Source organism: Erythrolamprus reginae, chromosome 3 (assembly GCF_031021105.1).
Source record: "Erythrolamprus reginae isolate rEryReg1 chromosome 3, rEryReg1.hap1, whole genome shotgun sequence".
NCBI classification, from domain to species: Eukaryota; Metazoa; Chordata; class Lepidosauria; order Squamata; family Dipsadidae; genus Erythrolamprus; species Erythrolamprus reginae.
In genome coordinates, this window is record NC_091952.1 from 36869362 (window position 1) to 37113154 (window position 243793).

At 40.3% G+C, this 243793-nt stretch overlaps 4 protein-coding genes and 1 long non-coding RNA gene across 17 annotated transcripts; 1 reads left to right on the forward strand and 4 right to left on the reverse strand.

Moving 5' to 3' along the window:
* Nucleotides 1-25453: 25453 nt before the first annotated feature.
* MYBL2 (MYB proto-oncogene like 2) lies at nucleotides 25454-54517 on the reverse strand. 2 transcript variants are annotated; one of them, XM_070744784.1, is made up of 14 exons: nucleotides 54269-54517; nucleotides 52348-52435; nucleotides 49417-49485; nucleotides 49137-49229; nucleotides 47814-48034; nucleotides 46688-46844; nucleotides 44502-44768; nucleotides 41942-42328; nucleotides 36324-36463; nucleotides 35208-35307; nucleotides 34012-34125; nucleotides 31312-31428; nucleotides 29509-29637; nucleotides 25454-28113 (listed from the first exon to the last, which is right to left on the reverse strand). In XM_070744784.1, exons 1-14 carry the CDS (start codon nucleotides 54286-54288, stop codon nucleotides 27985-27987), a joined length of 2031 nt encoding a protein of 676 aa, XP_070600885.1. In that variant the 5' UTR covers nucleotides 54289-54517; the 3' UTR covers nucleotides 25454-27984. The 2 variants fall into 2 exon arrangements, with proteins under 2 accessions (XP_070600885.1, XP_070600884.1); XM_070744783.1 differs by having other exon boundaries at nucleotides 44502-44771.
* Nucleotides 54518-59984: 5467 nt separating this feature from the next.
* On the forward strand, nucleotides 59985-66583 carry LOC139165614 (uncharacterized). The gene is made up of 2 exons (XR_011558779.1): nucleotides 59985-60391; nucleotides 64730-66583. It is a non-coding gene; the product is annotated as an uncharacterized lncRNA (long non-coding RNA).
* A 1800-nt stretch (nucleotides 66584-68383) lies between these two features.
* Nucleotides 68384-88363, reverse strand: IFT52 (intraflagellar transport 52). Of its 2 annotated transcripts, none has more exons than XM_070744785.1 (14): nucleotides 88102-88363; nucleotides 85304-85428; nucleotides 85047-85134; nucleotides 84366-84495; nucleotides 83402-83477; nucleotides 83246-83317; nucleotides 82964-83090; nucleotides 82112-82198; nucleotides 81481-81549; nucleotides 78022-78176; nucleotides 75411-75498; nucleotides 74390-74498; nucleotides 72463-72608; nucleotides 68384-68661 (listed from the first exon to the last, which is right to left on the reverse strand). In XM_070744785.1, exons 1-14 carry the CDS (start codon nucleotides 88117-88119, stop codon nucleotides 68614-68616), a joined length of 1338 nt encoding a protein of 445 aa, XP_070600886.1. In that variant the 5' UTR covers nucleotides 88120-88363; the 3' UTR covers nucleotides 68384-68613. The 2 variants fall into 2 exon arrangements, with proteins under 2 accessions (XP_070600886.1, XP_070600887.1); XM_070744786.1 differs by lacking the exon at nucleotides 88102-88363 and adding an exon at nucleotides 87529-88029.
* A 2544-nt stretch (nucleotides 88364-90907) lies between these two features.
* SGK2 (serum/glucocorticoid regulated kinase 2) lies at nucleotides 90908-156253 on the reverse strand. 11 transcript variants are annotated; one of them, XM_070744790.1, is made up of 16 exons: nucleotides 156123-156217; nucleotides 149949-149999; nucleotides 147362-147422; nucleotides 120565-120634; nucleotides 119514-119571; nucleotides 112276-112325; nucleotides 110353-110410; nucleotides 105153-105236; nucleotides 102256-102387; nucleotides 100441-100553; nucleotides 99464-99500; nucleotides 98940-99026; nucleotides 96850-96945; nucleotides 94960-95115; nucleotides 93156-93245; nucleotides 90908-92192 (listed from the first exon to the last, which is right to left on the reverse strand). In XM_070744790.1, exons 3-16 carry the CDS (start codon nucleotides 147411-147413, stop codon nucleotides 92040-92042), a joined length of 1236 nt encoding a protein of 411 aa, XP_070600891.1. In that variant the 5' UTR covers nucleotides 147414-147422; nucleotides 149949-149999; nucleotides 156123-156217; the 3' UTR covers nucleotides 90908-92039. The 11 variants fall into 11 exon arrangements, with proteins under 11 accessions (XP_070600891.1, XP_070600888.1, XP_070600890.1 ...); XM_070744787.1 differs by having other exon boundaries at nucleotides 147362-147857; XM_070744789.1 differs by lacking the exon at nucleotides 149949-149999 and having other exon boundaries at nucleotides 147362-147526; nucleotides 156123-156253.
* Nucleotides 156254-169294: 13041 nt separating this feature from the next.
* On the reverse strand, nucleotides 169295-227143 carry L3MBTL1 (L3MBTL histone methyl-lysine binding protein 1). Its single transcript, XM_070748821.1, has 22 exons — nucleotides 227075-227143; nucleotides 212042-212185; nucleotides 211240-211463; nucleotides 209299-209443; nucleotides 208356-208500; nucleotides 200385-200511; nucleotides 197215-197302; nucleotides 196770-196858; nucleotides 195595-195699; nucleotides 194374-194509; nucleotides 191174-191265; nucleotides 190068-190219; nucleotides 187999-188075; nucleotides 187170-187255; nucleotides 186052-186162; nucleotides 180042-180156; nucleotides 178950-179046; nucleotides 176864-177061; nucleotides 172226-172272; nucleotides 171235-171392; nucleotides 170434-170496; nucleotides 169295-169546 (listed from the first exon to the last, which is right to left on the reverse strand). Exons 2-22 carry the CDS (start codon nucleotides 212175-212177, stop codon nucleotides 169412-169414), a joined length of 2526 nt encoding a protein of 841 aa, XP_070604922.1. The 5' UTR covers nucleotides 212178-212185; nucleotides 227075-227143; the 3' UTR covers nucleotides 169295-169411.
* Nucleotides 227144-243793: the final 16650 nt, after the last annotated feature.

Sequence of the window (243793 nt, forward strand, 5' to 3'; positions counted from 1 at the left end):
ATCGAAAATTCCCTACTTCTACAGAACCGGTCCGAACCAGGAGGAACACACCTCCAATACTGAGGGTTGCTTTTAAGCTATGGTAAAGTGAAATGGATGTATATTAGATATGATCACATACATTCTTTTTCCTCTGTCATCTTAAAAATCATAATTTGCTATCAATTTTTGGAGGCATTCGGTTGCTGGCAGAATTGTTCAGGGCTGTGTGTGGTTCTGGGGTTTGGGATAGCGTAATTTGGGTTAGAGAAAAGTTGGAGTTATCACAAAGGTTGCAAGTGTAGAATGTTTTTCCATCTGTTTGTTTCCTTTCCATCTTTTGTCCCCCAGGTATTTCACTCAAGTCTTATTTATTATCATGTGATGAAAGGCTGATATTTGATATCTTGTTTGGCAAGGCAGAGGGTAAAGAGCCTTTCTTTCTTTCTTTTCCCTTTTGTTTTGGAGGAGTGTTTGTCTTATAATTTGTACTTCTGGAAATATTAGGTTACCCTTCCAAACATGATCATTTCTCTCTTGTATTTGTCATTAGTTTTACGTTTACTATAATCTTGTTGGCTCTGACTACTGAATGTATTATTGGAGAGAGTAAGAGCTATGGGGGCGGGGTGTTTCCTGGTAGAAAAGAGAAAAGAATATACTGCAGCATATATATATATTATAATATTTTGTGTCTATGTGTGTATGCACATGCTATAATTGTCACTTGGGAACGGCAGAAAGACAAGAAATTAGGAGAAGATGGGCAATGAATTTCAAACATATAGCAATAGCATCAGTGTTGAGCTGCCCCTGCTATGTCTGGGATTACCGATCCATTAGCAAAAAGGGCGATGTGTGTGCATCTGCACGCCCCCGCCACAGCCCCATGCACCCCTGTGCATCCCAGGAAAGAAATTGGCAACCATGGACAATTTTGGGGCTTTCTTCACTTCTGCACATGTACGGAAACAAAGAAATTGCCGAAATCTCATGAATCGCCGAAATCCTCACACAAGATTTCAGCATTTTTCACTGATTTCTTTGTTTCTGCGCATGCACAGAAGCAAATTCTCACACCAGAGTGCATGTGCCCGCCACCACTCGCCCGTTGTGCCGGCCTCCAGGACCAATCCAGGAGGGAAAGGTAAGTGCGACCCTTCACTGAATAGCACTTAGACTTATATACCGCTTTACACTGTTTTTTTAGCCCTCTCTAAGCCATTTACAGTCAGCATATTGCCCCTAACAATTTGGGTCCTCATTTTACCCACCCGGGAAGGATGAAAGGCTGAGTAAACCTTGAGCCTGGTAAGATTTTAATTGCCAAATTGAAGGCAGCAATTTGTAGCCTGCAGTACTGCACTTTAATGACTGTGCCACCGTGGCTCACTCATAAATATACAAATACAGTGATACCTTGTCTTACAAACTTAATTGGTTCCGGGATGAGGTTCTTAAGGTGAAAAGTTTGTAAGACAAAACAATGTTTCCTATAGGAATCAATGGAAAAGCGATTAATGCATGCAAGCCCAAAATTCACCCCTTTTGCCAGCCGAAGCGCCCGTTTTTGAACTGCTGGGATTCCCCTGAGGCTCCCCTCCATGGGAAACCCCACCTCCAGAGTTCTGTGTTTTTGCGATGCTGCAGGGCAATCCTAGCAGGAGAATCCCAGCATCGCAAAAATGAACGCTTTGCTGGCAATGGAAGTCAGGAGGTGGGGTTTCCCAGCGAAGGGAGCATCAGTAAAATTGCAGCATCGCAAAAACACCGAAGTCCTCAAAACCCCACCTCCAGACCTCTGTGTTTTTGCAATGCTGCGATTTCACTGAGGCTCCCCTCGCTTGGGAAACCCCACCTCTGGACTTCCGTTGCCAGCGAAGCATCCATTTTTATGCTGCTGGGATTCCCCTGCAGCATCACAAAAACACGGAAATCCGGAGGTGGGGTTTCCCATGGAGGGGAGCCTCAGGAAAATCCCAGCAGTGCAAAAATGGGTGCTTCGCTGGCAATGGAAGTCCGGAGGTGGGGCATCCCAGCGACGGCGGTGGGTTTGTAAGGTGAAAATAGTTTGTAAGAAGAGGCAAAAAAATCTTAAACCCCGGGTTTGTATCTCGAAAAGTTTGTATGATGAGGCGTTTGTAAGACGAGGTATCACTGTACATTGCACAAAGTCACTTCTATTTTAAATGTTATATCTTTTTTCTCAAATGCCTGTTCATAACCAGGATGTGACATCTATTACATAAACTCAGGATTATACATTTCCTATATACATTTAAGAGTTTTCTATTTGGCTTTCAGTAGCTTTCACTATTTTTGTATGCTAATCTACCAGTAAAGTTGAATAGTGAAAACTGAAATGTAAACAGATGATTGTTTATTAAGATCAGTTCATAGGTTCATTCCAAAATAAGTTACTTTTAAGTTTTGTTGCACATAGAGCTAATGTTTTATAGGACTGTAGTTTCTAGTCTGAGACAAGTTACTTAAAATATATATACAGGAAATGAACAGAGGAGAATAATTTGAAAACTATTCCGTTGCAATTGATGTTGCTTTTCTCTTTGATTTATCAAGAAAAGAAGAGCAGTGACTGATCAAAGTACCATTTATGAAGTCAACCTAGGGATTTCAATTAAATTTCATAAAAAGTAATGCTTCTAAGGAAAGTAATAACATTTAAGTTTGTTTATATGTTGGATATAAGTGCAATTAAATCTACACACAATTCCCAATGACAGCAGTATGATTTTGTGCAAGTAAGAACCTACATTAAAGGGCCCAAATTAACTTACTCCTAATAAGTGTTAAGATGTTAATTCATAGCAGTTTATCAGGACATTGATTCATTTCCATTTCTGATAGCAAGGGTTAATGTTAATTAATTTTGAAAGCTTAAAAACCTTTATCAGAACAACCTTTAAATATAATTCAAAAATCACTATTTTAATCCATGTAGACTGTCAAGGTATATGCGAAGCAGACATGATAATTACAACTTTCCCTGCTGCAACATTCTTCCATATTTTTTAAATATCAAATTTACTTTGCAGTCATTGCAACATGCAGTTGGGCCAGTTCTTTAATGACTCAAGTCATATCACTTCTGTAGGTCTATGGAAAGTGTTTCTGTAGTTTCTGTAGGGTTTGGGGCTGGAAGCTTTCTCAAGAGTCCTTTTGCTATCCATTATTGAAAAACAGGTGAGCGTATTATTCTCCTAGCCAGGGAGATAGGTGAAATCCTTTTTTTTTTACTATTGTTTCTGTGGGTGTGGCTTGGTGTGTGTGATTTGGCTTGGTGGGCAGGGCAGGGGAAGGATACTGCAAAATCTCCATTCCCACCCCACTCTAAGGCCAGCCAGAGGTGGTATTTGTCGGTTCTCTGAACTATTCAAAATTTCCACTACCGGTTCTCCAGAACCTGTTGGATTTCACCTCTGCTCTAAACCTCTTCAATTCAGTGATTATTTCTTCCTCCTCCACCTCCTACTCCAGCATACAAGACAAAAGGTGATGTAAATTTATTTATTTATTTATTTATTTATTTATTTTTTATTTATTTATTCATTCATTCATTCATTTTTATTTATTTATTTATTTATTTATTTATTTATTTATTTATTTATTTATTAGATTTGTATGCATCCCCTCTCCGTAGACTCGGGGCGGCTAACAACAATAATGAAATAACATTTAAAATAATTAAAACACCCTTATTTAAAAAACCGAACATACACACAAACATACCATGCATAAATTGTATAGGCCTAGGAGGAAGGGAATATCTCAATTCCCCCATGCCTGACGACAGAGGTGGGTTTTAAGAAGCTTACGAAAGGCGAGGAGGGTGAGGGCAATTCTGATGTCTGGGGGGAGTTGGTTCCAGAGGGTCGGGGCCGCCACAGAGAAGGCTCTTCCCCTGCCCCCTGAAATGGGCAGGATTGTGCATCATCTACCTTTTCCCTCTACCTGCTTGTTGTCTGCACATGTACTGCAAAACAATTAAAGCAATTCAGACAGATATAAGGTAAAGGATGTCAATCATCTATGTCATCTTGTCAGATTTTTAATTTCCTGGCATGATTTGGCCATTCAAGGCTTTCTCTAGTATATCAAGTGATGAGTTGCAAAGGATTCAAAGATAGACCAAGGTCATTGCAGGAGTGATAAAAAAAGGCAAAGCACTTTTTTTTTGCTTCTGCACATGCAGGTGAAAATTGCTGAAACCTCACCTGTCCGAGATTTCGCTTTGGGCGGATGCGCAGATGCGAAATCTCATGCAGGGGCGTGTGCAACATGTCGGAGGGGTGCGTGCCCACGCCGGCCACGTGATCTCGGTACCAGCAAGAAAAGGTAAGTGGAATCCTTCACTGCAAGGAAGTCCTTAAAAGTAATTGCTAAATATGCCAATGGACAAGGAGCAATATCAGGAACAATGCACCTGGTGCAACTCTGTAAATCCTAAATTTAATCTCACCAAGGGTTGGGTTCCTCCCAGTTTGGACCGGTTCACTCGTACTGGTAGTGACCCGTTGGTGACATCTCAATCTGTATAGTCTGCAAGACAGAAGGGAAAGGAGGGACACTTTTAAATGGTCAAAGCAAGGGAAACTGCAGTTTAATGTTTCCAAATTTAAAATAATGCACTTGGGGAAAAGGAATCCTCAATCTGAGTATTGTATTGGCAGTTCTGTGTTAGCAAATACTTCAAAAGAAAAGGATTTAGGGGTAGTGATTTCTGACAGTCTCAAAATTATTTATTATTATTATTTATTATTTATTAGATTTGTATGCCGCCCCTCTCTGTAGACTCGGGGTGAACAGTGCAGTCAGGCGGTAGGGAAAGCAAGTAGGATGCTTGGCTGCATAGCTAGAGGTATAACAAGCAGGAAGAGGGAGATTATGATCCCGCTATATAGAATGCTGGTGAGACCACATTTGGAATACTGTGTTCAGTTCTGGAGACCTCACCTACAAAAAGATATTGACAAAATTGAATGGGTCCAAAGACGGGCTACAAAAATGGTGGAAGGTCTTAAGCATAAAACGTATCAGGAAAGACTTAATGAACTCAATCTGTATAGTCTGGAGGACAGAAGGAAAAGGGGGGACATGATCGAAACATTTAAATATATTAAAGGGTTAAATAAGGTCCAGGAGGGAAGTGTTTTTAATAGGAAAGTGAACACAAGAACAAGGGGACACAAGCTGAAGTTAGTTGGGGGAAAGATCAAAAGCAACATGAGAAAATATTATTTTACTGAAAGAGTAGTAGATCCTTGGAACAAACTTCCAGCAGACGTGGTAGATAAATCCACAGTAACTGAATTTAAACATGCCTGGGATAAACATATATCCATCCTAAGATAAAATACAGAAAATAGTATAAGGGCAGACTAGATGGACCATGAGGTCTTTTTCTGCCCTCAGACTTCAATGTTTCTATGTTTCTATGACACGATCGAAACATTTAAATATATTAAAGGGTTAAATAAGGTTCAGGAGGGAAGTGTTTTTAATAGGAAAGTGAACACAAGAACAAGGGGGCACAATCTGAGGTTAGTTGGGGGAAAGATCAGAAGCAACCTGAGAAAATATTATTTTACTGAATGCTTGGAACAAACTTCCAGCAGACGTGGTTGGTAAATCCACAGTAACTGAATTTCAACATGCCTGGGATAAACATATATTCATCCTAAGATAAAATACAGGAAATAGTATCAGAGCACACTAGATGGACCATGAGGTCTTTTTCTGCCGTCAATCTTCTATGTTTTTATGTTTCTATCACGATGACATCACCAACCAAGTTTGGTCAGTGCCAGTCCTTTTTTATATATATATTTTTTTTAAATTTCTTCTGAGCATGCGCAGAAGCTGAGTTTTGGCACTGTGCAGGAAGTCACCATCTTGTTTTTGACTTTTTTCCCAGATTTTCCCAGATGTGCACATGGACAGCACATGCGCACCCACGAGATGCACCCACATGGCGTGGGAGGAAGCAAACCAGCAGCAAGGTAAGTAGGAACCCACTCCTGGTCGCACCCCTTTTCTATCCTCAATTGTATCAAATCCCCCATAGTTTAAAATAGACGCCAAGAAGATAGAAACAGATTTCAACAGTCCAGGTAGAAGTGCACCAGACAATGCAAAATGAATCTTAGGTGCCATTTAATGATAAATATATGAAACGCCTCATCTTTAGTTAATCATCAATGGATCTTATTGGAAGCAGTCAAATCCCTTGGCACTGCCGATAGCGGTTAAAAGGAAAATAATCAGAATAGGACTTTGAGACCCCAAAAATAGTTTAGCTATGGTTTATAAATTAACTTGCTCTTTTGGTCTAAGCTAATTTTGGTTCAATTAATAATTCAATTGTAGGTAATTGCCGCCTTCCACGTATATTGGACTACCACATCCATTAGTCCCAGTGAGATTTTCCCCTCAGAAAAGCAAATCAAAGAATTTTAATGAAAGAAAAGAAAAAAGGAATCAGCTCCCAGTTTACAGCTAAATGATTCACTACACCTCTTCAATAGTAATAATAATAATAATAATAATAATAATAATAATAATAATAATAATACTGGAGGCACAAGAACAGGCCATTAGAACAAATGCTGTCAAAGCCAGAATTCAAAAATCAACAGACGATTCAAAGTGCAGACTCTGTAAAGAAACAGATGAAACAATCGATCACATACTCAGCTGCTGCAAAAAGATCACACAGACTGACTACAAGCATAGACATGATGCTATGGCACAGATGATCCACTGGAACTTGTGCTGGAACTACCATTTACCAGTGGCAAAGAACTGGTGGGATCATAAGCCCGAAAAAGTGGTCAAAAATGAGCAAGCAAAACTACTGTGGGACTTCCGACTTCAGACTGACCAAATTCTGAAGCATAACACACCAGACATTGTGATCGTGGAGAAAAAGAAAGTATGGATCATCGACATCGCAATCCCAGGAGACAGCAGAATTGAGGAGAAGCAGCTAGAGAAATTAGTGAAATATGAAGATCTAAAAATCGAGCTGCAACAACTCTGGCATAAGCCACTGAAAGTGGTCCCAGTGGTACTTGGCACGCTGGGCACAGTACTAAAGGATCTCTGTGGACATTTGAAAACCATCGGAATTGATAAAACCTCCATCTGTCAATTGCAAAAGGCCACTTTACTGGGATCGGCAAACATAATTCGCCGCTACATCACGCAGTCCTAGGTGCTTGGGAAGCGCCCAACTGGTGATGAAATACGAAATCCAGCATAGTGATCTCATTTGCTGTGTTGTACAGACATAATAATAATAACAACAACAACAACAACAACAGAGTTGGAAGAGACCTTGGGGGTCTTCTAGTCCAACCCCCTGCTTAGTCAGGAAACCCTACACTACTTCAGACAGATGGTTATCCAACATCATCTTAAAAACGTCCAATGTTGGAGCATCTTAAAATTTTACTATTCTTCCAAATCATTGTTGGTTCCATTCCATTCATACACAAAACACTGATTCCTACATTGCATCAGTTTTACTTCATATATTTAATTTGCTTCTCCATTCTTAGTTTCTTTATATATTCAAACCATCGCAACATATTTTTGGTAGATGTAGTCCTCGACATACAACCAAAATTGAGCCCAAAATTTCTGCTGCTAAATGAGACAGTTAAGTGAGTTTTGACACATTTTATATTCTTCTTGCCACCGTTTTTAAATGAATCCCTCAGTTGTTAAATTAGTAACATGATTGCTGGGTAAATCTGGCTTCCCCATGGATTTTGCTTGTCAGAAGGATAAAAGATAATTACATTACCCTGGGATGGGGTAGGCAAAGTTGCTCTTCTATGACTTGTGGACTTCAACTCCCAGAATTCCTGACCCAATCATGCTAGCTCAGGAATTCTGGGAGTTGAAGTCCACATATCATAGAAGAGCCAACTTTGCCTCCCTTGCCCTGGGACAATGCAATTGTCATAAATATGAGTCAAACATCTGAATTTTGATCATATGATCATGGGTATGCTGCATTGGTCATGTGTGAAAAATGGTCATAAGTTATTTTTTCAGTGCTATTGTAACTTGAAATGGTCACTAAATGAACTGGTTAAGTAGAGGACTATCTGTATTTATATTTATTATTATATTCAATCTGTATTCATCCAGCACCCTTTAATTCTGGATCCTCTCACTTCTTGGTTTGACTGTACACACTTTAAGTATCTCATTCCTTTTCTTAATAACATTGTTAATTGAATTTTAAAATTACAGAGATTTTAAAAAATCTAATATAAACTAAAAAGAATATGAATGACAACAAAAGAAAAAAGGGGGAAAGGAAAAGGGTGCTTTCTAAATAATATAGACAGAAATAACTTCTCCTTTTGTCAAGACAAATACAAACATGTTCAATAACTTAACAGCTTTTCTAATATTTCAACCAAAACTCTCTTCATCCCATATCTCATTTTATCTATTGATAAATAATAAAACCTTATCTTTCAAACTTAATCAGAAACGTTCATTAAGAGCTACCAGAATTAACCATACAGACATTTTAACTTTTAACTTTCATTATTCTTTCCCATAGTTTATATAATACTTTGTTATTTTCTCTAAAACTCTTTTTCCCATGTCTCTCATATCTATAAACAAATGTTTAAAACATCATTCAAACTTATTAAAAAAAAATCCATTAAGAGCTACTGGAAATAGCACATTGAAAATATTAATCTTTAATCCCTTCAAATGATGCAACAATTTTTTCATCTTCTATTCATCTATTCTAATTGTAATATCATATCTTATAACTGTCTCTAAAAAGACAACAAAACTCTCTTCTTCCCATAAACAAATATTTAAAGTCTCATCATTCCATCAAGATAAACCCATAAATAGCTGTTAGAAATGAGAGGATTATAAACTATTTAACCAATGAAATACGCCCACTTTGTAAACTTAGTTTTAGTTTTAAGAGACTTAATTATTCTCTTTTACTCGGGTCCCCAAACTTGGCAATTTTAAGACTTGTGGACTTCAATTCCCAGAATTCTCTATTCTCTATGCTGGCTGGAGAATTCTGGGAGTTGAAGTCTATAAGTCTTAGAGTTGTCAAGTTTAAAGACTCTCTGCTTTAAGTAATGCCCCAAAAGCTGATCTTTTTTCTCTCATTTGTTTTACTCACAAATTTCTTCACAGGTATAGCACATCTCTTTTGTAATTCCGAAGAAAATAATTAGCTAACTCACTTTTCTGAATTAAGATCCACATATACTAATCTTTCTTCTGGTTTATGATCTGTGTGTGTCTTTTAACTGTTGAAGTTTAATTTTTGATGTTATATAAGCATAATGGCATTGACCCAGGGGAAGAGCCTTCTCTGTGGCGGCCCCGGCCCTCTGGAACCAACTCCCCCCAGAGATTAGAATTGCCTCCACCCTCCTTGCCTTCTGCCGCCAGGCATGGGGGAATTGAGATCCTCTTTCCCCCTAGGCCTTTACAATTTTATGCATGGTATGTCTGTATGTATGTTTGGTTTTTATATTAATGGGTTTTTAATCGTTTTTATTATTGGATTATTATTGTACGCTGTCTTATTATTGCTGTTAGCCGCCCCAAGTCTCCGGAGAGGGGCGGCATACAAATCAAATCAAATCAAATCAAATAAATAAATAAATAAATACAGAAAGAAAGAAGGAAGGAAGGAAGGAAGGAAGGAAGGAAGGAAAGAAAGAAAGAAAGAAAGAAAGAAAGAAAGAAAGAAAGAAAGAAAGAAAGAAAGAAAGAAAGAAAGAAAGAAAGAAAGAAAGAAAGAATGGCAAACCTCTGGCATGTGTGCCAGAGGTTGCATACAGAGCCCCTCTGTTGCCAGTTGCTCTTCCAGGCTCTCTTGTGCGCATGCGCGATAGATTGGCACGCATGTACATGACAGAACCTGAAAGAGCAGCTGGCTGCCACATGCATGCACACTGGCTACCTGCTCTCTTCTGGGTTTCGGCACTCTAGCATGAGCGCTGCGGTTTCAACACTCATTGCCAAAAAGGTTAACCATCACTATTGTATAACATCTTTATCAATATCATTCTTATATACTGTCAGTTTTAAATCCATATCCTCTTCTCTCTCTTTATTTAAGCCCATTTTTATTGTATGAGACAGTCTACAGCAGGGGTGTCACATCATCATTGTGTTATCATGTGACGTATCAGGATTTTTTCCACCTTCACTAAACCGGGCGTGGGCGTGGCCAGGGTGTCCCGCCATTGGACCAGGAGTTTGACATTGCTAAAGAGTAAGATCTGAGTATGTTGTTGCAAAATATCCTTAAATTCTTTCAGTTAAAATATTTTCTCTATTCTCTCCTAGTGAGAGTTCTGCTTTAATTATATTCTTTAGTTCTTTCTGAATGTAACTAGACTTCAAGGTCTTCTTTTATATGCCTTCCTTTGATCAGAACATTTCTTACACTTAAATTCAGTTCTTCATATATTTTAATAGATTTTTTAAAGTTTCAAAGTTATGTTTTCAATCAACCTAGTCCTCAAGTCCATAAAATGTTTCCAAAATCAACATACTAATTGTCCTTTTTTACATTAGATTATTAAAGTTAGAAGAAACCTTATAGATCATCTATTCCAATCCCCCGTTCTAGCAGGAGTACCTCTACCATTTCGGACAAATGGCAGTCCAATCTTCTTTTGAAAGTCTCAAGTGTTGGAGCTCTCACAACCTCTGCAGGCAAGCTGTTCCACTGGTTGATCGCTCTCACCATCAGAAAATTACTCCTTATTTCTTAAGGCCTCCGGGACCACCTTCTGCCGCATGAATCCCAGCAGCCAATCAGGTCCCAAAGAGTTGGCCTTTTCTGGGTCCCGTCGACTAAACAATGCCGTCTGGGGAAGGGAAAAGGCTTCTCTGTGGTGGCCCCACCCCTCTGGAACCAACTCCCCCAGGAGATTCGAATTGCCCCTACTCTTCCCGCCCTCTGCAAGATGTTGAAGACCTATCTATGTTGCCAGGCATGGGGGGAATAACTATCTCTTCCCCCTCTTACCACCTTTTTTCCTGACTGTAATACATGAGAATGGTGTGATTGTGCAGTAATGATTGTTTTTTATATCTATGGGTTTTAAATTTTGTTTTTAATTTTTATTGGATTTGTACTCTGTATATTGTATTGTTGTTGTTGTGAGCTGCCCCGAGTCTTCGGAGAGGGGCGGCATACAAATCTAATAAATAATAATAATAATAATCTCCCATACAAATCAAGTCTTCCTCAACACACATTTTCAATCAAGTACTATCAGTGTTTTTTTCTTGTATAATTGTAAACCAGTTGTGGTCCAGTGCTCTTCCGGTTGCCTTAAAATCCCAAGGGAGAAAAACAAAGAGGAGGAAGATCTCATACTGTCTACTATAAGATTTTCTTTAGAATAGAATAGAATAGAATTGATTGGACACACAAGGAATTTGTCTTGGTGCATATGCTCTCAGCGTACATAAAATAAAATATACATTTGTCAAGAATCATGTGGTACGACACTTAATGATTGTCATAGGGGTCAAATAAGCAATGGAGAAGCAATATTAATAAAAATCTTAGGATATAAGCAACAAGTTACAGTCATACAGTCAACATGGGAGGAAATGGGTGAAAGGAATGATGAGAAAAACTAGTAGAATAGAAGTGCAGATTTAGTAGAAAGTCTGACAGTGTTGAGGGAATTATTTGTTTAGTAGAGTGATGGCGTTCGGAAAAAAACTGTTCTTGTGTCTAGTTGTCTTGGTGTGCAGTGCTCTGTAGTGACGTTTTGAGGGTAAGAGTTGAAACAGTTTGTGTCCAGGATGTGAGGGGTCAGTAAATATTTTCACAGCCCTCTTTTTGACTCGTGCAGTATACAGGCCCTCAATGGAAGGCAGGTTGGCAGCAATTGTTTTTTCTGCAGTTCTGATTATCCTCTGAAGTCTGTGTCGGTCCTGTTGGGTTGCAGCACCAAACCAGACAGTTATAGAGGTGCAGATGACAGACTCAATGATTCCTCTGTAGAACTGTATCAGCAGCTTCTTGGGCAGTTTCTTTCCACCTGGATGGACTTTATTTCTTTCTAATGCCCTCTTCCTTTTTTTTGTTCTTCATTCAACGTCTAGCTAACTTCTGCTGCAGTTTTTCTTCTCCAAGGTCATCTCTGTAGTTTTCTACAGCAACCTAAGCCTTTCCTAGTTGCTCCGCTACCATCCCAAACTCTCTCTCTCTCTCTCCATGAGGGATCACAGCAAATGAACTGTTCTTTCTATTCTTTATTTGCCAGATGGTAAGAGCACTTCGCAATGAAATATTTCTTCCAGTGTGTTTAGCATCTTTTCTTCCCGAGAATGTCTCTGGGGAATAAAAATGACTTCAGGCTGAAGTGGGTACTGAAAAACAAATTAAAGTTTCTGGGTTTGAGTAGATCCTTGGCAGCAATAATGTATTTGCATATCCCTACATTGTTTAGCTTCAGGCAGGAGCTTACTGAAGACCCCTTGGCATAATGTGTCAGGGCCAAACATTTATCACCCCTCATCAATTAGCAATTATAATGTGTTAAAAAGCCAATGTGTTTGTTGAGATCTTCAAAGATTGCCTGAAACCTTTTGGTGCATATGAGTTAGGCAGTCTCTCCTTCTACAATGTTGGAGTAATTTCATTGTTCTAAAACTGTCACTATGAAATCAGTGATTAGACATCCTGGGAAATTAAAATGCTCTGGTGTTGTTTTGTCCTTGTTTTGAACACTAATGTTAAACTTAAGAGCATTAATATTTTTGCATGAACCTTGACCCATTTGTCCAGTGTAAAATCAAGAGGGACATTGCTGTTAGATATTGGTGCCTATTTTGGAGGGAGAATCAGTGAATTCATCTCTAATTTTGTGTGCGATGAGGATGTTATCCATTTGGTCGTGTCCAGCTCTTAGTGATTCTAGAGGCCAGGTGTTTCTACATGTTTCAGATCTTGCACTACTTCTCTGAGTTTTTGTGTGCTCTAGCTGGTGTCAGCTTCAATGGTGTTTGTGTGTAATAGTGCTTTTGAATGTGGAGAAAAGTAGACATCTTCAGTAGGCTGCTTACACAATCTAATTTCCATGTTAGTGTTTATTTGTTTATTTATTTATTTATTAGATTTGTATGCCGCCCCTCTCCGAAGACTCGGGGCAGCTAACAACAATAAAGAAAACAATGTAACAAATCTAATATTAAAAAATAACCTAAAAAGCCCCAATTTAAGAGACCAATCATACAAACAAGCATACCATATATAAATTCTATAAGCCTAGGGGGAAGGGAAAAAATTTCAATTCCCCCATGCCTGACAACAGAGGTGGGTTTTAAGGAGCCTGCAAAAAGCAAGGAGGGTGGGGGCAACTCTGATATCTGGGGGGAGCTGGTTCCAGAGGGTCGGGGCCGCCACAGAGAAGGCTCTTCTCCTGGGTCCCACCAAATGACATTGTTTAGTCGACGGGACCCGGAGAAGGCCAACTCTGTGGGACCTGACCGGTCGCTGGGATTCATGCGGCAGAAGGCGGTCCCGAAGATATTCTGGTCCGATGCCATGAAGGGCTTTATAGGTCATAACCAACACTTTGAATTGTGACCGGAAATTGATCGGCAACCAATGCAGACTGCGGAGTGTTGGAGTAACATGGGCATGCCTTGGGAAGCCCATGATTCTGCACGATCTGAAATTTCCGAACACTTTTCAAAGGTAGCCCCATGTAGAGAGCATTACAGTAGTCGAACCTCGAGGTGATGAGGGCATGAGTGACTGTGAGCAGTGAGTCCCGGTCCAGATAGGGCCGCAACTGGTGCACCAGGCGAACCTGGTGCAGTGTTCTTCCAGGCTTTCTGATAGGAACCTCCCGAAAATTCAAGGGTACAAACATACACATGTTTGAAAATTCAAAACAATGTTGTTTATCACAAAATTCAAAATAAACTAAGCACTCTTTTTGTATTGCAAAGAGCACTCTTCCCAAAACAACCGGGTAGTCTGTACAATTTCCCTTAAGCAGTCATTAAGTACTTAGCTGGCAGTTGTGAAGAAACTTCACATCCCTTCTTCTTCCAACGAAGTGAGACACACACACACACACACACACGTTGCTCTGCTTTATTTTCCAAGGCGTGAAAAAGTAACAAAGTCCAGAAAACACAGTATTCCTGACGAATTCCGATCAGATATTCTTCCACAACGGCCAAACCCACATGCTGCTATTTATAGCAGCAGCCCTAATTACTGGAGCCCCACCCAAACACAGGTGGCCTCCCTCATTTCCTGTAATATGTTTTTACTTGGTCTCTTCTACGCATAATTCTGCTCTTGCGTGGGTCCAAAATGTCATCATCTGAATCAAGGGAAGATAAGGGAGATTGACTGCCTGGGCTGTGTGCCAAGCCCTCCTCTGCCGAGTCACTCCCACCATAACACAGGCCTGTAACATGTTGAATTTTCCCCTGCATCCACCTCCCCATTCCTTGGGGCAGGAGCTGGGCCAGAGCCAACCACAACAGTTAGCGACGTTTATTCATTCATTCATTCATTCATTCATTCATTCATTCATTCAATCAATCAATTTTTATGCCGCCCTTCTCCTTAGACTCAGGGCGGCTTACAACATGTTAGCAATAGCACTTTTTAACAGAGCCAGCATATTGCCCCCACAATCCAGGTCCTTATTTTACCCACCTCGGAAGGATGGAAGGCTGAACATTGCTCTATTATGTCTGATTTCCTGTCAGAATCTGTCAGTTTCGGTATTGCTGAAGGTTGTTTTTTTTTAAAAAAAAATCAGCAGAAATACAGTTAAAAGCTTTGGATAACTCTATATAGTCAGTAGTCAGGCTTTCTGGCCTTCAGGAGACAAGCATCGAGTTATTGATCTGGCTTTTGCAGATGTCCCTACTCCAGTATCTCAGCAAATCTTTTTTCAGTACAACTGTTCCTTGCAATGTTTGTAGAAATGATAGTCTGTGGAGAATGATTGGCAGTTTCCTGGAACATGTCAAATAATTGGTTGCTAGGGGTTGTGGGTATTTTGGTTTGTCCGTCTTGTCTGTTTGCTTTGTGAATCTTGATCAGACATCTGAACTGGGTGGTAGATCGTATGCGGCTCTAGTGATTTGTTAATGAGCCCGAAATTGAAGTGCTAGGCTTCTAGCTGTTTGCAAACTCAATTATTCTAGTCCAATGTATGATTTGAATAAAGGGCATAGGTAGTTAAGAATTTGCAGCCCTAGTTCTTTATTGCAGAGATGAATTATTCAATTATATGAAGCAGTTGCATCCTATATGTTCTATGTAATGCAGGTTACAATCTTGATAAACTTCCTATAGAGTGTTGTTTTTCAATTTGCAGAGTCCTGTGTGGTGTTTTTGTAGGTTTCTAGTGTGGTGGGTAATGCATGGAGTAGGGCGCTAGTGTGTTCTGATTTGTGTGTGTGTGTGTGTGTGTGTGTGTGTGTCACATGTTTGTTTTTTTGCTGAATTTGAAAATTAAGGGAGACTAGGATAGATCTATTTCGGCCTTATTTTGGCCTCATCAGCTAGCCATACCCACTGGGACTTGAACCTGCAACCTTTGCCTTGTAAGGCAGAGAGTTATCCTCTAGGCCAGTGTTTCCCAACCTTTTTTGAGCCGCGGCACATTATTAATATTTTCAAAATTCTGGGGAACACTGAAGGGGGGGCGGGGGGCGGGGCTAAAGAAAAGTTTGGACAAAAAAAAATCTCTTCCTCCATTTCACTCTATTTCTCCCTCCCTCTTTCTCTCTCTTCCTTCCCTTCTTTCTCTCTCCATCCCTCTTTCTTTCTTCCTCTTTTTTGCTCTTTCTCTCTCCCTCCTTCTCTCCCTCCATGTCTTTCCCTCTCCCTCCTTCCCCCCTCTCTTTCTCTCTCTTGCTTTCTTTCCCTCTCTTTCTCTTGCTTTCTTTTTCTCTCATTCTCTCTCCCCTCCTTTTTCTCTCTCTCTCTTTCTCTCTCGTTCACCATGCCAGCAACAGAGAGAAAAAGAAAGAGAGAGAGAGAGCTGGAGAGAGAATGGAGGGCGCCGTTGTCTTCGCCTCCGCCCGCCGGCTCTGCAGCTAAGAGGCAACAGCAGCCATCAGCCTCCTCACCCTCCCAGATGTTCCCAGCGCCCGGCCACGCGCTGCCTCCCGTTAGCCCGGCTGACCTTTCCCTGCTGCCGTTTTCTCTTCATGGCGCAAAGCCACACAGTCCCGGACTCCCGGATCGCTCGCTTTTCCGGCCAGCAAGCGCGACGCGGCGCTTTCCTGGGCAGATGGCTTTGCTGACCGGAGAAGCGAGCGATCCGGGAGTCCGGGACTGTGTGGCTTTGCGCCATGAAGAGAAAACGGCAGCAGGGAAAGGTCGGCTGGGCTAACGGGAGGCGGCGCGTGGCCGGGCGCTGGGGACGTCTGGGAGGGCGAGGGGAGCCGGTGGGCGGAGGCGAAGACAACGGCGCCTTCCATTCTCTCTCCGGCAGCGAAGGAGAGGGGGCGGATCACGCCCCAAGACAGGAGGCGGCGGCGGAGGAGGAGGAGAGTAGGCGGATCAGGCGGGCAATGGGGCAGGGCAGAGAAGCCAGGGGCGCGTTTGGCCAGAGGCACCGTGGGGAGGCAGGGGCGGCCGCGGCTCCCTTTACTCCTACTGCCGGACCTCCCCGCCCCTGCCTTTTTCCCGCCTTCCTTCTTTGGGGCCCAGCCGGAAACAGCTGCATCGGGCTGCGAGTGGAAGCTCCAGGTCGGAGGCACTGGCGGTCCGACACTGGCAGTGCCCCGCCCACCTGGAGCTTCCTGCGGCACACCTGACCGTGTCTCACGGCACACTACTGTGCCGCGGCACACCGGTTGGGAAACGCTGCTCTAGGCTACAGTATCCAATCCCTTCAGCTCTGCACCAGGGAAGGGTTACATATTTTTGTGTCGAATCACCCTGGTGTATATATATAATGTTCTATATAATGTTATATATGTTATATTCAGAGCACCTTTAAATGAAACAGGTGTGGGTCAATAATTCTTTAATATATTTTGGTTAGGTTCTGCATTTCTGAGTGTTGGTGAACTCCAGTATATTTGGAAAGCAAATATTTAAATATTTAAACCTTTAATGGTAGTTTGACAGTGGCTTCAGCTATATTCATCTTCATTCTGGGAAATTAATACATCAGTGAAGCAGATTCTACTGGAGTGGGTGGCGATAACAATTTTAATGAAATAAATTTTGTTTTCCATTTTGCACATAGCTCACTCAGAAAGCCAATCTGCCATGTTTTTGTATTAATCTGATACTGCTTCAAATAAATCTTCATTAAAATCTTCATTTAGTATTTCTGAACACTCTCTCAGAATGTTCACTCTTAAAAATACATTCTGTAAGATGACATATTTCTAAATGCAAATTAATATTTTTTTTAGCCTAGAACTGCAGGTGGTTAATTATGTTCCAATTCATCCCCGAATCTGAAAGATTTTGATCCAGTCATCTCTTATCAAAATTTATAAGTACTCAACTGGGCGTACTCCCAAGGCATTTTCTGTAGTTTCAGAGAATAATTATCTCCTTCATCAGGATGTTTTCAAATAATTTCTGTTCAAACTCCTACTTTTTATCATTACATTTATACAAATCTCTAGCTATCAAGGACATCCACAAGCATTTCCTTGTTTTATTAGACTCAGAAAAGTCCCTAAATAACGGAAGCCCTGCAGGACTCTTTTGAGTTTCAATTTTTTATTTTATTTTAAAATAGACGAAAATGTTAGAATGGCAGTAATAAAGAACAACTCAAAGGCATCAACAGCTTTAAAAGGGTATTTGTGACTTTTTAAAGACTGCAAAGTGGCTCCAGCAAGTGTAATTGATGTGAATAGATGCCAACAATGGCCATACAATTACAATTATAGCTGCCACCATAGTAATGTGCACCAGTTAAGACAAGAATTATTTCTAGGTATATACTACACAGGGCTGGGAAAATATCATCTTGCAAAAGAAACACAGCTTGAATCTTAGGAATGAACCTAAGAGATATGTTTTTGGAACAGAGGGGAAAACAGTTGAAAGGCTTAATAATATTTCAGACCAAATGTTGCATCTGACTGCCCTTTTCAACATGCAGAGATTTCAGCAAACCAGGTGCCCAAAGCCCAAACCTCTGGAAGGATGCTTCCTGATGAAAGTGCTTTGTTTATGATAAAAGTATGGCCATATCGATGCAATTTTTTTTTTCAATTAAGACTCACAGTACTTATCTGTTTATAGACTTCCATGTCCCGCTCTAGTTTTGCAGGTCACTTGGGCCCCTGTAAATTGCATGACCTTTACAATTCAGATCTGTCTTCTTTTGTGCCTCACCAAGAAATAGGAATTACAGAACCACATATTTTGTCATTCTTTGCTGGTATACCTTGTAATATGTTTTATTGTCGTTGTGAGCCGCCCCGAGTCTACGGAGAGGGGCGGCATACAAATCTAATAAATAAATAAATAGCAATAGCTAATACATTTTATTATTATTATTATTATTATTATTATTATTATTATTATTATTATTAATTAGACTTGTATGCCGCCCTTCTCCGAGGACTCAGAGCGGCTCACAAAATACAATACAATAACATGTGTACAAATCTAACAGTTTAAAACTCTAAGCTAAAATCCCATTACATTTAAAAAATAGTCAATTAACTCAATCCCATCCACACATAACATTTAATGGTCAGAAAGAAGAGGGGGCATGATCTAACTGCCCCAGGTCTGGCAACATAGATGGGTCTTAAGGGGGCAGTGCGAATCTCTGGAGGGAGCTGATTCCAGAGGGCCGGGGCCGCCACAGAGAAGGCTTTTCCCCTAGGTCCCGCCAGACAACACTGTCTGGTCGATGGGGCCCGGAGAAGGCCAACTCTGTGGGACCTAATCGGCCGCTGGGATTTGTACAGATATCTGCTTCATAGTGCTTTACAGCTCTCAACTAAGCAGTTTACAGTCAGCGTATTGCCCCCAACAATCTGGGTCCTCATTTTACCCACCTCGGAAGATGGAAGGCTCAGTCAACTTTGAGTCGGTCAGAATTGAACTCCGGGCAGTGAGCACTGAGTAAGCCTGCAGTACTGCATTCTAACAACTGTGCTACTATGGCCCATAACTTTAAATAGGAAACCTTGTATATTTCTATCTAATAAAAGCATTGCATTGGTATGGATTTAGAAAGGTTTACTATAAACAAAAGGTACAATTTAATTCAAGATCAATACCACGTCTTTATCAAACAGCTTACGAGATACTAAAATAAACTAGATAGTTATGGAATCCCACATGCACATCCAGTTAGAAACAAAGTCATGGGCAGTTACGAAAAGGCCTTTTAACAATTGTCACCAATTCTAATTTTTAATCTGACAAAAGGAAGAGAAGTAATCATTCTCTGCATTTAATTTACAGATTAAATCAAGTGTAATTTTTGTTCTCATCCTTTTTTTCCCTCAAGACTGGCTCCAATATGCTAAACAGAATATTGTCTGATGCAACAAAACACATGTATCTTGGCTTAACCCATATATCCTTACTCCTAGTCGTGTTTCTCAATTATTTTGTTACACTCCCCCCCCCCAGGAAGAAGAAAACATTTCACGCCCCCCCCCCTCTCCCCCGGGACGATTGTTTGCAATATTCAGCACATTTTCATTGGGAAAACTCAACCGGCTTATCAGCATGATTTGGGTATGTGTTTAAGTGACACCTTAATTTATCTGTTTGCTGGCAACATTTTTAGGCACAGTAAACATACTGGTCTTTCCTTGTCTCCCACGGTAGTCACAGTGAAGCCAAGCGCTACATACGCTATCATATTTCCTCATCTTAACTTTCAGATTTACATTTGTCTCGTTATCTCCATCTCTCTCCTCCTTTCTTTTCATCCTTATTAAATATTTTTTCATGTTGTCTCTTAAGGGTTTGTGTTATGCACATCATATCTCATCAAATTTATGGTGAAAAGCGTTAGATGAGAAGCTCTGGATTCCGGTTCCGGGTTGAGCGGTGTGGAGATGGTGGGTCCGCCGCTCCCCTGAGACTACGGTAAAAATCGTCGGCAATGGACCATTCCAGCTTGGAAATGACCCGAGGTCGGTCTGCTGTCTTGTCCCCCGCTGAGGCAGCTAGAGACTAATGTCTTTGCTGCTGTTGGAGAGCGTCGGAGGCTGCAATGCCGAGAGAACTCTTCGGGGCGATCAGCTGAGACGCGGAAGATGGCGGCCGCGTCTGAGTGTAAAATGAAAAACGCCGAAGGAGAAGGAGAAGAAGGAAGCTGTGAGGGTGGCGAGCCGGACCGAGCCGAGCTTCCTGGCGCGGCACTGATGAGTGAGAGTGACCTGTGCCAGTGCCGAGGCGATGGAGGCGAGGGGTTGACGGAAAGGAAGGGAATGGAGGAGAATGGAGCGGAGCGGAGTGGAGCAGAGATCAGCGCTGGAATTGAGGCGACCCTGCCTGCTCGAGGGACCAAAACCGCTGACGACCCAGGCCGGTGGGAGCGACCTGCAGTCGGTGGTGGAGGACACCTGGATGGGCGAGGAATATCCAGGAACAACCCCCCCCCCGTATGGCACCAGTGGGTGAGAGCTGCTGGTGCCAAGGGGGGGATAAAGATGTAAAGTTGGAATGAGGGAGACAGACGCCCAGTATGAGTGCCCGCAGAGACTAATTGTGACCTGAAGAACTAGAGGGGGTGAGAATTGTGGAATTAACTGCCTAGAACCATCATGGCTAATTAGACTGGGGATATTGTTTATTGTTTAATTCCTATTTTGTTATTACTGTCATCTCCCCCCCCCTTCACCATTTTCACTTCCACCATTTTCCTATTTTCATCATCTTCTCATCCCCTCAACTATTATTAAGATCATGGAAGAACTGCGCCCCCTAGTGGCAAGACTATAGAAAAAACACAGCAGACTTTTTAAGACTCTGAGACTACATGGAAGATCTGTAGAGGATTTCGGACCTGGATTGGTTGATTGACCGAGGATTGATGTCAATTAAGATCTGATTTTATATTTTATATTTTATTTTTTATACTAATTTATTAACTTATTAACTTTTATCTTAACTTACTTAGATTTGTATTTATATCTTACATATTAGCAATATTTAATCTATTTTAATTAATTGGGGGGGTTTAACTGATGTATAATTGGAGTGGGTGTAATGATATGTATGGGAGGAATGATTGGTATGAATGCGATGGCTGGAGTGGGTGGGGTTATGTCAGGGGAGGGGTGAATGGGAATAGTATGAATAGTATGAATGAGATATTTGGGCCACCTGACGCCGGAGAGGCGGGAGGGGAGGGGGCACCGATCTCTGGGGTGGCGGAGGGTCGGAATATCCCTGTATTGCTGGGGAGAGGCAGATATGGCGGGGGCCACAGAGCTAGCCGTTCCAGGGGAACGAGAGACTGTTGCTTAATGACGGTCCCTTGTTCTGGCTCTGTGAGCCCAACCTTGGGTACTGGTGATGAGTGTAACTCTGGCCCTGGACTCAGGTTGCTGCTGCTCAACGCCAGGTCGGTGGTAAATAAAGCTCTCCTCATCCGGGATTTGATCCTGGATGAGGAGGCCGACCTGGCTTGTATTACTGAAACCTGGCTGGGCCTAGAGGGAGGTGTTCCTCTCTCTGAAATTTGCCCAGCCGGGTTTCAGATATGGCATCAACCTCGACCCCAGGGAAGGGGGGGAGGAGTGGCTATTGTAGCCAGGGAGAGCCTTTGCCTGCGTAGGCTCATTGCTCCGGAAATTGCGGGTTGCGAGTCTCTCTTGCTGAAGTTGGACTTAGGGGTTCAGGTGGGCTTATTTCTCACGTACCTGCCTCCCAGCTGCGTGTCAAAAGCCCTGCCTGTGCTACTCGAGGAGGTAGCCGGGTTGGCGGTGGAGTTCCCCGGACTTATTGTCCTGGGGGACTTCAATCTGCCGTCGCTCGGCGAAACCTCTGGGTTGGCACAGGAGTTCATGGCCACCATGACAGCCATGGACCTGACTCAAGTAGTACAGGGTCCGACTCACGAGGGAGGGCACGCACCTGACATGGTATTCCTTTCCGAGCAATTGAGTAATGGTCTGAGATTAAGGGGCTTAGAACCATTGCCTTTGTCTTGGTCAGACCATTTCCTACTACGGCTTGACTTCCTGGCTCCAATCCTTCCCCGCAGGGAGGCGGAACCAATGAAGATGTTCCGCCCCAGACGCCTGATGGACCCAGAGGGCTTTCAGATGGCGCTTGGGGTTATACCAGAGGCACTTGTCCACAGTTCGGCGGAGTCTCTTGCGGAGGCCTGGAATACGGCTGCTGCGGAGGCTCTTGACCGGATTGCGCCTTTGCGACCTCTCCGTGGCGCTAGACCCCGAAGAGCCCCATGGTTCAACGAGGAGCTCCGGGAGTTGAAACGCCAAAAGAGACGTCTAGAGAAGCGATGGAGGAAGAGTAGGTCTGAATCTGATCGAACACTTGTAAGAGCTTTTATTAAGACTTACAAAGTGGCGCTCAAGGCGGCAAGATGCGCGTACCATGCCGCCTTGATTGCATCAGCGGAATCCCGCCTGGCCGCTCTGTTTAGGGTGACCCGCTCCCTTCTTAACCAGGGGGGAGTTGGGGAGCCCTTGCAGAGTAGTGCCGAGGAGTTTAACACGTTTTTCGCTGATAAAGTCGCTCAGATCCGGGCCGACCTCGACTCCAATTGTAAAACAGTGTCGACTGACAACGAGTCAGTCGAGGTGACTGGGGCACGTACTTGTCCACCTGTCTGGGAAGAGTTTGATCTGGTGACACCTGATGAAGTGGACAAGGCCATTGGAGCTGTGAGTTCCGCCACCTGCTTACTGGATCCGTGTCCCTCCTGGTTGGTCTCGGCCAGCAGGGAGGTGACACGGAGCTGGGCCCAGGAGATTACCAACGCTTCCTTGGGGAGGGGAGTTTTTCCATCACTCTATAAAGAAGCGCTTGTGCGCCCCCTCCTCAAGAAGCCCTCCCTGGACCCAGCCGTACTTAACAACTATCGTCCAGTCTCCAACCTTCCCTTTATGGGGAAGGTTGTCGAGAAGGTGGTGGCACTCCAGCTCCAGCGGTCCTTGGAAGAAGCTGATTATCTAGGTCCCCAGCAGTCGGGTTTCAGGCCCGGTTACAGCACGGAAACCGCTTTGGTCGCGTTGATGGATGATCTCTGGCGGGCCCGGGACAGGGGTTTATCCTCTGTCCTGGTGCTCCTCGATCTCTCAGCGGCTTTCGATACCATCGACCATGGTATCCTTCTGCACCGGTTGGAGGGGCTGGGGGTGGGAGGCACTGTGCTCCAGTGGTTCTCCTCCTACCTCTCTGGCCGGTCGCAGTCGGTGTTAGTGGGGGGTCAGAGGTCGGCTCCGAGGTCTCTCCCTTGTGGGGTGCCTCAGGGGTCGGTCCTCTCCCCCTTGCTATTTAACATCTACATGAAACCGCTGGGTGAGATCATCCAAGGACATGGGGTGAGGTATCATCAATATGCCGATGATACCCAGCTTTACATCTCCACCCCATGCCCAGTCAACGAAGCGGTGGAAGTGATGTGCCGGTGCCTGGAGGCTGTTGGGGCCTGGATGGGTGTCAACAGACTCAAACTCAACCCGGATAAGACGGAGTGGCTGTGGGTTCTGCCTCCCAAGGACAATCCCATCTGTCCGTCCATCACCCTGGGCGGGGAATTATTGACCCCCTCAGAGAGGGTCCGCAACTTGGGCGTCCTCCTCGATCCACAGCTCACATTAGAAAACCATCTCTCAGCTGTGGCGAGGGGGGCGTTTGCCCAGGTTCGCCTGGTGCACCAGCTGCGGCCCTATCTGGACCGGGACTCATTGCTCACAGTCACTCATGCCCTCATCACCTCGAGGTTCGACTACTGTAATGCTCTCTACATGGGGCTACCTTTGAAAAGTGTTCGGAAACTTCAGATCGTGCAGAATGCAGCTGCGAGAGCAGTCATGGGCTTACCCAGGTATGCCCATGTTTCACCATCACTCCGCAGTCTGCATTGGCTGCCGATCAATTTCTGGTCACAATTCAAAGTGTTGGTTATGACCTTTAAAGCTCTTCATGGCACTGGACCAGAATATTTCCGAGACTGCCTACTGCCGCACGAATCCCAGCGACCAATTAGGTCCCATAGAGTTGGCCTTCTCCGGGTCCCGTCAACTAAACAATGTCGGTTGGCGGGCCCCAGGGGAAGAGCCTTCTCTGTGGCGGCACCGACTCTCTGGAACCAACTCCCCCCAGAGATTAGAACTGCCCCTACTCTCCCTGCCTTCCGTAAACTCCTTAAAACCCACCTCTGCCGTCAGGCATGGGGGAACTGAAACACCTCCCCCGGGCATGTTTAATTTATGCATGGTATGTTTGTGTGTGCGTCTGTTAGTTTATGGGGTTCTTTTAAAGCTTGTATAAATTTTAAAGTTTTCTGATTATTTATGATTTGTTCTATTCTGTTGTGAGCCGCCCCGAGTCTTCGGAGAGGGGCGGCATACAAATCTAAATAATAAATAAATAAATAAAATAAATCTCCTATTCTGTGCTGTGTGCTATTGTTCAGTGCGAAAAAACCCTACTCCCTGCACCAAAAAAAGCATGTTCCCTGGGGTCACACTCCCCCCTGGCATCACTCTGCGCCCCCCCGGGGGGCCTGCCCCACTATTTGATAAACACTGCTCCAGCCCAATAGTTTATCTGAAAACATAAAGTAGCTCATCCTCTTTTGCAGTGATCCCTGTTAATGCTTTCACATCCTTGTTTGCCTTTTCCTTAAAGTTCTCACTAGTAGTCCACCACATTTATGGCTTAAATTCCCCTAGCATACCCTCTCCTGCTCAACATTCACTAAAAGGTAACCTGTTCTACAGGTATAAGCTCAGGGAAAACAAAAGTTTGGCAGACTGCAGGAAGAAATATTCCCATTAAAAGTTAATTGTTTTTGTTATTAGCCAGGCTCTCTGCTCAATCCCCTTGAAATTTGCTCATCATCAAGTCTTCCTTTATAAGCAATAAGCTCATACAGCAGAATATGTTGGCGGAATCAGATTTGCAGAATTAGCAATAGCATTTAATGTTCCTCTTCTAATCTTTTAATTAGACAGCTCTGGTCCAAACGGCCCCCACCCCAATTCTGAAATATTGCAGTGAGGGCACCCAGCTTTCCAATATGCTGGACTTCAAATGCATTGTTGCCAATTAATGTATTTAATAATCAACTGGCTGGGGAGGGGGGAATGTGTTAATTGAAGCTCAGCATATTTGAAAGGCCATCTCATCATGGTAAGAAGTCTGCAGAAATGCTAATACTCAGCCCAAAAAAAAAAAAAACCTTTCCAGTTATCCACATCCTGTCATTTGCATCTTAAATAGACAGAAGTATTTCTAATTGTTGGTCTTGTTTTATTTGTATCTTTTCCATTCCTTCAGAGCTATACAGCTTGCCTCACAACAGCCCTGTGAGGTAGGTTATGTACAGAGATAAAGACTTGCTCAACAGTAATCATAGCAGTGTGGATTAAATGGTATAAATAATGAAAGAAATCAAGATAGATACTGCTGGTTCTGAGGGGAAACTAAAAGAAATAAAGTAATACTTTAACTAGGCCTCTTGAAGACGTAAAAACAGCTGCAAGGTTGAATTTTCAAGAACTTATCAGGCATGATTGATATAATTTCACCATTCAAGATGATCACCAGCTTTGCTACTCAGAAGAGAAGCCTTGTGGCACAGGTGTGAAACTTGCGACATTTTGTTGCCGTCACATGATGTTTTTACTATTTTTTTTTTCCATTCATGGCGCTGGGTTGGGTGTGGCCTGCACGTGACACATCCGGCTTGCAGGACACCAGTTTGACATCCTTGCCTTGTGGCTTTTCTTATTTCTATCTACTAAAGTTTCTGCATCTCACAGAAGCGAGAAAACGTTTTGATTTTAAACTAATGAAATTCCTATTTTCAAAAATGAAGTTAATTGACTTTCCTTCCCCGGAACATCTATTTTTCATACAATCAATATCAGTTTAGAGAATCTCCCATATTCTCAGTGGTTTAACCTCATGCTAATGTCGTTGACTTCTCTTTCCGTACTTTCTTTCCTGCCTTACAAAAAGTCTTGGCAATTCAGACTTTCAAGTAAGTTATTGATTTACAGATTTCAGAGATGTGTATAAGGCAGTGATGGCGAACCTATGGCATGGGTGCCACAGGTGGCATGCGGAGCCATATCTGCTGGCACGCGGGCCATTGCCCTAGCTCAGCTCCAATGTGCATGTGTGTGCCAGCCAGTTGGTTTTTGGCATGCAGAGGCTCTGGGAGGGCGTTTTTGGCTTCCAGAGCGCCTCCGTGGGGGATGGGGAAGGACGTTTTTATCACCTTTGTCTCCAGGGTATCCTTTAGAGCCAGGGAAGGATGAAACATGAGCCTACTGAACCCACCAGAAGTTGGAAACAGGCCATTCCCAGCCTCCAGCAGGCCTCCAGGGGACAGGTAAGCTGTTTTCGCTCTCCCTAAGCATTGAATTATGGGTGTGAGCACTTGCTCATGTGCGATAGTGCATATGCACGCTCTTTTGACACCCGAGGAAAAAAAGGTTCGCCATCACTGGTATAGGGTGACTGACATTTAAATGCAAATGCATATTTAATATATTCAAGTACTTCTGAGAAAGGCTTTCATACTGATTGAGGTTCATATTAAACATTTTGCAAAGGCAAGCCTACGCATCTGCTCCTGATAATAGAGATGTGGATATACAACAGTCTATTTATCTATCTATTGCACCATGGACATCAACCTATAGCACAGCAACATAACCCTTTGCCCTAATAACACAGGTTTACAATTAGGTTCAGGCACCCAGAAGCTGATGCAGTTAACAAATATGATTTGATTTGGCAGGATCTCTCAAATCACCATGATATATTTCAGATGAATATCACAAGCTCCAAACAAGGCACAACTTATCCCAACCACTGCTCTGCCTCTTTTACTGTTCACGTCAACAATAAGAGACCCTTTTCGTTTGCACGTTTACACCAATGTCTTCTTCTACAGCAAAATTATATATGTGGCTTTCAGACATTGTCAGAAACAAATTTACACCAACTGTAGCTTTTCTTGTGCAATATGTCCCATGCCTTTAGGTTTATATATAAGTGTTCCCAAAGTCTCCTAGAAGAATGTGCACCCAGTACATAGACTGTTTCTTTCAGATAGCTGGCTTGTTCTTTAGATGGATTTATATTAGGCTGAGCTAGAGCAATATGTTGACATCAGTGCCCTCTGCTGGACACTGGAGATATTACACAAACTAGGTTTGTAGTTATGGCTTGCTTTTTAAGTAATCCTGGATTTCCATCAGAAGCAAGATGTTGACAAAAGATAAAGGCAGTGATTGCATTAGTTTTGTAGTCAATAATGCTCCGAGGAAGTGGTTTCAATGTTTCATAGTATATCAGATCATCTTCTGGGTTCAGTCCGGTGTCCACAGATACTTCCACCTGATAATATGTAGTCTTCCTTTTTAGCCATTGTTCCGCAAAAAGCTGAACAGATTTGGTGGAAACTAACCTGATCCAGACATCCAGGTTTGTCTCATCAGTGCATAGAACCCTCTTGTAGATCAACTGAAATCAAGGACAAAACAATATCTTTTTCCACTTATGCAAATGGCCTGGGAGGTACAAAAAAGAACTGATATTTCTTTGCACTTAGAGCTGCCACTTTCTTGGCATCCTGCTAGGTTCAAATTTTCTACGTCCCACTTAGATTCAGAAGTTCAGCACAATACAAATCTCAGAGGTCAGAAAGAGAAGTTGTGCTGAAAAAAATCCATTATTTTCTCTTCTCCCACTTCCATATATTCAAAAAAAAAAGAAGCAGAACTACATATTATTATGTAGTGGGTTCTTCAAGACAGGATCAATGTCCGAGACGTGTGATTCTGTTTCAAAACACCCAGGACTTGACGAGCTTTATCTTGCATGATCAGCTGATCCTTGGAACCACCACAAGCCACCGTTTTCCAAGCACTGGACATCTACAAAATAAAGAATACAAAAGCATCCATTGTACATGCATCTAAATCATTGAGAAATATATATGAATACAGATTTTTTTTGGGGGGGGGGAGGACCTTAATTCAATGTGGTATGAGATTCCAACCAATTCCAGATTATCAAGTTGGCAATTAAGTGGACCAAAGTTACAAGAATTTATAAATTATTATTATTATTTATTGGATTTGTATGCCGCCCCTCTCCGTAGACTCGGGGTGGCTAATAACAGTAATACAAAACAGCATGTAAATCCAATACTAAAACAGCTAAAAAACCCTTATTTGTAAAACCAAACATACATACAAACAAACAAACAATGCATAAATTGTAAGGGCCTAGGGGGAAAGAATATCTCAGTTCCTCCATGTCTGACGGCAGAGGTGGGTTTTAAGGAGCTTACAAAATGTCCCAAAATGATGTTATTTCAACTTACAGGAAGTTCTTAACAACAGCACTGAAAAAGTGACTCATGACCATTTTTTACACTTAGGACCGTTGCAGCATCCCCATGGTCATATGATTTCTATTCAGATCTCGACCACTGATTCACATATATGACGGTTACAATCTCCCGGGGTCGTCCAATTACCTTTTGTGACCTCCTGACAAGCAAAGCCAATGGGGAAACCAGATTCACTTAACAACGGTGTTACTGATTTAACAACTGCAGTGATTCACTTAACAAATGTTTTACTTAGCAATCACAATTTTTGGGCTCAATTGGTGTTGTAACATGAAAACTACCCGTAGCCTTATTTCTAAAGCCAATAATAGCAAATAAAGGGAAGGTAAGTGCCTGTTTAAACAATAAAGTGGTTAGTTTTGCTACAGAAGCCACTTGTGGAATCTTTGGAATATTTCCATTTTTAATAGATTGTTATCATGCGATCAAATCAGAGCACACATCCAAATGGCAGGAGAATGAAGCTTGTGAAATGTGCAGTGGCGTAGAAAGAAAGAAACGAATAAAAACAAAGCAAATGCATTTGTAATTGACAGACTTGAAATCATTAAACAGGGAGGCAGAATTTTTGCCATGGACCTATTATATTGTCAAGGCAGTGTAACTGAATTACTTAAAAAATAATGGCTGACCAAACTTTATAATCAGTTTCAAAGTACAAAAGTAAGTTGAAACACATTGACAAACTGCTTTCACGTTGTGGTGCAGAAAACTTCAGGTATGTCTATGCAAGAACTCAGGAGATACGTTAAACTTTGACTGAAAGGTGACTTTTCACTCTTGATTCATAAATTTAGAGATGGATCTTGTAATCATGTACGTTGCTAGAAGGCCAGTAGAGATTTTAGCATCCCATTTTTCAAATCCCTAAGATTGTGGCATCTAGCAAATGTCCATAACCACCTACACTTACCAGAGCTGGCACCCTGAATTTACTTTGGCTTCTTTTGGAAGATGTCACCTTCTCAGTCTTTATGTGCACAAATCCTCTGTTGAGTAAACTGTTGTCATTCTTGCTGCTTGACAAGGAAGAGTTTAGGGACTGCAAAAGAAAATTCATGTATCAGTCAACCAGTGAGAAAAGCAACAGTTGCCATGAAACATACTTACTGATTTCTTTCCAAACCATTCCAATTTAGAACAGCACATCCAGTAGGTGAGTTCATGTTTTTATTTTATATGATTTGAAGAGAAACTGGCTAAGATTATAAAGCAAGCAAAACATGCATTTAATGTAATCAGGAAATGCTCTGATCTTTCAAGCATGGTATCGGGTTTCCAAACAGGAAAAAGGCTTTATTTGTAACACTTTGCTAAATTCAAAGTAATAATTAATCAGCAGATAGTCCTGGATATACAACCATTCATTTAGTGACCATTCAAAATTACAATGGTATTACAAAAAAAGGGGGGGTTTTGATCATTTTTCACACTTGGCAACTGTAAGGATTACCTTATCTCCAAGAATAAGAAATTTCATAACATAGCTGCTGGAGCTGAAACTTGGGAAAAGTCTCACATGCCCTCCCATATGGCTCTACATGCCACCCGTGGCACACATGCCATAGGTTCGCCATCACGGACCTAGACATTCTACTTCCCCCAGGGACTTCTATTACTGTCATATCACTTTCTCCACAACCTTCCCTCCAAAACGGAAATTCTAGAAAAATAACATCTACTAAGGAATCTACTGCCTTATTAAAAGTAATGAATTGAATTCTTGTGCTCCAAGGAAGTTTTTGATCAAAACTGGAGCATTTTGCTATTTTAATGAAGTTCTGCATACATTTTTCTTCAATACCATTAACATTTTCCTACTCTAACTTTTGAGTCTGCAATCCCCCACCTCATTTTTTTTCCCTACCCAGAATGTGTTTATTATATTTTTATCTGCAATAAAATTGAGCCAATTATCTGCAGGCTGAGACATGGTTGCTAAAAGTAGCGTGGACCCAATGCAGCTTCCCTGAAACTCAACGGAGGCCAACTATTTTGCAGGATGAATGATAAACTGCTGCCTTCTAATTTATAGCATTATATTAACAAGTCAAGTATCAATTATTACATCAGAATTAACAGTGCACAAATACACAGTAATTTTTTTAAAATCAAGTGGAAGTTTGTTGCATTTTACTTTTCTCAAAAAATACAATTTCAAGGTAATTCATTTGCATAGACAGACAATACCTAACAATTCTCACTAATATGCTTAAGTGCTTTTACGGAAATTGCTGTCAGAAGGAAATGTTTCATTACCTTGTCTGGTACTGAAAATTGCAGGGAAGTACAACATATTGGTAAAGTACCAGCAAATGCTACGAGAATGAAAAACTATCAATTCTCAAAATACCTAAAAGAAGGGCAACTTCTAAAAAAAAGAAACAGCTCTTCTTCATGAAATATTGCCAGGTTTTATGTAAAATAGAGGTCTTTTGCCAGTATTTGCAAAAACCCAGAACTGAAAATATTAAGAGTTCTTAAAGCTAAATTTGTCTTATGAAACAGGAAGCGTTTAAAATGTGTGCATATAATTATGCCTATACATGTACTGCATTGTGTAAGAACATATGAAATTGCCTTCTGGAAGGACAAAAACTGGGGAGATATCAACTTTCCCATAGCAACGAAAGAATATTGTAGCAAGGAGGTACACAGAGAAATATTTTAAATGGTTACCAGTTATCAACTTACTCTCCCCGGGATTATAGCTCACCTGAGTTCTTTTGAAGCAAATAGGGTTGGCCGCAGAGGAAACAGTCAACTTCAAGTCTTCATCAATAACGTCCAAAGCAAGGGATTTCCTGACCTTCTTAATTGGACTCCTGTGCAACTGAAAAAGCAATGGGATCAGAATATTAGGCTTTAACCAAGATTAAAAAAAAGTCTGGGTGCCAGGATTTGTCAGATTCTAAATCTGACTTGTAGTGAATTATTTCAGAAACCTAAACAACCTGGCCATGAATTAAGTTTTGGAGAATTAATTTCATTTGCACGTTCTTGTCACCAAGATCTTTTCAATGCCCAGGGGAGGTAAAGAAAACCCAATGCTAATAAGATTTTCTGAGAAATAACAGCACACCACAGCAGCACAATATTAAGTCAAGCAAACCACGAAGATTAATGCAAAGCCTGCCAGCTCCAGCATAAATTACAAATGGACAGACGTTAACAAGGCTTGTTCAGTTACTGCCCTAAGCTGAGGACTAATTGCTACAATTTAGAATTCTTGAACAGGGTGTCCAGGGGGAAAGCATTTTGAAATTCCCTGACATTTCCCTGTAACTTGTGATCTAGTTAAGGCGCGGTCGTAGATGATGTCATACCAAACGGCCAAGCCGTGAAGAAATATTGGTAGCTGTGGAAGCAAGTTGTTGCCACAGTTATGCTCATTTTTGCTTGACTCTGCCAGGCAGCGCGATCCCTTTTTAAAAAAAAAAAAAATAATTTTTCCCTGACTTTTAAACATTTTAATACAGTTTGGGGGTTTTTTCCCTGATTTATTCCGTTTTTTTTCACGAATTCCCTGATAATTCCATATTTCCCGAACCGCTGATTACCCTGATAATTCCCTGATTTCCCTGTTTTGCAGGTTTGCTGGACTCCCTGTTGAAATCTTAACTTTAAAATATCTAACCATAACACACACCTTTTGCCAATTCCAAACCAATAATCTCTTTTGTCCCCAAAAATTCAATGACCTCTCAAGAGCTACCAGATTTTCAAGTCACAGTCCTATACAAGAGATTAAAAAAAGATAGAACATAGTTCAAAAACACTTGGGGCATAACAGATTTATGTTTTATTATAACATAGTTTTATTTTCCCCTTTGGCTCATCTTCAGGTGACTAAGAATCCTATGATGCCTTAGAAGGAAAAGTAATTTGCCAAGTACAACTCACTTTGACGTGAAATGCAGCTAGGAGAGAACTAGCACAACCAGCTTACTCACAAAATATGCATTCTGGCACAGTTCTAGAAAGATAAATTTCAATTATTTAAAAGTTTAAATTTAAGAGTTTTATCTTAGAGTAGTAGATGCTTGGAACAAACTTCCCGCTGACATTGTTGGTAAATCCACAGTAACTGAATTTAAACATGCCTGGGATAAACATATATCCACCCTGAGATAAAATACAGGAAATAGTATAAGGGCAGACTAGATGGACCATGAGGTCTTTTTCTGCCGTCAGTCTTCTATGTTTCTATCTAAAAACTAAGATTGACTAACCCAAAGTCAAAGAGTCATGTAAGAGGCAATACAGATGCAAAAACAGAGGCTCAATAAGCAAAAACTATAAATCATAACACTAGAACCACACAATGGAACAAGGTAGGAATACATACACCATTCTATATCTAGTCTGCTACAGAATAGACTTTATAGTCTTTGAGGGGGTAAAAAGGAAGGTTTTTGCTATTTCACTGTACATTGTGCATAATGAATGATGCTCTAATCTGTCAGCAGAATTCAATTGCTTGAGCTATAATTGTTTCCCTTCTCAAACATGCATAGATAACCTGTTATCCTCAATTTCAAAAGCCCATTAGATGCAAAAGTCAAACTAAGTTAGTCCAGAACAGTTTGTATTTATTAGATTTGTATTTGTATTTATTAGATTTGTGTGCCGCCCCTCTCCGAAGACTCGGGGCGGGTAACAACAATATAAAAAGACAATGTAAACAAATCTAATATTAAAAAACAATCTAAAAAAACCCAATTTAAAGAACCACTCATAAGCCAAGCATACCATGTATAAATTCTATAAGCCTAGGGGGAAGGGAAATTTCAATTCCCCCATGCCTGACGACAGAGGTGGGTTTTAAGGAGCTTGCGAAAGGCAAGGAGGGTAGGGGCAACTCTGATATCTGGGGGGAGCTGGTTCCAGAGGGTCGGGGCCGTCACAGAGAAGGTTCTTCTCCTGGGTCCCGCCAAAGGACATTGCTTAGTCGACGGGGCCCGGAGAAGGCCAACTCTGTGGGACCTAACCGGTCGCTGGGATTCGTGCGGCAGAAGGCGGTCCCGTTTGTTCTTTCCTCCCTGGAAATTACTCTTCAAAAAATGTCTTCCCTGTCTCCACCCTCCTTCCTGTGGTCTTCCTAAAGACCGCAGACAGATGATCCATAAAGGGCATCAGCAGGAATAAAGATTCCATCAGCCTACTCTTCACCCTGGCTAGATTCTGCAACAAGAATTCCGACATGCAAAGGTAGAGAAATTGAAAATTAATGCTCTACCATGAAATGGTGTGGGGATTTACACTTGTATTTTTAAAATTTGCATTATCTGAGAAAGAAGTTCATTGTGGCATCCCAATCAGTATGGAGAAGATTTAGCTCTGTAAACTTCAAAAGTTACAAGGGCAAGGAAAAGGAAAGATAACTTTTAGCAGACATGCTTAATCAGATTCTTACACCCTGTTTTCTCTTCTGTTTCTCTGGCTTCCCGTCATCTTCTACGATCAGTCCCATTCCAGTCTCACTCCAGAGTACTTCTTTCAAATCCTCTTCAAGATTAGGTGTTTGGGGCTATGGTTTGGGAGACAAAAAGTGGGGTGGGGAGACAACAAGAAGTGATTAATAGCAGAGAGAGTTGGGTGGATGGAGGGAAAGTTGAAATAATTTATATAAAGATCTCCTATCTATGGTAATCACTATTACGTCTCAAAACCAAAGCAATCAAATTTTGATCTTCGGCCTAACTTCAAAATATCTGTGCAAATAATTAGTTCAAGCCAAATACCCTACTCTGGCAGCCCACCATGTGGGCAAAAATATGGAATTGTGGAAGTAACCACGAGGATCATTCATTCATTCATTCATTCATTCGATTTGTATGCCGCCCCTCTCCGTAGACTCGGGGCGGCTAACAACAATAGTGAAACAACATATAACAAATCTAATATTTAAAATAATTTTAAAAACCCTAATTTAAAAAAAACCCAAACATACACACAAACATACCATGCATAAATTGTATAGGCCTAGGGGGAAGGGCATATCTCAGTTCCCCCATGCCTGACGACAGAGGTGGGTTTTAAGGAGCTTGCAAAAGGCGAGGAGGGTGGGGGCAATTCTGATCTCTGGGGGGAGTTGGTTCCAGAGGATCGGGGCCGCCACAGAGAAGGCTCTTCCCCTGGGTCCCGCCAAATGACATTGTTTAGTCGACGGGACCCGGAGAAGGCCAACTCTGTGGGACCTAACTGGTCGCTGGGATTCGTGCAGAAGGCAGTCCCGGAGATATTCTGGTCCAATGCCATGATGGACTTTATAGGTCATAACCAACACTTTGAATTGTGACCGGAAACTGATCGGCAATCAATGCAGACTGCATTGGTTGCCGACATGTAGCCCAATTCTCTATAATGGGTGGGGAATTTATTTAAACCAACCTTGAGAACAAGGTTGGTTTAAATAATTAAATTATTTTAATTATAACTAAACGTGAATGGGAATCAAATTTAGTCCAGGAGCTGCAATCAGTTCCTTATTAGCCTTAGACAAGAGATGTTTTTTTACTCCATTTCCTGAGGCATATTAGGGCATTATTATTCCAGTGAGGGTATGAGATGCAAACATAGAAAGAATCCATGAATTGACTCAATACATACCAAAGGTCTTATTGGGCCATACTTCTCTAAAGCATTCTTAAAAGGAGTTGGTGTGTGAGGTGTATTGTCTGCCTTGTATTTCTGATCAGGAGTTACAAATCTGAAAACATAACATACAGAAGAGTAAAGCACTGTCATTTTAAATCCAAGACTCAATTCAGACAAAAGAAACAGTCCATGAAAGTACTATTAACTGTTTGGAACCTTGACCTGAGTTGATTTAAGCAGGACTGCAAATTCTAATGTAACATAACCTGCTAGCCCACGTCACCCAATGCATTTATATCCAAAGGATTTGTAAAGGAAACAAATGCTGTCAATTTATGTATTTACTAATTTACTGCCCATCTCACAGCAATTATCTTAAAAGCCGTGGTGGCACAGTGGTTTGTCTGAAGTATTGCAGGATATTTCTGCTGACTACAATTTGCCAGTTCAAATCTCACCAGGCTCAAGATTGACTCCGCATTCCATTCTTCTGAAGTGGGCAAAGTAGGGATGCAGATTGTTGGGGGCAATATGCTGACTCTGTAAAAGTGCTTAGAGAGGGCTGTAAAAGCGCTATGAAGTGGTATATAAGCCAAAGTGCTATTACTCTTTGTGGTAAGATACAGTGGTACCTCTACTTACGAACTTAATTTGTTCCGTGACCAGCTTCTCAAGTAGAAAAGTTTGTAACAAGAAGCAATTTTTCCAATAGGAATCAATGTAAAAGCAAACAATGTGTGCAATTGGGGAAGCCACAGGGAGGGTGGAGGCCCTGTTTCTTCCCAGGAGATTCCTAGATAGGCCCCACGGAGGCTTCTCCCCATCTTTTCTGGCCCTGTTTCCTCCCAGGAGATTCCTAGAGAGGTCCCACGGAGGCTGCTCCCTGCCTTTTACAGTTACAGATTTGGAGGTTTGTAAGTGGAAAATTGTTCTTGAGAAGAGGCAAAAAAATCTTGAACACCCGGTTCTTATCTAGAAAAGTTTGTAAGCAGAGGCGATTGTAGGTAGAGGTACCACTGTATTTCCAATGTGTATTATTTCACTTTAAAGCTCTTCTTTTTTCACTATTATCTCCTGAATTCTTGGGAAGATGCAGTTTGGGAAGAGAAAGAGAGAACGGAGACTTACGCAGAGGTCTTCTGCAGTAGTGGGGTCTTGTCCCTGTGTAGTGGGGTTGTCACAATCACCTTCTGGCTGCAAACGGGTGTGGACGTCAAGGAGGGGTTCTCCAAATCAAAAGTGTCTTGTTTGGTCCATAAATTCAGGAACTACAAGGTAAAAGAAATCAGTATTTTATTTTTCATAAAAGGTGGAAGGGATCTCTCAAAGTAATTTGATGAATGTTGCGTAGACGAGGTAAGAGGATCGAAGGAAAAGTGAAAACACCAACGTAATTCCTCATTTTACAAGAACTTCAGAGGACTGAGCAGCGTGTCTGCGCTGCAACCTCCTGCTCACTCTCATACCTGCAAGATATAAATTCTACCATACTTTCCCACAATGTATAATTTCAAACCTCAGCCTCTCACCCTAGCAACTCTTCTCTGAAACCATGGAGATAAGCACAAATGTATAGAGCAGTGATTTGACTCGCTATAAAGAAACATTTTCTGTTCCACATATGCAGCTTGTCACTTCTGAAATACTTTAAAATTCATCTCGTTTTCAATAAAAAGCATCCAAAAAGTAGAGGAAAGGAAAAAAAGGGGAAAAAAGCCCTTTATCTTCTTTTTTAGGTTCTATCATGTGCCGTAATTACGGATGCCTTTACACAGCAGGCTCAAAGAGACAGATGTGTTTTGTCTGTGTGCTAAAGTGATAAAGCCATCTGACTGTGAGTAGTCTATTCAAAGAAATATAATAAAAGCAGGAATACAGTGATCCCCCGAGTTTCGCGATCTCGATCATTGCGAAACGCTATATCGCGATTTTTCCACCCGATGACGTCACTCCCTTCCTTTCTCATCTTTCTTTCTCTCTCTCTTTCTCTCTGTTGCTTCTTCCTCTCTCACACTCTCTTCCTCCCTCTCTCATCTCTTTCTTTCCTTCTCTCTTTCTCTATCTCTCCCCCTCTTGCTCTTGAGCGGCAAGCAAGCAGCCGGGCGGGCGGGCGAACGGGCAAGCGGCAAGCGATCTTGGGGTTTCCCCTTTGCCTGGGCGGCGGGAAGACCCAGGGAAGGTTCCTTCGGCCGCCCAACAGCTGATCTGCTCCGCAGCGCGGCAGCAGCGAGGAGCCGAAGATGGGGTTTCCCCGTTGAAACGGGGAAACCCCATCTTCGGCTCCTCGCTGCTGCCGCGCTGCGGAGCAGATCAGCTGTTGGGCGGCCGAAGGAACCTTCCCTGGGTCTTCCCCGGGTCTTCCCCACCGCCCACACGCAAACTCCACCATCTGCGCATGTGCGGCCATGGAAAAAGGGGCGCGCATGCGCAGATGGTGTTTTTACTTCCGCACCACTACATCCCGAAAAATCGATTATCGCGAGGGGTCTTGGAACGGAACCCTCGCAATAATCGGGGGATCACTGTACTGGATCCTTATAATATTTTTTTTTTTTTAAATCCAGACAGAAACCTCTAGAGCTCACGAAAGGAAGTTAGATTTCTGGTCTGATTTATTTCCATGCATTGATATGTTTCTGAAAGAGTTGGTATAGAGGAGAACTGTTATTTAACCTTTACCCTGCCTCAGGGCAATTGCCTTGCTTCCCAGTTAGGCTCAAAAATTGCAAATAAGTCAAACTTTTTAAAATAGAGGGAGAATCCTCTAGGAAGGAATTGTCCCCTCCTCTTGGCTTTAGGCCAAGTAAAAAGCTATAATTCAATAGAAACATATTAAAAATTCCTGGAAATATTAGCTGAAATTCTGCCAGTCAATATTGGATTTAATAGAATGGGCTCAATAAAGTCAGCTTATGAATAAGAAAGAAAATACCTTTACAAATCATTTCTCTTACTATGAGACATGGGAACAGAGGTGAATGTATATGTGTAATCCAATCTTAAATTTAAATCCCTTCAGTTTTTAATACCAAATTCTATTTTTTTTAATTGATATCAGGTCTGCAAAGAGTGCATTTTCAAATCTTAATAGAAACTGATATACAGTAGCAGGAGGGCTCCCATACTGGCAGTAAACATGACATCGGATGTCAGTATGGAAGCACCTGGCAACAGTTTTAAAACAACAAACATCCAACAGCATTTGTCTATGTTCAGTCATCTGTAAGAAGCAAGATCCTAGGGTACTTTCTATCTTAAAAAAGGCCAGCGTTGCTAGTGTTAGACTCATAAATTGAAAACAAAACCCACAAAACAAGGTTGAAGATGAAGGACAAAATCCATCTCAAGGAAAGGCCTAACTCAGGAGTTTCAAACTGGCGGCCCGCGGGCCAGATGCGTCATGTACAGGCCACACCTACCCCAGCTCTGTGAATGGAGCAAATGTTGCTAAATGTCACATGATGGCAACATGACGCAGCGAGTTTGAGACCAGTGGCCTATACCAAAGGTAGGCAAAGTTGGCTCTTTAATGACATGTGGACCTCAACTCCCAGAATTCCTGAGCTAGCATGATTGATTCAGGAATTCTGGGAGTTGAGGTCCACAAGTCATAGAAGAGCCAACTTTGCCTAACCCTGGCCTAAACCATTGGAATGGTAATAATACATTCCATGAAGTCCATACAAATTTCACATACTGTATGGACAATATCTTTTGTCAACAAAAACTCAAGAGGAAGAACTTGAACAAATTAGGCCAAATGGTATTTTATGGTATTTTATCAACCCACAAGCGGTCTGTAGTAGTCCACATACCTTAAGTCATTGAAATTGAGGAATACTTAGGCATAAACAAAGCAAATATGATGCCGGACAAAACAGGATTGCCCAAAAGCAGAGCTTCTCAAATAGGGGTGTGTGGAGCAATGCCAGGGGGGAGCATGTGACCCCAAGGAACATGCATGCTCCCTCTCAATCGACTCCCCTGGACGGGAAGTGTTTTCCCAGTTGCACGCTGCTCCGAGGCCAGAAGAGATGATGGCCAGGCAGGGCGGCTGCGTGGGTTCTTATTGTTCTCAGCCATGAACGGCGTGGCAAACCTGCTGTTGGACAAGGAGCGTCTCTGCAGCTGGGCAAAAGCTTCGAATGGCACCCTAAAGCCTCCTTCCACAACATTCGCTGTGAATGCCCAGCAGAGGCAATGCTTATGGGTTAGGCTACAACCCGAAAACATAAGCTTGATTAAGCTGGGCTGGCCCTGTGTCAAGAGGCCCTAATGACGGTGGCCAATGTCTGCCTAACTGAAAACAGGCTCCACTGAGTTTGTAAGGTAAGTGGATAGAGCAGCCTTTCCCAGCCAATAGCTTGCTTGCAGCTTGTAAGTAGTAAAATAATAAATATTAACATTAAAATTCCACTGGGGCCCAGATCGGAGAATTGGGGGGGCACAAAATGTTTACTTCTTCCTGGGAGGGCTTAGCAAAGAAGCACTGCCCTAAAGCAAGGATCAGAAGGCTATGATTACTACAGGTAGTACTGGATTATGAGTTTACTACAGGTAGTTCTTGGCTTATGACTATTTAATGATTGTTCAAAGTTACAACATTTTTACTTGCAACTGGCCCTCACATTTAAGATTGTTAGTGTCCCCATATTCCTGTGATCAACATTTCTGATCTTCCCAACTTCCAACAGTCAAGGACTACCAACAGTATAGAAAAAATGCCTTAACTTGGAAGATCGCCATCCATTTCTGATTTTATCAGGATATTAGCAAGCCAACTTCTAACATTTAAAAGCACCCAGAATGGCTTTGTGTATCAGTTTCATCTCATGCCAAGCTGAATTTTCCCAGCTTGTAGCCCTGTGCTACAATTACAACATCCAAAATTCACAATCAGTTTGGCCAGTTTCTGTCAATTAGTCATTTCAGCCAGCAATTCTGCAGAATTCATCAAATTAAAAAACCAGATAGGACAAAATGACCTAATCTGTCTTGCAAACAGCCTAAGTCTGTATAAATTACTGTATTTTTTCGGAGTATAAATGCATCTTTTACCACCCTAAAAGAGGCTGAAAATTGGGTGCATCTTATCCTCAAAATGTAGCTTTTTTGAATTTTTTTCCAGCCCTAACGAGGTGCACACAATCTTCCTGGCTCTTCCTGGCTTGCAGGTTTTCCAGCCCTAACAAGGTGCACACAATCTTCCTGGCTCTTCCTGGCTTGCAGGTTTTCCAGCCCTAATAAGGTGCATACAATCTTCCTGGCTCTTCCTGGCTTGCAGGTTTCCCAGCCCTAACAAGGTGCACACAATCTTCCTGGCTCTTCCTGGCTTGCAGGTTTTTCAGCCCTAATAAGGTGCTAACCCAGCTAGCAGGTTTTTTTCATTCCTACTCGCTCCGATGTTTTTTCCAGCCCTAAGTCTGTGCAGGCTTGTTTCCATTGCTACTCCCCCTGAAAAAAGTTTTTTTCAGCCAGGAGATAATGTGCTGAATCTGAAAAGACTAAGGAGCCAGATGAATACCTGATAGGTGGATTTTTTTTTCTCCTATTTTCCTCCTCCAAAACTATGGCGCACCTTATACTTCGAAAAACACGGTATATATGGTATTTACTGATGATTTCTTTTAATTAGTCTGAATTCCCTCCTTCAAAGTAGATTTCGAATGAAGTCTGACCCCTTTCACTCCTATAAGTGCACAAGCACACATTCCACCAAAAACAGGATGATGTCAATTGTCAAAATTAACCATTATATCATTAAACATAAGAGGGCACCTTAGTTTTAGTTTATTAGTTTTATTGGATTTATATGCCGCCCCTCTCCGAAAACTCGGAGCGGCTAACAGGAATCATAAACAATATACAGTAATAATCCAATACTAAAAGCAAATTAAAAAAACCCTTAATATAAAAAACCAAACATACATACAAACAATTGTAAAGGCCTAGGGGGGAAAGGAATCTTAATTCCCCCATGCCTGGCGGCAGAGGTGGGTTTTAAGTAGCTTGCGAAAGGCAAGGAGAGTGCGGGCAATTCTAATCTCTGGGGGGAGCTGGTTCCAGAGGGCCGGGGCCGCCACAGAGAAGGCTCTTCCCCTGGGTCCCGCCAAGCGGCATTGTTTAGTTGACGGGACCCGGAGAATACCCACTCTGTGGGACCTAACTGATCGCTGGGATTCGTGCGGCAGAAGACGGCCCCCGAGATAATCTGGTCCGGCTTTATAGGTCATAACCAACACTTTGAATTGTGACCGGAAACTGATCGGCAACCAAAGCAGACTGCGGAGTGTTGGTGTAACATGGGCATATTTGGGAAAGCCCATGATTGCTCTCGCAGCTGCATTCTGCACGATCTGAAGTTTCCGAACACTTTTCAAAGGTAGCCCCATGTAGACAGCATTGCAGTAGTCGAGCCTCGAGGTAATGAGGGCATGAGTGACTGTGAGCAATGAGTCCCGGTCCAAATAGGGCCGCAACTGGTGCACCAGGCGACCCTGGGCAAACGCCCCCCTTGCCACAGCTGAAAGATGTTTCTCTAATGTGAGCTGTGGATCGAGGAGGACGCCCAAGTTGCGAACCCTCTCTGAGGGGGTCAATGATTCTCCCCCCAGGGTAATGGATGGACAGATGGAATTGTCCTTGGGAGGCAGGACCCACAGCCACTCCTCTTGTCTGGGTTGAGTTTGAGTTTGCAACAATTAGCCTTTTTTTGTCCACCTCATTGCCAGTTCATACCAACCTACCTGGGATGGGGAGAATGGCAAGGTTTTGACAGGGGTGCTTTTAACCGGAGTCCTCTTGGGTGTCATACAGGTATCAAGGAAGGAAAGGCTTGTATTGGTGCCACGCTCTAAAACTGGCGAGAGACTCAGTTTCCTCTTCTTTTGCCTCTTGAGCACAGCAGGTGGGGTGCCAAAGCTCATGTCTGTGCAAGGTGAAATGGGGATGAGTTCACCCTTGCTGCCTTTGCTGAGATCCGAAATGGTGTGGCCATCTAAACGATACTCTGTCACATTCTGTGATGAGCAATAAGGTTTTATAGGGGCTTGCCTCTCCGGACTGTTGCTGCTACTTGCAGACAGATCATCAGGTAGGTCAAACTGTGAGAGATCACACCAGCCATCTGGGTCCTGCCAGAATAGGAATGTTCAGAATAAGATCCTGGTCTAAGACAAGACTGCAGATAACAAACACAGGAAGAGGCAAACAAATTCTGCTAATAGCTTTGGGTTCGAAATCAATCTATAAGCCTCTTATGGAAGGCTCTAGATCAGTGATGGCGAACCTATGGCACCGGTGTCACATGGAGCCATATCTGCTGGCACGCAAGCCGTTGCCCTAGCTCAGCTCCAAAGTGCCGGCCAGCGGATTTTTGGCTTGCACAGAGGCTCTGGGAGGGTGTTTTTGGCTTCCAGAGAGCCTCCGGAGGGATGGGAGAGAGCCTTTTTACCCACCCCCGGCTCCAGGAAAGCCTTTGGAGCTTGAGGAGGGCAAAACATGAGCCTTCTGGGCTCACCAGAAATTGAGAAACAAGCCGTTTCTGACCTCTAGAGTGTTTCCCAACCTTTTTTGAGCCGCGGCACATTATTCACATTTTCAAAATCCTGGGGAACATTGAGGGGGAGGGAGCAAAAAAGTTTGGACAAAAAAAATCTCTCTTTCTCCCTTTCGCTCTATTTCTCTCTCCCTCCCTCTTTCTCTCCCTCCCTCTTTCTCTCTCTCTCCATCCCTTTCTTTCTCCCTTCCTTCCTCTCTCTTTTGCTCTTTCTCTCTCCCTCCTTCCCCCCTCTTGCTGTCTTTCTTTCTTTCCTTTCTTTCTCTCTCTCATTCTGTCTCTCTTGCTATCTTTCTCTCTTCCTTCCTCTCTTTTGCTCTTTCTCTCTCCCTCCTTCCCACCTCTTGCTGTCTCTTTCTTTCTTTCTTTCTCTTTCTCTCTCTCTCTCATTCTGTCTCTCTTGCTATCTCTTTCTTTCTCTCTTCCTTCCTCTTTTGCTCTTTCTCTCTCCCTCCTTCCCCCCTCTTGCTGTCTCTTTCTTTCTTTCTTTCTTTCTCTTTCTCTCTCATTCTGTCTCTCTTGCTATCTCTTTCTCTTCCTTTCTTTCTCTCTCTTGTTCTCTCTCTTCCTTCTCTGCGGAGGCCGGCAAAGCTTTTCCGGGTAGGCTGGCTGGGGGATAGGGGGCGCGCGCGCACGCACCCCCGACGTTCCAAAGAACCTTCTCCGACCTCCGCTGTGAGGTTTTCTCCGAGCGCTCGCCGGAGGAGCTGGAGAAAGGGGCAGATCGAGCGGGAGGGCGGGCGTCAGCGGCGAGAAGCCAGGGGCGCGAGGGGAACGGAGGCACTGGGGGGTGGGGGCAGCCGCGGCGCCGGCCTCCGCACTTTCATCGCTCCCCACCCCAAACTCCAACTCCCAGCTCCTGGAAAAGGGTGCTGCATTGCCGGCTTCTACCTGGTGCTGCCAGGGAATCTCCAGCTGGGCAGGGCTCTCCTTAAGCTCTCCTTTTTCCCTAGGAGCTTGGCGGCACACCTGGCTGTGTCTCGCGCCACACTAGTGTGCCACGGCACACCGGTTGGGAAACGCTGCTCTAGAGGGCCTCTGGGGATGGGGAAAGCTGTTTTCACCCTCCCCAGGCATTGAATTATGGGTGTGGGCATTCGTACATGTGCGGTAACTCATGCCCACGCTATTTTGGCACCCAAGGAAAAAAAGGTTCACCATCAAAGCTCTAGATTAATTTCCTGCACTACTTTAGCGCCTGTTGGTAGACAGATTTTGAGTACACTAAAGACAACTGAGCCAAGTCATCCAACCAGCACCTCTAAATTAGATGTAGAATTTGGATTTTCTCCATTAATAATTCAGTACTTTAACCATTATATCATATTCATCTTATGGAAATGAGTATAACCAGTGGCCATGTATAAATCAGCAAATCAGCAATAAACAACAAAACATTAACATCAAATCAAAATCAGCATAGGTATACTGTGTACACAATTCAAAGATACATTTACCCAAAGCTTGAGCCAATTAAAAATGGAAATCAGATTCTCTACAATACATATTCACTGGGCACCCCTCCACCAAAAGGACTGTTTTCTTCAAATAATGTTTCCTGCCACGCTCTCTTCCTACCCCTTGGTTATATACAGTAGGTCAAGTTTGACAACCTTAAGATCTGTATACTTGTAACTCCTTTGCTGGCTGTGGAATTCTGAGAGTTAAAAGTCTATAGATCTCAAGGTTGCCTAATTTGAAAAACACGGAGGTAGTTTATCAAAATATTCAATTAAACCATGTCTTACGGATTCAATCATGTCCAGGGCTTCTGAAATGGCTGGAGCTGCAGCAGTAGATAAATAATTGCCTGCTTCAACTACCCATGTGCACACAGAACTCCCATTCATAGGGTCATCTGGCTCCATAGTTTCTGATGCTTCATTGACACTGGGCTCCACTAGGCTTTCAATCACTGACTCAGATGGCAACATCTGCAGGTCTGCTGGCTCTTCATCATCGACTTCTTCCTTCTTTACTTCCAAAGTCTGGACAGGCCAGTTGGTCAAAAAATGCTGCTGTGAAAGATAAGTGAAGATTTATATCACTATAAAAAAGAACATCAGGTTCTAAGATGTCTGGTTTGGTGCTGCAACCCAACAGGACCGACACAGACTTCAGATCACAATCCGAACTGTAGAAAAAGCAATTGCTACCAACCTGCCTTCCATTGAGGACCTGTATCCTGCACGAGTCAAAAAGAGGGCGGGGAAAATATTTACTGACCCCTCACATCCTGGACACAAACTGATTCAACTCCTACCCTCAAAACGTCACTACAGAGCACTGCACACCAAGACAACTAGACACAAGAACAGTTTTTTCCAAACGCCATTACTCTACTAAACAAATAATTCCCTCAACACTGTCAGACTTTCTACTAAATCTGCACTTCTATTCTACTAGTTTTTCTCATCATTCCTATCACCCATTTCCTCCCATGTTGACTGTATGACTGTAACTTGTTGCTTATATCCTAAGATTTTTATTAATTTTGCTTCTTCATTGCTTATTTGACCCCTATGACAATCATTAAGTGTCGTACCACATGATTCTTGACAAATGTATTTTTTTTTATGTACGCTGAGAGCATATGCACCAAGACAAATTCCTTGTGTGTCCAATCACACTTGACCAATAAAATTCTATTCTATTCTATTTTGTAAAGTCAGAAGTTGGAAGAACACATATAAGACCTAAATCCAGATGTTGGATTTCAACTGTCACTACCCATATGGTCAAAACTGATAGGAGCTTCTTACCATATATCTGAAGCAACAGTCCCTTCAATGATTTTAATTTTATTTTCTTTCTTGCTTTCAAATGCTACCTCCCTCTTAGCCCTTTGCAGAGCTACGCCTTGCAGAAATATTACATCCAAATCTCAGCATCCTGCAGATAAAATATTTCATTCTACCTGGAAACATTCTGCTCCCTCTCCACACACACACCGAATGTAGTGATTTAGGAATTCTGGGTATAGCTTGCAGTTTTCTGGAATAAATCTTCTAGAAGACAAAGTGATTTGTGATGTTCTAAGAGTGATCATTCATGCCATGAAAAAGAATATTTCAGAAATACTGTACCTTACAATTTTAATCCTACAAATGTTGCATTTTGCACATCCATATTTCATCAAGCACAACAATACTTCAAAACTAAGTTTGTTATTTGTTCTATCAGGCTCTCTAGTAGAATCCTCCCAAAAATTCACAGGTACAAATTTCAGACACACACACGGTTGAAAATTCAAAACAATGTTCTTTATAATGAAAATTCACTTAAACTAAGCCCTCTTTTGGTATAGCAAAGAGCACTCGTCTCCAAACAAACTGGTAATTTATACAAGTCCCTTATCAGTCCTGTGATACTTAGCTTGCAGCTGTGAGGCAATTCAAAGTCCTTCTTTCACAAAGTGAAACACACTTTGCTCTAGTTTAGTTTCAAAGCAGGGAAAAATCAGCACACAAAAAGTCAAAGTCAGTAAAGTAGTCCTGAAACACACCAAATGATCAGATAATCCTCCACAATGGCCAAACCCACAGGCTGCTATTTATAGCAGCCTCACTAATTACCACAGCCCCACCCAACCACAGGTGGCCTCATTTTCTTTGATAATAATCTCTCAGTTGTTGTTGCCTATGCATCGCTCTCCGCATGCGTGGCTGTATCATTAACTCTTGTTCTGAATCCAAGGAGGAGCTAGATAATTGATCTCCTTCTAAGCTGTCTGCCCCACTCTCCTCCTCCCTGTCACTCATGTCTTCTTGGTCAGAGGAGCCTTTATCATCAGATTCCACGGGGAGGGGGGCGGGCAAAACAGGCCTGCAGCATGTGGATGCCTCCACAGTCCTTGGGGCAGGAGCTGGGGCAGAGCTAACCACAACATTATTCAGCTTCTGTAGGCAGCTGAAAGATAAACGTTTTACACTACCTGATTTTCCCCTTCTGATCTATTTTGTCCTTCTTTGCCTTCCACCTCCACGAGCAAATAAAGAGGTTTGGATTCTTTTGCTTCATTAAGAAAGCCTCCTGTGTCCACCTTCCTTTTGATTGTAGAATTCCAATGGTTTTTCACAGCATTATCAGTCCTTTAAAAATAAGACAATAAATTCATGCAAAATTAGCCAGGAGAAGCAGCAGCAGCAAGCATAGCTATTCTGAAAGATGGCGACTTCAACAGCCTTTAAAACAGGGGTCTTGAAACCTGGCAACTTTAAGACCTGTGGATTTCAGCTATGCTAGCTGGAGAATTCTGGGAGTTGAAGTCCCCAAGTCTTAGAAACATAGAAACATAGAAGACTGACGGCAGAAAAAGACCTCATAGTCCATCTAGTCTGCCCTTATACTATTTCCTGTATTTTATCTTACAATGGATATATGTTTATCCCAGGCATGTTTAAATTCAGTTACTGTGGATTTACCAACCACGTCTGCTGGAAGTTTGTTCCAAGGATCTACTACTCTTTCAGTGAAATAATATTTTCTCACGTTGCTTTTGATCTTTCCCCCAACTAACTTCAGATTGTGTCCCCTTGTTCTTGTGTTCACTTTCCTATTAAAAACACTTCCCTCCTGGACCTTATTTAACCCTTTAACATATTTAAATGTTTCGATCATGTCCCCCCTTTTCCTTCTGTCCTCCAGACTATACAGATTGAGTTCATTAAGTCTTTCCTGATACGTTTTATGCTTAAGACCTTCTACCAATTCTTGTAGCCCTTCTTTGGACCCGTTCAATTTTGTCAATATCTTTTAGTAGGTGAGGTCTCCAAAACTGAACACAGTATTCCAAATGTGGTCTCACCAGCGCTCTATATAAGGGGATCACAATCTCCCTCTTCCTGCTTGTTATACCTCTAGCTATGCAGCCAAGCATCCTACTTGCTTTTCCTACCGCCCGACCACACTGCTCACCCATTTTGAGAAATCACTACCCCTAAATCCTTCTCTTCTGAAGTTTTTGCTAACACAGAACTGCCAATGCAATACTCAGATTGAGGATTCCTTTTTCCCAAGTGCCAAGATGCCAAATTTGAAGGCCTCTGCTTTAAACGTACCTTCCAGGGAGCAGCTTCGCAATCTCAGCCCACCGATTTCCAAGTATCTTGTGAGCCTCACATATTATGCGGTCTTCCTCTTCCGTCCAAGATGATTTCTTGACTTCAGGGTTCAGGTGGTTGTGCCAACGTTCCCGACATTGCTTTCCTAGCCGCCCTTTCAAATGCTTGGCTATCAGCGTCCATTGTTTTGTGCCATATTTTTTCACCAATTCAATGACCTCATCACAAAAATAAAATTGTTTACATTTAGATTTTTTTTTCCTGGATGCACTTTTGACAATTGACATTCAGCTGTTATACAAGGATCTACGGTATGTGGAAAGTTATGGTTAAGCTTGGCCATGCATTTCTGATCCACTTTAGGCGATGTTTGGCTAAAGGCACTCATTTTTGTTTTCAGGCTATCTTTAGAACTGGGAAACCACCCCAACTTGAGGATAAGGATTTAATATCTTGAGCAGGCAAAATCAGCATTTTAAGCCCTGTGAGGCATTTCAAGGCATAACACTTTTTCAAAAGTAAAAAAATAAATAAATGACCAACATCAGGAAGATGATGGAGGCTACAAAAGGGGTATTGGAGAGCCCAGATAATTCAAACGGGAATAAATGTTTGGATTCTCCATTATACTACAAAATTTTGTATGGTGGGAAGGGGGCAAAACATTTGAATTATATCTTCCAATGGGAAGTTGAACTCAGATTGACATCTGTCATACTTGTAGATATACAGTGTTCCCTTGATTTTTGCGAGTTCGAACTTCACGAAAAGTCTATACCACGGTTTTTCAAAAATATTAAAAAAATATTTCACGGTTTTTTCCCCTATACCACGGTTTTTCCCGCCCGATGATGTCATATGTCATCGTCAAACTTTTGTCCACCTTTAATAAATATTTTTTTAATAAACTTTAATAAATAAACATGATGAGTAATAATCTAAATGGTTCCTAAGGGAATGGGAAATTGTAATTTAGGGGTTTAAAGTGTTACGGGAAGGCTTGTAATACTGTTCATAGCCAAAAATAGTGTATTTACTTCCGCATCTCTACTTCGCGGAAATTCGACTTTCGCGGGCGGTCTCAGAACGCATCCCCCACGGAAATTGAGGGAAAACTGTAAACTCAGACCTCCTGCCAATGTTCTGGCTGGAAATTCTGCAAGGCACTAGGCTGTGAAAGGGATGCTTTTGAGAATTATGCCCAGCAATTCCTCCACTTCTTATATTAGGCAACCTGGGTCCAATCTGGAGTTCCCTATCACAAACAAGACAGCATTATAGTTCCTTAGCTCCAAACGTAACTACTGAATAATGAATTACCTTCTGATCTTCTTGTTTAGTCCAGGGGCCTTTCACAAGAACAGGATTTAGCACTCTTAGCCAGCGATACTGACATTGCTGTTCAGTACGGTTCTGTAAGCAAATTTAAATAGTTTATGTTAAAGGAAACACTAGTAAGACAGAAATAAAAATTGAAAGAGAGAGAGAGATGCATTAGCACTTTACCCAGCAGGTAAATTTCTGCAAATTTTGCTTTCAATTGTTTCTGCAGATAGGGAAAACAACAAGAAAGACTATTCAACTGAAAAATTATACTTACAGGAAAATGGCTTGCTAGGAATTTCCAGTCATGTCCAAACTGTGTCACTAGCGAATTCAACAGCTCATCCTAAAAAGAGCAAGATTGTCAGGATATGTCACAGCCTAATACAAAGTAAGGAACAGAATCTTGAATTCTTATGTGATTTGACCACACTGAACAACTATCCATAGGCAGCAGGTTACACTGCTATCATAAAGTGTACAATACAGCAGGAATAGCACATAAGATCTGATAGAAGCAAATACTTTGTGTAAATTGTCAACTGTGATGTAAGGAGAAATATAAAACCTCAATTGCCCCTTCAAGAACTTTCAAGATCCCTGGATTTGATTACAGATTATACAATAAAATATTATCTTATAGAAAATAAGAGGAAAATATTATCTTGTAGGAAAATATCCAAAATGTAAACTACAAACAGAAGCATCTAACAGATGCAAATACAGAGCTCTGGCAAATATTTACTATCCAAAGAGCTGTCTCATAAATGCATCTTTGGTATTACAGAGTCTTTGATTTACAACCAAAATTGGGAACTGATTTTCTGTTGCTAAGCAAGGCAATAGTTAAAGTGAGTCATACCAAATTTTGAGACAAAGTTGTTGAGTGAATCACCGTAAATCATGATTGTTAAGTGAATCTGGCTTGTCCCACTGAATTTGTCCAAAGCCAGTTGACTAAGTCACAAATGGTGATCACATGACGCTGAGACACAGCAACCATTGTAAACATGCAAGTTGCAAAGTACCTGAATTTTGATCATGTGACCCTGGAGACGCTGCATCACATTTTCCAATGCCACTGTAACTTTTAATGGTTGCTTAATAAATAGTTGTAAGTTGAAGACTACCTGCTTTTTCTCCCCTTATAAATTAATCAATAAAAAGACCTGTCTGTGCTCCAACCATGTAACTACCGTGTTTCCCCGATAGTAAGGCAGTGTCTTACTATCTTTTTACCCCCAAAAGCCCCACTGTGTCTTACTTTGGGGGTATGTCTTATATTGTCCTGGGCACCGGGGCCGGCTCGTCTTCGGGCTTTGGCCCGGGCGAGGCCTCTTCTCCTCCGGGCGGGCGGCGTTAGGCGTCCACCCACCCCCAGCCCCGTACCGCTTTATGGGCCGGACGATTGGGGGGGCGGGGGGGACGCGAGGCAAAGGAACTGAAGGGAACTACGGGCGCCGGGAAGGCGCGGAGCCAGGTGCGAGCGTCGCGGCGCGCATGTCCTTTCAGACCCCCCCCCCCCGCCGTTTCCCGCCTCCACTCACCAAATTGACAGGGTGAAGGTAGCCATTCCCGGAGGGCTCTTCTTGCCCGGGGTTTTTTTACGCGCCTTGCCCACCGCCGCGCCCCGGCCTTTGCCCGGGGAGCCCCGCTAAGCCTTCTGCGCCTGACTCGGCGAGGCGAGAGGGAAGAAGGAGAAGCGCAAGTGGATGCGGAGCGCCCGGGAGGCATTTATCCGCCCGGGAGGCATTTATCCGTCCTTGGCTTTGACGGCGCTGGTCCGAAGCGAGCCGAGCGGGCGGACCAGCGCCGTCAAAGCGAAGGACGGATAAATGCCTCCCGGGTGGATAAATGCCTCCCGGGTGCTCCGCATCCACTTGCGCTTCTCCTTCTTCCCTCTCGCCTCGCCGAGTCAGGCGCAGAAGGCTTAGCGGGGACCAGCGCCGTCCTTCGCTTTGCCAAGCCGGGGAAGAGGCGGTGGCGCCGCGGCAAGGCGAAGGACGGCGCTGGTCCGAAGCGAGCCGAGCGGAGGGGAGCGCCGTCCTTCGCCTCGCCGCCACCGCCTCTTCCCCAGCTTGGCAAAGCGAAGGATGGCGCTGGTCCGAAACGCCACAACCCCTTCAGCGGAAGATGGAGAATTCTTCTATGTTTCTAATCCAGGCTCGCCAACCCGGAAATGCAAGGCGAAGGACGGCGCTGGTCATCGGGCTGCCCCCCCCGGCAATACCCCCGTGTTTCCCCGAAAGTAAGACATATGTCTTACTTTCGGGGTATGGCTTATATTAGGCAACCCCCCTGAAACCCCTCATATGTCTTACAATCGGGGGGGTCTTACTATCGGGGAAACACGTTAGTTTATGAGAATGTTAAGCATGTTTTCCATTTAATAATTCAAAAACAGGCTAGTCCTGTTTCTTTGCTATATTTGAATCCAAACTTCTTAGTGGATCTTTTCTTATACATTCATCCCCCTCAGAGGCTCACACCTGCTTGGCCCGAGGCCAATCTCCCCCGTTTTTCTTTATGAATAACATAATACAGTGATCCCCCGCTCGTTGCGAGGGTTCCGTTCCAGGACCCCCCGCAACGAGCGGGTTTTCGCGAAGTAGCGCTGCGGAAGTAAAAACACCATCTGCGCATGTGCAGATGGTGTTTTTACTCCCACAGCGCTAGCGAGGAGCCGAAGATTGGGGGCGGCGCGGCTGTTTGCCGCCGGCATGGAGGGCTTCCTAGCAGCCCCCCAAACCCGGGTTGGGGGTCCGGGGGGCGCTGGCTCTCGGCGCTTTCGAGCTGAGTCCGGGAGCGAATTCGCTTCCGGACTCAGCTCAAAAGCGCCGATAGCAAGCGCCAACGAACGGCTTGTCCACGCTGGCTCTCGGCGCTTTCGAGCTGAGTCCGGGAGCGAATTCGCTTCCGGACTCAGCTCAAAAGCGGCGAGAATGAACGGCGTGGGCGGGCGAAGGGCGGGCGGCAGCGAGGAGTTTGCGTGGGCGGTGGGGAAACTCCTCGCTGACGCCAGCAAGAGGGGGAAGACTCAGGGAAGCCGCCCAGCAGCTGATCTCCCGGTTGCCATCTACGCATGCGTGCCCATAGAAAAAACGGGCACGCATGCGTAGATGGTATTTTGACTTCCGGGTTGAAAAATCGCGAAGTACCCTGTTCGCAATGGTTGGGGACGCAATAAACGGGGGATCACTGTACATACTTCTTCGCGAGACCACTTGACTTTACATCTGCTATCCCGTCGGTCTATCGCATCTGAATCCTGGTAAAGCAGTTCTTCTTGCTCTTCACTATTATAAACATGTTTTAAAAGAGAGAGAAATGTTATATTTAATCATTCACTTACAAATACTAATTCATTTCTATTAAGTTTAGCAAAGTAAAACATTTCAGCTAAATCTTCACTTACACACTCGTTCTTCAAATCACTTTATACAGATTGATATCCCTATATACTGGACTAATCCATACATTGCTATGGAAGCCAACGGGGGGGAAATATGTATACATTCTATAGCCATCCTGACATTTCAAAATGTCTTCACAATGAAGCTTTAGATAAACTGATCTCATCTGTAGATCTGTCAGTTATCCTCATGCTTGGAATTTTCTCTTTGGAAATCCACCAGCAGCTTCTAGCTTCCTATATTCTAATTTGCTTTTTATAAGCAGAAAAGTATTATTGGTCTAGAACCATGTTGGCCAACCTATGGCACACATGTCCAAAGTAGCATGTGGAGCCATTTAACAGTAACAAGAGTTGGAAGGGGCCTTGTAGGTCATCTAGTCTAATCCCCCATCGTGTCTCCTGGCATGCGCAGCATTACCCATTCCTCTTCTGGGTTTCAGGTGCACCCGCAACAATCAGTTGACCTTTGTGTGTGCAGCAATGGGAGAAACTGGAAGAGTTAGTCTTCCGTTTTCCTACATGAGTATGCGTGCCGGCCAGCTGATTGCCATGCACACTTGCGCGCCAGAAACCCAGAATACTAGCTGGCAAACGCATGCGCCCAAGGCAGCTCCTCTTTCATGTTGTGGCCCAGATAAGTGTGCGTGCCCTCCCTTTTCGGCACTCAGCACCAAAAAGGTTCGCCATCACTGGTCACAGAATCCTTGCAACAGCCTGGGAAATAAGGGCAAGTCAAATTCACTGTTATCATGAGATCAGTAGCTAAAGGTATTTGTTTTAATCTAAAAGCTTAAAACAGCTGTTCACATTAGTTTAGAACATTTAACCCAGAATATTTAACCCCTTGCGGTTAAAAAAAAAAATTGACTCCATCATTACAGGCAGATATCCCACTATCATGGTTTCTACTACTACCCTCCCATTACATGAAGTCCTAAAACTTTGAACTTGAATCTAGCTGCCCAGGGTTATTAGGCCCAAAGGTTCTTTTTCAAGAAGCAACCGGGCTGCCTGATTTTTCTTTGGAGACTTTTCACTTATTTTGTATAAGCTTCTGTATCTCGGGTGAAAAGCAAAGGTCTTCAAAGAAAAGAACATAAAAGTCCAGTTGCCTCTTGGAAAGGCACCTTTGGGACCACAACCATGACCTGGCTGCAGGACTGAGAATCTCCATAGGCACTTACCAAGGTCATGAGCTAAGGCCACGTTTTTCAAACAGGAGTCCCTTATTTGGGGTTGAAAGGAGAAGAAACCCGGTTGGAGACAACTTCCCTTCTCAGCCCAGAGCAATGTGTCCTAGTGGGCCTAACCTATTTTCCTCCCCTTTTATTCCCGCCGCCCGGAGTGGGAGAAAAAAGGTTCCTTTGCCGCCCAGGCATTTCCCGCGAGCCATTTTAAGCCCTCCATTTCAGACAACCAGCAGCGTCCCCCCTTCATCGTCCTCCTCTTCCTCCCCAGCAGCTCGGGCCACCTAAGGACACCTCAGCCACGTTTGCTCCATAGGTTCATTCCCTTCATAAAACCCACTGCCGGGAAGGAGGGGGCAGAAGCGGCGGGATAAATGGACGAAATGGAGCAGAAGCCAGCGCTTTCGGGTCGAGGAGAGGAGGTGGGAATTGGCCCCAGAAAAGGCGGGAGGGGGAAGAAGCAATACCCCCCCCTCCATGTCTTTCTGCGCATCCCTCCTACAATGCATGACTTTCCCGCAACTCACCAGCGAGCCCGACGAGACATTCTTGCCTTGCAAGAGCTTTTGGCAGGGAAAAATCCTAAAACAAGCCAGAACTAATTTTTTTTTCTTTTAAATGACTCGCTTCTTTAAGGGAAAAGAGCCACCGGGAAACCCGACGGAGAAGTCCTCGCCGCCGTTGTCACCAATGCCGCTATACCTTCTTCCCCCCGAAAAGCAGAGCGCGCCAGTCCCTCCGGCGCAACTGCGAGCGCGCTCGCCGCCTCCCGCCCAAGGAAGCCCAGAGCGGACTTTTTCTATCTCCCGCCAACCCCGACGCAACCAGCCACCTTTTCCGGCGTCATGACGCCCCGGATGACGCGGCCGAGAGGCGGGCGGTGGGTTGGGAGAAAGTGGCGCGCGCGGGCAAGCCGGAGTCTTGGATTTTCCTTTTTTGAAGAAAGAAAACAAAAACAAAATATTCCTTCAGTGCTCGACAAAAAATTTTTGTTTTAAAAAAATTACGGCCTCTGGTAGCAAAGGTAGAGTCGACCACGCATCCCTATAAATTCGATAGCTTCAGCCGGCTAAAATGGGTCTTTAGATTTTTTAGTATCAAAAAACACTACAGCCGCGTTGATTCTAAAGAACAAATAAAGAGCCAATATATTTATAATAAGCCAACACATTTAAGTTACTTGAGTATAAGGTTAATTATTTCGAATATGCAAGGACAAGCAAGCTTCATAAAAATGGCTAGTACAAAAATAGCTAGTCTTCCAAAAACTAGTCTAGTGCTTACGAATACATTCATTCATGTATAGGATAGTAGTAGTTTGTATAAACATAAGTAAAAAGTAACAATAAAAGAGGACAATAGGATATTAGAACTGGGAGGGTAGGCATAGTGGTGTGCTTATGCACACCCCTTAATAATAATAATAGTATAATATAACAATGTCTTAAGTCATACAGATTCAAAGGGAACCAATTGCTGCCACCATGGATCTTGTGGGCTTGATTGGTGTGGTAGTGTAACATTTAAAAGGGACTTAGTTGGATAAAGACTTCCATGTATATATTTTTCTGTATCTGCTCTATTTGAAAAATTGTGGGTTTATGCAACGCAGTGAATGACATGTCATATTTTCCAAACACTGGCTATGCTGATGCACAAAAACAAAACTACATACAGTGGTACCTCTACCTACTACAAACGCCTCTACTTAAGAACTTTTCTAGATAAGAACTGGATGTTCAAGATTTTTTTTGCCTCTTCTCAAAAACCATTTTCCACTTACAAACCCGACCCTCCAAAATTGTAAGCAGAAAAGGCAGGGAGAAGCCTCGGTGGGGCCTCTCTAGGAATCTCCTGGGAGGAAATGGCCGGAAAGGTGGGGAGAAGCCTCTGTGGGGCTTCTCTAGGAATCTCCTGGGAGGAAACGGCCTCCACCCTCCCTCTGGTTTCCCCTATTGCATGCATTATTTGCTTTTACATTGATCCCTAAGGGAAAAAATGCTGCTTTTTACAAACTTTTCTACTTAAGAACCTGGTCACCAAACGAATTAAGTTAGTTAAGTAGAGGTACCACTGTATTAGTTTGAGTAGTGTGAAACCAGGGACAGGCTTCACAGTCTCCTGACAAGAAATTATGACTTTCCATATCCCAAATAGCAAAATTTATATCATTTGAGTAAATAATTTATATCATTTATTAATGGTAGCTGAGAGAACACCATGGACCATGGAGTTTGAAGCATAAGATCCATACAAGAGATAATATAGAATTGGGCTTGCTGTTTCAAGATACATTTTTTAAGGATTAGCTAGTGCACTTTCAACCTTGCAGTTGAACAGGAAATCTGTAAATCTATTCAGATTCTGTTTGGTTTCAGCCTGCAACACTTATTTTCTTTTGTTAGAAATTAAACTTCTTTAGTCCTTTAAGTCCTTTAGTCCTTTAAGAAATAGTCCTTTAAGTCCTTTAAGAAATACTTGTTTCTTTTGCCTTTTATCCCCATTTTGACAGTCATAATTGACTTCTACAAGCAATTAAAGGGATACAGTAATCCATTCATGTTGAAAAACTGGCAGCAGCAGTTTTATACCTTATAAAACAAAATAGGTTAAAAAGGGGATAAAAATAATAAAACACATTTAACATGGAAGAATGGAAAATTCTTCCCATAAGGAACACAAGTCAAATTCACAAATAGATGAGGTGGGATGCCTGACTTTGTAAGAGCATCTGCTAGGTGTTATGCTGCTGTTAATGCTGCTGTTAAATGAGAAGCTAGATTCACCTGAATATTGAGAAACATGTCTATACAACAAGAATACTTTGACAGAAGAACCAATATCTCAAAACATAGAAACATAGAAGGGAAACAGCTCTGTTATCTGAGCTGTTACCTCATGGTCCATCTAGTCTGCCCTTATACTATTTTCTGTATTTTATCTTAGGCTGGATATATGTTCATCCCAGGCATGTTTAAATTCAGTTACTGTGGATTTACCAACCATGTCTGCTGGAAGTTTGTTTCAAGCATCTACTACTCTTTCAGTAAAATAATATTTTCTCACCTTGCTTCTGATCTTTCCCCTAACTCAGTGATTTTCAACCTTTTTTGAGCCGCGGCATATTTTTTACCTTTTCAAAATCCTGGGGCACACCACCAACCAAAATGACACAAAATGACACTCTCCTCTCTTTCCCATCTCTGTCTCCTCCCCCACTTGTTTGTGTGTGTGTGTGTGTGTGTGTGTGCGTGCGTGTGTGTATATACACTCTTGAACCATTTCCAAAACCAAGTGAGGGCTGGAGTTTTTTTCTCTCTTATTCTTTGGGTGCTTTTTATCATATGCTTTAAATCAAGAGTCACTTCTCTCTCTCTTTTGTTTCTCTCTCTTGCCTCTCATTCTCTGCCTCAATCATTTTCTCATTTCTCTTTTTTCCTCCCCTTTTCTCTCTCTCTCTTGCTTTCTTTCTCTTGCACTCTTTCTTTCTTTTTTCCTCTCTCTCTCTCTTTCTCTCAGCAAAAAGTTGCAAAACTGGAACCTGAGCTTCCTTCTTCACCTGACCATGTCTCGCGGCACATTGGTTGAAAAACACTGCCCTAACTAACCTCAGATTGTGCCCCCTTGTTCTTGTGTTCACTTTCCTATTGAAAACCCTTCCCTCCTGAACCTTATTTAACCCTTTAATATATTTAAATGTTTCTATCATGTCCCCCCTTTCCCTTCTGTCCTCCAGACTATACAGATTGAGTTCATTAAGTCTTTCCTGATAAGTTTTATGCTTAAGACCTTCCACCATTTTTATAGCCAGTCTTTGGACCCCTTCAATTTTATCAATATCAATATACATGTGAACTTCCTTGTGGTGTTTTTAAGCAGAAAAGAAAAGGTTCATCTGTCACAGATGCTTTAATTTGGCTTCCTGTCCAGATCAGATGTTTGAATTTAATACATGTATTTAAATGACTCTTCCACCAATTAAATCAATTCAGGAAGTTAAAATTAAATACATGTGGATGCATAGCTGAGGGAGGATTTTTTTTAATTCAAGAAATATGGCATATTTGCTATTTTATTTGTACACTTGGATTGCTTGCTTCTGCATTAAAATCAGTACCAAAACTCCTATGTTCAGCCAAAGATGTACATCATTTGTAAATGATTGGTGGTCTCTAGAGCTCCTGTGAAAAATATGTTAGCTTCAGGCAATTCCACTTAAGAAGTTTCAGATAACAGAGCTGTTTCCCCACATTGTTATCTAGCCTAAGGTTGGAAGGGGGATGCTTGACATGGAAATGAGCCACAGCAGTTCCTCAATAGCTCACCAGACATTGCAAGAGTTTTAAAAGCTTGAATAGGTAATGGCTGTACTGACCATAATTGAAATTTGCATTGTCTTGTAATGCATTCTTTACAAGCCTCTCATATATTTCTCTTTTAAGACCATCAGATAAAAAATAAATTTTCTTTGTTAAGTAGTAAGATCAATATTCTTTCTCACTTTACCATGTAAATGTAATTGCTGATATCTGCAGTGTTTTGTAATTTTAAAAACATAGGTTTATATTTGGAAAGTTGTTAGAGCAGAAATTTTTCATTGAGTATGGGCCTAAATTGAAAAATTATTTTAATATTGCATTATAGTACAGTAGTCCCTCACCTATCGCTGGTGTTACGTTCCAGACCCGGCCGCGATAGGTGAAATCCGCGATGGGGAATTTATCGACTGATAGTACTTATTTAAGTATTTATATTGTAATTATTTGGCAAGTTTTCATTGTTTTAAGTGTTTATAAACCCTTCCCACACAGTATTTATTTTAGATACAGTATTTAAATACAGTATTTACAATTTTAGATATATATTTTTTGAAAAACCTGCCGATCAAGTTCGGCGGGCTGTTTAAATCTGCCGATCGACTTCCTCAGAAACCCGCGAACCAGCGAAGATCCGCGAATGATTTTTCTCATTAATATTTCTTGAAAACCCGTGATGAAGTGAAGCCGCAGTAGGTGAAGTGCAGTACAGTGATCCCCCGCTCGTTGCGAGGGTTCCGTTCCAGGACCCCCCGCAACGAGCGGGTTTTCGCGAAGTAGCGCTGCGGAAGTAAAAACACCATCTGCGCATGTGCAGATGGTGTTTTTACTTCCGCAGCGCTAGCAAGGAGCCGAAGATTGGGGGCGGCGCGGCTGTTTTAAAACGTCGCCGCCGGCATGGGGGGCTTGCCAGCATCCCCCAGACCCCCAACCCGGGTTTGGGGGGCTGCTAGGAAGCCCCCCATGCCGGCGGCGACGTTTTAAAACAGCCGCGCCGCCCCCAATCTTCGGCTCCTCGCTAGCGGGCAGGCAGGCGGCGGACAAGCCGTTCGCTAGCGCTCGCTCTCGCCGCTTTCCAGCTGAGTCCTGAAGCGAATTCGCTTCAGGACTCAGGTGGAAAGTGGCGAGAATGAACGGTGTGGGCGCGGGACGCGCGAGCGAGCAGCGGACAAGCCGTTCGCTAGCGCTCGCTCTCGCCGCTTTCCAGCTGAGTCCTGAAGCGAATTCGCTTCAGGACTCAGGTGGGAAGCGGCGAGAATGAACGGCGTGGGCGGGCGAAGGGCGGGCGGCAGCGAGGAGTTTGCGTGGGCGGTGGGGAAACTCCTTGCTGATGCCCGCTGCTCGCCCTCCCGCCAGCAAGAGGGGGAAGACCCAGGGAAGCCGCCCAGCAGCTGATCTGCCGGGCGCCATCTACGCATGCGTGCCCATAGGAAAAAAAGGGCACGCATGCGCAGATGGTGTTTTGACTTCCGGGTTCAAAAATCGCAAATTACCCTGTTCGCAATGGTCGGGGACGCAATAACCGGGGGATCACTGTATAGCGAGGGACTACTGTACTGTATATGTCTTTTTCCCTAAGATAAGTTATTCATACTTATAGCCATTGGGTGGCAGTAATGTCCTTTGTTTAAATAGCATTCCTTTGGTATGTTCCTAATCAAAAGAAGAGTAGCAATTTCAATAGTTAAGGATGGGGTTTAATTAGTATTTTAGACAGTAAAAGTGGAAGAAAGGAATTTAGATTCTCCTTTTGATTTTGGACTTCTCAATAAAGTCTGTGGACATCAACAGAGTGATTTTCTGATAAGTATCATAGAAGTATAGTAGGAGAGCTACCGTATGTTGGTTTACAGTAGTCAAGCTTGCTCCAACTAACACATTAAAAGATCTAAGCTTTACTGAGCTGTAGCTCACTTCTTCAGGTGCATAAAGTAGCTAAATTGATGTAGGACTTAAATTGAGGCAAAAAAAGAAAGAAAGATCAGGTTAGGAGCAAACCATCATGGAGAAAATTGCAAAGAGTTAACAGTAACAACTTAAGGACATTTAATAAAAGTGAGGCAGGAGGGGAAAGTAGCAGATTGGTTATGCAGATACAGTTTACATGTGACACACATCAGGGATAGTTTGTTGTAATGAATTTTCTCTATAAGCATCTTCAGGTGGTCAGAACTTTCCAATCTTCTAAACAAGCTTAATTGGAAATGGGCTTATAAGAGTATTCATTAGCTGTAGTTTCTTGAACTTTTCAGAAATGGTTTTGGAGGATAAGCAGCCTTCTTTATAATTCATTAAAACTTCCAAAAACACTTCTATTGTTTTATTAGAACTTAGGTAAGTTCTAGCTTTTCTCCTAATGGCAGGTGTTATTGAATTTTAATAGTTGTATAAAGTAAAAGTATAAAATCTGCATAATGTTTTTTCTTTTCCTCGGAAGAAAAAATGGACCTTAGTTTAGAACTATTTAGTGTTATCTTTTTTTTAAAAGTTTTTATTTCTTAAACTTGAAAATGAGAAGATAACTACAAATTTTCAGGGGGAGGGGGTCTGAATAGGGTCTCTTCCTTACCAGTGTGACATTTTAGAAAAAATAGACCTTGATTTTGTTGAAGAGCTTTGCTCTTTCTCAAAAATTTATGAAACACGGTTTTGCCTTATTTTCTAGTGATTCACAGAATTACAATACTAAAGTGCTTCCTCTGCAGTAAGAGCTATGTATTTTTGGAGAAATAGCAGATGATATAATGTAGCAACTGAGTCAGAAAATGCTAGGTGCAGGTTAACTAGTTCTTGAGCATTGTAGAAAAATACAATCTTGGTGGTGCAACATAGTTATATTCTACACTTACCTAGGGAAACTTCAAGTTATTTCTGAGTAGTGAAGACTAGGATTCTTGCTGACCACATTAATCATAACCGCTGCTTATGGTGTTCTACTGTATTTCTTAACTTCATAATTTTAAGATGTGTGGACTTCAGTAACCAGAATTCCCTCAACCAGCATTCTGGGAGTTGGAAGTTCACACATTTTAAAGTTGCTAAAGTCAATACAAACTTTTTTTTAAAAAAAATAATAAAGTTGCTAAGGTCAATAAACACTGGTCTAGCTTATCAACTACCTAGTGTAAAAAGGATACAGGTAGTTGGGGGGAAAGCTCCTGGAGTAGAATGGAGCTTGTATGTGTTACTTGATGTTGGAATGGAGAAGCAGCATTTTATTTTTGAACAGGTAGATCATTTCATTGTGGCATTTTAGCATGCTGAACCCAAGACAAACTATCTATGGCAGGAGGTATACTATCAATATTAGTGGGGTTTTGTATTGTGACTTTGCATGATGTATCCAACTACCACAAACGTTTATAGGATGGTATGTCACTGAAGATTCTTAGATATCCAAGTAAAGTTGTCTGGAAGTGGAGTCATGGCAATTGAAAAATGTTTAGAAGTGATTTCCTAGGTTATTCTACAGTTTTCTTCAAAGAGAGGGATGTGTAGTAGCTTTTGTCACTTAGAAAAACATGTTTTTGCAGGACATGGTTGTAAACTGCTATTTAAATCATGAGCCCCACATGACTGGGAATCTTGAAGGTAGATGGGAACCAACAATCTTAGCAATCGCAAAATTGACTGGAAAGCTTTTACTAACTGGGGTTTTCTGTAATAGAATGAAATATGGTTGGTTGCACATTCAGCTAGATGTTTAGACTACATTTGTCACTTTTGTCCACTCGTTATTAAAAATAGTACCCCAACCAGGGTTGTCCTAAACCTGGATGGAATAGGGAAACTTCTTCTGTGCTCCTTTAGCCATTATGATGGTGATAATGAAAAGTGTAATATTTAGTGAAATCTAATATTGTCTCTATTCTACCACCATAAACCTCCCCTCTTATAATCATTTCAGAAGGATATAATCTATTCAGAAGGATATTTATCTGGGAGAAGTTTCTTTACAAACTTAGCCGTTCTACTTTGGCTACTGACCAGATTTAGTTGCTCACTTAATGTGCTGCAGGATTTTAAAAAATTACTACCACTTCTGTGGGTGTGGCTTGGTGGGCATGGCAGGGGAAGGTTACTGCAAAATCCTCATTTCCTCCCTATCATCTGGGACGCGGGAGGCAGAGAACAGTCGGTGGTATTTACTGGTTCTCTGAACTACTCAACATTTCCACTACCGGTTCTCCAGAAGTGGCCAGAACCTGCTGAAAGGTGGGTGTCAGCAGGTTCTGATCAATTCTGGAGAACCTCTGGTGCTGACCTCAAATGCTCATGGAATCGATTTAAAAGATTGGAGAAAAGGACTGGTTCTAAGCTATTGGCTTTTCTAGCTAGCTTATATCCAACCAGAGGAAAGATATATCTGCTTCAAATGGCTACAGAAGCAGTTATTCTATGAAATTGGAAACCTTGGGGTAACTGTAGTATTTTACTTGCCTCAGGTGAAGACAGAGGTGGTCTCCTCCTGGTTCAGACCAGTTTGCCCAAACCAGTAGCAAACCACTGGTGATGTCACAATAACATCACAGAACCAGTTCAGTCAGTGCCGGTCCATGGGTACCACCATCTTTATTATTTTTTTTCAGTCGCCATCTTGGTTTTGGCTTTTTTTGGGGGAGGGGGGTATTTTTCAGTATTGCACATATGCCCATGTGGCACAGGAGAAAACGAACCAGCAGTGAGGTATGTTAGAACCTACCCCTGGGTGAAGATGATGGGTTTTTTCCCCAAATAATTACTCTGAATTGGGATGAGGATGTGGAGGGGCAAAAGAATGGATGTCACAACTAAAATATATGCCTCAGGTGTTGCTTGCCTGTTGAATATAATCCTTTTTGTAATAATTGAATGTTTGTTTGTTTGTTCGTTTGGTTGTTCATTCATTCATTAGACTTGTATGCTGCCCCTCTCTGAGAACGCGGAGCGGCTCACAACATGCAGTACAAACAAATATGTATACAAATCTAATAGATAAAAACAGTAAACTAAAATCCCATTATATAAAAAACAGTCAGTCTACTCAATCAAATCCACACATAACATTTAACGGTCGGAGAAGAAGGCATGATCTAGCTGCCCCATGGATGGTGACATAGATGGGTCTTAAGTGCCTTGCAAAATGCGAGGAGGGTGGGGGCAGTATGAATCTCCAGAGGGAGCTGATTCCAGAGGGCTGGAGCCACCACAGAGAAGGCACTTCCCCTAGGTCCCGCCAGACGGCATTGTCTGGTCGATGGGACCTGGAGAAGGCCAACGCTGTGGGACCTTATCGGCCACTGGAATTTGTGCGGCAGACGGCAGTCCCGTAAGTATATAGTATTTCTTACTTCTTTCCCTCAGTTCATTTATATAGTTTTGTTCTTTTTATTTTTTTCCCCACAGTTCAGCTAATTCCCTCAGTTCTTCCAGCTACATTTTATTTCCTTCCTTTTCTGGTTCTTGAAGGTGGGAATAGATTGTGTGTGTGAAAGAGAAAATAAAGCATTTGTTTGTAACATTCTATGTGGGTGGAGATCAAATAACTTTATAAAGACAATATCTTATTTTATCACAATTAAAGTTTTTAATTTATGGTTTTTTTGGAGAGAATGTTCTTTCTTTTAGAGGGTATTTTGGGTATATACCGTATATGTGTGTATTGGGGTTTCAAAGGAAACTTAAACTTGCAACTATACTGACAAAATAAAGCATTTGGGGACTGCTCAGGATATTTGTGCTTGTTGTTTTTGTTTATGAGAAATGTTAACTTAAATTTAAGACACTGATATATATTGTTTCCTGTATTTAAATTTTTAGTTTGCAAACTTATTTTCAGAAAATGGGATTATCCCTTTATACTTCGCTAAACACTATTGTCAAAAACTACTCTTTACAGCATTAAATAATGTCTAGGCTACAGTCTAACGCAGTGATGGTGAACTTCTTTTCCTTCGGGTGCCAATAGAGCCCTATGCATGCTATCACGCATGCACAAGTGCCCACAGCCATAATTCAATGCCTGGGAAGCAGAAAAACAGCTTTCCCCACCTACCGGAGGCCCTCTGGAGGCTGGAAATGCCATGTTTCCCAACTTCTGGTGAGCCCAATAGGCTCGTGTTTCACCCTCCCCAGGCTCCAAAGGCTTTCCTGGAGCCGGGGAGTATAAAAAAGCCCTCCCCCATCCCCCCCAGAGACTTTCTGGAAGCCAAAAACGTCCTCCCAGAGCCTCTATGCAAGCCAAAAATCAGCTGGCTGGCTGGCACACACATGCACGTTGGAGCTGAGCTAGGGCAACGGCTCGTGTGCCATCAGATATGGCTCTACGTGCCACCTGTGCCACCTGTGCCATAGGTTCGCTATCACTGGTCTAATGCATATGAACTTCTGAAATATTATTCTTACACCTATGCTAAACAACTTTTAAAATACTAGGGTTTGCATTGCTTAGAAAAACAAAGTTGGTTCTAGAGTGGGTTGGTTCTTGAATTACAAAATCATAATTCCTGAAATAATGGAAAGATAATTTGTCACTTCACTTTCCAATTTGGACCCCATATCTCCTTCAAATAAAGTTGGACTTGCCAGGTTTAAATCTAGTAGAACTTTTTCAGTGACCAGTACAGGGGAAAAAAAGGAATTTGAAAATTCCAGATCAATGTTTAAAGTTAACATAATTATTTTCATTATCAGGTACTACTAGGATTCTGAACTACATGTCTTCCCAAAGCCGCCATACTACTTTGTCCTTGAACGACATATTAGACAATGGATTTCTGATGAGTGCTTCCAGCAATAGTAACTCTTCAGGTAGCAGCTTATTTCTGGACATGAATCATGCTCCCAAATCAGAAGACTGGGACACTAAAGGGACTACTCTAAATATCAAGGTTACAGAATCTTCTTCAGGTAGTATGAAGGGAGACCTGCAAACCTCATGTGAAGGTGGGACATCTCTTTGTAAAACCCCATTCCAATCATCTGCCTTTGACTTGTCTAATTTGAGTTCTGCTAATAACAGCAAAGCAAATTCCTCAGTGAACACATACCATGATACTAAGTCATCTACACCATGCAAAGAAGACAAGGCCTCTGTACTAACTGAACACATGATATTAAAAAGTTCTGAAATGAATGATGTGGTCTTCAAGAAGCCACCACAGCCACTGATATGGGAGATTTCTGGAATACAAGCCACTGTGGATAATTCTCTGTCTCTTGAAGCAAGTTTAGAAGATACTGCCTCTCTAGGTTGCATAAAAGTGGATACACCATCTCTGGAAAAGTCACCTTTTGCTATGCCACCTGATCCATGAATGAAGCCAGCTGATGCTTTTCTTGCCGTCCTTTCTGCTGACAAGTGAGCCAAAAAAAAAATCAAATAAAAATTAGTCTGATAAGATATTGTGCACAAAGACATTAAATGAAAGTGACTTCATTCTTGAATATAAAATTTAAGGATCTGCACGATAGCAAATAATTTAGTAATTGAGCACCCAAATTTAGAAATGGAAGTCAGATTTATTGAAAAATAATACAAAACTATACAACATACCTTTTTTTGCCATTCTTTGTGCACACCACTGAATGTCTTCTTCCACTATAATTGATGTGAAGAGCTGAAATATCACTTCATGTGCATTAGTATTAATCTTTTGTCTAGTCTTTGTGGGGGTTGGTCATGGGATTGTTGGTTGAAATGAGAATAAATATTTTGCTATTCCAAACTGGATTGAGATGCCAGTAATTTAGTCCCTACTTTTATTCTTTAGGAATCACTAGAATTAAATCCAGGAATCTCAGCTGCTCCTTATCTAAGTTATGGCTTTGGAGCAACTTTTATTGCACTAAATAATTCTCAAACTCTGAACTGGCTTTATCCTGATTATTAGCAAGCAATCCAAAAAGACTTTAAAGGAATATGTTGAGTCAGATCATATATTATCCTTGGACACAATCTAGCACAATACATAGATCTAGTTGTGGATTAATGAATACATTATGATTCACATTGTATGAACTCCGTTACTGTTAAAGGAGTAGCAAATTAAGTGTTTTCTGAAGCTCCAGAGTTTCTAGACCATTAGGTTCTTTATGGAAGGAAAGGGCTAGTGTGTAGAGAGAAATAAAAGTAGAAGGAACATCAGTGTTTGCCTTGTAATCCACTGAATGAAAATGACTCTTAAATTCACAAAGATCCAATTGTTAAATTGGATTAGCCTAGTAGTAGGCCAGTTATAACAAGTTTCTCTTTTTTCCTACACTTTTGGCAACATGGATCACCTGATGACATTGTCAAAACAATATTTGTTTACAGTGTACAAAATGAAATGGGTTCTTTATGCTTGCTGGAAACCTAAATCAAACCCTGACTTTTGCAAGAAGCAGAATGCAGACCTTTGTACAAAAAAATTTATCCTGCTTTCTACCTGTCAATAGAATGTTTCCATTTCCATGAAATAAATTGTTACAAATGCTGAGCAGGAATAAATGGAATTAAAAGACTATAAATTGTTCCTATAAATAAAGTTATCAAATAGAACAAAAGCACTGCTTATTATGGGTGGAAATGGGTTTTATTTTTTTCTTCTGAGATTAAATCAGCTAATTGTATTTATGTCAGTGCTGAATTTTAATACTTTTATTTATTTAATACTTTTATTTATTTAATACTTTAATAATTTTAAAAGCAGATGAGTAAGCAATTAATGTGGCCAATATCTCAGTTGTGCTGGCATATTGGCCATATTAATTCCTTACACATCTGCTTTTAAAAAGCTTGTTATAACTCAACTGCACGTTTTTCTATCAACACTAAAAAAAATCACCTTAGGTCAGTGATGGTGAACCTTTTTTGGTTCGAATGCCAAAAGGGGGGGAGCATGGGGGAGCCACCGCGCATGCATACCCACACCCATAATTCTATGCAGGCCCCCTCCATGCATCCACACGTGACCCCCCTCCCGGCACACGATGGCACGCCCATTTTTCACTGTCCACAGGCTTCAGATTTTGTAGGAGACTGGGGAGGGCGGAACAGACTTTCCCTGGATGCCCTCTGGAAGCCGGAAACGTTCCATTTGCCGAGCTCTGTTTGGACTGGAAGGCCCTTTTTTTTGCTCTCCCTAGTCTCCAGAGCCTTTCTAGGAGCCTGCGGAGGACGAAAAAAGCCTCCCTCTCTATCCACCAAAGGCACCCTGGAGGTCAGAAACGGCCTGTTTCAAGTTAGGAAACAGGCCATTTCTGGCCTCCAGAGGGCCTCCGGGGAGGCTTTTTTCGTCCTCCGCAGGCTCCTAGAATGGCTCTGGAGACTGGGGAGAGCAAAAAAAGGGCCTTCCAGTCCAACTGGAAGTAGGCAAACAGAATGTTTCCAGCATCCATACGACCTCCAGTAGGGTGGTGAAGGCTATTTTCACTCTCCCCAGGCTCCTGGAAGGGCTCTGGAGCTTGGAGAGAGCAAAATACAGGCCTTCCCCACTCCATCTGGAGGCTGGAAACAGCCTGGTTCCCAACTCCCAGTGGGCCCAGAAGGCCTGAAAATCAGCTGGCCAGTGCGTGCATGCGCTCTGGACCTGCACTTTTATGCCCACTGATATGGTGGGCATAAAGTGGCATGCATGCCATAGGTTCACCATCACTGTCTTAGGTACCGTATTTTTCAGAGTATAAGATGCACCTTTTTTCTCTTAAAAGAGGCTAAAAATTCAGATGCGTTTTATACATCAAATGTAGCTTTTTTGAAACTTTTTTCCCCCCAGCCCTAACTAGATGCTAAGGATATTTCTGGCTTAACTGCCCTAAGTCTTTATAGGTTTGTTTTCATTTCTGCTCCCTCTGAAAAAGGCTTTTTCAGCCCTAGTCAGGGGATAAAATAATGTGCTGAAACTGACTAGACTAGGTACGCTAGCCAGATGAATACCTGGTAGGTAGACATTTTCCTCCCCAAAAACTAAAGTGCCTCTGGTGTGTCTTATATTCCGAAAAATAAGGTAAATTCCTTGACTTCACATGAACTGTTTAATAACCTGAAATTTTAACTGACCTTCTAATTCTAACTTAAAATGAGAATATCCTTGATCAGTTTTAACAATTACTTAAGACACAAATTTTAATACAACTATCTCTACATCTAACCTACTTAAAGGCTTTTCTGATCATGAATTGCTGAACAGATTTCCTCATCCAAAGCTGCACCTGAAGAGAGACTTTTAAGACCTCCTAATTTATGGAATTCCATCTGTTTCATATCTTGCAATAGCTAATCACTATCACACATTTCCCTAGCCATTATACATATTTATATTGTTCAGAAGAATCTTTAGAGAACAAACTAATCAGAAACAAGAATTTCAAATTGTACAAATGATTTATTTAAAAAACACATTAAATATACAATATTTATATCAAAATTATCACCTCTAATTACTGCCTCATTCAAAATTTTAGATTATCTTCATATTTACAACATTGTGTAGATATAGAAAATTAGCAGATAACAGTCACTTGTCATATGCTTGCTCAATAAACTATGATTCCTCTTCTTCCAAAAAGGAGACATTGTTTATACTTTGGATTTTTCAGAAACCATCATGGAATCCAACTTCACTTGTATCAATATCATGTTCCTTTCAGAAGAGAAAAAAAATATTGAAGTACATCATACATTATCATGGACTCTCCATTTCTAATTTTTAAAATTTTTAAGATATCATTGGAAAATATTTTTATTATCTGAAATTGACTTCAGTAAACAAGAATATTTAGAGATATTTCATCAATAACTCAGCTCATCCTATTAACCACCTAACTGTTTTCTCTGTCTCAAATTCTTGATATTCCCAAATCATATAAATCAATGTATATAGAACTATTATGAGGAACATTGCACTAAGGCATTTGCTTTTTAAACCTTCATAAGGAGACCCTGGAGATTAGACACCTTGCATAACACTAGCCAATTCTGGATGTATCATATAAAATGCTATACAGACTGTACTTTGTGTATGTTCAGTTGTGAAATACTTTATGAAAACAACTTCCAATATTCCAAGATAACCAGGCCTAAATACTATAAACACAGGAATTTAGACGTATCCTTCTCAAATCATCATCTCCCTCTTTTAAGAGATAATCCTGATGCACCATAATGTGTTAAGACTAAAATCTAATTACCATACTTATGCATTACATGACATGCATTCCCCACCTCCAAAAAACTGGATGGAAACATCTGTGCATCTTATGGAGCAAATATTGTATCACAGATTGGGCCGTGGTGCGGGAAGGAGGTTGGTGCAGTAGCGGCAACAGGCAGCAGCAACAAATGCCTGCCACTGCTGCCTGTTGCCATCACATGTCGCCGCCAGTGCCGCCGTTAGCTGGGGAATGCTGGAGCCTTTGCCGAGTAGCTGATCAGTGGTTGGACTGGCCTCCTGGAATACTGCCGATCAGCTATTCCAGGCAGCGGGGATTGTCACCATTTGCCGCTACTTGCTGCCTATCATCAGCAATCCCCACTGCCTGGAGCAGCTGATGGGAGGCTGATCCAACCACCAATCAGCTCCTTGCCAAAGAAGGAACCAGCGTTCCCCAGCGGAGGCAGCAGACACAGAGGTGGCAGCAATGGCAGCATTTCCAGTCGGACAGCCCACTGATCAGCCAAGCTACAGGAGACCAAGATCCAGCTGTCCCTCAACTTACTGGTGATGGGTGCAATGGAGCGGAGCCCTGACAAGCCAAATTCTGTTCTGGAAGGCAGAGGTAGGGGGTTTTTTCCTCTTGTTTTCTTCCTCTAAAGTTAGGTGTGTCTTATGGTCCAGCGAGTATTACAGAGCCAAAAATATGGTAACTTATTTATATCTAGTTATGCACCAGAGTTAGGTGTGAACTTTGAAGAGGAAGGAAGAAATACATAAATGCAACTACAGTAGTCCCTCACCTATCGCTGGTGTTACGTTCCAGACCTGGCCGCGATAGGTGAAATCCGCGATGGGGAATTTATCGACTGATAGTACTTATTTAAGTACAGTGGTCCCTCGAGTTTCGCGATCTCGATCTTCGCGAAACGCTATATCGCGAGTTTTCAACCCGGAAGTAAACTCTACCATCTGCGCATGCGTGCCCTTCCACGCATGCGTAGATGGTGGAGTTTCCCCGCCGGGCAGAGGCTTCCCTGGGTCTTCCCCCTCTTGCCCCGGTAAGGCGCGAGCAACGGCGTGGGCGGGTGGGCGGCACACGCGCGGGGAAACCCCAGGGCCGCTTCTCAGCTGAGAAGCGGCCCCAGCAACAGCGCGGGGGGCGGGCGGCACGCGCGCACGGGGGGAAACCCCAGGGCCGCTTCTCAGCTGAGAAGCGGCCCCAGCAACAGCGTGGGGGGGCGGGCGGCACGCGCGCGCGCGCGGGGAAACCCCAGGGCCGCTTCTCAGCTGAGAAGCGGCCCCAGCAACAGCGCGGGGGGGGCGGGCGGCACGCGCGCGCGCGGGGAAACCCCAGGGCCGCTTCTCAGCTGAGAAGCGGCCCCAGCAACAGCGCGGGGGGGGCGGGCGGCACGCGCGCGCGCGGGGAAACCCAGGGCCGCTTCTCAGCTGAGAAGCGGCCCCAGCAACAGCGCGGGGGGGGCGGGCGGCACGCGCGCGCGCGGGGAAACCCCAGGGCCGCTTCTCAGCTGAGAAGCGGCCCCAGCAACAGCGCGGGGGGGGCGGGCGGCACGCGCGCGCGCGGGGAAACCCCAGGGCCGCTTCTCAGCTGAGAAGCGGCCCCAGCAACAGCGCGGGGGGGCGGGCGGCACGCGCGCGCGCGGGGAAACCCCAGGGCCGCTTCTCAGCTGAGAAGCGGCCCCAGCAACAGCGCGGGGGGGGCGGGCGGCACGCGCACGCGCGGGGAAACCCCAGGGCCGCTTCTCAGCTGAGAAGCGGCCCCAGCAACAGCGCGGGGGGGGGGGCGGGCGGCACGCTTGGAAATAAAAACACCATCTGCGCATGCGCAGATGGTGTTTTTACTTCCGCACCGCTACTTCGCGACAAATCGATCATCGCGAGGGGTCCTGGAACGGAACCCTCGCGATGATCGAGGGACCACTGTATTTATATTGTAATTGTTTGGTAAGTTTTCATTGTTTTAAGTGTTTATAAACCCTTCCCACACAGTATTTATTTTAGATACAGTATTTAAATACAGTATTTACAATTTTAGATATATATATATTTTTGAAAAACCTGCCGATCGAGTTCGGCGGGCTGTTTAAATCTGCCGATCGACTTCCTCAGAAACCCGCGATGAAGTGAAGCCGCAGTAGGTGAAGCGCGGTATAGCGAGGGACTACTGTATATGGGAACATTACTACGTTCAACTGTTATTCAACTGAGACGCTCCGTCCTCGGAGAGGAGTGGCATACAAATCTATTATTATTATTATTATTATTATTATTATTATTATTATTATTATTATTAAACTTGTTTGGGCTACATAACTTTAAATGCTATTTTGGGAGCTGTACTACAAAATGAATTGTGTCCATGTACAATAATTTGAAAATTCAGCAAAAAGTAAAATATATTTTAATTCCCAAATATTCGGTGATCACCATCCCTGTATAACTTCTAATTAAGGGTTAAATGAACCATAAAAATATCTCATGGACATTCTCTTACAGACAGACAGACAGACAGACAGACAGACAGACAGACAGACAGACAGACAGACAGACAGACACACACACACACACACACACAAGAGTATTATTTTTGGGGGATGGGACGACTGAACCTAGAGATGGATCACGTTAGCCCACAAGATTTAGATCATAGATAATTGTTTTATAGAAACAAGAATGCACAATTATCTTTACCTTAAAGAAAATCTCCTGGAATTATTTCAATATTCTTAATTTAAAAATTATATTTGTATGATTATATTATGCTACTTCCAAACTTGCATACTAAGATCAATAAGCTATCCACTTTCCCCCCAATCTAATTTTATTTTCCTGCAGAGTGTGTCCACATTAATTGGGCTGGACACTCCATTGTTAAGTGACAGACAAGCTCTTACATTGAAAAGCCACGTGTCCACTTAGCAATATTAGTTCTGGCTGTCCCCGTTGCTATCATTAAGTGACAACCATATGGGTCACATTACCACAATTTGTGACTTTCCAGCAGCTTCCACACTGACTTTTTATCAGAAGATATCAGGGAAGGTCACAAACCACAATTACATGACCATGGGATGCTTTAAAGACATAACTGAGAGCCAGGTGCCAAGAAGTGATCACAGGGACCTGGCAGCCATAAGTACAAGGATCAGTGGTAATTACTACACATTAAGCACCATCCTATGTTTGAATGGTTGCTGAAGAGTAGTCATTAAATAAGGACCACCTGTGAAATCATTATATATGGCTGGAAGGAAAATGTTCAATAATTACTTGATTTAGCTTCTTGAACTCAACCACTTGAAAGAAAATATGTTCCAGTATATGCTTGGCATCTTGCTGTTCCTTTGGCAGTTTATTAGTTACCCCTAGGATATCACCACATTTTCTGACATAGAATTCCAGATCATCTTCAGTACCTGATAAAATACAAAGACATATCACTATACATAATTGCAAATATTATTTGGAGCAATGGTACCTATTTCTGTAAATAATTTATAATGCCTTATCTTCTAAAGAGCACAAAGAAAGTCATTTAAAACATCTGTTTTTAATAATTCATAAAAAACACTGGCATAACTGTATGTGAAAGAGATAGTTAACAGCAACTGTGGGGGTTTTTTCCATATAAAACATTAAGTGTTATCTCTCATTCGAATCAATATTCACACATTTGTTGCTTTGAGCAACATGCTTAGTTTAAAGCAATAATAGAAATAATTGGTAAGCTGAAATTGCTATTGAACTTTGGCTGAAAGGCATTCTGAAATAAGTTTTATAAATTTCAATAAAGCCTAAATAATTATCTTATATGTTTCATCTATTTTCAACCACTCTCTTATATATTATGGACTCTGCTATAATGACAAATTATTATATATTTTGTAACTATTATTTTACTTATATCAATATCACCAATCTGTCATATTTTGCATACAAAACTATTTTAAAATGTATTACTTATGAGTCTCTTGAACAAATTAATTTGTACAACTGAAAAATAAACCAGAGGATCTAATGGAATGCCATAATGAAATATATTTCTTCTGTTATATTCATTACATGCAAGTAATAATGGGCAATTCCACATATAATAGATGACTGTTGGTTTCTAACACATTGGATACTTTTATTTATTTTGTTTATAACACTAATCATATATTGCCATAACTTTATATGAGTTTTCTCTGAATAATATCCGTAATCTATCTTTATTATACAGATTTTTCTATTATCACAGAAATATTGTCCCAATATTCTATAGTCCTTTAGGCATATAGTGTCTCATTATTCCAGTTTCCTTTCATATTTTAAAAGCAATTCATAACCAAATATAATTTACTATTAAAACCAGATTTAGTTTATCAAAATAATTCATTTTTTAAAAATATTCATGGGAATTATAGTGCAGATAGTTACATTTAAAAATTAATTCAATATATGCCTTAAAGATTTAATAGAGGTCTTTATATATGTTAAGAAATTGTGTGAATTAAAAATCACTTTGTTAGAGATTTAAAACTAAGGACTAAATCAAGAAAATGATACTTTAAACAAAGGCCAAATTTAGTACAATAACAGATGTGCCACCTGCCAATACTTCACATTTCTCTTGAATGTATAAATGGTCTATCTACAATACCTCTGATCATCTTAAAAACTGAAAGTGGTCTAAGGACCTATTGATCGCTCTGAAACAGGACTGTCAAACTCCTGGCCCATGCTGGCCATTTTAACAAAGGAGGGGGGGTGAGTTTGACCTCTCTACTCTAAAAGTAGAGATAACAGAATTTCCATGTCTAAATTTGTGGAAAACTCCTCTCCTGATCAAGAATTTATGGCTTTGTTCTTCATGTTTTCTGCTCCAATTGCAAGATTTTCAAAATGGACTTTTTGTAACAAATATAGCAATCATAAAATATAGGATCCTTAAAATAAACTGTTAAAATAATGGGTCAAAATTACTTCTACCATAAACTCAGAGATAGAGAAATTGTTATTTGGATATATTTGTGTAACACCTTCCACCCCATATTCACTATTCATAAATTAACACTTCTAGAGAAAACAACAGAAAATTATAGATGCAAATTTGACCAACCTTAGTTTGAAATCATAGCCCATTGACTTCAAGTTCTTGAAGTACTCAACCATTCTGCAAATTAGCAAATTCACCACAAATGTTTGAACTACTCACACTTGTTTGTTATTTGGGCAAGACGAGCTTTCTCAGAAGAAAAAGTTTCATCTAAATCAAACAAGTCCAGGTTGGGAGGAGGCAACTCTCTGAAAGCTGGTGGAAAAACCTAACAAGCAAAAAGATGAAACAAAAACATCTGATTTGTCCTTATTTATTCAAAAAAGAGAATATTGATGTAAGATACTAATAAAAACATTTTAATACCGTGTTTCTCCAACAAGATGACCCATCTTGAACAGAAGCCCTATCACATTTTTGAGTGTATGCAATCAAATTAAACTCCACCCACTCTGGGGTACAGGGGGTGGGGTAAGGCACACAGGTAAAAAATAAGCTAGGATGGGGATGTGGGGGTTGAGCTGCCATACTTATCAGGGCTCACACACACCACCTGCTTTGCCTTCTTCTACAGCCGCTTCTTCTGTGGCCACTTGCTATCATTCACAAGCATCATCCTGGCCTCCATTTCGCATTCAGACTGGAGCTCTGTTATAGGCTGCAGATTCCTTCCGGCAGGCATCTGGAGGTGAAATGGAGTCCGGAGCAATGCATGCTACCGGTAGTGGTGACAAGCGGCCGCAGAAGAAGTGGGCCAGCACTGAGCTTCTGCTGGGTGGGGCTGTTGGTGCCACTGTCCCAAGGTGAGTCAATAATTATAACCTTCCAAAAAGAAAGCCTAGTCATTTTTTCAGGGGGTCAAAAGAAAATAAGATCCGACCTTCCTTTTGGAGAAACAAGGTATCCATGAGAAAGCAATTAGCTGTTCTATTTATAACCTACTCAAAATCTCTATTTCTATTAACCTTTATCTGAAATTTTAGCCATTCCCTCAAACACTTGAGTCACCTTTACTACAGGTATTCCAGTATAATATGCCTCCTATCCATTTTTTATAATATTCACTTCTGGCTTTTTTGCTAATGGATCAAATCTTATATCCAGAATCAAAATACTTGTTTTAGTAAACTAAATTACTACTTATTTTATTGTAGTAACAAAAAATGACAGTGTTACTCACTGCTGGCTGGAGTGCAGGTAAAGGTGTTTCAAACTGTGGCTGAATTAGCTGAAGTGATTCATATTTCACATTTAGCTGTTCATAAGACCTGTAGAATACAGTTAGTTTACATAATCTGATAATAAATGTAAAACATCAAATTATAATTCGGAACATAATATTACTGAAAGTATACTCCTAAACTCAACTATTAGGGAGTAAGTTCTACAAAACTGCATGGGACAACTTTAAAATAACCGATTAGGACTACATTGCAATAACCTTATGAACTTCACATAAAGTTAATATTTTGACCTCTACAATTGAAAGTATTCTATTTTTGCATCAGAATCTAAAATTATAAAGATGCAAAAAAAGAAACTTGATCAATAAAGTGCTATTGATCAATAAAAAAGGGTGTTATACCATATTTTTCAGACTAAAAGACGCATCAGTGTATAAGTTTTTGTCCTCCCTAGAGCCCAGGAGCACACTGCAGGCCTCCCATACCTTCTACACCGTTTTTCACAAAAACAGATCTTTTTTACTTCCCCCAGGTAACGAAGAGGGTTTGGGAAGCCTGAAGAGTGCTCCTGGGGGCTGGGGAAGGCAAAAACACAGTTTTTGCAAAAAACAGCCCATTTTTAAACAATTTCCCCCCCACAAAAATGGGAGTGCTTTTGCCTTCCCCCAGCCCCAGGAGCACTCTGCAAGCCTGCCAAACCATCTGCACACACCATTTTTGTGAAAAATGGGATGTGGAGGCAGGCCTTCAGGGGGCCAAAAATGGATATATTCTGTGTATAAGAGGCACTGACATTTCCACCCTCTTTTAGGGGAGAGAAAGTTGCATCTTATACTCTGAAAAATACGGTATATTAAGGCCATAGTCCAGGAATGAAAACTCTTAAAATAAACATGGTATCAAGAAACAGGCTAATGAGAAGTTTTGGTTCTTAAAAAGGTACAATTAATTCATAGGCAGATGTATAAACAAAGAGATTGCTGTGCTACCTGTTGCACTGAAGAAACATAGGTATCACTGTAACAAAAGTAGCATAGCAAGAACAATCATAGATCCAGGAGTCGTCTCACAATTCTGCTAGGAAACACAATCTTCTGCACAGAAGGGAAAAAGAAACTTTCCTGGCCACAGCCTGTTATTATTTGCTACTCTTTCTGGATCTCAGATGATACAGCTCAGCTTTTATAACTTTAAAACATTCTGGTGCATATATGGAAGCCCATTAATGGCTTATTTGTTTGCTTTGAGTGTTTTCTGTATATTACTATTTTCATTGCCATCTACCCAAAATAAACAACAATTACTATACAGTGGTACCTCGAGATAAGAGTTTAATTCGTTCCGGACCTGCGCTCTTAAGTCGAGCAGCTCTTATCTCGAACGACTTTTCCCCATAGGAATTAATGTAAATAATTTTAATTGGTTCCAGCCCTCAAAAAACTCACAAAGTTAGTCTAAATTATGCAAAAAGACATGTTTTTAATGAAGAAATGTACATGTACATATAAATGAATAATGAAGTTTCTTTCACTTAACTTGTAAACTTTCTTAAACTTTTAAATTTACATATGTTCAACTTCTCTGCCACCCAATCCTGTAGGACAGAGGTCCCCAACCCTTTTTGCACCAGGGACCGGCTTTAAGCGATCAAGAGAGGAATGGGTGAATGAATGGACGGAGGGTGGGAAGGAAGGAAGGAAAGAGGGAAGGGACAGGAACAGAGGAAGGAAGCAAGGAAACTTATGAAAGGGGAGAGTAAGAGAGGAATGAGTGAAGGGAGGGAGGGAAGAAGGTGGGAAGGAGAAAGAAAAGAAGAAATAGAGGAAGGGAAGGTAAAAGAGAGAAAGAAAAAGAGCAAGCAAGCAAGCAAGCAAGCAAGCAAGCAAGCAAGCAAGCAAGCAGAAGAAAGAAAGAAAGAAAGAAAGAAAGAAAGAAAGAAAGAAAGGGGGAAGGGACAGGAACAAAGGAAGGAAGCAAGGAAACTTATGAAAGGGGAGAGAGAGTAAGAGAGGAATGAGTGAAGGGAGGGAGGGAGGGAAGAAGGTGGGAAGGAGAAAGAAAAGAAGAAATAGAGGAAGGGAAGGTAAAAGAGAGAAAGAAAAAGAGCAAGAAAAAGAAAGCAATAATAATAATAATAATAATAATAATAATAATAATAATAATAATTCCCAGAATTCCTCCACCAATCATGCTACTTTAGGAATGGGAATTGAAGTCTATAAGCCTTAATCTTGCCAGGTTTGAAGACCCTTGCACTTCTAACGCTTAACTCAGGGATCTTCAAACTTGACGGTTTTAAGATTAGTGGACTTCAACCCTCAGAATTCCAAAACAAGGATTCTGGCGCCACCTAGTGGACGCTCGGCTCGTATCCCGAATTTGAGCTCGTAACTTGAACAGAAATGTCTCTTCCTTCCTAGCTCGTATCTGGAAATGCTCGCATGTAGAGCAGCTCGTATCTTGAGGTACCACTGTATAAATATTGTAGATTTATAAATTTTAGATTTCTATGCCAATGCATGCAATATTTAAATTCAATTTGTTAATGTGGTCTTTTAAAAAAATAAGGTATTATTTTAAGAATAACAGATACTCTCAGATGCTGACTTTATAATTTTTGGAAGTGCTGTAGTATCTAGTTGATAAATAGACATATCAAACAGTGTTGTAAAGTCTCGTGGATTCTCATCTCCCTCTTGCAGACAAACTCGTAACCGTTCTGACAAAGTGGCTATATCAGGAAGCATTGTATAATCAGAAATCTAGAAAAAAAAAAAGCAAAGTAGCAACTGGGAGTAAAAAAAATGGGTGTTAAGGTATTTACATATCTAATATACAAGAAAGATGTAAATAATATAAAATAAAGTCTATTTTAATTTCTTATGAAAATGCTAAATTTAGCAGTACGCAGGTAATCCTAGACTTACAGTGACAATTGAGACCAGAATTTCTATTGTTAAGCATGATAGCTGTTAAGTGAAGGACACCTGATTTTACAATATTTTTCCCATGTATTTTAAGCAAATCACTGCAGTTCTTTACTGAATCACATGGTCATGAAGCAAACCCAGATTCTTCACTGATTATCTCCGGGACCGCCTTCTGCCGCACGAATCCCAGCGACCAATTAGGTCCCAAAGAGTTGGCCTTCTCCGAGTCCCGTCAACTAAACAATGCCGTTTGGCGGGACCCGGGGAAGAGCCTTCTCTGTGGCGGCCCCGGCCCCCTGGAACCAACTCCCCCCAGATATTAGAATAGCCCCCACCCTTCTTGCCTTTCGCAAGCTTCTTAAAACCCACCTCTGTCGTCAGGCATAGGGAAATTAAGATATTCTTTCCCCCTAGGCTTCCACAATTTATGGATGGTACGTTTGTATGTATGATTGGTTTTAAAATAAGGGTTTTTAGCTTCTTAGTATTGGATTGTCACATGTTGTTTTTACTACTGTTGTTAGCCGCCCCGAGTCTACAGAGAGGGCCGGCATACAAATCGAATAAAATGAAAATGAAATGATTATGCTTGTTGTAAGATGGTTGAGAAGATTATAAATGACAAATCACATAGCTCTGGGACATCGCAACCATTGTAATTATATGTTGGTTGCAAAGCGCCCAAATTTTAATCACATGACTGCCCTAAGTGCGAAGACTGGTTATAAGTTACTTTTTTCAGTACTGGGTAATTTCAAATGGTTGCTAAACAAATGATTGCAATTTAAGGACTACCTGAATTCAAAACCAACCTATTCCATCTTTAGATTATGAGCAAATACATCTCCTAATGCAAAACTTTTGAATAACAAACTGCTTTAAATAACACAATACTTTGGTCGGAATATACTCATGTTAATACTGATTGTAAATTTATTTTATTTTTTGTTGTGAAATTCAACTTGGAAAGGTGGTAGTGAAAAGGAAGCATTGAACATTGAAATAAAGCACAATCATATATTTTGCTTAAATAAAACGTTTAACTTAAACTGTGACAACTTATTATTCAGGCCAAATACTTTTATGAATCTGACAATATATTTTTAATATAATCTAAATTAGTTCAACTATCATAACAAAATATTGAAATTTTGGCCATGGTAATTATAACATTTCAAGAAGGAGTGGCATGATTCTCCCAGTTGTAAAAAATTTAAAGCTATCAAACATGTCCTATGTAATGGTCCTATTTTAAGTATAAAAATAGGAAAAGACATATGTGATTAAAAATTTCATTTTGAAGCATATTTTTGCCCTTTGTGGTATGGCTAAAGGTGAGTAAAAATAGATCTTTGTTGTATGTCATAGAATAATGCTGCATGAGACAAGACAAAATATAGGGATAACACTTCCATTTAGAAACTTGCATGGAATAAAATCCGTCAGATTCTTGGGACACTTTAGTGCAAACATCTTTAGATGAATTTTTATTGAGAGAAAATGCATTTTTTGCACAAGTATTTCATGCTCTGGTAGTCTTCTGACAATTTGCACTGATTGTATAGTTTCATCAGATTTGTTTCATAATTGTTTAAATTTGTAGATGTATTGTGACTGCAACAGTTACTTACAAAGCTTTTTGTTAAAATATTAATCAATAACACATAATGTATGCAGATTGATGCCACTATTTTTTAAAAATTGAGAAATATATCAGAAATCACTTCTATGAACAATATGTTGCCGACTTTTGCCAAGGACAAATATCTGAAATCAACTATTTTAAAACAAAAGTTATCCAATAAAACTTGTCAAGTCATTCACGTACTGAAGCAACTCTAAGCCCCATGCTATTATGTTATCCTAAATGCACAAAAATCAGCCTTAAATCTCTCTTTTTTATTTCTTCAAAGGAATTCAATTTGCACCTGTTATGCCCAAAAATTTTTATGGACAAGATCCATCCTGAATTTCTCTTTGAAGTTCAGATGGGCCCATTCAGGTCACTCTTCTCAAAAGGGTACAGTACCAATTTCTAAAGACCATCTATCTTCCCATCTAATCTAATATGGTAATGCACAGTAAATGTCAATTAGTTCAATGCCATACTACTGCAGCATTGACTTGGACATTTTCTGACCAGCTTAAGTTACTCTTCTTTCCTACCAGTCTAATACTGGTTGAGAACTTTAATTATTCTTGGAACCAATTCTTTGAATTCTCTAGGGCTCTGAATAAGTACTATCCACTCCAGAGGAGGCTACTCCTCTGGAGTGGATAGTGCTTATTCAGAGCCCTTGAGATTTGACATACAAATTGACCTATCATCTTTGCCTATATTTCTGAGTAAATCTACCCATCCATTCTGCTCAAATACTTCAACCAAGTAACAAACCTAAATTCAGGAGAGGTTTTCTTTGATCAAAGTTAATGTCCTCCCACCAATGTTACTGTGGGGAAATATTAACCTGTTCAGCTTGGGGAAAAGTTGTACTTCTGCAGTGGAGGAACAATTCACATGCTGAATCATATTGTTTTGTATTACTTCTACTAGGATAAAGCTCGGCAGGAATTAGCATTGCCATTCAATCCTCCAGCTGTTATCAGTTCAGCCTGACTCCATCTCACGGAATGCTGCTAAGTGATGTTCTGCAGTCTGTACATGCCTCAATCTGCCTTTGAGCAGTTCTTAGCCTCCTTTTTGATTCTGTTGATCACTCATTTTAAAAAATTAAGGTTATACAAATATAGGTATTTGTCCATCTGATCACCTCTACCTAACTATTTTTTTTAAATTAGCCTTTGATTTGTCCCTAAATTTACCAGTAGGAATTATATTTTTATCTTAATTTATTCATTAAATCTATAGCCTTAATTTGTTTAAGGATTAGAATTACACTAAAAAAATATCACATATAAGTACATGATACGTTGCATTAATTTAACTAATTGTAAATTGAAATATTTATCTGAAAATAATTATATCTTGCTTCTTCAAATTTATTTCTGTTTATGACAAAAGTGGTCTATCATTTCCATTAATTTTTATTTAATTTTTGTAATATTTTGTAACAACTTATGGTTTATGCAATAACGCTTATGTACATCAATAAATACACATACACTATATACTTACTTCTGGATCTTCTGCATCTATTTGATTTAAGTGAATGTCATTTGTTGTAAGCCACTGGAAAAGTACTTCCTAAGGAACCACAGAAATTTGCTACATTTGTAAAGCATTTAAACAACTATCATTAAAAACCCAGCCCCACAATTCAATTCCTTCATTTCCTTTATCTCTGTGAAAGTTTGATTACCTTTAATAAGGTTTAAAACTTTTTACTGTATTAGTGAATTAGTGTATGGCCTAGCAGTCAAGTATTAAGTATTTAAAAATTCTCAAATTGCTTGAAATATATTTTATCTGTATTAAATGTCCCAATTAAAGTAACTGTAACAGTCAAGGACAAAGGAAAAATGGTTTTCAGGAAAAAATGTAACACAAAAATTGGATGGCTTAGCCTCAGTGTATCAAAAAACAAAACAAAAACCAAGAATATAGTATATTGATTGAAGAAATATATAAGTCTCATAAATCCATGCATGGACGCATATTTAAAGTCTGATGGAAAGGATAAAGCAACAAACCTTTCTACCTGCATTGGTTTAAATATGCTCACTGTGTTACACTGAGCTTCAGGGGGGAAATTACCAAACTTTTATTTGTAAAGACATAAGATTTATAAGATTAAACAATGACTCACCATGATTTTGGTATTCTCTTCCTTTTCCAAATACTGATCACTGAACATATGGCATGAACCCAATACTGCTAATTTGCCACCTTGAGTCTATCAAATAATAAACATAGGAGAGCACATGTATGGACTATAATTATTTAAGGGGAAATCTAAAACGTTCTATTTAGATTAAGATGATTCAATTTTAAGAGGTATATTTTTTATAACAAGTGATATAATGAAAAGAATCACTAATCAGCATAAAGATCTGAACAATTACTTTGGTTATTGTGATATTAATTTAATTTAACATCATTTTGTGTCTAGCAGGAATTTTCCCACAACTTTAAAGTGTTTTAATGATAGCAGTATCTATCTACCCTCAAAACGACACTATAGAGCACTGCAAACCAGAACAATTAGGACACAAGAACACCATCACTGTACTAACAAATAATTCCCTCAACACTGTCAAACTATTCTCCTCCCACTAATGATTGTAACTTTATTGCTTGTATCCTTATCATTTATATTTAATGGTTCCTAATATGATTTGTTTATTTTTATCCAGACTATCATTAATTGTTGTACCTTATGATTCTTGATGAACATATCTCTTTTATGTATCCTGAGAGCATATGCACCAAGACACATTCCTTTTGTCCAATCACACTTGGCCAATAAAAAAAATCTATTCTATTCTATTCCATGTCTATTAATTGCTAAACCAGATGGCCAAGGGAATAGATGAATTATTAATATTCCAGTATTTTGTTTGAAACCATGTCATAGTATTTTCAAATGGGAAAACACAGAGGAAATATATTTTATCACAAAGAACTAAAGTTGGACAGAAGTTGTAACTCAGTAACGTACCTTGTAAGGATAAAAAGCCAAAATGGGTCTATTAAGAGGAAAACAGACAGAGCCTGTAGACAGAACAGCCACTGCAGGTTTCATAACATTTAATGTAGCACCAAAGGGGTATACAAAAGTGAGAGCCCTAGAAAAAGAATACAAAGAATGTCATTGCCATTTTTAAAACATTGCAGCATTGTGCATTTCCAGATACAATATATTGTAACAATACTTCCCTATAAAAATGGTGTCTCATTTTAAAAAAAATAGTATGTGCAATGTAGCATACAGGATACTTACTGCGAATCATTTCCACCAGTATCTTCATCTATTATCCCAGTAACTGTTTTTCCTGCAGCTCTGCTGATTTCCCTAATTGGGGGAAATACAAAATCAACTGAGATTATTATTTTATAATACAGTGATTTAATGATCTATCCTCCACAAATGACTTACCGATTTAAAACTCCATTAGACACCAAGGCTTCTTTAGGATGAAAATATTTATAATACACATTTCTCACCACAGAATCTTAAAAGAAAGAAAAATAGTTACTGAAGTACATTGCTTCAAGATAGAGATTCCATTCCATGGCCATAATTAATTCCATTTCAAATCATTAATCTGTGGCTAGTGGTGAATATACAATTCTAGCAAAGTGAAAATGCAGAGTTAAACTTAATGAGAGGGAGTAGCGGCACAGGGACTCTCTTTAATAGGTCCATTGTAATAGCCGCCTTTTATTATTCTCATGCTCTGGGCACTGCTATTATTCCAAGCACACTGCAGCTTGGTATGCTATTCACCATAATCAAATAAAATAACTGAAGTAACAACGGCACTGCAGTATGTTTAACTAAAAATCATACTGTCCAATTATTAGGAGTGCAACCATAACAAGTATGAAATATTTAGGTGGAAACTTAATATTATCTCTTTATTTAATACATTTATTTACTGCCTCCCATATCTATGTTTCATAGAAATCATTTTAAAAATTCCAAAAAGTATGTGCAATTAAGAAGAGTCATCCAATGGTATCTCTAAGGGGTTTAGAACAACATAAGAAAAACAGACAATAAATTGAAATAATATAAAATCAATGCAATGAAAAAGTCATATATATTTATATGTTCTTGTACAGGATTATTTCTAAAATAAACAGATATTAAGAATATAAACACTTGTCAAAACTACAACCAAATTTACCTTTCTTTTTCAGACAAATATTATTAGCCTGTGAAAATATAAAAGATGTCCAAATAGGTATTGAATTATAATTTGTTTTCTATTTTGAACCAGAAGTTTGGATATACTTTGAAAATTGAAATTCTTTTTCGTGATATCCAAACTCCTGAACCAGGAGTTTGGATATACTGTATTTTGAAAACTGAAATTCTTTTTCATGTAATTTATTACCATTATTGACCATGATCCCGAACTCTTCTAATAAAAAGTTGATGTTAGTATCATAACGAGATTCACCACCTTCTCCCAGCATCACCAAGATATTCCCACCACTTTCTAGATATTTCTTCAGAACTTCAAACTGACATGGGAAAAAAAGCAGAAAAATAGTCTTATTGATACAAAGTTAGTTTTATACTTTTTTCTTAGTCAAGAATATTAAGACAGTCTTGAATATTAAGAATCATGCTACATGATTTGTAATATTTATATTTTTTTAATGTTTCCAAAATCTTTTCCCATTTAACATATGTATCTATTTTTAATAAGAAAATGATCAGATTTATCATACAATTTTGTTACATTTTATAAAGTCAAACAGAAATTTACAAGCTAATAAACAATCTGTTCCTTGGCACATAGCAAAAGAGAATCTTTCTGTTTCTCCACCAAAATATAATTCTTATGATGAATATTTAAGTTCTTCTCAATATTTAAGATATAATTAACCCCTGGACAATAAACAGATTACTTGTGCTTTGTATATGATTTTGCTACTAGTTCTCGCACGTGCTCGTGGCCCGGGCGGGTAGACGGAGCCTCCCTCCACTGGTGCTACTGGTTCTAAGAACTGGTCTGAACCAGGAGCAACCCACCATTGAAACAGATAATGTATATAATGCTAGCACATACTTCAGCAGCTGTAAACTTTTCTCTGGGTCCTGAGGTAATCCACAATTTTACTCCTGAAAGTTTCTCTAAAGTGATTTCATCCTTTAAGCTAGAAACAAGAAAACAAGAAATCTTATTCCACCATTTAAAAAAATAAAGAAATGCAATCTGCTTTAAGGAAAACTTTGACTCGTATATTAAATTTATCAGATATATACTAGAACAAATTACAGTTGTTGTTGTTTTAAAATACATGAAATACAATGAATTGCACCTACTTCTGTATTTTCCAGTTACTACGAAGTTTTTTTTGTAAAATCCTATAACCACTGTTCATAGTAAAAATTTCCTTTTTGGAAGCATTGAAGATAATAATATTCCGAAGATCGCCCTCCATAATTATCTTTAAAATGAAAAAAGTACAATTACATAAACAAAGGATCAGTGAATCAATGTTATATATATCAATAACAATATATTGTCTCTTGCTTGATATGCAGTATAGTATTTTTTTAAAATACCGGTAAGTTTAAATTTGTTATCTTATTTATAGCTTTTCTAAAAATAATATTATCAGGTGCCCAGAGTCACTTATTTGAGATGGGGAATCATATAAATTTAACAAACAAATGAAATCAAATGAAAATATGAGAGTGAAAATTTATGTAATACTGTAGTCCCACTATAACAATAAGTAATTAACATTTACAGATATGATGTAAAAATGGAATGTTGGGAATAAGGATATCCAAAATTCTAGTGTTAGGAGTTCAATTTGAAATATATCCTTACTGCACACTAAAATTTTCCCTGTTGAGATGAGGACAGAAAGAGAGGTGTGAAAAATCCTATTGCTATATCATTTACAGAAAAGAAAGAATTCATAATTCCTGTATTTAAAACTAAAAAGCATCTCCCAACTTTCCTTTAAGCAAATAATGAATAAATCTTAATTTAAATATTTTTCCAGGCATTCCACCAAGTAATGATCAAATATTGAATTAGTCATAGACAACTGTTATAAAATTATCTTCAATGATAAAAATATATTATTATATTATAGAGGGCATATCTACAAAACAACTTCAAAAACTTTAAAGATATTCTGAGAATTATAGCCGCAGGAAAGAAAACAGTATGCTCCTTAATGTAATTCTCAGCATCTTTTCCAGATTACAATTCTTGGTGAAAAACCAGGAATTATATTGCTATACAACTTCACAGTTTGTGCAATATAATTATGCATTTGCAACTAGAAAAACAGAAGGAATTATATTGATCAATCTATGCTTGTCCTTGAGGAACAGAATTAAAGACTTGTTCGGACATAATTAGGACTATCCTAAAAAAAGGAGGACATTAGGACACATCATCCTTTTTAGGGTAGCCCTAATTATGTCTGAACCAGCCTTTAATTCAAGGACAATTTGTCCTAATGTCTTCCATTTGACAGGCATAGCATTCAAAGTAAACATTGTTTGGCTTTTTTAGTATCTACTGTACAAACTATCTCTTCCTGAGCAGCTTTTCTCTGCAGCACAACCTTCCCTAAAAATATAGTCACTGCAACTTAACAAATTCTCACTGAAATTGACCCAACTTTAATCAATTAAGTACCAACCATTTTCTCATAGCCTACAAGGTGCATTCCAAAAGTAATGCAATTTTTTTTTTTAGGTATTTAACATTCTTCAAAGTACCTCTCGCAAGGTCTTCATCATGGCTGATTGGATCTCTTCTATGGACGAAAAACACGCCTTGCCACAACGCGCTTCGAGTCCGTGAGTTCCTGGCATAACAACAGGTGCCAACGCTGCCCCCCCCCAATAATCCTGATGTCGCCCCAGCAGACTTCTTTTTGCTCCCAGCCCTGAAAGGAACCTGTTTTTTGTCCATAGAAGAGATCCAATCAGCTGTGACGAAGACCTTGCGAGAGGTCCCCAAAGACGCCTTCCAGGGCTGGTTATGGCAATCGCTGGAAAAAATGTGTAGAGGCCCAAGGACGTTACTTTGAAGAATTTTAAGTGTTTGTGCAAATCTGTTCAATAAATTACTTTTTTAAAAAATTGCATTACTTTTGGAACGCACCCTGTATTACAACACATTCTTGACATTAGTAAAAGCCAGTCTTACTAATGCTGGAAAAAATAATTTCATTCATGCAATCTTTTTTTTTTGTCCCCATGCCAAGAAAGTTAAATAGTATCCTCCTTGATAAACAACAGTAAAAATAAAGTGCAAAAATAAGGATATGATTTTGACAGATCAAATAGAAATGCCTATTTATGTATGTTTTGATATAATGTATGGTGTATGCATGGGTGTATATGTGGAAATTGTGTGGGGGTGGGAATAAAAACTTTAAAAAACCAAGTAATTAAAAAGTACTGTTCTATATTAAAATTATTTATGTCCACACAGAGAGGGAAATTATCATGTTCTCCGTGGGTGTGTCCCTATGTTGCTAACAGAAGATCTTTAGAGAGACATTCAGCATGCCTACCTTCTACAAGAAATGAATTGTCCAAAGACTCTTGGACTCGATGAGGGGTTTTTTGTTCATCACCCTGAGGTTAGAAACGAGTCTCCTTGCTAAGGAAGTGTTGCCACATATTCTCTATCAAAGGGATGATGAAAAAAAAATATTTCCTTTTTCCAGGCAGGAAGAGGAGGCCCCTTGCATCCGTTTAATTCAGGACTGGTGGGGAATCTTTTTCCCCCCCAAAAAAGTTGCTAAACTACAGTTCCCAGCATCCTTGGCGATGCTGGGCCGATCTCAGCAGCAACAGTTGGAGAAGGCGACGGTGCCTCGGGCACAATTTGAATACTTCTGCAATGAATGGAACTGGGAGGAATTAAGGCCAAAATGGGAGAACCTCCTCTTTTGAGGTGGCGCAAGCATTGCAAAATATCTTCCAACAACCCCCCCAAAAGGGACGTTTGAGCCTCCAGCTCGATGGGGCTGTACACATCGCAAGGGCAGCCCGGTATGTAAATGGACCTCAGATGCAAGGACGGCTAACGGGCGCTTTATAGGTTGAGTCTCCACCTTTCCCTCCCGAGGAAATTCATTTACCTGCGGAGTCGCCACCATTTTTTCTGCGGGTCCTCGATTAGGAAACCTCGGCGGCGGCGGCGGCAACACGCCGTAACTAAGGGCCGCTCCTCCCTAGCAACGCGATTCTCTTCCTGCGCGTGCGTAAGAGAAAAAGTGAGAGGTTTGATGGCATCTGATCCGGGAATGTTAAAGAGACTCGCAGACTTGGGACTTCGCCGGGTGGAATCCTCCACTCTTGAAAATAGGGGGAGTTTGTGAGAATCTGCCATCGCGAGAGGAGGAGGGAAATGTTTTCCCCGTCCCCGCCTTTAGCGCGAATAAGCAGCAATTTAAGAATATTCATTAGAATTTAGAATTTCTATTAATCCTCCTGGTTTATTTGCTTGCAAATCTAATAGCTATTTAACGCTTTCCAAGAAAAAAATTTTCCATAACGAGCTGTAAAATACTGTACTGGCCTGATTCCAGCATGCTATCACTCCATATTTATTTAAAATAATAAATAAATTATTATTTTGCAAGTAATTCCAGGGGAGAACATATTTAATATTCTTTCTTCCTTCTGTTTTTCCCACAACAACCTCGTGAGGTGGGTTGAGCTGAAAGAAAGTGACTGACTCAAAGTCACCCAGCCAGCTTTCATGCCTAAGGCTGGAAATAACATTTAGAGTTTCCTGGTCTGATGCCTTAACCACTAGACCCAAGGGCCTCCAATCTTGGCCACTTTAAGAGTTGTGGAATTCTGGGAGTTGAAGTCCACAACTCTTAAAGAGGCCAAGGTTGGAGACCTCTGCACTAGACCAAACTGATGCTCTCTACACTGATAGTAGCAATCATTGCCTGTATGCTTTTGCTACCTTAAAGTGGATGTATATAAATGACTGCTTAACCATGATTTATTGTCCACGGAGTCCACGGAGAGGGGCGGCATAAAAATATAATAATAATAATAATAATAATAATAATAATAATAATAATAATAATAATAATAATAATAATATTTGCATCATTCACACAACCAACCTTAGTTGAATGAATTGGCTACATTCAAACCAACATTAAGGATGGTTTGTGCATGGTGGAAGCTGTAAGCACTTTGCACTAAGGAACGATTTCATTAACTTGTGAACCAAGGCAGGTGAGTTTTTTAGGTCAGGTTACAGAATTGCAAGTCCTTTCCCTGGCTGTTCTCAAAACATATATAATCTGATCTTGTGAAATTTTCAGATCAGAAAAATATTGATTCCAGTTACCATTGAAAAGGACAACAATGTTTGGCTTATCTGCTATTTGCTTTGTCATTTGTGTACCCTGTCACTTATATACAGTGTTGGGCTACTAAGGTGGAACGGTGATGTGCGCTCGCCCCATGGCTCTGAGTGCTAGCGGAGTCCAGCACAATTCTGCTACTGCACCTGTGCAGGTAGCAGAATTGCACGCTGAGATGCAGGTGCACCCGTGTTTCGGTGCGGGTTTTCGCTTCTGCAAAACTGAAAAAAAATGGCAAGCGCATGCACAGTGCCAGAACTCGGCTTTTACACATGCTCAGAAGGAAACAAATAAGAAAAAAATGAGTCAAAAAAAGATAGGGGCGCCCACAGACCAGCACTGACGAGTCTGTTTGCTGATATCATTGTGACATAACCAGTGTCATTACCAGTTTGGGCGAACTGGTCCAAAGCGGGAGGAACTTACCCCTGATGTAAACTAATCAGGCGCTTCTGTCAGTGCCTTGATGTCAAAAGAAAAGAAAAAAGCGGAGGCATTTCTCTATGTTGAATGGTATTTTTAAGGGTTAAGTAAAGACCAAGATTTATTCTATGTGTTCATCAAATACACTAATGGAAGATTGACCGTGTCATACCCAGCAGATAGCTTCTGTATTAGATTATCTTCACTTTCTGTATTTCATTGTTTAAAACTTATCTCCTTTTTCATTATTCCCTCCCAGAGTCACGTATCTTTCCCCTCCACTTTTTTTCTTTCGTTCTCTCTCTCTCTCTCTCTCACACACACACACACACACACAGATGTAAGCTTGGTTCATTCTTTTCACTAAATTAGAATTTGAATGGCTGTATTTGGCAATTGAATTTAATCATGCTGATTTGTAAACTCTAAAGTCTGAATCCAGTCATTGTGCGTTTTTGAAGACTTCAGTCTAAACAAAATCCCCATACGGGGATACCTTGTCTTACAAACTTAATTGGTTCTGGGACGAGGTTCTTAAGATGAAAGGTTTGTAAGACGAAACAATGTTTCCCATAGGAATCAATGGAAAAGCGATTAATGCGTGCAAGCCCAAAACTCAACCCTTTTGCCAGCTGAAGCGCCCGTTTTTGCGCTGCTGGGATTCCCCTGAGGCTCCCCTCCATGGGAAACCCCATCTCTGGACTTCTGTGTTTTTACGATGCTGCGATTTCACTGAGGCTCCCCTTGCTGGGAAACCCCACCTCCGGACTTCCATTGCCAGCAAAGTGCCCGTTTTTGTGCTGCTGGGATTTCCCTGCCGGGATTCCCCTGCAGCATAACAAAAACACGGAAGTCCGGAGGTGGGATTTCCCATGGAAGGGAGCCTCAAGGGAATCCCAGCAGTGCAAAAACAGGCGCTTTGGTGGCAACGGAAGCCCGGAGGCGGGGCATCCCAGTGGCGGCGGTGGGTTTGTAAGGTGAAAATAGTTTGTAAGAAGAGGCAAAAAAATCTTAAACCCCAGGTTTGTATCTCAAAAGGTTTGTATGACGAGGCGTTTGTAAGATGAGGTATCACTGTACTACTCGCTCTCCAAATATCTGATGGAGTAAACTACAGTCTTAAAAGATGAAATAAGAATGCATAACTCAAATTTATTTAATGTGGTACAGAGTGACTGAAAACAACATGACATAGATCATTTTTTCTAAATCTAAAAAAAATGAGACTACATATTATAATGGCATAACAGCATTGGATGGAAATTGTAACGTTCCCTTTTTTATTCATAATAATCAGCTGGTCAACTATGCCTGTGTTTGAAGCAATGTACATGTTGTTGCGAAAAAAATTATATATTGTGTCCATAAAATTCTACATGGAGTCTTAATTTTACATATTAATTTAGTTTTGAGCTTAACATATTTGTTTAGGTAGTTTGTTTTTCTTTATGGGTTCTTAAAAATAAATCCATTGCTTCTTTTGGATCTGTGCTATTAAGAGGTAGTTGTTATCAAAGTTTAATTTTCAAATAAACAGGAACAAATAAGCAAGATTATTAAAATATACATAAACATTTATGAATATTTCCAGGCTAGAGCAACAAGATTTGGAATCCAGTAGTAAACTGTATGGCTTGATGTTTCCACCGATCACATTTTGTTGCAGTGCATTCAAAACTAGAAAAGGAATACTAAATACTAAAACCTGACAAAAAGCTTGGAGATGTCAACTGATTTGAGAAGAAAGAAAACAAATGCCATGCCAATTTTATACCTGTAGAAGGACTAGCTATGCAGATTGGGGTCAAGGAGAGGTAGTTGCAGCTATTCTGACTAACTCAAAAGAGTTCTTCAAAAACTTACACAATGAAAAGCAAATTGCAATCAAAAACTCATAAACTATAAAATCTAGAATAATGTTGCAAGAAAATGCATTCAACTAGTTTGAATTGGTGGTGGTGGTGCCCTAAACTTAAAACAAGTGAATACAAAATAATTAGTTATTTAGAATACAATAAATCTCTCTTAAGCATCTTGCATTCTCTTAGGAGCTCATCCATTTGGTAAAAGGATGTGTCAATAAATTTGTTCATGCCTGTATAAATAAAATTATTCATGGCTGGCAATGCTCAGGAAGAGGAACATTCACATTGTAAGTCTCTGTATGTCAAAGTTGCAAAGTTTGGTTCTTTTCCAGTTAGAAGATTAGATTGGCTATGTCTTCCTCTTAAATAATTTCACAAGTCTTGTTTACATGAGATGCTTTAATCGTCGTCATTTGGTGCATAAGAAAAACCCAGGAAAGCATCTGCTGCACTGGAACTGCTGGTAGCTAAATCAGGAGTTTGGATGATGGAATTGGGAACAGTTTCCTGAGTGAATTCTGGGTCAAAATGTCGTAGATCAGCTGGCCCAGCCTTAAAAAAAAAATTTTTTTTTTAAAGTTTCAGGTAATAACAACAATAAAGCAATACAGCTATGCTGGCTGGAGAATTCTGGGAGTTCAAGTCTACAAGTCTTAAAGTTGCCAAGTTTGAAGACCTCTGGGATAGAGGAAAGGAAGCTATTTATTTGTTCTATTTATTTACTAAGAAAATGTATAAGTCACAGTGACTCAGGGCATCTTGCAGGAATTAAAAGAGTACTATTTATTTTATTCTACTATTAAGTACTCTTTTTTTTCCTGAAACATACATTTAGCACTATGCATAATTAGATTTTTAATTCATTCTAATAGGCAAGCTGAGTAAACTCTGATTTCTCCAAGCCATCCTTTACCCAGCAACAATATCCAGTTTTTCTTTAAAAGGCAAATTGCAATATCCCAATGCAAAATGTGAATTGGCTCAATATTTCACATCAGGAAAATCCATAACAAATTATAAAATGTAGATCCATAATACCTAGAATGGTTAGCTTTTTCTAATATTTCTTCACAATTTCACAAAGATTGCCTAAAGCAGTGATGGAGAACCTTTTTTGGCTTGGCTGCCAAAAGGCTGTAGGCAGGTCTGATATAGCGCATGCTTGTGCCCACAGCAATTACCCAAGGCCTCACTAAAGCCTCTAGACTTATGGAAGGCCTGTTGGGCTGTTTTTTGTTCTCCCCCGGGTTTAGGAAAGCCTCCTGAAGCTAGGGGATGGCAAAAAATGGCCAAACGGGCCAACCAGAACTTTGGAAATGAACTTCAGGAGGCTTCTCTGAAGCCTGAGCAGAGCAAAAAAAGCTAAAAAGAAGAGCAAAAATCAGCTGGCCTGCATGCGCATGCACGCTGGAGCTGCCTTATGGCAATACCTTGTGTGCCCTCAGATATGGCACCGCCTGCCACCACCTGCCATAGGTTCTCCATCACTGCCGTACAGCATAATAAACCACTTACCACATTAGGATTAAATGGAGGAGTGATCTTCTTATTATACAAATCGTCCCAATTTATTGGAGCGAAGAACATATGGTTCTTTATTTCAAGCTGTAAAAAGTAAAATAAAGATGAGCTGCTAATTTGCCAGAAGGATTTCCAAAACTCTACTGTGCTTGTGTTTATACCTAGCTTTAATGAATCATTGATCTAAATTTACTTACTGTAAATGGTTTCCTAAAATATGTTTGGCAATTGTAAAGATAAACAATTGTAAATAATTGTTATACAAGAGGCTAATTGTACCAAATGTGTACACAATTAAACCCTGATATGAACTCGTGCTCAAGCCTATTCAGTAACAATAAGGGCAGCAAGCTGTCAGTGTTCCTCCTATAGGTTATCAAAAAACCAGATTACTAGAGAAACCACAGAAGCACCCTCTCATTAAATATTCTGTCTCTGTATTGCAAAGATGTATGAAGCAAAGGCTCAGTGCTTCCAAATTGTCAGGGAAATCCCCCAGTCAATTCCCAATCCTCAATCCCTTCAAATCCCCATGGTAACTCCCAGATTCATCAAGCTCCTAAAATGGATCATTCTAATTGGTTCCTTGCTTTGGCAGAGGTCCAGGAAAGCTAAAATTCTCAGTCTGAGTAGAAAGTTCAAAACATTCTCCAATGTTCTACCCGTCAAGGACTACTTCAGCTTCAACTGCAACAATATGCGAGCACGCAATAGATACAAACTTAAGGTAAAGCGCTCCAAACACGATTGCAGAAAATATGACTTCAGCAACAGGGTGATCAACTCCTGGCTCTATGGTTTCTTCCCCAAATCTCTACTATTATTCCTAAGAGGTCTGTAAGGAGCATGCAAAAGCACATCAACGTGCCTTCCATCCCTGTCCTAATGTTCCCATGTACAATTGGGTGATGGAATTAAGGCAATCAGGACACCCTACCTTGTGTCTGTAGCAGAGTGCAACTAGGAAAACATTCCCTATCTGGGGGAATCGACCAAGAAGGACCATGCATGTTCCCCGGGGTCATACATGCCTTCCCTAGCATTGCTCCATGCCCCCCCCCAGGGGTGCGCCCCGCTATTTGAGAAGCCCTGCTGTAGTTCAACAAACATATACAAGCACTTGGAATTAGTCTCCTCAGCTAACTCAGAATTCTTTGGAGATTTCATAAGCTTCACTTTCTAACAGCACCTTAATTTCTTTACTTTAAAAGTGGCACAACTTTCTGAGTACACATTTAACTGTTTGCACAACTCTCAAATGGCTTATTAACAATAATTTAAGAAGTGGCATAAAGAATTATGCTGAAAAGTAAATTGATATACAAATGTAGATGCAGAAGTACATTAAGTGTGCAATGAAAACTCCCATTAGTTTTCCTTGTTCTATATACTATATACCCACCCTTAAAACTGATATAGCAAAATATGAAAGTTTCCATTAACTTGCTGAATATACAGTATAACCCATTCTAATCTACTCCTTGTACTGCTTAAATTCCAAATTGTCTATTTATTTAAATTGTTTCTATTATATATTTATTAAGCAGTAACCTGTACAGTATTTGTAGCATTCCAAAATGCAGAAATTATAGTTTGTTTTTTAAAACCCTGTGCTGGATGAAAGTGAAGTTAGTGGAGAATGCCTTGATAAAGGAGTAGCAGAGTAAATAACAGAAAAATTGAAAAGAGTTATGAAATCTCTCACACACTGCTACAGATTTTAAATATTGCCATGTAGGATTGAGTTTTTAGCAGGACAAGATGTCTGCAGTTCCAAGAATAAGCAGTTATCACATACAAAATCAGTCTTGGCTCCAAGTCTCTTCTTCTGATCTTTATGAAGAAGTCCTTGTAGGATATCACAAGCTGCTATGGTCTTGGTTCCTTGAATCTGAAGTGGTTTGTGCAGGATATTCTCATACATCTGTGACATATCCCGGCTGTAAAATGGAGGCTGATAGTAAAAATAAGAAAAGGTCAATAGCATACAGTGTAAATTTGTATCATGTTTAGATAAAATGCAATTCATCATATTTCTTTTATAAGTTTTATGGAAGAAATATATGCTTTTATGGTTTGTTTAAAATAAATGACTGAATAAACAATTCAAAGGTTGGACTACCATATTTGTTTGAAATGATATATAGGGTTTCCTGCCTAAGTAGGGGGTTGGACTAGAAGACCTCGAAGGTCCCTTCCAAATTCTATTCTATTCTGTCCTGTCCTATGCCATGATTTGCTATGCTATTCTGTCCTGTCCTATTCTAATTATTTTCTATTCATTGTAGGTGAAAAATGCAGGATAACCACTAGATGGGAGCAAACATTTACTAAAAAAGCGCAAAAGCTATATGTTCATAGCTCAGGTTTGATAGCACTAAATAATAGCTAAGGTAAGATTAAATATGTGTGCTCCATAATTAGTTCAGTTGTATTCATATAAACTGAGTCAATCCGGCTTCCAAACATACAATCATCAGCATGGCTGATGTGCTGACATACTTAACCTATGCAAGAACTCAGGCACACTTTAAAATCGATCAATTGAGCACCTGGCAAATGATTTGAAGACATTGTTATCCAAATTTCACCTGTGCTGGAATACGGTAAACTTGAATAATTATACTGGCATACAGGGATAAGCAGCATGAGATGGGATTCTAATAACACTCTAGGGCAGTGTTTCCCAACCTTGACAACATGAAGATTGTTGACTTCAGCCCTCAGAATTCTCTAGCTAGGGTGGTTAGAGAATCCTAGAAGTTGAAGTCCAAACATCTTAAACATTTCTCCCTTAGACTCTCCACGATTGACCTCTCCAGGTTCCTAAGAGGCCAGTAAGGGGCGTACATAAGTGCACTGGTGTGCCTTTCATCCCCTGTCCAATTGTCTTTCCTTTCTCTCACTTATCATATATATTTTCTTTCTTTCATATATTCTCTCCTCTAAGTTCACTTTACCCTTATATATATTACTACATGTCTATTTTTCTTCCTGTGTATTTGTGTATTGGACAAATGAATAAATAAATAAAATAAATAAACTTCCAAGGTTGAGAAATAGTGTGCTATGGAATTGAGCATCATATATATTTTCTAATATTGCCATTCTAATTAAGTAGACTGAAAGGCTTTGACATTGCCTCCCAAACCTGATGATATTTCTTCTCCCTTTATCCGAAGAAATCAGCTTTGTTTATACGTTAGGACAATGATGGTGAACTTTTTTCAAAAGAGTGTGCACATGGGCTATTGCACATGTGCAAGTTCCCACACCCACAATTCAATGCCTAGGGAGGGTGAAAACAGCTTTCCTGCCCCCTGGAGGCCCTCTGCAGGCTGGAAATGGCCTGTTTCCCAACTTCTGGTGGGCCCAGTAGGCTTGTGTTTCGCCCTCCCCAGGCTCCAAAGGCTTCCCTGGAGCTGAGGGAGGGTAGAAACGCCCTCCTCCATCCCCCTGGAGGCTCTCTGGAAGCAAAATGCCCTTCCAGAATCTCTGTACGAGCCAAAAATCAGCTGGTTGGCACACACATGCACGTTGGAGCTGAACTAGAGTGATGGTTCGCATGCCAGTAGATATGACTCAATGTGCCACGTGTGGCACTCGTGCCATAGGTTCACCATCATTGAATTAGGATGAAAAGTTATGCCCAAGTCATTTTAGCCTCCACTTCAGAAGCAAAACTTACCAAGCCAAATAGCATTTCATAAAGTACAGATCCAAGGCACCACCAGTCAACAGTTCGGTCATAAGGCTGCTTTTTAAGAACTTCTGGAGCCAAGTACTGTGAAATAGGTAGAAATTTAATAACAATATATCATGATATACACAAAACACCAGACAAAGGTTTGCAATTAATTTCACAAAAGCCAAATTTATTCTTTTTTTGGTAGTAAGAAAATGTATGTATTTAAGTGGTAAAGATTCATCTATATGAGTATTTCTTAAGGCCCTCCCCAAGGTTCCCCTCAGAGTTCTGTGAGATAAAAATTTGATAATATTTGCAAACATTTAAAGCAATGCCTCTCTTCTCATTATTTTTTATTCGTTAAAAGTATGAGTTTTTCATATCTTTTTATTAATGTTAATATCTAATGGCTTGAATACTACCATTTCCCCCTGAAAATAAGACCCAGTCTTATTTTTTGGCCTCCAAATAAGCACCAGAGCTTATTTTGGGGAAAACACGGTTTAAAGGTGATCAGCCTGGTTAAGGGTTAGGGTCCTACAGCCAGCTGCTGCTTCAGGCTACTGCCTCTCAACTTGTCCGTGGACAGTAATGGACAGCCAAAATTTTTACTGCCACTGTGGGTGCGGCTTATTTTGTAAGTGTGGCTTGCCGGCCATGTGACCAGGTGGGAGTGGCTTGAATGATCATCATCATTCAAGTGAACTGTTAAGTCCTCGACTTACAACCTCAAGTGTCGCTTGCTGGGGTGACAATTCGCGTTTCTGACCCTCTACTTTCTGAGTCACCCCCCCCCCGCCTCAGGCTGGGTAGCTAGGCAAATAAGTGCCAATCAGATGTTGAGAAAAGATGGGGGAGGAAAAGGATCCCCCCCCCCCACAACTCCTGCCAGTGCTGGTCTCCCTGCTGCTCTCCAAGGAGGAGGAGGAGGAGGACGTGAGAGGGGGATTTAAAAATATCGGAAAGCCGAGGGAGAGTCACAAAGTTATTATTGCTGCACAATGCCCTTTCATCTCAGTTGCGGGCGGAGTGGGGGCTTTGCAAGGGGAAAAAGAGGAGGGGGGGGAAAGAGAGCCAAGCTGAGACTGGTAATCCAGGAAGTGACTGCCACCGGTCAGCTAGAGCTGCGCATGCAGCTTCATTTCCACCAGTGGAACTGCGGTCCACCCCATCCTGCCTGCTGCCTACCCCTGCCCGTGGACCACACAGCAATTCCGTATCATGCATCTGCCTCTGTCTACTGTCAATGTTGCCATGCAAAGACAAGCCCCCTGCAGCCAGCCAGTCACTGCTTGGTTTTCGCACAGCCCACGAAGTGCATCTTCCTGCCTGCTACTTGCACAGGGATTCAACTCATCTGTGCTACGCAGGTTCCAACTACTGCCACACACCATCAGCCCACTTACGCTCACTGCCTCCTATGCTGGCCATGCCAAATCCCCATCACTAGGGCTTATTTGGGGGGTACAGTTTATTTAGGTGTACATGGAAAAACTCAGGCTGGGGCTTATTTGGGGGGTAGGTTGTCTTTTGGGGAAACACAGTATTAATTTACATGATTCATAGAAACATAGAAACATAGAAGTCTGACGGCAGAAAAAGACCTCATGGTCCATCTAGTCTGCCCTTATACTATTTTCTGTATTTTATCTTAGGATGGATATATGTTTATCCCAGGCATGTTTAAATTAAGTGACTGTGGATTTATCTACCACATCTGCTGGAAGTTTGTTCCAAGGATCTACTACTCTTTCAGTAAAATAATATTTTCTCATGTTGCTTTTGATCTTTCCCCCAACTAACTTCAGATTGTGTCCCCTTGTTCTTGTGTTCACTTTCCTATTAAAAACACTTCCCTCCTGGACCTTATTTAACCCTTTAACATATTTAAATGTTTCGATGTTTCCCCCTTTTCCTTCAATAAATAGATTCAATAAATAAATATCCTACATGTATCCATTTCAATTTTTGATAGAATAAATATCAATAAATATAACCCATAGACACAAGCTCTTTTGGGATCCTCCATAATTTTTAAAAGTAGGACAGGTTCCTGAAAGTAAAACAAATTAAGAAACACTATATCATACTTCTGGTGTGCCACAAAAAGTAGATGTTGTTTCTTCTTGCTCCATTCCTTCTTTGCAAAGTCCAAAATCTGTCAGAACAATGTGACCCTGAAGGATTAGAGAGAAATTTCAGTCTTCTTGGTATATTTTAAAATACGACAAAAAACAAACAAACAGATTTTTCTAATCTGGAACTGGTAACATTTTCCTTTGTTCTTTTAGTAATATTTTTATCAAACATAACCCAGGCAACTGTAAGTTCCGAGCAGAAATTTACAAGCAAAACAAAACTTAGCCGCTTGCACAGCAACTCAGAAGCAGTAACTGGGGAAAGCCTGGGCCAACATCTCACAAATCATTTCTCACACTGGCATGCTCTTAATTATACATCTCTCCCATTTGACGCAGCAGGCAAATGTATCATCATAAACTACTGGAAACTACAGGAGGTATTTGTTAGACATTATTAAACCTGGTCTCTCTTAAAAGGGACAATTTTAAATTACAACTGTAATTTTCTCCACATGCCAACACTAATAACATACCTGAGAATCCAAAAGAATATTTTCAGGTTTCAGGTCCCTTTTTAAAAGAAAAAAAAAGGGAGAGAAAGGAATTGATGTTTATATGGTACGGCAGGGACAGACAGAAGACAGATCCATATCTCTTGCAGCAACATATAGATTCCAATTCAGCCATCCAAAATGCAGTGCTACAACAAAGAAATCTTAATGCAGCCAGTCTAGCTTTCAAACTTCTTGAGCATATCCTTAATGTATTTTTTTCAGTGTGCTATATTTCAGTTCCCATAATTCCTATGCAACATGATCACATCAGCTGAGGGATACTAAGCTGCAGTAGACTTTGTTAAAATGATTAGTAAGTTCCAAATTATCATTTTCAACGAATAATTTTAATTCATCAGAAGCCCATATTGTGGTAAAGTTATAGTCTCTATTGGAGCACACTTTGACATATTTTCTCTCTCTCCCTCCCTCCCTTTCTCACTCTCTCCCTCCCTCTCTCTTTCTCTCTCTCTCCCTCCCTCTCTCCCTCCCTCCCTCTCTCTCTCCCTCCCACTCTCCCTCCCTCCCTCTCTCTCTCTCCCTCCCTCCCTCCCTAGTTTTTGGCAAGATTTCAGAAGTGGTTTGTCATTTCCGTCTTCCTAGAACTAAAACAGTCACTATCCCAAGGTCACTAAGTTGGTTTAATGTGTAAAACAGGATTAGAACTCCCAATCTCCCAGGTTCTGGTCTGATGCCTTAACCACTGCACTAAACTGGTTCTGTGTGGCATGCTCTTAGATATCCAGTATAGTAACATTTAATAGATTTGTCAGAAGGCCTTGGAGGCTTTCCTAGGACAAATAAATGTCTAAATGAATGCCAAATTCTCAGAGAAACTAGCGCCATTTTATTTTGCTCACAAGCAGCCAAACCTACCTATTCTGTTAATTCACATATTGATATGTTTTGCAGCAATCAATAGGATAACTACCTGCTCTGATGCCAACATAATTTACCTGTATATGATATTCAGTGAGTGAAGGTAGCCAACCGCACTCGTCATCTCTGCTGCATAGAAGCGAGCTCGAGGTTCACGGAAACAGCGCTCCCTTTGTAGGTGGAAGAATAACTAGAAATAGAGATAAAAACCTTAGGAAAGGAGCACAGTGTTTCATAAACCCTCTTTTTATTTTACAGAATCAAGAAATAACAATAGCGCTTAGACTTATATACTGATTCATAGGGCTTTGCAGCCCTCTCTAACTGGTTTACAGAGTCAGCATATTGCCCCAAACAATCTGGGTCCAGTATAATACACCCTGCTCAAACAATTTTAGCAGTTTCATTTAGGCATCCCTACTTGGAAAGAAAGAAAGAATTATATTCCCCACTTTTTAATGAATAGATTTTACTCTCATTATTCACCTAGGGAAGTGATGGCAAACCTTTTTTCCCTCGGCTGTTGAAAGTGTGTATGTGTGTGCTATTGTGCATGTGTGAGTGCCCACACCCATAACTCAATATCTGGGGATGGCGAAAATGGCCTCTGCTGCCCGCCTGAGGCCCTCTGAAGGCCCGAAACGACCTATTTCCCAACCTCTGGTGAGCCCCCTCCATCCCCCCCCCCAGAGATACTCCAGAAGCTGAAAATGCGCTGCTAAAACTTCTGGATGAGCCGAAAATCAGCTGGCGGGCACACACGTTAGAGCTGAGCTGAGCTGAACTCACATGCCAGCAGATATGACCCAGGGCAGTGATGGCTACCTTTTTGGCACTGAGTGCCCAAATTGGAACATCTGCGCGCTAGAGCACCAGAAATCTGAAGACCAGGTGCATGCCAGTCAGTTGATCTTCAGGTTTATGGTGCTCTGGCGCAAAGACCAGCTAGCTAATGCTCATGCGCATGCTGGAAACCAGAAGATCAGCTGGCAACAGCGCACATGCCCACAGAGAGTGCTTTGTGTGCCACCTCTGGCACATGTGCCATAGGTTCGTCATCACAGACCTCGGGGAAGACTAGAGCCTAGTTCCTGGTCCAGCACTTTAACCACTCTGCATTGATGGCTGTCATTTTAATGTATTCTTTATTATGAGTTTAGTTGTTCTTTTCATTGTAAACTGCTCCAAACTGCTTTGTAAATAATAATGATAATGATAAATATTATTTATGCAAGCCAAGTTATGTAACCAGATCATTGCCTAATTTGAACACAATTTCATAGGAACCTGTTCCAGTATTTTATAAAGGTTAGTTCTTGACTTATGACTGATTGCTTGGTGACCTTTTAATGTTATAACAGACTCTTTCAATTTCAAAGATACTTATACAATCTGCAGTCACGTGACTGTATTCTGTTTGTTTGGCAACCAATTTATGGCCATTTTCAGTGTCACACAGTCATGTGACCAGGATTTGTGACATTTTTTAATGAAAACTGACCCTTATTTCCAGCTTTTGGCAAAAACACCCCATAGTGAACAATAGGGTGACGTAATGACCACATTTATTTGATGACTGCAGAGTTTGCTTTATTGCCACTATGTTCACTTTACGACTGCTACAAAAAAGGATGGAAAAGTTGGTGACCTGCTTTATGGCCATCACAACTTACAACCATAATTCCAGACTCAGTTAAGGTTGCAAGAAGGACTACCTTCAGTTTTAGTCTTCCATCCGAGGTTGATTCAGTTATCATCCAGCTATGCACTGAATCATTTAAAAGCGTGAAGTAGAAAATGTCAATATAATTTAAATTGAAAATGAAATCTGCCAATGATGCTACGTAAAAAGAAAAAAGAAAGAAAAAAGAGCACTGACAGCAGGTACTTGCCTCTCCTCCATTTACATAATCCAGTACGAAGTAGAGTTTCTCCTTGGTTTGGAAAGAATAGTGGAGCCCCACGAGGAAAGGATGTTTCACATTCTTCAGGAGCACATTGCGTTCTGCCATTATATGGTTTTGCTATCAAGAGCCCAAGAAGGACAAAAAATGCAAATATGCAGGTTAGTTTTTTTTTTTTAAAAAAGATGTAGCAAAAAGAACTACAGAAAGTGGGGGAGATTTGAACAAGGGATCACTCCAAGGTTTTTCTTGCTATTTTCCGATGTCTTTAGTAGAGTGGGTTTTTTAAAAAGAGACTGTAAAAAGGAAGAAACAGAATTAATGTAGTACAGTGGTCCCTTGATCATCGCAAGGGTTCCGTTCCAGGACCCCACGCGACGATCGATTTTTCGCGAAGTAGCGGTGCGGAAGTAAAAACACCATCTGCGCATGCGCAGATGGTGTTTTTACTTCCACCGCAGCAGCGAGGAGCCGAAGATTGGGGTTTCCCCGCCGCCTCGCTGCTGCCGCTTGTCCGCGCACGCGCCGCCCGGCCTTCGCCCGCCCACCCCGTTGCTCTCGCTGCTTCCCAGCTGGGAAGCGGCCCCCGCACGCGCGCCGCCCGGCCTTCCCCCGCCCACCCCGTTGCTCTTATTGCTTCCCAGCTGGGAAGCGGCCCCCGCGCACGCGCCGCCCGGCCTTCCCCCGCCCACCCCATTGCTCTTATTGCTTCCCAGCTGGGAAGCGGCCCCCCGCGCGCGCGCCGCCCGGCCTTCCCCCGCCCACCCCGTTGCTCTTATTGCTTCCCAGCTGGGAAGCGGCCCCCGCGCGCGCGCCGCCCGGCCTTCCCCCGCCCACCCCGTTGCTCTTATTGCTTCCCAGCTGGGAAGCGGCCCCCGCGCGCGCGCCGCCCGGCCTTCCCCCGCCCACCCCGTTGTTCTTATTGCTTCCCAGCTGGGAAGCGGCCCCCGCGCGCGCGCCGCCTGGCCTTCCCCCGCCCACCCCGTTGCTCTTATTGCTTCCCAGCTGGGGAAACTTCACCATCTACGCATGCGTGGCCATAGAAAAAAAAGGGCACGCATGCGCAAATGGTGTTGTTTACTTCCGGGTTGAAAACTCGCGATATAGCCCTTTCGCGATGCTCGAGGACACGAAACTCAAGGGATCACTGTATTCCTTCTATGCCTTTTTTTTTTTTGCTATAAATTGAATATACAGTGTTCGCTCGATTTCCACGGGGGATGTGTTCCGAGACCGCCCGCGAAAGTCGAATTTCCGCAAAGTAGAGATGCGGAAGTAAATACACTATTTTTGGCTATGAACAGTATCACAAGCCTTCCCGTAACACTTTAAACTCCTAAATTGCAATTTCCCATTAGCAACCATTTAGATTATTACTCACCATGTTTATTTATTAAAGTTTATTAAAAAAATATTTATTAAAGGCAGACAAAAGTTTGGCTATGACATATGACGTCATCAGGGGGGAAAACCGTGGTATAGGGAAAAAACCCATGAAGTATTTTTTAATTAATATTTTTGAAAAACCGTGGTGTAGGCTTTTCACGAAGTTCGAACCCGCGAAAATCAAGGGAACACTATATTAGAGGAATCCACTAAAGGTATGTGAATGACATGGCTCTCAAGCCAAGTACTGTACGCAATCTGCCAGCTATTTATAAGGTTCAAAATGCGCAATTAACTTTTCCTCCATGTTGTTATCACTTTATCTCAGAGGTTTAGAAACAGAACAGAAGAAAAGCATACAGGAAAATCCACCCTTTCTGATATGGAGGGTTAAAGAGGAAGTGATGGGAAAATCTGGTTTTTGGTGGCTGCAGATTTATTTTAGGGTGGGTGGGAGTTGCTTGCAATGTGCTATCACTAGATGGTAGCATGAGAGCATGAAGAATCATTCAAGTAACAATTTCAAAGGTTTTCTTATGCATGATAGGCCTGATGGATAGACCAAATTTATAACTGGATCAGAAGACAGAAGATCAGAAGACAGAAGAATAAAACAGTTCCTAAAGCCTTGAAGCTATTCTCATATATTGCTGCTAATTCTTTATAGAAATATACACATGCAAGCATACATCTACTAACATGACTGTTGCACGTGCTAAAATATAATCAATATCTTTCATTTGTCTATTGGGAGTAAGCCAAAATAAAAAGAAAGATAGATAGATAGATAGATAGATAGATAGATAGATAGATAGATAGATAGATAGATAGATAGATAAATAGATAGATAGATGTTCAGTCGGTTTGAGTGTGTATGATTGTGTAGTACATAAGTTTTTTTATAACTATGTGTTTTAAATTAGTTTTTTTAAATTTTTTAACATTAGATTTGTATTTATATTGTATTGATATTATGTTGTGAGCTGCCCCGAGTCTTTGGAGAGGGGCGGCATACAAATCTAATGAATTATTATTATTATTATTATTATTATTATTATTATAGATGGAGAGAGAGAGAGAGAGAGAGAGAGAGAGAGAGAGAGAGAGACTATAGGCAGTGGTTCTCAACTTTTCTAATGCCACGAGCCCTTAATACAGTTCCTCATGTTGTGGTGACCTCCAACCATAAGTGTAGCACCAATTCGCCAAACAAAGCTTTAAGATTATTGGCAGGAAGGTCAGAGGGGCACTTCCACTGTAAATGCCTGATTGGTCGGATTGTAAAAATATATTCCAAGGTGCCAGAATAGAAGCTTTAGTTCCTAACACCATGGGAAATTTGTCTTTTCCCATGGTCTTAGGCGACCCCTGTGAAATGGTTGTTCAACCCCCAAAGGGGTTCCGACCCCCAGATTAAGAACCACTGCTACAGAGAAAGGCAGAAATAGCAAAATATTCTGTACTCAGTGTAAACAAAATACGATATATTTCAAGCTTACCTCTTTTTTCTTAAGGATGGACTTTTTCTGCAAAACCTTTATAGCATAGAATCTTCCATCAGACTTGTGTTTGGACAAAAGGACCTGCAATAGAAATGAGAAATCAAGAAACTTCCACTCTAACAAAAAATTGGAGACAAAAACCTCCAATTAATACTTAATTGAAAATATTTGGGATTATAATTTAGAAAAATAGCAGTAACCTCTGATTGGCTAATCTATTCCATTTATAAATGCTTATTGCTTTCAATATGACAGGCTAAACTGAGATATTCATTTTAAAAAGTAAAATACTGTAAATACTCTGGCATTTCTAAATGGAACTTAAGAAATAGGACTTTTAATACAGAACTATAACTATCATTCCAAAGCCTTCATCTGGTATGCTAGCTGTGCCAGCTCTACTGTTTCCTAGATTGGGAGTTATTTCGGATAATCTTTCACACCCTGTTCAGCTTGACTTCTGCAATGTATTCTACATATGGCTGCCCTTGAGGAGGACCATAAAGAAGCTTCAGTTGGTCCAGAATTAGTATCAACACTGAAAGTCTGGATTCCTTTGATTAAACAATACAATCTATCGCGACCCCAGGAGTGCATCAAAGCCCTAGAGCTGACTGTAACACCATTGACAAAAAGGCATTAAGTGTTGTTAACCTAATTTTGCAAAGCGTCTTCTCCAATAACATTGTACTGCAAATCAAGGCATATTTGCCAAACCAATAGTACACTTTGTGCACCAGTTGTGGTCCTATCTGCACACGGAGTCATTTCGCACAGTCACTCACACCCTTGTTACCTCGAGGTTCGATTACTGCAATGCTCTCTACATGGGGCTGCCTTTGAAGAGTGTTCAGAGACTGCAAATTGTGCAAAATGGAGCCACACAAGCTATTGTGGGGCTCCCAAGATCTGCCCACATTTCAACAACACTCCATGAACTGCCTGGTTGCCAATTGGTCTCCGGTCACAATTCAAAGTGCTGGTTATGACCTATAAAGCCCTACATTGCTTAGGACCAGATTACGTACAGGACCGTCTTCTGCCTTATGTATCCCAGCAGCTGGTTAGGTCCCACAGAATTGGCCTTCTCCAGGTCCCGTTGGCCAGACAATGTCTTCTGGTGGTGCCTAGGGGAAGAGCCTTCTCTGTGGTGGCCCCGGCCCTCTGGAATGAACTCCCTCTGGAGATACATATTTCCCTCTCCTTCCTGGTCTTTCATAGAGCTTTGAAGACCTATCTCATGGGGACTGTGAGTTACAAGATTGTCCCCAGCTGATATGAATGATTGAATTGGATGAATATGGATGATTGCGTAAGGGGTTTTAGATTTTTACTAACTTTGTATATGTCTTTTAAAATAATTAGATTTCTCATGTATATTATGTTTATTTACAATGTTGTACGCCACCCTAATTGCTTTGAGAAGGCAGGCATAGAAATCTAATTAATAAATAAATAAAATAAATAAATAGCCAAATACAACTCATCTGCCTGGAATCCACACTGTATATCGCACATTAATACCGTCGAACGAATCCAGAGGTATTTAACGAGAAAAGTACTCCACTCCTCTTCTTGCAATAAAATACCTTATGCCACCAGGCTTGAAACTTTGGGCTTGAACTACGTTGCCTACGGTCTGACCTAAGCTTAGTACACAAAATTGTCTGCTACAATGTCCTGTCAATGACTACTTTAGCTTCAATTGCAATAATAAATGGGCAAACAATAGATATAAACTCATAGTAAACAGCTCCAAACTCGACTGCAGAAAATATAACTTCAGCAACAGAGTGGTCAATGCCTGGGATACACTACCTAACTCAGTAGTTACATCCTCAAATCCCCATAATTTTAAGCTTAAACTGTCTACCGTGGATCTCACTCCATTCCTAAAATGTCTGTAAAGGAGTTTGTATAAGCACAGCACCATGCCTACCATCCCTGTCCTATTGTTCCCATTTCGTACTAATTTCTTATGCTTATATTTATACCTGTTTATACTTATATGTTTATATGTTATGTTTATACTTATACAGTGATACCTTGTCTTACAAACTTAATTGGTTCTGGGATGAGGTTCTTAAAGTGAAAAGTTTGTAAGATGAAACAATGTTTCCCATAGGAATCAATGGAAAAGCGATTAATGCGTGCAAGCCCAAAATTCACCCCTTTTGCCAGCTGAAGCACCCATTTATGCGCTGCTGGGATTTCCCTGAGGTTCCCCTCCATAGGAAACCCCACCTCTGGACGTCTGTGTTTTTGCGATGCTGCAGGGGAATCCCAGCATCACAAAAATGAGCGCTTCGCTGGCAACTGAAGTCTGAAGGTGGGGTTTCCCAGCGAAGGGAGCATCAGTGAAATCGCAGCATTGCAAAAACACCGAAGTCCTCGAAACCCCATCTCTGGACCTCTGTGTTTTTGCAATTTCACTGAGGCTCCCCTCGCTGGGAAACCCCACCTCCGGACTTCCGTTGCCAGCGAAGCACTCATTTTTGTGCTGCTGGGATTCCCCTGCTGGGATTCCCCTACAGCATCACAAAAACATGGAGGTGGGGTTTCCCATGGAGGGGAGCCTCAGGGGAATCCCAGCAGCGCAAAAATGGGCGCTTTGCTGGCAATGGAAATCCGGAGGCGGGGCATCCCAGCAGCGGTGGTGGGTTTGTAAGGTGAAAATAGTTTGTAAGAAGAGGCAAAAAAATCTTAAACCCCGGGTTTGTATCTCGAAAAGTTTGTATGACGAGCCATTTGTAAGACGAAGTATCACTGTACTTCTTTTCTCATGCATGCTTGACAAAATAAATAAAATAAAATAAAATAAAAATAAATAACCTGCCCTCTGGAAAAACGTTTTGGATGGTCTTTACCCTATTAGTGTTTCAAAGAGCCATGAAGACTTGGCTCTTTATCCAGGCCTCTTTCAAGAGAAACTGAAGCTCCGTTCTGGGCAGAAAGTGGGAAATTAGAGTACTGTAATCTAGTAGATATTGAAAGAAGTAAGTTGAGTTAGTCTATTGTGGCAAAAATTTAAAAAAACAGCAGTCTGGTAACAGCTTTTCTAACAAATTTTATTAAAAGGCATTATGCTTTTGTGAAACGCATCTGATGAAATGAACTGCTACTCATGAAAGCTTTTATGCTTTTTAATACATTTCATTAGTCAGAAAAGATGCTATCTGACTCCTGGTAATAATCTCAGTGACCCTGAGCTAGCAGCAACGGTAAAATCATTTTACTGGAGTATTGATCGTCTAGAAGATCAATAATACTTTCAGAGAAATAGATGATTGAAATGCCTAGGTCAAACACCGTCACCACAGAAATGCCTGAAGAGCTGATTTGAAATACAGAGCAAAGGATGTTAAACCAGAGCGTTCTCAGTGTTATTGGGCCTATGGATCTTTCCTTCCTTTTGTGGTCCTGAGCCAAATAGAATTTGATCTTTTTTTTTCAAATCAAATCTTTATTGTGAGGGTAGAACAGCTTAAGGTGGCTGGGATACGAACAATTAATTTTTTTAAAAGCTAAAAGATATAAAGATAGTACATACAACTTAGAAGGGTGGGGTAGGACAGATTTACCAGAGTGCATTTTTTTTAAAAAATGGAAAAAAACTTTTTAATATATTTTACCTTTTTAAATTACTAATTGTTTGTTACTAATGTTTATTAGGACAGTCCTGCTTTTTAGGAATTTTTCCCGGATCCTGGGTTGTTTTTAAAAAGTTCCGCTTTTTTCAGGCGGCCAGTTTGCAGAAGCACGCTTGCTCTCTACGGCTCCACAGTGCCTCACCACCGCCGCTGCCACAATGCCCCTCGCCTGCCAGCCCTCCTGCTGCTGGGCTTGCTGCAAGCTGGCAAGCCGACCCAAGCTGCTTCCACACCCCATACCGATGGACCAAACCTGTACTGACTCTGCGGGACTCACAACTCCTGCTGTAGTCTCCCTCCAGCCCTCCAAGCCCTCCAGCGATACGCCTACAAGACAGGGGCCCTAGGGATGCCATTGAAGCCGCCACCCAGCTATTTATTTATTTATTTTATTTATTTATTAAATTTGTATGCCGCCCCTCTCCGCAGTCTCGGGGCGGCATACAAAGCTATGTCTTCATGGGGAAGCTTTTTTGAGCATTTTGAATTTTGTCAGTCATCCGTCTTCCCCTCCCCCCCGCCGCCGATGATGTCCCACCATATCTAAGCAACATAATAAGAAGCAACATAATAAGAACATGTCCCGCAAAAATGATTGGTAAGGCCCAGTGGTAGGATTCAAAATTTTCACTACCGGTTCTGTGGATTTGGCTTGGTGGGCATTACTTGGTGGAAGTTGGAGGGGAAGGATAATGTAAAATCTCCATTCCTATCCCACTCCAGGAGAAGGATACTGCAAAATCCCCAGTTTCTCCCAATCAGCAGAGAATAAATGGGGTGGGGCCAGTCAGAAGTGGTATTTACTAGTTCTCTGAACTACTGAAAATCCCCACTACCTGTTCTCCAGAACTGATCAGAACTTTCTGAAACCCACCTCTGGTAAAGCTTTTACATTTCATTGCAAATAATATACAAGGATGAACCTAGGGATTCATTTCTAGACATTTTGAAATTATTTAAAGATCTCTCGTCTGAATTTCCATTAATAAAGTGGCAATTTGAAAGATTAGGTACTACAAGTAGTGCTTTGTGCCTTCTTATATGGAATAGCTTCGCTGAAATGCCAATCATCATAATCATTAGTAGCAGAAGCAAATTCACTGTTGTTGTTTCTTTGTAAACATGGAAGCAAGTTTGGCTTAAGGCAATTTTCTATGAGCAGTTGAAAAATAAATTATATTTCTGCCCATTCACTCTCATTATTTTTTACAACATTTATATACTGTTCATGCAACTCCAGGTGTTACGAGTTAAAATTGGTTAATTTTATTACTGAAGAAAAAAAATTCCTAGAAGCATTTTCTGCCCTGTTTTGTAGGGAATAATTTAATAGTAAGCATTTCTTATGAATAAATAACCAAGAAGTTACTATGTTTCATGCATACAAAATATATGGCCTAAGGGATCCTCCTCACTATGCCTTATGATTGGACTATTCTGACTGGGAAAATAGCATGTGAAAATGCTACTTTAATTCCCAAAGATCAAAAGCCATGAATGGATGAACAAGCAGTCCACAAGAAAACTTTTCAAACTAGGTTACTTACTTTCCCAAAGCTTCCTTTGCCAATTACTTTTAGGAAGTCAAAATCAGTTGGCTTGGCACTATTAGTGGGAAAAGAGAGACAAAATAAATACATGAAAGGCCTTCTTTTGTATCAGTTAGAATTTCCTTATCTACTTCTAAATCAATCATAATACATTTTTGCAGCATGGAGAATAAAACAAAGACTGACAAGTTTAGAGTTATATTTTACTTTAATTTATGTCCCAGGGTTTACTTAAAGTGAGTCTCCGGAGCAGGGCGGCATACAAATCCAATCAATCAATCAATCAATCAATCAATCAATAAATAAAGGGTCCAGGACTCAAGGCGCAAGAGCTCTTTCTATTAACACCCTCACCCCACCAGTTTCTCACTTTCCCATAATCTGCTGCTGTAGTCTGGCAAATGGCTACTCCAACATGAGTGCTCACCTTCTCAAAAGCAATCAAAGTAGTTCAGGACATAGAGATTTACTTTCAGTGGTGGGCTACGAGCTGGAACGCTAAATTGCGCTCACTGCTGCAGCTCGTAAATTCTTGCAGGACCAACACAATTTTGCTGCTGCACCTGTGGAGGTAGCAAAATTGTGCCCGTGTTTTGGTGAGGTTTTACCTGCTGCTCCGTGCGCGATTTTGCTACCTCCACAGGTGGAGCAGCAAAATTGCGCTGGTCCCACAAGAACTTACGAGCGCAATTTAGCGTTCTGGCTCGTAGCCCACCGCTGCTTACTTTCAACTGTGAAGCTGGATATGTATGTTTTATTAGCTGAGATATATAGGTTTTATTGTCTGTGAGCTATTACAATGCAATTCCAAGGTCAGAAAATAACAACAAAGCCCACAACTGGGTTCCAGGTAACCTTTGTATAAAATATTAACTTTTCCTCAAGGCTGTAATTTAATTCTGCCTGTACCCCTCCCCACCATTGGGATGCATTGTGGTCTCTGCATCCGTAATGGGTTGCAGCTGGGATGGCTGGAATCGGGGCTCCAGTAGCAGAAATGGAGATGTGCATGCATCTCCTCACCCCCAATGTGTGCTTGGACATGCCCATGCAAATTTGGCTTCTACGCATGCACAGCAAGTGAAATCTTGCACAAGGATGCTTGCGCGCATGAGATTTTGCTGGTTTTTGGCTTTTTTGCTTCTGCAAATGCCCGGAAGCAAAGAAATCACCAAAAATAGGTGAAATCTCACATGCAAGAGCATCCTCACATGAGATTTTGCCTACTGCACATGCACAGAAGCAAAATCTCATGCCGTCAGGCACGCACATGCCCTGGGGCGTGCGTGCGCCTATGACGATCCCAGAAAGCGTACTGGTAGCAGCCGGTAAGTGCAACCCCCGCTTGCCCTGCATATATTTCTTGCTTGTACTACCAAAGAATTAGCAGCCTATAAGAGAGGGTTTTACTGCAGCTTGAAATAACTAGCCTTATATTATGGAATGGAATGGGATGGGATGGGAGGGGAGGGGAGGGGGATAGAATAACAGAAATAGAAGGGACTTTGGAGATCTTCTAGTCCAACCCCCTACTTAGGCAGGAAACCTTATTCCATTTCAGGGAAATGGTTATCCAATCTCTTCTTTAAAACTTCCAGTGTTGGAGCATTCACAACTTCTGGAGGCAAGTTATTCCACTGATTAATTGCTCTAACTGTCTGAAAATTTCTCCTTAGTTCTAGGTTGCTTCTCTCCTTGATTAGTTCCCAACCATTGCTTCTTCTTTTACCCTCAGGTGCTTGAGAGAATAGTTTAACTCCCTTTTCTTTGTGGCAGCCCCTGATATATTGGAACACTGTTATCATGTCATCCCTAGTCCTTCTTTTCATTAAACTAGACAATAATTGTATAATATAGAAGGAAAAACATCCCTTTCTTTGTATCCTATAGTGCTATGAATGATCTTTTCCATGGTCTTACTTGGGATTAGCAGATGGTCCCAGGTTGATGTTGTCAGTTGGTGATGAAGGCTGTAGATATGAAGGAAGAATCCATTGTGTATAAAATAATTTAAGTTTTATTTTAAGAATATCAGTATTTGCTGTCTGTCTGTAGTTAACAAGATTAGGATTTCCTGTTTTTCCTTATCTTGTGACTGTCACTTTGGGATCTGTTTTTAACAAGATAAATGTTTGCTGTTTAATAAGATAAATGTTTGCTGTTTACCCAATAAACTATTCATCTCCGGGAGAGGGAGGCAGGATGTAGACCATATTTGGGCAAGGAATTCTGTGTACCCCTATGATAAGTTGAGGAATTCTATGTACCTTTGTGATTTGTAAAAAACTATATAACCTGCTCTTTAGCTTCTGTACAAGTGTCTCTTCCCTTGGGAAGAGTACCCGCTTTGCAAACCGTTTTTGATATACCCAGAGAGAATAAACATTTCTGTTCTCTTTGTCCAAACGTCTCGTGTGAACTTTTTCATAAAATTTCAGCGCACAACTTGGGGGCTCGTCCGGGATTCCATCCTGTTGACTGTCCAGGGAGGAACGTCTTTAGGTGCACCCTGTCCCATTTGGACAGAAGACGAACCTCCATGGATAGGCAATTGGCTCTGGTAGACCCGTAAAATTGGCTAAACGAGATCACTAGGACAAGGAGACAGAAAGAGGAAGAGACAAAGAGATAAAGAGAAATAATAGAAGGCCCCTCGAGGACCGGGCAACCCTGTGCACAGGTCTGGTAAGTACCTGTAATTTGCTATGGCATTTTACAACTAAGGGACTACTTACTCAGACGGTTATTGGGCGGGTAGGCTAGGTTGTTTGGAGACTATTGAGTGTGTGTGGTGAGACGTCCTTTTGAGGGGTCCTATTAGAGGATCTGCAGGACGATGTGAGAGTTGACTCCTGATTTGCGGTTCCATCCTCCCGCGAGGGAATTGGCCAGAAAAGGAGGCACGAAAGTTGGTGAAGTGTGAATTGAAAGTCTCAATAGTGCAAAACTCCAACAGGGAAATCCTAGTGGGAAAACTACCATTAACGTCCAAGGGCGAGATAATTCTTGGAAAGGTGGGCTAGGTAGCTTGGAGACTAAAAGTACTCCAATCTCCTAGTGGTAAAACTGCCTCGGGTGGGCTAGGTAGCTTGGAGACTAAAAGAGACTTCAATCTCCTAGTGGGAAAACTGCCTTAAAAATCCAAGATCAAGAAGTAAAGAAAATAATGGGAAATAAAGAGTCTGCAGACATAAAGAGAAAAAGAGAGAGAGAGAGAGAAAAGAGCCTGGTTCAGACTCTGAACCTGAAGAGAAAGAGTTGTTAAAACTTTTATTTAAGGAAGTAAAAGAGTTAAAGGGGCAGATAGCCCAGAGTTAAAGAGCTGTGTAGTAACAAAAGGAGGAAAGTTAGATTTTGAAAATGCCTGGAAATTGATTTAGACCCTCCAACTACTATGCAGATTTCAGGAGAATGGAAATTCCCCAAAACATGAAGTTTACTCCAAGTAAGAAAAGAGGCTGAGTGATTAATAGGGGATTTAACATAATAAGGATGTGTAGAATTGGATTGATTGTGATATGTTTGACTGGCCGGCAAATGAATGATGTGTGTGTTTGTGTGTAGAATGGAACTCATTAGCTTATGAAAAAGCTCCCTGGAATAATTGTAGATTTATTTGTATGAAATGGAATTTTGATATGAAAATGATGTATACAAGCAGTAAGAAAAAGTTGGTGTGAATGCATTTTTGATTATTTAAAACAGTAAGCTGTAACTAAATGTACCGGTATGTTATTTTCTAAAGCTAGAAGGAGGGGAAAAAAATTGTTGAGAGAATGATGAGTGGAGAAAAGTATTACATTTCTGTGTAAATATATATATATGTAACATTTTCCTTGTCAAGGATTCTTTTGCCTTGAAGGAGTAAGAGAGAGAAAGGATAGCCCCCCCTTTCAGTGTAGCTGCTCGCTTTTAACAGTTTCCCCCCCTCACTCCCCCTTCTCCTTGCTTGAGAAAGGAGGGGTCAATGGGCAGCTTATTCATAAAGCCTTTCACTGTTTGGATTTGATTCTTTTTTTAAAGATAATTTGAGGTTTTTAAAAGAATTTTAATTAAACAAACACACACACACACACACACATATATAAATATGGAAAAGATTTTGAAAAGATTTTGATGTTTTAATCTATGAGAATTTGCTTCCATTTGAATGGAAGTTGAATCTGATTCATTTTACTAAAAGCAAAGCATTGATTCTAAAGTTTGCCCCAAATATATTTCAGAGCATTTATGTCTCTGTGTGGGACACATTGATTAATAATAATAATAATAATAATAATAATAATAATAATAATAATAATAAATTAGAAGACAGGGTGCTCCACTTTAGGGCTTGCTTTTTTTTTTGTTAACAGCACAAGTTGTTGCCCTTCAGAAATTGTTACAGAACTGATTTAAATATTTTCAGTGTTACTGAAAGAAAGCATAAAATTAATTGTTGGAGGAGCTGTGGTAGTTAGCACCTCTCTTTTTGGTCTTGAACCAAAAAGCCAGTAGAGGGATTGAAAGAGTTTGAAATATGGATTGAAAGAGTTTGAAATATGAGAGAATACTTATGGAGCAAATGATTAGTGTTAGCAACTGATGTTAACTTGAATCCAGCTTAGTTTTTAAGAGGAGATTTAGAAGAAGAAGCAAATAAAATTAATGAGATGAAGTAATTAAATTACAGACCAGAGTTAGATCTGACTTGATGGATGTGTCCTTGAGAAAAGGAAGAGAAAGGAGAGGTTTTGCTTCCCGAGGCAGGGACAGAGGCAGAGGCAGGGACCAAGATAGAAGATGGGGATTTGGAAGTGGACAAGGAGAAAGGATGCTTGGAATGTGATAGATGGATCTTCAAGATTAGTGGAAGGACATTGTTGCAATGGATATGCCATTAAGGTTGAAGATTTTGGGGTTAGGGGAAGAAACAACAGAGTCAGGTAGTGAGCTCCAGGCATTGATCACTCTGTTGCTGAAGTCATATTTTCTGCAATCAAGTTTGGAGTGATTTACATTTAGTTTGTATCTATTATTGTGTTGTTGTTGTTGTTGAAGGTGAAGTCACTAATAGGAAGGACGTTATGGTGTATGATCTTATGAACAACAGTTAAATCAGTTGTTCGGAGGAGACGTAGTTGTAGATTGTCTAAGCGTAGTACAAGTATTAAACCAACCTTATTTTAGGAGAATAATGGAAAGATTACATGAAGGGAGTCATTGGGGAACTCAAGGATTGATAGACACAGTATTGAAAACATTTACTGGGATAAAAATATATACTACAGCACAATAGGTGGTGAATAAATGTGTAAGCCAAAAGGTAAACAAGAACTATGTAAGACAATGACAATGAGAAGGAAGATTACTTGTATTACTGTATATCCCTTTCAGAATGTACAAATAGATTTTATAGAAATGTCACAAGTGGGAAGATTTAAATGTTTACTGGTAATAGTGGGTCAGTTGATAGGATGGGTGGAGACTTTTCCATGTGTAGATGAAACAGAACAAGATTAAATTGTTTCAGATTAAGGTAGACACTTTATTGGGAGAATTGTGCAGGGAACTATGAAACGGTTTGGGAATTTATTGGGATTTACACAGCCCTTGCACCTTTCTGGGAAGGCTGAAAATATGAATGGTAAAATAAAGCATTGTTTAACTAAGTTATACATGGAGACTGGGCTAATTTGGATCAAAGGATTATCTATAGCTCTGTTGAGAATTAGAATTCAGCCTCAAAGAGACACTGGGTTAACGTTTTATGAAATGTTGTTTGGAATGTCTTTAAGGGGGGAGTGGATTAAAAACAGGAGATTTCCATATAAAGATCTGATACAATATTTGCAATCATTGTCCTAGTCTTTTGAATATTCCAGATTAACTAGCCTGTTGTTGCAAACATCTGTCCTGAGTTTTAAAGTAAAGAAATTGGTGATTGGATTCTGATAAAACGGTGGAAGCTCAAGAAACTCCAACCTATGTGGGAAGGCCCGTTCCAGGTGCTGCTGACTACAGATACCACTGTTAGAACTGCAGAACGAGGCTGGACTCATTATACTCATGTGAAGAAAAGCAGTGCTCCCAATACATGGACAAGTCAACCTGTCGGACCCTTGAAGCTGCGGATAACCAGAAAATAAAATGCTTATTTTTCCCTTTCAGCCTGGATGCCTGTACACCCACAAGAAGAGAAATGAAGGATGGGTAATGCTATTATGGCTAGGGTTGATAATGAGAAAAGCAGAGGGTTATCGGATTTGTATAAGTGCAAAAGGTGGACAGGGGAGAGAAATGGGATGGGAGCACTGAGAGAAATGTACTTATGTGTTTAATGAAATGGTAACTGAATGGCCCAAAGATGAGACACATCCTTGCCATTGGGGTGGTCTCTGGGAGGAATTTCAGTGTTATGTTATAATTGGAGCTGAGGATCCATTATGTAAGGTGAATGCAGAATTACAAAAATGGGCAATGTGTGGATGGTGGAATAAGACTATCCCATTCACCTTTATTCACAAGATTCCAGTCAATATAAAATGTGGAAATCAGTTGTATTCAGATTTACCTATGGGATGGACAGGCCGGTGTGCCTTGGACACTAAAATAACAAAATCAACCAGAATATTAAAAACAGGGAGTTTTTGGATGACTGATGAAAAGAAGGTGCAAAATAATAATAAGAGGGAAAATAGACATAAGGGAGAAGGGAAATGATTGCTAGAAGTGCATAAAAGAGTACAAGCAGGGAGCAAGATAGGGCAAACTTTGGTTTACCAAAGCAAATATGAGTGTACAGGAAAAGCTTTGCAGTGTCAGTTTAGGGTTATAGCATATCATGTATGAAAGCAACAAGGCAAAATGACATGTTATGATCCAAAGGAAAACCCAGTTCAATATTGGTTAGAAGTAAAGGAGGGAAATGATCAGGGAAAGCTTCATTCTAAAGTGTGAATAAGAAATCCTACTAATAAAACTTTTAGAAGCTTGCCAGTTGGCCAAGGTACCCACTGGATATGGGAATATGGATTGGCAAAGAACATATATATATATAATGACAAATATATCTGTCCTCAAAAATGGGAGGAGACTAAAGAACAGTGTTTTAATACTGATGAAAAATACTGTCCTTATTGGAATTGTGTAGGTTGGGCCACATGGAATACTAACCCTGGAGCCAGTGGATACCTTACCAAAGTAAATGTGCAAAGTAATTGTGAGAACAATAAGTGTAATTTTGTTAATTTTACCATAAATAATCCACAAGAGTTTATAAGTAAATGGGGAAGCCAACATGGAATATCTGGGATTGACACTGGAGGTTTATTTTATTTAAAAATTAGTAAGTTAGTAGAAGAAGGAAACCCATTAAGTAAGACCTTCTTCTCAGACTTTTGGGAAAAGATTGAGAAACCTTTTAAGTACCAGAGGGAGCCAGAAATTTGCCAAAATTATTGCTCAGACATTAAATGTGTCCAATTGTTATGTGTGTGGGGGAACAAATGTAGGGGACCAATGGCCCTTAGAATGGAATATAAGCATAGCATATGAGCAGAAAGTTAATGGATGCTACAAAATCCGATTGTGATTAGATGGTGTGTAAATAGAATAAATCTCCATGCCCCTAATATTGGATATGTCCCTTGTGAAATACAGTAATGATAGTTTTAAATATTACTGCTCGAACCAATAAGACTGTGCCTGAGAATATTACCATGCCTGAGAATAATCTATGGACTAATGATGTTACCATGTCTTATTTCCTTAATTAGAAGTTTTGTCCAGAGTTCCATTGAAAGTATTGTATCCGGTCAATAATCAATTAAAACTATAATGGTAATGAAAAAGATTGGGGACGAGTTGAAATTACTGGAGAATGAACAGCAAACTATTCAGGAAGAGAAAATGAATAATGAAGAAAAAAGCAAGTTGTTAGAAATAAAACAAAATCTTAAAAAGCTTTGTATTAAAACAAAGAAGAGAAATGAAGGAATTGAAGGAAGAATCCATTGTGTATAAAATAATTTAAGTTTTATTTTAAGAATATCAGTATTTGCTGTCTGTCTGTAGTTAACAAGATTAGGATTTCCTGTTTTTCCTTATCTTGTGACTGTCACTTTGGGATCTGTTTTTAACAAGATAAATGTTTGCTGTTTAATAAGATAAATGTTTGCTGTTTACCCAATAAACTATTCATCTCCGGGAGAGGGAGGCAGGATGTAGACCATATTTGGGCAAGGAATTCTGTGTACCCCTATGATAAGTTGAGGAATTCTATGTACCTTTGTGATTTGTAAAAAACTATATAACCTGCTCTTTAGCTTCTGTACAAGTGTCTCTTCCCTTGGGAAGAGTACCCGCTTTGCAAACCGTTTTTGATATACCCAGAGAGAATAAACATTTCTGTTCTCTTTGTCCAAACGTCTCGTGTGAACTTTTTCATAAAATTTCAGCGCACAGATAGAAAACAAAAAGTTATGAAGTTGAATAAGAATTATTTATGGGCAACCTACTCAACAACCATTAACCAACAGCCATCTGTTTAATGACCATTTGAAATTATAATAACACTGGGGAAAAAATGACCTGCTACCCGTCCTCGCACTTACAACCATCATAACATCATGGTCACATGAGCAAAATTGTCCCAGGATCATAGGATTGTTACCTTCCCAGCTAACTTTCAGGAGCAAAGTCAATGGGAGAAGCTGAATTTGCTTAAGGACCACATTACTCACTGAACAACATTGGCTTAATAACCATGGCAAAAAAGGTCATAAAATCACTTAACCACTGCCTTGATAAGCAATGATCCCAAATGTGGTTGTAAGTTGAGGACCACTGTACACTGGCTAATGCTGCCACGTCTATGAATAAAAGACAAAAGCTACCTAATTGCAAGGAATAGTAAATTTGCAGAGAAACCCATAGCAGGATAGCCCAGCAGTCTCCCCAACTTGGTGTTCTCTAGATGTGTTGGGCCTCAGTTCCCATAATCAATAGCCAATCAACAATTCCAAAGGGATCACATTTGGACATACAGGCCTGAGATGGACGAAACAATGAAAATTGTAGTTTTTCTCTTGGCTGATTCAAGACAGCTAAGAAACTTTGCCTTATTTTCTCTTTGTTCAAAATTGCCCCATCTCCAATACAAAGATCTCAGCCCTTACCTGGCTATTGTGCTCTGGGCTTCTGGAATGGTCCATTAAAACAGCTACTCTTTCAGCACTGAGGATTAAAAAGACAATGATTAACTGAGAAAAGTGGAACAAGACTGAGACACTGAGACTCCGCCATGACGTCACAGTTCTCATTTAAGCCCTGGGGGGTTAATTTGGCTGCCATAGTGAAGAAACAAAACTTCTTATTAAACCCACATCCCAACAAAGCCAGTACAGAGGTGTTATTTGTGAAAACAGTTGGAATGGCATTTAGCCATTTCCTCTCCTATTTTAAGTGAGGATTAATTAAAACCTTGTCAGCAAATTAATCTATTTTTCCCTGCTTTTATCACAGAATACTTAGAACCCTAGAGGCAATTTGTATACTTTACACACTTTTACAATTAAAGCTGTAATTAGATCTTTCAATGTCTTTTTGAAGTTTTCAATACCACCTCTTTACTCTTTCCCCACCCAAAATCCACCTCCAAGTTGCAATTAGCCCTTAATAGATACATTTCTCCTCCTTGTTCTCTGTGAAATTATTAGCAGACTACATTGAAAACAATTACATTTTGTAACAAGGAAGGATTAACTGTATATACTCCAATTCCTGACATTTTGGAGCAAACTCCCACAAACCAAACATGAGACATTTTCAGACGTAACGCTCCCCACCTCTCTTAGCAAAGGCCAACAAAATAAAATAAAAATCATTTGGCAGCTCCATGCTGGCATATCTCCTTATTTTTAAAAGCAATGACATTAAATAAAAGCACCACATTTCAAAATACTCCCTAAAAATGAGTTAAGTCTCATTTTCAGGTACCTTAGTTAAGTTCCTTACTTACATCTGCCTGACAAAAAGCTCTCCTTAGAAGCGGAGCAGTGTAACAAAGCCATATTGAGTAACAAATCCCAGTTTGTGCAATTCGTGGTTCCCTCTGCATCCTGCCTGTGCCAGTCAGCTCAATTCACTGCTTATTCCTGGTAGGAGGGCATCTAGAGGCTGAGTTTTAAAGGAACAGCACCCCATTGACGGAAAGAAACAGATACTCACTAGGAGCAGAGCCTGGAACCGGAGGCCTTGATGGTCTGTTCCAACTTCTCTCGACCTTGTTTTATTAAATCTACAGAAAAAGGGAGTGGGGAAGTAGGGAGGAGGAGTGGATGTTAGCAAACTAAATAAACGCTTCGGGTGGCAATGCGATCACAAGAAATATACACAGAAGCACATTTGTTCTACAGTGACCTTGCCCTTCTCATCAGCCTATCCGTAAATCAAAGTCAGCAGTCTCCGTGAGAAGCAGAGGCAGACCTGTTTGCTCTAGAAAACTTTACTCAGGGAACAATGCAGAAACAAATTCTGAAACCAGGAAAGAGATGGTGTCCTAGAACAGTGATGGCAAACCTTTTTTTCCTTGGGTGCCAAAAGCACGGGCACTATGGCACATGCACAAGTGCCCACACCCATATTTCAATGCCTAGTGAGGGTGAAAATAGCCTCCCCCATCTCCCCGGAGGCCCTCTGGAGGCCGGAAGCAGCTCATTTTCCAACTTTTCCAGAGGCTTCCCTGGAGCCTGTGGAGGGCAAAATCGTCCTCCCTCATCCCCCTGGAGGACCTCTGGAAGCCAAAAATGTTCTCCCAGAGCCTCCTCGCAAGCCAAAAACAAGATGGCTGGTGCGCACATGCATGCTGGAGCTGAGCTAGGGCAACGGCTCGCGTGCCAGCAGATATGGCTCCACGTGCCACCTAGATTCGCCATCACTGTCCTAGAAGTAGTAGCCTCCAGCTTCCCTTTCCCAGAGTACTACCAGAACGGGCCTGCTTTTCTGAATGATACAGATCACACGATAGAAGAGACTCTCTTTTGGGGGGGGGTATACATTTTTTATTGTTTTTCACACCTTATAGAGATTCCAATTTACAGACCTCAAATTAAAATATAATACAATACAATATCAAATGCCAAATTCTTAATCAAATTTTCTAATTATTTATCCAATTATTTCTGGTATGTATCATTCATCCTGTGCTACCTCCTTTCCAAATGCTATCATCCGGATTTTAGATAATGTTCTTCGCTTTCATTTATATTTAAAGTGCTATAGCTATCTAAATTTCTCTTGGCTATTTGCTATTTTTCCTAACTGTGCCATCATCCTTCAGTCCCTTTCTAGCGTTCTTAGAAAACACATTCCTACTTTTATTTAAGAAAAAAACCCTCATTTTATTGTAACTGCCTTTAATAATAGAAAATATCCAAATATCCATTGCCCTTAATAATAGAAAATATCCAAATTTATGTCTCTTTAAAAACCCAGGAAGGAAAGAAATTTTTTTTAAAAAAAGAATAAAAGAAAACATGAAAGTAAAAAGAGGACCGAAAAAGAAAAGGAAAACCACTATTCATATCGTATCTTAATCTATACATAGGAGAAAGGGTTGTTGTTAGAAATTTAAAAATACTCTCTTGAATGCATCATACCTGGCCCATATCCTGTGCCTCTCAAACTTTCCAAGCATTCTGAGAACACAAATAGAGCATCAACCCCTTTAACTCAAAAAATGATAACAAGTCAGTGGACAATTCCCAAATCAGATATACGTGATATTACTGGAATATATGGTAGTCCTCATTGTGACTGTAATTGAGCCCAAAGTTAGTTAGTTAGTTAGTTAGTTAGTTAGTTAGTTAGTTAGTTAGTTAGTTAGTTAGTTAGTTAATTAATTAATTAGATTTGTATGTCACCCCTCTCCGCTAACTCGGAGCACTTATGTTGCTAAATGAGACATTTAAGCAAATTTTTCCCCATTTTCTGACTTTTCTTGTCATAGTTGTTAAGTGAATCATTGCAGTTGTTACATTAAGTGGTTGTGAAGTGAATCTGGCTTCCCCCATTGACTTTGCTTGAAAGTGGTTGCAGAAGACGCTTACATAATCCAGGGACCACTGCCACCATCATAAATATGAACAGGTGCCAAGCATCCAAATTTTGGTTCCGTGAACAGTGGGATGCTGTGATGGTCGTAAGTGTGAAAAATGTCATATGTCACTTTTTTCCAGTGATGCTGTAACTTTGAACCGTCATTAAATGAACTGTTGGAGGTTGAAGACTACTTTTACATAGATTTTTCTAACCTCCCTTTCAAAATAAAGACAGCTAACAATGTAACAGACATTAGAAATAACAAAATTGGTAGTCTTTGTTTATTATTATTATTATTATTATTATTATTATCATCATCATCATTATCATTATCATTATTATTAATTAGATTTGTATGCCGCCCCTCTCCAAGGACTCGGGCCCTTTGTCTTACATTGTTTTAAAGCTACTCTAGCGAAGAGAAGGACCAAGGGAGACATGATAGCAGTGTTCCAATACTTGAGGGGTTCCCATAGAGAGGAGTGGGACAGGCTATTTTCCAAGGCACCAGAAAATCAGACAATGAATAATGAAACTGACCAAGGAGAGATTCAACCTGGAAATAAGGATAAAATTTCTGACAATGAGAGCAATCAACCAGTGGAACAGCTTGCCTTCAGAAGTTGTGAGAGCTCCAACACTTGAGACTTTCAAGACGAAATTGCCGTTTGTCAGAAATGGTGTAGAGACTCCTGCTTGAGCAGGGGGTTGGGCGAAATGACTTACAAAGTCCCTTCTGACTCTGTTACTCTGTATTATTCCGCTCTGGCAATCTCACACTACTTACCAGAGCTTATAAAACTTTCATCAGACTCATCCCTAGAATATAGCTCATCCATTTAGAACCCATACTGCATTTCTGACATTAATACCCTCGAAAATGTCCAGAGATACTTCACCAGAAGAGCTTTTCACTCCTCTGCCCGTAACAGAACACCCTACGAAACTAGACTTACAATCCTGGGTCTAGAAAGTTTAGAACTAAGACATCTCAAACATGATCTAAGTATTGCCCACAAGATCATATGCTGCAATGTCCTGCCTGTCAAAGGCTACTTCAACTTCAACCACAACAACACAAAAGCCCACAACAGATTCAAGCTTAACATTAACCACTCCAAACTTGACAGTAAAAAATACGACTTTAGTAATCGAGTTGTTGAAGCGTGGAATTCACTACCGGACTCTGTAGTATCATCCCCTAACCCCCAACACTCTACCCTTAGACTATCCATGGTTGACCTCACCAAGAGGTCAGTAAGGGGCGTACATAAGTGCACCAGAGTGCTACCATCCCCTGTCCTATAGTCTCTCCCATATCTCATATATCTTCTCTTCTATCCCTATATCTTTTTCTGCTATTCTCTCATAGTTATATTTTACTGCTTTACTTTCTCCTCTATTCTATCTGATTATCTCTATATTTGTCCAATACACAATAATACACAATAAGGATTATATTCTCTATAACCCTCATTGTGTATTATTGTGTATTGACAAAACAAACAAACAAATAAATAAAATAAAAATTAATTAATTAAAAGCGGTCATTTCCAATTTGCTGTGTATACCATGCATGCCTGTTGGATGGTATCTTGCATCTTCCATTCATGAATCTGATTGAGGTTTGTTTTTGTTTTAAAGTTGACTAGAAAATAAACAACAGGCATTGAACAAAATAAGCCCCTGTCTCAGCTGTTGACAACAGAAACAGAAGGTGTGTGCAGAAACTCTCCAAAAGGATTTGGGATATTGATATTGGATCTCTGGAAATAACCCAGTCCAGTTTGGACTGCTTCTGAGTTAGTTTCTTCTTCCTCTATAAATGGATCTTGAGCAAGATATTCTAGATAAGGAACGCCATTTCCCCATTTCCTTACTAAGCTGCCTTGTTACCATCCTATTTCTTTTTAAAAAGCAGAAGAGGGTGACCTTTGCACAAAAGCTAGATTTCATAAGGAGATCAAGTGTGATAAATGTCATAGACAGTGCTAGCTGGAAATCTCATCACTTCCAGAGAAGTTGGTGATAGACATTATGTCAGCGTTCCAACTAAGATCTAAGTTTAAATCAGAGTCCAAGGCAAATACTTCCTCAAAGTTCTAATTTATTCTTAGAGCCATCTTGGCACGTCTCTGGGGAAATGCAGATCTGATTTCCCCAAGATTTTCACTTCCACATTACAGTTCATTCTCCTGTCCCACACCTACAAGTTTGTTATATGGACCACTAATCTTCTGCCACCAGGTCCAGACACCCCTATCTTCTTCCGGCCTGGTGCTGACAAAAGATGACCTTGAAACTCTAAAAGGAATTTATTTGGTCTACCTCTAGCTCCTCATTCAACTGCCCCTCCCCTCTTCCCACAGCAAGAAACATTCCAAAAGAACATACCGTGTTTCCCCGATAGTAAGGCAGTGTCTTACTTTCTTTTTACCCCCAAAAGCCCCCCTATGTCTTACTTTCGGGGTATGTCTCATATTGGAAAAATTAAGACACACCCGGTCAACCCACCTACCCGAACCCGCAACACCCGTGTCCGGTAAAAAGTAGTAGCACCCTCCCCCCCACACACAAACACACGGAGACACATCCGCATCCCCGCCTGCCCGCCCCGTCCGGAGCTGCCGGAAAGGAGGTGGGCGAAGGAGGGCGCAGCTCCGGCTGCTCGCCTCGCCCGCCCACCCGGCGTCTCCGAAGCTTACCGGTCTCTGGCGGGCGCCTTTCGGCAGGAGAAGCCTTCGCCGGGCTGCTTCGCTGCTTGTTGCTGCTCCCGCTGCTCCCGCCGTGTTGCCCGTCCCGGCCGGTAAGCTTCGGAGACGCCGGGTGGGCGGGCGAGGCGAGCGGCCGGAGCTGCGCCCTTCGCCTCGAGCTCCCTCCGGAGCCTGCCGCCGCCGCCGCGCTTCCTCCGCCGGCCGAGGAGTCCTCCTTATCCGCGCCGGGTTTGGAGTAAGGCTTGAAGCTGGACTTGTCCTCGGCGGGCGAGGCGGCGGCCCTGGCCGAAGCGGCGCGGCTCTGGGTGCGGCACGAGCGGGAGCTCCGACTGCGCTTCCTGCGCAAGCCCAACGCCGACAAAGAGACGTCCAAAGGCAGACCCTTGAAGCTCAGCGACATCGGCGCCGAGGACAAGTCCAGCTTCAAGCCTTACTCCAAACCCGGCGCGGATAAGGAGGACTCCTCGGCCGTCGGAGGAAGTGCGGCGGCGGCAGGCTCTGGAGGGAGCTCGGGCGGTGGCCGCTCCGCCACTTCGGCCAGGGCCGCTGCCTCGCCCACCAGGTGGCCCAAGCTCTGGGCGCAGCGCGCCAGCGCGCACAGCTCCCTCGCTTTTAGTACCGTGTTTCCCCGAAAGTAAGACATATGTCTTACTTTCGGGGTATGGCTTATATTAGCCGACCCCCCTGAAACCCCCCATATGTCTTACAATCGGGGGGGTCTTACTATCGGGGAAACACGGTAGCATAGTTTCTACAACACTCCGTGGTCTGCACTGGCTGCCGATCAGTTTCTGGTCACAATTCAAAGTGTTGGTAATGACATGGCATTGGACCAGAATACCTCCGGAACTGCCTTCTACTGCACGAATCCCAGCGGCCGATAAGGTCCCACAGAGTTGGCCTTCTCCAGGTCCCATCGACCAATGTCGTTTGGCGGGCCCCAGGGGAAGAGCTTTCTCTGTGGCGGCCCCGGCCCTCTGGAACCAACTCCCCCCGGAGATTAGAACGGCCCCCACCCTCCTTGTCTTTTGCAAGTTACTCAAGACCCACCTGTATCGCCAGGCATGGGGGAACTAAGACATCTCCCCCAGGCTTTTTGTATTTCATGTTTGGTATGTATGTATGTGCTGTATGGTTTTTAATTGTTGGGGTTTTTATATATTTTTTATTATTAGATTTGTCCCATTGTTACACTATTTCTTATTATTGTTGTGAGCTGCCCCGAGTCTTTGGAGAGGGGCGGCATACAAATCTAATTAATAATAATAATAATAATAATAATAATAATAATAATGTGCAAATTTAAATTAATAGTAATGAATGTAGAAGAAGAGGCAGGAAAACACTCTTGCTCCCTAAAGAAAGCAAAACAGTTATTTAAAAATGTTCTCCCAATCCTATATACAAGTAGGCAATAAACCACAAAGAAGAATTTGAAAAGTAATATGAAGAGGAATTTCAGCTATCTTTTAAAAGATGGAATAATTGGCTGGTGGAACTGCCAGTCAAGCAATGGCAACATTGGTCACCTCCTCACAGATTATTTTCCAGCAGGAGAGGGAACCATGAGACAGGGTCTGGGGAAATTAGTGGAAGGACAGATCTAAGGAAGGCTCAGAGGCTAAATCTGGGAATATCCCCCCTCCCTCAAAACAGCCCTTTTGTAGCTATTTAGCAAAAGTTAAGCTGCTCCTTTCTTCTTTTACTATCTACCTGACTGTGTTATGCTGTATATTCCCACATTCACTATTATTGATCTTCTCACCCATCTCCTCCCACTAATGACCATATGACTGTAATTTTGTGATTTATATTGACTGGTTCCTAATATAATTTGATTTTATATTTGCACCCAAATTATCATTAAGTATTGTACCTTATGTTTCTTGATAAAAGTATATTTTATTTTATGTTCATTGAGAGCGTATGCACCAGGACAAATTCCTTGTGTGTCCAATCACATTTGACCAATAAAATTCTATTCTGTTCCTTTTCGACACAATTGTGTGACTTTAAACAACACAAACAAAAAAATTCCAAGCCCTCAAAAGCATTTTGCAATGTCAACAGGGCAAACGAATAATAAAGGAAAGACTTTACTTTAGTCCACGGAGAGGGGCGGCATACAAATCCAATAGATAGATAGATAGATAGATAGATAGATAGATAGATAGATAGATAGATAGATAGATAGATAGATAGATAGATAGATAGATAGATAGATAGATAGATACCATACATAAATATACATCCAACCAAGTCATAATAAGACCTTTAAATCTTCAATTTGCATTATTCAGTGTCCTGGAAACTGAGTTGGGGTTTTGTGTGTGTTTTGTGTGTGTATTTCAATAACATTTTTTGAAACATGATTCTTGGTAAGAATAAATCTGGATCTAACCCAAAAAAAGTGCAATGAATCGTTATAAGACATATAACTTTTAAAGAAATTAAAGTCTTCTTTAAAAAGCTTAAAGTACATCAGTTGTAGAATTCATGTTTAACAAAATATGTCTACTGATAGGGACAAAAGTCAGAAAGCCTTGACATGCAGATACATTGTTCAGATGACATGTATAATTTTTCAACTTTGCATGTGTCACCTGAACAATGTGTTTGCATTCCTACTATTCATGCAAACCGTAAAAAAATAATTTACTCTTTCATTTGTTTGCCCATCCTTTTCAATTATATTATTTGTTTGCCCATCCTTTGGAATTATAGCATTATTTAAATCGCAACCAAATGTTTCGGGGGGGGGGGGGAGACAAAAAAATGGATTTTGAAAGACATTCTAAGAGTCTTCAACCCACCAAAAAGAGCTGGTTTTAGAAGGAAAAAAGAACTATCCTTAATTTAATTTAAAACATTTAAATTAAATTAAATTAGCATGGTTACTTCCCCAATATTTAAACATTACATTTTATATATTGGTCACAAACTAGTAGATTTTCTGTGGTTTGGGAAAGATGAGTTTGATTAGTCGTTATGGTGCACACATATATACATTCTTCTCCAAAAATCAATGCCATGAAAAACCCAGGTTCAGCAACTCAACATTTTAGGATTGTATTAGTTCCTTAATCCCCATGATCTGCTCTTTAAGATAGGACTTGTAAGGTGAGTCACTACATCTGTTATCCAAGCAATTGCATATCTGTAAGTACGCTTATCATTATTATGTTCTTTTAAAAAACCGCAATCAGAAAGATATGGAATCATTGAGGTGAAAAAAAATCTATTTGGATTTCAAATCCAACCTCCCATTCTAAAGTACATAGTTAGTAACACTATCAGTCAATAGAGAAAGGGAAGAGGCAGAAAAACCCAGAGAAATATTTTATTGCTAAAGTTCTCCTGCATTCCTATGTAAAAAAATTACATCAGAATGGCAATATCACAAAATAATAGTTTTGTTTAAACCAAAGTTGGCAACTTGAAGATGTGAATGTGAATGCTGGCTGGCGAATTCTGGCAGCTGAAGTCCAGACATCTTCACGTTGCCAGGGTTGAGAAACACTGCAATGATCAAATGCAACAAAAACAAATGGCTGTTAACTACAATAGTATTGTTTGATTCTTGGCTCTGATTTCATTTTTCATGCTCATGGCATGAAGATGGGATTGCTCAAACTGTGACTAATCTACACGTGACCTACAAATTTCAAAACAAATTCAAATGCTTGGCACAAGTGACAAGAAGAGGTCATCAGCAAGGAAGGAGCTGATCTAGTTTAGTGGAATAAATTTGTGTCCAAATACATGCAGTAAATAACTAGCAAACTCTTCCGGGTAAACTTTGTTCAGATCATCAGCATGAATCATTTGGAGCTAAAGAGCTGTGGTGGCCTAGTGGTCAGAATGCCATATTGCAGGCTAATTCTGCTGACTGTCAGTTGCCGGCACTTCGATTCTCACCTGCTCAAGATTGACTCAGCCTTTCATCCTTCCAAGGTCGGTAAAATGAGGACCCAGATTGTTAGGGACAATATGTTGACTCTGTAAACCACTTAGAGAAGGCTGTAGAGCACTGCAAAGTGGTATATAAGTTTAAATGCTATTGCTAAAGGGAATAAAGTGACCTATGGCTGCATGCTATGAGAATCACAAAAGCTGCAGAAGAATAATTTCTCATGAATTACTGAACCTCACTTTCTTAGACTTTTCTAATTCACATCTGTCTTTATTAAGATTCCATCCCAACTTAATAATAATAATAATAATAATAATAATAATAATAATAATAATAATAATTTATTGGATTTGTATGCCGCCCCTCTCCGTAGACTCGGGGCGGCTAACAACAATGATAAATTTTCAGTTTTAAAAGTCATCCCCATCACCAATCCTGCCATGCTGCTTTAGTATGCTTGTGTTTCTTTAGTCAACAAAAGTAATATTTTTTTTCCTACTAAATAAAAATCTTTAAAGCAGCAGTCCCCAACCAATACTAGTCTGTAGCCTGTTAGGAACTGGGCCACACAGCTGGAGGTGAAAGGTGGGTGAGCAAACTAACCCTAACCCTAACCCCAAACGATCCTGCCCCACCACATGGAAAAATTGTATTTTGCAAAATTGGTCTCTGGTGCCAAAAGGTTTCAGGCTGCTTTTGAGTATATCCAATCTAGTTATTGATGAGATGAATAATAATAATAATTAGATTTGTATGCTGCCCCTCTCCGGACACTTGGAGCGGCTCACAACAGCAAAACAGCACAAATCCAATAGTTAAAAACAATTTAAAACCCTTAATATAAAAACAATCATACATCTCAAACAAACCATACATAAAACGGAAACGACCCAGGGGAATCAATTTCCCCATGCCTGATGGCAGAGGTGGGTTTTAAGGAGTTTGCGAAAGGCAAGGAGGGTGAGGGCAATCCTAATCTCCGGGGGGAGCTGGTTCCAGAGGGTCGGGGCCGCCACAGAGAAGGCTCTTCCCCTGGGTCCCGCCAGCCGACATTGTTTTGTCGACGGGACCTGGAGAAGGCCAACTCTGTGGGACCTAACTGGTCGCTGGGATTCGTGCGGCAGAAGGCGGTCTCGGAGATATTCTTTTTTGGGTGAGGGGTTGGGTCACCACCCATTCCTTCATTAATGATGCCATGGTTGGGGCTAAACAAGCAGTGAATGGAACAAGAGGCAAACATGGTTGGTAAGTAACATCCATTCTCTTTCTAAAACTTCTTTTATCTTCTTTCCAGCATTCTCTTCTCTGTTCCAAGTTGTACCAAAGGTCAGCAGTCTCAATTTGCAGAGTTTTTAAAATCCAGTCAAGAGTTGTACAAAAATTAGCATAAGCACTGGGTTTAGCATAAAGACAATCTGGCCACCTCCCGTGTAGAGTCAATTCAAAATAGTTATGATTTTCAGTACAGAATGCAAGTAAGTCCAGATATCTTTTCTTTTTAGTTTTTAGCCAGGTTCATGAACTGGATAGGATGGGGGTGGATCAGCCTCACATGTCCCTGCTTAGTACTGCCAGCAATCATGTTGACACTATCAGCAGGCTGTTGCTGAATAGTTCAGTTTCAAATATGTCATGATTCAGGAAGATTAGGAAGCAACGCCTTATGGTCAGCCAAGACAAAGTAGTTACAGTTAAATCACCAAAGACCCTTGTAAAAAAAAGAACTTTTTAATGATGGAAATAGCTCCCTCATTAGCAACCTGGTTAACATAATCGTGCCACCTTTGTGACAATCTGACGTGGTGCATTTATAACTCTGGCAAAAGGAAAAATCTATACCTGATGCACTGACCAGATTAGCAATCTTCAACAACAATAAAAAATTAAGAGCCCATATGGCCTTTCTGTAATTATGATTGTAAAGGGAATCTATACTGTTTCACACTTTGTGTTATCGTTAGAGCTATAATGAAAATCAGGAAATAACACATACAATAAACCCATGGCACTACTACCACCCCCCATTCATTGTTTCATGTCATCCATGGAAAATGTCATTTTTTTCCTGGCTGCTGTGATATATCCTGAAACTGTCCTGCTGCTTTAGAGGGATTCCACAGTTAGGGCTGCCCAAAATGGCTCAGGACCAGACCACTTATGGAACTGCCTTCTACCTCATAGTTCCCTATGACCAATAAAGGCCCACAGAGTTGGCCTTCTCCAGGTCCTGTCCGCCAATCAATGTCGGTTGGTAGACCTTGGGGAAGGGTCTTCTCTGTGGTGGCTCCAATGCTTTGGAACCAACTGGCCCCGGAGATTCATGTTATCCCCACCCTACCGTTCTACCAGAAAGCCGTTAAGACCTGGCTTTTCTGGCAGGCCTCGGACCATGAATGAGTGAATGTATGCGTGGTTTTTAGGGTTATATTGTATTTTATAACATTTTATTGTATTTATTTTATTGTATTTATGCTTATTTTATATTGTTGGTATTTATTGTCAGTACTGTAAGCCGGCCAGAGTCCAGTTGGAATTGGACGGCAGATAAATCCCATAAATAAAAACCCCTCTGTTAGGCTGAATAAGACCTGGTAACTAGTCTCCTGGGAGAGAAGGGAATTCTTCATTTCTTTAACTTTAGAGAGAGCTATTGCTATTGCTTCTTGTTTTAGCCTCTCTTGAAACTATCACTCCCCAGGTTACCCAGTCCAGTTTATGTGGCTGGTCCATCTTCTTTCCCCAGTCTGCAATATTTGAATACCACATGGTTTTTCATCTACACTAATTTTTGGTTCGCTGTTTAGCTGTGCTTGTGGCTCCTTGATCGGTGGCTTATAGTTTGCTGTTGCCAGGACTTGATTCTCTCCTCTGCTCACTTCCTGAATCTTGTTCCTTAAAAGATATTTTCTGTCCTTAAGATCAGAGCTGGGATTCAGCAGGTTCTGACCAGTTCTGGAGAACAGATAGCAGAAATTATGAGTAGTTCAGAAAACTGGTAAATACCACCTCTTACTAGCCCTGCGCCCATCTATTCTCTGCTTCTGGAGTTCCAACTGATCCGGATTAAATGGGGATTTTACAGTATCCTTCACCTGCTACACCTACCAAGCCACACCCACCAAGCCACACACACAGAACAGGTAGTAAAGAAAAAAAGAATCCCACCACTGCTTTAGATGTAGCCATTGCAACAATATTCTCAAAAGCTGGGAAAGAAAAGGAAATGAATAAAATCAGGCAGTGGAGAAACAGTTGGACATTTTTACCTTATCTCTTAAGCCTGGAGATTCAGACAGGAAATCTAGGAATAAGAAATTCAGACAGCTTTAAAAAGCCTACTTTATAGCTGATTTCTTTTTTGCTTCTAAGTTTCTGTATGCTATTTTTTCCTATCATTACATTTCATAACTGTGACAGTATATGGATTTTGCTTCCTTGGACACACATTGCTATGAACAACATTAAAGTTGGAAGCACAATTTTATATTCTAGATCTAAATCATGACAACTGACCCATAGGGAACACTGATGAAGACTGAACGGGTTATTAATAATCTTATACTCCCTTCTCCTTCCCAGAAGATAAAGCTAAAGAGTGAAGACTGAAGATTTTATTCTTAGGACAGAAACAAGTCTTAAGTCCTACCTTCTAACTAGAAATGGTCGAGTTCCTCACAACTCAATTTTTAGTGATCAAAAACTACTTCTCAGATATGGAGAATCCACAGATGGGAAGAATCTTTGGGACAATTTTGTTCTTCCTATTTGATTATTTTGGAATAGTCTTAGTGAGTTGCTCATACATAGATTTTTTTTCTTAAGTATTTATCCTTAATCCATCTATTGAATATTTCAGTTAGATGCCATTCTGTTCATCACATTCATTATACCTGCATGAAAGCCCCAATTCGTTCCAGAAACTGCATGTAGAGGTAAGAAATGATGGGTCTATTCAAAATTTCTGCGGCAATTTTGACAAATGACAAATAAGCTTTACATTATAGATAGTACAGTTAATATACTGTATATAATCAGATAGATAGTATCTACCCTGGCATGAAATTAGATTTTTACACCGCCTCAATTGCCATTTGAAAAGACAAGACCATTTTTGGGGTACAGTTTAATTCAATTTATGCATTTGCACATCTCATATTAATAATCTCATATTTCATCAACAGCAATCCCCTACTGTGAAGAATATGAAATGTCTCTTTCTCCATCCACTCATCTATCATCCATCCATCCATAGGGAGTCTTCAGATAACAACCATTTGTTTAATTACTGTTCAAAAAGTTCAACAAGAGTACTTATGACTGGTCCTTGAAGTTGCAGCTGTTAGAGAATTCCCGCGGCAATGTTATAATGAATTGCAACCAACTCATAATTATGAGGCACGGTGGCGCAGTGGTTAAAATGCAGTACCACAGGCTGATTATGCTGACTGCCAGCTACCTGCAATTCGGCAATTTGATTCTCACTGGCTCAAGGTTGACTCAGCCTTCCATCCTTCCGAGGTGGGTAAAATGAGAACCCAGATTGTTGGGAGCAATATGCTGATTCTGTAAACCGCTTAGAGAGGGCTCTAAAGCACTTTGAAGTGATATATAACTTAAGTCTACAAGCTATTGCTATTACCATGATGGTTGCCATGGTCACATAATCCACCATCTGCCAGCTTCCAACAAGCAAAATCAATGGGGAAATTGGGAGGTAATTGAAAATGGTGATAATGTGATGTTCTTAACAACTATGCAGGATTTGCTTAACGACAGTAGCAACTTTCCTTATTGAGTCAGCATGATCCTACTAAAACTTTTACTACCATACTGTGGGAGTGGCTTATTCAGGACTCCCTGCATTTTCTTTCAACATCTTGCTCTGGGATCGAGCTCTATTTTCGCTACCCCACTGCGTTCCTCCCTCCCCCGGTCTGGACAGTAGCCCACCCCTGATGTGATGTCACACATTATGACCACATAACATAGTTTTAAAAAAATTGGATTGTGCAGAGATGGATATGATGACAAGAAGGCTGAATGACCAAGAAGAATCTGACTTTTAATTATTTGGAATATAGTTTATAAGTGGATAGATAAAAATAAAAACAAAAACTAAATCTTATGAGAAATGTATGAATACAGTGATCCCCCGCTCGTTGCGAGGGTTCCGTTCCAGGACCCCCCGCAACGAGCGGGTTTTCGCGAAGTAGCGCTGCGGAAGTAAAAACACCATCTGCGCATGTGCAGATGGTGTTTTTACTCCCACAGCGCTAGCGAGGAGCCGAAGATTGGGGGCGGCGCGGCTGTTTGCCGCCGGCATGGAGGGCTTCCTAGCAGCCCCCCAAACCTGGGTTGGGGGTCCGGGGGGCGCTGGCTCTCGCCGCTTTCGAGCTGAATCCGGGAGCGAATTCGCTCCCGGACTCAGCTCGAAAGCGCCGAGAACGAACGGCAAGGAACGGCTTTTCCACGCCGTTCATTCTCGCCGCTTTCGAGCTGAATCCGGGAGTGAATTCGCTCCCGGACTCAGCTCGAAAGCGCCGAGAACGAACGGCAAGGAACGGCTTTTCCACGCCGTTCATTCTCGCCGCTTTCGAGCTGAATCCGGGAGCGAATTTGCTCCCGGATTCAGCTCGAAAGCGGCGAGAACGAACGGCAAGGAACGGCTTTTCCACGCCGTTCATTCTCGCCGCTTTCGAGCTGAATCCGGGAGCGAATTCGCTCCCGGACTCAGCTCGAAAGCGCCGAGAACGAACGGCAAGGAACGGCTTTTCCACGCCGTTCATTCTCGCCGCTTTCGAGCTGAATCCGGGACCGAATTTGCTCCCGGATTCAGCTCGAAAGCGGCGAGAATGAACGGCGTGGACAAGCCGTTCCTTGCCGTTCGTTCTCGGCGCTTTCGAGCTGAGTCCGGGAGCGAATTCGCTCCCGGACTCAGCTCGAAAGCGCCGAGAATGAACGGCGTGGGCGGGCGAAGGGCGGGCGGCAGCGAGGAGTTTGCGTGGGCGGTGGGGAAACTCCTCGCTGACGCCAGCAAGAGGGGGAAGACTCAGGGAAGCCGCCCAGCAGCTGATCTCCCGGTTGCCATCTACGCATGCGTGCCCACGGGCACGCATGCGTAGATGGTATTTTGACTTCCGGGTTGAAAAATAGCGAAGTACCCTGTTCGCAATGGTTGGGGACGCAATAAACGGGGGATCACTGTATATTGAAATGACTTTAGAATTTTTTTTCTTTTGATTAATTCAATTTTATGTTTATTAGAATATATAAACAAAATTCTTCTTTTCATCTAGATTAATATGTTGATTTAATGAACTAAGAATATATTCTTTTTCTGTATTTAAAATTAACTTCTAAGAAGAGAGGGGTAATTGTAACCCCTACTACATGTTTAAATGTTTGTATGTCTGTGTGTTTTTTTAATGAAAAAATCAATAAAGTTTATTTTTTTTTTAAACCATTATGACTACATTGCTTAGTAATGGAATTGCAAATCCCAATTACTTCATTAACCTGACGACTAAATGTATCTATCTTTTTTCTATTTTTCACAAAGAGGTAGCATCTGAAGCTGATTTCCAAGTAATCACATGTTCAATATTGTCTACCTCACTATGTCCTCTGAGCTTGATTGCAACTACAAGTAGATGCATTTCATTAACAACTTACTAAAGGAGTAATCATTCTGATGATAAGGAGAGAGAAATTTTCTCCTCCAATGCCAGAGGGAGAGCAATTCATCCAAGTTGTAACTGCAAGCAAGAGTCTTGTGACTATATATTTAAAGGCCAGGGGTAAAAATGTTCCAAAAGGCTCATGTTCCCGCAATCACATTTTAATTGACATTGAGCATCTACAACAGTACTCTCAATGACATAGTTACCTCTTGCATTCCAGTTATTATTAAGAAGAATATATAGCATATTTTCACATCATGGTTATCTTGGTGTTAAGAACTTATGGGCAGTGAGCAGTTTGAGGTTTTTGCAAGATAAAAACACTGCTAATAAAGCAGGGCTACAGTTATTGTGTTTATAAATGACATACATCTACCACGTGGCATATAAAAGTCTGCATATCTCATATCACTGTATCATTGTATCATTTTATTGTTTATTCTACTGCTCCTTTACTACAGTTATGTTTGCACTTCTTTTTATAACTTCATTTTGATTTGTGTAAGCCACCTAGAATAGTCCCATGGCGAAATAGATGACGAATAAATTCAACAAATAAATAATTCTTTAATACAATTAAAACTATATGAAAAAGCACAACCTAATGCTGGCTTCCATATGAAGTGACCATGTACCAATTCATAAAATCATGATTAATACATTCTTAATAATGTAATTAAAAGTTCCATGGAAGAGGTTGATGTTAGTAGTCCTCCTAAATATCATGAATTCCCATTTTAATTACACCATAATAATGAAACATGATCAATAATAGTAACAATATGTTTTGTCTCTCCCATGATGTTACATGGAGTAGGTTATGTACTCTCAGTACCTCCGTCCATACTTTCTCTCTATTGGTTCTTAGTTTCAGTCAACAAAAAGAAAACAAAGATTGAAGGTCAAACAATACCTCCACAAGGACTTTCCAAAAAACCCCACCATTTCCCAGATTGAGCCACTCAATCACTCACCCAACCGCTTGTATATCCCATACACATACATAACTACTATAAAAGTCAAAGAAGTTAGGTGAAACATGAATATACTTCATTATTGGGATAAAGTTTCAGCTTTTATTATAGTGGTGCCTAGAACCCACCCTTGGGATACACTAGAACGATGATCAAAGTAAATGTGGAGTTTATTTATTTCTTTATTTTATTAATAGGATTTATATACCACCCCTCTTCCAGGACTCTATGGAGTTGTCTCTCTGGATCTCTTTTCCAAAGTGGGGTGGAAACTAATCAAGGAGAGAAGCAACTTAGAATTAAGGAGAAATGTCCTGACAGTTAGAACAATTAATCAGTGGAACAACTTGCCTCTAGAAGCTGTGAAGACTCAAACACTGGAAGTTTTAAAGAAAATGTTGGATAACCATTTGTCTAAAGTATTGCAGTTTCCTGCCTAAGCAGGGGGTTGGACTGGAAGACCTCCAAGGTCCCTTCCAACTCAGTTATTATTATATTATATCCACATTACTGTGAAACTCTACAACTTTAAACAAAAGCTTGATATATTTGACACAAAAAAATGTAACACAAATCTCTTTGAATCAACCCTTCTAGGCTAGTTTTGGGATGATTCAGGAATTCCATTTAACAAAATCCAGGCTAGTGTTGAGGAGGACAAAGTTGAATTGAGGATACACTTTTATGAGTGTGACCTTTTTTTATAATGGGAAACTAAATAAACTAACTCCAGCCCTTAAATAAATATTTGAGCTGTTACTGCTATTTCTGTACACTTACTAAGGAAACTGTCCAATCAAACCTCATCTGAAGATTTACCACAGTGCAGAGAGTATTTTAGAATACTGAACATTTTAAAAATATTTGTTAATATTAATTGCTGAGATATTTGAGGAGGAAAAGATTCCGACTCCATGCTTTGTGATAGATTTCTCAGAGGCATATTTTTGGACACAGTTCTAAAAACTAAAATAATTTATCCTGGGTTAGAGTCAGTGATGGGCTACCAAAATTTATACTACCATACTGTGGGCTTATGCATACTGTACTTATGCATTTTGTTTCAACATCTTTCAGTGCAAATTGGGGCTACCTCTGAAAAGTGTTCGGAAACTTCAGATCGTGCAGAACGCGGCGGGGAGAGCCATTGTGGGGCTTCCTAGATTTGCCCACGTTTCTGCAACACTCCGTGGCCTGCATTGGCTGCTGATCAGTTTCCAGTCACAATTCAAAGTGTTGGTTATGACCTTTAAAGCCCTGCATGGCATTGGACCAGAGTACCTCCGGAAACGTCTGCTACCGCACGAATCCCAGCGACCGATAAGGTCCCACAGAGTTGGCCTTCTCCGGGTCCCGTCGACCAAACAATGTCATTTGGCGGGCCCCAGGGGAAGAGTCTTCTCTGTGGCATCCCCGGCCCTCTGGAATCAACTTCCCCCGGAGATTAGAACTGCCCCCATCAAGACCCATCTATACCGCCAGGCATGGGGGAGTTGAGACACCTTTCCCCCAGGCTTTTTTATATTTATGTTTGGGTATGTATATATTGTTTGCTTTTTTAAATATGATAGGGTTTTATGTGCTTTTTAATATTAGATTTGTTTTTGCTGTAATATTGTTTTTATTATTGTTGTGAGCCGCCCCGAGTCTTCGGAGAGGGGCTACATACAAATCTAATAAATTGAATTGAATTGAAATGAAATTGGGTGCTCTGAAGTTGAGCTCCAAATTTAGCTACTGGTACTGCGTTCCTGACCGTACCCGTAGGAGCCCATGACTGGTTAGAGTCACGGACGGGCTGCTGCTTGGATGGGGGGAATTCAATGGGGTAGCAAAAATGGAGCTCCACCCCAGAGCACCCAATTTACATTGAAAGATGTTGAAAGAAAATGCAAGGTGTCCTGCATAAGCCACGCCCACAGGGTGGTAGTAAAAATTTTGGTAGCCCTTCACTAGTTAGAGTGGTGTAATTCAGTGTTCTCAGATGTCTCCCTGGGTGGAGAGATGCCTGGGGGGACAAATGTGATCCTGGGAAACATGCATGGTCCCTCTCGATTGATTCCCCCAGATGAGGAGTGTTTTCCCAATTGTACCCTGCCGCAAGCCCGGAAGATGCGAGCCTGGAAGAGAAGGCAACCAGGCGGGGTGGGGCGGTTCTCGGGAAATGCCGCAGTAGCCATGAATGGCATGGTGAACCTGATGCTGGACAAGGAGGAGCATCCTCTGCAGTTGGGTAAAAGCTTTGAATGACACCCTAAAGCAGTGTTTCCCAACCTTGGCCGCTTGAAGCTATTTGGACTTCAACTCCCAGAATTCCCCAGCCAGAAAATGCTGGCTGGGGAATTCTGGGAATTGAAGTCCAGATATCTTCAAGTGGCCAAGGTTGGGAAACACTGCCCTAAAGCCTCCTTCCACACCATTTGCTGGCAGAGGCAGCGCTTATGGGCCAGGCCGGCTACCCCCCAAAATTGGCTTGATTCAGCTGGCTTGGCCCCATGTCAAAAGAGGACCCTAATCACAGTAACCTATGCCTGCCTAACCAAAAACAGGCTCCACTGAGTTCAGTGTGACTTACTCCCAGGTAAGTGGGTAGAGCAGCCTTCTCCAGCCAATAGTTTGCTTGCAGCTTATAATAAGTAAATAAATAAATATTAACACTAAAATTCCATTGGGGCCCAGATCAGAGAGTTGGGAGGGGCACGAAATCTTCTGGGGGGGGGGCGTAACAGAAAATTATTGAGAAGCACTGGTGTAATTGAACAGAGCTGCTGGTACAAGCAGGAGAGATTATCAACTTGTAAATGTAAATTTATACAAATGCACCTTTTCCAGGACTTTCATGACCGCAGTTGGTTCGGCACAGCTTGTTTGCTTCTCAGGAGAAAAACATAAATAAAAGAAGCCATTTTCCAATGCAGTCACCCAAGCTGAAAAATGGGCTGCTGTAACAAGATAGGAATGTGTCATACATATTTGCATTATAAAACAAATCTTTTGAAGGCGCCACGCAGCACAAAAATATGATAACCAAATTCCTTACAAAGTAAGATATTGATAGAAGTTTTTTTTAAGCCTCTTATCTGCCCCCTCCCCAATAGCCTTCTGAACTGGAGTCAGAGAAACCCATCTCTACTCATAAAATATAATGTTTCTTAAAGGCAAGTGATCACCCATAGGCAGGAATCTAATGCTGGAACCAATCAATGCTTAAAAAGTTTAGCACTTCTGCCTGGCCAGGAAGATCTTGCCTGATTTAGGAAATAAGACAAAATATTTCCTACTTTCCTCTAATCATAAAAAAGAAGTCCATGTGTTTCCCTTTCCCCCCCCCTTACAGTCATAAAACCATATTAGGCTCACATATCTTTCACCAAAGCCTTGGAAATCCCATAAAAACCTTGCTGGCGTGCCAGTTTGGTGTCAGCTTACCTCCAATGCAAACTTTGTATTGTTTTGGGAATAATTATAATAAAGAAACCTCCTTTCCAATAAAAGCCAGCCTCTCAGAGCATCTTGATTGCTTCCCGGCTTGGAAGGAACCCAGGGAAATTCTCTCAACAATATGTAAAATATCTTCTTTTGTTACTATGATGCTTTTAATATATATGATTTGTTCCTGGCTGGCTTTCTATGGACATGAGCCCAGAAGAATTCATGCTGGATGTAAGCCTATGACAATGGTGCAACAAGGTGCTTTGGGATGGGCCTAGTGTTAGATCGGATAATAAGGGACTCGGAGTTGCTGTAGCTAGGTAAGTCTTTATTTAAAGGATAGCTGTACCAGTTCAGAATACCAGCTGGCTCAGGGAAGGGCCACTGGTCCTTAGCGCTATCGAGTGCGCCCTCCGAGGCCGTCACAGGCATGTGTACATCTGGCAGGTGGGTGCGCACCTATCGGCATGAGATTTGGCTTCTGCACACGCACAGCAAGCGAAATCATGCATGAGTACAGGCATGTGAGAGAGATTTCAGCAATTTTCGTCGATATTTTTGATTCCGTGCATGCGCAGAAGCAAAAAATCAGCAAAAATCGCTGAAATCTGACTCACATGAGATTTTGTTTGCTGCACATGCAGAGAAGCCAAATCTTGCATGGGGACACACATGTGCGCATGAGGGACATGCATCTGCGTGTGCATCCCGGAATTTCCTACCAGGACGGAGCACCTGACCTCACTGGCTGTTCCCCACTACTGCACTGCTCCAAGGGAAACTGCTTTTTTAAAGGGCTCGCTTGGAGGCGGCAGGCTCTGACAGCCATTCGAATTTGCCGATCACGGTTGGCCAATCAGCGACCAGCATGCAAATTTGGATTATATACTCCCACATACATAACACCTAGGTATGCTATTAGGGTTATCTTTAACCCACAGTTATTTTTGTACAATGATGTCTTCACTCTATGAGCCCAGAAAAAAAGCAACTTGTTAAAGTAGGTACTAACTCTTTGGTGCTAAGATTGGTTGTTTTCTTATTAGCACTGCTGATGTTATCTAGCTTGAGTAGTTAAACTTCTACAAGAAAACAAGACTCCTCGGAGAGGGGCGGCATATAAATCCAATTAATAAAACAGCCAAGTTCAGAGAGCACTAAGGCCTCCACACTAACAAGTAGAAACATAGAAACGTAGAAGATTGACAACAGAAAAAGACCTCATGGTTCATCTAGTCTGCCCCTTATACTATTTCCTGTATTTTATCTTAGGATGGATACCCTCAAAACGTCGCTACAGAGCACTGCACACCAAGACAACTAGACACAAGAACAGTTTTTTTCCGAACGCCATCACTCTACTAAACAAATAATTCCCTCAACACTGTCAGACTTTCTACTAAATCTGCACTTCTATTCTACTTGTTTTTCTCATCATTCCTATCACCCATTTCCTCCCATGTTGACTGTATGGCTGTAACTTGTTGCTTATATCCTAAGATTTTTATTAATATTGCTTCTTCATTGCTTATTTGACCCCTATGACAATCATTAAGTGTTGTACCACATGATTCTTGACAAATGTATATTTTATTTTATGTACGCTGAGAGCATATGCACCGAGACAAATTCCTTGTGTGTCCAATCACACTTGGCCAATAAAAATTCTATTCTATTCTATTCTATTCTATTCTATTCTATTCTATTCTATATATGTTTATCCCAGGCATGTTTAAATTCAGTTACTGTGGATTTACCAACCGCGTCTGCTGGAAGCTTTATTCCAAGCATCTACTACTCTTTCAGTAAAATAATATTTTCTCATTTTGCTTCTGATCTTTCCCCTAACTAACCTCAGTAAGTACTCATAACAGTCCAAAGCGGCTTTTCTGTTTTGTAACTGAAGTGCTTCACACCCCTATCTCCAGGGAATACTTGTGCCCTAGGCCAGACTTAGAATCTGAAAGAAAACATACCAGAAGAAAACAATGGCAAACCACTTCTGCATTCTTACCAAGAAATGTCTATCAAATTACCAGGAGTTGAGTTCAGCTCAAAGACCACACTTACTTGCTGCTCTGACATTTCATCATTAACTTACGTTACTTAAGAGGACATGATTTGTTAAACGAAATGGGTTTTAGGAAAATATTATGGATATTACCCTAGAAGGCCTAGAACTACGGCACCTAAAATACGATTTGAGTATTGCCCACAAGATCATATGCTGCAACGTCCTACCAGTCAATGACTACTTCAGCTTCAACCGCAACAACACAAGAGCACACAACAGATTCAAACTTAATATGAACCGCTCCAAACTTGACTGTAAAAAATAAGATTTCAACATTCTAGTTATCGAAGCACGGAACTCATTACCGGACTCAATTGTGTCAAACCCTAACCCCCAACATTTCTCCCTTAGACTCTCCACGATTGACCTCTCCAGGTTCCTAAGAGGCCAGTAAGGGGCGTACATAAGTGCACTGGTGTGCCTTTCGTCCCCTGTCCAATTGTCTTTCCTTTCTCTCACTTATCATATATATTTTCTTTCTTTCATATATTCTCTCCTCTAAGTTCACTTTACCCTTATATATATTACTACATGTCTATTTTTCTTCCTATGTATTTGTGTATTGGACAAATGAATAAATAAATAAATAAATAAAATAAATAAATAAATAGTATGTGTATTGAATTTGGCTAAACTCCAGACTACGAAGAAAAGCAATTATTCACATCAAAATGGTGATGCACTAAAGTGGAAAAGATCAGTCTGATCTTTCAGTCTAGTCTTGATTACATTTTGATAATCTCCGAAGCATTGCAATGATTTTGTGATTTACATAAAGAAAAATGGAAAAAATTACATCACACATGAGGAGAAGTGGTATGAAATAGCAAGATATAAAAAAGCTATCTTCTTTGTCAAATCATTGAATATTTTACAGAGCATTATTTTTCATGGGGGTCTTTTTCAGGTTTGGGCACAAAGTTTAGACCTCAAAATTCATACTTGAAGTAAATAATAAATGGAATCCTTCTATGTTATTCTTCTATGTTTTTATGCTTTAAAAATCTATTTCCAAAGTTTTCTTTTTTAGCCACATATCTATACATGTTGTTGTTGTTGTTGTTATTATTGTTATTGATATTGTTATTATTTATTGGATTTATATGCCGCCCCTCTCCGCAGACTCGGGGCGACTAACAGCAGTAATAAAACAGCATATAATAATAATCCAATACAATGAGGTTCTTGCTACATCACAGTGAATATACAATCCAATTGTATATTCACTGTGATGTAGCAGGAACTATGTTAGGATTAATTTCCATTCTAAGTCACCAGAATTCAGCTTGGGCAATAGCCCCAACATGCTAAATGAAGCATAGTATTCACTGTTTAGCACGATTCAAGGTTAAGGCATAAGGATAAAAACAGTAGAACCTGACTAGCAACTTTTCTCTATATCTCAAAATCCATTCCAAGTCTACAATTAGTAGTTTTCCCTCAAATGTCACCATTTGAAAGAATTCTAATGGATACCAGGCATTATACTTCTAGGGAAGACCAGAAATGACCATTAAATTGCAAATGAAAGAAATCATGAGTTCCCCACACAAAGTATAATAGTTTGAATTAATGGTCACAAATTTATTGGGTTCTATTCAATGGCAGCAGCTACTTCTATGAATCATTTTGCTCTTTTCCAGGGATAAACCAGAAGTGGGTTTCTACAGGTTCTAGATGGTTCTTTAGAACCCTTAGTAACTCGGCCATGACATCACAGACTCAGTTTTGTCAGTGTCACTGTGGGCACCGCCATCTTGGATTTTTTTGCTTATTTTTTTGCTAAATTTTGCTTTTGCGCATGCGCTAAAGCTATTTTTTTCATTGCTGCAGGCACACATGCAAGGGGACTGCTCCAGATGAGCCACTCTCACTCTGCCTGAACATACAGTTGCCGCACCTGCCTCTCACCTGTCATGGCTCCAACGGCTGCAGTTTTGGGAGATGCAGGTTCATCTAGAGCTGAGCCTGTGGCTTGTCCCCGTTGCGGTTTGTAAATAATTAAAGTCCGTTAGAACCTTAATCACCGCGGAGGCGATGGATGGAACGCTTTTAGTCATTTGTTCAAAACAAGATTTCTTTTATTATAAAAGTAGAAAATAAAACATGTCTCGATGGACAACATAACAAATACATCTTACATGATGGTGGATAGAAAGAAGAATGGAGTTTTAGGATGAAGAAGAAGGAAGTAATGTTAGATGTGGCAGGATTTTACATCATAACAGGAGGAACTTAGTAAAGCACACACAGTTAACTCTTTGATTACTAAATGTCTCTGGGGATGGCAATATTCAGCGTGACAGTCCCTGATGCCCCCAGGTGCGAGGGGGCAGGGCAGGCAAGAGGCAGGCATGGCGGCTGTATGTTCAGGCAGGGTGAGGGGAGGAATGGCCTAGGCCTCACCAGCAAAGCAGCATGGAAGTTCCAGCCCATCCGTCTCACGAGCACAACAGGTGGTGTGAAGGAGACTGCTCGGCAGCAGATGATTGTGCAGAGGATCACTGGGGGGCACCTTGCCTTCCCCTGCCCTGCCCTCCATGTACAAAGACGAACCACCACCTGTCCTGAACTCCTCACCACTCCTGCACTAGCGTTCTGAGCCCACTTAATTGTGCTTCTTTGCTGGAAGCTGCCCCAGATCCAGCAAAAAAGCATGGAAGTTCCAACCCATCTGCCCCATGGCATGAATGTGACAAATGGCTGCGCCTCCCTGTTCAGCCTTCCTCGCCAGGTGCTGCACTACTCTGCCCAGCTCCACTTCCCACAAACTTTCTGAGAGACAGTTGGAGCAAGTGGGAGGCAGAAGCACACACGTGCTTGGATGGTGCTCAGCTTAACTTCCTGCCGAGGCTCAGAGACAGCCCAGCACGCCCATCTTCTGGCTCTCCAAGTACCACTACTGTCTCCCTGCCCCACCAAGGCCCCTGCTAGCCCTGGAGCCTGAGGCCGATGGTGCTCCATAGGTTTGCACCCCGATGCTGCCCGGCCTATGAAGGTCCCGGAACCAAAGCAGGAAATTAAGAGGGGTGGCAACAGCACTCCAGGATGGCACATGACAGGGGGGACACCGTTACCAGGCTGGGCCACCCTCCCTCCCAGTACCAGAGCACTTTCTTCTTTCTTCCGCCACTGAGAAGGAAGGAAGGGAGGGAGGGAGGGAGGGAGAGAGTGAGAGAGAGTGAAAGAAAAAAAGAAAGAAAGAAAGAGAAAGAAGGAAAAAGAAAGACGGAAGGAAGGAAATGGAAAAGGAAAGGAAAAGAAATAAAGAGAAGGAAAGAAAGAAAAAGAAGGAAGGAAGGAAGGAAGGAAGGAAGGAAGGAAGGAAGGAAGGAAGGAAGGAAGGAAGGAAGGAACTATGACCATAATTGAGCCCAAACTTTTGGTTGCTAAGCAACAGCATTGTTAAGTGAGTTTCACTACATTTTATACGTTGGCCACGCCCATCCACCTGACCTCCAAGCCACACTCACAAAATAAGTCACACCCATAGAACAGACAATAAAAAATGTTAGAACCCACCCTTGGGATACATTTAGAACGATGATCAAAGTAAAGGTGGAGTTTATTTATTTCTTTATTTTATTAATAGGATTTATATGCCACCCCTCTTCCAGGACTCTATGGAGTTGTCTCTCTGGATCTCTTTTCCAAAGCGGGGTGACATATTTTATTGTAAATTATTTGTGAGTGGGGGAAGGACAAGAAAAAAATCCATCCTCAAAATTCTTTCCCAGACCTCACACATTAATTTTGCTACAATCAAATCAAGCCTGCTATAAAATGATATTAAATTCATTAATAAAGGATTGTGAACTGTTAGGTTTGTAGAAATAGGAGCTACATACTGGCCACATGTTTACCATCTTCTGCTGGAAGATACAATGAATAATGTAGACTGGACTTTTGTTTGCCCTGAGAACTGGATATACATAAATCAATACATTTTAGGGACAAAAAGATGGACATATCAGATCAAACAGATGTACAACATTTCAACAAAGAAGCTAAGGAGGAATTGTTATAGAATGGTTAACTGGAGAGAGCTGAAAAAATCTTATTTTAAATAGTGCATCAGTTTTTGATATGTTAGACATGGGATGGATAATCTACAGTCCATGAACTTCAGATAATCCCAAATACTATTTATGCAACCCTCAAGATAATACTGTACTGCTGAAACTTGACAGCATAATTCTTTTCTAATGTGGGATATTTAATAAAATGTTTTGTAAAATTATAAGGTACTGTAAAACATGGCACTGACTTTTGTTATAATGAATTCCTAAACGTTATTCTAGAACTACAGTACCTCTGTCACACAATATTAAAAAGAAAACAGTGGTTCATTCATTTAGCCAAACTAGTACAAATCAACAGAAATTGGTGGGAACACCAATATAATTTACCCCTTTTCATTGTATATCACTTTTTTTTGCTCAGTCATTAGGAGTGTTTAAAAATATTAAAACATAAAGTGCTGAAGATAATACAATAGATCAAGTAAAAAGATGCATATTGTATGATATTTCAGTTTGAGTGATTTGATGGTTAGGTGGCTTTAGAAAAGTAAAAACAGAAAAGTAAAACATTAAAATGTTTTTTTAAGTAAAAAACCCAAAATGCATCAAATAAAATAGGTCTGTAAAATGCCCATTTAAAATACTAAAACTGATAGTGGAGTTCTTTTTAAAAGGAGTTTTTTTTTAAAAAGCAGCTATTAATTATTTTCATTATCCATGCATCTGTACTCTGAATAACTCAGAATAGAGAATTTAGTAGGTAGAAATGCCTGCCTCGCTGTGTAAACTTTCTGCCGATTTCTGCAGATAAAGCTATCTTTAAAAGCAAAAAAAGCAAGGCTAATAGGTTTACAAATCCTATCACTAATACACCATTTAAATGCATGGAAGTTTAATTACCAGACTTTCTCTTATAAATTAAACCCTATTTCATTAACAAACAAACAAACATATACTAAAATAGTAGAAAGCAAGCCATTTTATCATTCTTAAGCATCTATAAAAATAAATTATAAGGTAACTGTTAACCCGGCATACTTTAAGTGTTTGAGATTAAAGATTATATCAGACAGATCATCTTTCATTAGTGGGGTGGTGAAATCTGCTGTACTTTACCTTTTGTCTTTCCCAGTGTGGTGAAGAGGGCCTGTGTCCCAGGTGAGTGCATGGAGCCAATCTGAGATACAACGGGAAGAAATTCTTTGACAAGTTTGTCTGTTGGCCACTATCCCTTAGCTAGGACGAGAGTTGTAGTATGAAGCTCCTTTAACTGATGTCCTCCTACAAATGTTAAGATCAGCTCTCCCTCAGTAGGAAATGAAGCAAGGTGTTATTATGCATTGGCTAGATGCCAGCAACTTCACCTCTACACAGGTGGAATTTCACTGCAATACTTAGAACACCCATTTTAGGTAATTTGCATTTTTTTTAATAAAGGTTCTCTTTCAAACTATCCTGAAAGGTGAAATGGGATCAGTTTATAATATGATTTCTTAGGTCAGATGATGAGGTAGAGCCAATCAAAGATGCCAAACACTACAGAACACCTAATAAAGTTATGCCAAGTCACACTCTGCCATACTTCATCCAGCGGCTGAGTTCCTGATGAATCCTTAGAAATACAAGAGGGACAGAAATTTGATTACAAAGAAGTAAGTTGTTACTCAAAAGTAATCCCTGACTGATTAACCCTGACTGATTAACAATTGATACTCAGTAGTAACTTTGAAGTTAGATTTGTAGAACCATCCAATGAGACTACTAGGATACCTGGATTTATACTCCTGATTTTGAAGTTCTGCAGCCCCTTTCTCAAATTTCTTTAATTGATCATGCTGTGATCATTCTTGTTAAGGTTGTGTCCTCATAATTCGTTCCAGCTGAAGAAGCCGAATGTTGTTTTCAGCTGCTCAGGTTTTAAAGGAGGGTTGTAATGAGAACAATCTAGAATACCTCATTGGTTACACAGTTGCTCAAGTAATTAATGGTATCTGCCTAGTTCCTCTTGACCATTGGGCTGTGCAAAGCTGCCCCTCCCCTTCAGGCATTGAGAACTGCCTTCCATGACCATTAAGGCTTAGGTTTCACTGGGCACCTGACTTCCAAAGCTGCATCTACCTAAAGAATACTGGCATTTTCTGAAGGGCTTGTTAGGTCTATCAGGTCTCTCTTGAGAGAGAACTAATCTTGTGTGATACACATAGTTGATTGAAGCCAGGAAAAAGAGCCAGAATTGATCACTACAGATATCAGTTCTGATACCAATAAATTTTCTACTTCTAGAAACAAGGGACTTCATGTGGACAACTTCTGATACTGTCAGCCATAGAGATTCACTACAGTAGTGATTTTCAACCTTTTTTGAGCCGCGGCATATTTTTTACATTTACAAAATCCTGGGGCACACCACCAACCAATATGACACAAAATGACAGCCTAAGACACTCTCCTCTCTTTTTCCATCCCTGTAACTCCTCCCCTTCCTTGTGTGTGTGTGTATATATATACACACTCTTGAACCATTTCCAAAAACAGGTGAGGGCTGGGGGGTTTTCTCTTTCTTATTCTTTGAGTTCTTTTTATCATATGCTTTAAATCAAAAGTCATTTCTCTCTCTCTTTTGTTTCTCTCTCTTTCCTCTCATTCTCTGTCTCAATCATTTTCTCATTTCTCTTTTTACTCCCCTTTTTGCTCATTTCTCTCTCTCTCTCTCCCTTCCTCTCCTTTTCTCTCTCTCTCGCTCTCTTGCTTTCTTTCTCTCTCTTTCTCTCTCTCTTGCTTTCTTTCTCTCTCACTCTTGCTTTCTCTTTCTCTCTCTCTCTCTCTCTCTCTCTCAGCAAAAAGTTGCGAGACCGGAGCCTGAGCTTCCTTCTTTGCGGCACACCTGATCATGTCTCGCGGCACACTAGTGTGCCATGGCACACTGGTTGAAAAACAATGCACTACAGCACTGCAGTTCCTTTTGTAGTGTCCTTACTGTATTAGAATATAATATAATAGAATATAGAAATAGGATAGAAAATAAAAGAAAATATATATTTGTCAAGAATCATGAGGTACAACACTTAATGATTGTCATAGGGGTCAAATAAGTAATGAAGAAACAATATTAATAAAAATCTTGAGGATACAAGCAATACGTTTCAGTCATACAGTCATGAGTGGGAGGAAAGGGGTGATAGGAATGATGAGGAAAAAACTAGTAGTAATAATAGTGCAGACTTAGTAAATACACTGCTCAAAAAATAAAGGAAATACTTAAACAACACAATATAACTCCAAGTAAATCAAACTTTTGTGAAATCAAACTGTCCACTTAAGAAGCCACACTGACTGACAATCAATTTCACATGCTGTTGTGCACATTAAACTTTGTACAGAACAAAGTATTCAATGAGAATATTTCATTCATTCAGATCTAAGATGTGTTATTTGAGCAATATAGGTTGACAGTGTTGAGGGAATTATTTGTTTAGCAGAGTGATGGCAATTATTAATTATTAACAATTATCTATTATTCCGTTATTTCACCTGTCCCCTGTGTTTGTAACCTGTCAGCTGGGTTATTTTTGGACAAAGATTTAACAGTATTTCAGAATGACACTAGCTCCTCAGTCAGAAATAGCTAACAATTATTGTCAGTGGAGCACTTCTGCACCTGTTCATGTGATAGATTGCTAAACATGCTGTTCTAAGTACTTACCCTAGGAGGAGATCTGTTGATATATATATTTTTGGCAGCCAGCCGTTAATGCTTGATGAGAAGGAAAGCAAAACAGGAATCCATCAATTTCATTCTTCGCCGTATTCTGCATTAAAATTGTAAGGGCAGTGCCACTTACTAGCCTCAAGACTAAGTTTCTCTAATTGCTGACATGATTGAGGCCTAGAGCAGAGGTCTCCAACACCAGGCCATGCCACTACTGGGTTGTGACCTATTCGCAACTGGGCTATGTAAGTGGTGGGCCAACTGGGGCAAGCGGCAGACTGGCGCACAAACAGCTCAACTTGTGAAGTCAAGCTGCGCATGGATGTGCGTGTCTACTGGTCCACTGTGCACACGTTGAGCAGCAGGCACATGCACGCTGACCCACCACTTATGTGGCCCAGTTTGCCACTCCCCTACCCCAAGGCCGGACCATCAAGGTGCAAAGTTTGGGGACTACTTGCCTAGAAGCCCAACCTTTTTATTTTGTTACTAGTTGGATGAATCTGTCTGTTTCAGTTGTTCATTCGTTTTGTTTTTACTGTTAAGCCTCCGTGGTTTAATTTTCACATCAGTCTGACATTTTTAAAATAGTTTTCATGAAAATGAGTATGAATATTTGTGCAAATCTGTCTTAATGCCCGTATTTATCTGCTTTGTGCATGCCAGTTATGTAATATTTGTATTTTCTGAAAGCATTTCCTGTACACACATTTTTGTCTTATTTCCTTGTTTCTTTCTTAGCAATTTGTAGAGAGTTGAAAGGAAAACTCAGGTTGACTCAATAGTTATATTCACGCATGCTTATATAGTAGTGTACTGTTTCTTTAGTCAGATCTACTTTTTTAATCCATAGGTTGCAATTCATAGCTATCATAGGTGTCTGTTAGAGGCTGTGATAATTTATTTATCTTCTCCGAAGACTCAGGGCGGCTCACAACAAGTGGTAAAGTGCTGTTGTGTGTATCATACATGCAGTGAAGGGCTACCAAATTTTTTACTATCACACTGTGGGCATGGCTTATGCAGGATGCCCTGCATTTTGTTTCAACATCTTTCAGTGCAAATTGTGTGCTCTGGGGTGGAGCTCCCTTTTCGCTACCCCACTGTGGGACCCCCCCCCCATCCGGGCAGCAGCCCACCCCTGGACATGTAACATAATTTTCCCCCTTATGTGCTACAGTGCTACACAGTTGTGCAAGTGAATGTTAGAATTTCATCTTAGTAAATAAAATCAATACACCACAAAAAGAAATAAAGGACAAAATTTCCAACTACAAATCTTTCCTCCATCCTATTCCCAAATTCAAAGTTCAAAGCGCTCCCACTAATATAACTTACAAGGCCTCCAAAGCCAGTGAATATCAAGTTAATGGCATTAAAGGGAGAGGAAGAAAACCTTGCCAAACCTGTTCTACTAGTAAGGCCACTAAGACAGTATGAAATAGAGTATTGTTAGTTTATCATTTATATATGCTATTGAGATATATTGGATTATTAAAATGTCATATAGGCAAAAATAAAATAGAAATATGCCTGGTCTATAAATAGAAGATAAATATGTAAACATAACTCAAGATTCAGTCTGATGTTGGCAAAAACCATAGGAATGGTAATGTCCTAATTGCACTGCAGATTGCTAAATTGTTGTTTAGCAAAAGTTTGAACTTTTTCCTCATTAAATCTAGTGAAGGAACTGCCCGTATTTTCTAGGGCCTTGTAAAATATGGAATGTTCTTCTATTGTAGATATATTTGAAGCTTTGCATTGCAAGAGATACAGTGCAGTCTATTTTCAAATTCTTTTTTTGCAGAAACTAAACAACATGTATTTTTCCTAGTATAAAGTGTGTTTTTAGTACACAATGTTATAACTAGGACTATGTTATTGTATTTAAATATATATATTTGGACTTCCAGTGGTTTGGGGACAGATATTACTGCCTGCCCTCCCTGCCACTATGCAGAGTTTGGTGGATATTGTTGTTACTTGAAACTGAAATGTTTACTTTATATACATAAAAGCAAAAGAATCAGATACTGTATATCGAGTGAAGAGAAAGAAAGGAAAAAAACAGGAAGGGAAACTACCAAACAGTTCATCTAGCCCAGGGGTCCCCAACCGCCGGTCCGCGGACCAGTACCGGGCCGCAAGGCATGTTGCACCGGTCCGCAGAGTCAGCAGCTGCTGTGGAGCCGGCGAGTGCCAAGCTGTTTCCTGTCTCTTTCCCCTCACGTTCACTTGGGACCGCCATTTGCCTCGGGCTGAGAAAACCTTTGATTGCTTGCTTTCTTCCTTTCCTGTCTTTCTTCTCTCGTCGAAAGTGGTCTATTTCCTCCTTGCGAAGCCCTTGCAAAGCCCTCGCTCTGCCTGCAGCTCAAACGAAAAGGCTTTGGCATTGTGCAGCTCTTTTTTTGCTAGGCTCCCCCACCCTATTCCCGGGGTCCTGGGTGGGAGCGAAGCCAGGGGTGTGTGTGTGACCATGAAACCCCCACCACCAGCTCTGGTAATTTTCTTTTGGAAGGATTCCTTGCTGCAAGAAAATTACCAGACCTGGCAGTGGTGGGCGCTCCAAGCAGGCAGCGATCGCAAAGGAAGGTGACTGTGTCCGTGGAGGCACCTCCCTCTGCTCTGGGATTCCTTGCTGCAATCCCAGCCGGAACGGGGGGGGGGGATGTCCTCTGGAACTGCTGAAAGGCAAACGGCGGTCCCGAGTGAACAGGAGGGGAAAGAGACAGGAAACCGCCCCCTCCTACCCTTCCTCTCTCTGTCACCTCAACTCCCCCGCAAAATTAAAAAGGGGGGGGAGAGAGACAATGGAACGATAAGCTAAACCCCCTTTCCGCCCCCACCGGGCCATAGAAAAATTGTCTTGCTGAAACTGGTCCCTGGTGGAAAAAAGGTTGGGGACCACTGATCTAGCCCATCAAATATAGGCTAGAAGTTAACTCTGAGTGCCAAATAAGCTACAGTATGTTCACTAACTATGCTTATATACTGAAGCAAACATTGGTGCATGCTTCTCCATTGGCGCTTGACTTTTGAATGGCACACCAGGTGACAACGGTCCCAAAAATAGGTGACAAACAACCGGATAGCCAGGACCAAAGGAAAAATACAAAGGAACATTAGTTAAATTAAAATTAAATCAAATTAAGCCATTATGATTATTTCTTAGTGAATATGAAACACCTTCTGTCAAACTAACATTTCCAATTGGTTTGCAGAGATTTGAGAGGATGTATTTAGGGCGTCCACTACTTATAGGCAAACATACTCCTTCAGGTTGGGCTTGTATACTAGCCACAAGAGTTCTAACCTATGCAGGTTTTACCTCATTCCAGGCTCAAAACAACTTTTTCTTTTTTTGCACTTGTGTCAGAAGCATTAGGGCAGGGGTCCCCAAACTTTGCAACTTTAAGACTTGTGGACTTCAACTCCCAGGATTCTCCAGCCAGCATGGCTGGCTGGAGAATTCTGGGAATTGAAGTCCACAAGTCTTAAAGTTGCCTTGTTTGAAGACCTCTGCATTAGGGCATTTCTGGATTGAAATTATTAACCAGTAACATCACTGTTGCCCTGTTGGTGGCTCCATATCCCCGGCAGGAGCTGGAGCAAAGGATGAGAACTCACCTTGCCCCATGGAAACACTCGGGCCTCGAACATGAGCATCTTAGCCACAAGAGCCACTGTGCTCCCAACACCAATTATCTATCTACATACATTAAAATGAGTAATGGGAGAATTCTAAATATAGAAAATGAGATCACGGTACAGGTAGTCCTCAGTTTACAACAATTCATTTAGTGACCGTTCAAAGTTACAACGGCATTGAAAAAATGACTTATAACCATTTTTCACAGTTGCAACCTTTGCAGTATCCCCATGATTATGGCAACCGGTTCATATGTATGACCTTTGTTATGTCATGTGATCACCTTTTGCGACCTTCTGACAAGCAAAATCAGTGAAGAAGTCAGATTTACTTAACAACTGGGTTACTAACTTAACAACGGCAATGATTCACTTCACAACAACGGCTGTGAAATGGGGCAAAACTCACTTAACAACAGAAAGTTTGGGCTCAATTGTGGTAATAAATCAAGGACTACCTGTGTAGATTAAAATCTATACTGGTGCAGTTCTGCTCTTATAACAGCAAACAAGAGTAACTAACTAGAGCATGCAAAACTTTTGCCAGACCAATCCTTGAATACAGCTCATCTGTCTGGAACCTGCACCACATTTTGGATATAAACACTCTATAAAATGTCCAGAGATACTTTACTAGAAGAGCCCTCCACTCCTCCACTCGCAACAGAATACCCTACGCAACTAGACTTACAATCCTAGGTTTAGAAAGCTTAGAACTACATCATCTTAAACATGATCTAAGCATAGCCCATAAATTATTTGCTACATTCTTCCTGTCAATGACTACTTCAGCTTCAACTACAACAACACATGAGCACACAACAGATACAAGCCTAAAGTAAACCACTCTAAACTCAACTGCAGGAAATACAAATTTAGTAACCGAGTAGTTGATGCTTGGAATTCACTACCAGACTCTGTAGTATCATCACCTAATCCCCAAAACTTTACCCTTAGATTATCCACTGTTGACCTCTCCTGATTCCTAAGAGGTCAGTAAGGGATGTGCATAAGTGCACCTGAGTGTCTTCCATCCCCTGTCCTAATGTTTCTCTCTTACTAGTATAATGTATATAAATATTATATCATTGTATACCACCAATACGTATGTGATAAAACTAATAAATAAAATAAAAAATGTTAAAATGGGGGGGGGGGAAGGGAGGGCAGAGAAAAAAGAAGTTTAACCCCTAGGCAAAATGCAGGGAGGGAGAGTTGGGGAGTCCTGCTGTTCAAATAAATGGACATGAAATCCAAAAATTAGTGAGATACTTTGAGACAAGGTTTTTTCATTATCTCCCAGGCTACCTTACTGATATCATATTGTGCGATCTAGATGTTATTACAGATAGTCTTTGCTTACTGACTGCCTAGTTCAGCCACCATTGAAACTTACAGCAGAGCTGGGGGAGTATGATGACTGGTCTTCAAAGTCATCACAGCACTCCTATCGTCACGTGATTCATACACTTGGCCACTGGCACGCATTTACCACAGTTGCAGCATTCTGGGGTCACATGATCATTATTTGCAAATTTCACAGCCAACTTTCAATGGGGAAGCCAACAGGAAGTCGCAAACTGCAATAATGTGAAATTGCTCTCAAAAATCGCTGGCGCACTGGTGATTTGCTTAATGACCACAACATAACTGATGTCACAAGTCAGGCACAGTCATAGGTTGCTTCACTTAACAAGTGCGCCCATTAGTGACATAGATGCTGGTCCCAATTACGCTTACTAAGTGAGGACTCTTGTTTTCCATTTGTTATGCTATTGAATTGTCCCTAACGTTTGGTTGTTTCTTTTAAAAATGAAAATGCTACAACATTTTCAATGTCTAATGCTGGAAATAACATTAAATTGCACAGCAGAACATAACTCTCTGGGGATCTAAAACCAGTTTATTGTGGAACAAACTGTTATCAGAAAGGCAGTGGCTCGAATCTGCATTCAAGTAGCTCAGTTCTAAATAACTGCTTTCCATGGTTTTAGAATTAGTTTTCCCAGATCTATTTCTTTCTTAGATCTTCCTCCAAAAATACATAAACCAGAATATCTCCGGGACCGCCTTCTGCCGCATGAATCCCAGCGACCGATTAGGTCCCACAGAGTTGGCGTTCTCCGGGTCCCGTTGACTAAACAATGTCATTTGGCAGGTCCCAGGGGAAGAGCCTTCTCTGTGGTGGTCCCGACTCTCTGGAATCAGCTCCCCCCAGAGATTAGAACTGCCCCCACCCTCCTTGCCTTTTGTAAATTCCTTAAAACCCACCTCTGCCTTCAGGCATGGGGGAATTGAGACATCTCCCCTAGGCTTATACAATTTATGTATGGTATGCTTGTGTGTATGTTGTTTTAATAATGGGTTTTTAAAATGTTTTTTACATTATTAGATTTGTCATAAATTGTTTTATTTTGTTGTGAGCCGCCACAAGTCTATGGAGAGGGGTGGCATACAAATCTAATAAATCAATCAATAAACAAATAAAGATAAAATAAAGATAAATCCAAACCTTACCTGCTTATGGAAGCACTGCCAGAAGTCTGGTTTCTCTGTGTCTTTCTGAAAGCAAAATCATTCCATCTTCTAACTGTAGTGCCTTGTTTGTGTCCTCTTTTCCTCATGCTTTTGTTTTTATAAATTAGTCTGAAGGTCAGAAGAGTATGAGGAGTGGCTTATGCTGGGAAGTAAATTATTACCCTGCCATTGACTCTGAAGGGGATAAAAATTGAAGGCAATGGTGATGGAGGATAGCTGTTCTCACTGCAAGATTAGAGGCCAACTCAGCTTTCCTGGGAAAATGAAAATTATTTATGAAAGTTTTGTTTTCCGGAAGCAATTCATATACTGAAGCTGAGCTATTAGGATATGTGCTTCTTTTTAAATGCCACAGAATGGCAGTCTAGAGCTAGGTAGTTTATGTCAGTCTCAAATAGTGCAATTAATCCCCTGAAAGGGTCACATTATTTGAATACTTATTAGTGATCCCTCGTTTTTCACGGGGGATGCATTCCAAGACCACCCACGAAACCTTTTTTCCACAAAGTAGAGGAAATATATTTTTTAATGTATTTAACAAGTATTTGGAGTTTTAAACCCTCCCTGTATTGTTAACAACCCACCGCTGCTGACTGCTGAGAGAGACCAGCTTCTCTCAGCAGTCAGCAGCGGTGGTAGTGGCTTTCCTGTAGTTGGGCAGCGGTGGATGATCTTCAGAGAGTTGAGAAACATCCACGAACTGGAGGACAAGACAAGCCGACCCTTCCCCTGTGATGCACGGGCTGGAGGAAGCTGCCGCTGCAGTTTCCCCCCACCCCCACCCCCACCCACAAACCGTCCCTGCCCCAGCATTCTAAGCCATAAGCCCCCTTCGAAAAAACCCGTGAAGTAGCAAATCCGCAAAAGATGAACCGCGAAGCAGAAATACAATATTATCTTCAACATGATAAATCATGCATGCTAAACAAGCTTTATAATGTGTGGATAGGTTTTCTAGCTGTTTAACCTGTGATAAAATGGATTTCAAAAGAAGGAAAAACAACTTTCTGCCTCAGGTAAAAATAAACCACTGCTTACACAATATTTAGAAAGACTGACATCTTGAGGAAATTTTGACAGTATTCTGTACTTCAACATTCTAAACTAATGGCTTAACTAAAGAGAACATTATGAGGGGATTTTTGAATAGATCAGAAATGTCAAGGCCACGTTTAAGAATGAATTTGCAAATACTAGTTATCTGTATTTTGTCAGTATTTTTCAATTCCTTACTTGCAATATATACTATCCAAAATATACTGCATATTCTTGCAAGACTTGAGGCAAATGAAGCCAGTTGTTCCAGGCCAGATATGACTATTATACGAACATGTAACAATTGTTTATTCTGAAAATCACTAAGAAACATTTTGCCATGTACTGTATCCATTAATTTGGAAGAGCAGAAGAAAGAAACCACATAATGTAAACTAATTTAAAATACTGCTGATTTTTTTTAACCAAGTGAAAAATCATATGGCAGATTCATGATTTACTACTGAACTTAGATCAGGAAGCCTGACAGTATCTTATGGGGATTAATTGGTAAATCATGTGAAAATATGGTTTCAATTCTCTTTCTACAATGCTTTTCCATTTTTGTGTGTGTGTGTGTGTGTGTGTGTGTGTGTGTGTTCATACTTGTGAAAGTATAAAATCCATGTTAGACTTAACTAGCACTTCTTTTTAAGTTCATATATATTTTATTTATTATTTATTTATTTGCCAAGCATGTTCAAGATAGTAGGTATTGGTATAAACATAAACATTAGCAAGGTGGGTACAGGTAAATTAAACAGTAGGACAGGGAGAGTAAACACAATGGTGCACTTATGCATACCACTTACAGACCTCTTAGGAATGGAGTGAGATCAACTGTAGACAGTCTAAGGTTAATGTTTTTGAGGTTTGGAGAATAAACCACATTTTTGTGCATTCCAGACATTGATTACTCTGTTGCTGAAGTCATATTTTCTGCAGTCAAGTTAGGAGCGGTTTACATTAAAGTTTGAATCTATTGTGTGCTCATGTATTGTTGAAGAAATCATTGAAAGGTAGGACACTGTGGTAAATGATTTTATGAACTACATTTAGGTCAGATTGAAGGCAATGAAGTTCTAGGCTATCTAAGCCCAAATTTTCAAGTCTGGTGGAATAAGGTATTCTGTTGTGAGCAGAAGAATGGAGAATTCTTCTTGTGAAACATTTTTGGACTTTCTCGATTGTATTGATATCTGATATGCATTGCATATTCCAGACAAGCTGTATTCAAGAACTGGTATAGCAAATGTTTTGTATGCTCTGGTTAGTAGTTCAGTGTTTCTGGAGTAGAAGCTACGTAAAATTAGGTTTGTAACTCTTAGTGCTTTTTTTGCAATGTTGTTACAGTGAGCTCTGGCACTAATAATAATAATAATAATAATAATAATAATAATAATAATAATAATAATAATAATAATAATTTATTAGATTTGTATGCCGCCCCTCTCCATAGACACTTAGGTCATTGGATAAGAGTACTCCAAGGTCTTTAACAGAGTGAGGGTCAGCTGGTTAGTAGATTAATATTGCCAGAGAAGAAGCTATGCAAGATTAGATTAATAACTCTTAGTGCCCTTTTGGCAATGTTGTTACAGTGGCACTTAGGTCATTAGATATGAGTATTCCAAGGTGCTTGACAGAGTGAGGGTCATCTATAAGGTCATGTCCTCCAAGTTTGTATTTTGTGTTCTGATTATTTTTGCCAATGTGCAAGACAGAGCATTTATTGTTTGAGATTTGAAGTTGCCAGTTGTTTGACCATTCCGATACATGGTCAAGGTCCAACATTATTATTATTATTGTTGTTGCTGTTGTTGTCGTTGTTGTCATCATCATCATTTTTATATATATATATATGTTGGGTATATATATGTTGTTTGCTTTTTTAAATATGATAGGGGTTTATGTGCTTTTTAATATTAGATTTCTTTTCGCTGGAATATTGTTTTTATTATTGTTGTGAGCCGCCCCGAGTCTTCGGAGAGGGGTGGCATACAAATCTAATAAATTGAATTGAATCATCATCAAATCACAAGTAATGAGAGATGAATTATGAACACAAATAAACCCTAAAACCTGCATCTGGATGAGAAAGTTGTAAGTTAAAACTGAATGTGACTGGGGGCTGGTTATCCATCAGTAAATTTTACATCCTCGTTATGCTCTAACATTGCATATGAAAACAAATGCAAATGGAACTGAAACATGTGATCCTTTATTATTTGCAGATCTTATTCCACCTAGTACTTATAATTTACCTTCTGGGATAGCATTTCTTGACCAGAGATAGTCCTTGGATTAAGGCTATGTCAATTCAAATCATAAGATGATCAGATATCACATTACTATTCTTTGATCATCCCTAGTTTGATAATAATTTCAAGGATAAAATTAGGCATGTTTTAATTGGCAACAAAGCCTGCAGCGTATTACCTGAATTGCTAGGAATCATTAAGCCACATTCTGACAGTAATAAATGTTTCCCCCATTCCTTCCCTACTCTGGGACCAGCCAGAGGTGGTATTTGCTGGTTCTCTGAACTACTCAAAATTTTCAGTTCTCCAGGCACCTGTCAGAAGCTGCTGAATTTCACCCTGGCTGGTAGTGTAATTGATTTTGAGGCAACCATTGACATTAATTCTTCTAATATTACTGCTTTAGATTGCAAATATATCTTGAAAATGCTATCAGCTATGCAGATATACTAATATCTTCAGACCCGGATTGTATAGCCTGATGGAGGCTGTCTGTCTAAGACACCTGCATGGTGGTACTGCCTCCGAAGAGTCAAATTGCTATCACCATTTGATTTCTGTATAAATGTAATCTTTCTAACCCTCATACATTCTTGTAAAAACCACAGTGTAATAGATTAGGCTGAAATGGTAGTTGGGCTCATTTTAGAGGTTTTCTCCACCTAAGTACATTGTTTTTTGGCATTACAGTACTGCTTGCTGGAATTCTCAAGTTGATTTTCATTCTGTAAATTATCTTCAGTGACGTCAATGAAGGCTTAGTTTGAACCAAGGTTAGAACAAACGTAGTGTGCATGAGTAGTCCAGCCTTGCATTTATTTATATTTCTAGATTATAGTTCCAAAAGGAAATAAAAAGCAAACAATGTAACAAAATAACAGTATAGAAATAAGCCTTGTTTCCAAAAACATAGAGCATGAGATAAACAGACATTCTAAAACTGTCTAATTTATGAATTATGTACTTTAAATTGTTAACTGATCAAACTTTGGAATTGCCACAAGTCTTCAAACGCATAGTAGTCAACATTAAATGTTCAAGGATTTCACTTTACGTGTTTGTAGAGATTCATAGAGTTAGAAAGTTTAAGAAAAAAAAGTTATCTTATATTTTTGTTCTTTTATCTTGTTTTGTTTAGGAAAAAAACTTTATCTGAAAAAAATCCTGTTTTCTTGTTCTACTACTGTCTTTAATTCTCTGATACAGCTTCAGAATTTTGTCCTCCAAGTGGGAACACAGCAATTAAAAAGTCATATAATGCACCCTCCTCCCAATCTAATGACATTGAAGTGAGCTGGGGTGGTTAGAGTGCAGCCCTGCAGGCTAATTCAGCTAACTGCTAGCTGTAGTTTAGTGGTTCAAATCTCACCACCAGCTCAAGATTGACTCAGCCTTCCATCCTTCTGAGGTGGGTAAAATGAGGACCCAGATTGTTGGGGGCAATAGGCTGATCCTGTAAACTGCTTAGAGGGCTGTAAAAGTACTATGAAGCGGTGTATAAGTGTACATGCTATTGCTATTCTTTTCAGGCTAGAATATTTGGAGGTCATGTGGGCTGTTGGGGATTGCTGCTACCACCACATCTTGTGAGGGGATGTGCGAGCGTGTTTTCAGTAATTTTTTCTTCTGCATGCCAAAATTGCTGAAATCTTACACACACGTGCGTCCCCTTGCAAGATTTTGCTTCCTGTGCATGCGCAGAAACAAAATCTCACTGGGACATGGGAGAAACCCATAGCTGCGCATACAGCTCCAGTTTTACTACTGGTGTGGCATCCTCATCCGTACCGGTAGGAACCAGATACAGTGATACCTCGTCTTACAAACCCCTTGTCATACAAACTTGTCGAGATACAAACCCGGGGTTTAAGATTTTTTTGCTCCTTCTTCCAAACTATTTTCACCTTACAAACCCAAGCCACCACCACTGGGATGCCCGGTCTCCGGACTTCTGTTGCCAGCAAAGCGCCCGTTTTTGCACTGCTGGGATTTCCCTGAGGCTCCCCTCGCTGGGAAACCCCACCTCCGGACTTCCGTGTTTTGCCATGCTGCAGAGGAATCCCAGCAGCACAAAAACGGGTGCTTCATTGGCAACGGAAGTCCGGAGGTGGGGTTTCCCAGCGAGGGGAGCCTCAGCGAAATCGCAGCATCACAAAAACATAGAAGTCCGGAGGTGGCGTTTCAAGGATTTCTGTGTTTTTGTGATGCTGCAATTTCGCTGAGGCTCCCCTCGCTGGAAAACCCCACCTCCGGACCTCCGTTGCCACCGAAGCACCCGTTTTTGCGCTGCTGGAATTCCCCTGCAGCATCACAAAAACAAGGAAGTCCAGAGGTGGGTTTTACCATGGAGGGAAGCCTCAGGGGAATCCCAGCAGCGCAAAAACCGGCGCTTCAGCTAGCAAAAGGGGTGAGTTTTGGGCTTGCACGCATTAATCGCTTTTCCATTGATTCCTATGGGAAACATAGTTTCATCTTACAAACTTTTCACCTTACAAACCTCGTCCCGGAACCAATTAAGTTCGTAAGACAAGGTATCACTATACTGCACGTGGGTGACATGCAGTTAAGGGCTACCAAAATTTTTACTACCACACTGTGGGCATGGCTTATGCAGGACGCCCTGCATTTGCTTTCAACATCTTTCAGTTCAAATAGGGTGCTCTGGGGTGGATCGAGGAGTTGTGGCTTTTCTACAATGGCATCTCCCCCACAGAGGTGCTTCTTTGACTTCAGTAAGCTGAAATCTACCCTTTTAAGCATGTAATAATTCTATTCATTGTATTCATTTTGCTCATTTTATTGTACATACATTGTTAAATAAACGATTCATAAAATCAGAAGAACAAAAACATCCATTCAACATCATTTGAATAATTCCATAATAACAATAACAATAAATTATTGTTATTGTAATACACTGACAAAACATATCACATCTTGCTTTTTTTCTTTTAGATTAACCTTCTGCATAATCAGGACACAGTGATCCAGAATAGCTGCACTAGATACAATTATAGTATTTCCATTAATGAAAACACAAAAGTGCAAATATCAAAAGACAAACCGAACAAGTGCAAATGAATAAAAGTGCAAAAAAGCTTCAAATTTATGAAAACATTTTTTTTCTAACAACATTATATTTGCCTGTTATAAAGGCTACTGCCTTAAATAAAGGACTTCTTTGCGGGATTTGCCATACAATGACGGACACCTATCTGATATTTCCACTTCTCTCATCTTTACAATAATTCAGCAGCCCAAGAAATATGAGAGAGTGCAAGAAGGTAAAAATCTTTTTTTTAAAAAAAACATTTTTGTTTTCCATTGCACTCAAGCCCCAAATAAGCCTAGATACAGTAGTAAACTCCCTTTTCAACTGGAATTTTGATTTCCCATTTTAAAAGTGCTTAAGATAAAGGGTCAAGACTGGTGCAAAGGGATGGGAATAATGAAAATTGCAGGATAAATATTTTTCCTCCTATCTAGGACTCATATATTATATGACTCTGTCAAGAAACCAAAGAATTATATGGTTAAAATAGGAGCCTGTATATTCTAATGCAGTGGTTCTCAACCTTTCTAATGCCACAACCCCTTAATACAGTTCCTCATGTTGTAGTGACCCCCAACCCTAAGTCTAGCGCCAATTCTCCCAACAGAGCTTTAAACTGATTGGCAGGAAGGCCAGAAGGACACCTCCACTGTAAACACCTGACTGGTCAGATTGTAAAAATATGTTCCCAGGCACCAGAATAGAAACTTTAGTTCCTAACACCATGGGAAATATGTCTTTTCCCATGGTCTTAGGCGACCCCTGTGAAACGGTCGTTCCACCCCCAAAGGGGTCCCGGCCCCCAGATTGAGAACCACTGCTCTAATGCATTATGATTCATCAGGTTTTAGTGTAAATGTAAATATCATTATGGTTTTTGCTATGTGAAATAAGTCTTAGCTGCCCCATATTTAAGAAAAGTGCCTGATATCCAGATAAAGAGCTATAAAGGAATGCCAGTGTGGAAGCAGTAGTAAGATAATTGCTCTTAAGAACAGCTTCTGGTTTTCAATTTTCTATAAAGGTAATACATTTCTCACAATTTATCAATCTATCAAAACATTTTTTGAGTGTTAGTAATTTTTTTGTGGCTGATACCATTTACTTAAGCCATTTAAACCCCATTTGTCTGTTGTCGATGCATTTTTGGGCATCACCTAGTGAATAACAATGATGTATAGAGTCAAGTCCCTGCACACTAGCTTAGAAGGAAAAACACGAGTGAACAAGCACCGTGATAGGCTGATAGCCCAATTTTGTAATGGAACTATTCAAGTAATGATTTGGATAGAAGGCAGCAGATTGAATGTAATGTTCCATTTCTATACTTGCCACATGTACTGTAAATAGGGTGAAACAATTGCAAGGGCCCATACATGCTGTAGTGTGTGATGATTACATGTGAGTAATAACATCACTTCAGCATATGCTCAAACATTCACCATGTTGTGAAGAATGTATTGTTACCACTGGAACTTGTGTTACTTCTTGCTATTATTACCTCTATGCCATAAACTGGGATGTTGTATCCAGTATAAAATCAATCCATTAAGTTTTAGCAGCTCTCTCTTTAATTTGTAATTTCTTAATAATTTTCACATTTAATTGGGGAATTGATGCAATTTCTGTTTGTACATCTCCAATTACAGTGTTCCCTCGATTTTCGCGGGGGATGCATTCCAAGACCGCCCGTGAAATTTGAATTTCCGCGAAGTAGAGTTGCGGAAGTAAAAACACTATTTTTGGCTATGAACAGTATCACAAGCCATCCTTTAACACTTTAAAGCCCTAAATTGCAATTTCCCATTTCCTTAGCAACTATTTAGATTATTACTCACCATGTTTCTTTATTACAGTTTATTAAAAAAATATTTATTAAAGGTGGACGAAAGTTGGGTGATGATATATGACGTCATTGGGCAGGAAAAACCGTGGTATAGGGGGGAAAAACACAAAGTATTTTTTAATTCATATTTTTGAAAAACCATGGTATAGACTTTTTGCGAAGTTTGAACCCGCGAAAATCGAGGGAACACTGTATATACATAATTAGTTAAGGTGATCTGATACCTGTTATTTCCAAATAAACAAAAAAAAAACCCAAAGAAATTGAACTGTGATAAATAATTCCACCAGTGACAAAGCAATGAGATAATAAATAAACAAACAAAATCGTTATGAAGCCTCCTAATGGAATCAGTCAAGCTGTTATCATCACCACATATGGAAGATAATCTCAGGCTCTTATGCCTGATATTTGCTTGATTGTCTTGCTTGGCCTTAGAAGATATGATCCAAAGCTTACAATGAAAGCACACTTAGCAGACAAACATAGAATCACAGATTGCTGTGGAGTTACTTAGCTCAGGAGATGCTTTAGCTGCCATTGGCTCCTTTGGAAAAAAAATAGAAGCCATTTATTAAGATGCTTGAGACAAAATAACTCCTAAGGTGCCTGATGCTGAGGAAAACATGGTCTATTGGAATGAGGTTTTTAAGAATTAGCCTGATACTTTGGTAGTATCTGGATCTGAGGAAATATCCTGATGCCTAACTAAATTCAACTCCCCAATGTTATTCAAGAAAAGAGTATGAAAATTATGCTATTCAAAAAAAAAAGAAAAAGAGTAGGCCAGACCAGTGATCAAACCAGCCTGTACAAGCTATTCAGAGCAGTAGCAGCTCTCCAAAATTTTTGGAGTCTTCATTGACCTTGCTCTTTGGCAAAAGCAAAGCAATTCTATATAACTCTGCTGAGGCCAAGCTATTTTTTTAATTGACATCTGCTTTCTTTTAGACCTAACTCTCTATAATAACATCTATAGTGTAAGTGAGGAATCTTTTTGGACTGGGCGTTATATTTGGAATTTTGAGAAATGTGATATATACACTCAAAATCACTCAAATATACTTGTGTATTCACAAAATTACTTCCACAGCCAACATGATTAGTTACAAAACATCTATTTACCAGAAGCAAAAAACCCTCCAGCATTCTGAATGCCATAATATTGCCTGTCTTGCTTAATAGTGCTCACCCATCAATTAAAGCCATTTTCTCTCTCCCGTAACATCATTCATGAAGAAAAACACAATCACCTGTTAATTAAAAATATTTCAGAATGTCAAAGAGGAAACACAGAGTTTGACATCTGAGGGCATTTTCCTTGAATCCAAATTACAAGAAGAATGTTCTGTATCAAAAATCGTAAGTAGCCATATACTGCTATTGTGTGTGTATACACACACACACACACACACACACACACATATATATATATGTTTTTTATGTCGGATCATGTGATACATATATATATATATAAAACATGTGATACATATATATATATATTTTTTTTCGTAGATTTTCACGGGTACAGGTATGACGGTCTTGGTATATTCGGGTTTCTTCCCGGGTAGGATTTGGAAATTTCTGGCGACGTTTCGACGAGGTCCCACTCGTCATCTTCAGGCTGGTATTTCTGTCCTTGTTCTAGGGCGAACACAGCTGGGTTCGCCCTAGAACAAGGACAGAAACACCAGCATGAAGATGACGAGTGGGACCTCGTCGAAACGTCGCCAGAAATGTCCAAATCCTACACGGGATTTCTTCCTACACTGGAAGAAACCTGAATATACCAAGACCGTCATATATATGATTTCAGCTGAAAAAATAAGATTTCAGGGGGGAAGAAATGGCAGATTAAAAATGGCTCTGTGAAAAGCAGGGCTGATAAGACAGTGAAAACAGAGTCAGTAAATAGAGTGGTTGCTCAAAACCTCTCTGGAGAAGGAGAGGACAGGAGATTGCCCACATGTGCTCTGTTGCCCCCATGAAGAAACTGCAAGACAGCAATTTCCAGTGGGCTTTTAAAAGTGGGAGATGACAGGAATAGTTATCTTGAAGTAAACAGCAAGAAGCTAAATAAGACTTTGATCCTAGAAAATTATAACCAGATTAAGGCTTCAGATAAATGTGGAATAAGATTTTGGAATTGATTATAAAGAATTGGTCCCATTGGAAATAGATTTGTTTGAACGTTACAGGACAAAATAAAAATATGCAATTTTAAAAATTGGACATAAAAGGGAACTAAAGATTATGTTGTAAGCTGCCCCGAGTCTTTGGAGAGAGGCGGCATACAAATCTAATAAATTATTATTATTATTATTATTATTATTATTATTATTATTATTATTATTAATTAAAGGAAAAAATAAACAAGCCTGATGAGCCGTGAATTAACTGGGATGTATAAAATGGTGCAAAACATTTCAACATTAAAAATACTGATGCATACTTTTGAAAATTGGAATCAGAAGTTAATATCACCAAAGTCAAGAGTGATGTTTGCTTTTATGGATAGGCTGTGTCCTAAAAATATTATGAAAGAAATGGCTGATGAGGAACAAATTTTATTTGACAAATAAGAGATACTATTGAAAATGAATCTACAAACCACTCACAGTATTAAATTTTACTATTATAATTAAAATTCTTGATAAAAAGAGTGTGTGTGTGTGTGTGTGTGTGTGTGTATGTGTGTATAACAGGGGAAGCAGCCCAAGTTCGAATCACAGAAGGGTATGGCTAGCTGATGAGAGCTAAATAGCTTGAAATAGATCTATACTAATCTCCCTTTTTTGTTTATCAGCAAAGATGTAAATATATATCAGCAAAGATGTAAATATAAATAAATTAAATAAATAAATAAATATATAATTTCAACTGAACCAAATATAGGATTCTAAAATTGTTGAAGCAGCAAATTTGGACTGCCTACATCTCTCAATTACAACACTTTTAGTGGGATTATAATAGTAATACCAACTCAATTAAAAAGGGCTTTAGCATTATCCGAGCATTTTTGAAACAGTGTCCCTTTCCTCAGTTTCACGTTTAAAAATGAATCCTTTGTCATTCTCAATAGGCCATCCATAGAATCTTAAAAGTTGTATCATACTGTCAAATTTAGGAAAAATTCACTTAGAAATATTTAAAAAGTTACTTAGAAAAGGCTAATTGCTTTTTCTTCTTTGAAGGATTTACTTTCTACAGAAGTAAATGGCTGCCTTACATAACTGCACAGCAAACAAGACTTATGATTATGTCAAAAACAGGACTTTAAAGTCCACATCCTTTGTCGAGAATCATCTAGGTATTCCAGGAGGATTTTTTTCTCTATGGATAAAAAGTATATCTCTTTGGATATAGAAAGAGTTTGGCACATTTATCATTGGCATATTTTAGAAGGGTTTGATATGAGATGCAAAACCTCTTTCTTCTTGGCACCATATCTGTTAGGAACTACAAATGATATTCATAGAAAACACAAAAAACAGTTTCAAATAGCAAGTAGCCAATTCTTAAAGCAAAAATCCAAATGTCTTAAGCATTTTCCGTAAGTTAAAATGCTGCATTTTCAGATCATATTAATACGAAGCCTGTTGGTGGCATATATATGATTAAAGAAAATCATCCTTGTCTTCATATAAGGAGGTGGAAAGAAAGGGGGGAAAGTGTGTCCTTAAGCACCTTGTAAGTCAGATCTAAGAAGATGTAAGAGATCTTACTTTGGCCACTAAAACCTTAGTTCAGCCACCATAATCAATGCAACGATTCTATTATACAGGACCACTAACAAGTTCATACAAGAGATGAAAATTCAAAAGAAAAAAAAATCCCCAAACATGTCAAATTGACTAAACTTAGAAGTTCAACAGGAAAATTTCAAGACAAGGGTGTCAAAGTCCTGGTCCACACGGGCTGGATGCATCACACGCTGGCCACGCCCATGCCCAATTTAAAAAGATATATTATGTGGCGCCGCTGTGACATTGCGAGTTTGACACCTGTGTTCCAAGATATTTGGGCATCTGACATAGAAAATTCATATGGCTTTCTAATCTTCTTCACAAAAGTAAATGCAACAAAAATAAATTAATATCCCCACAGCATAAATGGCACAAAAGAATAGTATGTGTTAATCATTAGCAAGATGATATAGGAAAAACACTATGCAGTTAGCAACAGAATTATTGATCAATTGAATATTTGCAACAAACCGTATACTGTTAAGGTGAAACGATAAAAGGTAAAACTATAAAAGATTAAACTTTAAATAAGAAGAGTTTCTAATCTATGTTGTGAAACAACAAAATACAAATAGTTGGCACATGTTGAACTGAATAGAGACTGGTGGGGCAAAATTGATGCAATCAAAGAATCCGAAAACTACGTTGCACAATATTTTTTCTTCATTTCATGTATCTCATGGCCAAGATGACAGGATAAAGTTAGCTAGCTCTGCATATTCTTTAACTGAGAGGAATGTTTTCACTTAGTGCAAAGTGTTAATACTGTTACTTTGCTAATCTTGTTTTCTATAGCCCACAGTAAAATTTCTGATAATTTAAGAAATTGACTTTTGCCTAGAAAAATCAGATTTCAAAACTGCTTCCAAATACTGTACATGGTGGCAGTATATCCAGAGCAGTGGATATATTGCAAAACAATAAATACTAATCCAGACACTCTGTAATGTAAGAATTCAAGCAGTCATACAGATGTAGATGATAGGTGAAACCCACACCAGGTTAAATTCAGCAGCAAATCTGGTCTCATACCCATGTTGTGTGCCGTCATAACCAGCAGAACTTAGCAGGATTTCTGGCATCAAGCAAGTCATTCCTGGAATTTTTCAATTAAACATTATCAGGACATTATTCAAAAAGGCTGAGTTAAGAAGGGAGGGAGGAAGGAAGGAGTTTTGCATGTAAACAAAAATGAAGACTCAGAGAGAGCAAGTTGGTAGGATTTTACAACTGCAGCAGTTAAAAAGGTCTCAATTCATCCAAGACAGATAGACAAAAGAGTCTGGCAGTTTCTGTGTGGAGGAAAGTCAAAAGCTGTCCTGGCTAGTTCATTTTAAGGTGTCATCAGCATTTTTGAACATAAGAATGGCGTTGTAGATTTTAAGTGCTGGGCCAAGCTTTACGCTCATGATCTTCACAATGTCAGCCTGAGTCAGCAAAAGGAAGGCCTCGCCATCAATCATCTGTGGAAGAGATGTCTATTTAAGTAGAATGGATAGACAGCAACAAATTAAACACCCAATGATTTAATCTCATTATACTGTTAGCAGAAGATGCAAAAAAAGACAATTCCAAAAGATAGAGAAGTCCAAAAACTTTACTGCATTCAGATTTTCTGTACAGTGATACCTCTACTTACGAACTTAATTCGTTCTGTGACCAGGTTCTTAAGTAGAGAAGTTTGTAAGAAGCAGCAATTTTCCTATAGGAATCAATCTAAAAGCAAATAGTGTGTGTGATTGGGGAAACCACAGGGAGGGTGGAGGCCCTGTTTCCTCCCAGGAGATTCCTAAAGAGGCCCCATGAAGGCTTCTCCCCGCCCTTTCTGGCTCTGTTTCCTCCCAGGAGATTTCTAGGGAGGCCCCACAGAGGCTTCTCCCTGCCTTTTCCGGCCTTGATTCCTCCAAGAAGATTCCTAGAGAGGCCCGACGGAGGCTTCTCCCTGCCTTTTCCGGTTACAGTTTCGGAGGCATGGGTTTGTAAGTAGAAAATGGTTCTTGAGAAGAGGCAAAAAAATCTTGAACAGATTGAACAGTAAGATTTCTTTAATGCATGCTTCAAAAAGTCTCTGAGTATCCAGAGAGGGGCAAAATACAAATCTAATACTGTAAATTATTATTAATTATTAAATTATTATTCAATAGTGAAAATTAAATTAAAAATAACCAAACTCAATCTGAGAATAAGTAGGTGAATACTTCTGTTGTCATGTTTCAGAAGATGGTACTTCTGAAATCTTACCAAGAAAACTTCAGAAACTTGTCCAAGCAAAGAGTCAAAAACTGATTTGAGGATACACACACACACACACACACACACACACACACACACAATAGTTCCACTATTTTACCTCATCTCTGAAGAGTTTTGCTTGATCCTCACAACCTGTTAACGTCTGTACAAAACTGAAAACCTTTGGAGAAAAGACATAAAGGCAATAATTAAAGAAGATAGAAAAAGGGAATAGCAGTTTTCTCTATACCAACAATTCCTAACCCTTTCTGTAATATGGCCTATTTCACCCTCAAAAGTACCTGAATCTGATCTATTAACCAAGAATTGGTAATACAGTGTTCCCTCGATTTTCGCGGGTTCGAACTTCGCGGATAGTCTATACCACGGTTTTTCAAAAAATATTAATTAAAAAATATTAATTAAAAAATACTTCACGGTTTTTTTTCCTATACCACAGTTTTTTCCATCCAATGATGTCATATGTCATCGCCAAACTAATAATTTTTGCAAACAAATAACAAAAAAAAAAATTTATTGTTAATAAATAATTATGTTTATAAATATCAGGATCACTATTCAATGGTGAGTACCAATAATAATGGTGAGTAAATGATTGTTAAGGGAATGGGAAATGGTAATTTAGGGGTTTAAAGTGTTAAGGGATGGCTTGTGATATTGTCCATAGCCAAAAATGGTGTATTTACTTCCGCATCTCTACTTCGCGGAAATTCGACTTTCACGGGCGGTCTCAGAACGCATCCCCAGCGGAAATTGAGGAAACACTGTAATACACTATCCCATTCCTAATGGCATCTGGAAGATACTGAATAATGTTGAACGCACAATTATTTAAACATATTACATTAAAATAAGGTTAAGGTTAACCTTATTTTAATGTAATATTAAATATTCTTACCTCATCGATTGTCCATTTGGCCACTGTGGATGCTGTGATCCCAGCTACTCCAGGCAGAAGCTTACAATGTTGATCCCAGCAGAGGGATAAGGAACGGTCAGGATGTGCTGATAAGGCTGACATAAACAGAGACTGGTGCATACTTTCTGATGAAATGGCTGATAACAAGATTTATCACATGTCAAATTAGATTGGGAAATAGAAAAATAAATTAAAAAGCAGAAGCAAACATCTGTAACACTCTCAAGAAAAATGTGCAGATGCAATAATTGGAACTGCATTCAGCTCATAGGCACCATCATCATGGTGTGGGAAAATTTGTATGGGAAAATTTGCTACTTGTCCAAGCTTTATGACAAGTTTCCCCTATCCAATATGTTGGAATTACACCACCCAGAATTCTTGCCTCCTATATCTCCTGATGATATGTTATGTCTGACTTTTGGTGGGATAATCCCAGTGAAGGGCTACCAAAATGTTTACTACCACACTGTGGCCGTGGCTTATGCAGGACGCCCTGCATTTTCTTTCAACATCTTCCAGTGCAAATTTGGTGCTCTGGGGTCGAGCTCCATTTTCACTACCCCACTACGTTTCCCTCCATCCGGGCAGCAGACCACTCCTAGATAATCCCCAAACAGAGCAGATGAACAATTTTAGGGTTCTCCTGGACATTCACCTCCTATTCAATGAGCTGATCGTAGTCATGGGTGGGGAATATCTGCACCGATTCCTGAACTGGGAACCCTTGCTCACAGTCATTCATGCCTTACTCACTTTCTACTGGATTCATTTGAGATGCCCTATATGACACTAACCTTAAAGACTACCCAGAAATCCATCTGATCCAGAATATACTGACATACACACAGAGTTGAATACCATTCAGTTTGCCTATATTATACCAGAGTATACAAGATGCACTGGCTCCTTTTTATAAGCCTTTTTTTCGCTTGCCACTTATAGAAAAAGCAAACTAACATGCACTTACTTTGGAAATCTTCCTGCTGGATTTTCCGATATTTAGGAGGGCGTCCTCTAGAGAAACAAAAATTGCTTTATATAAGTCATAGAGTGCCGATTGGAAAATGTGCGATAGTAAAACCTACTAACTTATCCTTAAAACCGCTCCGAGTCTTCGGAGAGGGGCGGCATACAAATCTAATAAATAATAAATAAATTTCCCTTCCCCCTAGGCTTATAGAATTTATACATGGTATGCTTGCATGTATGATTGGTTCTTTAAATTGGGGTTTTTTAGATTATTTTTAATATTAGATTTGTTCACATTGTCTTTTTTATTGTTGTTAGCTGCCCCGAGTCTTCGGAGAGGGGCGGCATCCAAATCTAATAAATAAATAAATAAATAATTAATAAATAAATAAAAATAATAATAATGATGATGATGATGATAATAATAATAATAATAATAACAACAACAACAACATGGCTGCCAAAGTCAACGCCCAGGGGCTGGATCTGGCCCATGGATACTTAGATCTGGCCTGTGGGACTTCCCTGAAAACAGCAGAAGACCGGCCCACGTTGCTTCTGCCAGAGAAAACAGGTCCTGAGCTCTGTTTTCAGCTGCCACAGCCTCCTGCAACCCTCTGTCAGTGAAAACAGAGCCCTCCCGAGCTCAGTTTTCATTGGCGGAGAGTTGCAGGAGGTCGTGGCAGCCAAAAATGGACCTTGGGAGCCTGTTTTTGCTGGCAGTGCTCGGATCCCCGACAGGAGTGACAGGCCCTCCTGTCACTGGTCAACCCCCCCAAAAAAGTCAAACAACCCTGATGTGGCCCTCAATGAAACTGAATTTGACACCCTGCCTTAAATTATGTATTGGTGGGGGCAGAATCATGTGGAACTGACATCAGTGGAATAAAAGCAACTTGGAAAAATGCTATACAGGTAGCCTTCACTTACTGACTGCAACTAGAATAGATAAATCCATTCCTAAGTAGAAACATATAAGATTGACAACAGAAAAAGACCTCATGTTCCATCTAGTCTGCCCTTATACTATTTCCTGTATTTTATCTTAATATGAATATATGTTTATCCCAGGCATGTTTCAATTCAGTTATTGTGGATTTACCAACAACATCTGCTGGAAGTTTGTTCCAAGGATCTACTACTCTTTCAGTAAAATAATATCTTTTCATGTTTCTTTTGATCTTTCCCCCAACTAACCTCAGATTGTGCCCCAATGTTCTTGTGTTCACTTTCCTATTAAACTGAACTTTATTTAACCCTTTAACATATTTAAATGTTTCGATCATGTCCCCCCTTTTCCTTCTGTCCTCCAGACTATACAGATTGAGTTGAATCACATGACTGCAGTGCAATGGCTGCCACTTCAAGGTTGTTCTTCAGTGCCATTGTAACTTTGAAACAGTCGCTGAATGAGCGGTCAGTAATCAAGAACTAATTATATTTGCAATTGTACTCCCAATAACAAGTAAAGAAAAGATGCATGCATTTCAAAAACATATGTCTTATCAAAATGTCTTTCTCAATTAATCAACAAGGGAATAATGATTTGTTAGTTTTAAAGACATGCGTCAAATATCCATGTCCAGAAATTTGCATGGAATGTCTAGCTGATATATATATATATATACACCTGGTATATCAATATACCAGGGTGATTCGACACAAAAATGTAACCCTTCCCTGGTACAGAGCTGAAAGGATTGGATACTGTAGCCTAGAGGTTAATTCTCTGCCTTACAAGGCAAAGGTTGCAGGTTCAAGTCCCAGTAAGGGTATGGCTAGCTGATGAGGCCAAAATAAGGCCGAAATAGATCTATCCAATTTTCAAATTCAGCAAAAACATATATACAGTGTTCCCTCGATTTTCGCGGGTTCGAACTTTGCGGATAGCCTATACCACGGTTTTTTCAAAAAATATTAATTAAAAAATACTTCACAGGTTTTTTTTCTATACCACGGTTTTCCCCGTCCGATGACATCATACGTCATCGCCAAACTAATATTTTTTGCAAATAAATAACAAAAAAATTAATTATTGTTAATGAATGATTATGTTTATAAATATCAGGATCACTAAGTGTCTTATTCAATGGCGAGTACCAGTAATAAAGGTGAGTAAATGGTTGTAAAGGGAATGGGAAATGGTAATTTAGGGATTTAAAGTGTTAAGGAAAGGCTTGTGATACTGTCCATAGGCAAAATGGTGTATTTACTTCCGCATCTCTACTTCGTGGAAATTCGACTTTCGCGGGCGGTCTCGGAACGCATCCCCCGCAGAAATCGAGGGAACGCTGTATATGTCACATGTTTTTGTTTTTATTTTGCTGAATTTATTTATAATATATATATATTATTTTATTGTATTTATTGCATTTATATCCTGTCGGTCATGGATAGTGGAAGTTATTAGCTGACCATGGTCAAACTTGAAAAAATAATGCTGGATCTGGATAATAGTTGGGTGGGAGATAACTAAGGAATAGGCTAGACTGGGATGTTAAAAAAATAAAATACAAAGATAAATCAATGTCATGTTACTGACAAGAAAATTAGTGCAACTACTATGAGTTGACCTTGATTTGAGTGGCTTTTTAACTTTTTCTTTTGAGAGTTTAAGATGTATACACAGATGGGATTTCTCTCCTCATTTTCTCTTCAGAGCAACCTACAGTATGAAATGGGTTGGACTGTTTCAGCCTTACTAGGTAGATCAAATCAAGAAATTAATTCCACAGGAAGACTAAACCTATTTTTATTTAGAGTAGCTAAAATTACAGAACCTTGCAAATCTGATTGTGTGGTACTTCCTCTTCCTTCGGTGAATAAGGGAATTGTCTGTTTGTGGACAGCCAAGAAAAAGACCCCCAAATGGATTAGCAAACTTATCAACTCAGAGTTCTCAGTTGAGGTACAAACGATCCAGTTCAAATTAATCAAAACTTTGGACACATTATACAAAAAACTAGCTCTATGCTGAGAAAGGTAAAAGGAAATAGAGGAACAGGCTGACTAGCAGCCAAGACGGATATATTCGGTTTCAGTGGAAATGGGTGCAACCGTTGGAAAGCCTGAAATATAGGTTAGGGGCCCATATTTAATCACACTGAGAGCAAATTCTGTGATCAAATGATAACTAGATTTCCATGGAATTCAACCCCTGTACCACTATTATATTTCTATTGGCTATGTCAAATATGTGGTAGATTGGGTATACAGCAATACCTCATCTAACAAACGCCTCGTCATACAAACTTTTCGAGATACAAACCCAGGGTTTAAGATTTGTTTGTCTCTTCTTACAAACTATTTTCACCTTACAAACCCACCGCCGCCACTGGGATGCCCCACCTTTGGACTTCCGTTGCCAGCGGAGCATCCGTTTTTGCGCTGCTGGGATTCCCCTGAGGCTCCCCTCCATGGGAAACCCCACTTCCAGACTTCCGTGTTTTTGTGATGCTGCAGGGGAATCCCAGCAGGAGAATCCCAGCAACACAAAAACAGGCGCTTCGCTGGCAATGGAAGTCTGGGGGTGGAGTTTCCCAGCGAGGGGAACCTCAGTGAAATCGCAGCATCGCAAAAACACAGAGGTCCGGAGGTGGGGTTTCGAGAACTTCAATGTTTTTGCGATGCTGCGATTTCTCTGATGCTACCTTCGCTGGGAAACTCCACCTCCAAACTTCCATTGCCAGCAAAGTGCTCATTTTTGCGATGCTGGGATTCCCCTGCTGGGATTCCCCTGCAGCATTGCAAAAACACGGAAGTCCGGAGGTGGGGTTTTCCATGGAGGGGAGCCTCGGGGGAATCCTAGCAGCACAAAAACGGGCGCTTTGGCTGGTAAAAGGGGTGAATTTTGGGCTTGCACACATTAATCGCTTTTCCATTGATTCCTATGGGAAACATTGTTTCGTCTTACAAACTTTTCATCTTAAGAACCTTGTCCTGGAACCAATTAAGTTTGTAAGACAAGGTATCACTGTATATATTATTTTATTTATTTATTTATTTATTTGGACTTCTAGGCCTCCCTTCTCCAGGAGACTCAGACTAATATACAGTGTGGTTCTTTCCAAACATGCCACAATAGGATTTATGGAGCTAAATCAATCCCTTTGTTCTATGCATTTTCTTGCATAGAGCTTTAAGAGAAAGTTACATGCCTGTTAATATTCAGTTTAAAAATATTTTCCCCCACAGCTCAAGGAAGCACATACAAGGATCATCTGCTGTTTTCTACCTAGCCTCTCCTCGACTAAGATATGCTTAGCTTTAAGATGACAATGTATTATATGACTTCAAAATTATGCCATTGGATGTTCTATTTTAATTTTTAATGCCACAGTTGATTAGGATCCAACTCACAGATCTCTGCACTCAGAAGCAAGTTACTCTGCATAATATTAATAAGAACAGATTATAAAAACAGAGAATAGATTAGTTTAGAAGATGACTCAGGATCCAAGAGAATAATATATAAAAATAGATATAATGCCTGGAGAAGCACAGGATTAGCAACAAATCATGCATAAACTATGAGGAATAGCCATAAAGCAAATATATGAAAATGACTGGTTGTAAAATTACAATGGCACCTCTCAGTGTGATCATCCCGATGGATTAACACTGGCTGTTCGTTTACCTTCCATGATGGCGAGACTTCTTCTTCTGGGAATAAGCAATGAGGTTCCTTTTTCGAACAGAGTTTTCAGTGTCTGACAGTTCAGCCTTTACCCTTCCCTGGTTTTTCTCTGCCAAGGGACACCCTGAGATGCAGTAATGAGCTGTAAATCTCCCAGTCACATGGCCTGAGCCATCACAACCAGGTGTTGGACACTTTCTGGAAAATAGAGATTTAAAAAGCATTTGGTTTTGTGTGTTAGCAGCTGCATAATAATAATAATAACAACAACAACAACAATAACAACAATAGCAACAACAACAACAATAATAATATGGCTGGCTCGCTGGCTGGATCTCCCTCCTTCTCCCGATCCTCCTCCTTTCCCTGCTGCCGTCGCAAGGGGATCTCTTTAGCAAATCTGCTTCCTTGCACAACACATGGGGCGATAAAGGGAGGCGGCGGAGGAGGGAGGATTGGGAGTGGGAAGGAGATCCAGCCAGCGAGCCAACCAGCTAGTTAAAGGGAGGCAGGGCAATCCGCATGAACACTCTCTCTCCAGGCTTTAGAAGCCCCCAGCCAGAGACAGCGATAAAAAAGACTGCAGAAGGAAGAGGTGAGGGGGCTCGACTTGGGTGGGGAGGGGGGGGGAAGCGCCCCAGAAAGTGGGAGGAAGGGGGGAAAGAGAGAAAGGGGGGGGGAGTAATGGGGTTTAATAATAAATAGCAAGGGCAATGTGTATGTGTATCTTGAGCTCTCTATTGCACCCGTCTTTGGTGTGCATGTGAAAGTAGGAATCGCAGGGTGGGGAAAGTGGCTGGGTTGGAAAAGGGTGGGGGAAGATGGAGAGCACAAAAAGGAAGGTAGCGGACACGTTAAAAAGAGAATAACCTTCTCCCTCTTTTGCAGCCGACAGCAAAAGAGGAGAGCGAAGTCGAGCGCAGGAGAGAAGTCGCCGATTTGGGGGGAAGGAAGGGAGGAAGAGAGGGTGCGTGTGGGGAGCGTGCGCGCATGGTTCTTGTTTGTTTCTTTTCACCCCCCCCCCCACTCCCACCCTCGCCTGCCGCATCTCCCTCTCGCTCCCTCTCTCCCCCTCCCCTCCTTCTCCTCTCGAGTTCTCCCACCCCGCTGTTTCTCGTCTGGTTTCAGCCCAGCTGAAACACCAGTCTGGCATCTAAATAGTAAGATACCCGTATAGTTATCGTGAGGTGGCCGTCCCTTTGAAAACTTTCCCCCATAAGGTGGGCCTAAATCTCGGGCGGAAGCGATCACACACCCGAAAAGGCGACGATTCCGATGATCCTCCCAAGGCTCTCATACCATCTCTCCCATAACTTGCCCGTCAACCACCCCAAAAATCAACAGAACAATCAGTGTTGGGACGCCAGACAGACAGACTCCTGACAGACAGACAATAAATAAACTCCCTCTCCTTCTCCAAAAAAGGCTGCTTTCAGACATGGAAGGCAATGAAAAGTAACGAATCCTCTGATTGCCTGGCGGTCAAATGCCCCCTGCGTCCAAAAGGCCAGGGCAAAAGTGCTTTTGAGACCCGTTCGGCAAAAGGGCCAGGGAGCAGCAACCAATGGCTGGGGGGAGAAAGGCTGAGGACGGAACAGGCTCAGCCAAGTGGAGGAGGCTAAAAGATCCACATATACTGCTCAAACAAAATAAGGGGAACACTCAAATAATACATCCTAGATCTGAATGAATGAAATATTCTCATTGAATACTTTGTTCTGTTCAAAGTTGAATGTGCACAACAGTATGTAAAATTGATGGTCAATCAGTGTTGCTTCCTAAGTGGACAGTTTAATTTTCCAGAAGTTTGATTTACTTACTTACTTACTTACTTACTTACTTACTTACTTACTTACTTACTTATTAGATTTGTACACAATATAACTTGGAGTATACACAATATAACTTGGAGTTATATTGTGTGGTTTAAGTGTTCCCTTTATTTTTTTGAGCCGTGTTGTATGTTAAGTTGATTTATTCTAAGGAAGTAGCAGTTGTTCCTCAACAACTCTTAGTGGTGCCTTAAGTCCATGCTGCCTATGGCAGCATAATCAGCAGGATATTGTAACTTATCACGAATGCTCACCTATGAAAGCTATATTTGGAACTCTTGGTAGCTGAGAGGGTCTTACAGGCCAAGGTTGGACAGCTTCCATTGGTAGAGGAGACAGGATCCTTTGGCCCTGCTCAAAAGAGAAGAAATAATTTGAATTTTAGGCACTTTTAATTTAAGACATAGGCAATTTTCATCTGCATGAAGTTATAATTACTTTTCATTCTTTAAACAAAACTTGTGTGTACTATAGGTTTTTCTTCTCCCCTCCCCAAGCAAATATAGTTCAAAATTTGAATTCTATTTAGTAAAATTTGCCTCTCTATTTCTACGTTGCATATAAAAAATATTTTACAGTTGAATTTCAGAAATATCCAACTACACCAACATTCAAAACTGTTCGATAGATATTTCTCAAAAGCAGGAAGTATTTATGTATTATGTATCTGATTTAATGTTGGAAAGCCATTCTTATAATGTGGCTTATGTAAACATATTAAAGAACACTAAATATTTAGTTAAAACAATGAGTTAAAACAGCAACCTAATCCAACATTGGTAAAATAATTTAGCATTAAAAAGCAGCAGAGTTATCTAAAATAGCATCCATGTAGAACCATCCTAAGCCTTTGAAGAAAGACTATTTGAAATAAATAGAAGTTTTTAGAAGTTTTTATAAAGCTTAAATTGAGTGGAATATATAAACAACTGTTGGAAGTGTTCCTACAAAATTTGTACAGTGATAATATAATAAATTGGCAAGTCATAGCCCTCTTTCTTTCAGAAACAAAACAACTTTATACATTCAGAACTGCAAATCTATATATGAAGGTCAAGTCTACTAGAGATACAGAAACCAAAGAAAGCCTTAAGCAAGATTTTTAGAGGTCATGTTTGTATGTCTTTTTGGAGAACTAAAAGATCTCTCACACATAAACACTGTAGTTCCAGGGCAAAAGAATTAACACAATATAAGGTGTTTGCGTTACTTTGCATTATAATTATAAGCTAAAAGATGCCACCCTGTCTATTATTTCATGTAGTCTGTAGTGTCTTTTTCTACTGTCCCTAGATAATCATGAGAATGTGGCAAGTATTTGTGCAACATGTAGTTACTGTTCTTACTAAGAGGAGGTTGCAATGGATGTCCAGTTTTTGAGCACCATCCTACAGGATGAATGTCTGGGTGATCTGAGTCAATCCAGAAATCATAGATATGGCTCCAGCCATCAAAATGAATCTATAGGCAAACATCAACAGAATGAAATTAGATTTTAGAAATTATCCTTGGAGCATCCAACCAGCAGAGAGACAAAAGTGCATTTTCTCTAATCAATGCATAAAAGCAGTTTCACATGGTACAGAAGGAGATGGTTCTCCATATTTTCACTTCAAATTGATCAATGAATTGAGGAACTTCATATCTGAAGATACATAGTCCACAGCTGGAGGCCCTTAGGTCACCCCAGCTTTTGAGAGATATGCCTCCAAACACACAGAACAGACCTAGTCAATTCATGGTGGAAAGATGGAGATCCATTTTTCACATTACCGTATATATAGCACATATACATCTCACATACTTCTAAGACATCATACCTAAAAAGTGGAAGTATGAATCTTTTAGGTACATGCAACACTCTAAAAAAAGATAGAAGATGAAAGCTACTGAATCCCCACATTTCACTCCAAATCCACCAGTATGCAGGCAAAAGCATAGCTGGAATTCTGTTCATTCTGGAGTCTGTTTGGTCCATGGCAGTGTGGAATCAATGGGGAGTCTTAGAAAAAAAATTGTCAACTACTAAATAACTCCTCCTTGATTTACAGAGGCCACATTTCTATTATCTGGGAATGGTAACTGAATCTACATCGTCTCTTTCCCACAATATTGCACTTCCTATTCATCCACAAGTGAAGGATTATGCCACTATACCTTTTGGCTTGTTCATTTCACCTCATCTCTTCCCTTTTTCTTCTGATATCTGAATAAAAAATACTGGCGGATAGTATTATGAAGACTATTTGTGGGAAAGCAGAGGCATCCCACTAAGAATATTTATTTATTTATTTATTTATTTATTTATTTATTTATTATTTAGATTTGTATGCCGCCCCTCTCCGCGGAATAGAAAACTTTACTGTGTAAAAAATGCACAATTCTTAATCAGTGTTGACAGAAGCATATCAGCTATTCGTGACAGCATGCCTATGCACTGTGCACAGGAATAGACATTACTACAGTTGCCTAGCTATTGCCAAATCCTTCTGCATTATCTTCTGTACCTACTATATTGGATTTCCTGTTAGGTGCTGACAACATTATTAACTGACACTGTTTTTCCATTTTTGTAAGTACCTGCAAAGTGATAACTATTAGTACAGAAGAACTTTAGAATTGGTGTGTGTACATACATTGATATCTGTTGCTATAACAAATTAAGTGGGTGCTATACTATGACATTTGGCAAAATTGACCCTGAAATAAGGGGGAAAGTGCCCTCAAAGTTGAATCAGCCAATCTTCTAAAGTTACTGGCAGTTTTTTTTCTTTGAAAATGTTTCACTTCTCTTCTACGAAGCTTCTTCAGTTCTTTTTCTCCAAGAAAAAAAACCCAAGAAAGTCCAATTGCCTTTTGGAAAAAGCAACTTTGGACAACCATGATCTAGATCAGTGATTCCCAACTTTGGCAACTTGAAGATATTTGGACTTCAATTCTCAGAATTCCCTAGCCAGCGAATGCTGGCTGGGGAATTCTGGGAGTTGAAGTCCAGATATCTTCAAGTTGCCAAGGTTGGGAAACACTGATCTAGATGACTGAGAATCTCCATAGACACTGGCCAATTGTATCTCCATGCTGCCACCACTCCTTCACTATAAACTGGTTTCTCCCTTTCACATCAGCCCTCCTAGAACAGGGGCTGTAGATCTGTACAAGTCCATGGCGTGTTAGGAACCAGGCTGTTGTGGTTCCTGACAAGCCATGAGTGGCAGGCAAGTGAGTGCAGCTTCATTTGCACATGCACAGAACTAGGTTGTGCATGAAACCATGCCACCCACTTGGTCTGTGCAAAAAAGACCCATTTCTTCCATGAAACTGGTTTCTGGCACCAGAAAGTTGGGGACTGCTGTTCTGGGGAACCAAGGAATACTGAAATAGAATTCCTTACCTCCTCCGAATCTAGATAAATACAAAAGTAGACAGAAATACAAAACAAAAACTTCTGGGGTCTGTAGCTTAGCCAAACTCAGGCAGGTGTCAAGAGGCAACTGATCAGTTCCAGGATTTAAACAAAAACCAACACGTCAAGTTATAAAATACGTTTCCACACATAACACGAGAAACAACAAGAAAAACGTAGCCGATATCAGCATTTTAAAATCGAACTACAATGACTCTGGCATAAACCAGTACAGATGGTCCCAGTAGTGATCGGCATTCTGGGTGCTGTGCCAAAAGATCTCAGCCGGCATTTGAAAACAATAAACATTGACAAAATCACAATCTGCCAGTTGCAAAAGACCACCGTATTTGGATCTGCGTGCATCATATGAAAATACATCACACGGTCCTAGACGCTTGGGAAGTGTGATACAAAATCCAGCATACAAATCTCGTTTGCTGTGTATTACTGTTTTTTATGAATAAAATAATAACAACAACAACACAAAACAAAACAAAATGGAAAATATTATAATAACAACTGACATGGTTGCAAACTAAGCAAAGAAGGTCAAGAACTGGAGTGCACATGGCCTGGACAAATTGCATGGATACTGGCTAAAATATCTGAGCAGTCTCCATCATCGCATGGCCACTCAATTTGATAAAATGCTTCAACAAGTGAAGAATGGTTAACACCTGGCCAGACATAATGAAATATGTTAATGAAAGATCCAAAAAAGGGCACAGAACCAAGCAACTATTGCCCAATTATTTGTCTGCCAACAACTTTCACATTTTTACAAGAATACTGGCAAATTCAATCTTCAATCATCTGATGGAAAACCATTTGCATCCAGTAGAACAAAAAGAAAAGTATAAAAAGTCGAGAAGAACAAAAGATCAGTTACTCATTGACAAAATACTAAAAGATGCAAAACAAAGAAAAAATGAATTTAAATGGTGTGGATTGATTACAAGAAGGCATTTTACTCTTTACCCCACATCTGGATTAATACCTGTGTGGAAAAATAACTGTACAATTTTTAAATCAATTATAGAAAAATGGAAAACAGTTCTAACAGAAAATGGGAAGAACATTGGTGAAATCAACATCAGATGAGGAATCTTCTAGGGGGACTCACTTTAACCACTACAGTTCAACATCACATTAATTCCACTGATAATAATCCTACAAAACACAAAACTGGGATGTCAAATCTCAAGCCAACATGGCAATATAAACCGTCTACTCTACAAGAATGACTTTAAAATGTATGCAAAAAGCCTCACTAAACTTAAATCATACTTAGCACCGTTCAACTGTTCAGCGGTGACATCAAAATGAACTTTGAAACTGATGTATTAAAACTATTAATATATGGGTAGTTCCAGTGATATGCTACTCAGCTGGAATCATCAATTGGACTTTGACCGAACTGGAAAATTTGGACTGGAAAACATACAAACTTTTTTGAATATGTATATGTTTTACATCCACGAAGTGACATCAACAGTGTACCTGCCAAGAAAAATAGGAGGCAGAGGGCTATTGCAAATCCATCAAATTGTAGAAGAAAAACAAAGTTTGGATGATTATGTGAACCAATGTACAGAAAAATTACTGCAGGCTGTGAAAAAAAGAACATTATAAAAACAATAGATGCAAAGGCAGGATATAACAAAAAACAGCTGGATGACAATTAAATAGATGGGAAACCAAAGCTTTGCATGGACAACATTTTAAAAACATTGAAGGAAAATGTGAGATAGGAACCATCAAGAAATAAACAGAAGGTTTAATACTCCCTGCTCAAGAACAAGCACTACAAACTAATGCCATGAAAGCAAAGATACAAAAATCCACTGACAACCCAAACCGCCGACTTTGCGACAACAAAGTTGAAATTGTGTTTCACTCTTAATATGTGAGTGCAGCAAACACATGCAAACTGATTACAAAGCTAGACAGATCGTCATTTGGAACACAACATGCCAGATATCACAGCTGTCAAGGGCCAATATCAGTACAGTTTATTGACATCGCTGTTACTAGGTGATGCCAGACTTGAAGAAAGAGAACTGGAAAAAATTATGAAATATCGCGACATGGCTATCAAAACTACCCAGCTATGATGAAACGGGCATCAGTAATACCCATTATCATCAGGGTACTAAGTCCCAAAAAATTCACAAAACACATTAAGAAATTGCAGCTTCCTGCAATATCATCAGAGGAACCGCAAAAAACTGCACTACTCGAACATCATATATTTTAAGAAGATACTTGGTACTTGATACCTAGGATGCTGACAGGAACCCATGTCAACCATTAGCACCAGTCAGTGATATTTGTGAATTTTTTTAAAATGTTCAGTTGACTGAGTTTCATGTTTAATGAATAAAAGAAATAATAATGATAATGATGATGATGATGATGATAATAATTATTATTATTATTATTATTATTATTATTATTATTATTATTAAAAAATAAATAAATTGCAGCGCAGTTTTTTGCAGTTCCACTAGCGGAACTACAAAAAACTGCGCTACTCAAACATCATACATCTTAAGAAGATACTTGAATGATACCTAGGATGCTGGCATCAACTCATATCAACCATTAGCACCAGTCAATGATATTTGTGGTGCATTTTTGAATATTCAGTTGACTGAGTTTCATGTTTGATGAATAAAAGAAATAATAATGATAATGATTATGATGATAACGACAATATAATAATAACAACAACAACAACTATTATTATTATTGTTATTGTTGTTGTTGTTATTATTATTATTATTATTATTATTATTATTAAAAAATAAATAAATTGCAGCGCAGTTTTTTGCAGTTCCACTAGCAAAACTGCAAAAAACTGTGCTACTCAAACATCATACATCTTAAGAAGATACTTGGATGATACCTAGGATGCTGGCATCAACTCATATCAACCATTAGCACCAGTGATTTATATTTGTGATGCATTTTTGAATGTTCAGTTGCCTGAGTTTTATGTTTACGTAATAGTAATAGTCATCATCAACTAATGCAACTCTATCTAAACCAACTTTCAGCCGTGTTTGAGGTAACCACCTCATCCAACATTCCAGCCAACTCCTTTCACCCCCAAACGCTTTCTGCCAAAAACCAAACCAAACTCCCTTCTTTTCCTTCCTTGGCCTCTCATGGGTCAAAGGCATGCTCTGGGCGCATCAGATTGGCTTTTGATTTAAAGAGCCAGCCACTCCCCATTACAGGCTCTGTATGTTCTGCTCTGAAACTATCACAGTTATACATTAAGGAAAGCTATATTTTACAAACAGATAACAATTACAGTAAGCAAACAAAGCAGCTTATTGTTCTTGTTAAAAAAATTATTCTGCTTTTGCTTGTTGTAAGAGTATACACTGAAGTATATATTAAGTTCTCAGATTTCAGCAGGCATTAGAAATTATAGGTTTTCTTTATAACCGTAGGGCTACAAATGCTTTCTATAATCTTAAGAATGCAAATTTTAAAGCCAGTATATTATTTTTGGTAGTGCATAATTGTAGAAAACGAAAACAAAGCTCAGGATTTCCCACGTTAAAGATGAAAGGCATAATTAAGGGATAACGGGTTTGTATATCATGCAATCATCTGTAATATGGCTTGTTTAATTTTGACTTAAATCTGTTGAATGCTTTAGTCAACAAATTATGGCTCAGTACAGTTTATCAATCCAGCCAAACTATTGCTTTGCTTATACAAAACCTCCAAAGCCATTAGAAGATGTAACTTCATTAGACCACTCCAGGGTTACAAAATAACATTTACACTCTTGCATTGTATTTTTTGTAAAAAAAAAAAATCACAATTTAGATTTTGGATTATTTTCCCCAATACATTTCATTTACCACAAGGAAGTACATAAATTACTGGGCAATACCAGAAAGGCCTAAGCACAGAGCAGAAGAAAAGCCCACCTTTATCCTGTAGTCTTCTACATCCTCTACACTACCAACTCTGATTAGAGAGGGGGTCCTTCGATCCACTGCCTCCAATTTCATGTTCATCAGAAAGCCATGGGGCTCCCTCTAAAGTGAGGCAAACAAAAAAGTAAGGAAAACAAGATAAGGAAGATGGTGTTTATAAGGTGAAATCACATCCTGCACGACCGACTTTCCACTGGTCTGATTCATCTTTTTATATGAGAGAGAAATAATGCATGGTGTGTTTCTTTTACTAGCATCAAAAACTTTCATAATTCCTAGATTCTGTTGTGGTTCAGCCTGAGGCAGATGAAAGACCAGCTGCGTCTCTGCTGGCTCCATGCCCGGGGGAGGATGAGAGCGAAGAGGAATGTGATGAGGAAGAGGGGCCTGGGAGCCCTGGGGAGGGGCTCTCTTCAGCAAGTAGCTTGGAGTCTCTAGAGTCATTGGATGAGGACGCACAAGCTGTCATTGATATGCGATAGAGACGCATAGATCAAAGGAGGCAGCAACTGAAGAGATATTATCAGCATTGAATAAGGAACACCAGGGCTTGGGCGTGGTCCTCATTAGCAGGGAAGGGTTTATAAGGCAGGCAAACTCTTGTAACAGTGTGGAGTGTTATCTGAGTGGAATTGCTGTAATCTGCGTTGTCTCTCAGCGTTTCTGTTCCTGGCTCGTGGCCCAGCAGTCTTGAAGACCCGTGGGAGGTGTATGTCTGTTATCTACAGCCTCGTCTTGGCATCAAGAATCCTGTGCTTTTGTATGGACAATTGCCTCTGTGTATCTGTTTGGAGTTCCAGTGTTTCCTGACTTGTAAGGACATTTTCTGTTGGTTATTTTTCTCTTTCTCATTATAAAACTGTGTGTGAATTCTACCGGTGTGTTTGGCTTATCTTTTTGGGTTGGTCATAGCTTCCGGAGTGAGCCAGACAGAACAGATTCTAAAAATTGTACATTACCAAAATACCTGAAAAGGGCGATCAGAGGAAGAATCGCTGTCTTCTGAACATTGACTTAAGCATACGTAAGGTTACCCTCCTTCCTTCTATACTTCTGGCAAATACTGAGGACTGTATAGCAGATATTTGGAAAACATACAAAATACTCACCACTTTAAAGGCCCAAGTTGGCGCTGCAGAAGCACCTGTTTCTGACAAATATTTTTCCCAACAGAAGTTCTCAGGGTCAGGATAGTCTGGAAATGAAAATATCTGGGAGATGAAAAGGTTTTGCTGGAGTGGATCTATTTAGAATAATTCACTAATAACAATAGGCTCTCAGGAACTCAAAGTGACCATTAGTATTACTTACTGCTAGATACAAATCAATGGTCAATTTAAAACAGGGATTATGCCTAGCATATATAAAAAAAATCAATGTCTTACACCATAAATGTCTTCTCCAATACAGATGCCCTAGAATTGCAAGGACTTCAACTTCCTTAAGTCTCAAAAATGGTCACTGTGGAAACCTCTAGAGGTTTCCAGATTGGGGAAGGCTAAGCTACAAGTTCACGACTGATCTATAAAACATTCTTCTACAGGAAGGTTGAATACTATTTGGGGTCTATATTCCAAAAAGTGGGCAAACCTAGGGCAAAGAAGTGAGAAAAACAAGGACAAAACCCTTTTATGTTATGTAAGTTAAATATTACATTTTCCTGATGTCATTTTTATTTCAGCATTTAAAACTTCACTTCAGGAAATCATGCACTGACATCTATTTTAACAGAAATCCATCCCATGATTTTATGATATTTGTTTATTATTGTATCTAAAAAGGCTTATATTTTAAGAGTAAACAGAGCAGTGAATTCCTATCCGTGATGGAAGGAATAACCAACTAGATGGCTCATAGTATTCCCTGTATTGAAAATGCCCTGTGTGCATTGCTGTATCTTTTTCCTTTGGCAGTAGACAATGCTTAGGCATTATTCACCTTGTGGAGGAGTAAGAGGTTTTCCATGCTCCTGACACCAACCAACAGGATGAATGTAGGGGCTACTGGGATCACACCTGCAATAAAAATATGTGGTTATATAGTCTATTTAAAGCAGTGGTTCGCAACCTTTTTTTTGGCCACGCCCCACCTAAGAATCTCTAAAGTCCTGATGCCCCCCCCCACAGTGATGTGCTGCCAGCCGCCACCACTCATGGTGCACTCCTAGTGCGTGTGTGTGTATGGCACACTTGCACATGCTCATTCATGCGCTCGCACGAAATTCAGCTGCTGCTAGACGATTTTCATCTATTTGCGGAAGCAAAACCAGCCGAAAATTTCCGTAACTGGTATCTCACCAGTTGCATGCATAGTTCCCTCTAAGCTGAGCAGTGAGCAACCGCTCACTTAAAAATCATCATCAACTCAGAGTTTTCCAAACCTGACCAGAAGCCGAGAGGGAAAGAGTGAGAGGGAAGGAGAGAGAGAGGAAGAGAGGAAGAGAGAGAAACAGATAGAAAAAAGAGAGGAAGGAAAAGAGAAAGAAAAAGAACGGGAGTAAGGAAGAGAGAAAGAAAATCAAAATCTAGTTTGAAACTAGCTCAACTATTTAAGTGGCATTTTGATATTGATAGAGTTGCCCTATTATGAGCTCACTGTTATAGACACACAGTACAGTATTTTATTTTGAAATTCTCTGAGGCAAAACAGGGTGGGTTTTTTATTTGTTTGTTTGTTTGTTTGTTTATTATTTCTGTGCCGCCCAGTCCCGAAGGGACTGCCGCTCAGACACTATACTTTTCCGCCCACCCCCCCAAAAAATTAGAGGGAACACTGGTTGCATGAATGCACAGCCACCGACCTACCAGACTAGAACACCTGGGTGCAGCCGACCTACCGGAGCTGCGCCCCTGGGCGTAACGGGTCCTGCCCACCACTAACACCACCACCCCGCCCAATACATATAATTCTTACTATTCAAAAAGTGAACTCCTACTCATAGGAAAGAAGCCTAAAAGGTTCCAATTGCCCCCATTAAAACTGCTCCCCTGTGGGGCATGGACCCCATGTTGGGAACCCCTGCTTTAATTATGTGCAAGTTTAGTATTTATTTAAATATAAGCAAGGGCGGGGTTGTTTTTTTGTCTGAAGAACACATAGGGTAAGATTTACATTTCCAACACAATCCTGGCAAAATGCCCATTCTTGCCCTCCACATAACAAATAAATAGGAAAAAGTTTATCATTGGGGCCAAGGATAATTTCCCCCACTCCTTGACTGGTGGAAAGAATTATCAAGATTTCAGCATTCTTCATGTGAAATATCCTACTCAGAGTGAAAATTAAGCGAAACAAGGATTATGACACACTGGGAGATGTATAATTGCTGCTTCCACAATTCCTAAGATTTTTTTTAAAAACTAGCTAAAATGTTTATCTTTTTCATCAGCTTTCATGTCATCATCCCATGATCAGTGATGGTGAACCTTTTTTGGTTCAGGTGGAAAAAGGGGGAGGGGAGCGGGGGGTCACATGCATGTGTGCCCACACCCATAATTCCATGTGGGGGCATAATTCCATGCATGTATGTGCCCCACAATGGCACACCCGTTTTTTGCTCTTCCTAGGCTTCAAAGCCTTTCTAGGAGCCTAGGGAGGGTGAAAAGGGCCTTCTCCACCCCCTCTGAAGGCCCTCCAGAGGCAGAAAATGGCCGGTTTGCTAATTTCTGGTTGGACCAGAAGGCCTGGTTGTTTTGCTCTTCCCAAGCTCCAAAGGCTTTCTAGGAGCCTGGGGAGGGTGAAAACGGCCTCCCTCCCCATGGAGGTCCTTCAGAGGCCAGAGGTCATCTTCCAGAAGTTAGCAAATGAACCATTTCCTATCTCCGGAGGGCCTCTGGAGGCTGGAAACAGCCTGTTTCCCAACTCCCAGTGGGTCCAGAAGGCCCAAAACCATGAATGCCAGACCTGAGCTTGTATGGCCACTGATATGGCTCCATGTGCCGCTTGTATAGATAGGTAGAGTAATATGCCATAGATAAGAGTAATATTGGTGTTTTTCTCTCACCTACCAGTAGTCATATGTGTCATCCCAATTGTCAAAGTGCACCAAAAAGCGATTGTCTACCACATCTGTCACTGTGGCCACGCAAATCAAAGAAGGATTCATACGGTCCACTGCTTCAAGCTTCATCCCTATTTGGAATCCTATGGGAGCATCATTCTGAAGAATGAGAAGACAAAACCTCAGGCATTTGTCATTGATGATACAACTGTTGCAATCCTATAATGTACATGTGACAGCATATGCAGAGTACAATTATGTATGCCAAACTGTAATATGAGACTCTGCACAACAGAAGTAGTTAAAAAGCGACATTGAAATGGGTGAGGTATAAATTTAATAAACAAACTACTTGGAGATACAAACAACTCTGTGTAGTCATAACCAGCATAGTTAACAGTGAACAATAGCAATAATTTTAATTCAGTAATATTTAAGGAATAATAAATTCTTAACCCTAGTTTATGCTACCTGGAGATACAAAGGAATTTTGTGTGGTAATTCTATGATAAGTCAAAAACTCACTGTGGCCAGAACTGTTAAGAAATTGATTGTGATTCAGAAAAGAAGGGACTTGGTAATGTTTCCAAAAATATCAAATTAGAAATCTAATTTTAATATTTCAATAAACATTCAAATGATTAAAGGTTAATCTAAATGGAATTATCTGTTAATCTTTAGAATAATTTGTTCTCAGCATCAGATGCATCAATGTTGAAGAAGTCCCTGTTAATCACAAAGGTGTAAATTAAGCTAAGCTTGAAAAATCTGTGCTGCAAAAATCTGCATAATTATTAGATGGCAGGAAAGCGACGCAGAAAATTGCTTCCATCTAGTGGTTATCTCAATTTTTGCAAGCAACATGTGTCAGCCCTAAGAGGTACTTTTGATCCAGAAATTAATCAGTGACAATCTTTACTATTGATCCAATGAAATTATTTAATTGGCTGATTAATTATTATTACAAGTTTGTCCAAATTACTTATTTTTTGAATTCTGATTCAAAAGATTAAGTTAAGTATTATTGTGGAATACAAGTCAGGCTCTCTCTTGCTGCTGTTTCAAAAGTGAACAAAAGGGACTGATTTGTAAAATAAAGCAGCATCCACTCACACTGTCTGGACTTGCAAAGAGATGCTTGGGAGCTGCCTGAGCTTTGGTAATCTTCAGGTAATTGGCCCAGCTGAATTCATCTTCCTTGTAACCTAAACCCCATCCATAAGGGAGACATAAGAGGAGACATGCCAACAAAAATCCGTAGTATTTCATTTTAGCGACAGCATGGATCCCTTTTCAAGTGCCAAGCAATACTGCCTTTTATAGTAAGATCTTTTTTTCCCCAGTAACTAAAATCTTGTGAAATTTCTGCAATTTCACAAGCTGTTCATGTTCTCACTTAAAAATTGACAATATTTCTAGTGAGAGCTTGAACATCTGAGTGCCATTTTTATTCTGAAATTAATATTTCATTGTGCACTTTTATGGATATGAACTGGAGGGTTTGCAAGTACCACATAATGCCACCTTTGTTCTAGCTTTCAATGATAAGGATGCACACTTGCAATGTATATAGCTTTCCACAATGAAGAGTATAACAAATTTGAGCATGTGTAGCTAGTATAACATCTCTATTATCCTAATAAGAGTACTGCCTTAGCTGAATTTGTGTTTTTGTTTCTCACAGGTAATAAGTTCATTTTAGGTAACTCTGTAAATCCTATTTCATTTCGTCTCAAGAATCTGAAGAAACATAATGAAGATATATTTCCTTATTTGTTTTTATCTCTTATTTTGGGTTGCAATTCTCCAGTCAAATTAACTTTATTCCCATTAGGTGCTTAACCAAATTTAAACAAGAATGGCTCTCATATATATAATATGTCATACAGCATGACACATTTAGTTTGGTTTCTAAGCGGTCTTAAATGTTGATAAACATTGTAAATTAGCAGAAGCATCAAAAAAGGGAAATTAGAAACCAAACAGCCATTTTTTTCCATTATTTTTTTTTGTCGCATATTTCTCTTTGTCATTCTTGTTTTCTCAACATGCCTAAGCAAGTAACAATACAATAGAGACCTTACTGTTTTGTAATCAACCAAAGACAGAAATTTTTATTGTATAACAAATATCTTGAAGTAATATGCAGCTGACTCTCCAGTTGTAAATGCTAAATTATCTTATGTTTATTAATATCAACATTTTAAATCAGTTTATATTTATATTTTATTTATTTACAGCCCACTTTTATTGTTTTTACAAATAACTCAAGGTGGAGAACATATCTAAGACACTTTCTATTTTCCCCAAAACAATAATGCTGTGAGGTGAGTTGGACTGAGAGAGTGACTGGCCCAAGGTCACCCAGCTGACTTTCATGGCCAAGTCAGCACTTGAACTCACTGATACCGATATAACACCTTTTCTTTTTTACAATTATTAATGGTTTAAGTTTCCTAAACATTAGAATATTAATAATTTATTGTCAGCAGTGTCGTCAGCACTGTATAAATACTACTGTGTCAATGACAGAGTTGGAAGGGATCTTGTAGGTCTTCTTCAGGGAGGAAGCCCTATTCCAGTGATGGCGAACCTTTTTTTCCCTCGGGTGCCAAAAGAGCACGAGTGCCCACACCCATAACTCAATGCCTGGGAAGGGCAAAAGCAGCTTCCCCCCCACCCCACTCCCGGAGGCACTCTGGAAGCCAGAAGTAGCCTGTTTCCCAACTTCTAATGGGCCCATTAGGCTCGTGTTTCACCCTCCCCAGGCTCCAAAGGCTCCCCTGGAGCCAGGGGAGGTTAAAAACGCCTTCCCCCATCCTGCTGGAGGCTCTCTGAAAGCAAAAAACACCCTCCCAGAGCCTCTGTACAAACCAAAAATCAGCTGGCCTGCACACGCATGCACGTTTGGGCAATGGCTTATGTGCCAGCTGATATGGCTCTGCATGCCACCTGTGGCACCAGTGCCATAGGTTCGCCATCACTGCCCTATACCATTTCAGACAAATGGTTGTCCGATCTCTTCTTTAAAAATTCCAGTGTTGGAGCATTCATAATTTCTGAATTCAAGTTGTTCCACTGATTAACTGTCAGGAAATTTCTCTTTAGTTCTAGATGATTACTCTCCTTGATCATATTTATATATATATTTGTTTGTTTGTTTGTTTGTTTGTTTGTTTGTTTGTTTGCTTGCTTGCTTGCTTGCTTGCTTGCTTGCTTGCTTGCTTATTTATTTATTTGATTTGATTTCTATGCCGCCCTTCTCCTGAGACTCAGGGCGGCTTACAACATATTAGAAATCTAAATAAAATTACATTCTAAAAATCCCCATAGTTAAAAATTAGACAAGTAGCTTCATACCTCATACATCCTACATTCATTCATTGGGCGGGGCAAGATATGGCCCCAAACCAGGTGGGTCTTTAGTGTTTTAGGGAGAGTGGGGGCAATATGAGTGGGGGGAGCTCTTTCCATAGGGCTGGGCCCCCACAGACAAAGCTCTTCCCCTAGGCTCCGCATTGTCTGGCTGACGGGACGTGGAGAAAGCCTTCTCTGTGGGTCCTGACCGGCCGCTGGGATATATGAGGCAAAAGATGATCCTGTAAGTAAACTGGTCCCAGGCCATGTAGAAATTTGTAGGTTATAACCAACACTTTCAATTGTGTTTGGAGACTAATCGGCAACCAGTGCTGCCTGTAGAGTGCTGTAGAGACATGGGCATGTCTTGGAAAGCCCATGATTGCTCACGCGGCTGTGCTCTGTACTACCTGAAGTCTCTAAATACTCTTCAAAGGTAGCAACATGTAAAGAAAATTGCAGTAGTTGAACTGTGAGGTGATAAGGGCACGAGTGACTGTGAGTAGAGACTCCCTGTCCAGGAAGGGCCGCAACTGGCGCACCAGGCGAACCTGGGCAAACGCCCCCCCCCCCCACAGCTGAAAGATGGTATTCTAAGGTCAGTTGTGGGTCGAGGAGGAGGCCCAAGTTGCGAACCCTCCCAGAAGGGGTCAAAAGCCGCCCCCCCCAAGTGATGGATGGACAGATGGGATTGTCCTTGGGAAGCAAAACCCATAACCACTCCATCTTGTCGGGGTTAACACCCAACCAAACACTAACAGCCTTCCATTCCATTCCACTCCATTCTATTCTAACTTAGCTTTGGAAAAACTAGATACCGAAACGTAGAGTTCTGTTCACCTTTACATTCTTACCATTCCTCTCAAAGCACCTCATTCACTCACTCCTTCAATCACTTTGCCATCAGACAATGAAATGGATGTGAGCTTCTACATGCATTGTCCTAATCTACCTACCTTTGGGAGGTTGAAGTTTGTGTCCCGTTTTCTCAAACCAGCCAGCAGGATGAATATTGGGAGAGTCAGCATTCAACCAAAAATCATGGCATTCAGAATAGCCATCAAAATGAAGCCGCATCCTGTAGCCACATACCTGCATGCAGAAAAAGCAATAGAAACATGTGCTATCATATTAAATCATCATGTGTTGCATTCCACTGATAATTTATGTTATTTTATGATAATAACTTTTTGCACCTATGTTTAGTTTTAGTACTTCTTGCAACTGCCGTATTTTTCAGACTATAAGACATACCAGAGTATAGTTTTGGGGGAGAAAAATAAGAAAAAAAAATTCTGCCCACCAGCATCCATCTGACTAACGTCCTTAGCAAAGAGCCTGGAACAGGTATATTAGCCTGATTTAGAATGAGCACAGCTCAACAGCTGATTGGCGGGTGGATCGGTCTCCCTGAATGGTGGAAGGTCTTAAGCATAAAACGTATCAGGAAAGACTTAATGAACTCAATCTGTATGGTCTGGAGGACAGAAGGAAAAGGGGGGACATGATCGAAACATTTAAATGTATTAAAGGGTTAAATAAGGTCCAGGAGGGAAGTGTTTTTAATAGGAAAGTGAACACAAGAACAAGGGGACACAATCTGAAGTTAGTTGGGGGAAAGATCAAAAGCAACATGAGAAATTATTATTTTACTGAAAGAGTAGTAGATCCTTGGAACAAACCTCCAGCAGACGTGGTAGATAAATCCACAGTAACTGAATTTAAACATGCCTGGGATAAACATATATCCATCCTAAGATAAAATACAGAAAATAGTATAAGGGCAGACTAGATGGACCATGAGGTCTTTTTCTGCCGTCAGACTTCTATGTTTCTATGTTTCTATGAATACCCCTAATCAGCTGTTCCCAGAGGTGAACTTTGTTCGTTGGTTGTGAGCTCTGCGCCTTGCTTTTTCAGTCTCCTTTTGAGTGGCTGCTTATTTAGCCTTAGAAAGCTCCATCCAAGAGGCTGTTTTCAGCCTTGCAAAGCTCCATTTAAGAAGCTGTTTGAGAGGCTGGGTAGGCCTACATTCGGTATATAAGACGCACCCAGATTTTCACTCTTGTATATTCACCCTAAAATGAATGGCGAGCATTAACATACATAAATGAACTAGGGGCAAACAAGAGAATAGCTGAGCTAGAACAATATACAACAGTGTAAACGCATCTCACCTCTGCTACAGTGAGAATAAAATACATTGAGGGGTGCTGAGGATCTATCCCTTCCAGTTTCATTCCCACTTTGAAACCATTCTTACTTGAGGTAATCAACTGGTGCTAAAAAGAACAAATCACATAAAAATATAAGAGATACATAATTTCTTCTACCGATGCATTTAAATGGAAACGACTGAAATAAGACAACAGAGATTAATATGGCAACTTAACCATGATGGTAGTTCCCATGTGATCACAAACTTTACTTTGTGTTTCTGCTATTAGAAACAGAAGTTCAGAACACTTATTTTGAGGTCTTGAAATATGTCAAAATAATAAACCTATCACAACTCTCCATTGTGAAAAGTGTCGTTCTCCCCCCGCTCCCCCAAACTTATTATCACAGTTGGGTACAGAATTTCCATTGCTAAGTACGGTGGCTGTTAAAGATATTGTACCTGATTTTACAAAGGTTTTTGCAGTGGTTGTTAAGCGAATCACAGCAGTTGTTAAGTGAACCACACAGTCACTAAGCAAAACGGGCTTCCATTATTGACTCTGCTTGTTGGAAGCCAGCTAGGAAGATCACAAATGGTGATCACATGATCCTGGAATGCTGCAACCATCATAAATACATCCCAGTTGTCATGTGCCCAAATTGCAACCCCATAAGAATGGGATGCTGCAACAGCTGCAAGTGTAAGGACTGGTCATAAATCACCTTTCTCAATGCCACTATAATTTTGGGTACTAAATGAATGTTGGTTGTAAGTTGAGGACTACCTGTAAAAGAAGAGTATCTGATTTCATTTGCTACATTTAAATTTCACTTGACTTTCCAAAGCTTAATGACCCTAACAAAATTACCATATTGTATCCATATCCCAGATGTGTTTTCTCTTTCCTAAATGCATTATTTTTCTTTCTTACTGATAGACATTACTATGAATGTTTTTGCTTTCCTTAACTTTGCTTGAAATTGAAATTTGAAAAATGTGTTATAGAATACTAGTAAATCTCTCAGATAAAAAGAGGTTCCTACAGTACAGGAACCATAAAAAACATCATAGGAACCAGAATAACAAATCAGGTTGTCTTCGAGAAAAGAACCAATGATTATAGCATAAATATGTTGATTGACAGCAAAATGTCAAAGCTCCATAAAAATAGCAGGTAAAAGAATAACTCACTTCTTGGAACAAATTTAAAGGAGCAGCTGTGGCTTTTTGTTCTTCTAGGTATGATGCCCAGGTCCAACTTTCTGCCTTCTCACTGGAAACTAAAAATATCAGAAAATGGAACAAATGAAATTTCCCAAACATTGTGCCAAGTAAAATTTAGACATCTAGGGCAAAGTTTAGGATACTCCTCTTTCCAAAAATTATAGCTATCATCGGTTATTCAGCTATTGAGGATTGAACATTGCATTTCAGTCAAAAGCATCATGTTCTTCTTTTTATTCTGCACTTGTACTTTTTGGCTGCAGATGGGACAGGCATCTCATGGCCAGACTACATCTCAGAATGAACAGGTAAGAAAAGCATAACCTCGGACAGAATATATCATTTCATATTTGAGGATGATTAATGATTACATTATAGTTGCTCAAACAAGGAAGCCATGGTATATGCTTACCAAACTGATCGGCATTCCATTCTTCAGTACTATTATTAACAGCAGGAAGTTCTCCTCCTGAACCATTTATCTCCTCCTGCTTTAGTTCCTAAGACACACAAACAAAATCTCTTAATTTTGGGAATACAGTACCAGGAAATTTGAGGGAGGCTTTCTTAGAAGGGGAACACTACATATTTAGGAAAAGGGATAATGTAAGTCGAAGTAATTAAATTCCAACTCAGTTACATTGAATATATATATTAATCATATTATTCCCCGTCAATTTTCAGTGATAAAATGTACTACTTGGCACCAATATTTTAACACCTCTGCAGTCACTCCCAGGGTTTGGATGATGGGTTACCTGCAATCTTGGGGTTTCAGATTATGTCCCCTAGGTTTCTATGATCAATTTCAGGTTACCCTTTGTAATAAATCAAAGAATTTTGTAGCACTCTAAAGATAAACAATATTTGTGATATAAGCTCAAGGCATAAGCTTTCAAAATTCTCTTCATCAGATCTATAAAGTGTTATAAATGCCTGTGATGGATGACAGAGACTGCAAACAGAGGTCAGTGGAAAATAAAACACAGATGTGAGAATAACCTTAATACACTGGCATTCTCAAAATATTTGCAGCATATGACACAGACATTCTCACATTAGTGAATTGATTAACACAATGCAAAGTGCAAAATTCCCCTTTGAGCCACAGGAGAGAGACTTGTACCTCTTGAAAACTGCAAGAAGCTTTGAAGGCACCAAGAAGAATATTATCAATTTAGTGGTGTCTACAAGTTTCATATTGGTGATCCAGGACTTATTTGCTGTCTTTATGATGCTACAAGACTCTTTGTTTCCATAAGATCCATTCCACTGTGTTGATACATAACAAAAACTTGTACTCCAGAAATCCTTAGAACATTAAGTTACTGTAAAATATAGGTAAAGCTAAAACCAAAGCTGAATTGCTCCTTGAGGGATCTTGCAACTTAAGGCAAATACAAATGCAATATAGATCTGAACATATCTCTAATAGCAATAGTACATAGACTTATATACTGTTTCACAGTGCTTTTACAGCTCGCTCTAAGCTGTTTTCAGAGATAGCATATTGCCCCTCCAACAATCTGGTTCCTCAGATTAAGTTATTTTTAACTTGAAATCAGCCCAAACAAAAAGAGACTTTTATTTTTTTGCTTTTATTATTTAGAGAATGGGGTATAGTAATGCTGCATCATTCCAAAATTCTACTATTCCAGTTTTTACCTATCATACTCCTAGAAAAAAGATGTACCAGAATTATGACCAGGTTTTATCTCCTGTAAGGATAACTGTAGCTTTGGCTCTGCATGCTGCATTTGTGCAATGGAATGAATGTAGGAGTATGGTTTCAATCCAGAAAACAAAACAGTAACTCTGCTTGGGATTTGGCTACATTCAAAATTAATACTGTTTGCAATGCTTTAATGAAGAAGAAAGGACTAAGGAGCAATATTTGGTTCCACATTTCTTGCATTGTGTTAGTTTTAGCCATGTGCTGCATTTACAACCTAGGAATGCTTCTAGAAGCTTTACAAATAATAACAATTTCTAAACAAGCACTGATGATATAGTGATACATGAGGTGAAAAATCCAGAGGTGTGGAATAATTTATTAGAAAAGGGAAGAGGGGAAAGAAGAGGTTCAATCAAGATGCATAAGCTACTGCTTTTGACTTATCCTACAGATAGCTGTGGTTTTATAATATATTCAAAGATAAAAGATAGTTTAATGCAGCATTGCATTAGGGTTAAATTAGCAATGTCCTCCAGACGTTTTGAACAACTGCTCCTTTCAGCTCACACCATCATATTGAATAATACATATTATAAATTATTTAATACAAAACATCTGGAGGGTACTAGGTTTGCATGATGTGCTGTTTTCAATGCGAATTAGTAATTCTGCAGTGTAATGAATATGAAATCTGAATATGTATGAGTCAGTTCTCGTGAGATGAGCAGCCATATAAATATAATAAATAAATATGGTTATAATGTACACATTTGTAAGTTTAAAAAGTTAAGCAATTGTCAAGTAATGCATTATTTCAAAACCACAAATTAAAGGTAGACCTCTTTCAAATGACAGTTTGGCTTTGACCATGTCCAAAATCACTAGCACTATTTTTATTTCTGCGCAATGCAGCCTGGCTGTCCTGACCTTCTCCCCTTGATCTTTCAGAGCGCTGCCCTGCTGCCCAAAGAAAACTATATGAAATGGCCTCCAACGTAGCACTCTGCCTTGTTTCCCCCATTTTCTGAGAAATCAAAATACAACCACAAAGAAAAACCAACCAAAGCTGTATCTGGTGAGCAAAACTGCTTCCACTGTTTCCAGTGGAAACAGTGGAGGGCTGCTCGTCTTTCGCGCTACTAGTGCGCCCGCTGAGTCCATGACTGGCATGTATCCAGTGTGCACGCCCATCGGCGCGAGATTTGGATTCGGTGCATGCGCAGCAAACAAAATCTCACGTGAGTGAAATTACAGTGATTTTCTCTGATATTTTTGCTTTTGCGCATGCGCAAAAATCACTGAAATCTTGCTCACGCGAACATCCTTACACAAGATTTTACCAACTGTGCATGTGCAGAAACTAAATCTCGTGCAGGGGCGCACGTGCACCAGACCGTGTAAGCAGCAGCTCATCACGGAGTGGAAAGTAGGGGAACAATGATAAGTACCATGGCCCATCCAACTTAGGAGAAAAAATTGATACCCCGCTATTCAGTGCCATCCTTATCTGTAGAAAAACCTGTATTTAGAATATAACAGTCACATAAGTAAAATCTATCACTAAGGGAATGGAGGGCGTATATGAACATCTCTTTCCTCTCTAGAAATCCTATTGGTTACATGTGCAGAACAGATAGATATGCATATGTTATGTTGTGCCTATGTACCATTTCTTTATATCTGTGGGACACCATAGAGTTTAAGACAGCTGTACTTCCCTCCTGCACTAAAAAAAAAATACACTGCCCATCCCTACTTTGTAATGTCCATTGGTTAAAGCTATGGCTCCATGGTCTGACTGGCTCTAATTTAGGCCAGTCCGGTGAATGAGCGAGCATGCATACCAGGAAAAAAAATGCTGCTATCAGATTCTACTGCAAATACATGCAAGAACATCCCAGTCACACCATTTGCTCTGATTCTTCCTCTTCCTCCTCTGAAGGGCTTTGATAGTCTTTCCTCTTCCGTTTCTTTACTGGCTTGAGAATTTCACTAGTGTTGGTGATGCCAGCAGAATTCTCCACAATGACAGACCTGCAAAAGCAACATCCCAAATTGCAGATTCTCCATATAATGTTGCTCAACCAATGAAAGCTGGGTTATCCTTAATACTAGAACTTTCTACTGCAACAACATTGACAAAATACAATACAGTGTTCCCTCGATTTCCGCGGGGGATGCGTTCCGAGACCGCCCGCGAAACTCGAATTTCCACGAAGTAGAGATGTGGAAGTAAATACACCATTTTTGGCTATGGACAGTATCACAAGCCATCCCTTAACACTTTAAACCCTTAAATTACCCTTTCCCATTCCCTTAACAACCATTTACTCATCATTATTACTGGTACTCACCATTGATTATTACTGGTACTCACTTAGTGATCTTGATATTTATAAACATAATTATTTATTAACAATAATTAATTTTTTTGTTATTTATTTGCAAAAATTATTAGTTTGGCGATGACATATGATGTCATCGGGTGGGAAAAACCGTGGTATAGGGAAAAAAACCACAAAGTATTTTTTAATTAATATTTTTTTGAAAAACTGTGGTATAGGCTATTCGCGAAGTTCGAACCCGCGAAAATCGAGGGAACACTGTAAACTGTTTTTTTCAAGAAAGGCACACCCCAATGTTAACATTTTTAAACATTCAGAAATACTAGACTTTACTTATAGCATTTCCACTAGAGGACCCTGCAATAAAACCTTAAATGAAATTGATTCTTTTCTCACCATCATTTTACTTGGAATATCAAGACTAATCAATATTGATAATTAGTCTATGCTTCACATTCATTGCTACAAAGCGATTTTGACATCATATTCTTATCCTCTCCTTTAAAAAAAAAGAAATCAAAATGCTTCAATGTAGATGCAAAATATTTGGAATTGGGAACATTTGTTCTGGGGAAATAAAAAATGTACTTTGACAAAGGTGATGTGATTCCTCTATAGACATTTGTATATCCCTTGCAAAATCCTCAGGTCAAAAGATCACCTATGAAAAATGTCCACTTAATATATCTATAAGTTGTGCTTCTCTACAATGTTCACTAACTCCTGGGAGTTGAAATCCGTACATCTTAAAGCTGATAAGGTTAAGAAACATTGATGTAACCTATGTTACATAAATTTGTCTATTTTAGCTATTCAGCATTTGTTCTATCCTGGCCCTATGCAGATTGAAAACAATGGAGGAATCCACTCACTGATATTTTAAATCAACCTTTTTATATAGAAAATAGGCGTTGATTGCTTACCTGAACGCCTCTTCTCGTACGGTGAGCGGGTACAGCAGTCACATGGGTTGCTCATGTCCAATCCGGTGGAACTGAGCCTAGTGTTAAAAAAGCTTGCCGGATCCGCCCCTTCCCCAGAATTCGCGAATCCATAGACTAGGCTCAGCTGTGAAGCTCTGTAGTGTTCAACTCTTATTGTTAGAGGAAGAAAGGTTATAGAAAGATAAAGAAAACACATACAAGGGCGGGAAGTGACTGCTGTACCCGCTCACCGTACGAGAAGAGGCGTTCAGGTAAGCAATCAACGCCTATTCTCCGTACTGAAGGAGCGGGTCCAGCAGTCACATGGGACATACCCAATAGATGGTCCCTAGGGTGGGATTAAATTGCTATCGTGTGAGATAACGGATTGGAGTACCCTTCTGCCGAAGGCAGCATCCGCTGAAGCGTAAGAATCAATCTTGTAGTGCCTGATGAAGGAATTTGGTGAGGCCCAAGTGGCTGCTTTGCAGACCTCCTCCAACGGGGCTTGAGTCGCCCAAGCGGCCGAGGTGGCTGCGCTCCTGGTGGAATGCGCTGTGATGTTCCTTGGAACTGAGAGGGAGGCCGACTCATAGGCCTTAGATATGGTCCCTCTGATCCAACGACCTATAACTGTTGAAGACACTTTGGCACCCATGACTCTGGGGTGATAGGCTATAAAAAGTGCTTCTGACCTCCGAAAGGGTCCTGTGCGTTGGATATAGATTCTCAGCGCTCTAATGAGATCCAGGGTGTGCCATCTAATTGCCAAGGGATGGTCTCGTTGGAGGCAGAAGGAAGGTAGGACAATATCCTGAGTTCTGTGGAACATGGAACTGACCTTGGGTAAGAAGGTGGGGTCCAGTCGCAAGACTACCTTGTCCTGATGAAATTGACAAAGGTCCTGCCTGATAGAAAGGGCAGCCAGCTCCGAAATGCGTCGGGCAGAGGTAATAGCCACCAGGAATGCTACCTTAAAGGATAGATACCTGAGGGACGCCGATTTTAGGGGTTCGTATGGTGCCTGCGTGAGGGAATGGAGAACCCGTGGCAAATCCCAGGATGGATACCTGTGGACCCTGGAAGGTCTGAGGTTGGCTATGCCCTTGAGGAATTCCTGAACTTCTGGGAAGGATCGGAGAGGCTGTCTGCGGGGGCCCCCTAAGACAGATGAAATGGCTGCCAGATGACGCCGGAGGGTGCTGGTGGAGAGTCCTTTATGGAAACCTTGCATAAGGAAGGAAATGATTCTGTGAATGGGAATGCACAGGGGAGAAAGGCCTTCCTGTAGACACCACTGGTGAAACTTGGACCATGTGTGGTCGTATATTCGATTGGTCGAACCCCTTCTGGCCTTTAAAATGACCTCCACAGTATCGGGGTCGAGACCACGCAGCTCTAAATCTCTCCTGATAACAGCCAGGCGGTGAGGTGGAACCACTCCGGGTCTGGATGGAATGAGGCCCCCTGCCGCAGCATATCCCCCGAAACGGGGAGTCGCCAAGGGTCCTGGACGGACAACTGTTGGAGATCCGCGAACCAGGGCCGGCGGGGCCAATGAGGGGCGATTAAGCTTACTCGGGCCCTCTCGGTGAGGACCTTGTGAATCACGTCCGGGAGAATTGGAATTGGCGGGAATGCGTAGAGTAGGCCTGGAGGTCATGGGCTCCGGAGGGCATTGATTGCTTCCGCTCCCGGGGATGGAAATCTGGAAAAGAAGCGAGGGAGTTGGGAGTTCGCATTGGTCGCGAAGAGATCCAGAACTGGTAGGCCGAATCTGAGACTGATTTGATGGAACAGGTCCTGATGGAGGTTCCACTCTCCCGGGTCTATCGTTGCTCGAGATAGCCAATCCGCCTGGACGTTTAGGCTCCCCGAGATGTGGTCGGCTAGGAGCGACCGAAGATGTTTTTCCGCCCAAAGGCCTAACTTGAGAGCCTCCCTCATGAGGGCCTTGGACCTCGTGCCTCCCTGTCTGCAGATATGGCTTTTTGTGGCAATGTTGTCGGTCAGGATGAGAACGTGCCGGTTGGGAATGCGAGGAGAGAAGTGCTTCAGAGCCAGGGAAACGGCTCTTAATTCTAGCCAATTGATTGGCTTGGAAGCTTCTTCGGGGACCACGTGCCCTGGGCTATCATCCCCTGGGCGTGGGCGCCCCATCCCGATAGACTGGCATCTGTGGTGATGACAAATTGATCCGGGCACCTGAACGGGGATCCTTTGTCCATGGCCGGAGATTTCCACCACTTGAAGGATCTGCGAACAACTGGTGGGATGACAATGCGACGATTTGAGTTGCTGTGCCCCGATCTCTGAAAGGGTAATAGAAGCCACTGAAGTTCCCTAGCATGAAGGCGAGCCCAGGGAATGATGCCTATGCATGACACCATCTTCCCCCAAAAGGGAAGACAGGGATACTATGGATACTGAAGGTTTTGATAAAATACAAGAAATTAACTCCCCTATACTGAGTTTTCTCTCGGGAGAGAGAAAAACCTGGGAAGATTCTGAATCAATAATGGATCCCAGGTGTAATATGGATGTGGAAGGTTGGAGATGGCTTTTATCAAAGTTGATGGAAAAACCATGGTCCTGAAGGACTGACATGGTGATAGAAAGGTCTGTTTTCACTTTCTCTAGAGAGTTCCCATGAATCAAAATATCATCAAGATAACATAAAATGTGGATGGGAGACGCCCGGATATAGGCCGCCAGGGACCCCAAGAGCTTTGTAAAGACCCGAGGGGCCGAGGAAAGGCCAAATGGCATCGCCCTATACTGGAAATGTCTGCCTTGAAAGGAGAAACGTAAAAACTTTCTGTGGCATTTGGCTATAGGAATGTGGAGGTAAGCCTCAGTGAGGTCTAAAGAGACCATGAAATCTCCCGTGTGGATGGCGGCCAAAATAGATGACAAGGAGTGCATCTTAAACTTCCTATATTTGATGAACAGGTTCAGCTTCTTTAAATCCAAAATAGCTCTCCAACCTCCAGAGGATTTTGGAACCATAAATAGAATGGAATAAAAACCTAGACCCTTCTGACTGGAGGGAACAGGTTGAATGGCTCTGATGGACAATAAGTGGGAAATGGCCTCCTCCATACGGTTACAATCTGAGGAGGACCTGGGAGAAGGGCAGGAAATAAAACGTTTCGGGGGGGGAGAAATAAATTCTAAAAGAAGACCTGTTTGAACAGTGTCAATGACCCAAGGGTCCTTGGAGGTGAGACGCCAATTAGAGGCGAAATGGGCTAGGCGACCTCCTATGGGAATTGAGGAAAAATTACCATCTAGGTTTCTTTGAAGCCCTGTTAGAGGAAGCTCCCCTTTGGAAGCGAAAGCCTCTGCCCCTGGAGTTCCTACTTTGGGAACGAAAACGGGGGGAATACTGACCTGGAGATCTCTGATAGGAAGCCGTTTGATCTTGCTGGCGCCCTGGGCGACGAAAGGACTGCGTTTTGGATGCCTTTTTGGTGGTTGGACCCAAAACTTTCTTCTTGTCCGTAGTTTCCGTGAGGAGTGGATCCAGAAGATCACCGAAAAGAAGGCCGCGTTTTAAAGGCCCCAGGGATAACTGCCACTTCTGGCGTACTCCCGCTTGCCAAGGACGAATCCATAGGAGTCTTCTTGCCGTAGTAGAAGCTGCAATAGACTTAGCAGAAAATCTAGTAGATTGTAAAGTGGCATCAGCCACGTATTGAGCAGCTGCAAAGACCTTGTTGAAGTCCTGTTGACCTCTCAAGTCATCGGGAGGAATATGCTGTTGAAGCTGGCGAAGCCACAGAAGCATGGCTCTGGAGAAAAAGGAAGCCGCTGCAGAACTTTTAATGGCCCAGGAATCTGCGGTGAATCCTCTTTTGAGCATTTGTTCAATCCGCTTGTCCTCTGGGCGGAGGACTTCCTCTGCTTCGCCTGGCACAGCAGCCGCCGAGTGAAGGATCTTGACAGGTTCATCCGGTTTGGGAAAGGATAGGAGCTCCTCATAGGAAGAGGAAAGTTTGTATAATTTTCTGTCCTTAGTAGAGGGATTAAGCCCAGAAGTTGGGAAGTCCCACTGCTTAAGTAAGGCATCTTTAAACAATTTAGGCATAGGAATTACCTCATTATCCTCCTGTTCCTCTGTGAAGTAAGGTAAATTCTCCTCCGGGGGATCAGTGGATGAGGAGGCTTGTTTCTCCTGGGCCGCCAATCCCGTAGAAATTCTAGCTTTAAGGAGGAGAGATTTGAACAATTGAGAGGGAAAAATAGTAATTGGAGAAGGAACCTTTATTTGGGATTCCTCATCATCTGAGAGGCCTTGAAAAGGATCCTCATCCTCCTCCATGTCCTCATATTCGTCCTGAGAAGAGTCTGAATCATCCTGAATAGGAGCTCTAACCGCTGGGGAAGAACCCAAGGGGCGGGAGGGACGAAGAGGAGGAGGAGGTAAAGGGAGCTCATTGATGGTAGAGAATTTAGCATCAATGGCCTTGGACAACACAGAAAAAATAGATTGGAATTCAGGAGGTAAATTGGAAATATCAGCAGGAATGGCAGAAGAATCCCTGAAGGCCTGGGAGGGTCCTGGCTGGGGAGAATCTTCAATAATATCTGGTTCCTCTGGACCTATTCCCCATAGGTTAGGTTGGGGTCTGTCTAGGTTTGGCTCATCCAGAGATAACACAGGGACCCCAGAAGGAGGCAGACTAGAAGCCTCTGGGGGGTCTTGACTACTAAGTACTTGGGCCTGTACTTTCAAACGCTTTGCTGATTTGTCATGGATTCTTTGTAGGGCTAGGTCCCTTCTCTTCTCAGCCCTGGTGACCTTGGTCGAGGGGCGGGCCCCTGAAGAAGAGGAGGTCGAGGCCTGGGGGATACTGGTAATCTCATCGCCTGTAGGCCTGGCCTCTCTGGGACCTTTAGTTGTGCCTCTCTTGGGAAAAGTAGCCATAGTCTGAACAATTTACAGAAGACCAGACTGAGCCAAATCACAGAATAATAAGGGAGAAGATTTTAAAGCCTTCCCAAGAGGAATGGATCCTGCTCCGAGGCCTCGGAGCTGCTGAGACTTGAGGACAATCTGGGCAAACCCAGAGTTCGTGCCCCCAAATACAGCGTGGCCCAGCCTCCCTAAACTTTAATTAAAGTAACCAAGGCACTCTGGTTGGAGGCTTAACCGGTGGAGAATTAAGCCTGAGCGTCCCAAAGCCCACTCCGGGATCCACGCGGTGGACTGAGGCCTACGCGGCTGGCAGGAGGCCAACACGAGAGGCCTAAATTTAAAAAGGGCGCGAAGGCCTTCGCGCCGAAAAAATCGCTCCGTAGTAGAAATGTTAAAGTGGAAGCGATCGACTAAGTCCAGGAGACTAAAACAAGCGTCTCACTCCGCAGGAGGTATCAATCAATGAATCAATACTTGCACCCAAACCTCCAGGCCAAAAGGATTAAAAGAATCCACAAGCGGCAGCGGGGATCGTAAACGGCAAAACAGCCGGGGGGAAACGAAACCGCAACTTCTCCCAAGGAAAAAAGCCGAGCCGCAAACGGCTGGCGCTATTAGTGCAAGTAATTAAATAAAGACAATAAATCTTACTACTTTTTGAAGGAAAAGATCGAAGGGAAGGTGTTAGAATGTTGAACGAGCTATCACAATACAACCGCAGGATATGCGAACTGAGCGAATTCTGGGGAAGGGGCGGATCCGGCAAGCTTTTTTAACACTAGGCTCAGTTCCACCGGATTGGACATGAGCAACCCATGTGACTGCTGGACCCGCTCCTTCAGTACGGAGAACATCATTTATGCAAACCAAAGCCATGCATGTGAGTTCATCTTGGCAGCTTCTCAGTGAGAGGAGTTAAAAGATAACAGTACAATGGCTAGGCTGCTGCGAGAGTTCAAAGCTAATTGCACATTCCTTTATGAGATAAGGATTCTTCAGATTCATAGACTTATAGTTACAGCTTTCCAGACTCTCCAGACAGGGCACTTTTCCTCCAAGGATTTTAGCAGAAAAATAACAGTTGTCTAGTGTAACATGGCTAGAACCTCAAACATCAACTGACTCCATTACAAAACGTTGAAACTCTACCCCAAATTTCCCAACAGCCACCTTTAAATACCTATTGGGAGTGGTCAACAATTCCCTAGAGGTAACAAACTACAGACTACTTCCTTTTCCCATACAAGTATTCTTGGTTTTTTTTTAGTCTTCTAAAGCGGGCATCTAACAAAGGCTCATGGTCTTCCTCCTCCTCCCCTTCTAAGTCAGACCCTACTGTCATTGGCATATCTGCCATCTCTGATGTCTTTCAGGTTCATCCAGGTCTATTTCTCCTTCACTCTCACTCTCTGCATCAGCTGGCAAAATCACTGGCCCAGGGTACCAAGGTGGGCCTGTCTCATCCTCCTCAGAATCTATCATTACCAGAGTTGGTCAAGGACCACTCACAACAGCATTGATGCATGCTCTTTTGCCCAAGTGCTCCTTTGAAACAAGATTTACAGTATTTCTTTCTGTCCATGGAAGTAAGGGAGGGGGAAACAGCAGGAATAAGACATTAAAAGTGCATTAATTTTTCTTCTCTCCCTACCTCCTCTCCCCACCCTTTAAAGACAACGTCTTTTTTACCTTTCTTTGAATTGCCGGTGACAGTTCTCACTGCAAAATGCCCGGCCTTCCTGGGTTGACCCAGAAATATTTCTTCGGCCACAGGTATTGCAATGGCAGAGGTTGTCTACTGTTGGAAGTTTAAGAGGCTCTGGAATATCTGATTCTACAGAAATCAGAAAATGAAAAGCTCAAATAAGTCACATCAATGTTATGATAATGAGAACATTTTCTGGGTCAGGTCAAATTGCGGAATGATAATCCAGTAGGCTGAGCTCTGGGTATGTTTTATGTGTCAATTACTTAGATATATATTTAGGTCAAGAGTACAAAATGAAAATGTAACAGCCTATCTTTCACAGGTCAGACCATGATCAGAGTAGCAGAAGCTCAACATTTGAAACATCTCTATTACCGTTTTAAGTGTTGGGGTTTTTAAAGTATCAGAATGATACTTTACACTTTGGAAGGGTTTAAGGAATTAATTTTATCACTGAAAACACTAAAATTCCTCTCCACAAATGATCTCTGAAATCATCCATTTTGAAATGCAGCCCTTTACATTTTGCACAAGGCCTGGCAAAATCTGAAACATACAGAAATACAGTTGAGTACATTTTTCTTCATTTTTCAGAGTGTAATCCTGCTGACCAATAAAATAAGTGATACGTTATCTGAGACCTACACAAAATGCATTTGCAACATTACTTTTGGGACTGGAAAGAAGTAAATGATACACAAACATCTATTATCCCGGCTAACACAGAATGGTCAGGACTAGAGAAAAAGAATACTTGAGGAATTCACATTTCCCAGCAAATCAGGACATCTATGAAATTCATGAAGTATTAAGAGCAATTAGTCATGGTTTTTAACATTCTCCACATTGCCATGGTTTAGTAAAACCTATCCTTGTGGAAATGAGTATATAAAGGTTTGCATGCCTCCCTCTCCAAATCCTCACCTGGAGTCCTGATAGGATTGCCCTTGCAGGTAAGTACCTCTCCATCATCCCCATTTCTTTCCGGCTGACATTCCTGTATGGGTTCTGCGGGTGGAGGTTTGTCAGCACTAACTACTTTTACTGTCCCATATTCATTTATTCGAAACTGTGTCAATACAAGATGGGGGGGGGGGTGTCAGTCAATGGGGAAATAAACAGCAAATTTGGTACATGCCAATACAGTGTTCCCTCGATTTTCGCGGGGGATGCGTTCCGAGACCACCCGCGAAATTCGAATTTCCGCGAAGTAGAGATGCGGAAGTAAATACACCATTTTTGGCTATGAACAGTATCACAAGCCTTCCCTTAACACTTTAAACCCCTAAATTACCATTTCCCATTCCCTTAACAACCATTTACTCACCATTATTACTGGTACTCACCATTGAATAAGACACTTATTGATCCTGATATTTATAAACATAATTATTTATTAACAATAATTATTTTTTTGTTATTTATTTGCAAAAATTATTAGTTTGGCGATGACATATGACATCATCGGGTGGGAAAAACCGTGGTATAGGAAAAAAACCGTGAAGTGTTTTTTAATTAATTTTTTTAAAAAACCGCGGTATAGGCTATTCGCAAAGTTCGAACCCACGAAAATCAAGGGAACACTGTATTGTGATTGAGAGAAAACAAACTGTCCTTTCACTAAGCATGGAAAAACACATGCTTTGGGTATGTTCGTAGGACATACTATATGCATGATATCAGGAGTTCAGGGACAAAGGGAATACTTGCAAGAATATAGCTTTAGTAAAAGAATGTTGTAATGGATGACTGCTTAGTATATTTAAGACTGCTTAGTATATATAATTCCCTTAAAAAAAAATTCAATGATAGATTCCAGATCTCTATTAAATAACACTGGTCTATAAAAAGAAATATTTTTTGTAATCATTGCAGTTGACCTTGTACTTTTCTGAATCAATTTTTTTGTTCTGATTTAAAAAATGTACGGCATATATTTTTTTCTGTAGGAGGTATAGTTTCCACGGAGCAGCATCACTATAATAAGGTATAGGAAATATACTGGTGAAACAGTAATCACCACTTGCATTGAAAATGTAGAAATAATGTAATAACAAAAATGCTTCTATATCAGAAACTTTATGTGATAGAGCAAAACTAAGCATATTTTTTGGAATCAGCACATCAAACTCCATAAAACAGAAATATTCTCTTTGCTCATTTTTTTGTGTTGACCAGTGTAATCATCTCAAATCAGAACTGCAGTTTTAATTAAGCATATAAATGCTATTGAGGTATCTAGGGATAAGTGTCATGCTTTAGCAAAAGACCTGAATGCCAGACCCAGGGTTCTCATCATGTTCTCCCTTTTTGAGTGCTGTTGAAAGGCTTAGTACAGGTAGTTCTCAACTTATGAATGTAACTGAGCTTAGAATTACAGTCTTAAATTGTTGCGGTCATTAAATCTGCCCTTTTATGACTTCTTGTGCGCTGTCGTTAAGTAAACATTACTTTTGATGAACATGCAGTATTCATGAAGGAAATTAATTTTATTCACACTTTTTTTTAACCGGAAATCAGAAGTAAACATCAGAAACTGCGGGGAAAAAATATTAAAACTTGCACTCATGTGTGGAGATGCAACCAGCCATAAAAGTGAGATAGTTGCCAAGTGCTCAAAATGTGATCATATGATCGCAGGTGTGTGTGTGTGCATAGTAAGCCTCTATAAATTCAAAATTGGGTCATAAATAGTTTTTGGGGGAGGCGCCTGTAATAACTTTGAATGGTTGATGGTTGGTAGGTGGCTAATTGTAAATTGAGAACTAATCTGTATATTACGTGTCAATCAAGTATTACTCCTGAAATTTGCCCATGGGTATACACATCTAAGAATAATTTAAAAAAGAGTCTTCATTGATTTACCCTTAGATTGCTCCCAGGAAGAGTGGCAATCCCATCTTTCCATTCCAGATCCCGGATGGTGTTGCAAATCTGCACTCCACTGATCTGAGGGATGACTGTCGCTGTGATGGGCTCGTTCCCCATACCCTCTCTTGGTCTCTCTGTCCCCATGTTTTTCTGGGCTTCTCGGGGGAATCGCTGGATTTCTAAGGTGTTCACTGGAAGGTTTATAGTAGTTGTGGTTGCTTATGAAGAAGAAAAACAGTACAGTATACACGCAGGTAAATAATTACCTTTGATCAAAGGTCACCCAATTTCATTACAGAGCAATATACCTGGGACAGGGGTAGTAGGCAAAGTTGGCTCTTCTATGACTTATGAACTTCAACTCCCAGAATTCCTGAGCCAATCATGCTAGCTCAGGAATTCTGGGAGTTGAAGTCCACATGTCATAGAAGAGCCAACTTTGCCTACCCCTGACCTGGGAGGGAGGGATTATGAAAAGATCAACATTAAATCAAAATATACAGTTGTAACATCTTACAACTTTCGAGAAAATGTTTTTTATTAATGTATGATATCAACTTGAAAAATATAAAACCAACTAAACTTGATAAATATAAAACAACTAAATGATGAAAAATGACTCAGCTGTGTATGTGATCTGATACTAAAGGCATAAAAATGGAAAAAAGGAACTGCAAAAGAATTGGAGGCAGCAAAGTAACAAACCTCAGAATTTAATGCTGCAAGATGCCCTGAATCTCAGAAGGGTAGCATTGAAATTAATTAATTAAATAAATAAATAAATTTGAGCACTCACCTGGTATGATGAAGGTAGTTGCTGGTAAGTGGGCATTTTGCACAGTATTTTCACTGGCCACCAAATGGACACTGACCTCCCCAGTTGCATTTCCTTTTGTGCTTCTTATCACCTCCATCTCTCCTCGTCCATCCATTACGTTACCTAAATAACACAGGATATACTGTACAGTGATACCTTGTCTTACGAACCCCTAGTCATACAAACTTTTCGTGATACGGGGTTCACGATTTGTTTGCCTTGTCTTAAGAACCATTTTCACCTTACGAACCCGAGCCGGGGGCGTGGGCTCTCTTACTGCGCATGCGCTCTTACTGCAGCAGGGATTCCCCTGCCTTGTGACTGTCACTGCCGGAATTTCCTATTTGCTTGCTACCCCGGCGGGATTTCCCGCCTCCTTTTGCTTGCACCGACAGTCCCAAGGCGGGGAATCCTGGCCGTGGCAAGGACCTGCGCTTTGCCTCAGACAAGGCACCCTGGCTCTCCCTGGGTCTCCCCGTCACCCTAAAGCAGCGAAGCCCCCCACTGCCGCTTTTTCCTGGTCTTCCGCGGGGGGAGGGGAAGCCGTGTCTGAACCTGGAGCCCACTTGCTCGCTTCCTCTCACTTGTTCCACCACAGCTCTTCCCCCCCCCCCGTGGAGGATCAGGCAAAAGTGGCAGCGGGGGGGGGGCTTTGCTGCTTTAAGACGACAGGGCGACCCAGGGAGCTTTGTCTGTTCCACGGCCGGGATTCCCTGCCTCAGGACTGCCAGTGCAAGCAAAAGGAGGCGGGGAATTCCATTTGCCCCGCCGGGATTTCTTTCTGGGAGGTTTTGTTCGGATGAGCTCCGTCGAGCTCATCTCTCTCTCTCTCTCTCTCTCTCTCCCCTTCCCCCCTCCCTCTACTGTGTCTTCCTTCCTCCCTCCTCCTCCTGTATTCCGCCTCCCTCCCAGCCTCCGGGCAGCATTCACCTTCCTCCGCCACCACCGGCACCCAGTTCCTCCTCCTCTTCTCACTTCTTTACAAGATGACAGTCGGGCGGCGGCGCAGAGGCTGGGGGCGGCGAGGGTGTGTGGAAGAGATCCACCGGAGAACTGGGGGGACCCGGCTGGGAAGCTCCCGAAGGTGGTCTTTGCGCCCTCCCAGGAGATTCATGGAATCTATGCTGGCTGATTCCAAGTACTGTGATACCTTGTCTTACGAGCAAGCAGCAGGCATGGGCTGGGGTCTTTCCCCTGGGGGCAAAGGTGGTGGTCGCGGGGTGGCTTTGCTGCAGGCAGGTGTCTAGGCACCGCAGCTCCCCCCAGTTCTCCCATGGACCTCTTCCACACACCCCGACTCCCCCAGCCTATGCGCTTTTCTTTCAGCTTCTGGATGGATGGGAGGAGCTAAGTGGCCGGAGACCTTCAATGTAAAAGGAATCAATGTAAAAGCGCCGCTGGGCTGGCAATGTCTCTGGCTGCTTAGCTCCTCCTGTCCACCCCAAAGCCGAAAGAAAAGCGTGGAGGCTGGTGAACAAAGGGCAGAACTTTCGGCTTCTGGATGGATGGGAGGAGCTAAACGGCTGGAGACCATTAATGTAAAAGGAATCAATGTAAAAGCGCCACTGGGCTGGCAACGTCTCCGGCTGCTTAGCTCCTCCTGTCCAGCCAAAGCTGAAAGAAAAGCGCAGAGGCTGCGGGAGTCGGGGTGTGTGGAAGAGGTCCAGGGGAGAACTGGGGGGAGCTGCGGTGCCTAGACACCTGCCTGCAGCAAAGCCACCCCGCGACCACCACGGGAAAGACCCCAGCCCATGCCTGCTGCTTGCTCGTAAGATAAGGTATCACTGTACTTGGAATCAGCCAGCATAGATTCCATGAAACATAGGAGAATTAGTACCCTCTCTTATGCCAGCCTTTTCTAATTTTGTGACCTCCACTTTATTTAGGCTGCAGATCCCAAAATGAGCCAGGATAGTAAACAGAGAACTTATCTATTACAAAAATAGCTGCCAAGGTGACCATTGTCAATCATGATAATCAGGGGGAGGGGTGCTTTGCTATCCCTTCTAGTCCTTGCCATCTTAGCTTTGTCTCTTCTGGATAGATGACTATACATTTAAATAAAGAATTAGGCTTCAGCCTTCTCACTAGTTTTGTTTTCTGTCAGTGCCTATAAAGCCATGCTTCAGAAATGAGGCTAAAGCTTGAGACTTTATAGCATGCCAACTTTCAACTATTTTTTAATAGTTCCCAATCTTTCTAATACCGTGACCCCTTAATACAATTCCTCATGTTGTGGTGACGCCAACCATAAGTCTAGCACCAATTCTCCCAACAGAGCTTTCAGCTGATTGGCAGGAAGGTCAGAGGGACGGCCCAACTGTAAACCAATGATTGGTCAGATTGTAAAATATGTTCCAAGGCGCCAGAATAGAAGCTTTAGTTCCTAACACCATGGTCTTAGGTGACTCCTGTAAAACAGTCATTTGATCCCCCCAAAGGGGTCCCAACCCCCAGAACCACTGATATAAATAAATAGAAGCATAAATAAAATTGGAGGTAGGGACAGAGTGCCTGGATGGAGCACCCTGGGGGTATTGCATTGCTTACTCCTATCATAAACTGTCTCCATATGTATGCATAAATTACTGAGTGTGATGACCCTTATTTTTTCAGTGGAAAAAGACTGCGCTTTGAAACTTCTGAGAAATTGAAAGACTTAAATGGATGCAATGCAGGTTTTATTTTCTAAAGCGCTTCTCCAATTTATTCAATGGAATCTAAATAATAAAATAAATAAATAAATAATTTTTGTTGCTGTTGTAGTGTTACTGTACAATTGCTCATTGTTTCTAACTCCTCATAACCTACTGAACTGGGAACCTACAGTGTGCTAAATTGTCTGTCTGTAACTATTATGAATTCTTGTATGCTCCTTCTTATGTCAACAGTGATAGTCTTTAGCTACCTAATGAAAACTAGATTGTGCCTTTATCATTCCAGCAAGGATCATTAAGAAGGGTTTAATTACCACTTAGAATCTGATTAAGACATAGCACATCAGAGATTTTCCATGACAGGGCAAAGCAACAATGAGTCTCTTCAAAAAGGCTGCCTTTCACTTGTTTTATATTCTATTACACTGAACTGTAACTATACACTGAAAACAGAAAAATATTCAGACAGAAGCCCCAGCTGTTCTCTTTCCTGCTGTCCTTTCTCCACCTTGATTATGTGCTAAATCAAAGCCTTTATTCAAAGTGGTAATAAGTAATGACTTTAGCTAGAATAATTGTATTGATTTGGAAATCTCTTCATATGGCAGCTGCCCTCTTTGTTTTTGCTTTCCTTCAATAAATTCAATTTTTATATTTAGAGATTTGGCTTCATTTGCCAAAGGAATTTCTCATAAAAATGTTGCCTATGTACAGGTCTGCAGGAATATTCATCTTTTGTGTTTCAAGATGATGATGATTATTATTATTATTGTTGTTGTTGTGTTGTGTTGTTTTGTTTAATAATAATAATAATAATAATAATAATAATAATAATAATAATAATAATAATAATATTTGTATGCCGGAGTGGCTCACAGAATACAAAAAACAACACGACAACAAATATAATCAATTAATATTTATTAATTAGGACTAGGATGAAGGGAAATGTCCTCGATCACTGATGGAATACCTTTTTTCCCTTGGGTGCCGAAAGAGCGTGCATGCATGGTATCACACATGCACGAGTGCCCACACCCATAATTCAATGCCTGGGGAGGGCGCAAACAGCTTCCCCTGCCACTTAGAGGCCCTCTAGTGCCAGAAACGGACTGTTTCTCAACTTCTGGTGGCCCCAGGAGGCTCGTGTTTCTCCCTCCCCAGGTTCCAAAGGCTTCCCTGGGAGCCAGGGGAGGGTAAAAACATCCTCCCCCATCCCCCCCAAAGGCCCCCTGGAAGCCAAAAACACCCTCCCAGAGCCTCTGTGTGAGCCAAAAATTAGCTGGCTGGCACACACATACATGTTGGAGCTGAGCTAGGGCAATGGCTCGTGTGCCAGCAGATATGGCTCCGCGTGCCACCTATGGCACCCATGCCATAGGTTCGCTATCACTGTCCTAGATGAAAGGGCTGGAGAAACCTGGATAGCAATAGCATTTAGATTTATATACCGCTTCACAGTGCTTTATAGCCCTCTCTAAGTGGTTTAGAGTTAGCATATTGCCCCCAACAATCTGGGTCCTCATTTTACCCACCTCAGAAGGATGGAAGGTTGAGTCAACCTGCAGGCAGCTGGCAGGCAGCTGGCAGGCAGCAGAAGTACCCTGCAGTACTGCACCACTGCAGCTCATGTGGTGGATGTTATGGAAAAGTTCTACTCACCTGTTGGCAGCCTATTTTAGGTTGCACCACAGAATTTTTGGACAAAAGGATCTGCAAGTACAGTACTTTTTTTTTTAACACACTCCATGCTGACTCTGTAAACTACTTAGGGAGGGCTGCAAAGCACTGTGAAGCGGTATATAAGTCTAAGTGCAATTGCTATCCAGGTTTCTCCAGCCCTTTAATCTAGGACATATCTCTATTTATTTATTTATTTGGTTTGTTTGTTTGTTTGTAAATTAGACTGGTTAAAAAAAATATCAGCATTCCTTACTATGTTCCAATTTCTGGAATCTGGTATTCAGAACACAATTCAAAATCCTGAAGGGCTCACTGTTTTAAAAAATACTCAAATCAACAAGCAGATTTAAAAGCATATGACTGACAAACAACACAAACCAGGAAAGTTCAGTTGGAAAGATGTAGAGTAAATAACAGATTTCCTAACATTTAGGACAAAATCTCTATTGATAACATGTCCAACGGACAGAACAACAGGTTATAAATTAAAATAAATGTAATAATATTGTTGGACTTTTTATATCAAGAACATATAAAGAACAAATCATAAGGAATTATCACCAATATCAGAGGATGGGGTTTTTTTTAATTTCTGTGTCCTATACAATAATTAAGTTATGTTCTGTTGATGCTGGAATTCTGTTGTTGATTTGAGTGGTTTTAATATAACTTTATTAAGAGATTTTTTACTTGAATAAAAGACAAACAAATAATTCAGAAAAAGAAAAAAGAAAGATTTATGATTGCAAAAACAACATTCCTCATAGATCTGGTGGTATAAAAGTGGTCGAAACAAGCTAACCAATAAATTACCGTATATAGTGCCTCTGTAACAAATTTAGATTAATTATGTGTATGGTTGATATAACATCATAGGGCACTCAAAATGGTGAACAAGAAATATAAAGTACAGTAAAACATATAAATTATCACAAAAACAGTAAAATGACTTAGGGTGAATAAAGTGCCCTTAGCAAACAAGCTCAGACATTCTATACATCCACAAGAGTGATCATCTGACAGGAAAGAGAAAACTGTATTTTTTCATATGTTGTAAGCTGCCCCGAGTCTCGGACAGGGGCGGAATAAAAATCCAATCAATAAATCAATAAATCAATCAACCAAATAAATAAATAAATAAAGTGGCATTTTCCACTAAAAAATGAACAAGACCTTCCGTGTTATAAAATCTCTGATAGCGCTCTGACAGACTGTCCCTGTCATCCAGCTGTGGCTTTCTATGCCTCCAAGGTTACTGTTGTTTTGACAGCTCATGCTAAAAGAACTGGAAGAAGCAGGGAAACATCTTCAAGGAAAAAACAAACTCCAGTTGCCTTTTGAAAAAAAACCACCTTTGGGACAACCATTAATGAGAATCTCCATAGATACTAATATTAAAAGATACATGAGCAGCCATTTCCCTACCACAGGGAAAATTCCCAACCTGGCAAAATTTTATTCACCACAAGTTGCTTATTATTATTTATTTATTTATTTTATTTATTTATTTGTCAATCAAGTACTGTATAGCATAGTAGTTTATATAAACATAACATTTTATGTGATTTTTCAAATTTAAGAAACCCTCCCTCACAGAGGGACTCTGAGCAGGTTACAAATAAAATGTTAAAACTTAACACCTGCGTATGAAATTTAAAAAGGGAAAAATATGGCTAAAATTCAATCTTAAAAGTTATTTAAAAGGGGAGTTTCTTCATGCTCCCCTGTGAGCCCCAAACAATACAGCAGAGCCATTTTAGCAAACCTTCCTGAAAGGCCAGGAGAGGGATGGGGGTCTGCTTCACTTCTGGGGCTGGAGGAGAATATTCCAAAAGGGAGGGGGCAACAGCTGAGAGGGCTCTGTTCCTGTTGCCAAATATTCCTTGTACGATGGCCAACTGGCAAGGAAAGGTACTGGATTCTAGCCTAGAGTCCACCAGTATGTGCAGACAAAATGGTAGGGACCGTGCCAATGAAGCTCTGCAAGAGACAACTGCAGCAAAGCCACTGCAGCCCCCAATATAAACAGCAGCAATATAAACCACTTCCCACACACAGTGACTATTAGCTTTGTTCCAGAGAGGAGGTATGAAGAGTGTTGTGGGGGGTTTCAGGCCAACATTTTCTTTCAGGATGGAAAGGGAACTCATATTTGAGAGTTGTGTAGATGAACCCTTAGTCGTATATACATAGAATGGCATTAACCTGCCTCTCCCTTTATGGGAAATATGAGCTTTAATTCTTGAGGCATATACCGTATTTTTATGACTATGAGACACACCTTTTTCCTCCCTAAAAGAGGCTGAAAATTCAGGTGAGTCTTATACAGTGTTCCCTCGATTTTCGCGGGGGATGCGTTCCGAGACCGCCCACGAAAGTTGAATTTCCGCGAAGTAGAGATGCAGAAGTAAATACACCATTTTTGGCTATGAACAGTATCACAAGCCTTCCCTTAACACTTTAAACCCCTGAATTGCAATTTCCCATTCCCTTAGCAACCATTTAGATTATTACTCACCATGTTTATTTATTAAAGTTTATTTTTAAAAATATTTATTAAAAGCAGATGAAAGTTTGGCGATGACATATGACGCCATTGGGTGGGAAAAACTGTGGTATAGGGAAAAAAACCGCAAAGTATTTTTTAATTTATATGTTTGAAAAACCGTGGTATAGACTTTTCGCGAAGTTCGAACCCACGAAAATTGAGGGAACACTGTACTCTAAATGTAGCTTTTTTCAAAACTTCCCCCCCCCAGCCCTAACTAGGTGCTAATGATCTTCCCAGCTCTTACCTTGCAGGTTCTTTCATTGTTACTCTTCACAAAAAATGTATTCCAAGCCCTAAGTCTTTGCAGGGTTTTTTTCATTGCTCTAACTCATGCCAAATGTTTCTTTCCAGGTGCTAATGATTTTCCCAACTCTTACTGGCTTGCAAACTCTTTCATTGTTACTTTCTCTGAAAAAGGTTTTTTTTTAAAGCCCTAACCAGTGGATAAAATAATGTACCGAAGCTGACGCTAGCCAGATGATTACCTGGTAGGCAGATTCTTTTCCCTATTTTCCTCCCCAAAACTAAGGTGCATCTTATAGTCCAGTGTGATTTATACTCCGAAAAATATGGTACCTCCAGAGAAGCTACATTAACAGTCAGGATAAGGAATAGGGGTTTGCTTCTTCCTGGCAGCCTTTCAGAAAAGTTTGAAATCTCCAAGAAACTGAAGTAATGAACACACTATGAAACAGATCATTTAACTTCAAGGTGGAAAAAATAACCTACAGTATTTGACCAGGAATATTCCATTCAGATTTTAATTTGTGTTTACTGTGTGCTAAATCTAAAATTCTGTATTTTTCTGTACAAATTAGGGGATATGTCAGCCTCACACCACACCACAGGATGTGAATTACAGTTCTATCTTTCCTTCAAATCTTTTCTCTCTCACCATCCCAATCCTCTTTGAATGGCATCTGAACACTTTCTGTGGGGAGAAATTTGCCATTACTCATGGACATCACAGACAAGACCAAGAGGCATAACTTTCATATTTATCTTGGTTTCCTTAGGCTATAATTTGTTCTGTTTTTTTAACATACACATGTGGCAAAATCTGATTACCAAACATGTTTCATAAAAATCAATTATCCCAACATATTATACTGCTTGAATGTACTGGACCCAAGAAGTCATTCTTATTGTACTTCTGATATCTCTATTGTTTTTTCAAGAATTGGTCGCACACAACTCCGAGTTCAATTCTAGGTGTGCTTATGTGGAAATAAATTCCACTAAAATCATTAGGATATATTTTCTGCTTAACATTAAACTGTCAGGTTAGCCCCTTATGAGGTTGCTATCATCTGAGCAGAATGTTAAAAACTAGCAGTTTGGATAAAAAGAGAAGCTGAACATAATCTGTTTTAAAAATTGCAATTTATTTATTTATTTATTTATTTTATTACTTACTTACTTACTTACTTACTTACTTACTTACTTACTTACTTACTTACTTACTTACTTACTTATTTGACTTCTATGATGCCCAATCCTGAAGGACTCAGGGCGGCTTACAATAGTGTAAATTACAAAACAATAAAAAGAAGTCAAGAATAACTCTAAACTATAAAACATTAATTAAAAGCCCTAATAAGCTAACCCATCAATATGTCGACTATGAATGACTTAATGCTAAGATCTGGGGGGGGGGGATTCTTTTTTTTTAATGTTTTGTCTTGCCTACTGTGCTTCCCTAAAAATAAGACCGTCTTTTATTTTTTTGAACACTGAAATAATCGCTTAGCCTTATTGCCATGCACGCAAAAGCTCAATTGGGTTTATTATCATTGGATGTCTTATTTGGGGGGAACATAGTACTTTAAACAACTCTCCAGATCACTTTTTCACTTGCAATCAATGCATTGTAGTGAACAAAAAAGGAAACTTATCCATTTGTTCTCAATATATTTATGAGCTAGTATTTTGGTAGCACAGGTCAGACATGACTATGCAACTAACAACAACATTCTGCCATAGGGCACAGCAGCACATAACCACCTCATTACCCTTTCGTAAAGTGCCAAGCACACTGAATGTGAAGCATCTAGACATTCTGGACAATTCCCACAACAGGAATTCTGCATATTTAATATTATGTCCTATTTTATATACAGAACAGTCCTAACCGGAGGATTGTCCAGTTTCCCCTCCCACCAAAAAAAGAACATGGGGGAGGAGGGAAGTAGTTCCATTAATTGTTAGGAATAAATAAAACGAACATAAAGATAATTGTCTTCTTTATACTAACTGGATTCATTTGTCCTACCAAGCCCTATTTAATCAATAAACCATAAATAGCTGAGTTCACACAATATGCTACAGTAGAAGCAATCACACTACTTGGCTTAACGTGAAGTGCAAACCAGGGCCTTTTAGCCAATTTCTATATGAATTCAATAATTCTAATTTCTAAATGTGCAATATTGATACAGTATTTATAAATCTGTATTATCTTTTTGTCCTCTCTTAATGCCTCTTTTGACAATGCCTAATTCCAGCAGAGGAATAGTGATTACAGTATAGGCTATCTGTGCCTGGTTTTGCTTATTTCAGGGCAAAAGAACTAGCCAGTAATCCTGCCCAATCAAGAAAACAACAAAAATTACAAATCAACACATACACAAATAAATATTAAATATCCTCCTCATCTCCTAAAAAGCCATGTTTGCAGAAATGCAGTGGTATTTGAAAACCAGAGATATGAAATGTAAAGTTGCTGTTTCATCTTTATTCTTGTTTCATTTTTATCCTCTCATTGGGCTAGCCTAGACATCTTGTAAAATAAATACAGTTCAGTTAATCTATTATCTTGTATCTGCCCCAGGTCCATTTAATTCAATTCTTACTGGGAATGTCCATATCTTTGTCCTTCTTAAACTGGGGCAGTATTGCAGATTGGCTGTTATAAAAGGCAACACATGATTTATTACTGCTGTAAGATTTTATTAGAAAAATTAGAAAAGATGCTCCAAGAATTTGCTGTCCCAAATACTGTACATGAGTTTTATGCAAGCAAAGTGCCTAATCCTGGGGACTATGTAATGTGTTTTGGATGGTGAATAATGTTAATTGCTGCTCTACCTGTAACGGTAGAAGTACTCCACAGGTAGGCCTCGACTTAGGACTGTACTTGAGCCCAGAATTACGATTCAAAGTCAGGCTAGTTGTTAAGAAAGCCGTATTATATTATGCTTAACAATGTCATGAAATCACTGACTGATTTTATTATTTTTCTTTACGGTGGCCGTAAAGTATATCCCCATGGTCATTATGAGAATCCATTTTATCCAATGGGCACTTTTCGCTGGAAACCAGAAATAAATGCTGGTTTCCAGCAAAAAAAGAAGAAGTAATAAATAAAATCATAAAGCATGATTGCTTCATTCTCTGACTGCAGAATACTACCAACAGCAGTAAATGTGGGCTGGTTGCCGAGCTCCCAACATACAATCATGTCACCATGTAACGGGGCAGTCATCAGGACTTTGAATCTGTATCTTAAATAACTATTTGGGGGTCTGTTGTAACTTTGAATAGTTGCTAAGTAACTAGTCATAAGTTGAGGACAGCCTCTATGCCATATTTAGATAGCTGGGACTACTGTTGAAATGCTGTTCTTCTTTCTAATCATGCTTCTTATTCCATACCATGTGTTAAAAGAGCTTTAACACAGTACCTGGAATTCCAATAAATCACAACAGAAGCATTCTTTTAAAAACATTCCTCGAAACAAAAGATTCCCCCCCCCATTTTTCATATCAATTGAACATTTTGAAATTCACATTCCACCTCTTAAACATATTTATTTAAAGACTTGTGCTGCTGATTACACCAAGATTCACGTTCAAGCAATAACATTGGCACTGTGACCTTTACAGTTCCTCTTTCATGTTCATTACAAATTACTGATCTTTTGCTGTTTTAATTCTACTGTAAAAATTAAAACAAGTACCATAATAATCATTTTTTTCTATTTGCTGCTAAATTGCTTTATTAAATCCTGAGTGATTTGTATTATTATTACAGATACTAATTATGTCAGTTTACCTTTGACTTCTGAGTGACTTTACAAGCTTTGGTAAATCTCACAATGACTGTATGAATCAAACATTCTCCTTCTACACAGTTCACTCTATCAATTTTGTGAACTTTCTTGAGTGTCCACACTATTCCAGTAAAGAAATATATATCATTTTCAGACACAGCAGACCTTCATGCACCTTCTCCCTGCTTCAAGATAAGATAATGGTGCTTTATCCATTTTCACTTACGATACCACTCTACTCTAATAACATTTTTTCCTGCCAAGTTCTCCTAATGTTGTTTTCATCTTGTCCCCAGTCCATGAATGAGGCAGGCTTAAACTGCCCTTTGGTGTACAATTTTAAATACTATCTTTTTAAGTACTATCTTTTTCACTTTTCTGACATTTTCCAAGGGCACATTCACGGTATACAAAACTTTAAGTTTAGAACACATTATTTTGGAGTTAAATCAGGTCACACCAAGATCTGAAATAGAGGCAAAAGAGCAGAAAAGGGATTGGAATTAGAAATAGCAAATTTCATGCTTCTATAGTTTTATGCCAACCCAAGGGTGGGCAGAGAACAGTTCCACTCAGAAGTGGGGAAAGATGCTTTCTCTTTAGATTTGAGAAAGGCAATGTCTGGTCATGGGAGTTTTCAAATGTTTCAGAGAAAATCACACAGTCGAACTCAAATTCTGCATCTCAATACACAAAAGGTGAAACAAATCATGTGTAATTCAATTATTATGTATTCAAAGCAACTGAAATTCAAAATAACAAGAGTCATCTTATAATATTGTTGATGAAAAAGAGCATACATGTTAACTGAAATGGAACAATGGCACCTGAAGAATTGTAAGACTTTCTGTATAACCAGAATACCTAAAAGTATATTTTAAAAAGACAAGACATGCTTTCTCATATTTCTAAGAATACAGGTTTGCTTCTCTTTTTTTACATCCTTTCTTGAATCACATTCTAGTAGAATGAACATTGAAACTGAATGCTTCCCCCATCTAATTCTCATCCATCTGGCTTCTCATCTGTTTGAAAGTCACATCTTCTGATCCTGAAGCTTTTAATTTCCAGATCCAGATTGGGTTATATTAGATCCTCAATTAGAAAAAGCTATATTCCTCTGTACGTGCTCAAAAGTTATTTTCTTTATTATGTCACATTTCTTAACAAGTAAAATAATCAGCATTGAGTGTCCATCTGATTTTTCATTCCCACAGTTCACAAAGTCAAGCCAGTTCAATTTTAACAACACAACCTGATCAAGTCTCGTGCAGCCTAAGGCTATAACAGTATCAGTCTTGCAAATTTTCAGATTTTTCTATTGCAACAGAAACTTCTGCTTTTTTTATCATATTCTCAAGAAGCTTGAGGATTTTCCCCCCCAATTCTCTTGATGTTGTTTTCCATTTTAACATGTGGGTAAATATGGCCCATCTTTTGATCATTCTGAAGACTCTGTGACTGCCCATGCTGTTCATGGCTTCCTTAGTAATTTAACTAAAGTGTGGAAAGCCAGAAAGGGTGCAAAAAGATGACTGCATGAAAAAACACAGCACATTCACATGACCCCTTCCCCAACTATCTAATAAAAAAGTGGAACATTGCATGCTACACATGAGAATTTAATAGAAAGTCTGAAAAGTTAGAAAACTACAATTCTATATTTACGTAAGGTGCAAAATGTGGATTGAGTCTTAGTCTACAAATTTCTGCTCTATATTTGATCCATAATGACTTACAAAATAGAATTATGTTTATATGGTATGATACAATACATGACAGATAATAAATTCAAATTATAAAAATACGGAAAGGAATTAAAAAAATAAGAATATTAGCTTTATCTTCATATAATCACCGTAAAAGGCAAAAAGAAATATCTTTTCCAAAATACTGAAAAAGTTGGGTGTGAAATAATACATAGCTTGCATCTTTTTCACTATAAATATAACCATCACTATCCATATAGAAACCCAATTATTTTTTTAAAAACTGTGGGAAAAGACATTTCTTAAAAATAGTTGCAACAGTTATGTCCATTAAAATTCTCTTGCAAGGACATCCTTAGGGAAAGGTTCAAAATCAAGTGATGTCCAAAACTGTGCAATAATGGCCACCATCTTAATTTTTTTAATCCTTCACCCGACTTCTGAAAACACTTGTCAGTGGACTTTATAGATACATTATTAATCTATGTCATATTTACACTATTTCCCTTGACTGATAGTTAGAAACACAATGTCTTTAAATGTCACTGCACTAAAACGATCTAACTGAGCACTATACTTAGATTTGCGGTTTATATATTTGTGTTATATAATTTAATTCATAAATCCCAATTATTAAACAATGCAAATTTTCATTTCTTAGCTTACGCATACAGACAGAAATGACACAAATGAAAATATTAAAGTTGGAGCAAAATAGATTATTTCTATAGATTGGAGATTTTTTTAAATTTAACTCTGGCACTTCTTTTGTTTTGTGTAAACTGGATACTAATGTCCTCATTACAGTCTTATTCATTTCAGAACTGTAACATCATCAAATTAATTTCGTGTATAAAGTATAAAAATAATAAATATCTTGAATTGGCTTTTCAGTTTCCAAAAAGCTTTCCAAGAATTATATATATATTATGTTCTAACCTTAAAATTTACACAATTAGTATTGTATAATCAATAGTAATGCCAAAATCTGAGAGGAATTTTTTTAATGTAAGTTTAAAAGTGCCAATGCTATAACCAACAAACCCTTTTTATTTCATACAAAGGGATGTTTGTGTCTAAGCATGCTATTTTACCATTCAAACCACCAGCATCAGTATGGTTTTGGTACAACATATTTTACCATTTTAAGATTAATCCTGGCTCATTTCCTTCCTTAGCCCTTCATAAAGGGATATATTAGGGGACAGATTATAAAAGCAGCAAAGGGATGGAGTCAAGTGGGTTAAAATTGCACAATATAATGGATCCATCTGCTGGAAAGCCAGGCACATACATTTCCCAAAGCAAAAACACAGGCAAACAAAACTTGGACAGGCACTTTTAATCAAGCCCGTCCCTTATTTATCCCAAGTGAAATCATATTACAACGGTTTGTATTATACCACAATAAAGTACTGGACCCTATCATAGAGTTCCTCTGAGCATCCTTAATAAATCAAATTCCTGAATAACCAGGTGGGAAAGAAACTGCTTTTTTTTTAAACTTCGCTGCACATCCCCATACACACATACTGATAAAGCGTCGAGTTCTGGCCGCCCCTAATAAGGAAACTACTATAAATCCCACAAGCCACAAAATCCTTATACTGTACTGTATATATTTTTTTTAAAAACATCAAAATGGCGGAATCCTTTTTTATTCTGTTGCTCGACCAGATATTCCCTTTATTTGAAAGAGGAGAGAGCATGCCAATTAGCCGTAGGAGAAAGTTTGTGCAAACCATCTCCTTCCCGTTGCACGGCGGTTGTACACATCTCTGCTACTATCTCACCCTCATCTCTTTTTTTAAAATTCCCCCTGCATCGCTTCGTTCCAACTCTTGCATCTCATCTGTTTATGGGGGGGAAAGGAGGGGGGGGCTTCAAAACGCCTCTCCCCAATTTCCAAACAACACGGAAACTTCCAAGGAAAAAAAAATACAGGTATTTAAAAAGAGCTCGGGATTTCGCCAAATTCCAGGGAGCCACTGTTTTGGATGCCATCCCCCCCCCTGCCGCCTTTTTTTCATCTCTTTTCTCTCCCTTACGTAATCCTCTCTCCCGATTTGCTTTTTTTAATTTTTAATTCATTGCAACGTTCGCTGTCCAGACACGCAACGGGAAATAAAAACGTGTGGATGTGCGTGGTCCCCACGGAGGAAAAAAAATTAAAAAATAAAAAACACCCCCAAACGCTGGCACATCTACTTGCAAAAAGCAGGCAGGCACAATTTGAAAACGAATTGCACGGCATGCAAAGGCGAGCGAAGGTCTGCGGAGCAGGGGAGCAGAACCTTCCTCGGCTGCGTTTTCTGATGATTTAAAGAGGTTTATAAATTACTTTCTTATCTGATTCCTTACCTACAATAATCAGCCTGTGGTCACTGAATGCTGAGCCTGCGGGAAGCTCAGGCTGGCCGCGCCTGCGCGCAGAGGGGGCGGGGCTGTTTCCCTGCAGAAACGCACAGGGCGATGAAATTGACAAGCAAAGCATATTTAATATACAGCGGGCGGCGGGGAGGGGAGGGAGAGGTAGACGTACTATATTATACGCGCTGCAAACCCCATATTTATATAAACATACGATTAAAACAACAAGTAACCCTTCTATTATTCCCCCCCCCCCCCAATTTGGCTGCACAGCAGACTGTCTGCTGGGAGGGGGCGCTTCCATATTTTCTTTTTTTTCCCCTTCCATACAGACCAGAGCTAAAATAAAACAAAAACAGTCCGATTTGAAATATGCTTACCGGTTTTTTAAAAAAAAATAAATCTTCCCGACGGCAATATATATTTTCCCTGCTCGGGCTGAGGAGAGAGAGAGGGAGGAATGAACCAGAAATTGGACAGATCCTGATCCCCCCCCCCCCCCCCCGCTCAACTAAGCCTTCAATTCCAATTCCACCCTCCAGATTGAAGTGGTTGCCTCAAGGAATTTTATTGTGATTTTTGTTCTGTCCGTGGAAGCCTTCCTCTCTTAGGGGGTGCACACTTTTTACCGCATCGCCATTCTACTCTCTCCCCCTCAAACTAAATACTATCCTATGGTTGTCGGTTGGTTGGTGTTGTTTTTTTGGCCCCCGCCTGGCGTTGCAGGAGGGGGAAACCTGTGCAAAGTGAAGGGAAGGTTTGGAGACGCTGAAGCAGCTCCAAGTCTTTCCAGAGGTTTGGTGTAAACACGAGCAGATATTCTGAGGCGAAGGGAGGAGGAGTTGCTCTTCTCCTTCCTCTCGAACAAGAGTCGTTCCTTGCCCGGATCGGAACAAAAGAACCAATCACGTGCATCTCGCTTCAGGATAGCTCCCGAGTGCGCGTCTCGCCTAAGGAAGCGAGCTGTTTCCCTGGCACAGAACCAACAACTTAACAACTGAACCGGGCATCTCTGCTCGTCAAAGATGCAGAGTCTTGTTTTATCTATCTATCTATCTATCTATCTATCTATCTATCTATCTATCTATCTCTACCTACCTACCTACCTACTAGTAAGAAACATTAGGACAGGAGACGGAAGGCATGCTGATGCATTTATACATGTCCATCCTAGTATAGCGGGAAAAATCGCTCCTTATTGGACACTCTGGCTCTGGGGTTCCTAGTGGGGCTCCTCTGGACGTGCCCAGATTGTTCTTTATTAATTTATTTAATTTATTATAAAATTATAATATTATAAATATTAGTTTATTAATATTTTGTTTATATTTATATTTATTATTTATTTTATTTTCTTAGATCTTGCCAAATTTCATGCATGAACTGGTTGGGTTGGGGATTTTTTGGTAAATCTCACTCACTTTTTGTTAACAGTAATTTTTGCCTCCATAATGGCAGGCGGCTTGGTGTCTACAACTTTCTCTCAAATTGCAAATGTGTCCACTAGCCAAAATAGTTGGGGTACTTTGTTAAATGCTTGGTAAAAATAAATAGCACCTATCCTAAAGATAGAGATAAGAGGCAATAGTTAATTATTCTGACATTATTCTGACACCACTTGGGGTAACCTTCGAGCCGGCAATTCTCCTGAGAGCACTGCAGCCTCGAACCCGTGAGCTCAAGCTATCCACCCCAGTCTCATTGTGGCCCAATTCCAAGGAGTGCAAGTATCTTTTAAAGTCTCTGAGAAATTCATGAGCAGAAATGCTCATTTGAGAATCTTTTTCACTGTATGCTCTGTCAACGTTTGTTTTGTTTTGTCTTATCTTTTTCTTCAATGAAGGCAATGGCCCACTTCAAAGGATATTTGAGGATTCCCAAAATATTGAAATATGGACTGTGCACTTTAACAGACAGGGAGGCCTGGAGGAACGTTGTCCATGAGGTCACAATGGATTGGACACAACTTTGCAAATAAAAACAACAATGTATTGTAAATGAACTTTACAAAAACCAAAGTCTTCACACAGTGTTAAATGAAAAGCAAGATGTGGGACCACTTGGATAGAATAGATAGAATTCTTTATTGGCCAAGTGTGATTGCAGGAATTTGTCTTTGGTGCATATGCTTTCAGTGTACATAAAAGAAAAAGATACATTTGTCAAGAATCATGAGGGACGCTTAATTACAAAAGGAATAAGATTTCTGCACAGCTTTTCTTCCCTGTTAATCATATGTTAATCATATTTTTAGTTTCAACTCCAGAAAAGCCAAGGAATTTTAAAATACCCTTCATCATATTAATAGATATTACATTTAGATCACTGTGTAGAGTGGTATTGATATATATGATTTCTTACTCTTGATAAAGGGCAGTAATAATCCTAATTAATATCAAACCTTAGTTTTAGAAACATTCTATGTACTTTATGTTTTCATGAAGAGTAAATATGTTTCTTTCACAATAGTATATCAGGTGATTAACTGGTTGAGCAATTTTTAAAAAGTTCAGCAAAAATTAATTCAGCAATTAACTTGCTGCAATTGTGGGCAACCAGGAATGCTTATGCATCCATTATATCATTTGGACGTACACACACACACACACATCATTTCCAGATGCTTAAAAAGAAGGTAAACAAAAGATTAAGTGCAGATGTATAATCTATGCCTACTGTCTTGTTCCCCAGCCAATGTCCAGTGGAAAAGGGAGTAGCCTTATTTTAATCTTCTTCAGTCAAGATGCTGGATGCTAGAAATTTTTTTCTAATACAACAATCCTACCAGCATCAGCAGAGAAAGCATAGAGTTAACACCTATGGAATGCTTGGCAAAAAGTAGTGGGACTTCAACAGAGAACAGAATGTGAGACATACGGGCTACAGCCAGTGATGGGCTGCCAACATTTTTACTGATACACTTTGGGCTTGTCTTATTGTGTGGGTGTGGCTTGATGGTCATCTGACCGGGTAGGAGTGGCTTGCCAGCCATGTGACCAGGTGGGAGTGGCTTGACAATCATGTGACCGGGGGTTGCTTAAAGATCCTGGGACTGCCTTACCAACCAAGATAGGTTTTCAAATAGGTGCTTGGATTCTTTTTCAGGTGATTAAGTCACATTATTTGAATAGCCACAAGAAAGACAAATGATAGACAGCATTATTTGTTGAGGAATACAGTAACATTTTAAGGTTTTATACTGAACCCATGTATGATAACAGATTAAGCAAGTAGCTCAATTTTCTTTAGTTCAGTTCTAGATAATGATTAAAATGATTAAAGCGTTTATGGGTAAAAGCATACTACCAATAATAATATCTAATTATTTCCTATTTTAAAAGTAATTAAGGGTACTAATTACTTACATACTAAGGTACTAGAGAAGGAAGGACAATAAAAAACTATTAAGTATTCAATAAATAGTGCATAAACATACTATTACACTGTATCCCCCCCCCATGGGGACAGTAGCCCATCACTGGTTACAGTAAGAACCAAACCAACTTGCCAATCATGATCCACAAGATTTAGACCTGACACATTATTGTTAGAAGTACCAACTGCTTGTGTTACCTTGCTCCCTTCCATTTGTGTTTGTAAGACCTATGATTTTATGAACTGTGATTTCATTAATCTAAACCGGAGGCAAATAAAAGTCACCCACTCTCCTTATTAAAATTGTTTTGCTAATCTGTAATTGCTGCTATAATTTATACAGGAGTTTAATTTTTAAGACCTTGTACATTTTGCTAGAGGAAGTTGACAGTTTCATTAAGGAGAGGCAGAATTGGAGTTTTAGATGCCACTTGAGGTGTTTCATTTCAGTTTGGAGAAAAGATCTGTACAGGAGGAAGAGGAAACAGAAACCTCCTCACAAATTAAGTTAAAGTAATTATGGCCTAGACCAGTGATAGTGAACCTGCGGCAACAGGTGGCACACAGAGCCATATCTGCTGGCATGCAAGCCGTTGCCCTAGCTCAGTTCCAATATGGATGTGTGTGCCAGCCATCTGGTTTTCGGCTCACAGAAACTGTGGGAGGGCGTTTTTGGCTTCCAGAGAGCCTCCAGAGGGATATGGGAGGGTGTTTTTACCATCCTCCAGCTCCAGGGAAGCCGTTGGAGTCTGGGGAGGGCAAAACACAAACCTACTGGGCCCACCAGAAGTTGGGAAAGTGGCCGTTTCTACCTCCAAGGGCCTCCAGCGGGCAGGGGAAGCTGTTTTTGTGATCCCCTTATATAGAGTGCTGGTGAGACCACATTTGGAGTACTGTGTTCAGTTCTGGAGACCTCACCTACAAAAGATATTGACAAAATTGAACAGGTCCAAAGACAGGCTACAAGAATGGTGGAAGGTCTTAGGTATAAAACATATCAGGAAAGACTTAATTAACTCAATCTGTATAGTCTGGAGGACAGAAGGAAAAGGGGGCACATGATCGAAACATTTAAATATGTTAAAGGGTTAAATAAGGTTCAGGAGGGAAGTGTTTTTAATAGGAAAGTGAACACAAGAACAAGGGGGCACAATCTGAAGTTAGTTGGGGGAAAGATCAAAGGCAACATGAGAAAATATTATTTTACTGAAAGAGTAGTAGATCCTTGGAACAAACTTCTAGCAGACGTGGTTGGTAAATCCACAGTAACTGAATTTAAACATGCCTGGGATAAACATATATCCATTGTAAGATAAAATACAGGAAATAGTATAAGGGCAGACTAGATGGACCATGAGGTCTTTTTCTGCCGTCAGTCTTCTATGTTTCTATGTTTTTGCCCTCCCGGGCATTGAATTATGGATATGGGCACTCGTGCATGTGTGATAGTTCACACACACGCTCTTTCAGCACCCAAGGAAAAAAAGGTTCGCCATCACTGGACTAGATATTTAAAAAGATAATCAATGAAGGGCAAAAGAGCTCCTGAGTAAACTTTCATCTCAAATTCTACTTTCTGTGTTATTGCTTTTTTTCTAGTCACAATATACAAATGATTTTAAATATAATGTCATGGATATACAGGACTGTGAGAACAAAAAATCCTTTGGGACCCTGTTTGTTAATATAATAATCAGTCAAGGCAGATGTGTTTTCCTAAAATGAATTTGTTCGTTGTCAGCCAAGGGAGGAATTTAAAAAAAAGGGGGGGAAGGAGAGAGGAGAATGATGGCTGTAGCCTGTAGCTGAATGAGTAAAGGGCCACTTTTTCTTATGCTGATTACGAAAGTGACTGTCATTTTGAGTTTTGACTCAAAAGAATTATCTCCCTGTTGGTATATACTTCCATAAAACATACAGTCAAGAGAGAAGGCCTGTGGGAGCCTTCAGTCTCTTGCTAATACTCCATGTAAAGTGAGCATATACTCCAGGACATATAAACACAATTCACAATGCAACACGTAATACTTCTTTTAAAAAATACAAAACTTACTTTGTAGACTAATCAGCCTGAAAATAATTTTACTAGTACAGAAATCTTAGAGACTAAGGTCTATAACAGTGATGGCGAACCTATGGCACGTGTGCCACAGGTGGCACGTGAATCTGCTGGCACGCAAGCTTTTGCCCTAGCTCAGCTTCAATATGCATGTGTGTGCCAGACAGCTGATTTTTGGCTTGCACAGAGGCTCCGGGTAAGTGTTTTTGGCTTCCAGAGAGCCTCTGGGAGGATGGAGGAGGGTGTTTTTACCCTCCCCCAGCTCCAGGGAAGCCTCTAGAGCCCGGGTAGGGGGAAACACGAGCCTATTGGGCCCACTAGAAATTGTGAAACAGACTATTTCCAGCTTCCAGAGGGTGTCCAGGAGGTGGGGTAAGTTGTTTTCACCCTCCCCAGGCATTGAGTTATGGGTGTGGGCACCCGAGAAAGAAAGGTTCGCCATCAGTGGTCTATAACTTTTATTGATGGGGTGGGGAGAGGAGAATAAGGCCTTAATTACATTTTTATCTAGTTTTCCAATGGTGTTTCCTCAGTTGGGATCAAAAGATGGCTGCTAGGTGTATGTGATCAAAACTCCACAATTTTCATGTGCATTGCATGGGAGAAATAATTCTACTAAGTGATTTGAATCAATTCATGGAATAAGGTAAGGAAAATTAAGACTGAACAATGAATGAAAATGGTGAGTAATAAAGTAGCATCAGAGAATAAAAATATTTGAAATGCACGATTTAAACAAAAGTCCTTTGTCACTCATGGTGAAAGGATAATAATAATTCTAAAAGTATATGTTTAATTGTTGATGATGAAAGATTAAGGAAATAAGCAATCATTTTGTTGTGCCAGGAATATAAAATTCCACCTTTCATAATGTAAGATATCTCTGCATTCTGATCTTTTCCCCCCAAAAAAGGACTTTTACTTCCTGTAGTCACTCTGCTTCAGAATGGATAAAAGGCAATGAGATGTTCAGACCATTTCATAGTAATGTCAATTTTGAGAAGCAAATGAACATGGAAGAAAAGGGAAAATGTGAAAAAAAACTGGCAGGGAAGGAGAGTGACTGTAGGAAGTAAAAGCCCTGTTTGAAAAAAATATCAGAATTAAAGGTGGAATGCAGAAGTGAAAAATGTTCTTGATACAACAAAATATTTCTTGCAAAAAAGGAGAGATACTGGATTATATCCACACAGAGAGAAAAATAGCTCCAGGAATATAGTAAAAGAAAGCAAGGAAGTGTTATATGATTAAAAGTGACAGAGAAAATGCAATATAGTGTTTGTAGAAATAATTGTTTTGGAAATGGGCAAAAAGGACTCAGCAAGGAATCTCCAGTAGACAGAACAGAGCTAAAAATAAAGCAATGAAATAATTTGGGCTGAATGAAATTGGGAAATACTTAAAGTTGTGTTTTAGAGATCTCTATGAGCAACATGTTGAAGAGAAGACTCTAAACAAATCCTAGAAATATTAATGACCAAGAAAAAAATGATGAGAAGGATACAAGAAGTGCTTTGATAATATTTTTTAATATGGATGAAAGCAAGGGTGAAATATTTTTTCCCTACAGGTTCTGTGGTCATTGTGTGCACAGCCTCTCGGAGCGAATTTTATTGTTAATTTAATCTGTTCAGTCAATAAACAGGAAGAGCTGAGAACCTTAAGTCATTGATAAGGGTTAATTCCAGAATAACTGACTAAAAAGGTATATACATCTGTTTCCCCAAGTAAGTAAGATAAGGTGTACTGTTTAACCACATAAAACATATTTATGATTTCTGATGTCATTTTCTTGTCTTCCAGTCCATTGTGCCCAATTCTTGAAAGCTGCTTGGACAAATCTGCATTTTTCTCAGCACGTTATATTTTAGGCACATTCCTTTTGTCATGATGCATATCACTTTCTCATATAGCAGTACTGTATTTCTCAAATAGTGGGGCATGGCCCCCTGGGGGGGCACGGAAGAATGCCAGGGGGGCGCGTGACCCCTGGGAACATTCTTTTTTTGCCGCAGGCCAGGGAGTAGGGGTTTTTTGCACCAAACAATAGCACATGGCACGGAGTAAGAGATACGAAGTGCATATAACAAATCCTTAAGAGACACCGTGAAAAAATATTTAACAGGGATGAAAAGAAAGGAGAAGAGAGACAGAGATAATGTGACAAACGTAAGTCTCTCGAAAACTAAGATGAGGAAATATGACGAAGTGTATTTATTTATTTATTCATTCATTCATTCATTCATTCATTTATTTATTTATTTATTAGATTTGTATGCCGCCCCTTTCCGTAGCCTCGGGGCAGCTCACAACACAATAAAACAGTTCATGACAAATCTAATAATTTACAATTTAAAATTTAAAATAGTTTTAAAAAACCATTTTTAAGCATGTAGCACTTGGCTTCACTGTGACTACAGTGGGAGACAAAGAAAGGCCGATATACTTACTGTGTCTAAAAATGTTGGCAGCAGACAGCATGAAGCCAGAAAAATTAAGGTATCACTTAAACACATTGCACCCCAATCATGCTGATAAGCCACTTGAGTTTTTTCAGGGAAAATGTGCTGAATATTGCAAACAATCATCCCGATGGAGAGTTGGGGGCGTGTCGCAAAATGTTTACTTCTTCCTGGGGGGGGGGGCGCACAATAGAAAATAATTGAGAAACACTGTCATATAGATACTTTACAAACAAAAGTGTACACTCCAGCAGCAGGACCGGAGGACCCATGACTTCTTAATATACAGTGATACCTCTACCTACGAACGCCTCTACTTACGAATTTTTTTAGATAAAAACCAGGTGCTCAAGATTTTTTTGCCTCTTCTCAAGAACTATTTTCTACTTACAAACCTGAGCCTCCGAAACTGTAACCGGAAAAGGGCCTCTCTAGGAATCTCCTGGGAGGAAACAGGGCTGGAAAAGGTGGGGAGAAGGCTCCATGGGGCCTCTCTAGGAATCTCCTTGGAGGAAACAGGGCCGGAAAAGGCGGGGAGAAGGCTTCATGGGGCCTCTCTAGGAATCTCCTTGGAGGAAACATGGCCGGAAAAGGCGGGGAGAAGGCTTCATGGGGCCTCTCTAGGAATCTCCTGGAAGGAAACAGGGCCGGAAAAGGCGGGGAGAAGCCTCCATGGGACCTCTCTAGGAATCTCCTGGAAGTAAACAGGGCCGGAAAAGGCAGGGAGAAGGCTCCATGGGGCCTCTCTAGGAATCTCCTGGGAGGAAACATGGCCGGAAAAGGCGGGGCGAAGCCTCCATGGGACTTCTCTAGGAATCTCCTGGGAGGAAAGAGAGCCTCAACCCTCCCTGTGGTTTCCCCAGTCGCATGCATTATTTGCTTTTACATTGATTCCTATGGGAAAAATAGCTTCTTCTTACAAACGTTTCTACTAGTCATGGAACAAATTAAGTTCCTAAGTAGAGGTACCACTGTATCTAACGGCAGTCACTTCAGATAATGTTTTCCAAATGCTGCAGTCACTACGGATACCTGTATTCAGGAGTGGGCTACTGCCCGGATGGGAGGGAGTGCATTGGGGTAGCAAAAATGGAGCTCTACCCCAGAGCACCCAATTTGCACTGAAAGATGTTGAAAGAAAATGCAGGGCGTCCTGCATAAGCCACGCCCACATTGTGGTAGTAAACATTTTGGTAGCTCTTCACTGCCTGTATTTTAATCCAGGTAGATCAAATATTCATGATGAAGGGTGTGATTAGATAGAGAAAAGGTTCCCCTTGCACATATGTGCTAGTCGTTCCCAACTCTAAGGGGCAGTGCTCATTTCCGTTATAAAGCTGATGATCCAGCACTGTCTGAAGACATCTCCGTGGTCATGTGGCTGGCACGCCTAAATACCAAAGGTGCACGGAACGCTGTTACCTTCCCACCAAAGGTGGTTCTTATTTTTCTACTTGCATTTTTACATACTTTTGAACTGCTAGGTTGACAGAAGCTGGGAGAAGTAACAGGATTAGATAAAGAAAATAGTAGCAGAATAAAAGATTAAACATACTTTGTCTAAAACTATGCTCCAATTAAATTCAGTTCCACTGCAAATGCTTTTTAAAACAGTGATCTAGCTACCAGATCTGCACTGCAAAAATCTATATTGGCACACGTTAATAAAAATGATATTTGAAAGACTCCACTATTTGAGTTAGATCTGATTGTGAGTAGCTATTCAGAAATAAAGAAGATGACTCTAAGCTGTAAAGAGAATCTGGTAAGCTTCATGATACTGTATTATCTTTTCATCTTGGAAAAGACAATCCTGATCTTTTTATTTTAATGGAGAAATGTCCATTTTCTCTATTGGCCCTAGCATTTTTTTAAAGTTTAAAATGAACGCATGTGAAGTTTTAAGTGTCCCAGTTTCCATAACGACAAAGCACTTGTTCTTTAGGATTGCTGTGTCAATTTTTAATCATATCACATTCTTTTGGAATTTGATTGCAATAGTACAGAAGTTTGGTTGCTATAACAACTGTACTGTAAAATATGCACACACTTGTATTTTATGGTGACATACCCTATCATCTAGGTCACAGAACAAAATGGTATGGTTATTTAAATTTTAAGCCCACATCATCTGTAGGTTTTTCATGCAAAATCTACAGTACTTGGAATTAATAAGGGGGATAAAATGGTAAAAGAATATTATACCTTATCCTAAATCCTTGGAGACTAAAAGTGTCATCATCATCAATTCTCTGTTTATACAAGCTTAACTTGATTTAACTGCTGACAATTGACCTAAATGAAAGTTCTATAAATTCTTGTAAAAACATGGATGTTTCAATTTCGAATTCCAATTTATTGTCAACAATGCCACAATGCCAATTAGCAAAGAAGTGTGTGTGTGGAGGGGGATGGAGAGAACTAGGAAATATGAAGCTACCCCCTCAGGTTCAATGCAATTTATACATTAATTTGTCAATTAATGCAATTGACAAAATTGAACGGGTGCAAAGTCAGGCTACAAGAATGGTGGAAGGTCTTAAGCATAAAACGTATCAGGAAAGACATAATGAACTCAATCTGTATAGTCTGGAGGACAGAAGGAAAAGGAGAGACATGATCGAAACATTTAAATATGTTAAAGGGTTAAATAAGGTTCAGGAGGGAAGTGTTTTTAATAGGAAAGTGAACCCAAGAACAAGGGGGCACAATCTGAGGTTAGTTGGGGGAAAGATCAAAAGCAACGTGAGAAAATATTATTTTACTGAAAGAGTAGTAGATCCTTGGAACAAACTTCTAGCAGACGTGGTTGGTAAATCCACAGTAACTGAATTTAAACATGCCTGGGATAAACATATATCCATTGTAAGATAAAATACAGAAAATAGTATAAGGGCAGACTAGATGGACTATGAAGTCTTTTTCTGCCGTCAGTCTTCTATGTTTCTATGTATAAATATAAATAAATAAATTAAGTGTGATCATTCAACATTATAATCAGGATGTATAAGTTCATGAATGAAGGCAAATATATGTGTGCCAGGATAATTTTGCAGGATCCCATCTGGGTCAGTCACTGGGATCAGAGGTTTAAGTCTTCCAAGATTTTGGTCTTGGACTGGAGCCCATCATGAGGGAAATTCTCTGTAGCAGAATGTGCTATAGAAAAGAGAAATATCAACCAGTCTTTCTCCTCATAATTTGTGTTACACTCTCCCACCTGCCAACTGTTAGCATATTCAGTCCTCATCAGATATTTTTCATATGTATAAATTATATCAGACAGCATATTTCTTGATATTCTTTGAATTTTTCAGGTGTCTTGTAATTTTTGGATTTTTCAGAAAACAATTCAGAAAAGACTGATTAAACTTATTTTGGGGTAGTATTTTGCTTTTAGAAAAATATTGATAAACTTCTTAATATTCTATATGTTTTCTTTAGGTATAGAAAGTACTCTTGGATTATGAATAGTGCATAAAATGAATGGAAGAATTCCAAATTTACAGCCAAGACTCTATAGCCTTCTATGGAGCGACAACACAGATGAAACTTCATTTAAATGGATCTGCCATTAAGGACCACATAGACATTTCATTGTTCTGAGTGCTTATGGGTGTTTACTGGTGGGTGCACATCCTACCAGTTCTTCAGGAAAAGTAGCTGATTGTTTCCCATTTTTCGGAGGCTAGAGAGGGTCTGAATCTTCAATAATGTTTTTCCATGATGGGGTTTGGCCCTCTTGAATAGTCCTGTTGACGGGCTGTGGGTCTGGTGGGCTTTAGTGGTCCGATGCTATATTTTGACATGTTTTAACATGTTTATAAGATTTTTTGTCTGATTATTATGTTCTGTTTATTAATAAAGAAGAATATTTGTAACTCAAGGTTGAACTGAGGGACTCTTGGTACTCTGTGTCTTGGTTGTTTTCTTGCAAATGTTTCATTATTCATTTTGTTTAGTAAACTTTATTAATTTTTCATAAAAATTGACAAACATACAAACACACATTTAACATAAAATTGGGGTTGCAATTCCCCGCTTGTCATAGAAGTCAAATTTCCATGCAGAAAAGAGAATACAGTATTAACACCTTGGATCAACATATTAATTTAAATGAAAAGAAGAAATTTTGTTTAACCTTATATAAAAAAAACCCTTCATATATAAACAAAATAAAAACCAAAAATTTAAATCATAGCGATACTTCTACAGTTCTCACATAAATTTTACTTTTAATTCTTCTTCTTATTTATCCATATATACACTTTATTCCAAATCACATAAAATTCTGATTCCTCTTGGTTGTTTCATTATTCAAACCAGGTAACATGAATATATCAATTGTTTCATTATTCAAACCAGGTAACATGAATATATCAATAGTGATGTACTCATAGTTTGAGTAATTAAACACTCACAGCAAAACAACTAAACTAGAAAGCATCAAGAGCTCTGTTAATTATTGTGAGTTGCCACAATTCTGCTGTTGTGATTATACAAATTTTATAAATAATCTTGCTAAACAGAGTAAGATGTAAGGTAGAATATGTTCCACTCAGCGGTGGGCTGCTGCCCGGATGGGGGGGAATGAAAGATGCATAAGCCACGGCCACAGTGTGATAGTAAAAAAATTTGTAGCCCTTCACTCGTTCCACTACATGCATAATGTAGGATAACAGAAGGAATAGAATCATATAACAAGTCATATCGTTGATCCATCTAGTTGGTACTGCCATATTCTTGTGCTGCTACTTCCCATGGTTTGACACATAATTCTCTAAGCCAGGAGTGGAGATGTTATAAATGAAAAAGTACAGTGGTACCTCATGATACGAACCCCTCGTCTTCCGAACAACCCGAGATACGAACCCGGGGTTCAGAAAATTTTTGCCTCTTCTTACGAACTTTTTTCTTCTTACGAACCCGCCGCCACCGCCGCCAAGAAGCCCCGCCGCCTGGCTGTCGCTTTTTGAAACAGCCGGGGGGCTTCCCAGCGGCCTCCCGAACCCGAACGCCAAACCCGGAAGTTTGGGTTGGGCGTTCGGGTTCAGGAGGACGCTGGGAAGCACCCCCGGCTGTTTCAAAAGGTGACAGCTGGGCGGCGGCGTTTTTTTGCGTTTTTTTTTCGTTGCATGGATTAATAGATTTTACATTGTTTCCTATGGGAAACAATGTTTCGTCTTACGAACTTTTCGTCTTATAAATCTCCCCCTGGAACCAATTAGGTTCGTAAGACGAGGTATTACTATATACTCAGTGAAGGGCTACCAAAAGTTTTACTACCACACTGTGCGTGTGGCTTATGCAGGACGCCCTGCATTTTCTTTCAACATATTTCAGTGCATATTGGGTGCTCTGGGGTGGAGCTCCATTTTCACTACCCCACTGTGTTCCCCCCCCCCGGTCCTGGCAGCAGACCAACCCTGAGTATATTGCTATAGTATAGTCATATCCAAGAAAATGTATCATTTCTGCTCCATTTTCACAGGTCTATGCTGAACAACTGTGAACTAGCCATTGGTCTTCACCTAAAGCAGGGGGTGTCGAACTGGCGGTGTAACAAACAGATTTCAAAATAGTTTTTCACTAACAGTTCACTAATAGTAACACTTGTGAATGTTATCTACAAGACTGCCTTCTACCATATAGCTCCCAGTGACCAGTAAGGGTCCACAGAGTTGGTCTTTTCCAGGTTCCACCAGCCAAACAGAGTCAGCTGGTGGGTCTGCGGAGGAGGGCCTTCTCTTTGGCTGCCCCGGATCTCTGGAACCACTTACCTCCTGATATCCAGACTACCCCCAATCCTATTGGCCTTGCAGAAAGCAGTGAAGACGTGGCTTTCTGACAGGCTTGGGGGCGTTCATCCTATGGTGGTAATTGGCCCCTGAGATACACGGGACAAGAAACAGTCCCGTAAGTAATCTAGTCCTAAACTATGTTGTGCTTTACAGGTAATAACCAACACTTTAAATTGTGGTCTGAGACCTATCGGTAGTCATGGATTGATGGTGATATATGGGTGTATCTTGGTATACCCAAACTGCTCATGTGGCTGCATTTTGGACTAGCTGAAGTCTCCAAATGTTCTTTAAAGTTATTTATTTACTTACTTACTTACTTACTTACTTACTTACTTACTTACTTACTTACTTATTTAGTCCAATAAACAATGAGGGTTTTAGTGTGTATATATCTATATACACATAGTAAAATACATGATGAAGGTTATAGAGGAGATACTCATAGTAAAATATATCTAAGAAATAATAGAAAAGAAAGTATAGTAATAGAACATATCAATGAAAGAATAGAAGAGGAGATATAGGAATAGAAGAAAGGAATAGGAGATATAGGAGAACAATAGGACAGGGGACGGAAGGCACTCTAGTGCACTTGTACTCACCCTTTACTGACCTCTTAGGAATCTGGATAGGTCAACCATGGATAATCTGAGGGTAAAGTGTTGAGGGTTTGGGGATGACACCATGGAGTCCGGTAATGAGTTCTACACTTCGACAACTCGGTTACTGAAGTCATATGTTTTACAGTCAAGTTTGTGGCGGTTAATATTAAGTTTAAATCTGTTGTGTGCTCTTGTGTTGTTGTGGTTAAAGCTGAAGTAGCCGCCGACAGGCAGGACATTGCAGCATATGATCTTGTGGGCAATACTTAGATCTTGTTTAAGGCGTCTTAGTTCTAGCCCCATGTAGAGTGCATAGCACTAATCAATATATCAGTATAATGCAGTAAAACAAATACTGCATTATATTGAATTCAACAATCAAACATAGTGATAGGAGTCATTATTTCACACCATTTCAGACAGCTTAGCATTATATTTTTCAGTTTCACTTTTTTTTTTGCCAGCATTCAGTTATTAGGGCTTCAGAACTTGACAGAGTTTTGATGAAGTAGAGGTCTTTTATCATACCTCAAGTCTTTCCTGTCTTTTAATAAAAGATTGCCATATGCTGACTCTCATTCTGTATACAGTTATGATTGTATTCTGCTGGCATTACCCTGACATCTGAGCTCAGGAATGGATTGCTTTTCTTCCCCAAAAAGACGAGACAGAGCTTTGCAAGATCAAGAGTAACAAAATATGAACTCTACTGCTTAAGTATTCTCTTTGTGAATTAATTTCAAGTTATCATTTTTCTATTTATTGAATTAAAAGACGTTGCATCCAGAGGACTGCTACTGCATGCAAATGTTCACTTACCAGGTTGCATTATAAAATTAACATGGAGATTGCAGCATCCCTATGCTCCCTGAATCCTACTGGTTCTAGAATCTAGATGAATCTTTCTTTTCTTTTTTAAATTTTTTTTAATTGATTTTGAAAATAAAAAAGAATAGCATATATACATTTCTAAACAGTTCATACTTTGTATCTGTTAAATTTTATTTATTTATTTTATTTATTTATTTATTAGATTTGTATGCCGCCCCTCTCCATAGACTCGGGGCGGCTAACAACAATAATGAAACAATATGTAACAAATCTAATATTTAAATTAATTTAAAAGACCCTTATTTAAGAAACCAAACATACACAGAGACATACCATGCATACATTTTATAGGCCTAGGGGGAAGGGAATATCTCAATTCCCCCATGCCTAACGACAGAGGTGGGTTTTAAGGAGCTTACGAAAGGCGAGGAGGGTGGGGGCAACTCTGATCTCTGGGGAGGAGTTGGTTCCAGAGGAATTGTCAATTCTACACATTGCCTTAAATTAAGCTCTATGCACTTAAGTATATGAAACAAGTAAAGATATTCTTTGTTTTATAGCAATCAATAATTAAACATACATAGTTGTTTCATATCTCTATGTGTCTTTATATTTTTAAATTGATTTTCTTTCTGTTTGTGTACACTGATACTCTGTATTGTTAGATTTGATTTTTGTTGCGGATCCATTCATGCCATTTTTGCCAAGTTTCGTTGGTGTCTTTACTTTTTGTTCCTTTAATTGCATTTGTCATTTGGTCCATTTTCGCACATCAAACAAGTGTTCGGAAACTTCAGATTGTGCAGAACGCGGCCGCGAGAGCGGGGGCTTCCTAGCTGGGACTTCCTAGATTTGCCCATGTTTCTGCCACACTCCGTGGCCTGCATTCGCTGCCGATCAGTTTCCAGTCACAATTCAAAGTGTTGGTTATCACCTTTAAAGCCCTGCATTGGACCAGAGTACCTCTGGAACCGCGTGCTCCCGCACGAATTCCAGCAACCGATAAGGTCCCACAGAGTTGGCCTTCTCCAGGTCCCGTTGACCAAACAATGTCGTTTGGCGGGCCCCAGGGGAAGAGCCTTCTCTGTGGCAGCCCCAGCCCTCTGGAATCAACTCCCCCCAGAGATTAGAACTGCCCCCACACTCCTTGTCTTTCGTAAATTACTCAAGACCCATCTATACCGCCAGGCATGGGGGAGTTGAGACACCTTTCCCCCAGGCTTTTTTATATTTATGTTTGGGTATGTATATGTTGTTTGCTTTTTAAAAATATGATAGGGTTTTATGTGCTTTTTAATATTAGATTTGTTTTTGCTGGAATATTGTTTTTATTATTGTTGTGAGCAGCCCTGAGTCTTCGCAGAGGGGTGGCATACAAATCTAATAAATTGAATTAAATTGAATTGAATCTATATATTTTTTCTATAATAAAATTTTCAGGTGGAATCTGATCGTTTTTCCACATTTGCGCAATAGAGATTCTTACCACGGTAATTATATGCGTCATAAGATATAACATTTTTGGGGGGTATTCTATTACTAGCTGGTCACCAAGGTGAAGTTATGAGGGTCACCCA

What these genes read in the sequence shown, in the direction of transcription:
- IFT52 (XM_070744785.1), bottom strand. An exon ending in TGGCTTTTTATCCTTACAAG is followed by an intron (nt 82,199 to 82,963) that starts GTACGTTACTGA and finishes ATTATTTGATAG; the next exon opens with ACTCAAGGTGGCAAATTAGC. An exon ending in AAGAGAATACCAAAATCATG is followed by an intron (nt 81,550 to 82,111) that starts GTGAGTCATTGT and finishes GTGGTTCCTTAG; the next exon opens with GAAGTACTTTTCCAGTGGCT.
- MYBL2 (XM_070744783.1), bottom strand. Translation starts at nt 54,288, where the DNA reads ATGTCTCGTCGGGCTCGCTG. An exon ending in TCCTAGCAAGCCATTTTCCT is followed by an intron (nt 49,230 to 49,416) that starts GTAAGTATAATT and finishes ATTTGCTTACAG; the next exon opens with AACCGTACTGAACAGCAATG. An exon ending in AATTCAGGGTGCCAGCTCTG is followed by an intron (nt 28,114 to 29,508) that starts GTAAGTGTAGGT and finishes TTTATTTTGTAG; the next exon opens with ATGTCCAGTGCTTGGAAAAC.
- L3MBTL1 (XM_070748821.1), bottom strand. Translation starts at nt 212,177, where the DNA reads ATGGATGGACGAGGAGAGATGGAGGTGATAAGAAGCACAAAAGGAAAT. An exon ending in CACCGGCAATTCAAAGAAAG is followed by an intron (nt 200,512 to 208,355) that starts GTAAAAAAGACG and finishes TTGCTTTTGCAG; the next exon opens with GTCTGTCATTGTGGAGAATT. An exon ending in CTTTAAATTTGTTCCAAGAA is followed by an intron (nt 195,700 to 196,769) that starts GTGAGTTATTCT and finishes TGTTCTTTTTAG; the next exon opens with CACCAGTTGATTACCTCAAG.
- SGK2 (XM_070744789.1), bottom strand. Translation starts at nt 147,413, where the DNA reads ATGCACTCACCTGGGACACAGGCCCTCTTCACCACACTGGGAAAGACA. An exon ending in GCCCAGAGCACAATAGCCAG is followed by an intron (nt 112,326 to 119,513) that starts GTAAGGGCTGAG and finishes TCATATCTACAG; the next exon opens with CCTTCATCACCAACTGACAA. An exon ending in CTCCATTTAATCCTAATGTG is followed by an intron (nt 92,193 to 93,155) that starts GTAAGTGGTTTA and finishes TTTTTTTTTAAG; the next exon opens with GCTGGGCCAGCTGATCTACG.